At 42.7% G+C, this 251,266-nt stretch overlaps 2 protein-coding genes across 9 annotated transcripts; one reads left to right on the top strand and one right to left on the bottom strand.

The window, feature by feature from the left end:
• Positions 1-22,616: 22,616 nt before the first annotated feature.
• Positions 22,617-186,592, top strand: LOC130369116 (uncharacterized). 7 transcript variants are annotated; one of them, XM_056573892.1, is made up of 14 exons: positions 22,617-22,658; positions 72,489-72,592; positions 75,290-75,379; positions 80,854-80,961; positions 90,604-90,688; positions 109,049-109,110; positions 109,955-110,143; positions 118,408-118,490; positions 125,789-125,901; positions 127,833-127,985; positions 134,430-134,493; positions 135,824-135,890; positions 138,755-138,801; positions 186,153-186,592. In XM_056573892.1, exons 1-14 carry the CDS (start codon positions 22,619-22,621, stop codon positions 186,196-186,198), a joined length of 1,251 nt encoding a protein of 416 aa, XP_056429867.1. In that variant the 5' UTR covers positions 22,617-22,618; the 3' UTR covers positions 186,199-186,592. The 7 variants fall into 7 exon arrangements, with proteins under 7 accessions (XP_056429867.1, XP_056429868.1, XP_056429873.1 ...); XM_056573893.1 differs by lacking the exon at positions 22,617-22,658 and adding an exon at positions 22,676-22,919; XM_056573898.1 differs by lacking the exon at positions 22,617-22,658 and adding an exon at positions 22,677-22,887.
• Positions 186,593-198,260: 11,668 nt separating this feature from the next.
• TMEM168 (transmembrane protein 168) lies at positions 198,261-232,805 on the bottom strand. 2 transcript variants are annotated; one of them, XM_056573890.1, is made up of 5 exons: positions 232,479-232,805; positions 205,284-206,527; positions 201,424-201,566; positions 200,471-200,745; positions 198,261-199,447 (listed from the first exon to the last, which is right to left on the bottom strand). In XM_056573890.1, the coding sequence occupies exons 2-5, from the start codon at positions 206,415-206,417 to the stop codon at positions 198,900-198,902; spliced, it is 2,100 nt and encodes a 699-aa protein (XP_056429865.1). In that variant the 5' UTR covers positions 206,418-206,527; positions 232,479-232,805; the 3' UTR covers positions 198,261-198,899. The 2 variants fall into 2 exon arrangements, with proteins under 2 accessions (XP_056429865.1, XP_056429866.1); XM_056573891.1 differs by having other exon boundaries at positions 232,561-232,805.
• Between the last annotated feature and the right edge of the window lie 18,461 nt (positions 232,806-251,266).

Genomic DNA, 251,266 nt, shown 5'->3' with positions numbered 1-251,266 from the left:
GGGGGTGTGAGAAGCCTTAGCCAATCATAGCTCATCTCACACACTGAACTGCTCTGGGCTGTGTGTAGCAGAGTGAGGAAGGAAGTTCTCCCCTGTATGGCTTCAGATGATGTCAAACCTGCTGGGGAATGCCCCTTCCCAGTCTGAATCTGACTGAGCTGAAAATACAGAGCAATATAAAGGTTGAAAACTAACGAATAATAAAAATAAAGGCAAGGGGTGGTTTATCATGATGGGAACAACGAACTGGGAGGATTATAAAATGTAACAAGATCATGAGGTACATCAGTGACTGGTATTCAAAATAAGATGAGGTAGGACAGATTCGGGTTTGCCACAATCTGTCAGCCTTGGAACTGTACCACTAATAAAGTATTTCAGGGGGAGATTTATCAAATCCTGTCCAGAGGAAAAGTTGTTGAGTTGCCCATAGCGACCAATCAGATCACTTCTTTCCTTTTTCTTAACCTCTTCAGGACACAGGGCGTATGCATATGCCCTGCATCTTGAGTCCATAGGGCGTATGGGTACACCCGTGGGAATTCCGGTCCCTGCCGCTAGCCCGGCACATTGCAGACCAGTCTGGGATGCCTGGTGAAATCATTCAGCAGGCATCCCGGCTCATCGGCGAGCTGTGGCAATTTCGGGTCACGTGTGACCCCTTGACCCAGATAAGGATGATGATCGGTGGTGTAACATACACCACCAATCATCTGTAAAGTACTGGGAGATGGCAGTGTTGCCACCCCCCAGTACAGCTGTGATTGGGTAACATAGTTCATAAGGTTGAAAAAAAAAAAGTCCATAAAGTTCAACCTATAACCCTGAGTTGATCCAGTGGAAGGCAAAAACAAAACTCATACTAGAGGTAAAAATTCCTTCCAGACTCCTAAATCCTTTTCCATGTCAGTCATCCCAAGTGTCCTCCCATTTAATACATAATCCCAGCCCAGATTTTTCTTCCCCATGTGCATAACCTTACATTTATCAGTGTTGAACCTCATCTGACACTTCCCAGCCCAAACCTCCAACCTATCCAGATCCATTTGTAACAGTGCACTGTCCTCTATTGTGTTTACCGCTTTACATAGTTAAGTATCTGCAAAGATTGCTGCTTTACTATTCAACCCCTCTACAAGGTCATTAATAAATATATTAAATAGAACAGGACCCAAGACGGACCCCTGTGGTACCCCACTAGTAACAGTCATCCAATCAGAAGAAGTACCATTATTAACCACCCTCTGTTTCCTATCATTGAGCCAGTTACTTACCCACTTGCTCACATTCTCCCCCAGCCCCATCCTTCTCATTTTATGCACCAACCTTTTATGTGGCACCGTATCAAATGCTTTGGAAAAATCCAGATATACGACATCCAGCGATTGCCCCTGGTCCAGTCTGGAGCTCACCTCTTCATAAAAGCTGATCAGGTTAGTTTGACAGGACTGATCCCTCATAAAGCCATGCTGATATGGGGTCATACATTTATTTTTATTAAGATACTCCAGAATTGCATCCCTTAGTTTAACCTCCATTATATGTAAATTGTTTGAGTGTTTTCTAACAGGTCTATAATTCCCGGGGTCACCTTTTTGATCCCTTTTTAAATATTGGCACCACATTTGCCATGTGCCAGTCCTGGGGAACAGTCCCCGTTACTAGAGTCCCTGAATATTAAAAATAGGGGTCTGTCTATTACAATACTTAATTCCTTTAGAACACGGGGGTGAATGCTATCTGGACCTGGTGATTTCGGTCTAGATTTTTTGTAGGCGGCACTGTATGTCTTCCTGGGTTAGACAGGTGACCTGTACAGGGGTGTTTACCTTAGTGGCCATAGCGACCGCACCAATCACAGCAGTATGGGGAGGTGGGGTGAATGAGCATGTTGCTCTGTTCTGGCCACTATTTCTGAGAGATCTGGTGTGCAGGACAGAGCCTTGTGCTGCCATATCCCCCCCCCTCAGTGTTAAAGTTCCCCCTTTTTGTGGCCCCTGGCCTCAGAAAGCATTCAGGGACAGTTAGCGTACTATGCATAGGTGTCTGCGGGTCTGTAGCACCTTTAGCTGTGTGTCCTGGGTTGCTGTGGTCTGCCGCCAGTGGTTTTTTTTTTTTTTGTGTGCAGACTTGCCACACTTTTTTGTGGGGCAGGCGCTTTAGTGTTATAGTGGCTTTATTTTTTGCACTTTATAGGCGGTCCGTGCCACCAGTAGCAGGCCTGTGCTGTGTGGATGGACTGTACCTCTGTGTGCGGCCTGCCCCACCGCGGTCATAGATTAGATGATGATAGATAATTTTTTCTGTTAGGGTGTCTCTTCAGCCAAAGGAAGTTTGGTGCTGGACTCCAAAAAAACAAGCTACCTTGTTTTTGTAAAACCAGTTAAGGATAACATATCTGTTTTGGGCACTATTACTATTAGACTATTACAGAAAGGAAAACTCTGACTGGTCTCTCTTTCTGGGTAAAACACTCTGGCTAACCAGGGGAATGTGGAGTTCTCTGAGTTTGTGGACAAAAGAGAAGAATCTGAGCAAGGGTATCCTATGGCACCCAGAATCATAGATACTCAATATAGTAACAGGTAAGCTAACATGCCTATGATTCCTGAGGTCACTTTTTGACCCCTTCTTGGATCATGCTTCCTATATACACTGTATTCTGTTATCTAAAATTCTTATTTCCTGCACCAGGTTCCTGAAACTGGGCTATGACTCAGGATTTTACTGCCCATTAAAACCAGAATGCACATAAACTCAATTTCATCAATTTTTCTTCTTTTTATATTGCAACTGTGATAGCTGAAACCAAGCATAGCATAGATAAAAATCTATGAGTAGCTAAATTGTCTATAAATATAGCTATCCCATAGGATAACTTTTTTTTTTTGAGGATTATGACCGTAAATGCATCTCAACCATTTATTTGAAGGGAAAGTTAGCTGTGTATTTGACTGGTACATTAAAACCAGTGAAATCCACTTGTCCTGTTCAGTTGTAGTGAATAAAAGGGACTGCAACGGACTACAAATTTCTCTCTCACCAAATACAGGTCAGCTGAGCTCAAAGCACAGGGTTAGAAAACTATTCTTGCCTAGTTTTTATACTCACTAGATATGTTTAATAGACATTCTCTAAAGTATGAGATTATATGTATTATATATGAATTGCTGTCAGGGCTTATTCAAGGTACTGTTTAATAGGGTTGTCTGGAGCTTCCAAAATACTTTGATGGACTTGAGATAACAAGAAAAAATAACCAATACGTCCCTCTTCTATCCCTTGCCATGACTGGTTCCCACTGATCAGCACTAGAGATGAGCGAATTTACAGTAAATTCGATTCGTCACGATCTTCTCGGCTTGGTAGTTGATGGCTTATCCTGCAGAAATGAGTTCAGCTTTCAGGTGCTCCCGTGGGCTGGAAAAGGTGGATACAGTCCTAGGAGACTCCTTCCTAGGACTGTATCCACCTTTTCCAGCCCACCGGAGCACCTGAAAGCTGAACTAATTTATGCAGGAAAAGTCCAACTGCCGAGCCGAGAAGTTCTTGACGAATCGAATTTACTGTAAATTCGCTCATCTCTAATCAGCACTTCCTGGAGACTTCTCTGTTAATTTAGTTTTTTTTGTTTTTTAAAGTTTATAACACCGAATCCAAACAATATGTGGTAATCACAAAACAAAACCGGGTACATACAGTATACAGTAACCCCCCGACCTACGATGGCCCCGACATATGATAAAATCGACATACGATGGCCCCTCAGAGGCGATCGCATGTCGATGTCAGCATCGACATACGATGCTTTTATATGTCGGGGCCATCGCATTAACTGCTATCCGACAGCGCAAAATGCTTAAGCTGCTGTCGGATAGCAGTTTAAGCATCCCTGGCAGGTTCGCTTACCTATTCCCGCTGCTCCGGGTCCAGTTCGCGATCCTACGGTGTCCTGCGCATCTTCTCCAGGGTCCGGGCCTTGCTTTTCGGCATCGTTATTACGTCACTACGCACGCCGCGCCGGCGAGCAGCGTAATAACGTCACCAGAAAGCGAGGCCCGGACCCTGCAGAAGATGCGCAAGACACCGGAGGATCGCGAAGAATACACCGGAGCAGCGGGACAGCAGCGGGAGCGGTGAGGAGCGGCGGGGACAGGTAAGTACAGCTTCCTATACTTTACATTGCACGGATCCCTCAACATACGATGGATTCGACAAACGATGGGTCGTTTGGAACGAATTACCATCGTATGTTGAGGGACCACTGTATACGATAACAAGTAAATTATACCTAAAATGAACTTGGATTTACAAAAATCTAAAAAATGGACAAACCACGTTTAAGTTAAAGTACGTCTTATAAATATTACAGATTTCAAAATGTGTCCACATCTTCATGAGTCCAAACCAGTATGTACGTATAGTAGTATTTGTTTGTGATCAACATATAAAAATATTATGACCAAACACAGACAATTTGAGAATTTGCCTAACCATGCATTCCTTCCTTTTTATGTCTGTACCATTTTGCCTCGCTAAAATACATTAATTGAAGCAATTAATATTTCTCTATCGGCTCCATTGGTGGGACACAGACCTTGGGTATATGCTTCTGTCTCTAGGAGGCTTGACACTATGGTAACAATAAAGTCGGCTCCTCCCAGCAGGATATACCTGCCTCCAGGCCACTGAGCAATTCAAATTTAGCTTAGTGTCTTAAGGAGGTGGACACTGGTCTTTTGTTCTCCAGACCAGGTCTCATATTTTTATTTTTTTTTAGGTTTCGGGAATGTGTTAGTGCTTTATTCCTTTTTCTTTCTTTTTTCAGGTGGGGACTCAGGAACTATGGTTCACTGTTTCCCCATTGCGAGAGGTGCCAGGCATCTTGGATGTACTGTTAACCCCCTCTCGCCAACGGTCAGCGCTTGGGGTTGTACCTCATGGGTCCGGGTCCCCCTACCTCCCTGTTCGCCTCGCTATGAGCTTGGCTTGCTGCAGGTGACCATGCTGACTGAAGACTACATTCTGAAGACTTCTTTAGGTAAGTTCTTCAGCACAGGTGAGTATTTTTCTCTCCCTAGTTCTTGCAGCAGCTGGAGACCCCTGTTTTTTTTACCTATCCTTACTGAAGCTGGGGCTGGCTGTGGGATACTTTATTCTTCCCTGCAGGGGATTGTTTTTTATTATTGGGGGAGCAGTGGAGCTAAGGGGCAGAGTTTTACAGTAAGTGGCACTTTATTGGGCAATGTGTGTGACATGTACGTGCCGCAGGCTTCTCTCTGCGGGCTTGTGCGCCTTTTTACTTTAACTTTCGGCAGCCGCGGCTGCCAACGGCACTTCGCCCGCTCTGTTCCCTGGGCGCATAGGAGCTCACTACAGGCGGCGTGTGCGCTCGGGGTTCGGAGCGGGCGCCATTACTAAGTCCCGCTGTATTTCTTCAGTGGCCCGGCTGAAGTTAGCTCCGCCCACATGCCGCATAAGCGCTTCAGCAGCGCGAACTGAGCAACCAATCAGCGCCATGCGCGCGTTTGGGGCCGTGCAGGGGCCAATCACAGCACCCTTCGTCTCTTCTCTCTCCTCACAGCCACGGTGCGGAGTTCTCCTCACAGCAGCTGCCTAGGGACACAGACTTGGGTGAGACTGTTAATTTTTTTGCTATGTCTGCCCAGAACTGTCCCTCCCTCAAAGCAGATATCGGGAATATTAGTTACTCATTACGCTTGTAAAAACTGCTCTGCAAAAATGCCAGGTTCTGCTGAACCCACTTGTTCTGCCTGCTCCACTGCTCCCCCCAGACACCCCCTGCTATTTCTAACCCAGGTGCTCCTTCAGACCCGGTGGGTTCGGCCACCCCTCCAGCCTGGGTTTCCTCCCTCTTCCAGTCTATATCCTACTTGGCACAGGTCTCCCGTTCTGTGGTGACTGCCTTGGAGAGGTCTACCCTTCACCGGCCCTCTAGAAGGTCCCGTTCCCCTTCTCCCTATGCTTCACATAAGCGTAATAGGGGTGTCTCCTCTGGCTCATACCCTAAGTCTTCTGGTAGACACGGGCGTTCCTCTCGCAGGTCTCGCCCGACCGCTTCTTCAGGCCACACGCGTCATTCCAGAGGACGTTCCTGTGGTCACCGCTCTGGCTCCCCTGAGCCACGTACCAGGTCGGAGTCTCCCTCTTCTAGGGCCGCCTCCACTCGTTCGCACTCTCCTGGAGAACTGGCGGATGAGGTTTCCGATTCGGCATCCGATTCTGAGGACCGTTTGGACTCAGTGGACATGGTGAACTCATTGGTTATGGCCATAAGAGACACCTGTAACCTAGAGGACCCAGGAACTTCGGACGTAGCTCCAGAAGTATCCTTTCATCGTGCCTGACCGGCACCCAAAGTGTTCAGCTCTCACGCTGAATTTGATGCCATTCTAGAATCTGCCTGGAAGCACCCTGAGAAGAAGTTTCAGGGACTGAAGAAAGTTCAAGCGTGATATCCTTTTGCCAAGGACCTTGTCTCCAAGTTGACTTCCTCTCCGTCGGTGGATCCTCCGGTTTCCCACCTCTCTAAAGCTACTAATATGCCGCTGGCGGATGCAGCTGCCTTCAAGGATCCAGCAGACAAAAAGGTTGAGTCTTTAGCAAAGTATACCTTTGAAGCAGCGGGTTCCTCCCTGCCTTCGCCTCCACCTGGATATCTAAGGCCCTTTCGGTTTGGTATTCCCAGCTCTGTCAGGACATTCTTTCTGGATCTCCCCCAGAAGAACTGTCTGCTCTGGCCCTCCAATGTTCCAAAGCTGGAGACTTTCTGTGTTCTGCTTCCTTGCACTCTGCTCGCTGCACTGCCTTTGCCACCGGTAATCTAGTGGCCTTCCGTCGTTCCATTTGGCTTAAAGCATGGAACGCGGATGCTGCATCTAAGAAGTCTCTCACCGAGATTCCTTTTACCGGTTCCCGACTTTTCGGCAAGCGCCTGGATGAGATTATCTCTGAGGCGACAGGTGGCAAGAGCTCTTTATTACCTCAAAACAAGTCTAGCACTTCTTTCCGCAGAAAGTCTTCTTCCTTTCTGTCCTTTCGGACTTCTGGCCCCTCTAAAGGGTCCAGCCAGGCAACTCCACGTGACAAGAAGGTCCCCTTTTTCAAGGCGCGTCCCTCTTGGAAGTTGGACACCAACCGTTCCGCAAATCCACTTCTGCATGAAGGGACGCCCCCATCCGCAGTTTTTTCTGGGGTGGGAGGTAGCCTCTTGCTCTTTCGAGACGTTTGGACCACGCACATTCAGGACTCCTGGGTCAGGGACGTGGTGTCCAACGGATACCAAATAGAATTTGCCTCCCTTCCGAGGGATCGTTTTTTTTCAGTCTTGTGCTCCCTGATCTCCCTCACTTGCGAGGGAATTTTGGGAGGCTCTTCAGTCCCTTCTCATCCAGGGTGTCATTGTCCCGGTTCCTTCAAGGGAACGCTTTTGGGGTTTCTATTCCAATCTTTTCGTGGTTCCCAAGAAAAATGGTTCTGTGCGGCCAATCCTGGATCTCAAACGTCTCAACCAACATCTTCTTATCCACCATTTCCGAATGGAATCTCTCCATTCGGTGGTGGCGTCTATGGATCAAGGGGAGTTTCTTTCCTCGGTGGACATCACGGATGCCTACCTCCACGTTCCAATTTTTCCCGGACACCAGCAGTACCTCCACTTTGCGGTTCCGGAAGGTCATTATCAATTTGTGGCTCTCCCCTTCGGTCTGCCCACAGCCATAGCTCTGTTACGGTCAAGAGGGGTATCAGTGATACCCTACTTGGACGACCTCCTCATCAAGGCCTCCACCAGAGCCCAGGCTCTGGAGAATGTGAGCCTCACTCTTCAGACCTTATGTCTCGTCGGGTGGATGGTCAAGCGAGACAAGTCAGTTCTCTCCCCCACTTCAGTTCCCCCCGCTTCAGTTTGACTCGGCCTCGGCTTCGGCTTGGATTCGCCTTCCACCGGACAAACGTCTGGCCCTCTTGTCGGGAGTCCGCTCCCTCCGGATACCATCCCCGGTCACCATCCGTACTTGCATGGAAGTCCTGGGTCAGATGGTGGCAGCCATGGAGGCCGTACCCTTTGCCCAGTTTCATTACCGTCCTCTTCAGCTGGCGATTCTTGCCCGGTGGGACAGATCTCCTCTCTCTCTAGATCGCAAGATTGTTCTCCCTCTCCGGACCCGTCGGTCTCTGCGCTGGTGGCTCCGCTCCCCCCTTCTTCTTCAGGCAGATGGTCAGGACAGATGCCATTCTGTCGGGCTGGGGGGGGGGTGTTTTCAGGGATCAGACGGTTCAAGAAGCCCTTCCTTCCATAAACATCCTGGAACTGAGGGCGATCTATCTGCTTCAGGGCCACCCTGTCCGAGTCCAGTCTAACAGCGCCACAGCCGTGGAGTACATCAATCGGCAGGGCGGCACTCGCAGCTCAGCAGCCATGTCCGAGGTGACAAAGATCCTCCTCTGGGTGGAACAAGAATTCCCGGCCATTTCGGCGATTCACATTCCTGGAGTGCTCAACTGGGTAGCGGATTTCCTCAGTCGGTCCTCAGCCGACCCTGGAGAGTGGTCCTTTCTTCCGGAGGTTTTCGCACAGATCTACGACCTCTGGGGCACCTCAGACGTGGATCTCTTCGCGTCTCGACACAACCGGAAAATTCCGACGTTTGTGTCAAAGTCCAGGGACCCCCTGGCTCTAGCCGTGGATGCCCTAGTAATTACGTGGTCGGGCTTTGTCCTGCCCTACCTGTTCCCTCCTCTCCCCCTCCTCTCCCCCAGAGAGGAAGCTCAAGGCGGAAGGAGTCCCCACCATTCTGGTGGCTCCAGACTGGCCCTGAAGGGCATGGTACGCCGACGTGGTCTGGCTTCTGGACGACGTTCCATTCCGTCTTCCACTTCGTCCAGACCTACTGTCACAGGGTCCCCTTTGCCACCCCAATTTACAGTCGCTGCATTTGATGGTGTGGCGGTTGAGACTGCGGTTCTAAGGGCCCGCAGCTTCTCTTCCCAGGTAATTCGCACCATACTCAGGGCTCGCAAGCCCTCCTCTGCGAAAATTTATCACCGTACCTGGCGGGCTTACTTTTCTTGATGCGAAACTCAGACCTTTTCTCCAGTTACCTTTTCCGTTCCCTGTTTCCTCTCCTTTTTGCAGTCTGGGTTGGAACAAGGGCTGGCTCTCAGCTCCCTTAAAGGAAAACTGTCACATATTTTCTCCTGTACTATCCACATGTACTGGTGGATAGTACGGGAGACGCTGATTAAAACGAGCCCTACCTTGGTCTGATCCACGCCGCCGTTCGCCGCAATTGTAGTTTTAATCTCTGTGTATGTCCTGCTGTAACTGGCAAAGGAGGGGCTTCTGCGGGCTAACTGACGTCAGCGCCGCTCATGAATATTTATCCCCCCTCCCTCTGGTTAGGAGCGGCGAAGAGAGGGAGAACAGAAGGGATGAATATTCATGAGCGGCACGGCGCTGAAGTCAGTGTCAGTTAGCCCGCAGAAGCCCCGCCTTTGCCAGTTACAGCAGGATATACACAGAGATTAAAACTACAATTGCGGGCGAACGGCGGCGTGGATCAGACCAAGATAGGGCTCGTTTTAATCAGCGTCTCCCGCACTATCCACCAGTACCTGTGGATAGTGTGGGAGAAAATATGTGACAGTTTTCCTTTTCCTTTTCCCTTTCCATTCTCTTTTAGCGTCCTCTGGCTTCCAATTCTCATGTCCGGACCTTCCTTCAGGGCGTGGCACACGCTGTCCCCCCTTACCGGTCCCCTTCTCCCCCTTGGGACTTGAACTTAGTTCTAGGCGCTCTCCAGGATGCACCTTTTGAGCCGCTTGGGGAGGTTCCCCTTCGCGTCCTATCCTGGAAGATGGCTTTTCTTATAACTATTACTTCCATTAGGAGAGTATCTGAACTGGCAGCTCTCTCCTGCCATTCTCCTTTCCTGATAGTTCATTAGGACAAGGTTGTTTTCCGGCCAGATCCGTCCTTCTTACCTAAGGTCGTTTTGGCTTTTCATCTCAATGAGGACATCGTCCTTCCGTCCTTTTGTCCCGCTCCTTGCTCCAGAAATTGGATGTGGTACGGGCTGTTCGGACTTATCTTTCTGTCGCCTCTTCCTTTCGTCAGCGCGATTCTTTTTTCGTCCTTACGGAAGGTCGTCGAAAGGGACAGCCTGCTTCCAAGGCTACCATTTCTTGGTGGATCCGATGTGCTATTTTGGAAGCTTACCGCTGCAAGGGGAAGATCCCACCCTTCAGGGTTTTGGCTCATTCCACCCACTCTGTGGGAGCATCCTGGGCTCTTCGAAACAAGGCCTCAGCCTCGCAGATCTGTAAAGCGGTCACCTGGTCGTCTTTGCACACTTTTTCAAGATTCTACCAGGTTCACACTTTTGCATCGGCTGATGCTAGTCTGGGCCGTAAAGTGTTGCAGGTAGCGGTGGTACAGCCGACTGCCTGACCTTTTTTCTCTGCCCACCCAAGGGACAGCTTTGGTACGTCCCAAGGTCTGTGTCCCCCAATGGAGCCGATTGAGAAAAGGAGATTTTTTATACTTACCGTAAAAAGGATCCTTTGGGGGACACAGCTCCCGCCCTTTTTGGGGGTTCCTATTCAGTTATCTGTCCGAGGGAGTGTTCAGTTAATTTTTCTTCTGGTTCTCGGACAGTTCATGTTTTTTTTTTCCTTTGACCTGTCGGTCTCCTCCTATTGCTCTGGGACTAAAACTGAATTGCTCAGTGGCCTGGAGGCAGGTATATCCTGCTGGGGGAGCCGACTTTTTGGGTACCATAGTGTCAAGCCTCCTAGAGACAGCAGCATATACCCAAGGTCTGTGTCCCCCCCCAATGGATCCTTCGAGGAAAGAGATTTTACGGTAAGTATAAAAAATCTCCTTTTACAGTATCAAATATATAGTATCAATTCATATTTACAGTATCATATTTCTAGTATATTTGGAATTATGTCTTGCAATAAACAATTTTGCAACATGTATATGGCAAATTGCAATGCTGGCAGTTGGCAGCCACCAGCATGCAGCGCATCCTGCGGCTTACCTTGGCTGAATTGAACACACAGCTCCTCCTCTTCGCTGCATGCTCCGGACTTGTTCCCCTGCATGGTCACAGATGGCAACGGCTTTAGGAGCACCCTGTAGGAGGCGTATGTGTGCTGTCTCTTTAAGGGTCCATGTTTGTCCCTGATTCCTATCCCCCTCCAATTCCTGCCATTCACCACTTATATAAGGACGCTTTACTCTTCCTGTGTCGCCTAAGCAATAGTGTAGCTTGTCTACTATGGAAGGTACTGTTGCTGTTTTGAACTGCTGTGTGCCTGACCATTGTCTGTTTTATGACTGTGCCTCTAGCCTGACCCCTCGGTACCTTCCTGCTTCTCCATTATTTGATTTAGATTGTTGACCATGCCTCTGTCTTTTTGGAAGCTCATTACACCTAGCTGGCCTTTGCTATGCAGCTCTGCTGTTCCTACTGCATCAGCTCTGCTATAACACCGTCAGTCTTGCATCATCTGACCATGCTGCTGCGCATATTCCATCTAGTGACAGCTCGCCCCCACCTGCCTGTATCCCTGATGCTTGACACCAGGGTATTCTGGACTGCTTGGCCAGCTGCCACTTAACCAGGACCACTCTTGTGGTAGCGTCCTGGTGTCTCCCCTACAGCTAAGACCAGCTTCCACATCCTGGAGTAGAAACCAGGAGAACACTCAGACTTCGCTTCCAAATTTGGCCCAAAGCCAAGGAGTGTAATTCCATCTTGTATATTGTCTTTTATGTTGTTCCAAATAATTCAGATATGTTGTGGATTTTCTGGCTCATTTAAGTGTAGTTGTCCAAATCATATTGGGATCCTAAATCTTGTTTCTATATTCATAGACAGAAAGCAACACTGAATTATAGTAGCACACCAAAATATAATCAGTTTATATAATCTTTATTGCACTATAATCCTATATACAAACAACAAACGTGAATAGAGGACACACTAAAAACAATTAAAAGAGTGGCCCACAGGAGCCAAAGCACAACTCAGTAGAGGGGCCACTAACCCCCTCCCCTAGAGAATGGCACCCGCCCTTAGAACTATATATATATATATGTGTGTATCTTAAGACTCCAGCCGGTGGGGTAACTAAGTAAAGGGATGTATATAATAGCAGGTATCAGTATACAATTCAATCCACAATTGGGGTAAACTAACAAGCGCTGTCCATGTCACAATTGCACAAATCCCTGTATGGTAGTAAACATATAAAAAGATATATTTGACAATACAGTCCCCCCAATGTGTATTAAAATATCAGAAAAAACAATCCCTCAGCCCGCAGTAATACTTGCAAATGCTAGATCCTAAACAGAGGCAAGCGTCCCAGACTGAAGAGAAGTAAAATGATGGTTAAGAGATTAAGGATGTTGCCATAGAGGACCCCACGCATTCCGTCGCCGTCCTGGCAACTTCCTCAGGGGTGTTGTGTTTGTAAATGACCCTCCAAAACATATATACACTCAATAATCAAGCAGACATACCTTGCAGAAGGGAGCTTTGTAATTACATGTGCTAACGGTGGTAAGACACTGAGGTCTTTTCCAGCCTCCACTGATGCATCACTTCCCGTGATCGCTGTGCAGCATAGTCATGTGCTGTCCAGTGTGTTGACGTAATATGCACCGCATATTGGTATTATGCGTATGGATGAAGTGTACACATGATCCAGTGACACGCATCACCTGATCAGTGATGCACTCACGTGATTATCAAACCCAATTCTGTTGCTATCATGCGCACGCGCAACCGCCCTTGAGCAGAGTGCACAGACACGCATAAGGGATTCTGTCAGCCAATACAAGTAAGTATATACTGCACACGCGTGAGTACTTTGATTCTGGGAAACACAAATGGAGATTGCCCCATATAAACAGCAATGTTCCACAGGAATATGCGCACCCATAAGTAGGATTGGCAACTATAACAGGCTATACCAAATAGGCAAAAGGCTTAATCAATCAATAGTGATTCTGTTCTATGTTTCTATTTAGAGGGGCAAAGGTTTAAAAGTAATATCAGGAAGTATTACTTTACTGAGAGAGTAGTGGATGCATGGAATAGCCTTCCTGCAGAAGTGGTCGCTGCAAATACAGTGAAGGAGTTTAAACATGCATGGGATAAGCATAAGGCTATCCTTCATATAAGATAGGGCCAGGGACTACTCATAGTATTCAGATTATTGGGCAGACTAGATGGGCCAAATGGTTCTTATCTGCTGACACATTCTATGTTTCTATCCTCTAAAATATCCATAAATACATTCTTAAAATATTCCCCTCAAAAAAAGATATAGGTTAAAGATTAGACATGTTACTCAAGAATCACCAGTGGCCGGCATATATTGGGGCATATAGACTCAAAAAATAAAGAATATATAAAGGCATACAGATACCACTTAATACACATGCATAAATTCATGTCAGTGTCAGCACATTGGACAGTCTGAGCCAACAAACACAGCTCTATGTTATCATATAGAAGTAAACCCAAGGTTAAAGGCCCAAGTCAGTGATCCATCAAGAAGAAATCACATATATTGAAAAACATCATCATTAGTATGTGTGCCTATACAAGAGGGAGGATACAAAGATCATTATTATGATATATATATATATATATATATATATATATATATACCATAATGATCCCCAGGATGACCAGACCTGCATCATCACCACTCACATGTGAATCCACTACCGCATACATATAAAAAAAAAACACTATGTATGAAAATATAAGCTAATGTAGCGTTTACTTGATAATCCTCTATGTGACATATAGTGATGTATGTGAGATAAATTATGTGATAATCTATACGTGTACATACGTGTTGTAATATAATTTGTATAAGGTATGGTGAGAAGTATGGTGTGATATGTCTAAATGTAAGTGATAAATATAATTATACTAAATCCTATGTGTAACCATAACTACGTGTGACTATATGTGAGGGTGCGTGTAGTGCACATAATGATGTATTTACCAAGTGACTTTACTTACCAAAGTGCAATTCTCTCCAGTCCTCACTTCTTGGGAACCATAGATGGAATAGTTATCAAACCATATTCTCTTGCTAAAGAAAAGGGAAAATATGAAGAACAATATCCACACATCACATACCACATATCCCTTGCCCTATTACCACAACACTTACTCACCTAAAAATCCTGTGAACAGTAAGTCCTCATTAAGGCCATAAGGTGAAACAGTTCCTAATTCATAAATCCATCCATCCATTTGTAGAAGACGATTTGTGATAGGTCCTCCCTTAATGTTGTTATTGACCCATTCCAGACCTATGACCATTAACCCATTAGAGCATCCTTGATGATGATCCAAAAAATGTTCAGCAACCAAGGGGAGTGCTTTCCCACAGTTCTTGTCCTGTCTGACCAGTGCAATAGTAGAAACATGCTTTTGTAATAGTTTACGTAGTTGTTGTCCCATCTGGCCCACGTACACCTTTTTGCAGGGACAAATAATTACATTGATCACTTGCACAGTCCTACAGTTTATGTATCATCTTATCTTGAATTCCTTATGGTCTGTTTGCTTCACAAATTTCCGAGTAGGAGACGTAAATTGACATACCGTAGAGTTTCCACAAGGGAATGATTATACATGATTGATTGATTGTTCTTTTTTGCTGATGATTCCAAATTCCTGTGCTGCATCCAAGATGTGAAAATATTTCCTCTGGAATTAGTCTGTGGGATTAGGAGGTAACTTTTTCTGTAGGTTGTAAATAGCTCGAGTTTCATCTCGGGTAAGATTCTTCCCTGAAATATAATTCAGAAGGAAGTCTCTGAATTGCCTCTTTCATGGTATTAAAAAATACCTGGATAGCAGGAAATAATGAAAGTGGAGGTGCAGTTTTGGAGGGTACTCTATAAGGGAAATGATTATTCACAGGCATACCTGATTCGTTCTCTTCCAACAAGTTCATGAGGTCCCGAACAACATTTTGATCCCCTTGGTCCAGGCCTCCTCAGCAATGCAGGTTGAGTATGCAGGAGTTTGAAGACTAGTTTACTACAAATTAAATAGGTGTCTTTGGTTAGTTCAAATTTATTCAACCTATTCATTGGGAAGAATGATAAACCTCCATTTGAATGTAAGTAGAAAGATTTATGATTTGCAGTTGATTTGTCTGACAATTGGGGAGAGTGGGGGTTAGTACAGAATTAACATCCCCCTTGTCACTCCCTTCCATAATTATTTGGGCTTCTTGCACAGGAGTAGGACCCCGATGTCTGGGTCCTCTTTTTTGAGGATTTGCTCTTCCCCCATCTTGTTCTCCGTCTGTGTCGCTTGCCTCTGTAGATAGAAAAAAATCACTACTGCTAACATTTGAGCTTGCTTGCTCCATTTTAGAATTAGGTTTGGGATAATTGTTTCTCCAATATCTGCAGTTGCCATTGCGTCTCCAGCTATACACATCGTGTCTCTCATAGTTGCCCCGATCTCTATTGAACTTGCTCTTTTTTGCCCTCCATAACCTCTTTATCATATTTGTCCATCATCTCCTTCAGTTTCTCCTGAAACGGTAAAACCAACTTCTCCTGATCGAAAGTATGCAATTGTGTCTCCAACTCACGTAATTTTTCTTTTGTACTCACAGATTACAGAACATTTTGCCAATCCAGTCTCCCAAACCTCTTTAAATTCGGTTGTCACTTCCCATGAAGGGAAAATTTGAACCCTCAATCCTCTAGGGCAAGCCTGGCATACTCTTCTAAACTCTTAATGTTCCACCAAATGTGTGCAATTTGTTTTTGCGTGGCAATGAATCCTCTACAGAGTTGTGAAAAATCTTTATCCATTAGCATACTGCCATCAGAATCGGACACTGACCCAACCTGGTTATTCCACATAGCCTCCCTGGCCTCAATGGTTCAAAAGACTACAAATAATTACACCTCACAGTTGCTCCTATTCATGTAACCAAAATTACACAAACACAGAGAGCACCACCCCAAGATAGCCTAGGATGAACGTGTCCATTAAGTGGACACCCTCGGGCATTAAGCCAACAATAGAGAACAAAGAAGTGGGGGGCTCAATCCAAAATAATATAGTAAACTGGGTGCTACTCCGTGATCAAGGACAACCAACACTCATAAAGAGAATTGCACTTTGGCACACATACTAATGATGATGTTTTCTAATATACATGATTTCTTCTTGAATGTGTGAACATACCCCCAATAATGTATCTACAAGTTGATCAACTTTGATTTTGTCATAACTGAACTCATATGATGGTTCAGAAGGAAGAAGGGCTGGACATGTCACTGTACAGTTTGCTGTAACATAGCAGCTATATTAGGCAACCAGTTAAGTTAAAAAATAAAAAAAATAAAACATTTAAAAAATATATTTTTAGCTAAAAATTCTTGCATTTGCAATGCCTTTAAAGGTGTCCATAGCCTTTAAGCAGGGCCAGCGTTAGGGCGGGGCATCCTAGGCAATTGCCTAGTGCCCCCATCCAAAAGGGGACCCCTGAAAAGCTTTAAAAGATTACTAACAATACTCCATTTTGCGCAAAATCATGGTAAAATTGCGGCGTTTTTTTGCCGCCATTTTACCGCAAATTTGTGCAAAATGCAGTATTCAGGGCCTAAGGCACTAAATCCTCCCCCTGTCCTGACCATTCTGGAGGAGCGCTGCTTGCAGCTCCGCTTATCAGACGTCACCAAGTTCGGACCCCTCACATCCTGCTTGCGCTCCACTGCTCGGGGGTGCGGGCGATCACTGCCAGCACTTTTTTTTTTACTTCTACTATGTGCGGCCCTGCAGGGCTGAGGAGGCCAGGGGCTGCTGGAAGCTCCTATTGACGTGACCCTGGCGCAGAAGCAAGGCAGCCTCAGCCAACCCGATCTCCAGCAATCATCTCCTGGGGGTAAGGAGAGGCTATTGTATATATGTATGTGTGTATGATTTTGTATGATGTGTGTATATATATTATGTGTGCATGATAGATTTATGTGTATGTATGATCTGTGTATGTGTGTTAGATGTGTATCTATGATGTATGTATGATGTGTGTATGAGGTTTGTTAAAGTGTGTCACCCCAGTAGTAAGGAGATTACATGAGAAGAGGGTTTGTTACAGTGTGTCACCCTAGTAGTAAGGAGATTACATGAGGAGGAGGTTTGTTACAGTGTGTCACCCCAGTAGTAGGGCAATTACATGAGAAGGTTTGTTACAGTGTGTCACCCCAGTAGTAAGGAGATTACATGAGGAGGAGGTTTGTTACAGTGTGTCACCCCAGTAGTAGGGCAATTACATGAGAAGGTTTGTTACAGTGTGTCACCACAGTAGTAAGGAGATTACATGAGGAGGAGTTTTGTTACAGTGTGTCACCACGGTAGTAAGGAGATTACATGAGGAGGAGTTTTGTTACAGTGTATCACCACAGTAGTAAGGAGATTACATGAGGAGGAGGTTTGTTACAGTGTGTCACCACAGTAGTAAGAAGATTACATGAGGAGGGGGTTTGTTACAGTGTGTCACCCCAGCAGTAAGGTGATTACATGAGAAGGAGGTTTGTTACAGTGTGTCACCCCAGTAGTAAGGCGATTACATGAGGAGTAGGTTTGTTACAGTGTGTCACCCCAGTAGTAAGGAGATTACATGAGGATGAGGTTTGTTACAGTTTGTCACCCCAGTAGTAAGGAGATTACGTGAGGAGGAGGTTTGTTACAGTGTGTCACCCCATTAGTATGCTTATTACATGTGAAGGGGGCTTGTTACAGTGTGTCACCCCAGTAGTAAGGTGGGAGTGAAGGGGTGGCAAAATTAGCTTTTGCCTAGGGTTGCAAAAATGGGGGGGGGGGGGGGGGGGTGCAATAAAATTGCATGCCCAGGGTCCAATCAAATTTAAAGATAGCCCTGGCAGTATTGGTAGTGTGAGTATCAGTGGCAGATCCAGGAGGGGGGGGGGGGGGCGGCTGCTCCAATTTGCTGTCTGCAGTATTAGACATCACTGGCTCTATGCCCCGCATAAGTAAATTCAACAAGCCAGCAGCATCCCTGTCATTTATCATATATATCTATATATATATATATATATATATATATATATACACACAGATAGATAGCTGAATTATTTATACGTGCCACCTAATGTGTGTCCACCTCCTATTTCTGTATGTACATTCAGTCCTTCATCATTTCAATGAATACATTCATAAAAAGTCTTATATGTGGCAGTCATATAACTCTCTTTCTCTAACATTAAACCTGTTTACACCATTCTGGCCTATGGTGATATCCATTACCCAGGGTGCTTTAGGGTGGTTATGGTTTACTATCTAATATTCCCGCTTTACAGTGGTTTAAGGGTTAACAGTTCACCTAGTATTCCCTCTATTTTGACAGGCAGGGTTGAATAAATTTGGGAAGAAAAATGTGCCTGCATTTTAATTTATTTTTATCAAAATAGGTCCAAATATTTTCAGTGACGTGTTCAGTTGACACAGCCCGCCCGCAGGAGCTCCCGGCCAGGACTACACAAAATTATATTTGGGGACCTGAGGAAGGCGCGAGTGTGCGCCGAAACACGTTGTCCTGTTTTACTTATTGACTTCTTTTACCAATAAAAGTTAGTCCTGCGTAAGTGCTGGCTCAATCTCTGTTTTCACTCCAACTCCCGTCGAGATACAGTAGCGCTCTCCAAAAAACCCAGATCTTTTTGTACCCTCTATATCACTTTAGCTGTGCCAGAATAGATATCATGATTCAAAACAACCAAATATTGTTTTGGATGCGTTCCAAGTGACCGCTCTAGGTTGGTGTCCTGCTCCAAAGTAGATAATAAGTGCACCGAGAAAAAACACATAGACACAGGACTGAGTCAAAATGGTTCTCTGGTTTCTTGTATTGGGTACACACAAGATGTATCCTTTACTAGAGCGTAGCACATTGTGTAATCATTCTAATTGGTTAGAAGACTACTTTACGTAAGCATTGCCTCATAATTTCTCTGTGCCAAAAGGGGATTGCCACACAGGGCGTATTAAAGGATGCAGCCACCATCTTAAAAAAATGATCTTCACTTTGTATCTAGTATCCATAACAATAGGATATTGCTAATGTAATAGTGTAAAAGCATGGTGGACAAAGTATAAACTTATACCACAAACCTAATCATAAGATTTTCTCATACATACTGTATAAAGAATAGTAGCAATATATAGTCAAATCCTAATATTGACATATAACATGTTTGACATTAAGATCTTTTGGACATCTGGATTCTATAATAAATACAAGATGTGTCCCAATTTAATAATCTTCATTTTTTGTAAGGCAAAATATAAATACTGTATATACTCGAGTATAAGCCCCCCCCTCGGCTTATACTCGAGTGAACTCTCCGCTTGTCAATCCCTTCTCAGTGGTCTTCAACCTGCGGACCTCCAGATGTTGCAAAACTACAACTCCCAGCATGTCCGGACAGCCATCGGCTGTGAGTTGTAGTTTTGAAACATCTGGAGGTCCACAGGTTGAAGACCACTGCGGCCTTCGTCATAATCCAGACCCCCCTTTAGTTTTCTACTCACCTCCCCTCAGTGGGAAGGAAGGGTGAGCTGGTCCAGGCCATCTATAATGCAGGGACCGTCCGGTGGGGAGGGTTAGTCATTCTGGGCTGTCCATTTTCACCGGACATTGCCTTGACGACGACGCACAGGGACCTCCCTGCGCATGTACGTCCCTGTGCGTCGTCGTCAAGGCAACGTCACTAGTCTGGGGCCGGAGCGGAGAAGAGGGCCTTCCCGTGAAAATGGACAGCCCGGAACGACTAACCCTCCCCACCGGACGGTCCCTGCAGCATAGATGGCCCGGACCAGCTCACCCTTCCTTCCCACCGAGGGGAGGTGAGTAGAAAACTAAAGGGGGGTCTGGATGATGACGAAGGCCGCAGTGGTCTTCAACCTGTGGACCTCCAGATGTTTTGAAACTACAACTCACAGCATGCCCGGAAAGCCGATGGCTGTCTGGGCATGCTGGTAGTTGTAGTTTTGCAACATCTGGAGGTCCGCAGGTTGAAGATCACTGATGAGAGGCGGTGATGATGAAGGGGGGGATGATGACAGGGTGATGATGACGGTATGATGATGACGGGGGTGAAAATGACAGGGTGATGATGACGGGGGTCTGGATGATGACAGGGATGATGATGATGGGGGTCTGGATGATTACATGGGGGATGATGTATTTCCCACCCTAGGCTTATAGTCGAGTCAATAACTTTTCCTGGGTTTTTGGGGTGAAATTAGGGGCCTTGGCTTATATTCGGGTCGGCTTATACTCAAATATATACGGTAGTCGTCTACACAGCGAAAAATTATAACTGAAAGAGTAAAACCTTTTCCATGTTTTGGATACCATCCTGGTTTGCTATACCCATGTAATACCAGGTGGGCCCCTTCAGCCTCTGGGACCTGCAGTGGCTGTGCTGGTATTTCTATAGTTACATGCAGACCCATCTATCATTGATGGCATCTCCTGAACATGGTCTTTTCAGTTCAGTACCATAGTGCGTTGAAAATGCTCAGTCTTCTAAATGAAAACTTCAATTATATCAATGTTCTTAGTAAAATCATTTTCTTTTTTGTTGCACAATTTCATATCACATCACACAGTTATATAAAAGGCGAAATATTATCTAAAGCTTCTATAAAAAGAAAAACCGAGATATCCTTAACACTTCTCTCCGTTGTTGTTTTTTATATTAACCCTCAGACAGTGTCATCTATAAAAGATATGTTGAATTATGTTATTGATGAGAAATACTGTTTTCTTCTCACTAGGTGGCAGAACTCTGCCGAGATCCGTGGTTTATCTAACTATTGCACATTACACTAATTGTGGAGGAAAGTCTGTATTAACAAGACAAATAACAGTAATGATTCCCTATTCATTGGATAAAAAAGAGTCTTTCTACCGGCAACAGGGAAAACCTTGCATTAAGTACATTGGTTCAAAATATATTTGATGGAGATCTCCTGTAGCTTTCGATAGACTCAATGGGTGTAATTCTCCCCACATAGACCCTCCCTTGTTCTACGGAGGCCCTATAATCTTCAACATTATATCAATGCAGTTTGGATGTAAAACCCCTCATATTCATTTGTCACAGCTGGGTAGGCTTTTTGTTCAGCCTTAATAAATGATACAGATTAGAATGAAGAGCTGCTTTCCTCCAGTTTCATTTTCCAAATGAAAAAGCGTTAACTGCTAAAAAGATGATTAAATATTAAATACAACATATTCTTTTCCAAAGCAAAACTGCTGTGACAGTCAGTGTCTTGAATTGAATTACAGAGTAAAACATTTTCATATAGCCGTCAGGATTAACTATTTAAATATGATCGTTCTGATGCTTCCTTCTGTTTCCTCTGTGACCTTTTCTATATTGAAGACGGCCCGGCAAATCAGCTAATTGTCTAGAGGCCGGTTCCAGAAACTTCTGCCGCTCAGCTGGGGGACGCTGCAGCTGGCAAATGAATAGCCGACCATGTAATACATGGACGAGCAGAGTCTGTCTGAGCAAAAGATGCTACAAAAAGTCCTGCCTACACAAAATGTACAGAAATAATTGAGAACGACAGGAGGTAGAGAAAGGACAGGATGTACTGTATGTAAATCATCCCAGTGTTATAGGTTTCAGAAGAGTAGAAGAGATTAAAGGGGTACTCTGGCGCTTAGACATCCTATCCCCTATCCTTTGGATAGGAGATAAGATTTTTTTTTTTACTATTATACACATAATTCAATGGAGTACACATCTGTTCTCCATTGAATTATGTCTATGTCTGTCAGATTTACACTGACAGTCATAGGATAGCAAATCAACCTCTACCTTAAATTGAGGCTGATCTGCCTCTGTTGCCATGACAGCAGAGGCCATTGTCAGGCCTCCGATTTCCATGGCAACCATCGGCGCTCTGCTTTCAACTTGCAGAGCGCCAATTGGTGACAAAAGTGAGCTCCCTCCCTCTGTAACCCTAGTAGATGCTGCGGTCACAGTGACCGCAGCGTCTATAGGGTTAACTCAGGATCGGAGGTGCAACTGCATAGCTCTTCCGACGTGGCCCCCCCTCACCTCTGATAGTTTTACTGTGTGAAGGAGGGGAAGGAGGAGACCTCCGCACTATGGGGGAGATTTATCAAACCTGTCCAGAGGAAAAGTTGCTCAGTTGCCCATAGCAACCAATCAGCTTGCTTCTTTCATTTTTAACAAGGCCTCTGCAAAATTGAAAAAAGCAATCTGATTGGTTGCTATGTGCAACTGGGCAACTTTTCCTTTGCACAGGTTTTGATAAATCTCCGCCTATAACTTCTATTAGTCCGTCTGTACTGACAGACCAATACCAGTGATTGCCGGCTGAGGACTGCTGTGATTGGTCCCTGGCCGGCTTCAGGGAGGCACAGCTGTACAGCACAGGCTGAGGCACAGCCAAGCTCAATAAACTGTCACAGCGCCCGGCAGCGTACAGTTACATGTATGTGGTGGTGCGGGAAATCAACCCTCATGACCCCGTACATACATGTACCTGATTTTTCGGCAAGAGGTTAAGCCTCACTTTTTTCTTTTGTGGATGACATTTTGGGGCTACTGAGTTATGGTCTCATTATACAATGGTTTTAACATACAACGGTCATCCTAAAACCAATTTAAAGAAAATTAGCAAAATTGCTTTATATCCTTTTTTAGATGCATTTTATACAATTGTATTCATTTCCTTTTATTATTTAACACACATTATAACCTCATTGCTTGGCATTAGTGTGTCTGACAAGGTAAAGTCTATGGTAAATGCAGAAATTAAGTAGTAAGTATTAAGTATACTGTAGATGTCTATTTTCAAGAAGTGATTAAAGGGCTTAAAGGAAACCCCATTTCACATCATAGGCCCAGAAAGTAACTAGATATTCAGCTTTGGTGTCGGTCTCTATTCCCTGCTTGGGTAAGCAGCTGGCATCAGACGCTGCCAGGTAGTGCACACATGACTGAATGGCTTTGCATGCAGCAAGTTGTTTTATGGCAAAGTTCTACTATTATAACAAACTTCTCAATGAAGCGTTCAGAAAACTAAACTGGAAAATGAAAGAAAGATCTAGTGACAATAAAACTCTGCAGGGGGTTGAAGATCTGTTATTTTTAAATCCATATACTCAATTACCAATGTAAGGTACTCCGCAGTAAAATGTCGCAGTATGCTTTGTCATGTTATTGTGTACCTGCTGTGCCATGTATAAGCTAAGAATAGCACTTGTCCTACAAAATATAGGTCACAATGATATTTATAGCCTCCCGTGAGCATGTCTTCAATTAAAATGGTAAGTTAGAAAGACTAAGCCAGAGCAAATAATTTTGGCATAGGATTCATGTATTAATGAGATTATCAGTTACATGACTCAAGCTGTCGAGGCGGATTATATGTTTTAGCACAGAAATCATTTAATTTAAGAAGCACATAAGAAAAAGAATGCATTTATACACTACAGTGAACTCAATTAGTATTTTCTATTGTCACCCTAAAAGTGCTGTCATAACAATTTTACTGGATGTTTTATGGCATTTAGGTTGTTCGTGACACCAGTATAGTAGATTTCTTACAATATCGAGCAGAAATGAGTGATCCCAGGCAAAACTCTTTATATTTGTATGTTATAGTTTGCACGTTCTGACTGTATTCATTATGTGCCAACACTCTATCCATGATATTGTCTTTTTTTGGCTCCACCTCCAGGAGGCGTCTAATAGCAGTAGGGTAAAGATGCATGGAGGTTATTCAGTCCTTTATCTCTGAAGAGAGAAATGCTCTGTTTACTTAAAGGAGTAGTCCGGCGTGCACTTTTCTTATTTTATCCAGTCCGGGCTGAAAAAAAAAAAAAGAAAACAAACTTTCTTTTGTCTGCCTGCGCGCCCCCGGAGCTCCGGTACAGGTGTTCGGTCGCCAGGCTGTTTGCTTCACTTCCTGTTAGCTCGGCATGTCACACGGAGCTTCAGCCTATCACCGGCCGAGGCGGGACATCGCTGTGGCCGATGATAGGCTGAAGCTCCGTCTGGCATGCCGGGCTAACAGTGCCAGGCTCTGGGGGCGCGCAGGCAGGCAAGAGAAAATTTGTTTCCTTTTTTTTTCGCAGCCCGGTCCGGATAAAATAAGAAAAGTGTGTGCCGGACTACTTCTTTAACACCCTAGTTAAAAGGGAACATGTTTATTGTGGACATCTTAAGCTGGCTACGGATGTTGACCCTCATTTACCTAAATTCTAAATGACCATGCGACAGAATGTGCAACAGAAAAAAAAAATACAGAATCAGTATCCCTCAGAGTGAAAAGAAAAATTACAAAATGGGCGTGGTTTTCCAGGAAAAGGGGTGTGTTCCCTACATTTCATCCAAAATCACTCGTCTTTTTTGAAAACCACTTTGTGAATTTTCTGGGAAGAAAACACTACACTTTAAAGCATGTATAAAGTTTCCGAAAGCAGAGTAAATGAGTAAATACCATGGAAAAAAAATGTCGGTACAGCAAAAAAGACAACAAAATCTACACTCCAGGTCCATTATGTGTGTGTCAGCTAAGTAAGCTGATTTCTCTGTGATTGGACAATTGTCTAAAGAAATGTAATCTCATTTCTACTGGGGTGACACACTGTAACAAACCTCTTCCTCATGTAATCTCTTTACTACTGGGGTGACACACTGTAACAAACCTCCTACCTCCACATGTAATCTCCTTACTACTGGGTGACAAACTGTAACAAACCCCCTCCTCATGTAATCTCCTTACTACTGGGGTGACACACTGTAACAAACCCCCTCCTCATGTAATCACCTTACTACTGGGTGACACACTGTAACAAACCCCCTCCTCATGTAATCTCCTTACTACTGGGGTGACACACTGTAACAAACCCCCTCCTCATGTAATCTCTTTACTACTGGGGTGATACACTGTAACAAACCTCCTCCACATGTAATCTCCTTACTACTGGGTGACACACTGTAAGAAACCTCCTCATCATGTAATCTCATCACTACTGTGGTACCACACTGTAACAAATCCCCTCCTCATGTAATCTCCTTACTACTGGGGTGACACACTGTAACAAACCCCCTCCTCATGTAATCTCATTACTACTGGGGTGACACACTGTAACAAACCCCCTCCTCATGTAATCTCATTACTACTGGGGTGACACACTGTAACAAACCCCCTCCTCATGTAATCTCATTACTACTGGGGTGACACACTGTAACAAACCCCCTCCTCGTGTAATCTCATTACTACTGGGGTGACACACTGTAAGAAACCTCCTCGTCATGTAATCACCTTACTACTGGGGTGACACACTGTAAGAAACCTCCTCATCATGTAATCACCTTACTACTGGGGTGACACTCTGTAACAAACCCCCTCCTCATGTAATCTCATTACTACTGGGGTGACATACTGTAGGAAACCTCCTCAACATGTAATCTCATTACTACTGGGGTGACACACTGTAACAAACCCCCTCCTCATGTAATCTCATTACTACTGGGGTGACACACTGTAGGAAACCTCCTCAACATGTAATCTCATTACTACTGGGGTGACACACTGTAACAAACCCCCTCCTCATGTAATCTCATTACTACTGGGGCGACACACTGTAAGAACCCTCCTCATTGTGTAATCACCTTACTACTGGGGTGACACACTGTAACAAACCTCCTCCTCATGTAATCTTCTTACTACTGGGGTGACACACTGTAACAAACCTCCTCCTCATGTAATCTCCTTACTACTGGGGTGACACACTGTAACAAATCTCCTTCCATGTAATTACCTTACTGGGGTGACACACTGTAACAAACCTCCTCCTCATGTAATCTCCTTACTACTGGGGTGACACACTGTAAGAAACTCCCTCCTCATGTAATCTCATCACTGCTGGGGTGACACACTGTAACAAACCTCCTCATCATGTAATATCCTTACTACTGGGGTGACACACTGCAACAAACCTCCTCCTCATGTAATTTCTTTACTACTGGGGTGACACACTGCAACAAACCTCCTCCTCATGTAATCTCCTTACTACTGGGGTGACACACTGTAACAAATCTCCTTCCATGTAATTACCTTACTGGGGTGACATGTGACATGTCTCCGCCAGTTTAGCCCCGCCTCCTCCACAGCATCACACAGGTCCTTTTACCACGATCTTTCCTCTCCTCCACAGCTAAGCTCCACCCCCAACATGTGATGGTGACATCATCACAGGTCCTACATGTCCAGCATCTAGGAGTCCGGGCCGGGGGAGGAGACGGAGGGAGGGTAAGAATAATTCAGAGGTCGGTCCTGCAGGACTAGTGTAACAGGGACGGCGTTTCTCCTCTGGAAAAAGCAAAGGAACGCCGTTCCTGTGCGTTCCTATGCGTTCCTGCAGGACTCGAGCCCTGGACCTAAGTCATCTTCCTCTTCACCTATTTAAAATCTATACATACTCTGCTGAGTGAGCAGCAGTATGAGGGAGGCGTATTTCAAGAGAAATGGCTGCCGGATGAATGAGTGTTTGGAATTTGAGTTGTAAATTCAGTATTCTGTCTACAGATTTACATAATGAAAAACCTTCCACATTTTTTAAGGACCATTTCATATTCTTATTTTCCATAAATAAGCCTGCCAGGGACCTTGCCTTAGGCTAGACCATTAATTAATATATGATTGATGAGGTCTGACCCTTTGGTGGCCCACAACGTATTGATAATTCAGGCATAGTACCATACATGCAGTTGTGCCTAAACCTGGTATTCACATGATTGTGCAGAGCTATAGTACCAGACACAACCACACCTCTTTGTATTTGGCTATGTCTGGATAAACGCTGCATAATATTTTGTTAAGTATTCACGCATGCTTTTTCAGCCGTAATAATTTTTTTTTTACGTTCATCATTTCATGATTTCAAACCAAAAAACATACCTATGATCAAATACAGTGTTTCCCAATCGCGGTCCTCAAGCACCCCCAACAGGTCATGTTTTCTGGATTTCCTTGGTCTTTCACAGGTGATATAACTGTGGTGATGCCTGATTCACTGACCAAAATTATATCACGTGAAAGACCAAGGAAATCCTGAAAACACGACCTGTTGGGGGTACTTGAGGACCGCGTTTGGGAAACACTGATCTAATACATTGCAAATTGTTAAGCAGGGTGGGCCTGGCCTAAGGACTCACTCAGACACAAGCCAACCCTGTGTTTAATTTATCATGAAATGTACTAAAAAGGTGCCCCAATAGACACTAAACACGTGTAACACATTAAACAGTGGAGGCCTAGGTTGTTGGAGCCTAGCACATTGAGCGTCTGTTATAAGGCTCCCCTAACATGTGGGGGGAGATTTATGAAAACCTGTCCAGAGGGAAAAGTTACACAGTTGCCCATAGCAACCAATCAGATCGCTTCTTTCATTTTGCAGAGGCCTTGTTAAGAATGAAAGAAGCAAGTTGATTGGTTGCTATGGGCAACTGGGCAACTTTTCCTCTGGACAGGTTTTTATAAATCTCTCCCATAATCTCCACCAGACACTACAATAATGAAGTGTGAAAAGAGACTTACTATCCTCGCACTCTGCTGACCTCAACTTTTTTGTTTTATATATGTAAAGAGAGAAAGGTATACAAAAAATATCCATATATGTGTACGGTTTTTGTTGCATGATTAAATTTATACTCGGCAGCAGTTGCACAAAACAAACATATAAACACCAATAAACTCATATTCCCAGTTCCCTCCAGAAACAGTTTCCAGTACATGTGTGCTTAGTTACAAGTTTTATAGCTTTAACCTACAAAAGTTCTAGTAAATCACAAGGCCACTGTCTATAAGACACAATAAGAAAGCATAAAAGCTAGCTTATGTGGGGTATTCATCCAAAATGAGTAATATGGATAAAGCAAGTCAATGGTATAGCTATAGGTTGCCTGCTGCTGCAGTATCATAAACCTGCATAGTAACTATGGGGGGTATTTAGCAATTTTGCCTGTTGACCGTTTCTTTTCACCCTTTTTTTTTCACTTTGGTTTTCGTGGACATGCATCAGATTTATCATTTGGTGCAAGTTGTTAGTAATTTTGGCTCAAATGTTGAAATCAGCTGTTCACAGCGCCTTTTACACAGAACTTACCGCCACAGAGGACTCGTATTTTACCCTGTAGAGCAGCCATTTCGTAGAGTCCCTCCTGCAGTATATCAGCAAGCGACATGAGTTATTGTCTTTTGTGAGGTTTATAGTCACCATGTGAAATGGATTTTATTTTCAACTTGGGTAGTTTTTTGTTTTGTTACTTTAGTGCAGTGGTCTTCAACCTGCGGACCTCCAGATGTTGCAAAACTACAATTCTCAGCATGCCCGGACAGCCGTTGGCTGTCCGGGCATGCTGGGAGTTGTAGTAGGGATCGACCGATATCGTTTTTTTAGGGCCGATACGATAATCGGTGCAGGTTAGGGCCGATAGCCGATAACTTATACCGATATTCCGGTATAAGTTATCGGCTATTTAACCCCCTGTGACACCGCTGCAGATCATTGATTTAAAGCGGGCGCTTTAAATAAATGATCTGCAGTGGCTTTTGCGGGGCCATAGGCCGCCGCCGCCACCCGCTTCTCTCCCCCTACCTGTCAGGGTGGTCCGGGCCATTCATCCTTCCTTCCTGTAGTGTCCGGGGGCGTTCCGGGTGAAGAGTGAACCGGTCCGGGCTGTCCTTCTACTCCGGCGGTCATCTTCTCTGCTCCGGGCAGGCTCCGGCCTAGTACGCTGCATAGACGCCGCTGCGCAGTGACGCCCGTGCGCAGCGACGCACCTGACGTCACGGCGTAGCGGCGTCTATGCAGTGTACTAGGCCGGAGCCTGCCCGGAGTGGAGAAGATGACCGCCGGAGAAGAAGGACAGCCCAGACCGGTTCACTCTTCACCCGGAACGCCCCCGGACACTACAGGAAGGAAGGATGGATGGATGGCTCTGACCACCCCCATTACGGGTAAGTTTAATTTTTTTATTGACTCGGAGGGTGGGGGAGGGGCCCGACCGGTATAGCGGTATGGGCAAAAATCCATACCGGTACACCGCCCAGCATCACGGCGACGCGGGTCGGGGGTGCGGTGCGGCGGATCGGGGGGGGGGTGTCGGTCACGGTGCGGGGGGCGGGCATTATCGGCTTATCGGCAAGGTAATTGCCGATACCGATAATGCCCAAAATCGTGATTATCGGCCGATAATATCGGCCATACCGATAATCGGTCGATCCCTAAGTTGTAGTTTTGCAACAAGGAGGTCCGCAGGTTGGAGACCACTGCTTTGGTGCTTACCTTTCCTGAACCTGTGTGGCCATGTCCAATGCTGGCTTAACGGAGGGTGAAGGTCCCTCAGAGACAACTATGTCGCAGGATAGTATTGAGCAGCCCTGGAGGCGTCGCTGCTATCACAAAAAATGTTTTAAATGTATTTTGATGCCTTTACATTTTCTGACATTGCGAAGTGTGTTTTCCATGTGAAAAATTTCTTGGCGGTGATTTTCACCAAAAAAAAACCTAAAGGCGCAAAATTGTGCCAAAGATCGATTGGCGCAAATGATGAATTACTGACTAAAATTAAAATCACACACAGGACCGTGTGATTTTGATAAAGTTGTAAAAATGACAGTGGAGAAAATGTGCCAAACTTTGGCACAAAAAGACACTGCGCCAAAGTACTGCGCCAAAGTTACGTTAAAAAAAAACATAAATCCTTTGATAAATACCCCCCTATAAATCTAAGCACACACCATATACAGTTATGCATGTGATCTATTATTTATCTCCAGAAGATATATACAGTGTAAAGGAACATGCACACTGTACTACCCACCAGGGAACCAAGACATAAGTTGTTAGTACAAGTTAGTGATAAATTCTATAGTTGTCATCCTTTAGTTTTAAAGGGGTATTCCAGGCAAAAACTTTTTTATATATATCAACTGGCTCCAGAAAGTTAAACAGATTTGTAAATTACTTCTATAAAAAAATCTTAATCCTTTCAGTACTCATGAGCTTCTGAAGTTAAGGTTGTTCTTTTCTGTCTAAGTGCTCTCTGATGACACCTGTCTCGGGAAACGCCCAGTTTAGAAGAGGTTTGCTATGGGTTTTTGCTTCTAAACTGGGCGTTTCCCGAGACAGGTGTCATCAGAGAGCACTTAGAAAAGAACAACCTTAACTTCAGAAGCTCGAAAGTACTGAAAGGATTAAGATTTTTTAATAGAAGTATTTTACAAATCTGTTTAACTTTCTGGAGCCAGTTGATATATATAAAGAAGTTTTTGCCTGGAATACCCCTTTAAGTTCTGTTCCAGGCAGCACCAGGATCATATTTTACTGAAGGGAACCAAACGGTTGTGGTAAGGAAACATTATTGCGCTTTCTTTAATCATTGAGAAGCAATTAATCTGTAAAAAATGGAGACCCCAGTTCCAATATTTCTAAATGTCATTTCGTATGCAAATTTTTTGAAACTATATTATGAGTCTAATTTCATTCTCTCATGAATATTTCACAAAAACATCTGGTGAAAATGAATATTCATTTCATTTTACAAAGAGGGCTAGCTGGCAAATTGCATAAGCAAGCGGTTTGGTTCCTTCTAAATCTTCTTAGTTAATGAAACACTTACGAGGAGGAAATAATCTGAAAGCTGTGTATAAGCACGAATAGTAGAAGTAAATAGTTACCAGATGGTCAGCATGACTATTCACCTTTATAACATTATAATGTCTCTTTAAAACGGAAGAACTTTATAGTGTGAAAGCAGCCTAAGAGCGGGAATCCACCTTTCTAAGTATCATGTACTGTGGTATGAGTCAATTGTTTTATGTTGCCTTGTCATTGTCTTTGACCTAAACATTTTTTAAGAATTTGTTTTTTGCTGATATAATTCTGCATAGGCTATTATTAGAAAAATAATGTAGACATTCTTCTGTATGTCTTGTGCTTACCTATTTTAGCTGAAGTGGCAGGCATGGGATAGGCTCCATTTTGAAAGTAAATTTATTACTGAAGTTGTTCTGTAATGCTGTCTACGTTTCCCATGAATCCTCTGGCTGTGCAGGGAGATTGGATGTGGTGTTTGATCACTGCACCTGGTCATCTAATCAGGTTGCTGGGGTGAAGGCAATCACTCAGGTGGTCATTAGACTTATAAGTGGGTTGAGGTCAGTTCCCATTAAGTGCAGTTTTGACCTATAATCACAATTGAGGTGTTTTACAAAGATCTAAAGTCTTAAGGCTATGGTCCCACAATGAATGTTTACTTCATTTTTCTCCCATTTGTACTGCATTTCTGTTGTGATTTTCTAAAATCACTACAAAAATAATAACAGCACCCTTTTTCCAAGGATTTTGGGAAAATCACAGCAAAAACTGAAAAAATGCAAAAAAAAAATGCAAAAAAAAAAAAAAAAAAAAGGAAATGTGCGAACACAGCCTCAGGAGAGGTACATAACTACTATATATCCTGATCCTATAAATATAGCAGGGGATCTGGTAGATGAGGATGTCATTCCGTAGTTCACAGGAAGACAGAACCCAGGACTGACATCCTGTTCTAAAACATAATGCTCTGTAATTTTCTCTAAGGCTGGGTTCACACTACGTTTTCTCCCATACCACAGTTTTAGGTCCGGTTGTAAAAGCGCATACGGCGCAAAAATGAGCCGACCGGACCGAACGTTTCACTCCGGCCGGCTCATTGAAATGAATGACATACGGGAGCGCATACGAAGGCATACGGGAGCGCGAGGTTTTAGCTCCCCCCTGCCGTATGCGCTCCCGTATGGGAGAAAACATAGTATGAACCCAGCCTAAGTCAAACTGGGGATGACATGACCAAGTTAGCGTAATGAAACGCATGAATGCAGCTGTGCTGGGATAAGCCAAATGGCGCTGTATGACTAGTGATGGTAAGTGCCCATGATATAGGCAAAAAAATTAAAAATACAGAAATCCCGAACTGCTTATTTAAAGGGGTACTCCACCCCAGACATCTTATCCCCTATCCAAAGGGACCCCGCGATCTCGGCTGTGACACTCCAGACATCCGGTGCATGGAGTGAACTTCGCTCCAAGCCGGATGACTGGCGATGCGGGGCAGAGGTTTGTGATGTCAAGGCCACTCCGTGCTCGTGATGCCACGGCCATGCCCCCTCAATGCAGGTCTATGGGAGGGGGTGTGACGACCATCACGCCCCCTCCCATAGACTGGCATGTCACTAACGGCCCGCGGCCGTGGCGTCACGAGCCTCTGATGCTGCACCCAATGCTCTAAACAAACGGCGGGTGCAGCTGGGAGATCACAGGAGTCCCCAGCTATGGGACCCCCGCGATCAGACATCTTATCCCCTATCATTTGGATGGGGGATAAGATATCTAGGGGCAGAGTAGAAAAAAGGCAAAAAAGCAGGGGCCTCCAGCTGTTCCACGGAAGTGCCACGACTAAGAGCCAGTACCAGCTCGAAACGTTTTTATTTTATGGATATCCCCTGTTTTTAACTACATGGAATAAAAGTCAAGTTTTAGTCACTTTTCTCCTCACTTCTGTGGAACAGCTGGAGGCCGCTGCTTTTTTCCTTTTTTCTTCATTGGATCCCGGGACCCGGACCGTCGTTTGCCTACCCTGCTCTCCCAGCTTTACGGAGCTCCTGGTTTTCCTGTACTGCATAGTGGTGAGCTGAATATATATTTTTTCTTTCTTCCAGGGGCAGAGTACCCCTTTAATGCATGTCCCTGTGGCACTAGGGTAGCTGTGCTAACATAAATCTGATGATGTAAAGAGAATTGTCCTTACTGTTTATAAGAGCATAACCAGACAACCCTAAATGATACATCTCTTTAAGATTATAGCTCAAAAAGCTAATTCCCAATGTTAGTCTTTTGCACAAATCAAAAAATAAGCTAATGTATATCTTCATATTATGAAATACTCAGGAATTAACAGATCATTTCTCTTATGCATCAGTTGGTTTAAGAATATGGAAGGTACCCCCAGACTTTCTATTTCACAGCATTATAAAACTCAGAGGCTGTATGGAGATATGTAGTTTGATGGGCCCTTTGGTGTATATGAAGTACATTTTTTTTTCCTGCTTTTTTATTTTTGCATTCAATCATTTGTGAAGCATTGGTTAGGAGGAATGAATGGAGATGATGTTAGAACCATACCTAAGGACCACATTTTTACCAGACCTGACCTAATATACCAGACTATTTTACAAAACTGTATATAGCATTTTTCCTGAACTGTGCTGAAGAGCCAGCTTGTGGGTACCTCAGTGCAGTGTGATGGGCATTGCCTTGGTAACTGAAATTATATTGACTACAATCGTTTTCTGTTTCTGTGACTATTTCATACATTATATGCTATTTTACTTTTCCATACGAAGTAGTCTTTCTGTAAAAAGTTGTGGACCTTTCTATGATAGTGTCCTCTTAGTCCACGAATCAAACCATATTAATTTGCAGTAAATCTGTGTTACTCATCCCTTCTCCTATAATAGCGCTGTTGCCAGGCATGCGCAAGCCAATGAGACCCATTTTACCCAAAGTTCTAAGTGAGACTGGGTTTGCTGGCCTTGGCTACTCCACTGGCCAGCGTCAGGAACTAAATGTTTGTGTGCACACTGTGGGGGTCGGCCACGCCCCCTCTTGATGTCAGGCCACGCCCCCTCAATTTAAGTCTATGAGAGGGGACGTGGAATATATGGAATATTTAAGTTAGTCTTTATACAGTACCTTTTGAGCATGCATTTGGATGTTTCCTTTTCTGATAGGCCAAGATCATTACAAAAAAGATATATTACATGTAATGGGTATAAGTTAAAATTCAACTGCATTTTCTGCTCAGATCTTGTTATTTAGAATATGTCTGGAAACGAACACTGTGCTCTTTAATATTAATAATAATAATGTCTCTAAATTGACCTATGCTTGGATATTCATATAAAAAGTTTTACATCGCATTCAAAACTTAGTTTGCATTTTTTCTTTATCTGTCACTTCTTGAAAAGTTAGATAATGTATAATTAATAAGAAATTATTAAAGGTTACTAAATTATGTACATCTAATAACAACAAATTGTAGTGATGGGAAAAAAAACATTAACATGCTGATTAGAAATTACAGCAAAAGGAAAAATGAATAATACTGCATAGTTTAAATAGTGTGATGAATAGGGTAATTGCTATTTATGACACGGACATTTAGTATGTTCAGGACAAAAGTATAAAAAATTAATTAACAAGAGAAAAATGTTTGGAAGATAATTGATTTTTCTTAAACATATTGTAAAACACCTGAAAAAACTAATGGAAAGAAGACACACAGCTGTAGAAGACATAAAGGGGAGCAACCCCTGAAATCTTTACAGCCTGCTACGAATACTTACCCCATACTAAAAGCTCTTGCTTTTGCAGTTTTCTAGAAAATCCTTAACCAGGTTCTAGGTGTTGGAAATTTTAAACTATAAATAACTGTTTAAAATTTCTGTGAAATAAATGGCACAAAAAGCTGACAACATATCAAGTACATAATATATTCTATATAATACTGGTCTTTCTTTCTCTAGTCGTCTCCACGACAGCACCCTGAGATTGCCTCCACCTGATTGGACAGGGAAAAACACTGAGAGGTTAAAAGACTCTCCCCTTCCTCTCCCCTCCATTGTTTTGTCCTGTCCTGATCTGGGCAGGTAACCTGAGAGGTGCGGGAGACGGATCCCGCTTGACAGTTTATTTATTTTTCCCTACCTACTTCTGCGGCGTCCAGGTCGGGCTTATGCAGAGTGGGAGCAATAGGGAGCGGATCAAGGCGCCGGCTTCTCTTCTACTCCTGTGCTGCCTTTTTTTCCAGCGTCGCACAAGGCCTTCATTCCAGTCCCATGGAAGCGATCCGGGTGTCAGCATCTGACTTCACTTCCGGTATTGTGGGGTCAGTTCCGGACGGATCCCCAGTACCGTCGTTGGCGTCTTAAGTCACTTCCGGCAGGGGCAGTGTCACATGCTTCGGCCTGCCCTATAGGATTAAGAGGCGGCAAATTCAAACGGGATCGCTTCCGGAGCGCAGACAGGGTCCTCTTTTAAAGGAGCCTTAGTCTAGCGTCTCCTGCTTCATTCAGGCTGCTGCATGGAGCTTCCAGAGTCCAGGATGTCTACTCCAGCGAAAGTTCCTGAGGGTGAGACGCTGCAGAATCCCGATTCCGTGAGTACTGAGGGCTATGTGGTTTTTCCCAGCGCCTATCTACGGTTGTTTTTTTCTGATCCTTTCCTCCCTTATTTTATTTCAGGGAGAAAAGGATATTACTGTCCCCAATACTAATCATACTAAAAGGAAATGTTTATTCTGTAATAAGGACTTTGCTATTTCTTCAAAGAAGCCAGTATGTAAAAAATGTTTGGCTAATTTAGTTAGGGAGGAAACCCCAGACCATATGACAGAGATCAAGGAGCTTATCCACACAGAGATTCAGGCTTTTAAATCATTTCAGCCTGTTGCTTCTACCTCAGCTGTGGTTAAGGTGCCTAAAAAACCTAAGATAATTACTTTTTCTGACTCAGAGGGAAGTACCGCTATGGCAAAACGCACTTCCTTACACTTTGAGGACTCTACCCTGGAGTCTGGAGCAGCAGACAGACCCTAATTCTGGGAGAATGGTGTCTAGCGGACTGGGCTTTCTGATTGATAACAGAGAGATGGGGTATCCCCAGAGCAACTTGTTCGCCACCAGAAAAAACAGGAAAACAGAAGCATTTTTTTCCCTCAATCCAAGGGACCATCAAGCAGCGACAGATGCCTTAGCTCAGCCATGGGACTTCAGTCTAGCATATGCCTTCCCTCCTATTCCAGTAATTCCCAGAGTCCTTCAAAAACTAAATCGGGAGAAGTGCACCCTGATCTTAGTTGTTCCATTCTGGCCCAAGAGGGGATGGTTTGCTCTCCTACAGTCCATGAGCCTGCACAAGCCATTTATGTTCCCTGCTCACCAGGACCTGCTCTCTCAGGGACCAGTCCTACACAGACAGGTTCAGAACCTCAGTCTATCAGCATGGATTCTGAAAAGTTCCTGCTAGAGAAGAAGGGATTCTCAGATAAAGTGATCAGTACCCTCTTGGCAAGTTGTAAGCTTTCTAAGGCTGGGTCCACACTACGTTTTGTCCCATACGGGAGCGCATACGGCAGGAGGGAGCTAAAACCTCGCGCTCCCGTATGTGACCGTATGCGCTCCCGTATGCCATTCACTTCAATGAGCCGACCGGAGTGAAACGTTCGGTCCGGTCGGCTCATTTTTGCGCCGTATGCGCTTTTACAACCGGACCTAAAACCGTGGTTGACCACGATTGTTTTTCAACTAGACCCACATTTTATTCCAAAAGTTGCTTCTTCCTTCCACAGATCCCAGGATATTGTTATCCGTCTTTTTGTGCTCATCCTAACAATGAGCAGGAGCGATCTTTCAGTTTTTTGGATGTCAGGAGAGCTGTCCTTAAAGGGGTACTCTGGCCCTGAGACATCTTATCCCCTATCTAAAGGATAGGGGATAAGATGTCTCACCGCGGGGGTCCCGCCACACGGGACCCCAGCAATCTTGTATTCGCCACCCACCTGTTTGAGCTGTCAAACTGGAGCGCAACCGCAGAATACATGACAATGCGGATGCGCTGCTGGCAGTCACAGAGCCACGGCAGAGAGTTCCCTGCTGCTGCTCTAGCTCTGTGTGTCTGATCGTGATAGCCTGCGTGAAATACGCAGATACGAGAGGACACACAGAGCTATGGCAGCAGCATGGAGCTTGCTATGCGGTGGCTCTGTGACTGCCAGCAGCTCATCCACAGCATCAAATATGCTGTGGATGCGCTCCTTTGTGACCTTACCCTATGGGCTAGTTCACGCGGATTTGATAGCGAACGTGCAACGTGTTTCCCACTGCGAGTGTGAATGGGGGAGGATTTCCGGCAGCAAAATTTCCACTGCCAAAAATCCTCCACAGACCCCCAATGACATTGATGCTAAGAGTTCACTATCAAATCCACCCGTGTGAACGAGAGAAAGTGCTTCAAGAAGTCTGGAAATTTTTTTCTGACCCGCTATTTCTAGGTGGAATTTTTTGCCATTTATTCACAGAATTTTTTGTGAATTCAACAGTAAATAGGTTGGGTTGTAAAACCACGCCCCTTTAAAGCCGACCATGCAACCTCTGCAACAGACCACGCCCCCTTTTCAGCTTTTCCAAATGCAATGTCCGGTTTGTCGGATTTTCCTGGCGCATACATGCAGAGCCGCAGCTGCCATGAGGCGACTGAGGCAGTCGCTTCAGGCGCAGCTGCAGCCTCTGTAAAGGGGGCGCATATGTGCTCCCCCTTTTTATTTTTTAACTCCCAGGCAGCCTTTGCGGCGTGCAGCCCTTTCAGAGTCCTGCCGGCAGTGGCATTGCCAGGGAGGTGCGGGGGGGGGGGGGGTTGCGGACCGCCCCGTGTGACACCTGTCACCCCACGCTCCCCCAGACGCAGTACAGTGAATGGCAGAGCGGGCTGTGAATGGCTGGCAGAGCGGGCTGCTCCACCATTCACTGTCCGATAGGCTGCAGGCTCTTCAGTGCTGCAGCCTATGAGCCTCTGCGGCCGGCGCAATGATGTGACGGAATGTGAGGAATCCTGGAGGTGCGGCTCATTGGCTGCAGTGCTGGAAGAAAGAGCTCCGTCTATCATTGGAACCTGGGTTACGTATGTATTATTGTTTTTTTGTTTCTTTCTATTTGGGCATAATTTAGACATTTGTAAAGGGGGCAATATTTATACATAAGGGCACACAGAGGGCAATATTTATACAAAAGGGGGCAGAGAGGGCAATATTTATACATAAGGGGGAACAGAGGGGTATATTTAAATGTAAGGGTGACTGTGGGGAATTATATATATGAGGGGGACACAGAGGGCACAATTTTATATGAGGAGAACAGGAGTGTGCCCTCTGTGTCTCCCTCATATATATAGTTACATAGTTACATAGTTAGTACGGTCGAAAAAAGACATATGTCCATCAAGTTCAACCAGGGAATTAAGGGGTAGGGATGTGGCGTGATATTGGGGAAGGGATGAGATTTTATATTTCTTCATAAGCATTAATCTTATTTTGTTCCAGGAATGTATCTAATCCTGTTTTAAAGCTGTTAATTGTTCCTGCTGTGACCAGTTCCTGAGGTAGACCGTTCCATAAATTCACAGTCCTCACGGTAAAGAAGGCGTGTCGCCCCTTGAGACTAAACTTTTTCTTCTCCAGACGGAGGGAGTGCCCCCTCGTCCTTTGGGGGGGTTTAACCTGGAACAGTTTTTCTCCATATTTTTTGTATGGGCCATTAATATACTTATATACGTTTATCATATCCCCCCTTAAACGTCTCTTCTCAAGACTAAACAATTGTAACTCCTTTAATCGCTCCTCATAGCTAAGATGTTCCATGCCCCATATTAGTTTAGTCGCACGTCTCTGCACCCTTTCCAACTCCGCAGTGTCCCTTTTATGGACAGGTGACCAAAACTGAACAGCATATTCCAGGTGAGGCCGTACCAATGCTTTATAAAGGGGGAGTATTATGTCCCTGTCCCTTGAGTCCATGCCTCTTTTGATACATGACAATATCCTGCCGGCTTTGGAAGCAGCAGCCTGACATTGCATGCTATTCAGTAGTCTGTGATCTTCAAGTACACCCAGATCCTTCTCTACCAGTGACTCTGCCAGTTTAATCCCCCCTAAGACATACGATGCATGCAGGTTATTAGTACCCAGATGCATAACTTTACATTTATCCACATTGAACCTCATTTGCCAAGTGGATGCCCAGACACTTAGTCTATCCAAGTCATCTTGTAACTTATGCACATCCTCTATAGACTGTACCATGCTACAAAGCTTGGTGTCATCTGCAAAGATAGAAACAGAGCTGTTAATACCATCCTCTATATCATTGATAAATAAATTAAACAACAGCGGTCCCAGTACTGAACCTTGGGGTACACCACTAATAACCGGGGACCAATCAGAGTACGAATCATTGACCACCACTCTCTGGGTACGATCCATGAGCCAGTGTTCAATCCAGTTACAAACTAAAATTTCCAAACCCAAAGACCTTAACTTACCTGTCAGACGTCTATGAGGGACAGTATCAAATGCTTTAGCAAAATCCATAAACACTATATCCACAGCCATTCCTCTGTCAAGGCTTCTACTCACCTCTTCATAAAAGCAAATTAGATTGGTTTGACAACTTCTATCCTTAGTAAACCCATGCTGGCTATCACTTATAAAACTATTATCCCCTATGTATTCCTGTATGTAATCCCTTATAAGTCCTTCAAACAATTTACCCACAATGCACGTTAAACTTACCGGTCTATAGTTTCCTGGGGAAGACCTAGAGCCCTTTTTGAAGATTGGCACCACATTCGCCTTGCGCCAGTCCCTTGGCACAATACCAGACACCAGAGAATCTCTAAATATCATGAACAGGGGTACAGATATTACTGAACTTACCTCTCTAAGAACTCTTGGGTGTAGTCCATCCGGTCCTGGGGATTTGCTTACATTTATATCACTTAACTTACCTTGTACCATCTCTACATTAAGCCAGTTCAGTACATTACATGATGTGTTACCAGCACTGACCTGGCCAATGTCAGCTCCTTTTTCCATAGTGTATACAGAACTAAAGAACCCATTCAGTAGCTCCGCCTTCTCTTGATCGCCTGTGACAACCTCCCCATTATCATTATTAAGGGGTCCTACATGCTCTGTCCTTGGTTTTTTTGCATTTATATATCTAAAAAAATATTTAGGATTAGTTTTGCTTTCTTTGGCCACCTGTCTCTCATTTTGAATTTTTGCTGTTTTTATTACATTTTTACAGATTTTATTAAGCTCCTTGTACTGTTTAAATGTTATAGCTGACCCATCAGATTTGTATTTTTTGAACGCATTTTTTTTGTTGTTTATTGCTCTTTTAACATCATGTGTCAGCCATGTAGGATTTAGTTTTAATCGTTTATATTTGTTCCCCTTTGGTATATATTTAGCTGTATAGTTATTTAGAGTTGATTTAAAGATGTCCCATTTACCTTCTGTATCAGTATTTGAGAACCCCTCCCCCCAGTCTATGTCCTGTAGTGCAGCCCTCAGCCCAGGGAAATTTGCCTTTTTAAAGTTATATGTTTTTGCCTTCCCCGCCTGTCTTTGTTTTCTACATTTTAAGTCAAAAGTAACTATATTGTGGTCGCTATTACCAAGGTTTTCCCGCACAGTTACATTACCAACCAGCTCTGCGTTGTTGGAAATGATTAGATCCAACAAGGCATCACTTCTTGTTGGGTCCTCCACAAACTGGCCCATAAAATTATCCTGCAATAAATTTAGGAATTGTCGCCCCTTTGTAGTTTTAGCCAACCCCGGACCCCAATCTATATCTGGATAGTTAAAATCTCCCATTATTACCACTGTACCTGCCCGGGCGGCCCTCTCTATTTGTTTATGAAGCCGAACTTCTATCTCTTCAGTGATATTAGGGGGTCTGTAGATTACACCAAATACTATTTTTTCAGTATTTCCCTCCTTTTGTAATTCTACCCACAATGATTCCACATCCTCAGAATCATCACACACTATGGCATCGTTCACACTGACTTTCTACCACTTCTTACATACAGACAGACTCCACCACCTTTTCTGTTCATTCTATCCTTGCGAAACAATGTAAACCCCTGCAGATTGACAGCCCAGTCATGCGAGGAGTCCAGCCATGTCTCGGTGACCCCAACTATATCAATATGTTCCTCCAGTATCAAGGCCTCAAGCTCCCCCATTTTATTTGCCAGGCTTCTGGCATTTGTGAACATACACTTTACATTTCCATCCTTTATGCTATTGGGGTTAATGGGATTCAAGGGTGTAAGTTTTATTTTCCTATGAAGCCTAATCCTATTAACTATTCTAACCCCTCCCTCCGCTCCACCCCCAGGTACATTTATAATTCCCACCTCTCTATCTACACTATCTTCCCCCTCTTTGCTGTAGGTTCCCTCCCCCCAAGTCCCTAGTTTAAACACTCCTCCACCCTTCTAGCCATCTTCTCCCCAAGCAAAGCTGCACCCTCCCCATTGAGGTGCAGCCCGTCCCTACGGTAGAGCCGGTAACCGACAGCGAAGTCAGCCCAGTTCTCCATGAACCCAAACCCTTCCTTCCTACACCAGCTTCTGAGCCACTTGTTTACCTCCCTGATCTCCCGCTGCCTCTCTGGTGCGGCTCGTGGTACTGGTAGTATTTCAGAAAAGACTACCTTGGAGGTCCTTGCCTTAAGCTTGCGGCCTAAGTCCCTGAAATCATTTTTAAGGACACTCCACCTACCTCTTACTTTGTCATTGGTGCCAATATGTACCATGACTGCTGGGTCCTCTCCATCCCCGCCCAACAACCTGTCAACCCGATCCGCGATGTGCCGAACTCGTGCGCCAGGCAGACAACACACTGTTCGGCGATCCCGGTCTTTGTGACAGATTGCCCTGTCTGTCCCCCTAATAATTGAGTCCCCCACCACTAGTACCTGTCTGGCCTGCCCTGTACTCCTCCCTCCCTCCTTACTGGAGCAGACACCCCCCTGGCGGTCAGAGGCGGTATCCTGCTGCAGTTCTGCTAGCTCTGTAATGGCATCCCCCTCATCTGCCAAGCGGGCAAACTTGTTGGGGTGTGCCAGTTCAGGACTAGCCTCCCTGACACTTTTTCCCCTACCCCTCTTTCTAACTGTAACCCAGCTAACTGCCTGACTGTCCTGCAACTCCGTCCCACTGTCCTCCCCCACCTCTATTTCCGAGAGTGCCTGCTCAGTGAGCAGGAGACTCCTCTCCATGTTGTTAATGCTTCTCATTGTTGCCAGTCGCCCCTCTAGATGCAGGATCTGGGCTTCCAAACGGACAACTAGCACACATCTTGCACAACAATATGCACCCTCAAACTGTTGTTCAAGGATTGCATACATTGAACAGGATGTACATTGGACTGCATTTTCCAACATGGAGGCCATCTAATTATGGGGATTTCACAAATGTATAGGAAAAAACAGACAGTCAAAATTACACTTAAAATTTTTTGTAGACCTTGTGGGTTCAAAAAATAAAACTCACAGCGATCTCAACCTCCTGCTTTCAAACTCCAGTTTTTGAAACTCCTCTTTCACGCCCCCTCTTATACAGCAACACTCAGAAAGAGCAAGCTCTCAATAAGAGTCCCAAGCTAAGATTTATACACCTGTGCCCAATCTACTCCTCCTCCCCCTAGAGGTGGAACAGAGAAAAAAAAAAAAAATGAAAAAGGGTGTTTAAACTCTAACAGTTATCCCACTATGTGCAAAAGAGAAAAACTTACCCACAATATGAATGTGGGCTATAGGCAGTCGCACCCACTCCACAGATTCACTCCGCACAACAGATAATCAAAGTTTTTGAAACTCCTCTTTCACGCCCCCTCTTACACAGCAACACTCAGAAAGAGCAAGCCCCACAGTCACCCTTACATTTAAATATACCCCTCTGTGCCCACGTATGTATAAATACACAGATATAAGAGAAACTGGGGAGCATCACATTAGTCAAATCTGTTTCCTTAGGAGACTAGGTAAGTGACCTGCTGCTTCCACAGAAAGTAATGTAATGTGACCTTTCATTTACTGCAATGGAAAGATTTTTCACAATGGGTGCCACCCAACCGACAAAATCTCACTATTTCAATGAATGCAATGTCACATTACATATCTTATTCTGTACTGATCCTGAGTTATATCCTTTAAATCTTTTATAAAATACAACACACTCATTCCTCCACACAAACAAATATATACAATATTTACAAGACATTTTCCTATAATACCCATACCATACTAATAAACTGGTATTGCGGCCCAGTTGCACTACCAAAAAAAAAAAATATATATATACCAAAATGAATAATAATGACAACAATAATAATAATAATAATAATAATATATAGATACAAAAATATTACAAAACAACACAAACCAAATAACACCATTTTTTTTCCGCCCTGAGCTGGTCCCGCATCCCATGCCCCCAGTACATGTTACCAGATGTCCATGAACCAGTCCAGGATTTTCTGTATATATATATATATATATATATATATATATATATATGTCCTATAGAAACCCCCTCCCCCCTTTTAACCCACCACCCAACCTAAACCCAAACCCCAGGTGGCATCACACAATATATACAGTACATAAAATATACACAGACTAACCATATATACAGTACATAAGTATACATTACAGCAATAAATACCATGACAAATACATATAACACTAAAAACCAAACCACAAAGAGGCTTTTCAGCCACACAAACCCCTAAAGCTCAAGTTCAGTGCCTGCAAGCCCTATATTACCGTACATCTTCAGCACAAAACAAAAAGACTAATGTGCCAACATCAGCCCACCTCTGGAAGAGCGGCCAATCCAACCATTCACAAGTGGGAAACTCTCTGCCCCTGCATACAAGGTCTTAAGCCAATCAACAAACCCCCCCGGCAGGCCATATCTCAGAAGAACAGACCAGAGGTACTCATGGTTAACCCGATCAAACGCTTTTGCCTGATCCAAGGACAGCAAGTACCCCTTCCAGTGGCCAGCTCTACCCTGCTTTACAGCCTCCCGGACACTGAGCACTAAAGGTACTGCGGCTCGGAACAGAGCAATGCTGAGCCCCCGAAAGGAGTCGGGGTGCAAACTCCACCAGACGATTAAACAGCATTTTTGCCAGAATCTTTCTGTCCGCATTGAGAAGCGCTATGGGATGCCAATTCTCAATGCGGTACGGGTCTTTACCCTTTAACAGGATGATCAGTGTTGACCTCCTCATTGACTTCGGCAGAGTGCCCGAGGATAGACACTCATTAAATACCTCGGTCAAGAGGGGTACCAAAGTGTCCTTAAAGGTCTTATAGAACTCAGATGTTAAGCCATCTGGACCGAGTGACTTCTTGAGGGCAAGCCCACTAATCGCCATCCTGACTTCCTCTTCCCGGATCATCTCTGTCAAAACGTCAAGAGAGGGGTCTACTCCTGGTTTAGGGATGGTTTCAGCCAAGAAAACTGATACCTTATCTCAAACTAGATCCTTCCTTCTCAAGATGGGATCTGACGACCTCCAGGATCCCTGATCTGGACCTTTTCAATTATCTCGTACTATCAGTCAGTCCTGAGACTACTTTACTATTCATTGACATCTTGCAGTTCCTGTAAGGGTCGGGCGAGCGGTACTTCCCGTAATCCCTCTCAAAAACAAAAGATGCGTGTCTGTCGTACTGGCACTTCACCAGCAAGGAGTTCTCTCTGGAGATATCATCACGACTACCTCCAGTCGCGACAAGGTGCTCAAGTTTCTTCAGGCCCTGGTACAACCTGTTTAGGCTTCTGAGGCCCGAGAGTTGGCGGAAGAATCTTGCAACCCTTTTTTTTGAACATCTCCCACCATTCTGACTTACTGCTACAAAGGGCCAGCAATGGCACCTGGCTCTGAAGAAAATCCTCAAAAGACTGTCTTATATCTGCTTCTTCCAAGAGAGACGAATTGAGCTTCCAATAGCCTCTGCCCATCCGGGGGGGGTCTTTGTAACATTCAGAGAAAACAAAATTAAACAGTGACACTGCTGAAGAGATGGCTTCCTCCCTATAAATAAAACCTGTCTATTCTGGACCTACAACTACCCCTATAATAGGTGAATCCCACGTGGCCTGGGGTCTGCCAAATGTGGACATCCACCAGGCGAGCCTCCCTTGCTACGCTATTAAGGGTGACGCTATCATAAGTCAGCTTGTCTCTGGAACCTCCCCTGTCTTGGGGCCTCGTGACAGCATTAAAGTCCCCTCCAGAGACCACCTGCCGACTTGTAAAAAGATAGGGCTTGATCCTCATAAAGAGACACTTCCGGTCCCACTTAGACTGTGGGCCGTAGATGTTAATAAGGCGAAGTTCTTGTACCTTCATGAGGACATCTAAGATCAGGCACCTCCCCATTTCTAACTCGATAACCCGTCGGCATTCTACCGCTGCGGTAAAAAGGACTGCCACTCCACTATACGGCTCTGCCGCAAGAGACCAGTAGGAGGGCCCATTACTCCACTCTCTTTTAGCCTTATATATAGATGACATGTCTGTAAACCTGGTCTCCTGCAATAATAAAATATCAGTATTAATATGGGCAAAAAAATCCTAGGCCTCAAATCGAGCCGTATCTGACTTAATGCTTGCAACGTTAATGGATGCCAGAGTCCATCAAGGGTGATTGAGTTAGACAGCTTTCTTTTTCCCACCATCCTTCCCATCCACCCCACTACACTCCTCATCAGATGATGGTTTACCCCTTTTTAGTGAGATGATGTGTCCATTTTACCTTTATTTACATTTTCCTCGTCCCCTGACTCTGGGCCAGTCCCCCACCCTGAGGAGATAGGTTCCCCAGGGAGAGAGGACTCATCGTCTACTGTGGGCCCCACTGCATCATCCAGAACCTCACCCCCAGCTTCCTCTTCTGAACAGGAAATGTCGTGGAGGGCTTGGAATCTGTTGGAGAGACCAATCAGAGGGAGATCAGTTTTACCTTCCTTTGGCATCTGGCGGGTGCAAGATGATCTTAAATCTCCCTTTTTCTTATTCCTCCGAGTACCCCGCTTTGTTTCTGCCCATCTCCCACTGTCCTCATCCGTGCTCTCACCATGGGAGGACAGCGAGGAGACGACATCCTCCCTTTTGTGGATCCTCCCAATCTCCTCATCTAGTTCACTATCCCCCAGGGCCTCAGCAGTAAGACGCTTCTTGAGATGCCTCAGTTGGGCAGGCGTCTTCTGCTTACTTTTCTTCCCTGGCCCCTGCACCCCTTCATCGCCGCCAGACATCCCCTCGGCAGAATACACCTCATGGCTTACTCCCACCGGGGCAACAACCGCATTGACAAAGGAACGAGGGCAGTGACTGAATGGGTGACCTAAGTCACCACACAGGTGACACCTAATCTCCTCACAAGATGCAGCGAGATGGCCTATTTCCCCACACCGAGTGCACTTCTGCACAGTGCAACTGGCACTAAAATGTGTGGGGTCGCCACATTTGTGACAGAGCTTCAGCTGAACCTGGTAGAAGATCTGGATACGATCTCTTCCAAGATAGGTTGCGGATGGTATATGGGTAACAGTGTTTCCTGAACTCCTAAGCTTGACCATAAATTTTCAGGCCCCTGACCAGATGCCATGTTCATTCCTGTTCTTTTTTGGGACCTCCACCACCTCTCCATACCGACCTAGCCACATCATGATGTCAATACAAGAGAGTGATTCGTTACGGGTTAAAACGGTCACTTTCTTGACATTGTTTTGGCGAGACACCACCTGAATGGCAAAGTCTCGCCAGCCGGGCTCATTCTTTACCAGCTCATAATTCGACCAGAAGAGCTCAAGCCCCTCCGGCCGAACAAAGCTGATATCGAACTCAGGGGTACCATAAGGATGTATCAAGGCGTAGATGTCAGCTGCCTTAAAGCCCAACTTCAGCAGAAGCTCAACAACTTTAGATCTGGGAGGACATGTATCACTGCCTCTCCACTTCAGTAGGACGACATTCCTTCGGAGACCACCTGGCCCAGCTGTCGGGAGGGACAACACAGTATCCCCCCCCCTCTTTCCTCTTGGAAGGCCAAAAGACCATGTCTCTCTATCCAAAAGGATAGATCAACCTCCCTACCCTCTACATTGATTAACTCCCCTCTCCTTTAGGCCCCCAAGAGACGCTGCTGCAAATTGCTCTCCCAGAGCCAGAAAACGAGGAAGGTGCCCCCCAGCGGCGACATTTGCGTAGCTGCGTACCGGTGCTGCTGCCGTTGGGGGTGCCACTGGACCAGGCTCTACATCACCACCACTAATCTGTGCCCCTTCACCACTCTCCTCCACATAATCCATACTATAACCATTATTACCTGCTTTAGCTGATGTGCCCCCCATACCTCCACCCGTGCTACAGCCCAAACCACCATTCAAAGCCCCAGACAGATTTTTATTAACAGATGAATTTTCCAATACATCCACTCCTTCATTCACTTCAACATTAACCTTCTCATTCATACTGGCTGGACCTTTGCATTCTGGTGAAGATATTGTACCATCAGCATCACTGGGTACCAGGGCTGAAGCCACTGCCACAGGACAGGTCACCGGTCCCTTATACAAGGACCGGGAAGCCTGCCTAGCCTGTTTATTAGTGGCTTCATCCCTGTTTTTACTGGTACCCTCCTCATCAGTACTGGAGTTTTCTGCTCCTGGGCACCGCTGATCCGGATAAGCGGTGCCAATGCAAAATAAAGGTTTAAGTCCAGTCTTTCTGGGAGGCAAAGACATCTTAGCCCCTGCAGCTCTTTAACGACGACACCGCTGCTCCAAAGGAACAACAGTGTCAACACTTAGAGCCACTGGAGCTCTTTGGCTTCTTCTTTTTCCTTCCCCCAGGTGCCTACTCTGGTAACTCATTCCCAAATGTGAAGCCCTGGAGGCGAACCGGGGACTCCAGGAGCTGGATCTGGGCCATCAGCGACCCTCCCCGGTGACTGGTGCTGCTCTCATCCCCCGAACCGCCAGAGCCATGGCTAGATGTCATCGCCACTTGCCCTGCAGGGAGCCCACTGTATGGGGTCAGATGTTGCAGACCCTCGGGTGGATTCGACTCAACATTATCGGCTTCCACAACGTCTCCTTCCTCCTCCACCCATGGCTGAAGCCCCCTCGGCTGTCTCTGGTTCTCTCTTTCCATTGTTTCAAAGCGGTCTTCATTTAAAAGTTTTTCTTTAAATGGCCCACTGTTCTCTAACATAAAAGTTCTCTTCTTCTCCAGATTCCTAATATCATTTTTCAGCTGTTTAATCCTGGCTGACAGCTCAGCTTTTTGGCGTTTGAGCATAGTGTCCATCAAGGCTTTTGCCTCCCGTACCTCCTCCTGGAGCCTATACAAGCGGCTCCTTCCTCATACCCATGGATGTATTCTGCCACCCGGGAGGTGGTGACTCCAGGCTCCCGGGCCCTAGGCATTCCCCAATCCTCCTCCACACCTCCATGGGCATTTTGCTTTGCTCCAGGAGGAGTATCACAGTCCACATTATCCAGGCTTGTTCTCACAGTACCTGCACTTCCAGAACTTGTAGCACTTGTAACTTCGCTACTTTTCAGAGCAGCCTTGCGGCTACTCTTTATCTCCATGGGCTCAGGAGGTGCTGGAGATACATCGCTGCATCTCCTGGAAGAGTGCCTTAACCCGGATACCTCTGGTGCAGTTAATTGATGCTGGTCCCTCTGCAACTGGTCGCTGGCTCCCCCTGCCCCCCGCTGACCTACTTTGGGGGCAGGTGTTGGGGTTCTCCGCTCCTCGCTCATACCAGGAAGCAAACTCTCCTTCTGGGGAAAGGAAAGTCGCTCCTGGGAGACAGATGGATATCTCTCTGAGCCGAGCACACCAAACGCTCACAGCAAACCCAAACAAGAAGATGCTCCCTCTAGTGACCAGACTCCAGAGCTGTACTCATTATTCTGCTGCTGTGGTCACTGTGTACATACATTACATTACTTATCCTCTACTGCCTATATTATAGTTAAAGCCTATATTATACCACACAGTGCAATTTTCTGGGTTTGCCTTGGGTGCAAAAGGAGCTAGCTACAGCTCTGCACACATGTCGCAGACACTATGCGCCCGAATAACCCAACGAAAACCAGTCGGTTTTAGCTTAGTAATAGAGGGCAATTGTGTGGAAGCTGTTCTGAGTTACTGCAGCTTCTTTTTATTCCCTTCATTGGTAGCTGAGCTGCAGTTTCCCAACATGGTCCGTACCATGGCCCAGGCAACAGGTGAATAGCAAAAGTGCCAGGTGCCGACACTCCATCATTCTGATAGGACATAAATACATTTTGCCCAGAAAAACCTTTTTGTTTCCCCTGCAATGATGCACCACTGAAGATGACTATTTGCTGCTGGGTTTCCCTGAGATTGTATCTGATTACTGGGGTCTAAGCAGCAGGAATTCCTTTGACCAGCCAATAGTCAGGGACCAGTCTATCAGAAATGAATGGTCCAGTAGTGAGCTATATAATGGAATGGTTTTAACATTCTTTACTGCTTGGAAAAAGGGCAATAAAGTGAAAAGAAATGTGGATGTCATCATTAACATTTGTCTTTGTTATTTATCATATCCATCGTTCAATTGACGTCAGTGTCACAAAGATAGATGTTAAATAGACAGATATCTTCTGTGTCAGACATGAATCCTGTTCTTCGTAAATGGAGGACAACTATGTAATAAATTTTGTCAATACTGAATCTTATCATTTACGATCGTGAATTGATCTGGCATTTATAATTAGATTAATCTCTCATCATTATAAAACAACTTCTGGTTTCAGAAATTATTTATTTATTACCTATCTAGAAGAAATATCACAACACTCCAGTACCAGTGAAGAAATAGTAGTTCTTTTACGTATCTTATGTTCAAAAAGAAGCAACGTTTCAGTCCCTCCATGGGACTTCTTTCAAGTCTGGGGGGACTGGAACATTGCTTGCTTGAGATTAATAAAAGAACCTACTATTTATTCACTGGAACTTGAGTGCTGCAATATTTCTTTTGTTGGCAGCACAAAAAAGGTGCATTTAGCTAAGGCTAATGGCTAACTGTTTATTTATACTAAAAAGAAGCCTGGTGTGGCATTACATTTTGCGACCTAATGGCCTGTATTGTATACATAGTTTCAATAGTACAGTTCATTAACCCCTTAAGGACTCAGGGTTTTTCAGTTTTTGCACTTTCGTTTTTTCCTCCTTACTTTTTAAAAATCATAACCCTTTCAATTTTCCACCTAAAAATCCATATTATGGCTTATTGTTTGCGTCGCCAATTCTACTTTTCAGTGACATTAGTAATTTTACCCAAAAATGCACGGCGAAACGGGAAAAAACATCATTGTGCGACAAAATCGAAGAAAAAACGCCATTTTGTAACTTTTGGGGGCTTCCGTTTCTACGCAGTGCATATTTCGGTAAAAATTACACCTTATCATTATTCTGTAGGTCCATACGGTTAAAAGGATACCCTACTTATATAGGTTTGATTTTGTCGCACTTCTGGAAAAAATCATAACTACATGCAGGAAAATTTATATGTTTAAAAATGTCATCTTCTGACCCCTATAACTTTTTATTTTTCCACGTACACGGTGGTATGAGAACTCATTTTTTGCGCCGTGATCTGAAGTTTTTATCGGTATGATTTTTATCGGTATGTTTTGATCGGACTTTTTGATCACTTTTTATTCATTTTTTAATGGTATAAAAAGTGACCAAAAATGACTTTGGATTTTTTTTGCGCGTATGCAATTGACCGTGCGGTTTAATTAATGATATATTTTATAGTTCGGACATTTACGCACGCGGCGATACCACATATGTTTATTATTATTTTTTTTTACACTGTTTTATTTTTTTTATGGGAAAAGGGGGGTGATTCAAACTTTTATTAGGAAAGGGGTTAAATGACCTTTATTTTTTTTTTACTTTTTTTTTGCAGTGTTATAGGTCCCATAGGGACCTATAACACTGCACACACTGATCTCTCATCCTGATCACAGGCGTGTATTAACACGCTTCACTGCTCCTGCCTGGATCTCAGGCACGGAGCAGTCATTCGCCGATCGGACACCGAGGAGGCAGGTAAGGGGCCTCCCGGTGTCCTGCAAGCTGTTCGGGACGCCTCGATTTCACCGCGGTGGTCCCGAACAGCCCGACTGAGCAGCCAGGTCACTTTCACTTTAGAAGCGGCGGTCAACTTTGACCGCCGCTTCTAAAAGGTTAATACCGCACATCGCCGCGATCAGCGATGTGTGGTATTAGCCGCGGGTCCCCGGCCGTTGATGAGCGCCGGGACCGACGCGATATGATGCGGGATCGCGGCGCGATCCCGCTTCATATCACGGGAGCCGGCGCAGGACGAAAATATACGTCCTGCATCGTTAAGGGGTTAAAGGGGTACTCCGATGGAAAACTATTTTTTTATCAACTGGTGCCAGAAAGTTAAACAGATTTGTAAATTACTTCTAATTAAAAATCTTAATCCTTCCAGTACTTATCAGCTGCTGTATGCTCCGAAGGAAGTTCTTTGCTTTTTGAATGTCTTTTCTGTCTTACCACAGTGCTCTCTGTTGACACCTCTGTCTATGAGGATTTGCTTCTGCTCTGGACAGTTCGTGACATGGACTGCGGTGTCAGCAGAGAGCACTGTGGTCAGACAGAAAAGAAATTCAAAAAGAAAATAACTTCCTGACGAGCATACAACAGCTCATAAGTACTGGGTGGATTAAGATTTTTCTATAGAAGTAATTTAAAAATCTGTTTAATTTTCTTGCAACAGTTGATTTAAAAATTTTTTTTTCAACTGGAGTACCCCTTTTAGTGCTGGGCGGTATACCATACCGCTATACTGGTCGGGCCCCTCCCACACCCTCTGGATGAATTGTAGAGCCCAGCGCGGCACCCTCACTTGTCCCGGTGTGCTACAGAAGCTAATCCATTTACCGTGTCCCCCCGCTGCGCTTGTCAGCCAGTGTCCCCGCGAGCACGATCAATCCCCACCACTAGCAGGATCCATGTGCCCACTAGCGGTGTCACAAGAATGCCTCCCGCAAGCGCGATCGCTACCATCACCACTAGCGGGGTCCCTGTAGCCACTAGCGGAGTCACAAGAAGGCCGAGCGCGATCCCTACCATCACCGCTAGCGGGGTCCCTGTGCCCACTAGCGGTGTCACAAGAATTCTGAGCGTGGCTCTGTTCCCTGTCCCTGTCAGCTCTCAGGGTACGGGAACAGATTTAAAAGCCTCGCGCGCAGCTAACGTAGTACTGCGCAGGCGCAGCACTACTCAAATAGTGTAGGGCTAACGTAAGCAGTGCTAGGAGCCTAGCGTTAGCCCTACGCTATTTGCGTAGTACTGTGCATGTGCAGTACTACGTTAGCTGCGCGCGAGGCTTTAAAATCTTTTCCCGTACCCTGAGAGCTGACAGGGACAGGGAACAGAGCCGCACTTGGCATTCTTGTGACACCGCTAGTGGGCACAGGGACCCACCCCGCTAGTGGTGTTGGTAGCAATAGCGCTCACGCTCAGCATTCTTGTGACACCGCTAGTGGGCACAGGGACCCCACTAGCGGTGATGGTAGTGACCGCGCTCGCGGGGGGCACATTTGACTCCGCTAGTGGGGTGGGGGGGGACAGGCGGTAATACTGTGATACCGCGATAATAAAAAAAAATACCATGATATTCATTTTAGGCCATACCGCCCAGCACTAACCCCTTTAAAGGTTGCATTTTGTTTTAGGTTCAGATCTTTTTATTCAAGACTACCCTTTTTATATTCTTCAAATTGTAGCCATAATGCATGTGAGGCAGCTAAGTACTCTGGATTAATGTATCTTGTGGCATGGAACGAATTTTCTAGCACACTAAAGATAGCCACAGTCCCCTATTTACCCAACTGGTCGGGTTAGTTTGTGTTGGCATCCTCTTCTTTCCTCTGTTTATAAAGGTGCAGCAGACTGCAATTTTCTATTAGTGTTGCTCGCGAATATTCGCAATTCAAATTTTATTCGTGAATATAGCGCTATATATTCGTAATTACGAATATTCATTTTTTTTTTTCACAGTACACATCACAGTGATCATCCCTCTCTGCTTCCAGCTTATGTGGTATAAAGAAGGCTCTAATACTATTGTGTGAGACTGGTGTGCGAATTTTCGCATATGCGAAAATTTGCATATGTAAATCTACACTAATTTTTGTATATACAATTTTTCGCATATGTTAATTTTCGCACACGTGAATATTCGCACATGCGAAAATAAAACAAGAATATTAAGAATATGCGAATATTCGCGAATATGACGAATATTCGTCCATATATTCGCGAATATTCGCGAATTCGAATATGGTCTATGCCGCTCAACACTATTTTCTATACAGTAGGCCACCAAATGATTTTGTGTGCTATACATTTCTTTAGCATTACAGCCAATATCCCTCATGTACCGCTGTACAGATTTGTGTATTTTGTTATGCACTTTTAATATTGGGTTTCATTTAAGAGTGGAGTGTAGTTTTCTTTGTGGGTATTTGTTTCCAACAGGTATTTTTACATAGTATTTACTATCGTACCTTGTATTTGACAATTTTTCCTACATTTTGCTCTCTTTACACATGCTCTGAGCTGTCAAATAGCTCTAATCCACCATATTTTATGTGGAAACATTAGTATATATGTAGATTTATTTAGTTTTTTTTTTTTTTTGGGAGATGCACCCCTTATCCCTCAAGGCCACTCCCCTTTGTAGGATATTATGAGTAAAGTGGAGAGTTGGTAGGGTTTTTTGTATTTTTTGTCAGAAATTCTAGCACACGACATACGTTACACAAAAACCCTAAAAAATTTACTTGGAAAAGCCTTAATTGTATATATAGTTTTTTCCACATGTCATGTTCCATGTCTCTAGAAGGATATAGATATTTTGGAGAGGGTTCAGGTTTAGAGAAGAGCTACTAAACTAGTACATGGATTGCAGGATAAAACTGCGCTGTGCATCACCAGACCATTCCCCTTAGATGGAGAAACAACTACTTTATTTCATTTTAGGGTGCGTTCACACGGTCATCTGTCCCCGTTTTTTCCCTCCGTTTAGGTTCTGTTGTTGCTGCTTGTAAACGGATTACAAACGGTTGTGAAATAATCCCATTGATGTCAATTGGATTTTTTTTTACAATCCTTTCACATCCATTTGCACCCGTCTGCGCTCATTTCCGTTTTATTTTTATGGGAGAAAAGACGGTGCATGCAGTATTTTTTCTCCTGTCAAAAAAAAGGGATACAGTAAATTTAACATTGAAGTCTATGGAAAACGGATGAGCCTTTAATGTCATCCATTTGCATCTATTTTTTCAATCTGTATTTTGGTCCGTTTTTACTTGCTCAGAACAAAAAAATATATATTTTTTGTTTATTAACCATCCATTTGCATCCGTTATTGTTCATTTTTTTTAAAGTCAGTTTTTATTTTTGACGGGAGAAGAACGGGACAGGTCTAGACGGCCGTGTGAACGCAGCCTTCTATAGACTTCTCATTATTGTGGAGCTGCTATGAACAGGATATTTATTTCTAAAAATAGTAAGGTTGTATTTTGCTGACACGTATAACCCTTATGCATAACCCTCGATCTTTGGTGCTAAACAATTATAAAATATATCTCGTAAAGCAGGCCTCTGACCAGATCAAGTATATTTGTTATTTATTTCTTAGAATATTATACAGGGCTTAAAGGGGTATTACCATTTGGTACCTGTGGTGCAATTGTGGGGGTCCGATGAGTAAATATGCCCACCAAAGCTCTGCTTACCTGTTCCTCATCCTCTGCTAAACTCTTCTCCTTCTGGCAGACCAGAGAAGCAGCTCGCAGATAGCACTGATAAGTGCTATACGGTTCAATATATGGAGAAATAAGAAAGATATAGAGAGTCATAATACAATTTTAAGCATACTTCTTGTTAAAAAAGTTAGATTATTTTTTAAAAAGTAGTACAATAATAATGTGTTTAAAGATGGGTATTATTTTAATAATTTTGACCCACAGAATGAAGTTAACATAATAGATTTACTATAAAGTACACTGCGTAAAAAGAAAAAAAATTGCGGTTTTCTTTTCAATTTACCACCATAAATAATATTTTTTGGTTGTGCCATACATTGTACGGAGTCATTACAAAAGTAAAATAGGTCACGCAAAAAACAAGCCCTCATTTGAGTCTGTGGATGGAATAATAAAAGAGTTATGTTCTTTACAAGGCGAGGAAAAATGAAAAAGTTTCCTGTGTCCTCAAGGCCAAAATGGACTGTGTCCTCAACACCATAAGGACGCAGGTCGTTTATTTATGCTCTGCGCCCGCTCCCAAACTATGAAGCGTGCTCGGAAGCTGAGTGCACGTCATAACGACTTGGTCATGGTTGCTATCCACAAATGGGATGCGTGGCAAATGATGAACATTGTCGATCGGGCTTGATGTCCAGGAGTAATCATTTAGACACCACAATTTTATTGGGTTGTACAAAGGTGAGGAAAATCGGTTGCTGGTAGCTTAGGGATGCTGTTTGGGACACCCGTGGCGAAATTGTGGGGTCCCAATTTACTGAGAGGATGGCTGGAGGGCCCTTTACCTACCTCCTCACCATCCGATTGGGGTTCCTATGCTGCAGCCAGCCATGGCATGCTGTAGCAATGGAGTGTTGATAACACTGATCAATGCTGTTCTATGGAACAGCATTGTTTAGTGTTTGCAATCTAAAGACTGCATGCAACAGTGACAAAAGTGTAAAAAATGAAATATTAGTAAATGTGAACAAGGCCCTTCCCTTAAAGCCCTCCTTTCGCCATTTTTTTTTAAATAAAATGATGTAAATAAAAATAAATATAAATATATGTGCAATCTTTGCATGTATTAATGTCTGAACTATTAAAATACACTGTTAATTAAAACTGCAAGGTCATTGGCATTAATGTAAAAAAAATTGTCCAGAATTGTGTATTTTTGGTCACTTTATATAGCAGAAAAAAATTGATAAATAGCGATCAAAAAGTCCCATGAAAACAAAAATTATATCAATAAAATCTACTGACCATGGTGCAAAAAATATGAGCCCTCATATATACTTGTATGCGAAAAAAATGAAAAAGATATAGGGGTCAGAAGAGGACAATTTTAAGCATACAAATTTTCGTACAAAAAGTTATAATTTTTTAAAAGTAGTAAGATAAAACAAAACCTATATAAATTGGGTATCATTGTAATAGTATGGACCTACAGAATAAATTTAATGTCGGATTTAGCTTAACCCCTTAAGGACTTAGGACGTACTCATACGCCCCCATTTCCGAGTCCTTAAGGACTGAGGACATATGAGTACGTCCTGTCCATTCCCGGCCCCCCGCCGCTAGCCGGAGGTGAGCCGGTGCCCGATACCTGCTGATATCGATCAGCAGGCACCGCGGCATATCACCCAGGGGGGTCATGATGACCCCCCATGTCGGTGATCGCAGCGCATCGCTCGTCAATTCAGACGAGCGATGTGCTGCGATTCCGTTCCCCGCCGCTCGCCGGGCAGGGATCGGAGCCGGATGCCTGCTGATTTCATTCAGCAGACATCCCGGCAGTGTGCCGGAGGAGGTCCGGAGGACCTCCTAAACCGGCGATCGTTGCAGGGTGCCGGTAACTACTTACCGGCGTTCTGCAGCGGTTCCGGGTCATCAGGGTCACATCATCCGTGCTGTACTGGGGGCTGGCATTGTGGCCAACCCCCTCAGTATAGTTGTGATTGGGTGGCCAAAGTGGCCACACCAATCCCAGTGTAATGGGAGGGGATGGTGGGGGCTAGGAGCATGTTGCTCCATTCTGCCCGCCATTCCACAGAGATCTGGCGAGCAGGACGGAGCTCCATGCTGCCCACCATCCCCTCAGTTAAAAAAAGTGCCCCTTGCCCCCTTTCTGTAGCCCCTTGGCACAGAAATCCCCCAGGGTTAGCTTTAGATTAAGTTGGGACAGGTTAGGGTTAAAAAAAAAAAAAAATTTCGGCGTACATCAGTCCGGACCCATGGCGAGCGAGCCAGATATGAGAGCGAACGAGCCAGACATGAGAGCAAGCGAGCGAGCCACATTTGAGAGCAAGCGAGCGAGCCAGATGTGAGAGTGAGCGAGCAAGATATGCGAGCGAGCCAGATAAGAGAGCGAGCCAGACAATTAAGCAAGCGAGCGAGCCAGATATGAGAGCAAGAGAGCCAGATATGAGAGCAAGCGAGCGAGCCAGATATGAGCGCAAGCGAGCCAGCCAGATATGAGAGCGAGCGAGCCAGATAAGAGAGCGAGCAAGACAAGAGAGCAAACGAGCTAGCCAGATATGAGAGCAAGCGAGCTAGCCAGATATGAGAGCAAGCAAGCGAGCCAGATTTGAGAGTGAGGGCGCAAGATATGCGAGCGAGCCAGATAAGAGAGCGAGCCAGACAAGAGAGCAAGCGAGCGAGGCAGATATGAGAGCAAGCAAGCAAGCCAGATATGAGAGCGAGCGAGCCAGACATGAGACGGAGCGAGAAAGATATGAGAGCGAGCGAACCAGATAAGAGAGCGAGACAGACAAGAGAGCAAGCGAGCGAGCCAGATGTGAGAGCGAGCCATAAAAGAGAGCGAAACAGACAAGAGAGCAAGCGAGCGAGCCAGATATGAGAGCAAGCTAGCAAGCCAGACATGAGAGCGAGCCATATAAGAGAGCGAGCCAGACAAGAGAGCAAGCGAGCGAGCCAAATATGAGAGCAAGCGAGCCAGCTAGATGTGAGAGCGAGCGAGCCAGATATGTGAGCGAGCCAGATAAGAGAGCGAGCCAGACAAGAGAGGAAGCGAGCGAGCCAGATATGAGAGCAAGCGAACCAGCCAGATATGAGAGCGAGCGAGCCAGATAAGAGAGCGAGCAAGACAAGAGAGAAAGCGAGCTAGCCAAATATGAGAGCAAGCGAGCGAGCCAGATATGAGAGCGAGCGAGCCAGATATGAGAGCGAGCGAGCCAGATATGAGAGCGAGCCAGATAAGAGAGCGAGCCAGACAAGAGAGCAAGCGAGCGAGCCAGATATGAGAACAAGCGAGCGAGCCAGATATGAGAGCAAGCGAGCGAGCCAGATATGAGAGCAAGCGAGCGAGCCAGATATGAGAGCAAGTGAGCAAGCCAGATATGAGAGCAAGCGAGCAAGCCAGATATGAGAGCGAGCGAGCCAGACATGAGAGCGAGCGAGCCAGATATGCGAGCGAGCGAGCCAGATAAGAGAGCGAGCCAGACAAGAGAGCAAGCGAGCGAGCCAGATGTGAGAGCAAGGGAGCTATATATGCGAGCGAGCCATAAAAGAGAGCGAGACAGACAAGAGAGCAAGCGAGCGAGCCAGATATGAGAGCGAGCTAGCAAGGCAGATATAAGAGCGTGCCAGATAAGAAAGCGAGCCAGACAAGAGAGCAAGCGAGCCAGATATGAGAGCAAGGGAGCCAGCTAGATGTGAGAGCGAGCGAGCCAGGTATGAGAGCGAGCCAGATAAGAGAGCGAGCCAGACAAGAGAGCAAGCGAGAAAGCCAGATATGAGAGCAAGCGAGCCAGCCAGATATGAGAGAGAGCGAGCGAGCCAGGTATGCGAGCGAGCCAGATAAGAGAGCGAGCCAGACAAGAGAGCAAGCGAGAAAGCCAGATATGAGAGCGAGCCAGACATGAGAGCAAGCGAGCGAGCCAGATATGAGAGCGAGCGAGCCAGATAAGAGAGCAAGCGTGCGAGCCAGATATGCTAGCGAGCAAGCCAGATAAGAGAGCGAGCCAGACAAGAGAGCAAGCGAGAAAGCCAGATATGAGAGCGAGCGAGCCAGACATGAGAGCAAGCGAGCGAGCCAGACATGAGAGCAAGCGAGCGAGCCAGATATGAAAGCGAGCGAGCCAGATAAGAGAGCAAGCCAGACAAGAGAGCAAGCGTGCGAGCCAGATATGCTAGCGAGCAAACCAGATAAGAGAGCGAGCGAGACAAGAGAGCAAGCGAGCGAGCCAGATATGAGAGCAAGCGAGCCAGCCAGATATGAGAGCGAGCGAGCCAGATAAGAGAGCGAGCAAGACAAGAGAGCAAGCGAGCTAGCCAGATATGAGAGCAAGCGAGCGAGCCAGATTTGAGAGCGAGCGAGCCAGATATGCGAGCGAGCCAGATAAGAGAGCGAGCCAGACAAGAGAGAAAGCGAGCTAGCCAAATATGAGAGCAAGAGAGCGAGCCAGATTTGAGAGCGAGCGAGTCAGATATGCGAGCGAGCCAGATAAGAGAGCGAGCCAGACAAGAGAGCAAGCGAGCGAGCCAGATATGAGAGCAAGCGAGCGAGCCAGATATGAGAGCAAGCGAGCAAGCCAGATATGAGAGCAAGCGAGCGAGCCAGATTTGAGAGTGAGCGAGCCAGATATGCGAGCGAGCCAGATAAGAGAGTGAGCCAGACAAGAGAGCAAGCGAGCGAGCCAGATATGAGAGTATGCGAGCGAGCCAAATATGAGAGCAAGCGAGCAAGCCAGATATGAGAGCGAGCGAGCCAGACATGAGAGCGAGCGAGCCAGATATGCGAGCGAGCCAGATAAGAGAGCGAGCCAGACAAGAGAGCAAGCGAGTAAGCCAGATGTGAAAGCAAGCTAGCCAGATATGCGAGCGAGCCTTAAAAGAGAGCGAGACAGACAAGAGAGCAAGCGAGCGAGCCAGATATGAGAGCGAGCTAGCAAGGCAGATATAAGAGCGAGCCAGATAAGAGAGCGAGCCAGACAAGAGAGCAAGCGAGCCAGATATGAGAGCAAGCGAGCCAGCTAGATGTGAGAGCGAGCGAGCCAGATATGCGAGCGAGCCAGATAAGAGAGCGAGCCAGACAAGAGAGCAAGCGAGCGAGCCAGATATGAGAGCAAGCGAGCGAGCCGGATATGAGAGCAAGCGATTAAGCCAGATATGAGAGCAAGCGAGCGAGCCAGATTTGAGAGCGAGCGAGCCAGATATGCGAGCGAGCCATAAAAGAGAGCGAGACAGACAAGAGAGCAAGCGAACGAGCCAGATATGAGAGCAAGCGAGCCAGCCAGAAATGAGAGCAAGCGAGCCAGCCAGATGTGAGAGCGAGCGAGCCAGGTATGCGAGCGAGCCAGATATGAGAGCAAGCGAGCCAGCTAGTCCATGGGTCCGTATCACCTTTAGCTGCATGACCCCGGCCCTGCTGGGTCGCTGTGGTCTGCCGCAAGTGTTTTTTTTTTTTGGCACAGATCTTTTTCTTTTTTCTATGCGTGTGTGCGGACCCTCTTAGTTATAAAAGAGCGGTCCGCCACCGCTTGTTAAAGCCCACCTGCCGCTGATCAGTCCCGTAGTACTGATGTGCTTTTTTTTGTGGTGCCGGCGCTTTTTTTTCACATTTTCACGCGTTTTTTTTTTGCACCCATAGGCGGTCCGTGCCACCAGTAGCAGGCGTGTACTGTGTGGACGGACCGTACCTGTGTGTGCAGCCTGTCCCACCGCTGTCAGTGATTTATCACTGATCAGCGTTTTTTTGGGGGTTTATGATTACATAAACGCTTTTTTTTTTGGGCGCAGGACTTTTTTGCGCTAGAAGTCCCCTTTTTAAAAAAAAAGTCCCCTTTTTATTTTATATTTTTTTCTGTTAGGGCGGGTTAGTTTAGTTAGGTTAGGTTAGGGAGAGTTAGGGCGGGTTAGGGAGGTAGTCTCGCACCACACTACACACAGCACACACACCAATAAAGTTTCCCCCCCCCCCCCACACACACACCCGTATCCCCATTAGAGTAGGGAAATGGCCCGCAGAGCGTTTTCGGCGGAGGAGGCGTATGCCACAATTGCCTCCGACACCGAGAGCGGCTCAGAGGACAATGAAGACCCCACCTTCCTTATTTCATCGTCCTCCTCATCATCTAGTTCTGATGATGAGCCACCAAGGCGGCGAACTCGCCGCCATGTGGCGCCGCAAACCTCCTCTGTCCTTGACCCTGTGCCCCATGCTAGTATGAGTCCCCCTGGCGCTCATACTAGTGAAGCCCCCCAGCCAAGATCACTGGTACATCGCACCGGAGAACTTGTCTGGACTCAGCCAGCGGACCACGAGGCCATGATTCCTGAGTTTGTTGGCGACTCAGGAATCAAAATTAACATTGTCGGATTCACTGAAATGGAGTTTTTCGGTCATTTTTTCAGTGACGACTTTGTTAATTTGATGGTCACACAGACGAATCTGCATGCCCAACAGTTCGTCACCGCTAACCCGGGCTCATTTTTAGCTAGACCCGGCAGCTGGACTCCAGTCGATGCAGGCGAAATGAGGACCTTTTGGGGCCTCGTGCTGCATATGGGTCTAGTTAAAAAACCCAGTGTCAGGCAATATTGGAGTGGGGACGTCCTTTACCAGACAACCCTCTACAGTATGGCCATGGCACGTCCCCGGTTTGAGGCCATTCGGAGATGTTTACATTATGCTGATAATGCTGCATGTCCCCCCCGAACTTATCCCGTGTATGACCGCCTGTATAAAATCAGGCCGGTCATCAATCACTTCGGGGCCAGATTTTGGGAGGCCTATGTCCTGGGGCGGGAGGTCGATATTGATGAGTCTCTCATGAGCTTTCAGGGGAAACTCAGCTTCCGGCAATACATCCCTACCAAGGGAGCGCGGTATGGCGCGAAGATGTATAAACTTTGCGAGAGTACCTCCGGGTACACTTGCAAGTTTATAGTTTATGAGGGACGAGATTCCCGTTTTGAACCCCCAGAATGTCCCCCCATTCTGGGTGTTAGTGGGAAAATCGTTTGGGGCCTTTTGCACCCATTGCTAGATAAAGGTTACCACCTTTACATGGATAACTTTTATACTAGTATCCCTCTCTTCACATCCCTCGCCACCAGATCCACGGTCGCTTGTGGGACAGTCCGGAAGAATCAAAGAGGCCTTCTGCCCCATCCCCTACATGCTCCTATCCCCCTTGGTGAGTCCCGTGCCTTTTCCCATGAGAACCTGTTGTTGGTCCGGTATAAGGACAAGAGGGATGTCCTTATGCTCACCACTATTCATGGGAACGGCAGCACCCCTGTCCCTGTGCAAGGTACCGTGGGACCGGTCCTCAAGCCTGATTGTATTCTGGACTACAATCGGTATATGGGGGAGTTGATCTTTCTGATCAAGTCCTGAAACCATATAATGCCATGCGGAAAACACGTGTATGGTATAAAAAGGTTGCGGTCTACATGGTACAGGTTGCCATGTACAACTCTTTTATACTGTACAAGTACGCTGGCAACACAGGGACATACCTGGAGTTTCAAGAGGTAGTTCTAAGGGCCTTCATCTTTGGTGACCGCCAAGGAGCGGGTCAGAGCACCTCTGGAACTTCAGGTCCCCGGATCGTCCCCGGCCAACACTTTCCAGGTGTGATCCTCAACACTGGAAGGACGGGACGAACCCAGAAGAAATGCAGAGTTTGTCACAGGAAGGGGAGACGGAGGGACACCACGTACCAATGTGACACTTGCCCCGATCACTTGACCTGCTTCAGGGAGTATCACACTACCATGGAGTACTAAATTTTCCATCCTTTGCCCTAATTTTCATTCCCCAGAATTCAGCTCCAATGTATCAGTCCAGGCAGTGACATTGCTAGGGTTGGTGTCACCCGGTGCGGTAAAAAATGGTGTCACCCCCATACCTCCCCCCTCCTCCCAGTAAGTTTTTAGCCTGTTGTGACAGACACCACTGTTGTAGCGCATTGTGAGAAATTCCAGTATAATAATCAGATATACCAGTTGCCACAGAATGGGAAAGTGTTAAAGAAGTTTTCACCATTTAAATATACAGCTCCCAGAATTACTTAAAAGGGTACTCCACTGGAAAACATTTACTTTTATATCAACTGGTGCCAGAAAGTTAAACATATTTTTAAATTACTTCTATTTAAAATCTTAATACTTACAGTACTTATAAGCTGGTGTATGCTCCACAGGAAGTTGCGTAGTTCTTTCCAATCTGACACAGTGCTATTTGCTGACCCCTCTGTCCATGTCAGGAACTGTCCAGAGCAGGATAGGTTTGCTATGGGGATTTGCTCCTACTATGGACAGTTCTTCACATGGACAGAGGTGTTAGCACAGAGCACTGTGGTCAGACAGAAAAGAAATTAAAAAAGAAAATAACTTCCCGTGAATCGCTTATACAGCAGCTAATAAGTACTGGAAGGATTAAGATTTTTAAATAGAAGTAATTTACAAATCTGTTTAACTTTGTAGCACCAGTTGATTAAAAAAAATGTTTTCCAGTAGAGTACCCCTTTATGCAGTGGTGAGGTTATGCTGGGAGTTGTAGTTTCACTGACCATAACTGTAGAACTGACAAGCGACTACAGCTCTGATAGGACATAGAGAGGAGAATGTACAATGATATCAGTGACTACAGGTGACGTCTTCTCTATAGTGAGGAGAATACACAATGATATCTGACTACAGGGGACGTATTCTCTATAGTGAGGAGAATACACAATGATATCAGTGACTACAGGTGACGTCTTCTCTATAGTGAGGAGAATACACAATGATATCAGTGACTACAGGTGACGTTTTCTCTATAGTGAGGAGAATACAGAATGATATCAGTGACTACAGGTGACGTCTTCTCTATAGTCTTTCCTTATCTAATTCAGATGGTACATACCGCCTGGTCCAGCTAAAACTTCTCTCTGCAGAATGTGACGCCCAGACGTCTCCTCACTATGTCAGCGCATTCTCATCCTCTATATGAAAACAATTATTATTATAAACCTGCCAGACACTGTATCCTCTAAATATAATACTACTATACACTATACTCTTTGATTATAAACCTTCCATACACCATACCCACTGAATATAATAATACCACACACTGTACATTCTGAATATAATACCATCACATACTGTACCCTCTGAATATAAATCTGCCACATACTGTACCCCTGAATATAATACTATCACATACTGTACCCTCTGAATATACTACCATATACTGTACCCTCTGAATATAAATCTGCCACATACTGTACCCCTGAATATAATACTATCACATACTGCACCCTCTGAATATAATACTACCATATACTGTACCCTCTGAATATAAATCTGCCACATACTGTACCCCTGAATATAATACTATCACATACTGTACCCTCTGAATATAATACTACCATATACTGTACCCTCTGAATATAAATCTGCCACATACTGTACCCCTGAATATAATACTATCACATACTGTACCCTCTGAATATAATACTACCATATACTGTACCCTCTGAATATAAATCTGCCACATACTGTACCCCTGAATATAATACTATCACATACTGTACCCTCTGAATATAATACTACCATATACTGTACCCTCTGAATATAAATCTGCCACATACTGTACCCCTGAATATAATACTATCACATACTGTACCCTCTGAATATAATACTACCATATACTGTACCCTCTGAATATAAATCTGCCACATACTGTACCCCTGAATATAATACTATCACATACTGTACCCTCTGAATATAATACCAACACATACTGTACACTCTGAATATATTACTACCACCCACTGCGCCCTCTGAATATAATACTTAGAGATGAGCAAACTACAGTAAATTCAACTCGTCACAAACTTCTCGGCTCGGCAGTTGATGGCTTTTCCTGCATAAATTAGTTCAGCTTTCAGGTGCTCCCGTGGGCTGGAAAAGGTGGATATTGTCCTAGGAGAATCTTTCCTATGAATGTACCCACCTTTTCCAGCCCACCGGAGCACCGGAAGGCTGAACTAATTTACGCAGGATAAGTCATCAACTGCTGAGCCGACAAGTTCGTGACGAATCGAATTTACTGTAAGTTCGCTCATCTCTAATAATACTACCACAAACTGCGCCCTCTGAATATAATACTACCACCCATTGTGCCCTCTGAATATAATACTACCACAAACTGCGCCCTCTGAATATAACGTTGCCATACAGTGCACCCTCTGAATATAATACAACAACCGCAGTAACACCCCTCAACATCCGTTAGCTGATGCTATTACCACGGGAGGGGGGTATTGGTGGTGTTGCTAGTGGATGATCGGGGTGCTACTACTGGGGGGGGTGTTGCTGAAGAATGATGAGGGTGCTACTGGCCATCCCCCCTGGCAGTATCATCCCCATCATCCATCGGCAGGATCATCCTCCTGGCAGGAGCACCGCCATCATCCACCATCAGGATCTGCTGATGGAGGTGCTGCTGGGGGGGGGGGGGGGGGTAGTTGCTGGCGGATGATGAGGGTGCTACTGCCAGGGGGGGGAGCATTAGGTAGGCAGCAGTTCCCCCACATTAGGTAGGTAGCAGTTTCCCCACATTAGGTAGCATCTTTTCCCCACATTAGGCAGCATAGATTCCCCCCATTTGGTACCAGTTTCCCCACATTAGGTAGCAATTTCCCCATATTAGGTAGCACAGATTCCTCACATTAGGTAGCAGTTTCCCCACATTCGGTAGCACAGATTCCCCACATTAGCTAGCATAGACTCCCCACATTAGGTAGCATAGACTCCGCACATTAGGTATCATAGACTCCGCACATTAGGTAGCATATACTCCGCACATTAGGTAGCATAGACTCCCCACATTAGGTAGCAGTTTCCCCACATTCGGTAGCACAGATTCCCCACATTAGCTAGCATAGACTCCCCACATTAGGTAGCATAGACTCCGCACATTAGGTATCATAGACTCCGCACATTAGGTAGCATATACTCCGCACATTAGGTAGCATAGACTCCCCACATTAGGTAGCATAGACTCCCCACATTAGGTAGCATAGACTCCCCACAATAGGCCGCAGGTTCCCTTGCAGGTTCCCCACAATGCGTCAAAGTCTCCCCACACACACACACACACACACACACACACACACATGCACACACACAAAAAAAAACCACATACAACACAGAGAGACACACACACACACAAACACACACAGTCAGAGAGACACACACTCACAGATATACACACAGAGTCGCACACAGAGTCACACACACACACACAGTCACACAAACACACAGTCACACACAGTCACACAAATATACAGAGTCACACACACACTCAGAGAGTCACACAAACACACACAGTCACACACAAACACACACACACAGAGTCACACACACAAACATAGATAGAGACAGACACACACACACTCACCCATCCAGCGCAGCGATCCTTCTCACCGGGTGCAATGCGAGTGACGTAACTGACGTCCCCCTACGCGGCCATGCGGTGTGACGTCAGGCCGGCGCAGACGTGGGAGCGGAGGCCGGGCACAGTACTGGTGAAGGTGAGGGGGGGGGGGCGTAATGACGGAAGGGCGCACTGAAAGGGGGGGGGGGGTTGCTAACGGACGGGCGCACCGCACACACAGCACAGGGGGGGTGTGCTGACGGATAGGAGGCTGGTCACATAGGGGGGTGTCAGTGTAGCTGGGGAGGGGGTGTGGGTGCTGCGGAGCATCTTGGTGTCACCCCATTAGGTTGGTGTCACCCGGTGCGGGCCGCACCCCCCGCACCCGGGTCGCAACGCCACTGAGTCCAGGGTACATTGACTTCCAAATTTTAAACCAAAACACCCCCCAACCCCCCCCCCCCCCCCCGGAAAAAAAAACCAAAAGCTTTTTCCCAATATCTTTTTTTTTCTTCCCCCTAAAAAATGGGTCATGGGACACAGAGTCAACAGCATTGGAGGTTTGCAGTTGCCTCAAATGCGCCACGCTCTCTCTCCACCTGAGCGGGTTGCGCATTTGAGGTAACAGAATAGGGATGGCCCCACACATCCCCTTCCCAGAATGATGATTCAGAGTATAGGGTTTGGGGCGGGCATCATTTTTACTTTTGGCTGTACTCTGGGTCATCGTTCTGGGAAAATAATTGGCATATCAGTACTAAAATTGCAATTTTCTTTCCCCCCATATGCACTTCATCCATTCCTGGAAAATAAATGGAGGGAACACCCGTCTGTTCCAAATATCCACTTCACCCTATACACCTTCCCTAGGGGGTGTACTGTTTGTAATAGGTTCACATGTGGGTGCTCCTTTCTTGTATTTTCCTCTGAATGTATGTAACTTTTAGGTCCGTAGCAAACATCCGCCTCAAATGCGAAGAGTTCTCGCTGAGCTCTGTCGTATTTCCAGGCGACAATTCGGAGTCACATGTTAGTTGTTCCCAGAAAAAATGAAGCAGAGCATAGGTTGAAAATTGCATTTTTCAAAAGCTACCCTTCATCCATTCCTGGAAAATAAATTTAGGAAACACCTGTGCGTTCAAAATGTCCTCTTTACCCCTATACCCATTCCTCAGGGTGGTTACTTTCTGTAATGGTGGCACATGTGGGTGTTTCCTTTTTTGTATTTTCCTCAGAATGTATGTAACCGTCAGCTACTGATATGCCATAGGCCACAAATACAAAGTGACCTCTATGACTTCTGAGCCTTGTTGTGCGCCCACCCAGCACGTTACCCCATATGGGGATGTATTTTTATAGTCAGGGGAAAAAGCCCTCAGAAATTTGTAACCCAATTTTCTCATATTATCCCTTGTGAAAATGTTAAAAATTTTCAATTTATGGCCCACTTTTCAAAAAACCTGTGAGGTGTTATTTCCCACTGTACCCCTTGTTACGTTCATTGAGGGGTTTAGTTTCTAAAATGGTGTCACATGTGTTTTTTTTTTTTGCTGTTGGGGGCTTTATAAATGCACATGACCCCTAACTTCAATTTCAACAAAATTTTCACTCCTTCTATTCTGAGCATTGCAGTGCTTCCACAGAGCAATTTACATCCACATATGAGGTATTATTTTTCTCAGACAAAATTGTTCTATAAATTTTGGGGGCCTTTTGCCCTATTACCCAATGTGAAAATGAAGCATTTGGGGTAACACTATCAATATAGTGGAAAAAATATCAAATGTTTCACTTTTACGGCCCACTGTTCAAAAAACCTGTAAGTACTCACTGTAACACTGTTACGTTCCCGGAGGGGTCTAGATTCCAAAATGTAATGCCATATGGGGTTTTTTTTTTTTGCTGTCCTGGCACCAAAGGGGCTTCCTAAATGCGGCATGCCCCCAGAACAAAATTTGCTTCCAAACAGCCAAAATGTTACTCCTTCTCTTCTGAGACCTGTAGTGCGCCAGCAGAGCACTTTTTACCCCCATATGGGGTGTTTTCTGAATCAGGAGAAATTGGACTTTGGGGGGTATTTTCTGCTTTAACCCTTTGTAAAAATGTTAATTTTTTGGGAAACCAATCATTTTAGGTACATTTATTTTTATTTTTTTACATATGCAAAAGTCGTGAAACCCCTGTGGGGTATTAAGGTTCACTTTACCCCTTGTTACATTCTTCAAGGGGTCTAGTTTCCAAAATGGTATGCCATGTGTTTTTTTTTTTTTTTTGCTGTCCTGGCACCATAGGGGCTTCCTAAATGCGGCATGGCCCCAGAGCAAAATTTTCTTCCAAAAAGCCAAATGTGACTCCTTCTCTTCTGAGACCTGTAGTGCGCCAGCAGAGCACTTTTCACCCCCATATGGGGTGTTTTCTGAATCGGGAGTAATTGGGCTTCAAATTTTGGGGGGGTATTTTCTGCAATTACCCTTTTTAAAAATGTTACATTTTTGGGAAAACAAGCATTTTAGGTACATTTTTTTTTTTTACATTTGCAAAAGTCATGAAACACCTGTGGGGTATTAAGGCTCACTTAATTCCTTGTTACGTTCCTCAAGGGTTCTAGTTTCCAAAATGGTATGCCATGTGTTTTATTTTTATTTTTTTTTTGCTGTTTTGGCACCCTAGGGGCTTCCTAAAGGGGACATGCCCCCAAAAACCATTTTAGAAAAATGTTCTCTCCAAAATCACCTTGTCGCTTCTTCCCTTCTGAGCCCTCTACTGCGCCCGCCGAACACTTTACATAGACTTATGAGGTATGTGCTTACTCGAGAGAAATTGGGTCTACAAGAACATGCAAAAATTGGGTCTACAAGAACAGGCGGGTGTAAAAAATGAAGATTTTGAATTTTCTCCTTCACTTTGCTGCTATTTCTGTGAAACACCTAAAGGGTTAAAGCACTTACTGAATGTCGTTTTGAATACTTTGGGGGGTGTAGTTTTTTTTTATAATGGGGTCATTTGTGGGGTATTTCTAATATGAAGACCCTTCAAATCCACTTCAAAACTGAACTGGTCCCTGAAAAATATCGAGTTTGAAAATTTTGTGAAGAATTGGAAAATTACTGCTGAACTTTGAAGCCCCCTGGTGCATTCCAAAAGTAAAAACACGTCAATTTTATGATGCAAACATAAAGTGGACATATTATATATGTGAACCAAATTTTTTTTTATTTTGAATATCCATTTTCCTTACAAGCAGAGAGCTTCAAAGTTAGAAAAATGCAAAATTTTCAATTTTATCATCAAATTTGGGGATTTTTCACCAAGAAAGGATGCAAGTTACCACAAAAATTTACCACTATGTTAAAGTAGAATATGTCATGAAAAAACATTCTCGGAATCAGAATGATAAGTAAAAGCATCACAGAGTTATTAATGTTTAAATTGACAGTGGTCAGAATTGCAAAAAACTGCTGAGTTCTTAAGGTGAAAAAGTGCACTGTGCTATTTTAGAATTTTGCCCACAACATTTTTTGCGTAAATGTCCGAACTATAAAAATATATCGTTAATTAAACCGCACGGTCAATTGCGTATGCGCAAAAATTTCCAAAGTCCAACATAGCATATTTTTGGTCAAAAATAAAAAAATGAATAAAAAGCGATCAAAAAGTCTGATCAATACAAAAATGGTACCAATAAAAACTTCAGAACAAGGCGCACAAAATTTGCCCTCATACTGGCCCATACGCGGAAAAAGTTATAGCGGTCAGAAGATGACAATTTTAAACATATACATTTTCCTGCATGTAGTTATGATTTTTTTCAGAAGTACGACAAAATCAAACCTATATAAGTAGGATATCATTTTAACCATATGGACCTACAGAATAAAGATAAGGTGTCATTTTTACCAAAAAATGCACTGCGTAGAAACGGAAGCCCCCAAAAGTTGAAAAATGAAATTTTTTCTTCAATTTTGTTGCACAATGAATTTTTTTTCCGTTTCGCCGTGGATTTTTTGGTAAAATGACTAATGTCACTGCAAAGTAGAATTGCTGGCGCAAAAAAAAAAAGCCATTGTATGGAATTTTAGGTGCAAAATTTAAAGCGTTATGATATTTAGAAGGTGATGAGGAAAAAATGTAAATGCAAAAACGGAAAAACGCTGAGTCCTTAAGAGGTTGAGGGGTTAAGGAGTCATTTGTTGTCCATTAAGTTATTTACAAATATGTTTAAAATTGCAAAGGCTGTAACATGGAGTGAAGTTGTTTGAAACAACAGTGACTATTTAAATGCAGTACAAACAATATAACAATGGTTTATCTTGTTGGTTTTATTGTGTGTTTCGTGGTGTTCCTTTTAAAACATGGCATGCTCTATGTACAGTGTTGTTTCTGGCATTTTTTTCCCACAGGCTTCTCCATGTGACTTTAAAACTGTCAGAACATTATATATATATATATATATATATATATATATATATATATATATATACCAACTGTATAGGGAGAGGAGCACCGTGATGAGGATTCGAGATCCAGCTGGGTGCTCAGCTCCGGGAACAGACCAATTCCCAAATAATAGCAACTGAAGGTAGAAGCGACACTCCAATCTTGATTGAATCAAACTGTGTTTTTATTCACACATCTGTGCAAAACAGCATCTGTTTTGCACAGATGTGTGAATAAAAACACAGTTTGATTCAATCAAGATTGGAGTGCCGCTTCTACCTTCAGTTGCTATATATATATATATATATATATATATCATTTTTTTTTTTTTTTTTTACAAAGTATGCAAAGTGTTATGCCTTGTGCATATTGCATGCCAAGGTTAGTTCAGATTTACTAAGTGGCTGGTGGCAAAGAGCAACAAATGCCACTGTGTCAATTTGGGATTCCCGATGGCGTGGGTGAATATGGTATGTAGCATTTTCATAGCCAAAGGCTGCATGTGATTGCCCCATAATATGTCAGGCTTTCCAACACCACAGTCAGGGTAGACAAAGCCAACAGTTCCTTGACAAAGAGTTTAAGTGGATGTAAGCTATTATACATATTATACCAATATGTATTCTACGCTACAGATTTCCAGCAATAATAATTTTTTTAAGATTCGGAGAGGGTAGCTATGTGGGTCGCAGGTGAACAGAGTATGCTGCTGATAGCACATATTTAGTAGCTAGAATAGAGAACTTTAGCATTTTCTTGTAGCTTCTGCTTGCTGTGACTTCATAATTAAATCACTGCTATATGTTACAATGCTTGGCATTATTCTGGAGTAGCAAAAATTATGCCTAGTTTTAAATATCATTGACATTATATAACCACCCTAAAAAGAAGTACTATAACTAAAATAAACACAGTGGGCCTCATTTACTAAGCTGAAACCGACCAGTTTCTGTCTGGTTATTTTGGCACAGAGTGTCTGAGACATGTCTGCGCCAGTCTGCGTCAGTGTGCGCCTGGAAAATGCAACAAACCCGACATTGCACTGTGAAAAGCTGAAAAGGGGGTGTGGTCTGTCGCAAAGGGGCGTAACCGGCCAAAAATGGGTGTGTTTTCACAACCCGACCGATTTACTATCGAATTCACAGAAAATCCTGTGGGTAAATGGCTGGAAATATCGACCTAGAAAAAGCTGGTCAGAAAATGTTCCAGACTTTTCCCAATAGTAAATAGAGAGGAATCCTACAAGTCTGAAACAACTTTTCCCACTAGTAACAACCCGACATTCTTAGTAAATGAGGCCCAATATGTGGTTGTCATCATATTGCACATGGCTTTTCACAGTATTAGCATTAAATTCTACTTTACCAACAATGCCAGAAATAGTAAATTGGAAAGTTTATCAGAACACAACTCCAGTGGTCTGTGTAAATAAGAAACATTACATGAGATGCTATAAATGCACTCTCTGCACTCTTAGGAAGAATAATAATAATTTTCTCCTTTAAATTGCTTGTCTCCTAGTAGCTTTTATGCATACTTGACCCTCCTGTTTGACAAGAAACCTACTGGCTTTAATATTATATAACAAAACAAATATAAAGCCTCTGGCCAGTGTATTTTTCAAGCATTACAAAGCAATGATTTGCTTGTCTAGTCGTGCTCTACACCATAAGGCAAACATAACATATTTGCTTGCGTTTCTCATTACAATTAATTATTACCATAGGTCATAGTCATGAGAGAGCATGGTAAGTTAGCATAGAGTGCTGGGCAGTTAGACTTGCTATGGAGACGGTGGTATTTTATTTGCATCTGTTATTTACAGTTCAGTGCACAGCTTAACAGTGTCCCGGCGCGTGGCTGGATGATCTGTTCATATGAATGCTCCATGTTATATCTTTTTTCACATGAAGGCACATTTTTGTTATACTTTTGTAATCATCTAGTATTCTTCTAGGGCTACAGATGAGCTCCACAGGGCAATCCTGTGGTCTGACACAAGTGGCACAGAGAAGCCTGGGAAACGCCATATCCAGTGAGAGGGCAAAGCAATGGGACAAGGTAACCTTATTAATTTATTCATTTTATTTATTTATAGCTGTCATAAATATTACAATGTATATATCCTCAAATCTATGACAATACATTGATGACGTTAAGACATATCTCCAAGCTTATCCCAATAACTAACAGTTTAAGCATGTCTATAGGAAACCAGGGACTGCTCATCACCTGCTTAATGTCATTCTTACAGTGAATCATGGTGGTGGCAGCATCATGCTGTGGGGGTGTTTTTCAGTGGCTTGGACAGTATAACTACTCAGGATTGAGGAAGAGCTAAATCGAGTAAAGTCCAGAGATATTTGTAATGAAAACCTGATCCTAAATGTTCTTGAACTCAATCTAAATGGCCATTAAGTCAAACTTGTTTTGTTGGAAGTTCACCTTCCAACAAAACAATGACCCTAAGAGCATAGTCAAGACAACCCAGGAGCTGCTTATGGACAATTCTGTAAATGTGAGCCCTGACCCAATCCAACAACTGTGAATAAGCCCAAAAATGACTTCCACAGATGGTCCCTATCCAAGAATGCAGAGATTAGCAGAAACTCTTTAAATTCATGTGTACAAACCTTGTAGAAAGAAAGTACGGAGGGTCCAGCACTTCGTTGCAAGCAGCTTTATTGAAGATACATCACACCATAAAAACGACAGTCAGTCAGACATATTTTGAGCACAAGCGCTCTTCTTCGGTGACCAGGAAGAGCGCTTGCACTCGAAATATGTCTGACTGACTGTTGTTTTTATGGTGTGATATATCTTCAATAAAACTGCTTGCAGTGAAGTGCTGGATCCTCCGTACTTTCTTTCTTCAATTTTGGATGCCTTGCTGGGCACTGGTCCGAGCACCGTACATCAGGAAGGTGAGCTGGATCACTCACTTATTTGGTTCAAACCTTGTAGTATCATCCCCAAGAAGATTAGAGGCTGTAATTGCCAGCCGAAGGTATTTCAATTAAGTACTGAGTATAGGGTCTGAATACTTATCATTGTAACATTTTAGTTTTTCCTTTTTCATTAAATCATAAAAGATTTCTAACATTTGGCTTTCCATTATGGGATATTGAGTGTAGAATGATGGGGGAACACTTGATTTTTTTTGTTTATTTTAGAACAAGGCAGCAATATAACAAAATGTATAAAAAGTGAAAAGATCTAACAGGGGTACTCCGGTGGAAAACTTTTATTTTTTTTTCAAATCCACTGGTGCCAGAAAGTTAAACAGCTTGTAAATTACTTCTATAAAAAAAATCTTAATCCTTCTAGTACTTAGCTGCTGAATACTGCAGAGGAAATTCTTTTCTTTTTGGAACACAGAGCTCTCTGCTGACATCACGAGCGCAGTGCTCTCTGCTGACATCTCTGTCCATTTTAAGAACTGTCCAGAGTAGGAGAAAATCCCCATAGCACACATATGCTACTCTGGACACTTCCTAAAATGGACAGAGATGTCAGCAGAGAGCACTGTGCTTGTGATGTCAGCAGAGAGCTGTGTTCCAAAAAGAAAATAATTTCCTCTGTAGTATTCAGCAGCTAATTAGTACTGGAAGGATTAAGATTTTTTAATAGAAGTCATTTACAAATCTGTTTAACTTTCTGGCACCAGTTGATTTCAAGGTTTTCCACCGGAGTACCCCTTTAACTTACCCTGTGCTCCCAGGGTTCTCTGACCATTCGGTCAGCATTGATGCACTGTATATTCTGACAACTTTCTATCATAGTAAATGATTACTTTTTCAGCATTTCTTTTACAGTAGGTCTTCTGCGTAATTGGACCAGAAGCGCTAGCTTTGGCTCCTCACATGCATCAATAAGTCTTGGTTGCCAGTTACCCTGTATCTAGTTGTCCTTCCTTGGACCACTTTTAGTAAGTACAGTGGTCCCTCAACATACGATGGTAATTCATTCCAAACGAGCCATCGTTTGTCGAATCCATCGTATGTTGAGGGATTCGTGCAATGTAAAGTATAGGAAGCTGTACTCACCTGTCCCCGCCGCTCGAGATGGTGTCCCCGCCGCTCCCGATGGTGATCCCGGGCCTCCGCTGGGCTCTCCGCTGTCTTCTCCGGTCCTCCGCTGTCTTCTCCGGTCCTCTTCTGTCTTCTCCGGTCCTCTTCTGTCTTCCGCAAGGCCTTACTGGGCCTGCGTAGCGACGTCATTACGCCTCTGCGTACGCCATTCCTATTGGATGGCGTGCGCAGCAGCGTATTGACATCATCGGAGAGGGCCGAGAAGACACCGGAAGACCAGCGCTGGACCCGGAGGGCACCCCGGAGTATCGTGGAGGGGTAAGTAATACTTACCGCACCACACGGGGAACATTAAGCTGCTATCCGGCAGCAGCTTAAGCATTTGGCGCTGCCGGATAGCACTTAATGCGATGGCCCCGACATAAAAAAGCATCGTATGTCGATGCTGACATCGACATGCGATGGCCTCTGAGAGGCCATCGTATGTCGATTTCATCATATGTCAGGGCCATCGTAGGTCGAGGGGTCACTGTACTAACAATTGCACACAGGGAACATTCCACAAGACCTACTTTTATGGAGATACTGTCTAGACATCGCAATTTTATCCTTGTCAAAGTAATTCAGACACCATTCAGTACTGACTAAATTGTGTATATATAAGTGCAATTTGCATTGTAATCATTAACAAGGCTGTGTCATGTATATGTTTTATATATTCATTTAGGCAATAGAACACTATAAGAAGCTGCTCAGAATTCTAAACACAATTAAAATCTCTGAAAAGGGGGAAATGGATCCATCATTTAAGCAACTGGTAATTATAAGTAGAACTTTTTAATGATTTTTTTTTTCCAGTCAGATGGGGAAGGTCTAATTACTGCTCTTGCTTTTATTGTTTTACATCATGATACACTGCTCAAAAAAATAACACTTAAACAACACAATGTAACTCCAAGTCAATCACACTTCTGTGAAATCGCACTGTCCAATCAGGAAGCAACACTGATTGACAATCAATTTCACATGCTGTTGTGCAAATGGAACAAACAGGTGGAAATTGTAGGCAATTAGCAAGACACCCCCTAAAAAGGAGTGGTTCTGCACGTGGTGACCACAGACCACTTTTTAGTTCCTATGCTTCCTGGCTGATGTTTTTTTCTCTTTTGAATGCTGGCTGTGCTTTCACTCTAGTGGTAGCTTGAGATGAAATCTACAACCCACACAAGTGGCTCAGGTAGTGCAGCTCATCCAGGATGGCACATCAATGCGAGCTGTGGCAAGAAGGTTTGCTGTGTCTGTCAGCGTAGTGTCCAGAGCATGGAGGCTCTACCAGCAGACAGGCCAGTACATCAGGAGACGTGGAGGAGGCCATAGGAGGGCAACAACTGAGCAGCAGGACCACTACCTCCACCTATGTGCAAGGAGGAGCAGAAGGAGCACTGCCAGAGCCCTGCAAAATGACCTCCAGCAGGCCACAAATGTGCATGTGTCCACTCAAACGGTCAGAAACAGACTTCATGGGGGTTTTATGAGGGCCTGACATCCAATGGTGGGGGTTGCGCTTATAGCCCAACACCATGCAGGATGTTTGGCATTTTCCAGAGAACACCAAGATTGGCAAATTCGCCACTGGTGCACTATGCTCTTCACAGATTAAAGCAGGTTCACACTGAGCACATGTGACAGAGTCTGGAGACACCGTGGAGAACGTTCTGCTGCCTGCAACATCCTCCAGCATGACGGGTTTGGCGGTGGATCAGTAATGGTGTGGGGAGGCATTTCTTTGGGGGGGCCGCACAGCCCTCCATGTGCTTGCCAGAGGTAGCCTGACTGCCATTAGGTACCGAGATGAGATCCTCAGACCATATGAGACCATATGCTGGTGCGGTTTGCCTTGGGTTTCTCCTAATGCAAGACAATGCTAGACCTCATGTGGCTGGAGTGTGTCAGCAGTTCCTGCAAGAGGAAGGCATTGATGCTATGGACTGTCCCGTCTGTTCCCCAGACCTGAATCCGATTGAGCCCATTTGAGACATCATGTCTCACTCCATCCACCAACACCACGTTGCACTACAGACTGTCCAGAAGTTGGCGGATGCTTTAGTCCAGGTCTGGGAGGACATTCCTCTGGAGACCATCCGCCACCTCATCGGGAGCATGCCCAGACATTGTAGGGATGTCATACGGGCACGTGGAGGCCACACACACTACTGAGCCTCATTTTGACTTGTTTTAAGGACATTACATCAAAGTTGGATAAGCCTGTAGTGTGGTTTTAAAGTTTGATTTTGAGTGTGACTCCATATCCAGACCTCCATGGGTTGATAAATTTGATTTCCAATGATAATTTTTGTGTGATTTTAATGATCAAACCATGAAGCTTTTATTGATAGACATATGGCGGTACAAAAAGCCAAAAATTTGCAAATAACAAGAGTGTAACAAGGGTCACATTGGCCAACATATATACAAGTAAGGCACATAGTAAAAGTGATAATATACATCCAGCAATGGTGTTCATTTCCATAGAAAGAAAAAATAGTGCAGCACATATGCATAATAGCCAAAAGAACCCTCAGAGATGGCGGCGACCAGCTATCCATACATAGAGATTGAGCCCCAACCTGCACTACCTAGCCCCCCCATCCCCCCTAGTATAGACTCAAGCTATGACGTACATCAGACCCATAGGATGAGGACAACCAAGGTTCCCACACAGATGTAAACCGTTCCACCACATCCTCGCGTATAGCCGACAATTTTTCATGAAGCATGATAAGATTGATCCTATCGACCACCCTGGAACAATCTAGAGTAGGTTTTCTCCACTGTGAAGCAACATATATCCTGGCTGCCATGAAAACAAACTGTGCCAATTTAAAATGCTTAAACCTCATCCTGGATGGTCTGTGGCCTAACAAGCAAAATGACGATGTGCAAGGGACACGTGAGGACAGCACAGAATTCAGCATGTCTACTATCCTGGTCCAAAAGCCCACAATCGTCGGGCATGACCACTATATATGGTACATGGACCCATGCTGCTCACATCCACAAAAACACATTGGGGAAACCTCTGGATAGATGGAGCTGCAGTGGGACCATGTACATTCTATACAGTACTTTAAGTGCCATTTCCGCTAGGGAAACCTGCCAGCTACCTTTGCTCTGAGCCTCGTAACAATCCCTCCATTGGGGTATGGTTAAAGATGTATGTATATCACTCTCCCACGCTAGCATGAACCCTAGTTTCTGATCTGGTGGAGGTGCATTCATGAGGGCATACAATAGTGAGAGTAACCCCGTTGGCAATGGTCTATAAATGAGGAAAGCTTCACAAGTAGTCGGGCTAGGAACCCGCACTGTATTCATATGGGATTTTAAAAAGGAGAAGATTTGGTGTGCCCTGAATGTTTCAGATGGTGGCATGTCATATTTAGATGCAATAGAGGAGAGTGTATGGTATGTGCGATGGTCTACAAAGTCGTGCAGTCTAGTAAGCTTCATATCCGTCCACCATTGAAAGGAGAGTCTAGAAAGGCCTGGGGTAAAAAGCGGGTTAGACAATAGAGGGAGAAGCGGGGTGGGAGAGGACTGCAAAGAGAATTTAAAGCGGACTTGACGCCAGAGAGCCAGGGAGTATAGAACTATCTGCGCCGAACTGGGCACATAACTCGTCACTGGGTATGTAGACCACATAGGAATACGGAGATAATAAGGAGTTTTCTAATCTAGTCCAGCGGGGAGCTCCATCTCCAGAATTGATCAAGGCCAATTGGGCCAACCTAGCAGAATAATAGTATTTAAGAAAATTTGGCACAGACAGTCCCCCCACTTTCTTATTATAGTGCATCAGGGATCTAGAGATACGCGGTTTCTTGGAGGCCCATATATACGCAAATACTTCCTTCTGCAGTGCCCTCAGGTCAGACAACACCACACGAACAGGGAGCATGCGAAATAGATATAATAGTTTAGGCAACACCACCATCTTGATGACATTCACCCTGCCTATCCAAGAAATATATGGGAGGGCCCACTTGCGGAGTTCTGATCTGATTCCCCCGAACAACTTAGGGTAATTAGCTTTATAGAGGGTCTTGAGGGAGGAAGTTAATTTAATCCCTAAATAAGGCAACCCTTCAGTGGAGTCTTTAAAGTTAAAAGACTGTGATATAGAGCGCTGGACCTGAATGGGAACATTACAGTACAAGACTTCGGACTTAGTAACATTGACCGTCAAACCCGACTGCACAGCAAAAGAATCCAGTAGTTGAAAAAGATTGGGGAGCGAGACTAAGGGGTTCGTCAATGTAAGTAAAAGGTCGTCAACAAATAAATTCACTTTGTACGTAGAGGAAATGATAGTCATACCCGAAATATCAGGGTGTTCTCTAATCAACTGAGCCAGTGGCTCCATCGCTAATGCAAATAAAGCAGGCAACAAGGGGCAGCCCTGCCGCGTGCCTCGCCCTATACTAATAGCTTGTGGGAAGAAGAAGGAAGCTTCAGGTGTGCAGCCGGGTTAGAGTACAGTCGGGTCAAAATATGCATAAAGAAGGCCGGGACCCCAAATGTAGAGAGCACCGCTAATAGATAAGACCAGGAAGGCCTTCTCTATATCGAGCGCTAGGACAACTAACGGAGTATTTGTAGTATCTGCTAGGTGAATCTGATCTAGGACCTTCAGAATATTATCCGGAGCCTGACGGCCGGGAACAAACCCAACCTGGTCTTGATGGACCAGGCTAGGTAGGCATCTGTTCAGTCTCGCCACCAAAATAGAGGCCAACAGTTTGGCATACACGTTGATTAGCGATATGGGTCTATAATTCATAACCGACAACAGATCCCTATTGGGCTTGGGAAGCACTGTGATCAACGCGTCCAAAAACTCTGACGGCAAGCTAAGATAATTGAAAAACCGGAGCAAATGGGGGGTCAGCTGCGCAGCAAACCTCTTGTAGTATGCAGCAGACAGCCCATCAGGCCCCAGTGACTTCCCCTGTTTCAGCCTAGATACTGCCTCCTGAAATTTTTGTGTGATTTTGTTGTCAGCACAATCAACTATGTAAAGATGAAAGTATTTCATATGATTAGTTAATTCATTCAGATCTAGCATGTGTTATCTTAGTGTTCCCTTTATTATTTTGAGCAGTGTTATAACATTGGTCTCTGCCGACTACATTATACAATGCATAAAACAAGTCATTCTGAAATAATCTAGTATCTAAAGTTAATTTTCAATTGAATCTATAAAATGCAATAGAATTGGATCCATTTCTTAATAACTGTCAGCAAAGGAAAAAGAGAAAAAAGACACGCGCCCCTAGTTAAGTATGTTTGACAACTGGCAAGTGCAGAGTAAGAATTTCACTTACCAAACAGTGTTGCGCTGAGGGCACAACACCATATAGCATATACGGAAAATCATGACACTTCAGTATGCAGCCTTGATCTTCCCAGTCAGAGGCTCACTCACCTGGCTCACAAGGGTAGACAAGAAGGCAGAAAAATAAGATCATCCATAGGCGCAATCACAGTGTTTTAATAATTGATACATAATTCTGACGGTGACATAAAGTACATCACAATCATAAACAGGTGTGGAACTAGGAAGCATGTCTATAATAAAACATGACTTACTGTCTGTAAAATACTCCTCTCTAAATAATGAAAGGACCGCATAGTCATGGCTAGTATGAGCAGAATGTTAGCAGCAGGACTGAAAAATACTATGGGTTAGATGGTCTTACAAAAGTAGGCTGCATAAACCCATGACAACTGTTTTTTTTTCCAGATTTTGTTACATTTCTACACCTTGTCATTTAAAATATTTCATACATTCCTATTTATATGGAATTTGAGATAACTGTGTGGTGCAATGCTCTATGCAATATGTCCTTAAATGGGGTTCTATTTAAATACATGAAAAAAAATTATAGCCTGCTAGATCGGTAAAATAATAATAATTATAAAATAATAAAATAGAGCATACTCACCTTGCTAAGTCCAGCACCTCTGCTCTGGTCCATCTGGTACTTCTGTGCATCACTCCTGATGAAGTGCTCTTCCTGCCCTGCTGATGAGGGAAAGTATACACAGGCAATGGGACAGACCAGAGCACTGGTGCTAGACGGGGTAAGGTGGCTATAGTTTATTTTATTGTTTTAACCTCTAGCAGGCTGTAATTTTTTAAAGTCCTTTAAAACAATATTAGCATTTGGTAGAACATTTTGCGTACATTCCTATTTTTTTTTTTTATAATACAGTCACTTTATTTTTCAGCTTTATGAAACATATTATCACTTGGGTATTGCGTTTCAAAATGTGAATCGTCACGAGGAAGCTGTGCTGCAGTACACTAAAGCATTACAAGCATCATCTATCCATAAGGTATTAGGGACTAGTGAAAACTAACTCAATGTGGGAGAGTTATCATTGTGTTGCTGTGTGCACTCTTCCCTCCTGCCTTTGTTTTTTTTTTTTTTGCTATGTTTTTAGCCTACTTGTGGCAATTTTATCAATAAGGCTCACAGACTTTTAAAAATTTTGCCCAAATAATAAATCACTTTAGAACTTGTAGGATGTCACTTTTAAGATAAGGTAGACTTGGTATGAAGTAGCGCTTTTTTTTTTTTTATGTTTGCACAATTATTTTGCACATTTTTCAAAAAGTGAATAACGATTCACTGCATTTAAGTCAGTTTTGCAGAAAGTGTCTATTTCAAATTTGCGCAAAAACAAACTAGGCCAAATTGCAGCCAAAAAAGTGTCAGGAAGGCATTGATCAATCTCCCCCAATGTTCGTATAAACGTTCGCCATGAGTTTTTTTTTTTTTTTTTAAACTGGTTCCACCATCCCCCTCAGTTTTCTGGACAACTACATTAACTGCATTTTAGGAGTAAAAGTTTCCAATAATTAGCACAACTGATTATAATATGTACACAACAGAAGCAACCAGTATTCAGGTGTCATTTGAGTTGAAGACCAACACCGAAAACTGACAAAGAAAATAGTGACACATAACAAACAAAGTTGACTAAGATTAGTTAGTGGGAATTTAAGGGACTGTGCCACCAAATGTGATTATTATTTTTTTTAGAGGTTAAATACCGTAATTTTTTCACATTTTTTTTTATATTTTTGTAAATATTTAAAAAAATATATTTACTTGTCACAAAATATTAAAAATTAAATAATAGCTTGTCATATCTCCCACTGTTGACCAGCAGAGGGAGCTTACATGAGGAATCTGGTGAAAGCAAGCAACTTGTCTGGCTGCTGCAAAATTGACCTTGCCCATCTACCTTCCTCCTCTGTCTAAAGGAGAGGGGGAGGGGGTTTTGTAGTTTTTTTCAATTCCACTGTCATTTTTGTTGGTGTCAGAAGAGTGGTAAAGAACAGACTAGATCAGTGTTTCTCAAGCACCCCCAACAGGTCATGTTTTCTGGATTTCCTTAGTCTTTCACAGGTGATATAAATATGGTGATGCCTGATTGTTACGCCGAGCGCTCCGGGTCCCCGTTCCTCCCCGGAGCGCCCGCCTCATCTTCGTTGTTGCAGCGCCCCGGTCAGATCCACTGACCGGGTGCGCTGCGGTCCCGCCTTCAGCCGGGATGCGATTCGCGATGCGGATAGCGCCCGCTCGCGATGCGCACCCCGGCCCCCGTACCTGACTCGCTCTCCCTCGGTCCTGTCCCGGCGCGCGCGGCCCCGCTCCCTAGGGCGCGCGCGCGCCGGGTCTCTGCGATTTAAAGGACCAGTGCACCAATGATGGTGCCTGGCCCAATCTTCCCAATTAGCTTAATTGGCTCCCACCTGTGCACTTCCCTATATCACCTCACTTCCCCTGCACTCCCTTGCCGGATCTTGTTGCACTTGTGCCTAGTGAAAGCGTTCCCTTGTCTGTTCCTAGTCCGTGTTCCTGACCTCCTGCCGTTGCCCCTGACTACGATCCTTGCCGCCTGCCCCCGACCTTCTGCTACGTCCGACCTTGCTTCTGCCTACTCCCTTGTACCGCGCCTATCTTCAGCAGCCAGAGGTGAGCCGTTGCTAGTGGATACGACCTGGTCACTACCGCCGCAGCAAGACCATCCCGCTTTGCGGCGGGCTCTGGTGAAAACCTGTAGTGTCTTAGAACCGGTCCACTAGCACGGTCCTCTCCATCCCTCTCTGGCACAGAGGATCCACTACCTGCCAGCCGGCATCGTGACAGTAGATCTGGCCATGGATCCCGCTGAAGTTCCTCTGCCAGTTGTCGCTGACCTCACCACGGTGGCCGCCCAGCAAGCCCGACAGATCGCCCTTCTAACCCGTCAGCTGTCGGAAATGTCCACCATTTCGCACCAACTTCAGTCGCAACTTCTCCAGCAATCTTCTCCTCCGCCAGCTCCTGCACCTCCTCCGCAGCGAGTGGCCACTCCTAGCCTCCGCCTGTCCTTGCCGGACAAATTTAATGGGGACTCTAAGTATTGCCGTGGCTTTCTTTCGCAATGTTCCCAGCACTTGGAGATGATGTCGGACCAGTTTCCTACTGAAAGGTCTAAGGTGGCTTTCGTGTTCTGCCTTCTGTCTGGAAAAGCCCTGTCATGGGCCGCACCGCTCTGGGACCGCAATGACCCCGTCACTGCCTCTGTACACTCCTTCTTCTCGGAAATTCGAAGTGTCTTTGAGGAACCTGCCCGAGCTTCTTCAGCCGAGATTGCCCTGCTGAACCTGGCCCAGGGTGTTTCTTCCGTTGGCGAGTACGCCATTCAGTTCCGTGCTCTTGCTTACGAGTTGTCCTGGAATAGTGAGATTCTCTGCGCGACCTTTAAAAAAGGCCTATCCAGCAACATTAAAGATGTTCTGGCCGCACGAGAGACTCCTGCTGACCTACATGAACTCATTCATCTAGCCACTCGCATTGACATGCGTTCTTCCGGATGGCGTCTGGAGCTCCGCCTGGATATGGACTTTGTTCGCACGAAGCGTTTTTTCTCTCCGGCTCCTCTCTCCTCTGGTCCTCTGCAATCTGTTCCTGTGCTTCCCGCCGCGGAGGCTATGCAAGTTGACCGGTCTTGCTTGACACCTCAAGAGAGGACACGACGCCGCATGGAGAATCTTTGCCTGTACTATGCCGGTACCGAACACTTCCTGAAGGATTGTCCTATCCGTCCTCCCCGCCTGGAAAGACGTACGCTGACTCCGCACAAAGGTGACACAGTTCTTGATGTCAACTCTGCTTCTCCACGCCTTACTGTGCCTGTGCGGATATCTGCCTCTACCTTCTCCTTCTCTACTATGCTCTTCTTGGATTCCGGATCTGCAGGAAAAAATTTTTTGGCCTCTCTCATCAACAGGTTCTACGTTCCTGTGACCAGTCTCGCCAGACCCCTCTACATCTATTGTTTTTACAATAAAAGATTGGACTGTCTCGTACGTTTCCACACAGAACCCCTCCTAATTTGCATCGGACCTCATCACGGAAAAATTGAGTTTTTTTTCCTCAGGTTCTTTGGCCCCAAGAAGAGGGGGAGACCCAAGGGGGGGGGTACTGTTACGCCGAGCGCTCCGGGTCCCCGTTCCTCCACGGAGCGCCCGCCTCATCTTCGTTGTTGCAGCGCCCCGGTCAGATCCACTGACCGGGTGCGCTGCGGTCCCGCCTTCAGCCGGGATGCGATTCGCGATGCGGATAGCGCCCGCTCGCGATGCGCACCCCGGCCCCCGTACCTGACTCGCTCTCCCTCGGTCCTGTCCCGGCGCGCGCGGCCCCGCTCCCTAGGGCGCGCGCGCGCCGGGTCTCTGCGATTTAAAGGGCCAGTGCACCAATGATGGTGCCTGGCCCAATCTTCCCAATTAGCTTAATTGGCTCCCACCTGTGCACTTCCCTATATCACCTCACTTCCCCTGCACTCCCTTGCCGGATCTTGTTGCACTTGTGCCTAGTGAAAGCGTTCCCTTGTCTGTTCCTAGTCCGTGTTCCTGACCTCCTGCCGTTGCCCCTGACTACGATCCTTGCCGCCTGCCCCCGACCTTCTGCTACGTCCGACCTTGCTTCTGCCTACTCCCTTGTACCGCGCCTATCTTCAGCAGCCAGAGAGGTGAGCCGTTGCTAGTGGATACGACCTGGTCACTACCGCCGCAGCAAGACCATCCCGCTTTGCGGCGGGCTCTGGTGAAAACCTGTAGTGTCTTAGAACCGGTCCACTAGCACGGTCCTCTCCATCCCTCTCTGGCACAGAGGATCCACTACCTGCCAGCCGGCATCGTGACACTGATGCACTGACCATAATTGTATCCCCTGTGAAAGACTAAGGAAATCCAGAAAACATAACCTGTTGGGGGGACTTGAGGACAGCGCTTGAGAAACACTGGACTAGATGTCTCTCGATAGGTCACTGCTTCTCAGGGACTTCAAGAAAATGGTGCTGGCTCCCCCTTTCATTTCACCTAGCCTGTGCTATGCACATGTGCAGTAAGCAGTCCATGCTTTTCTATGAGACACTCTCAGTCTTAACTTTTTTATGCCCTGTGCCTGCCATAAAGCAACTGTGTAGGTGTTGTAAAGTGACACACCCCAAAGCGGCTACTGTAATGGCAGCCCCTAGTACACAATTTATTAATAACTAAAATTAAAACTACATTGTCCTAAAACTAAATACATAAATTAAATGCTTTATCTTGATAAAATGGTGACATATTGCCTTTTTCCTGTCCATACCAGCTGCTACGTAAATGGACAGTGTATACACAACATACAACAAAACATAGAGGGTCCACCTTCTACAAAGCAGAATAAAGAGTGAGCTGGCAGAACATGAGAGCAGAGAAACAAAATAGCCACTTCATTCCAACAATAGAGGACACACAAGCGCTGACTGTATAATTATTTTGGCTGAACTAGTTATGGTTTTCTCCTCCTGCATAAAACAATCTTTTCAATATACATTGGTCTTTTCTGGACCATAGTAACTTGGAACCAGACTCAACATACAATGCTACAGACAGTCCAGATCTGCGAAACGAGTCAATGGGTCGAAGAACTGACCAATCAGAATGGGCATTTTACTGGTAAAACACCTGTATTATTCAAGCATATACACTATCTGGTAGCGCCTCCCTACAGTACAGTGAGGTACTATATATTCTGTACTACTGTTTACCTGTTCCAGGGTTAGCTACTCCTTTGGACACTTGGGACAGCTCCATTTTACTTTTTTGACATACTGTGTGACCCTATAGCTCCTGTCCTCTACATCAACAGTAATATATACAGCTTTTAGCAGCTTTCTTACTTTTATATTCCTATTTGTTTCTAACTTTTCCTATTGCTAGATAACATTGTAGGGGCTCCAGTTGCCAGGTTACCATAGACTTACACACATACAATAGTTTCAACATACAATGTATACAACATACAACATACCTGGAACCAGTTAAAGGGGTTCTCTGGTGCTTACACATCTTATCCCCTATCCAAAGGACAGGGGATAAGATGCCTGATCGCGGGAGTCCCACCGCTGGAGACCCCCGGGATCTTGCACGCGGCACCCCGTTTGTAATCAGTCCCCGGAGCGCGTTCGCTCCGGGTCTGATTACGGGTGACCACCGGGCCGGCGGCGTGTGACGTCACGCTCCGCCCCTCAATGCAAGCCTACGGGAGGGGGCGTGATAGCTGTCACGCCCCCTCCCGTAGGCTTGCATTGAGGGGCGGAGCGCAACATCACACGGGTGCGGAGGCATGAAGTCACACGCCGCCAGCCCGGTGGTCGCCCGTAATCAGACCCGGAGCGAATATGCTCCGGGGACTGATTACAAATGGGGTGCCGCGTGCAAGATCCCGGGTGTCCCGAGTGACGGGACTCCCACGATCAGGCATCTTATCCCCTATCCTTTGGATAGGGGATAAGATGTGTAAGCATCGGAGAACCCCTTTAATATTGTAACTTGAGAGACCACTGCAAAGTAATTAATTCTTCTGGTTTTCTTTATCATAGTTATTTGTTTGAGTAAAATGGACTGTTTTGTTTTATTCTATAAAATACTGTCAACAATACTCTCAATTTTCAAATAAAAATATCGTCTTCTAGAGTATTTATTTGTAGAAAATAACAGCTGGTCAAAATAACCAAAAAGATGCATTGTTTTCAGGCGTCAAATAATGCAAAGGAAACAAATTTATATATTTACATTTTTCAACTATAAAAACTAATGTAGAATAACCCCTATTTTTAACCCCTTGACGACGAAGGACATAAATGTACGTCCTGGTGATGTGGTACTTAACGCACCAGGATGTACATTTACGTCCTAAGCATAACCATGCGCGGCAGGTCCCGGCTGTTGATCGCAGCCAGGGACCCGCCGGTAATGGCGGACATCCGCGATCCCACGGATGTCTGCCATTAACCCCTCAGATGCCGTGATCAATACCGATCACGGCATCTGCAGCATCGCGGTCACTTAATTGGATGATCGGATCGCCCGCAGCGCTGCCATGGTGATCCGATCATCCAGCACGGCAAGTTATAGGTCTTCAAAATAGGGGGATCTTAAACGTACTAATTTGGTTAAAAAGTTTGTGATTTTTTTTAAGCGCAACAGTAATAGAAAAGTATGTTATCATTTTAATCGTATTGACCCAAAGAATAAAGAACACGTCACTTTTACCATAAACGAAACCTTGAAAACGAAACCTTCTTTTTAATTTCCCCACACAAATAGTATTTTTTTGGTTGCGCCATACATTTTATGGTAAAGTGAGTGATGGCATTACAACGGACAACTGGTCGTGCAAAAAACAAGCCCTCATACTAGTCTGTGGATGAAAATATAAAAGAGTTATGATTTTTTGAAGGCGAAGAGGAAAAAATGAAAACGTAAAAATAAAATTTTCTGCGTCCTTAAGGCCAAAATGGGCTGCGTCCTTAAGGGGTTAATCACAGTTTTCATGCATCTTGGTATGCTCTCCGCCAGTCTGTCACATTGCCATTTTGTGAATTTATGCCACATCTGGCACAAAGATTCAAGTAGCTTGGTTTTGTTTGATAACTTGTGGGCATCAATCTTTCTTTTTATCAAATGCCAGAGTTATCTGGACTGGAAAAACTATTCGCAGGATTGGGGGACTTAGCCAAAGCAGAAGGAAACAGGTTTTCTTCCAAAATATCCTTGAACTTAGTTTGATTCATGTGTCCTTTACAGAGACAAATCAGCCTGCTTCCAGCATTGCTGGACTATCAACACTGACTCTCCACCAAATGACACAGTGGGTGCGAGACACTGTGGCTTGTATGCCTTCACACCCACTGTGAATTTTGGTGGAGGATTGGTTAAGATTGGTGAAGTCTGGGGAGACTTTGGTACTTTTCGCGGCACCGGCTCCACCGTGAGCAGTACCATGCACAGGGCTACTTCCCCGGCTCCCTGCCACTGCAGGACAGTGATTTTTCTACAATCGGGCGCTGTAGGCTGGGTCCCCCATATGTACACAGGTCTTCTGATGCTATTTGAGGAACACCTGCAGGGTTGATGGCCACTTGTATATTATCTTATGTTCTATATTTTTTATACACATGATGGATGACTAGTTGTATCATTTTATTAATAATCATTTGGAGCTTCATTGTTAAGATTCCCCTGAGGACATCCCTTGTGCATTATCAACAGCATGTTATTATCAACATATATGTGGTTACTTTATACCACAAGTGAACTATCGCTGCTCGCATTAAAGCAGGGAGTAGCTCTATTTGTGAAACCACCTGGCTGATTATCATTGGCCAATAGGTTTCATGGTTTCTTTGCACTATTTGGGTATGCACTATCTTCTATCTGGTGGCTTTTAGAGAAGAAGTTTAATAAATGTTATATTTTAGCGACACCCCACATATCGATTTTTCGCCTTGATATATATTTTGGAGACTACAGCAAGACTGAAATTGGGCAAATTTATCTTTGTGAAGGATGCATAAAAAAGTCAGGCACAAGGTTATCCTTGTTATCCTCAATGTTCCACAACTCAGAATTAGTTTTCCAGCAGGACAATGCTCCATGCCACACAGCCAAGTCATTCATGGTGTGGAATGTTGGACCACCAGGTCTAGACCCTGTCATGGCCAGCCCAATCTCTAGACCTGAATCCCATTGTAAATCTCTGGAATTAGATCAAGAGGAAGGTTGATGTTCTTAAGCCATCAAACAAAGCAAAGCCACATGAATTTTTTTGTGCCAGGAGTGGCATAAAGTCACCCAACAGCAATGTGGCAGACTGATGTAGAGCATGTCAAGAAGCATAAAAGTTGTGATTAAAATCAAGGTTATTCCACCCAATATTGATTTATGAACTCTTTCTAACTTAAAACAATAGTATTTTGCTGTTAAAATGAATATTAATTTGTTTTCTTTTCATTATTTGAGGTCTCAAACTATATGAAATGGAGTTAATTAGTAATGATGTCAAAAGTTGAAAGAATAAATCAGAACTGCTCATTTTACTCAAGAACACATCTATTAATAATAAAACCAATCATTTAACTTTTTTCCCCAGAACTGGAAATATATATATATATATATATATATATATATATATATATATATATACTGTGTATATATATATATACATATATATATATATATATATATATATATATTTATATATATATAGCCAGAGGTGTAACTATAGTTGTCACTTAAGTGATGTTTTCTTGGAGTTGTTCTCTTTTCTTTTTCTTCTCCAAACCACCATAACAACTTTTTTTGTCACTCTTTCTGCAGAATGTGGCAGGAAAAAAAACTTAGGCTCCTTTCTTTTCCAACATGATCTCCCCATCTATTTCCCCCAAATGGTAATAATGCCCCCTTGGTGCACCAAACAGTAGAAGTGAGTATGTATGTGGATCCCCCATAAAATTTTACTTTTACTACTACAGCAGTTAGGTAGCCCCCTCAGTAGGCAATATTCCCACCCCAAGTAGGCAGTTATCCCCCACAAATAGGCAGTAATTCCCTCAAGTAGACTGTAACCCGCTAGTAGGCAATAACCCCCAAAAAGTAGGCAGAATACTCCCAACAAGTAGGCAGTAATTACCCCACACCACTAGGCTTTATTCCCAACTCACATAGGTAGCACCCCCCAGTAATCCCCTCAGCAAGTAGGCAGTAATCCCACCTCGAGTACACAGTAATCCCCCCCCCCCCATAATAGGCAATTATCCCACCAAAAGTAGGCAGTAATTCCCCCAACAAGTAGGCAGTAACCCCCCCCCCCCCATATAGGTAGTACCTCAAGTAGGCGGTAATCCAACCACAAATAGGGAGTAATCCCACCCTCCCACCCCAAGTTGGCAGTAATTCCCCACTAGTAGGCAGTAACCCCCCCCCCCCCCCCCAGTAGGCAAAAATCACCCCTCCCCATATAGGCAATAATATCCCTAAAAGTAGGCAGTATTTCCCCCCTAAAAGTAGGCAGTAACTCCCCCAGGTAGGCAGTTACCCCGCCCTCTTGCCACTAGTTGGCAGGTCAGTAGCACTCAGGGTGGCCCAACACCCCAGCCCATACCACCCCCACCCCCGTTCGGCTTGGTGACTTGCTAAGAAATGTAACAGTGCTTTATTTTTTATAAATTACTGCATTTTCATTATATTCATAGGCTTTGTTTTACATAAACATGCATTAAACCTTGCAATCTAAACAAATGAATATATAAGAACCTGCTGCTAGCTCCATACCTTGTTATTTGCCTCCCTCAGGTTATAATGTCTCAATTTTTTTTTCACACACAATGCAATTATAAAATGAATTACTCTGTCATTTGGACATTACCAGTGCCCTGTAGGAGAAGCACTGGTCTTTAGCCAGCTTCAATACACCCCTGCTGGGCAAAATTAGTATTTTAATTTGGAACAAATAAAAGACTACAAAAGCTAATGTCTGTAGATAGATGCCATCATTACTACAGAAAACTTATGGTTTTTCCTCATGAGTGATGTTGGTTGTGGTGGAATAGTACATTGCTTCAGCTCAACATAGTGTTAAATTCCTCCATCTGCAGAAGAACTGTGCTGTTGGCTGTACAATAGGAACCTGTCTGCACACTCCGGTACTGACCCGACGTGCGTTTGCCTTGGCAAAATGTGGTAAGATATAATATTTGTATGTTCATAATTTAACAATTATGCATTATGTTTTTCAGTAGCATTTGGGTCTAGATAACTTCTTTGTTCTATTTCTAGGTAAACCTGACCTGTTGCCTATTAATTATTATTAATGGTAAAACATTAATTATCGGATAATCTTAACATTTCACTGAACAATACCTTTAAAGAATACAAGCTCATTTATATGCTAAATACTGTACTTCAGCCCCACAAGACAAAAGGAATCCCATATGTAAATTCTGTATGTCATTCAAATCCATTATAATGAATGAAACAATTGTATCAGATATAATAATATTAATAATTCCTTACACAAATAGGGACAGACTTGTTAATTGAGCCCAAAGGGGCAGGAATTAGCTGGTTTAAGGGCGGCTCCCGGACTAGTTTTCCCTTTTCCCAGCTCATCTTTAACCACCTAGGGACCCAGGACGTACCTGTACGCCCGTGGGAATTTCTTAGGATTATCTATCAGCAAGCACCCCGTGCAAACCCCTGGGGGGTCCTGAGACCCCCCCATGTCGGTGATCACCGCAAATCGCTGGTCAATTCAGACCGTAGATTTGCATCGATTCTGGGTCATTCGGGTCTCTGGTGACCCGGAAAAAAAGGGTGAATGGGGCTGTCCAAGACAGCCCCATTCACCCTTACTCAGCAGGAGTGAGATGGCATGGGTGCCACCTCACGATCACGTGATTGATCGGTCAGAACGACTGACCAATCACTGCCCTGCTGGCCGGTGATTGGGGCCGGAGGGGGACGGCGGGGGTCTCCTACCTCTCCTTGGCCTGGCAAGGGTCCCCTTAGGAGCGGCGGCGACGGTACTAGTCAGCAGGAGTGGTGGCAGCAGTGGCGGTAGTCCCAGCGGCAGGATGCAGTAGGAGGTGAGGCCTGTTCACCTCCTGCTGTTGCTTAGCAACAACTCTCAGCATGCACAGCCAAAGGGCATGCTGGGAGTTGTAGTTTTGCAACAGCTGGAATTCCAACTACAACTCCCAGCATGCCCTTTGGTAGTCTGTGCATGCAGGGGGTTGTAGTTATGCAACAGCTGGAGGCACATTTTTTCTATGAAAAAGTGTGCATCCAGCTGTTGCAAAACTACAACTCCCAGCATGCACAGACTACCAAAGGGGATGCTGGGAGTTGTAGTAGGGTGCCTCCAGCTGTTGCAAAACTACAACTCTCAGCATGCCCTTCGACTGTCTATGCATGCTGAGTGTTGCAGTTTTGCAACATCTGGAGACACATTGGTTGTGAAACAGAGTTTGTGTCCTAACTCAGTGTTTCACAACCAGTGTGCCTCCAGCTGTTGCAAAAATACTACTCCCAGCATGCACAGAGACTGTACATGCTGGGAGTTCTAGTTTAGCAACAGCTGGAGGCACACTGGTTGCGAAACACTGAGTTAAGTTACAAACTCTGTGTTGTGCAACCAATGTGCCTCCAGCTGTTGCATAACTACAACTCCCAGCATGTCTATTAGTGCATGCTGGGAGTTGCAGTTTTGAAATAGCTGGAGGTTTAACAAGTGAATGTACAGGGTACATTCACATGGGCGGGGGTTTACAGTGAGTTTTCTGCTGCAAGTTTGAGATGCAGCAAATTTTCCACCACAGCTCAAACTCCCAGCGAGAAACTCACTGTAAACCCCCACTCATGTGAATATACCCTAAAAACACTACACTACACTACACAAAATAAAAAGTTAAACACTACATATACATATACCCCTACACACTCCCCCCCAATAAAAAAAAAATGTCTTGTACGTTTACAAAACGGAGCCTCCAGCTGTTGAAAAACAACAACTCCCGGTATTGCCGGACAGCCACTGACTGTAAAGGTATGCTGGGAGTTTTGAAACAGCTGGAGACACCCTGTTTGGGAAACAGTGCCGTAGGGTATTTTGGTGGCGGATGCAAATCCCCAAAATGGGCCTCAAATGCGCATGGCGCTCTCTCGCTTCGGAGCCCTGTGGCATTTCAAGGCAACAGTTTAGGGCCACATATCGGGTATTTCTGTACTCGGGAGAAATTGCGTTACAAATTTTGGGGGACTTTTTCTCCTTTTACCCCTTATGCAGTGGCGTTGCTAGGGTTGGTGTCACCCGGTGCGGTAGAAAATGGTGTCACCCCCATACCTACCCCCCCCCCCCCCCTCAGTAAGTCTTTAGCCTGTTGTGACAGACACCACTGTTGTAGCGCATTGTGAGAAATTCCAGTATAATAATCAGATATACCAGTTGCCACGGAATGGGAAAGTGTTAAAGAAGTTTTCACCATTGAAATATACAGCTCCCAGAATTACTTAAAGGGGTACTCCACTGGAAAACATTTACTTTTATATCAACTGGTGCCAGAAAGTTAAACAGATTTTTAAATTACTTCTATTTAAAATCTTAATACTTACAGTACTTATAAGCTGGTGTATGCTCCACAGGAAGTTGTGTAGTTCTTTCCAGTCTGACCACAGTGCTATTTGCTGACACCTCTGTCCATGTCAGGAACTGTCCAGAGCAGGATAGGTTTGCTATGGGGATTTGCTCCTACTATGGACAGTTCTTGACATGGACAGAGGTGTCAGCACAGAGCACTGTGGTCAGACAGAAAATAAATTAAAAAGGAAAATAATTTACTGTGAATCGCTTATACAGCAGCTAATAAGTACTGGAAGGATTAAGATTTTTAAATAGAAGTAATTTACAAATCTGTTTAACTTTGTAGCACCAGCTGATTAAAAAAAATGTTTTCCAGTAGAGTACCCCTTTGAGCAGTGGTGAGGTTATGCTGGGAGTTGTAGTTTCACTGACCTAACTGTAGAACTGACAAGTGACTACAGCTCTGATGTAGAGAGGAGAATGTACAATGATATCAGTGACTACAGGTGACATCTTCTCTATAGTGAGGAGAATACACAATGTTATCAGTGACTACAGGTGACGTCTTCTCTATAGTGAGGAGAATATACAATGATATCAGTGACTACAGGTGACGTCTTCTCTATAGTGAGGAGAATACACAATGATATCTGACTACAGGTGACGTCTTCTCTATAGTGAGGAGAATACACAATGACATCAGTGACTACAGGTGACGTCTTCTCTATAGTGAGGAGAATACACAATGATATCAGTCACTACAGGTGACGTCTTCTCTATAGTGAGGAGAATACACAATGATATCAGTGACTACAGGTGACGTCTTCTCTATAGTGAGGAGAATACACAATGATATCAGTGACTACAGGTGACGTCTTTTCTATAGTGAGGAGAATACACAATGATATCAGTGATTACAGGTGACGTCTTCTCTATAGTCTTCCCTTATCTAATTCAGATGGTACATACCGCCAGGACTTGTTCCAGCTAAAACTTCTTTCTGCAGAATGTGACGCCCAGACGTCTCCTCACTATGTCAGCGCATTCTCATCCTCTATATGAAAACAATTATTATTATAAACCTGACAGACACTGTATCCTCTAAATATAATACTACTATACACTACACTCTTTGATTATAAACCTTCCATACACTGTACCCTCTGAATATAATACTACCACACACTGTACATTATGAATATAATACCAACACATACTGTACCCTCTGAATATAAATCTGCCACATACTGTACCCCTGAATATAATACCGCCACACACTGTACCCACTGAATATAATACTACCACAAACTGCGCCCTCTGAATATAAATCTGCCACATACTGTACCCTCTGAATATAAATCTGCCACATACTGTACCCTCTGAATATAAATCTGCCACATACTGTACCTCTGAATATAAATCTGTCACATACTGTACCCCTGAATATAAATCTGTCACATACTGTACCCCTGAATATAAATTTGCCACATACTGTACCCCTGAATATAATACCGCCACATACTGTACCCTCTGAATATAATACTACCACCCACTGCACCTTCTGAATATAATAATTAGAGATGAGCAAACTACAGTAAATTCAACTCGTCACAAACTTCTCTGCTCGGCAGTTGATAACTTTTCCTGCATAAATTAGTTCAGCTTTCAGGTGCTCCCGTGGGCTGGAAAAGGTGGATACAGTCCTAGGAGACTCTTTCCTAGGAATGTATCCACCTTTTCCAGCCCACCGGAGCACCTGAAGGCTGAACTAATTTACGCAGGAAAAGTCATCAACTGCCGAGCCGAATTTACTGTAAGTTCGCTCATCTCTAATAATACTACCACAAACTGCGCCCTCTGAATATAATACTACCACAAACTGCGCCCTCTGAATATAATACTACCACAAACTGCGCCCTCTGAATATAATACTACCACTAACTGCGCCCTCTGAATATAACGTTGCCATACAGTGCACCCTCTGAATATAATACCACAACCGCAGTAACACCCCTCAACATCCGTTAGCTGATGCTATTACGACGGGAGGGGGGTATTGGTGGTGTTGCTAGTGGATGATGGGGGTGCTACTACTCGGGGGGTGTTGCTGGAGGATGATGAGGGTGCTACTGGCCATCCCCCCTGGCAGTATCATCCCCATCATCCATCGGCAGGATCATCCTCCTGGCAGGAGCACCTCCATCATCCACCATCAGGATCTGCTGATGGAGGTGCTGCTGGGGGGGGGGGGGGGGGTGTTGCTGGTGGATGATGAGGGTGCTACTGCCAGGGGGGGAGCATTAGGTAGGCAGCAGTTCCCCCACATTAGGTAGGTCGCAGTTTCCCCACATTAGGTAGCATCTATTCCCCACATTAGGCAGCATAGATTCCCCACATTAGGTAGGTCGCAGTTTCCCCACATTAGGTAGCATCTATTCCCCACATTAGGCAGCATAGATTCCCCACATTTGGTACCAGTTCCCCCACATTAGGTAGGTACCAGTTACCCCACATTAGGTAGCAATTTCCCCACATTAGGTAGCACAGATTCCCCACATAAGGTAGCATAGACTCCCCACATAAGGTAGCATAGACTCCCCACATAAGGTAGCATAGACTCCCCACACTTGGTAGTAGTTTCCCCACATTAGGCCGCAGGTTCCCTTGCAGGTTCCCCACAATGGGTCAAAGTCTCCCCACAATAGATTGCTGGTTATACCACCCCCCTCCCCCCACACACACACACAAAAAACACATACAACACAGAGAGACACACACACAAACACACACACACAGTCAGAGAGACACACTCACAGTCACACACATACACATGCACATGCACACAGTCACACAAACACACACAGAGTCTCATACACACACAGAGTCATACACACACACAGAGTCATACACACACAGAGTCTCACACACACAAACATAGATAGAGACAGACACACACACTCACCCATCCAGCGCAGCGCTCCTTCTCACCGGCCGCCGTGCGAGTGACGTAACTGACGTCCTCCTGCGCGGCCATACGGTGTGACGTCAGGCCGGCGCAGACGTGGGAGCGGAGGCCGGGCACAATGCTGGTGAAGGTGAGGGGGGTGTGATGATGGACGGGCGCACAGTGCAGGAGAAAGAGGGGGGTTGCTGATGGACGGGCACACACAGCGCGGGGGGGGGGGGGTTGTGCTGACGGATGGGAGGCCGGTCGGGCACCGATGGGGGAGGTAGTGTCTGTGTAGCTGGGGGGGTGCGGCTACGGAGCGTCTTGGTGTCACCCCATTAGGTTGGTGTCACCCGGTGCGGGCCGCACCCCCCGCACCCGGGTCGCAACGCCACTGCCCTTATGAAAAGGTAAAGTTGGGGTCTACTCCAGCATGTTAGTGTAAAAAAAAAAATTTTTTTTTACACTAACATGCTGGTGTTGCCCCATACTTTTAATTTTCACAAGCGGTAAAAGGAAAATAAGACCCCTAAAATGTGTGAGTACGGAACTACCCCATATGTGGGTGTAAAGTGATCTCCTGGTGCACAACATGGTTTAGAATTGAGAGCACACCATGTATATTTGAGGTCTAAATTGGCGATTTTCACAGGGGAGGCTGATTTTACAGTGGTTCTGACATAAACGCAGAACAATAAATACCCACATTTGACCCCATTTTGGAAACGACACCCCTCACGGAATGTAACAAGAGGTATAGCGAGCCTTAACACCCCATAGGTGTTTGACGTATTTTCGTTAAAGTTGGATGTGAAAATGAAAAAAACATATTTTTTTTTCACTAAAATGCTGGTGTTACCCTACATTTTTCATTTTCACAAGGGAGAATAGGGAAAAAGCCCACCAAAATTTGTAACCCCATTTCATCTGAGTAAGAACATACTCCATATGTGGATGTTTAAGGGCTCTGCAAACAAACTACAATGTTCAGAAGGGAAGGAGCGCCATTGGGCTTTTGGAGAGAGAATGTGTCCGAAATTGAAGGCCATGTGTGTTTACAAAGCCCCCATAGTGCCAGAACAATGGACCCCCCCACATGTGACCCCATTTTGGAAACTACACCCGTCACAGAATTTAATAAGGGGTGCAGTGAGCATTTACACCCCACAGGTGTTTGACAGATTTTTGGAACAGTGGTCTGTGAAAATGAAAAATGTAATGTTTCATTTGCATAGCCCACTGTTCCAAAGATCTGTCAAACGCCAGTGGGGTGTAAATGCTCACTGCACCCCTTATTACATTCTGGGAGGGGTGTCGTTTCCAAAATGGGATCTCATGTGGGGTTGGGGGTCCACTGTTCTGGTACCACGGGGGCTTTGGAAATGCACATGGCCCCCAACTTCCATTCCAACCAAATTCTCTCTCCAAAAGCTCAATGGCACTTCTTCTCTTCTGAGCATTGTAGTAAACCCACAGAGCACTTTACATCCACATATGGGCTATTCCCATACTCAGAAGGAATTACAAATATTGGGAGTCTTTTTCTCCTTTTACCCCTTGTGAAAATTAAAAATTTGGGGTAACACCAGCATTTTAGTGAAAAAAATCAAAATTTTTATTTTCACCTCCAAATTTAGCGGAAATTTGTCAAACTCCTGTGGGGTGCCAGGCTCACTGTACCCCTTGTTATGTTCCTTGAGCAGTGTAGTTTGCAAAATAGTATTCCATGGTGGTGTGTTTTTTTCTGTTCTGGTACCAAATGTGACTTCTCTTCTGAGCATTGAAGTGCACCCGCAGTGCACTTGATGTCCACACATGGGGTATTTCCATACTCAGAAGAGATGGGGTTACAAATTTTGGGGGGCATTTTCTCCTATTACCCCTTGTAAAAATGTAAAATTTGGGGGAAAACCAGCATTTTAGTTGTAAAAAAATTAATTTACATATCCGACTTTAACGAAAAGTCGTCAAACACCTGTGGGGTGTTAAGGCTCACTGTACCCCTTGTTACGTTCCTTGAGGGGTATAGTTTGCCATGGTGTTTTTCTTTTTTTGCTGTTCTGGCACCATAGGGGCTTCCTAAATGTGACATGCCACCCAAAAACCATTACAGAGAAACTCACTCTCCAAAATCCCATTGTCACTCCTTCCATTCTGAGCACTCTACTGCGCTCTCCGAACACTATACATACACATGTGAGGTAATTTCTTACTCGAGAAAAATTGAGTTACAAATTTTGGGGGGCTTTTTCTCCTTTTACCCCTTATAAATTAAAAAAAAACTGGGTCTACAAGAACATGAGTGTAAAAAATTTACTCCTTCTCCTTCTCTTTGTTGCTATTCTTGTGAAACACCTAAAGGGTTAACACACTTTCTGAATGTCATTTTGAATACTTTAAGGGGTGCAGTTTTTATAATGGGGTCATTTATGGGATATTTCTAATATGAAGGCCCTTCAAATCCACTTCAAAACTGAACTGATCCATGAAAAATTCCGATTTTGGAAATGTTGTGAAATATTGGAAAATTGCTGCTGAACTTTGAAGCCCTCTGATGTCTTCCAAAAGTAAAAACAATGCTGAAAACATAAAGTCGACATATTGTATATGTGAATCAATATATAATTTATTTGTTATTTCTATTTTCGCTATCAGCAGAGAGTTTCAAAGTTAGAAAAATGCAACATTTTAAAATTTTTCATCAAATTTTGGAATTTTTCAGAAATTATGCAAGAAATTATGCAAGTATCAACAAAAATTTACCATTGACATAAAGTAGAATATGTCATGAAAAAAAAAATTTCTGAATCAGAATGAAAAGTAAAAGCATCCCAGAGTTATTAATGCTTAAAGTGACAGTGGTAAGATGTGCAAAAAAATGCCCTGGTCCTTAAGGTGAAAATGGGCTGGGTCCTTAAGGGGTTAAAGGGAATCTCTCTGCTGCCACTCACATTCCATTGACATTGTTAGATAGCTGTTACGGCAAAGAGACACATGATACCATATATCTGTCTGTGTTCTCTTAACATAGAATATGCTTTTATTTTCTGGTGCCAAATGTCAAAGAGGTGTTATCTAAGCCCCTGAAGTGCTGGGAGCTAGAAGTCCTCCTTGCTCTCCCTCTTATCTATGTCCCTGCTTGATTGACAGTCAACTAGAAGCCAAGCCCTCTTTCAAAATCTTGCATCTGCATACTATTTGTATGTACAGTGTAGGTGCAAGATTTAGAAACAGACACAAACAAATGCCCAAGATGTGGTGCAGGGGTTGAAACCTTGAACACAATACCAAACCCCTCACCTAGAAGTAAATCCAGGTGGGTGTGCAAAACCCCCTGTAGAGCACCCACCCTTAAAACTTAACCTTTATTGTATTTTTAGTAAAACTTATAGGAACCTAATAGTTAAAAACCCAGCAATTTCACCACACTATTTCTATCTGCACTCTCAGCCGAGAACGTGTTTATGTCCTGTGCCTGCAGTGCTACAGGGCCCTAATGAGTGGATTAGTGAGGAGCGGCATAGGCCATATTCAAATTTGCGATATTTCACGAATATATGGACGAATATTCGTCATATATTCGCAAAATTCGCATATTCGTTATATATATTTTTATGCGCATATGCACAAATTTATGCGCATATGTGAAAATGTATATTCGCGAATATTGAGCTCTCCCTTCTTTAATGGTATAGGAAACTACTGGGCTAGTGCATTAACTCTGTGATTTTTTGCCCATTGAAACCAATAGGCCCATTGTGGTCTATGGGGATCTCATGGTATGTAAAACTGTAAGATAAGCAGGAGGGTCTTGGCAGTACAGTGAATGGGAGAGTATTGGTGTTAATTGAAACTGGATGTAATGTGTAAGGCTGGGTATGAATGAATGGGAGATTTTTCAAAACCTGTGCAAAAAATTAAAAATCAAAGATGTGATCTGATTGGTTGCTATGGGCAACTAAGCAGCTTTTCCTGGAAAAGCTGCTGAGTTGCCCATAGCAACCAATCAGATCGCTTCTTTCATTTTGCAGAGGCCTTGTGAAAAATGAAAGAAGCGATCTACATTTGTCAATCACAAGTAAAGTTTAACCACAACACTGTAACACTCCACCCCAGTGGGACTGGAACCACCACCAGGGTCTCCCATCCACTATACTGCCGAGACCCTCCTGCTTATCTTACAGTTTTACATACCATGACATCCCCATAGACCACAATGGGCCTATTGGTTTCAATGGGCCAAAAAATCACAGAGTTAATGCACTAGCCCATCGGTTCCCTATACCATACACTTATCCTGGAGGCTGATGTCACACTCAGCCTCCAATAGCGTTCAGACACGCCAAAATTCAAAAGTTTAATGTAATAATGTATTCATGGTTCTTTGTATATATCAAACACTGTATCCGCACACTGTAACTTGAACCTGAGGAAGGAGGGATAATATCCTAGGAAATGCGTAGTCCTTATGTAGTATCACTTTTTATGATATTAATAAAAAGTTTGATACAAGCTACTCCTGACTCCCATGTCATCACGCTGCCAGTGTAGCGCTCACAGTGCCGAAGTCAGTTTTCGCCGGAAGAACAAGGGAACCCCTACCAGGATTCCCGTCCTCCACATCTGTATCCCTACAATACGATTAAAATGATACCCATGTCTAGATGCTTTTATATTTTTGTACCACTTAAAAAAATCTAAAAGTTTTGTACAAAATCAGTAATCTAAAATCGCCCTATTTTGACCACCTATAACTTTTTCATTTTTCCATATATAGGGTGGTATGAGGGCTCATTTTTATCTTTTTATCGTTACCACATTTGCATATTTAAAACTTTAAACTTTTAGATAATTTTTTATGAATTTTTTTGGGAATAAAATGTGACTAAAAAGCAGCATTTGTGGATTTTTACATTTTTTTACATTTACGCCGTTCACTGTACGGGATCATGCTGGGAATTATAGTTTTGCAACATCTGGAGGTCAGCAGGTTGAAGACCACTGTCCTATCACATTATCCACCACAAGAAACTGCAGGGAGCTGCTGCTGGGAGGAATCTTATATAGTGAAGGGGTGGGATACTTTCCTATAATGGTTGCTATGGACAGCTGTATCTGCATAATTCTCATTGGCCCACAAGCTTCGCGAATATTCGCATATTCGCGCACCAGACTCACACAGTAGTATTAGAGCCTTCTTTGGACCAAACACAAGCTGGAAACAGAGAGGGATTATCAGTGATCACTGTGATGTGCACTGTTAAAAAAAAAGCGAATATTCGTAATTGCGAATATATAGTGCTATATTCGCAATATTAGCGAATTCGCGGATATGTGATATTCGCAATTAAAATTCGCATTGCGAATATTCGCAAGCAACACTAGAATGGATATGTTGCTGATATTAAAACTATAATAGCACAGCCTCCTCTACATGTTTCGTGACCACAGTCATGTCATCAGGGGTGTCTGAGGTGTCTTTTAACTATTAGATTCTTGTAAGTTTTACTAAAAATACAATAAAGGTTAAGTTTTAAGGGTGGGTGCTCTACACTGGGTTTTGCACCCCCACCTGGATTTACTTCTAGGTGAGGGGTTTAGTATCGTGTTCAAGATTTAGAAACAGGGCTCAGCTTTGACACAACCCAAAGTCCTAATAAAGTTCCTACAGCATTGCTTTTTTCATTCAAAATGCAAGTATTAATTAAAACAGACATGTCAGCATAGCTAAAAGCTCCTCTTTACGTTACATTCACACACAGCAGATTTGTTTAGTTCATCTGTATGGAACTTGCCTAAATCCATGTGGTATGAAACTGAATTTTAGTCACAGAAATGTCTGCAAAAACCTAACGAGCATGAATATTCTTTACGACGCAGTTTCAAATATAATAAAAAGGATATTTCACAATGCATTGCTATTATATTAAACCTCAGTTTTGGTCACAACTAGTAAGCATATTATCTGGGCCTAGAACTGGGTGACTAAATGCTGGTTCCCCAAAGACTCAATCATAACACATTCAGGGCCATAGAGTCATATCAAGAGTATGTCTTGGACATTAGTAATGCAGAGTACTACTTTTATTCAACTTTTTAATATCTATGCATATACAGCCGTGAATTGGCTTTGTCGGAAATTGTTATTTTCAGTTGCAGTAGTCACAAATAATACTTTAGCTGCTAAATAATACCCCATGGAGAACATTTCTTGGAGCTTCATTCCCATTAACAGGCTTCCGGTAAAATGAAATGTATTCCCACTCTAGCAAGCTGATTTTCCACACATCTGTTATATTGATATGCTGCACAATATTTTGAGTACACATAGGTATTGTATACAAACCATATATTAGTTAATGGATGTTTGTTAAATTTGCATTTCTTTGTATAAAGCTATGGGGGTTACAGGGGTAGAGTTCACTCATCCTGGAAACCTCATAGACCTGACTCAAGCAAACAGTATGATCCAAAAATGGACTGTGCGCTGCACTTATTAATGGATGCTTGTTGGATGGTTAAACCTAATATTCATAATATGAAAAATTCAACATTACTTCCTCTAAGTATGTTTAGACAGTTAGGTACGTTTAGACAGGGGTACTCCAGTGAAAAACATTTTGTTTTTTAAATCAACTTGTGCCAGAACGTTAAACAGATTTGTAAATTACTTCTATTTATAAATCTTAACCCATCCAGTAATTATCAGATGCTGTATGCACCATATGAAGTTCTTTTCTTCACCTCCGTCAGTCTCAGGAACTGTCAAGAGCAGGATAGGTTTGCTTTGAGGTTTGGCTCCTGCTCTGTACAGTTCCTGAGACAGACAGAGGTGTCAGCATAGAGCATTGTGGTCAGAAAGAAAATAAATTTAAAGTGAAAAGAACTTCCTGTGGAGAATACAGCAGCTGATAAGTACTGGAAGTACTGGAGTATTTTTAAATAGAAGTAATTTACAAATATCCAAAGGAAAGACAGATACCTGGCACTGGTTATAGAGCAAACTATCAATCACATGCAGGTGGGTAGTTAAGCAGAGCAGTATGATCCAATCAATGGTGCATCACATTTATGAAAATAACTTCTAGTATGATGTGTTGGAACAAAGAAATTAAATCTGGAGCACCAATTATCTTGACAGTCGGTACTTCATTGATAGAAATCCACAGAGATAAAATCTGTAAAAAAAAAGTACATGCTGGGGAGCGGAGGCAGTATCGTCCTCCGGGCTACTGCCTCTGCTCCCCAGCATGTACTTTTTTACAGATTTAACTTTCCTGGCACCAGTTGATTTAAAAAAATGATGTTTTTCACCGGAGTACCCCTTTAAGCAAAATTATATATCCATGCATCTCTCTGTTTCCTTTTGTTAAATCATAATAGAAGACATAGGGATTCAATTCATCCTGATTGAGATAATGAAGCTTAAATTCATATCCATATCAAGGATGTTTCAGTCTTGCAACCTTTTTCAACCCTTTTCTAAAAACATAATAATGGGACCAATATTAGTGGTATAAGGTATAAGCATATAAATATATCAAAACTGTAGTTGCAGGGTCAGGGCCAGACTGGGACGATTTCGGCCATGGGTGTGGCTATATGGTGACAGAGCCCCAGTATATGATGTTGAAGGAAAAATTATCACCATTCTTAATAAGGTCATTCAAATCCTGAATACTGGGACCAATATTGCCAATAATACCAGTATACAAGGAGAAAATATTATGACCATACATATCACCATACATATCACCATCATACTGTAACTAGACAAATCCTGTATACTGAGACCAATATTACTAATAATACCAGTATATAACAATGAATATTATCACCATACGTATTACCATCATAATGTTACTGACCAAACCCTGTATACTGAGACCAAAACTACCAATATACCAGTATACTCTTACTGATCAAATCCTGAATACTGGGACCAATGTTGCCAATAATACCAGTATACAAGGAGAAAACATTATTACCATACATATTACCATCATACTGTAACTAGACAGATCCTGTCTACTGAGACCAATATTACTAATAATACCAGTATATAACAATGAATATTATCACCATACATTTTACCATCATAGTGTTACTGACCGAATGCTGTATACTAAGAGTAATATTATTAACAACAATAAATATAGGAAAACAGTCCTACTAGGCTGGGGATGAAGGTAAAAATATAAGAATGTAAAAGAGGATAAGAGGAATAAAAGAGAGTAAGAATGAAGTTAAGAGATGGTGTCCAATGATAAAATAATAATTAATAGGTACATGCACAGTCTTCAGCAGGGCCCTTGCCTCAGACTGTCAATAAAAAATGCTATAAAATAAGCTAAAAGATTAATGCAAAAATATTAATACAGTATTTCTCATATAAGAATGTTCATGCAATACTAGGTGTTACCCCTTGGGACAGGTCAGGGAAAATAGGACATTCGGCAATTTAGGCAATTAAAGTGCCAGGGAGCCTTGTCCCCTTTTTCAATAGCAGTGAGAACTGAATGTCTTAGTCTAAGACATTCAGTTCTCACTGCTATTGAAAAAGGGGACAAGGCTCCCTGAAACACGTCTAGCCCGAGAACACTCTTACCCTCACTCCTACTTGTGGACACAAAGGAGAACTTTGAACCTAGAATCTTCTGCACGGATTCCAAAATTCATCAGGAACCATCCCCCCTCCGCTGTCTAGCTACAGCGAAGAAGCCGGTAAGAGGCAAATAGTGCTACATCACAGCTCATTCGGAACCCCACACACTTGTCCCCGCGCCGCCGGGCACTAGCGAGGTTCGGAAGGATTACAAATTGTGAACTCTCTGTGTTATTGTGTCTAACATCATTGCGCTCAGAACCCCGCACATTGGTCCCCGCGCCGGCAGTGGTAGCGAGGTTCTGAGGCTATTAAACAGAGCAACCGATTATACAACAGTAAACCCCCAGCTTTGAGACCGCTTACACCTAGCCCTGTGCCGACAGGGTAAAGTGGGCTCAAAAAGGGGGCCTCCAGCTTTGCAAAAATTCTGCCACCGAATACTTTCAACTGATATTATTACAATCCAGACACGTAGCTGTCTTTGCAGATAAAACAATTACTATATCAAGTGACTTTTAATTATGGAAAGACTATACTAACTCCAGCACCTGCAGCACTTTAATTGCCTAAATTGCCAAATGTCCTATTTTCCCTGACCTGTCCCTAGGGGTAGCACCTAGTATTGCATGAACATTCTTATATGAGAAATACTGTATAAATATTTTTGCATTGATCTTTTAGCTTATTTTATAGCATTTTTTATTGACAGTCTGAGGCAAGGGCCCTGCTGAAGACTGTACATGTACCTATTAAATATTAAAAATTATTTTATCATTGAACACCATCTCTTTACTTCATTCTTACTCTCTTTTATTCCTCCTATTCTCTTTTACATTCTTATATTTTTACCTTCATCCCCAGCCTAGTAGGACTGTTTTCCTATATTTATTGTTGGTTATCCTTTTGACACATTGGGTTTATGTGCAACACAGTATCCTCGGCTTGGTAATTCATGTTTTATGTTGACCTCCCATTTATTTTTTAGAATATTAACAGTACAAGTATACACAGAAGAAATTGTATTACCATACATATCATCATCATACGATTACTGACCAAATCCTGTATACTGGGAAAAATATTACAAATAATACCTGTTTACAAGAAGGAATATTATCACCATACACATTACCATCATACTGTTACTGGGCAAATCCTATATACTGAGAGTAATATTATCAACAATACCAGTATACGAGTAGGAAATATTCCCCCCATATAGTGACCATATAATGGTTGATACCAGCTGTACACAGGTCTTTGCCGACCATATGAGCAATTATATACAGCTACATCCAGTGACTTGCAGGTCTTCCCTGATTAGAGTCACTAAGCCGTTGGCTGTCAAGGCATGCTGGGAGTTGTAGTTTTGCAACATCTGAAGGTCCGCAGGTTGAAGATCACTGTCCTATACTTTACATTGTATTTGGTTCAGAATCTTTATTTTCTAGATTTTATTATATAAAATTAGGTGCGTCTTATATGCCAGAGCGTATTATATGACAAAAAATACGGTAATTAAAAAATACATAGCTAATTAAATATATTTTTATTTACCCATTTCACGAAAATAAAAATTTATTATTTTTCTCCCACCAAAGTTAACACAAAGTAAAAGCAGAATGTCAGAAATCTTTGTAATTTATTGAAAAGGAAAAACTAAAATATTGCAGTGACATAAGTATTCAGACCCTTTACTCAGTATTTTGTTGAAGCACCTTTGGCAGTGATTACCGCCTCCAGTGTTCTTGGGTATAATGCCACAAGTTTTACACACTTGGATTTAAATGTTCTACCATTTCTCTCTGCAGATCCTCTCAAGATCTGTCCGATTGGATGGGGACCTTCGGTAGACAACCTTTATTTTATTTTTGGTCTCTTCAGAGATGTTTGACTGGGTCCAAGCCAGGGCTCAGGCTAAGCCACTCCAGGATATTCACAGAATTGTCCCTTATCTACTCCCGTGTTGTCTTGGCAGCGTGCTTAGGCCTATTGTCATCTTGGAAGGCCCAGCTTGGGTATTCTGAGCACTCTGGATCAGGGTTTCATTAAAAAGTTTTCTGTACATTGCTCCATTCAGCTTTTTCTCAAAACTGACCACTCTCCCTCGCCCAGCCGCTGAAAATCACCCCCAGAGCATGATGCTGCAACCACCATTCTTTACTGTGGGGTGGTATTGGGCAGATAATGAGCAGTGCTTGGATTTCTTCAGACATGACACCTAGAATGGAGGCCCGCTCAATTATGGTGTCATCAAACCAGAGAACCATTAGGTGATTTTTTTTTTTTGCAAACTCCAGGTTTGCCGGTTAAAAGGGTACGCCACTGGAAAATAAATTTTTTAAATCAACTGATGCCAGAAAGTTAAACAGATTTGTAAATTACTTCTATTTAAATATCTTAATCCTTTCAGTACTTATCAGCTGCTGTATTCTCCAGAGTAAGTTATATTCTTTTTGCATTTCCTTTCTGTCTGACCAAAGCGTTCTCTGCTGATACCTCTGTCCATGTCAGGAACAGTCCAGAGCAAGATATATATGCTATGGGGATTTGCTCCGGACAGTTCCTAAAATGGACAGAGGTGTCAGCAGAGAGCACTGTGGCCTGACAGAAAGGAAATACAAAAAGAAAAGAACTTCCTGTTGAGTATTGTTACGCCGAGCGCTCCGGGTCCCCGCTCCTCCCCGGAGCGCTCGCAACATTCTCGCTACGGCAGTGCCCCGGTCAGATCCACTGACCGGGTGCGCTGCGATACCGCCTCCAGCCGGGATGCGATTCGCGATGCGGGTGGCGCCCGCTCGCGATGCGCACCCCGGCTTCCGTACCTGACTCGCTCTCCGTCGGTCCTGTCCCGGCGCGCGCGGCCCCGCTCCCTAGGGCGCGCGCGCGCCGGGTCTCTGCGATTTAAAGGGCCACTGCGCCACTGATTGGCGCAGTGGTTCCAATTAGTGTGTTCACCTGTGCACTCCCTATGTATACCTCACTTCCCCTGCACTCCCTCGCCGGATCTTGTTGCCCTTGTGCCTAGTGAAAGCGTTCCCTTGTGTGTTCCTAGCCTGTGTTCCAGACCTCCTGCCGTTGCCCCTGACTACGATCCTTGCTGCCTGCCCCGACCTTCTGCTACGTCCGACCTTGCTTTTGTCTACTCCCTTGTACCGCGCCTATCTTCAGCAGTCAGAGAGGTTGAGCCGTTGCTAGTGGATACGACCTGGTTACTACCGCCGCAGCAAGACCATCCCGCTTTGCGGCGGGCTCTGGTGAACACCAGTAGTAACTTAGAACCGGTCCACTAGCACGGTCCACACCAATCCCTCTCTGGCACAGAGGATCCACCTCCTGCCAGCCGGCATCGTGACAAGTATATAGAAGCTGATAAGTACTGGAAGGATTAAGATTTTTAAATAGAAGTAATTTACAAAACTGTTTAACTTTCTGACACCAGTTGATTTAAAATAATAATAAAATTCCAGCGGAGTACCCCTTTAAGTGTCTTTTACTGAGAGGCTTCTTTCTGGTCACTCTGTCCCAGATGGTGGAGTGCTGCAATGATGATTGACCTTCTGGAAATTTCTGTGGAGCTCTGCCAGAGTGACCAGTGGCTTCTTGATCACCTTTCTTACCAAGAATTTTCTCCCCAGATTACTTTGTGTGGTTGAGTGGCAAGCTCTAGGAAGACTCCTAGTTGCACCAATTTTTTTTCCATTTAAGAATTATGGAGGCCATTATGTTCTTGGTAATTTTCAGTGCATCATAAATGTTTTTGTATCCTTCTTAAGCGATTATAGATCCACACAATCCTGTCTCTACAGGCAATTTTTGCTGTGAAATCATGTCCAATCATCTGAATTTACCACAGGTGACTCCAATCAAGGTGTAGAAACATCTCAGAGATGATCAAGAGATCATCTAAATCATAAGTGTTAGCAAAGTTTTATTTTTAATATATTCCTATTTTTACATTCTCATTATATAACATTGAGTACAGAATGATGGTGAGAAATGTTAAAAAGGTTGTAACATTAAGAAAAAAAAAGGGAAGGGTCTAAATACTTTCTGAATGCATTTTATATAATGGAAACAATATAATAATTAAGTATATGATAATATTAATGCAACAAATCATGCAAGCTATCTTACAAAAATGTGAAAACATAGAATTTGTTACAGTGTATTACGGTACTAATTACGGTATTACTTATTTGTAATTGTTGAATCTCATCCTATAATATGTTGACTAATACTTTCAATATAGACTACTCCAGAGAACAAAAGGATAAGCGGCACCAGCGACTTATATCTAAATCCACCAATGGACCAAGGACAGCTATGGGAGTCTAAGTTCAACAATACTTTCAATATGCTTTGTCTTTTACTTGAACCATGTTTTTTTTTATTTTTTTACTGTAGGTGAAACAAGGAAAGTCTTGAAAGACGCTGATGCTGCTGTTTTCTTAGATAGGTTGAATCCAGTAAGTCTGAAAACATGGTATTATAACAAATCTGCTTATTTATTAACACAACTGATATCACATAAGTAAATAAGGAATTTATCTTGGAAATTCAAGATTCTAATCTGAGAATAAAAGTGAATTAAAGAGCATTTGGATTCAACAATGAATTGGTAGAACTGGTAATACTGTAATAATAAATTACACAGCCATTATTACTACTACGGAACACCAAGTATAATGATTAATACAATTATTCAAATTGTAATGGATAAGAGACATCTGGGGCACACAAGGACATGGTTTCAGTATGGGGTTGCTCTTAACAGGGCGGTTGGTCTATTTTTTTGTGAAGGGCGCAGAGTATGAGTAATCATGGGTCCAAAATAGTGATACTTATTCTCCTAATGGACCTAAAAAAGGCACAGCTTGACCTAGATACTGGTAAGACTGATGAGTTATAGAGGCCATTGCCTGTTTTTTTAGGACATGTTTATTTTGGAGAGTGTAAGCTCTTTAGTTTCTTGTCTCTTATGTTTGAAATAATTTAGATAAATGTTATATTTTAATTTGTATGTAAAATACATTTCACCATGTTTGCAATGAGCATCCTTGAGTAAATACGATTTATTCATGAGCTGAAGCTTTGAAGGCACTGTAAACATTTGAAATTGTTAGCTCTTACTAAAAACAGACTGAGAAATTGATGTCCATAGAAAGGCATTGTCCATATTAACAGGATATGCTCTTTGGTATATGGCTGTCATTTTATTTTAGCACACTTCAATGGATATCAAATTGGATTCTATTATATCGAGCCTCTAGTTTACCCTATTATTGTCATTTTAGCATTTTCTCTTTTCAGGATGTTTATTGCATCCGAGCTCTTGTGTGGTGCACAATGCAGAAAGAAAAGGAAGCTATTAAAGATTTAGATTACGGGCTGCGCATCAACCCTTCTCATGCCTGTTCACTGATACTAAGAGGCAACATTAAAAAATACATGAGCCCAGAAAATAACTCATCTCCTCTACTGAATGATGATCATGAAAAGGTAATTCATATAGCTCATGATATTAATATAATAGAGATAGCCACCATTGTTTTCTGTGTTTACTGGGTTAGTATACATATAAATTTAAAAAGGAGATCACTGAATACCTAATATTTGTATTGAAAAATCCTGACTAACTTCTTTACCCTTTAACACGATTTTGTTTGCTGATTAATTTCATATTATATTTCCATATATTATGCTGGGTTCTCATATGGGGGGAAATCTATAATTTTCAACTTTTTTAACTCAATTTTGTTAGCGTGCGTTTTTTCCCTTGAACTGCTTGACAGTCCTGGTTAGTAACAAACGAGCAAAGACAGTACAAAGATGGCAAACAAGGGGTCAACCAGGAAACAAGCAAAGAGATCAGAACCAGGAGATGTGCAAAAGTACATAAACAAAATGACAAGGCATAGTCAAAATTGAGATGGTTCAAACCTATAGGGCAGCATAGTCCAATCTAAGTAGAAAAGAACAGAGTCAAAATCAAGCCAAAGGTCAGGTTACAGGAGGACAGAGTATCAATAGATATATAAGGGACAAAACATAAGCGTAGGGTGCAAAACTACTATTATGGGTGACTTAGCTTAGAACCACCCATTTAAATTCTCCGCCTCCAGAACAGAGCAGCAATAATATAAGACATAGTGGGGTTAAATCAAAAACATCTCAGGTTCCCCAGATGAATTTGTTGTCACGCTGGGCAGGGATAAGTGAGTCATACCCTCTGTCCCTATCTTTTGGGTGCTTACCTCCTTAATAGGGTGGCCCCAACCACAGTGTCAGCCACTATGCTACTAAGGTGTAGGGAGTAGAGAAGTCAAACATACAGACAGGAAAAGCACAAACAAATTTATAATCAAGCCAAATTGGTAACGGAATGCTGCAGTACAGATCCAGTAAACAATAGAGGGGTCAGAGAATGAGCCAAGAGAATAGATAGATACATAGGATAGAGCAAAACCAAAGCCAGGAACAATGAAGATTCCTTTACCTCAGGCAAGTGTCTAAAAGCAGAGTGCAACTCAAATAGACCAGCCCAAGAAGATGGGGGCGTTACAATTGGCTTGTCATCCAGTCCTCCTGATTGGCCCAGGCATTGCTATGGGTTATGGGCGACACCACAGCTGAGCAGGTGGGGCTGGAGCTGCTGTCAGCGCTAGAAAGAGACACACCTGTTCTATTTGTTTCAGTGTATAAAATACATGGTTTCTGCTTCTAGAGGGGAGGGGATGTCAGCTGGGAGAGGGGGTTTGGTGAGAGAAAAATTTCACTGAATGTGAATTGTGATATATTAAACAATGATTAAAAAATACATTTCCTTGGCTGTAATTATTGTAGACTAGTAAGCAATCTCAAGGGTATGTTCACATAGAAAAAACTATTCACAAAAATAGCTAGACATATCACTTTATTATAAAGAGCAATAAAACCCTGTTACACAATTAACCAAAAAATTTTATAAAATCTACAAGTGAAAATATCCTACTGAGTAAACACCGTTCTCCTGATGTAAACACCCACAAATCCCAACGCATTTCCCCGTGTATCTGGTATCATACATCGGTTCATCAGGGGATCACAGAATAATATACAGGAAGGGGAAATACACATTAACATACAATAAGGAATACATGCAATAAATAAAAAAAATAGCAGTAGGGGGTATATCTAGATTAGTCACAAGACAGATGTGCACTTAGCACTTCACATAAATCACATAGAAATGCTGGGCAGATTGCTTGTAGTACCTTGATCCTCATATAAGTGATAGATAGGTCTAAGATATTTAGGAATGATGATAAAGGAAACACCTACAGATCCACTATATGCACGAGGGAGTCAGATAATCTGTATTATGTAGTTATTCTCTAAAACGGGTGTCCCGGTATAGTGACCGCCCCTCACTGTCGATAGTCTCTTTCCACATCAGAGAGAAAACACATCCTGCACTCACTAATCAGTAAATGGCTCCAAATTCACGGATGCCACCTACAAAACAGTAACTTCACACGTAATTAATCCATAATCTGCTCATAGCAGGTCTTATAGCAACCCCCTTGGCTGCATTAGTTCTATAGGGTAGATCCTCACTCCTGGATATGGATATCGCACACTGCAGCTGCCGAACCAGACTGCAGGTCGCCTGTGTTTTCTATCTGATGTGGAAAGAGACTATCATAGAAACATAGAATATGTCGGCAGATAAGAACAATTTGACCCATCTAGTCTGCCCAATAATCTGTATCCTATCAATAGTTCCTGGCCCTATCTTATATGAAGGATAGCCTTATGCTTATCCCATGCATTTTTAAACTCCTTCACTGTATTTGCAGCGACCACTTCTGCAGGAAGACTATTCCATGCATCCACTACTCTCTCAGTAAAGTAATACTTCCTGATATTACTGCATAAACCTTTGCCCCTCTAATTTAAAACTATGTCCTCTTGTGGTAGTTTTTCTTCTTTTAAATATCTTCTCCTCCTTTACAGTGTTGATTCCCTTTATGTATTTAAAAGTCTCTATCATATCCCCTCTGTCTCTTCTTTCTTCTATACATGTTAAGGTCCTTTAACCTTTCCTGGTAAGTTTTATCCAGCAATCCATGTACTAGTTTAGTAGCTCTTCTCTGAACTCTCTCTAGAGTATCTATATCCTTCTGGAGATACGGCCTCCAGTACTACGCACAATACTCCAAGTGAGGCCTCACCAGTGTTCTGTATGGCGGCATGAGCACTTCTGTCTTTCTACTGCTTATACCCCTCCATTTCCAACACGGCACAGGTAGGTTTAGTGTTAGGTCCCGTGCCGCTTGAGAAACCTTGGCATTAGTGTGCGGTCTCAGGTATATCCTTCATATAAGGATATACTGGCTAATGTCTCAATTTTAACATCAGCTTGAGGGTTAGCCATATGTCATTGTTTACATCTACCACAGTAGTGAACCTAAATTTATGTATTATTCTATATGTTACACATCCACACCTTTCATCTGGTGTAGGATGCCATTGTGGCACTTGTAGTCTGCTGTAGGCATCCCCCATATCCATTGTATGCATTTTATGCTGGGGTTCACCCTTTTTTTTTTTCTTTTTTTAGTTTTTAAATTTTATTTCAAATTACAAAATTACAATAATGCATTTCAAAATTCGCTTTACACAATGTAAATAATCCCACCCACACCCCTATCCCCCCACCCACTACCAGCTAGGATGCCTCATCCCATTTCTTCCACTAGTTTTCAACTTTTTGACCTATCTTTTTTCCCTGATAGTAAATAGCTTCAAATCTTCTCATTTGTTGGACTTCCCTCTGCCACTCAACCCAACATGGGCCCTGGGTAGCAAACCATCTCCTAAGAATAATTATTCTAGCTAATCTGAAAGCCTTTATCAGAACACTGTTCTTGCACTGCATCCTAAGTCCTATCCCTAGAATGGCCGTTTTAATATCAAAGCTTATCTTAATACCCAATTTCGTTTCTACCATCTTGTATACCCCTGTCCAAAAGGAAAGCAATTTTGGGCAACTCCACACCATATGTGACAAATTCGCGCCTTCCATATTACATTTCGGGCATTTAGAGTCAAGTCTTTTTGCTATCTTATACAAGAACCCCGGCGTATATGGGATTCTATGTATCAGCTTTATCATAGAGGTTTTATGGTTCATATTGAGAGATGATTGGGAAATATTTATGAATACTTCCCTCTATTCTTCCCCATCAATCTGACCTACTACTTGCTTCAATTTATCCCTACTCTTTGGAGGAAATTTTTCAACGGAAAATCTAACTAGGCCCTTATATAAGTTACCTAATACCTTTGTCGAGGAGGACCGAAGCCCAAACATATAGTCAATTAACTCATGTCTATTTATTGCCCATCTAGGGTTGTTCTTCTCCTTCTCAAAAGCGCTTTTGATTTGTAGGTATGAAAAGTATTCGCTCTGCCTAATACTAAATTCCCTATTAAATGTTTTCCACTCTTTTAACGTGCTTTCTATCACAAAATCTTTAACTCTAATAACCCCATTTCTTTCCCAGTTAACATATTCCTTTAATTTCATCATTTCTGGAAACTTTCCATTACCCCACATTAGTGTGTAGTGCATACTAGCCTTAACCCCTATAAACGTCTCGTGAATCTCCATACTTTATTAAACATATTACAAGTGGGGATTTTTCCCCTGTGCATACATCTTCCCCCTTCAATTAATTCCAAAGTGCTATCCCCCCTAATACCTAATTTAGAAAAAAAAACTTTTAAAACATCATCTTCCTTTATCATGTATTCAATTTGTGCCGCTATATAATACAGTTGCATATTTGGTATACCCAAACCACCACAACTCAAAGGAGGACTCAGAAATGTGTGTTTCATCCGTGTTTGTTTCCCATCCCATAAAAAATCATTAATCTCACTCTGTATTTTATTAAAATGGTGTTCCCCTAACCAAACTGGTGCTGCTCTAATCACATGCAAAACCATAGGGAAAATAATTGTCTTTATCAGCCTAATTCTTTCAGCCATATTCATACGCAACTTTTTCCATATTTGGATTTTATTTCTTACTTTCTGTCTCAATGGGGTAATATTCAACTGGGCAAACTCTTCTATATTTCTCGAAATCTTAATTCCTAGGTATTCCAGGGCCTCATTTTCCTGCAAAACATGTATCACTCTCTGGCAGGCCTGGCTATCACCTGACAACATTAGTAATCCTGATTTATTCCAGTTTATCTGAAAGCCAGAAAATTTACCAAAATCCTTTATCAAGTCAATAATGCTAACAAGCTTTCTTCCTGGATCTGTGACAAACAATACAACATCGTCTGCATAAAGCAGTATTTTCTCCTCCTCTCCCTCGACACCAAACCCATCAAACAAGCTGGAAGATCTAATCAACTGCGTGGTTCAATGAAGAGGGAGAAGAGGAGCGGTGATAGGGGGCATCCCTGCCTAGTTCCTCTCTGCAGCGTCACTACCTCCCGGGAAATAATATTATTAATATTAACTTTGGCTTTGGGGGATCTATATAGGGCCCTGAGCCCCTGTAAGAAGCCTTCTCCAAGATTCATATGTTCTATTATTTTAAAGAGGAAGCCCCACTCCACCCTGTCAAACGCTTTTTGAGCATCAAGAGACAGGATGGAGTGGGAGCCACCCTCACCCCTTGCCTGCATATTAAGAAAAACTCTTCTATTATTATTATAGATATTTCACCCTTAGCGATGGACCTCAAGCGCAGGATCTGCTTCCCAGCATAAGTGCACAACTACATTTGGGGTTGAGCATTTCCTGCTATTTGAAACCCCTTTTTTTTTATTGTTGTTCATCTCCCTATACATCCAAGCTTTCTGCCAGCATTTCCTGCTGCTCTATTACGTTGTCTCCCTACCTTTAAGTCTTCTGAAATAATTACTCCTTAATCCCTATCCTCAGATACTGAGGTCAGGACTGTGTCAAGTATCCTATATTCTGCCCGAGGGTTTTTATGCCCTAGGTGCATTATTGTGCACTTATCAACATTGGTGGAGATTTATCAAAACCTGTGCAGATGAAAACTTGCCCAGTTGCCCATAGCAACCAATCATATCACTTCTTTCATTTTGCAGAGGCCTTGGTAAAAATGAATGAAGTGATCTGATTGGTTGCTATGGGCAACTGGGTAGCTTTTCCTCTGCACAAATTTTGATAAATCTCCCTCATTATATTTCAGTTGCCAGAGTTCTGACCATTCTTCTAGTTTGCCTAAATTCTTTTCCATTTGGCGGATCCCTCCAGGAACATCAACCCTGTTACATATCTTTGTGTCATCAGCAAAAAGACACACCTTACCATTGAGACCTTCTGTAATATCACTAATGAAGATATTAAACAATATTGGTCCCAGTACAGATCCCACTGGTAACAAGACCTTGCTCTGAATATTCTCCATTGACTACAACCCTCTGTCATTCAGCCACTGTCTAATCCACTCAACAATATGGGAGTCCAAGCTCAATTACTGTAGTTTATTGATAAGTCTTCTATGTGGGAAAGTGTCAAAAGCCTTACTAAAATCTAGATATGCGATGTCTACTGCCCCTCCGCCATCTATTATTTTAGTCACCCAGTCAAAAAAAATCTATAAGATTTGTTTGACATGATCTCCCTGAAGTAAACCCATTTTGTTTTGCATCTTGCAATCCATGGGATTTTAGATGTTCCACAATCCTATCCTTAAGTAGGGTTTCCTTGAGGGGCGGTCACTATACCGGGACACCCGTTTTAGAGAATAACTACATAATACCTCTTATCTGACTCCTTCGTGCATATAGTGGATCTGTAGGTGTTACCTTTATCATCATTCCTAAATATCTTAGACCTATCACTTATATGAGGATCAAGGAACTACAAGCAATCTGCCCAGGATTTCTATGTGATTTATATGAAGTGCTAAGTGTACAGCTGTCTTGTGACCAATCTAGATATACCCCCTGCTGCTATTTTTTATTTATAACATGTATGCCTTATTGTTTATTAATGTGTATTTCCCCTTCCTGTATATTATTCTGTGATCCCCTGATGAACCAATGTATGATACCAGATACACGGGGAAACACGTTGGGATTTCTGGGTGTTTACATCAGGAGAATGCTGTTTACTCAGTAGGATATTTTCACCTGTAGATTTATAACATTTTTTGGTTAATTGTGTAATAGGGTTTTATTGCTGTTTATAATAAAGTGATATTTCAAGCTATTTTTGTGAATAGTTTTTCGGTTAAGGATAACTAATTGACACTGAAGTGTAATTTTTGTCAGTGACAAAAGTGCGGTATGTTCACATAGAGAAAGATTTGTATAAAGAAATGTGCAGCAAATCCATGGCCAAAATCAATTAAAGGTATGTGTTGTGTGTTATATTTTTCCTCCCTTTCTGCAGCAAATTCGAGCATTCTACGTGTTTGTGGAGATTTTTTTTCTGCAGTGTGTGATTACAATTCACTTAACGCTCACAGAATAAGCATAGAGCGTCTGCTGTAACTCCACTAGGTCTGAACATGACCTAAAGGTTAATGTGTATTAAACATTGTTTCTCATTGTAATTATTCATACTATAGTCATTCAGCCATCCTAATAATTTAGCTTAGTTCAGCAGTGGCTAGAATATGTTGCTTAGCAGTTGGCATTGCTGCCAGCAGATAATATGCTGCTATGGAGATCCAAATGTGCCACCTGGTTATAGTAGGGAAGAAATTATGACATTAATGGATTTGTATTAAAGGAGTACTCTGGTCGAAAACAGTTGTTTTTTTTTTTTTTAAATCAACTGGTGCCAGAAAGTTAAACAGATTTGTGAATTACTTCTATTTAAAAACTTATAATCCTTCCAGTACTTATCAGCTGCTATGCACTACAGAGGAAGTTCTTTTGTTTTCTTATAGAAAACCTATCCTGCTCTGGACAGTTCCTGACACAGACTGAGGTGTCAGCAGAGAGCACTGTGGTCAGGCAGAAATGAACTACACAACTTCCTCTAGAGCATATAGCAGCTGATAAATAGAAGTAATTTACAAATCTTTTTAACTTTCTGGCACCAGTTGATTTGAAACCTTTAAAGGGGTACTCCGCCCCTGGCATCTTATCCACTATCCAAAGGATAGGGGATAAGATGTTAGATCGCCGCGGTCCGGCTGCTGGGGACCCTGGGGATCGCCGCTGCAGCACCCTGCCATCATTACAGCACAGAGCGAGTTTGCTCTGCGTGTAATGATGGCGATACAGGGGCGGAGCAGCGTGACGTCATGGCTCCGCCCCTCATGACATCACGGCCCGTCCCCTTAATGCAAGTCTACGGCAGGGGGCTTGACGACCGCCACGCCCCCCTCCCATAGACTTGGATTGACGGGGCGGGCCGTGACATCACGAGGGGCGGAGCCGTGATGTAACGATGCTCCGGCCTCTGTATTGCCAGTCATTACGTGCAGAGCGATCTCGCTCTGCGCAGTAATGATAGACCGGTGCTGCAGCAGCGATCCCCGGGGTCCCCAGCAGCGGGACCCCGGCGATCTGACATCTTATCCCCTATCCTTTGGATAGGGGATAAAATGTCTATGGGCGGAGTACCCCTTTAAAGGTAGACAGCCACCTGTCTCCAGTAGTGGAGATTTTATATTGATTAATATTTTGTAATTATTGTAATAATTCTGATGAGGCATATGAAGGTAAGTACTGTATATGCACACTGAAGTAGAGTATTATTTTTTATTATAGGCCCTTCAAATCAATTACTCCTCAATCCGATTTTTAGGCATTAAGGACTTCAATCACCCTGAAATATCTGCATTCTATGATTCGTAAGTAGTATGAATTTTTCTGCTAAGAAACTTTGCATTCTATTAAGTTCAACATACACAATAAAATTTCATGCACAGTCCAGATAATTATTGAAAGGGCTTTTCCCACAAATATAAGTTATGCCTAAGGACAGGGGAGAACTATAATTGTGGGGTCGCAAGGCATTCCACCATTCCATTCCACCATTTTCTATGGGAGCTGTCGAAGATAGACTTGTACAGGGGAGGCGTCCTTTCCAATCTTCAGGGGAAACTCTCTTCTCCTGTTCTTGAGATCATGAAGGGTCCCAGCAGTCAGACCTCTGTAATCAAATAGTTATCCCCTGCCCTAAGAGTAAGGCACAACTTATATTTGTGGGGAATACTTTTGCTTACATACATACCAGACCAGCACAGACAAACACTCATATACATATCATATTACACATGTTATAATTAAATAATTATTTATTTAGCAATGTATACAACCATTTAACATTTTAAAATTAGTGACAGAGGTTTTGGGGTGCAGGAGAGTTGGAGACAGAGTGACACAGGGTTGGGGGCAAGGGAGTTGAAGGTCGGAGTGACACAGAGTTTTGGGGCATGGGATTGGGGACAGAATAACAGGGAGGACAGGACTAAAGGTTCCAACCCCACTCTGTCTCGACATAACCCTGTTCACTCTCACCTTGCCCCTTATGCAGTCTGTGAGAGGAGTTACTAGGGGTAGGGTTAATATAAACATGTAATTTTAGAGGAAGGAAAGCAGCATTGTGTGATGGGTGCATGCTCTCCATCTTTCTCTGCTGCTCTGTCCTCAGCAAAGAGGAGGACTTACAAGTTCATTTATAGCACTAGGGACAGTCTAAACTAAATACAACTATATATGGGTTACAGGAAACTGGGCAAAGAACATACCACTCTAAGAATTAAACAACATACAACATTTTGATTTATTTCATTACATTATAAGGATAATAGATACCACTGTTAACCAGGAAACCACAAACATGCTTTGTTTAAAAAAATAAAATAAAAAATGTAAATGTTTAAACAAATAGGTGTTTTAAGAAATGTACCAAATGCATATGTGGTAAGCTTGTGGGGGTGTAGGGTATATGGGGTGTAGCTGTGCAGTGACTAAAGGGTGTTTGGTTAACCCTTAACACTCGTGACACCAGGGTGTGGGCTCCTCTGTATATACTTGTCCTATCGCTACCCGTCCCAAGAGCGATAGGGAGGGATAATAAATCATTGTCCACAACCGGAGGTTTCAGAAAACTGTCGGAACTTTTACTTCAGGTTATATGCAGAGTTAAACAGGAACAGTCTTTGTACAAGAAGAGTCTATTAGGATCCTGACAGTTGGTTTGGACCTTGTGAGTTTTAAGCTCAGGAGATTTGTATGCGCTGTTCCGCTGGATTTAGGGGATTGAGTTTAGGTCCAGCAGTCACGCAGATTTTAGCAGGGAGTTGTATTGTAACTCACGATTTGGTAAGTTGCGGTATTGTCAGGCTTCGGCCTGGTCTTGTCTTTGAAAGTTGCACGGATCTCTCCTCTCTGCTAGTCCGAAACCCAAGAGAGCGAGGATTGGCTGGCAGTTCCCTTATATGGGCAGGGGTTGGCCTTGAGCTCATTGGTCCATACCATCTGTCAGTCAATTTACACAAGGGATTGTGGTCTAAACATGTGACCACACACGTGACCTAGGAAGGTCCTTTAGCATACGCTAAGAGAATTAACATTAGTCACATGACCGAAGGTCCTGCGATACTATATACACAATTAAATATACACACAAACATCACAAAATTAAAGAAGGAAGATGTGACTAGGGGCTATCCCACCAGGAGAACCCTAGCAGAACGGAGTAACTCTGGATTTGGGGACCGCCATATAAGGTACGGTATACTATACGGTACCGGGACACCACAAATATTACATTCAATATCTCCCAATATCTCCAGCCAGGTAGCTGAGGTCACAATTATTTAGTCTTTTGTTCCACTTCAGAGTTCAGTGAATTTTGTGCCATCATCATGCATCAAAACACATAAAAACAGCAAATGAATTTCACATCTTTTCTCTCTTCGTTTTGCTGTGTGGCTGCTTCTGTACAGCTGCATTCACATCAACTGTGAAGGTTGCTTGCTAGGTCATACTTATTAAAGTTTCCTGCTTATTTTTTGTCATTGGTCTCACAACTTTTATGTGCTACAAAAGTGCAAGGAACGAAAGTGTGCATTTACCAGGCATGCTGATTTCAGAAGATCCAGAAATCTTTTAGTTAAGCTGCTTCCTATCAAATGCAGTAGCATGTTTCACTGTTATCATTATACTTAACAGAGCCTCACAGTTATTCATCTAGTCAATAGTTCTTACAACATCCATCTTCACATCATTTCCAACATCACTGATCATTATTATTAGTCTTTTAATAGCAGCGTGTCCTGTATTTTACCTCAATGTTGGGCACTCAAGTGATTTCAACTGCATATGGTGCTTAGCAACAGGGCTTCTAATCTCATGTAGCATAACTACACAATTTTTATCATCATCTGTGGTACCGGGCTGTAGACACCTCTGACCGGTGATGTTTTAAACATCTAAAAATTGAATATTTCCTAAATGTCTTAAACACATATGCATATTAAAAAATAGATTTCAGCCTCTGGAATGCGACAGAACAGTATGCTTATATATATATATATATATATATATATATATATATATATATATATTAAAAACAGGCTCATGAGCCAACCACAACTTGACACTGTAGCTGGCAGTAAACTAAGTATTTAGTGTGGCAGATAGAAAACTTCATAAATAAGTAAATAATTCATACTCAATTGGTTAGTGATAGAGAAATGGCATTTATTTAAAATATACAAATGTTAAGAATGTTCTGATAATGTGCTTCAGAGGATAAAGAATTCCATTTTACCTTGCGGTGAGACTAATAAATAACAAAAGTGAGAATGTTGCTGCTTTTTGTAGCTCCTCTTATGACTCACAAAGCTTTACTCAGACAGAATAAGGAGTAATAAGGCAAATGTCATGCAAGGATTTCTAATTATTTCAGCCTAGCTCTAGCACCAGAATGAAGGTCTGTATGTGTCTGCTAGTCATGGAAAAATTATTTGGAGTATTTGAGCTACAAAGAATCTGGAGGTGCAGTCTACCCCCTGTATGTTTAAATTTGTTTAAGTTTTGAATATGAAAGTGTTACACAACAGGTCAGGATTCTGTGTCTAGAGATAAATAAGTCTAGAACCGTTCCATTGGCCCATTCTACCTTTTAGGTTGAGTCAAATACTCTGTGTTGACCAATTATACCTAATTACTTTGTGCAACACGGATTCAGTCATATTTTGTTTTGTGAAAAGAGCAGTGTCTGGTCGCAGGGAATCCAACTACAAGGATCCTCTGCGATCTCAAGAACTGTGATCTGAGTCTTCAACTGCTGTTGTCAGCAATTTTCTTTTGCTCCCACAGAGTATGAATAGAGCAGCGGTGCACACACGTAACCACAACTCCATTCTGTCCCTGTTCTCGAGATTACGTAGGGCACCAGCAGTCGGACCCCCCACAATCAGACACCTATCCCCTATGCTGTGAAAAGGGAATAAGTTGTTATGGTTGGATAATCTTTTTAAAATGGTCAAATCACAGTTGAATTTTGTTCACACAATTATATCTTACTTTTCTCAGTTTCATAGTCAATGCTGTTAAATAAATATAAGCAATAGGGAATAAACAAATAATGGTTATGCTATTATTGAGAGTATTGAGAATTATTGACCATGAATTGCTGTGGAAGAGATAGTGGGTGGTTTGCTGGATATGTGGAAAAGCTAAAGCTATGGAAGAAAGTGGGTATAGTGTGTGGTTTTACTTGTAATAGGAAAACTAGAAGAAAAAAAAAAGTTATCATGCTACCAGACTAACTAAAAGCTTTCATGGAAGTGCAAATATCAATCATCATACAATAAACAGAGTGTCATGACTCGGCCTGATTCTGGCAGAAGGGTTAAGTTTTCTGGTGTTTGGCCGAAGCATCATGCATTGCTGTGACAATGCTGGGCCTCATCTGGTCTCTGCCTCCACACCCTTCTCAGGTGGATATAAATTTCCAGCCAGCCTGTCATTCCTTGCTTGTGTTTGAATCTGTCTGCACTAGATCCTATACTGCTCCTAGCTTGTTCTATTTTGTGTATCATGACCATGGCTTGTTACACGATTATTCGCTGCTAAGTGATTTGGTACCTTTGCTGCCATCTTGGATTGTTAGACTATTCTCTATGGGGGAGATTTATCAAAACCATTGACCATTTGCCCATAGCAACCAATCAGATTGCTTCTTTTATTTTTCAAAGGCCCTTTGAAAAATTAAAGAAGCGATCTGATTGGTTGCTATGGGCAACTGGACAACTTTTCCTCTACACAGGTTTTGACTATTCTCTATGGGGGAGATTTATCAAAATTTATCATCTTGCTTCTTTTATTTTTCAAAGACCCTTTTAAAAATGAGTCAAAGTCAAAATGAGTCTCAGTAGTGTGTGTGTGGCCTCCACACACCCGTATAACCTCCCTACAACACCTGGGCATGCTCCTGATAAGGTGGCGGATGGTCTCCTGAAGGATGTCCTTCCAGACCTCGACTAAAGCATCTGCCAACTCCTGGACAGTCTGTGGTGCAATGTGGCGTTGGTGGATGGAGCGAGACATGATATCCCAAATGTGCTTAATTGGACTCAGGTCTGGGGATGAGGCGGGCCAGTCCATAGCATCAATGCCCTCCTCTGGCAGGAACTGCTGACACACTACAGCCACATGAGGTCTTACATTGTCTTGCATTAGGAGGAAACCAAGGCCAACTTCACCAGCATATGGTCTCACAAGGGGTCTGAGGATCTCATCTCAGTACCTAATGGCAGTCAGGCTACCTCTGACAAGCACATGGAGGGCTGTGCGGCCCCCCAAAGAAATGCCACCCCACACCATTACTGATCCACTGCCAAATCGGTCATGCTGGAGGATGTTGCAGGCAGCAGAATGTTCTCCACGGCGTCTCATGTTCTCACGGCGTCTGTCACGTGCTCAGTGTGAACCTGCTTTCATCTGTGAAGAGCACAGGGTGTCAGTGGTGACTTTGCCAATATTGGTGTTCTCTGGCAAATGCCAAACGTCCTGCATGGTGTTGGGCTGTAAGCACAACCCCACCTGTGGACGTTAGGCCCTCATACCACCCTCATGGAGTCTATTTCTGACCGTTTGAGTGGACACATGCACATTTGTGGCCTGCTGGAGGTCATTTTGCAGGGCTCTGGCAGTGCTCCTCCTGCTCCACCTTGCACAAAAGTGGTGGTAGCAGTCCTGCTGCTGGGTTGCTTCCCTCCTACCGCATCCTTCACATATCCTGATGTACTTGCCTGTCTCTTTGTAGTGCCTCCATGCTCTCGACACTACTCTGACAGACACAGCAAACCTTCTTGCCACAGCTCACATTGATGTGCCATCCTGGATGAGCTGCACTACCTGAGCCAGTTGTGTGGGTTGTAGACTCCGTCTCATGTTACTACTAGAGTGAAAGCACCGCCAGCATTCAAAAGTGATCAAAACATCAGCCAGTAAGCATAGGAATTGAGCAGTGGTCTGTGGTCACCACCTGAAGAACCACTTCTTTATTGGGGGTGTTTTGCTAATTTCCTATAATTTCCACCTGTTGTCTGTTCCATTTGCACAACAGCATGTGAAATTGATTGTCAATCAGTGTTGCTTCTTGAGTGGACAGTGTGTGTCACGATGCCGGCTGGCAGGAGGTGGATCCTCTGTGCCAGAGAGGGATAGCGAGGACCGTGCTAGTGGACCGGTTCTAAGACACTACTGGTTTTCACCAGAGCCCGCCGCAAAGCGGGATGGTCTTGCTGCGGCAGTAGTGACCAGGTCGTATCCACTAGCAACGGCTCACCTCTCTGGCGCTGAAGATAGGCGAGGTACAAGGGAGTAGGCAGAAGCAAAGTCGGACGTAGCAGAAGGTCGGGGGCAGGCGGCAAGGTTCGTAGTCAGGGGAGATAGCAGAAGTTCTGGTACACAGGGTTTTAAACACACAAAACGCTTTCACTAGGCACAAGGGCAACAAGATCCGGCAAGGAAGTGCATGGAAGGAGGTTAGATATAGTCAGGGACCAGGTGGGAGCCAATTAAGCTAATTGGGCCAGGCACCAATCATTGGTGCACTGGCCCTTTAAGTCTCAGGGAGCTGGCGCGCGCGCGCCCTAGAGAGCGGAGCCGCGCGCGCCAGCACATGACAGCAGGGGACGGGAACGGGTAAGTGACCTGGGATGCGATTCGCGAGCGGGCGCGTCCCGCTGTGCGAATCGCATCCCCAACGGCCATGACAGAGCAGCGCTCCCGGTCAGCGGGACTGACCGGGGAGCTGCAGGGAGAAAGACGCCGTGAGCGCTCCGGGGAGGAGCGGGGACCCGGAGCGCTAGGCGTAACAGTGTGATTTCACAGAAGTGTGATTGACTTGGAGTTACATTGTGTTGTTTAAGTGTTCCCTTTATTTTTTTGAGCAGTGTATAAATGAATACCATGCACCTCTTTGATAAATGTGGGAATAGTACACACGATGTAGGCCAAGGCAAACGGGGTAAAAAGAACTTGATTTTCACAGACAATGATAAATTTCCCCTTTAGGCTATGCTCACCACCCAGAGTTTGTGCACGGAAAATCTCTGTGAGGACATATTGCAGACTGCAGACGCCAGCATCACATGCTGCAAGGACTGCTCAGGAATGCGCTGTCTAATAGATGGCAATGCATTCCTTGATGACTCCGCAGAAAGAATGGGCATGTTCATTATTTCTGAGGACACCGTAATTTTGATTTCTGCTCCAGGTATTGCTATGTGCACCCCGCTGCAGAATCCCATTGAAATCAATGGGACTCTGCTGCTGCAGCATTTCTGTGTGGAAGTACTGTCTACATAGAGTTCATATTTGCAATGAGGCATAATGTTCACACACACACACACAGAAAGCTATAAAATGGGTAATTTTATAACTTTTTGACAACTGCAGAAAATTCACACCATATTCTTTACTTAGCTAATTTTGGCACCTTAACCTCTCCCCAATGACAGCAATACAAATTGTTTCCTCTGTTGTGCTTTTCTCAGCTAGTCTTATCAACCAGAATTTGCAGTGCCAAGGATATGCATTTTCTTAATTACAATCTAAAAGTAAGATGTTACCTTTTGCATCTTTTGCTAGAGGTTGGCGAACTTACATTTTTTTTTGTGTCTAGTTTGCTTTGGTCGCTAAATGTTCCTCATACAGTTATCTCTGTACGTCTGCCTTCTGCTTGCTGGACGGCACAAAGTGTTTCATTCCATTTACAAAGAACATATTCAGCACCTGGTAAGTGTGAAAAACTATTTTCTAACATTGCAATGCACAATAGAGAGAGGAGTCGGCACTTCTACCTATATTTTCCCAGACACACGCTGGCAGGCTTAGCAGCAATTCAAAGCCACCTGATGCTAGTTTCATACACTGGCGGAGGTGGGTATCTCCAAGAGGCAAGCAATCCATCAACAGATGAAGAAAGGAATAAAGGCACTCACTGCTCCAGTGCAGGCTGTGTAGAGGATTTATTCAGTGCAAGATAAGGTACAAAATCACAGACAGGTTGTTGGAGTAAGGTGACAGCTGTTGCGCGTGAGCACTGCACGCCTCTTCAGACCTCTGCCGCGTACCTGTCCGTGATTTTGCACCTAACCTTGCACTGAATATATCCTCTATACAGCCTACATCGGAGCAGTGAGTGCGTTTTATTCCTTTCTTCATTTATTTTCTAAGATACTACTCAAAATATCAGGGCTGAAACCTATATGTTCATAAAAACATTATTGTAGGCACAATTATTGTTTCAATTCCACAATATGTTATTACAAAAAGTTTGGTGGCATTCATATAAGGACATTGAAAGGTACATTTTTATCTTCCTGTATTTTATAATGGTAGTTTAAAGGGGTACTCCAGCGCTTAGACATCTTATACCCTATCAAAAGGATAGGGGAGAAGATGCCTGATCATGGGGGTCCTGCCGCTGGGGACCCCCGTGATCTTGCACGCTGCACCCCGTTAAAATCAGTCCCCAGAGCATTTTCACTCCGGGTCTGATTACTGTCGATCACGGGGCCGGAGCTTTGTGACTTCAAGGTTCCACCCCATGTGACGTCACGCTCCGCCTCCCTCAATGCAAGCCTATGGGAGGGGTGCGGCATGCAAGATCACGGGGGTCCCCAGCAGCGGGACCCCCGCGATCAGGCATCTTATCCCCTATCCTTTGGATAGGGGATACGATGTCTAAGCACCGAGTACCCCTTTTATCTCCCCCTCTAATAGTGGTTCCCAATCAGTGTGCCTCCAGCTGTTACAAAACTTCAACTTCCAGACATGCTGGAGGCACTCCTGGTATGGAAGCACTGATCTTTATTGTAAAATAATCCTGTCATCTTGCACATTTCATTCTGGCTATGAGGTCCTGTAATAAGTTGAAGCTCTCTGTTCTGTACAGATCATTTCCCAGTAGTTTTCTCTTTATCATCACAGACAGGAGTACAGTAAAAGGGGACACTATTAGATACATAACACACCACCATTCACAATAGCTGATTTCCAGAGGTCATAGAACATGCCTAGAAACCTATCCCATACAAGCAAATGGGATCTGCTCCAGACAAATGTGTTATTATCTATAGGGCTTGCTGTAAAGCATATATCTAAATGCAGCTAAAAACAGCTTAGACAAGATGGCAACCCCCATAATAATGTACTAAAATTAAATAAAAATGTTTACAATTAGAAAATAGAAAAAAATGTGAAAAAAGACATTTCTATATCTGCCTCTAATAAGTAAAAACAAACAAAAATCTTGAAGAGACATTCACTTATTGGTTTTGTCTGCAGTATGTTTGGTGATACTGGGGTAATTTATTCAACCACATGTAATGTGACATCTTAGCTCCCTCACTAAGACTTTTTCAAGCCTCTGAGAGGGAGCTAAAATGTCACATTAAATTTGATCAAATAAATCTGTTTTTTGGATCTCCTTTGTGGGAGTGCTGCAGTCCCAGTTACAATTTGATGTTGGACCTTAGATCACAGACCTTTCAAACTGCTTGCACCCTTCTGTATTACTAACACATTGATTTATAAAGTGCTGCCTTCCTGTATTGAGATATTTTATCTAAGTACATATGTTTGTCAATGCTGTTGGCTGACATTGAGATACAATTACAAGATGACAAAATAAGAAATACATTTTTTTTTTTTTAATTATACAGTACCGAGAGATCAAAGTGCATTCTCTTTTGATGATGACCAGCATAAAGCTTCATTTTGTAGTGGTGCTACGACTGAAAATTCGAGAAAGTTTGGACTGGAAAGACGGCTGAATTATGGCAGAGCTGTCACTGCATACATAGCAGGACTTAAAGGTATCCTATATTATCATACTGAGTCAAAAATATAATCATAGCTGAGCTGAATATATTAGGCTACTTTCACAAATTAGATAAAGCTCTGTTACAAGGCTCTTTTCTTTTTCCGACCATTAACGTCCGTTATTGTAATGGAGCCTAATGGGAGGCATAATGGGCACAGAGGATCCAATTCACTTGAATGGGATCCTCTAATGTCCGTTATTGCGCACAATTTTTTCTCTTCTATCTTCCAACAGGTCCGCTACTGACGGGCATTAGCGGTAGTGTGAAAGGAGCCTGTGTTTTTTATACAAATGTTCCAGTTATTGAGGAACATGCTATTAATTCCAAAGATGTGTTGTTGATCCAGAAAGAAGGAAAAACGATTTACTTATATTTTCATGGAATAATAACTCAATTAAAAAATAATATCACATGATCATTGTTACGGGAACTGGGAATTTTTGGGAGGGACAACCCTGCACACATTGATTTAAATGTAACCTATGGACAGAATAAATCCTGAAGATGTAACCAATTTCACGGCTTATTTTTTTTTAGTTCTGTTGCATTCATTAATCTTTGTTTTGAGCTATAATACTCAGTTTTTACTCAAGTCATTATGCTATATAAGATCAAAATGCCATAACTCATAAAAGAATGTTCCTGTGGTGTGATCACAGCAGAGCAGTACCATGAGCCAGCAGGGGATACACTACGCTCTATTTATTTAAATTATGTATGACAATCGTACTGTTGAATAACATTAGCAAGGCCTTACTATTCTAATATTATTTTACTATACTATGCTGGGCGGCGGACACAGACAGCAGAGGGCCCCTGTGCAATGAATGTGCCTTCATATATCACATACTCAGTTGGACCCACATATGTAACTTGCTCAGGGGGGCCCCCACCCATATCAGTTGTTAATTATTTTTTTTAAGGCCCCCCATATGCTGCAGCTCATTCAGGCCCCCCATATTGATACTCTGAGACAGTGATAGACAATCCCATCAGACCTCAGATCAGACTAAAAATAAATAGAAAAAACCTACCTCTCCTGCTCTGCTGCTCTCCATGTCCGCCAGGGTGTCCCGAAGTGAGCGCCTTCCCTGCTGGTCTCCAATAGCCCGCTCTGCACATTCACATGACCTCACTGCGTACAGCGTCAGGTCATAGTGCATGCTGTACGCAGTCAGTCTAGAGGAGACCAGGGAGGAGGGGGAGGCCAGAGGGGTAAGTAGCACTTCTCAGAACTGTAGTTAGTTCCTTTTGCACTCGAGGCAAGCCCAGAAAATTGTGGGGAAAAGTGGGGGAAGGTAGGTAGTTAGCTGTTATGTGGAGATCCTAAGATTTCCACTTTTTGCTGTTTAAATACCTATATGGTGGCACTGGCAGGCGGTAGCAAAAAAAAGAGGCCTAGCACCTCATGCGACATTCAGCAGCAGCACAAGCAGTCAGACGGTTATACCACTATACAAGGGACAGATAATACCGCAACACTATGACCACTACCATTTCCACCATATAATGACGGGATAATATTACCATATTGATACTGAATAAAATTACTATACAGAGACATTATCACCACTATACAATGGACACATAATTTCACCACACCATGACCACTATCATTACCACCAGGGGGGCTGATGCAGGGCTGGATTTATGTCTACACAGCAGTTGGCATTATTTTAGTACGCCACACCTAAGCACCAAGTGAGTACCATCGGAGCACAAAATAAGTTTTCAGGACAATTTTTTTTTTATCCAAATCAGAGGTGATGAATGTAAGATAATGATGATGCATTCTGTGTATGCATCGCCACTCTCCAGGTATGATGCGGGGGGATTTTCACAGGGATTGGGGTTTATTAACATAAATGAATGCCTCTATAACAGGACAATATATTATTACTGCAGTGCATAAATAATAACAACCACTTTACAAAGACCTAGATAACAATTTCACCACTATCCAAAAGTACAAATAATTGCATCACACTATTACCACTACAATCACCACCATATAGTGATAGGATAATACTAACATATGGATACTGAATGAAGTAGCTGTACACAGACCAATATCCCACATGAAGATTTCAAAAGTGTTTCTTAAGCAGGGTGCCTCCAGCTGTTGCAAAACTACAACTCCCAGCATGCCCGGACAGAGAGTTGTAGTTTGCAACAGCTTGAGGCACCCTGATTGGTAAACACTGTTTACCAACCAGGGTGATAAAATAGCACATTTTATCTTGTATCTTTGATGGAACCAGTGATGGAAGCACTTGATGCAAGTGTGAACCCAGCCTTGCAATTATAGTACCATGGATGTTCAAAAAACAATTACATGCTTTCTCAAAGACACACACATCCATGTGTGTGTATGTATGTATATATACATATATAGATATATACACACCTATACAAAAAATACGCGTACACACACCTATACACAAGAGACACACACACCTATACACAAGATACACACACACCTATACACAAGGTACACACACACCTATACACAAGATATACACACCTATATACACGATACACACACACACCTATACACAAGATACACACACCTATACATAAGATACATACACCTATACACAAGATATACGCACCTTTACACAATATACACACACAACTATACACAAGATAAACACACACACACCTATACACAAGATACACACCTATACACAAGATACACACACCTATCCACACGAAACACACCTATACACAAGACACACACACCTATACACAAGATACACACACACCTATACACAAGATACAAACACACACCTATACACAAGATCCACACACACACCTATACACAAGATACACACACACTTCTATACACAAGATACTCAGACACACTTCTATACACAAGATACTCACACACACTTCTATACACAAGATACACACACACCTATCCACAAGATACACACACACCTATACACAAGACACACCCACCCCTTTACACAAATATACATACACACACCTATAAACAAGCTACACACACCTATACACAAGATACACACACCTATACACAAGAAACACACAAACACACCTATACACACACACACACACACCTATACACAAGATACAAACACACACACCTATACACAAGATACACACACACCTATACACAAGATACACACACACCTATACACAATATACACACAACTATACACAAGATACACACACACGTTATACACAAGATAAACACACACACCTATACACAAGATACACACACACCTATACACAAGATACACACACCTATCCACACGAAACACAACTATACACAAGATACACACACACACCTATACACAAGATACAAACACACACACCTATACACAAGATACACACACACCTATACACAAGATACACACACACGTTATACACAAGATAAACACACACACCTATACACAAGATACACACACACCTATACACAAGATACACACACCTATCCACACGAAACACAACTATACACAAGATACACACACACACCTATACACAAGATACAAACACACACACCTATACACAAGATACACACACACCTATACACAAGATACACACACTTATATACACAAGATACTCAGACACACTTCTATACACAAGATACTCACACACACTTCTATACACAAGATACTCACACACACTTCTATACACAAGACACACACACACACCTATCCACAAGATACACACACACGCCTATACACAAGATATACACACACGCCTATACACAAGACACACCCACCTTTTTACACAAATATACATACACACACACCTATAAACAAGCTACACACACCTATACACAAGATACACACACGCCTATACACAAGAAACAAACACACACACACCTATACACAAGATACACACACACCTATACACAAGATACACACACACACTTATATACACAAGATACTCAGACACACTTCTATACACAAGATACTCACACACACACTTCTATACACAAGATACTCACACACACTTCTATACACAAGATACACACACGCCTATACACAAGAAACACGCAAACACACCTATACACAAGATACAAACACACACACCTATACACAATATATACACACACACCTATAAACAAGATACACACACACTTCTATACACAAGATACTCACACACACTTCTATACACAAGATACTCACACACACTTCTATACACAAGATACACACACACACACTTCTACCCACAGGATGCACACACACCTATCCACAAGATACACACACACCTATACACAAGACACACCCACCCCTTTACACAAATATACATACACACTCACCTATAAACAAGCTACACGCACACACCTATACACAAGAAACACACAAACACACACACGCCTATTTACAAGCGACACACACCCCTTTACACAAATATACATACACCAGCTATACTAACTTTCTGTGACACAGACAGGATCCTCCAATGACTTCTCCCATCCCTGGACAGCAGTGCTTGGGGTCAGGACCTCTGTTGCCATGTGGAGGAGGGGGCACAGACAGTTCTGCATTCAGTCTCCTACACTTAGTCTGCTGTGTGATGTGTGCTCGGAGAATCCCTCCCCTCCTTTAGGACCCAACAGCAGGACGGAGCTCTGTGGAGGATATACAGCATAATGAAAGTAATGCTGCACATCCTATAATGCCAGGCTGGGCAGCCCCCCCCCCCTCCACTACTCCACTATCCTAGTTGTTTTTCTTTATGCTATGACTAATATAGTCTTACTTTCAGGACGTCTACTGCACCTGTTGTTCCACCTCCTTGCTGCTGCTGCCGCTCAGCAACAGGTTCTTCAGGGCTCCATCAGTGCAACCTCTGCGCTCACTAGTATGAAAGGGCGGCAGGCCCCCTCACACGCTGGGCCCCTGTGTAGCTGAACTGGCTGCACAGGCGATGTGTCAACCCCTGATGCTTGTCATAAACTGCTGAACCCTAAACTTGTTCTTATTTTTTTGCATAATTTTTAGCTATCCAATTTGATAAGAGTGAGGTGCTATTGTTGTGTGACCAATGCCTATATCCTTCCATCATATCTTCATCCTTCTTTGCATGTGTGAAAAACGCCTTTGCTTCTTTACAGTATATTACTTTTTATTTTACATTGTGACCCATATTATCACACATGTATTTGGAGTTTATTTTGTAGCTTTCTGTGATGCATTTCCAGTCCATTTTTGAAACAATGAGATACTTTGTTGCCAAATTCAGTCATTTGTATGTATGTGTGAATGTAGTAGTTGCAGCCATGTTCTTATCTTTGGTATTTGATAAAGGGAAGCTGTGTCCCTGATTCATGTTTATAATAAGACAAAAAAAGACGATTGTACTTCACTATTAGAATTGTGATGAACTCCTTTATTTGAGAGCATAGCCTCTTGTCATTTACATTAAAGGTAAATGGTCATTCTGTTTACCCACACTAAACCCAATACACTGGGTTATAGTGTGGGTGAACAGGATACCGATGAGGGTTCACTGACTACTATAGGTATCTTTGGTCCCGAGATATGTCCCACTGAAAAACCGCTTCTATCTTCTCTGAATTGTAAGCTAGAGGCAGGCCCCTCCGGCTTAATTTGAATATTCATTGGGGCTGGTCACGTGAGTGCTTACACCTACTGAGCACTTACATGTCCAGGAAGAGAAAGGGCGAACAGGATGATTGTTTTCTGTTAATAACATTTAGGTAAACCCTAAATACAGTAAAACATAGGAACAATATATTATTTTCTACAGTCTATAGACACAGGAGGCGGCAGTAAAACTATGAGCCTACTAACGCAAGGTTACTTGGGTACATATGCAGCATGTCATGCAGTAAATTCGGCCGGTCAGCTGTGGTAGATTTCAGTAGATTCACAACAAATTTGAGAGAAAGGAAGGCACTCACAATTCGCAGGCCGGTCTCTGCTAAATTCTTTTTTTTGGAAAGGTGCAAACATCATTCAAGCATGGGACGCCAAGCGGACATGGTATGATTGACAGCCGTTTCACTCCAAATACTGGCACTTCATTAGAAGAAGAAGCACCAGTGATTGGCGCCAAACAGCTGTCAATCATACTATCTATGTCAGCTTGGCGTCTCATGCTTGAATAAAGTTTGCCCTTTCCAATAAAAGAATTGAGCAGCACCGGAGTGCCTTTCTTTCTCTCAAATTTGCTATACTATTTTCTTATTATCCTATGATAGCTTACCCTCGTATAGTGACATTCCCTTACTGCTAATTTTCCAGCCACAAAAAAAAATTGCATATAGGCTGCTTGTTTAGTATTTTCATAAATGCAAGCTAGTTACGTATATACATGAGATTTATTAAGATTATAACATAGCCATTGTATATTACAAATTATTTTATATTTTTTTTATAATACCATATGTGAATGACAACACAGCCACCTTTGATATCCCATACATTATATTTCCAGGAAACAGGATACCAGCTATGAAAAACATAGATCAATTCTGTGAAGGGTCTACTGTATGTTTAAGGTAAAGCAATACAGAAAGCACAGCTTATTAATTATTAATTCTGTTAATAACCATTTACAAAAAGTGTGCATAATGTTCTTACAGGAATCCTACAAAAAGTATTTAAAGGGGTATTCCAGATTTTTTTTTTATTTGACTGTGCTACAAGGGCTGTAAAGTTAGTGCAGTTCATAATATAGTGTCTGTACCTGTGTGTGACGGTTTTCTCACAATTCTTATGTGATTTTCACCCCAATATTTATTTTTAACAGCATACAAAATTACTGTTGTCTCAGATTTTTCCCAGGTTGCAATGCGGCCGAGACCTGACTCACAGGTCAGTTGATGGGAGCCTGTCAATCTGCAACTAGTTGTATTTTTGCAATAGCTGTAGGCACCCTGATTGAAAAACACAGATCTTTTGAATGGATCCAGTTCATTTATGTTTCAGTGGGTGGGGTGACCGATGTGTTGGAGGGAGGAATATGGAATTATGGGATTTGTAGGCAAAGAAGGAAACTCAAACAGGAAATACTAGTTCACAAAAAGCTAGCCACAGTATTATGGTAATCTAAAAACATAGCCATTTAGCCCCAAGACAAGCGCCGATCCTTCCTAAGCATGCCCATTACTGTCTGGCATGTATGTACTAAAATCACCTTATGGTGGATAACCCCTTTAATGCCTTATGTACCGTATAACGTGAAGTACAATTCATCTATGTATTAGTAGAATTTTTCTGTATTTTGTCACAGATTCCATTAGGTTTTTCTCTGATGGGCTTGGCATCTCTTTTCCAAGTGAAACGCATAGGAAATAATAAGCTCTATCTACATGTTGTGCAATATAATTATCTGTGAACACTAGTGATCAACTTACTGTACCCAAAATATTATATTGCTTGTTCCCAAGGTAATATATTGACTGTTGTGGCCACTGCTATAGCCAGTCCCAGAGTAAACAGATATCCATGCTCATCACTGTATGTTTTAATAGAAACTTCCTCCCTTTTCCCCCATATATTGTTTTCTCACTCACTGCACATCAGGATGGGACCATCACCATAGTTGGTGCAACCCTGTTAATGAGGCGGGCACCCCATGAGGTAGAAATATATCTTTATTGAGGGAATTTCCAAGTTGAGATTAGTGTGGGCACAGTTTCCCTGTCTAATCCTTGCCCCCCTCTCCTGGTTCAAACACTAGTGTTAGGCATCCAACTTTGACCACATTGTATCTTTATGTTTTGTGGCAATTTTTTATATTTTAGTGACTAAGATTATAGTATTTATTATTTATTTTTATTTTTTTTGCTCACCTGCTTGACCATATCATGCTATGTTTCCTTTCAGCACACAAAGATCCTCTATTCAGAAGAGGTATGGTTATCAGAAAATGTTGGAAACAACAGGTTTTTCTGTGAGTATATATCTATATCTTTGTTTATTATTATATTTAGATTAATTGTTGTAAATGTAATATTTGTGACTGTACATTGATCAGGCATAACATTAAAAACAATGACAAAGGAAACAACATTAATTATCTCATGACAATGTCACCTGTTAGGAGATATATAAGGCAGCATGCTAACAGTTAGTTCTCTATCACATTGTTGTGATAGAGGTATGAAAAAAGAGGAAAAGAGTGAAGGATCTGTGCTATTTTGACAAGGGATGAATTTTCATGGCTAATCGCTATAAATTGCTTTAAGAAAAATTATATGAAATTCAAAAGTTTTCATAGCATTTTTACATGTGGTTTGATAGTGTTTTTTTTTCTTTGCCATTTTTCAAGTTCTATAGAGAATCACATGGAAAAAGCACCACAAAAAATGTCAGCCAGCATTTTTGAGCAAAACAAATAAAATATTTTTTCATTATTTTATTTTATTTATCAGGTCAGATATTAGCTGAAAACCAATAATGAAATGTAAAATGCACTATAAACAATAATATCTTTGTTTTAAGAGGTATTTAAGGGAGACTATACCAAAATCAATCTGTTGGTAATAGAATGCAATGTACAGTTGAGCACAGTGTTTATCAATAGGTAAACTTACAAAATGTCCAGAAAATATTGTGCCGGAGATCCTTACTTTAATTTACACTTTACAGATTCACAAATAACCTCTCAACACATTTTACTCACATATTTATGAATTTGGATCCTACTTCCAAGAAGATATTGATGATAATATTAAGAGAACAGTGAATCAGGGAAAAGTTGCCTTTCTTCTGTTTTGATAACAGTTATATTTCTTGTTATCTAGCTTTACTTGCTTTATATAAGTCAATGGAGGCAGAATAGTTTTTATATATTTTTATTTCTACCTTCATAGTTTATATGCAGCAAACACAGCTCTATATTTATTTATTGGTTGTTAGGCTATGAAATGGATTATGTATAGTCAGCTAAAAAAAAAAAGCTATACTACTAGGGGTAAACTGCCTTCTTGACCCTAGTGATCTTCTTGACCTGCAAATAACCTCAAGTTTTAGATGATGAAGGTTCATGGTTGTAAAGTTCACAGTTACAATAAAATAGCAGGTTAATTTTGATTCTGTTTAATAACACTACTGAATATTTAGCATTTCCCAACAAGCTCGGCATTAAGTACATTAAGGTTTCTTGATTCTAATTACAAGTACAAGTACTTAACTGCTGGCTAGATGTCCTTTCATCACAGATGCCTTCTTTTAGAGTATCCCAGCTGATTTACTAGATGATATATTCAATGTACCATGAATGGTTCATTACACATTAGTAGATCTCATATGGGGAAGAACATCATTAACCTTGATATTGCTAAAGGGGCATAGTATTAGCTATAGCTACGGTATGTACTTTGAAAGTAAGTGTATACACTTGCACTAACAAAGATGCATCAATTTTATTCAAAGCTAAAGTTACATATTCAAGTTTGTCAGTGTATGCTATCTCTTGAAAGAAGTGCGATTTTATGCTTTTAAGAAATTATTTTTATTTTTAATGGTTCACGGATACATTCAAAATATTATAGAGCTCATGGGTTACAACTGTGCCGGAATACATCACCTACATTTCTAAAGACCATTGAGTATTTCGGTAAACTACTAAGAAAGCAGAGCTATATGAGTCACCAACAGACTAGAGACCAAGTACATGCTATTTCTAAAAGAGAAATTGATGCATGGGGCAAAATGTTGTTCATCATAAGGGAATGCTCACACTTAGCAAATATACAGTATAACACCTGTGCTGAAAATCTGCAGCTTTCATAGCTTTTTCTCTGGTTAAAAATAGTCAGATTAACCACTATTCGTGAGACCGACTGATATTAGCAGCCAGGACTCACCCCTTATGATGGACATCAGCGATCAAGCTAACGCCCGCCATTATCTCCATGATCAATGTCCATCACGGCATATAAAAGCAAATGGGAAAGGGGTGCAATTGCTGGTGTCCGATGAGTTAAAATGACTACTTCTATGCCACTGATCTCCCCCCCCCCCCCATTATGTACAGTTTGCCTCAGGCAGACTGTATTAGCAGAACTTTGATATGGCATAGCATCGATATTGCATAGCACTGAATAGTATAAGCAATCCAATGATGCTTAAAATTGTACCCTATGAAGGCTTAAAAAATGTAAAATAAATAATAATAAAAGATTTTAAAAATATATAAAAACCCATTGCCTAATGATAATTTAAATTAGCCTCCTTTTTTCCATTTTACAAAAAAAAATATATATATATATAAACATTTTGTATCGCTGTGTGCGAATTGTCTGAACTATTAAAACATAGTGTTTATGATCCCGAATATATATCAGGGTTATTGTAATAAAATACCTGCCAGAATTGCTGATTTGTGGTCATATCATATATCAGAATTTTTAAGCATACAAATTTTTGGTAAAAATAAAAAGCTATGAAAATATAGGTATCGTTCTCATGGAATTGACCCTCATAAAAAAGATAATGAGTCAGTATTACTGTAAAGGGCTCTGCTTTTTTTTTTTTTTTTAACCTCCACATACACACACACACACACACACACAAATAATGAAAGGTATCATTACAAAGTACTGGTCACACAAAAAACGAGCCCTCATGTGGGCATGTGAATAGAAAAGTAAAATACTTATAGCTCTTGAAAATTGTCCTCAATGCGCATTGGTATTTGCTAAATATTTTTATATAATGTAGATAATAACACTATATATATTTGTAATACACATTGGTGTGTTACATAATGGCAAGAAACAAACAATGAAAATATTTTCTTTACTCTTCTAGGTGTATGAAATAAGCCATCCAGGAACAATGGCAAGAATGTACAACAAGTAAGCTACAATTGTTATTCCTTATTTTTCTAGTTTTAGAAAATATCAATAAATTTAAAGGGGTTCTCCACTGCCTTAACCTACTTTTGGCAGTTAGTTAGTTCTGTGGCTATATGTTATTATGGCTTTTTTTCATGTTGCTAACGGTTCTGTATGTGGTGTTTTACTTACCTTTTTTCCAGACCCGGAAGCTGGTTTCTTCATTTGCTTCCTGCCTTGCCTCGACCACTTTTTTCCTTTTCTTCCGCCGCCATCTTGCCACCGGGACGTCACTGTGGAGGGTGGTATGTTGGAGGCCGGCCTGCCCCTCACTCCGTACGTGCCCGCCTCCCGCGCGATGGAATGCTCTGTCATCATCAGCGCGCACCCTCCTTACTTTCAGCTTCTTCTAAGCAGAATGCGGATTGGGCTGCTTTCGGTGAATCGAATGCTGTGATGGGCGCATGCGCAGTTGGTCCTCGCTCCGGATAGTGCTGACATCACTATGGCACATGCGCAGATGATCCTCCGGAGCAAGGACCAACTGCGCATGCGCCCATCACGGCATCCGATTCGCCGAAAGCAGCCCAATCCGCATTCAGCTTAGAAGAAGCTGAAAGTAAGGAGGGTGCGCGCTGATGACGACAGAGGATTCCGTCGCGCGGGAGGCGGGCACGTACGGAGCGAGGGGCAGGCCGGCCTCCAACACACCACCCTCCACGGTGACGTCCCGGTGGCAAGATGGCGGCGGAAGAAAAGGAAAAAAGTGGTCGAGGCTAGGCAGGAAGCAAATGAAGAAACCAGCTTCCGGGTCTGGTAAAAAGGTAAGTAAAACACCACATACAGAACCGTTAGCAACATGAAAAAAAGCCATAATAACATATAGCCACAGAACTAACTAACTGCCAAAAGTAGGTTAAGGCAGTGGAGAACCCCTTTAAGGAATTAGAGTATAATTAATCTGTTGGCATAAGAGCATTGTAACTGCCGGGGCTAGAGCTAGAAGTAGAGATGAGCGAACTTACAGTAAATTTGATTCGTCACGAACTTCTCGGCTCGGCAGTTTATAACTTTTCCTGCATAAATTAGTTCAGCTTTCAGGTGCTCCGGTGGGCTGGAAATGGTGGATACAGTCCTAGGAGACTCTTTTCTAGGACTGTATCCACCTTTTCCAGCCCACCGGAGCACCTGAAAGCTGAACTAATTTATGCAGGAAAAGTCATCAACTGCCGAGCCGAGAAGTTCGTGACGAATTGAATTTACTGTAAATTCGCTCCTCTCTAGCTAGAAGATATGCAAGTTCTTCTTTTTATGAAACTAGTAGAAGATCTAGAAAGATATCCTCAACAACTCTATCACCAAATGTAATAATATGTACTTAGCATAGCATTATGAAATACACAGTCCAGTTTGGGCAACTCCAACTAAGATTGTGGTGCCTATTAGTCTATTAAACAACCATACCTTAAAGAGGTACTCCTGAGAAAAACGAATTTCTTCAAACCAGCTGGTGCCAGAAAGTTTTACAGATTTGTAAATTACTTCTATTTAAAAATCTTAAAGGGGTACTCCACTGGAAAACATTTTCTTTTAAATCAGCTGGTGCCAGAAAGTTAAACAGATTTGTAAATTAACTATTTAGTTGATAAATCAACTAGGTACCAGTCCTCAAGGTATATGTAAAAGAAAGTTAGTGGAATATAAAGAATAAGAATAGATGGAGATCCAGATATTAATTGAAAAAATATAATATATTTATTAAAGGTGATGTTATTCGCTGGTATCTAGTGTCCCTGCAGGGCCCTTGCATGGGACAAAAGGCGCAGCGTAGAATAATAAAAATGTATAAAATCAATGAATTGATAATTCAATAGAGAGAATAAAATAAAATAAAACTTGCATCTATAGTTCATCCAATGTTGGCATCAATAATAATCAGTTAACAGTGTGCTTAACTGCTCAGTCTCTTATAAGCACGATGTGATGCCGATAGCCAAATACACTGTCAAATAACGGCTTGTTGTAACAGTTGCAGTGTCCAATCTCAATGAATCAGCCGATGGTAGTGCAGTGTAACAAACTGTCTCACAGATGTGAAGGATAACAAAGTCCGGTGCACAGCACCACTCACCACTCTTGCGACCGCTGGTATTGCTGGTATCGGCAGAGGAGCTGTTTCGGTGATGTGGCACGGAGGTGTCAGGCCTCCGGCAGTGAAGGTCTGTATCTCCTGTGTCCGGCAGCGTTATAGGTAGCGCTGGAGTTGTCCTCTCCGCAAGGTCCGCGGCTGGCACGGATGGCACCGGCCTCGTAGGTAAGCCGAAGGTCCTTGGCTGGTGGAATAAAGCGGTGCGTTCAAGGTAGCAGTGGGAGTGCGTGCAGCACGCCCCGTGTAGTTGAGCGCTTGCACGCGCGCAGAGTGGCAGTGAAGCCGCAGTGGTCCCAATACTGGGGGCTGCCAGCTGTTTCAAATAGAGTTCGGTATAGAGCTGGGATATGGAGATGATTATAGATAGATGCAAGTAGAATACACAATTCTAGACGTGTTTCAAGGCCTCGGGCCTTTTCTTCAGTAGAGGTATAGGTGTATGGTTTGTGTGGGAAGAGTTTTTTATAGTGTGAACTGTGATTAGTGGAAAACCAGAAAGTCTGGAAATTCCAGGTTGTAGGTAAATTCAGGAACTGGATCATATAGGAAAAGGAGAAAAATAGAGAAAATTAGATAGTAGAGGTAAAAGAGTATGTAGATATGATATATGGATAATGAATGTGTAATTGAACGTGGAAGGCTGGAAAAACAATGGTTCAATGTGGGTATTAAATAACTTCAGTTAGTTAGCAGACTCCTATATATATGTATATATAGGGTATATTTAAAGGACTAGGTCTAGTGATAGCTTATGGAATAAATAGACAGCATAATATCAAGAAAAAATATATAGAAAAAATATATATATACAAAAGTGAAAAAATGGTTTGTAACATGAGAACATAAAAATGAAAAAATGGATGACTATGGAGATAAAAATATGAATAATATAAATGTGAATAATATAAATGATAAAAATAAAAATAATCATAATGATAATAAAAAGGTAGAGATAAAAAAAAAATGTTAAATAAAAAAAAAATAAAAAAAAAAATAAAAAAAATAAAAAAAAAATAAATTAAATAAAATTACAAAAAAATTATAATAAAAGATAGAAATAATTAAAATGAAAGTAAATACAAGTGTAGTAATGGTTAGCGGGACTGGAACAAAAATGGTTGGTGGAACTGGAACAAAAACAAAAAACAAAAATACATGCAGATGTGGAACACCGGAGATGTAATGTTTCTTGGGTGGGGCTCAACCACAGGACCGTCGCCGAGTCGATATGCGACCAGTCGGCGACGGGTCATGGGGGAGAGCCCAACCACAAGTACTAAAGGAATCCGAAGATCTCCAGCTCAGCATTAAGACCTTTAGGGATCAATGTGTCGAACTCGAAGATCTTGCGGGATTCAGCCTTCGACATACGAGTAATAAAATCGCCACCTCTCCAGCAATTGTTTACTTTTAAAAGAGCTGTAAAGAAAAATTGAGAAGGATCTTGAGCATGGCATTCCGTAAAATGAAGTGACAGCGGATGAGTCTTGTTTCCTTTTTTAATATTATAGATATGCTCTGATATACGGATTTTTAGTTTCCTTTTGGTTCTTCCGATATACTGTTTGCCACAGGTACATTGTATTAAATAAATAATTCCTTTGCTGTGGCAAGTGAGACAGTCTGTGATTTTATAGGTGAATTGGTTAGTTTTTGATGAAATTTCTGTAATAGTTTTGGGTGAATTTGTGATTTTGCAACCTGAACAGGATCCACATTTGTGGAATCCTTTTGTCTGAAGCCAGGTGGAAGATGAGATGGAAGGTGGTTGACGGATGGTGGGGGCTACTTGTATGCCCAAATTAGGAGCCTTGGTGTAAACTATAGGAAGATGTGTGGGGATTGTATGACCATTGGCTTTGTCGTTTTTTAAGAAATGCCAGTTCATTTTGATGATCCTTTCAATTTCTTTGTAATTTCTGTTAAAGGGTAGGATCAGTCTGGAAAAGCCCACTAAATCTTTTAACTGATTTTATCCAGGAAATAAACACCAATTTTTTAAACTTAAAATTTACACCGCATGTAAACACAGGCACTTTGGAATTTTTAGATCTTTTAATTACCATTGATACAAACAAATTGGTGTGTAGCACATACCACAAGCCTGTGGCAAAAAATTGTTTTATACTTTTTAATAGTTGCCACTTACCTAGATGGCTTTTAAATGTCCCAAAAGGTCAATTCCAGAGATTGAAGAGAAATTGTACATTTGATAACAAATTTGAGGAAGAGGCACAAGTTTTAACTAATAAGTTCCTGGATAAAAACTACCCCCAAACCATTTTAGATAAAGCATTAAACGATACCCGGACCCTAGATAGATTATCTTTTTTCAATCCCAAACCAGTTGACCCTCCATCTGAAGGCGATATCCCCAAACTGATCCTACCCTTTAACAGAAATTACAAAGAAATTGAAAGGATCATCAAAATGAACTGGCATTTCTTAAAAAACGACAAAGCCATTGGTCATACAATCCCCACACATCCTCCTATAGTTTACACCAAGGCTCCTAATTTGGGCATACAAGTAGCCCCCACCATCCGTCAACCACCTTCCATCTCATCTTCCACCTGGCTTCAGACAAAAGGATTCCACAAATGTGGATCCTGTTCAGGTTGCAAAATCACAAATTCACCCAAAACTATTACAGATATTTCATCAAAAACTAACCAATTCACCTATAAAATCACAGACTGTCTCACTTGCCACAGCAAAGGAATTATTTATTTAATACAATGTACCTGTGGCAAACAGTATATCGGACGAACCAAAAGGAAACTAAAAATCCGTATATCAGAGCATATCTATAATATTAAAAAAGGAAACAAGACTCATCCGCTGTCACTTCATTTTACGGAATGCCATGCTCAAGATCCTTCTCAATTTTTCTTTACAGCTCTTTTAAAAGTAAACAATTGCTGGAGAGGTGGCGATTTTATTACTCGTATGTCGAAGGCTGAATCCCGCAAGATCTTCGAGTTCGACACATTGATCCCTAAAGGTCTTAATGCTGAGCTGGAGATCTTCGGATTCCTTTAGTACTTGTGGTTGGGCTCTCCCCCATGACCCGTCGCCGACTGGTCGCATATCGACTCGGCGACGGTCCTGTGGTTGAGCCCCACCCAAGAAACATTACATCTCCGGTGTTCCACATCTGCATGTATTTTTGTTTTTTGTTTTTGTTCCAGTTCCACCAACCATTTTTGTTCCAGTCCCGCTAACCATTACTACACTTGTATTTACTTTCATTTTAATTATTTCTATCTTTTATTATAATTTTTTTGTAATTTTATTTAATTTTTTTTTTTTATTTATTTATTTATTTATTTATTTTTTTTATTTATTTTTTTATTTAACATTTTATTTTTTATTTTTTTTTTATCTCTACCTTTTTATTATCATTATGATTATTTTTATTTTTATCATTTATATTATTCACATTTATATTATTCATATTTTTATCTCCATAGTCATCCATTTTTTCATTTTTATGTTCTCATGTTACAAACCATTTTTTCACTTTTGTATATATATTTTTTTTCTATATATTTTTTCTTGATATTATGCTGTCTATTTATTCCATAAGCTATCACTAGACCTAGTCCTTTAAATATACCCTACATATATATAGGAGTCTGCTAACTAACTGAAGTTATTTAATACCCACATTGAACCATTGTTTTTCCAGCCTTCCACGTTCAATTACACATTCATTATCCATATATCATATCTACATACTCTTTTACCTCTACTATCTAATTTTCTCTATTTTTCTCCTTTTCCTATATGATCCAGTTCCTGAATTTACCTACAACCTGGAATTTCCAGACTTTCTGGTTTTCCACTAATCACAGTTCACACTATAAAAAACTCTTCCCACACAAACCATACACCTATACCTCTATTGAAGAAAAGGCCCGAGGCCTTGAAACACGTCTAGAATTGTGTATTCTACTTGCATCTATCTATAATCATCTCCATATCCCAGCTCTATACCGAACTCTATTTGAAACAGCTGGAAGCCCCCAGTATTGGGACCACTGCGGCTTCACTGCCACTCTGCGCGCGTGCAAGCGCTCAACTACACGGGGCGTGCTGCACGCACTCCCACTGCTACCTTGAACGCACCGCTTTATTCCACCAGCCAAGGACCTTCGGCTTACCTACGAGGCCGGTGCCATCCGTGCCAGCCGCGGACCTTGCGGAGAGGACAACTCCAGCGCTACCTATAACGCTGCCGGACACAGGAGATACAGACCTTCACTGCCGGAGGCCTGACACCTCCGTGCCACATCACCGAAACAGCTCCTCTGCCGATACCAGCAATACCAGCGGTCGCAAGGGTGGTGAGTGGTGCTGTGCACCGGACTTTGTTATCCTTCACATCTGTGAGACAGTTTGTTACACTGCACTACCATCGGCTGATTCATTGAGATTGGACACTGCAACTGTTACAACAAGCCGTTATTTGACAGTGTATTTGGCTATCGGCATCACATCGTGCTTATAAGAGACTGAGCAGTTAAGCACACTGTTAACTGATTATTATTGATGCCAACATTGGATGAACTATAGATGCAAGTTTTATTTTATTTTATTCTCTCTATTGAATTATCAATTCATTGATTTTATACATTTTTATTATTCTACGCTGTGCCTTTTGTCCCATGCAAGGGCCCTGCAGGGACACTAGATACCAGCGAATAACATCACCTTTAATAAATATATTATATTTTTTCAATTAATATCTGGATCTCCATCTATTCTTATTCTTTATATTCCACTAACTTTCTTTTACATATACCTTGAGGACTGGTACCTAGTTGATTTATCAACTAAATAGTTTTTCTGTACTATTTAGACCTTCGGGTGAAGGTAACACCATTTAACCTCAGGTATATTCACCCACTGAGTGAGCTACACCTTCTTTTATCAGATTTGTAAATTACTTGTATTAAAAAATCCCAATCCTTCCAGTACTTATAATACGCAGGAAGTACTCCAGTGTATAATACATAGAAAGTTCTTTTCTTTTTGAATTTCCTTTCTGGCTGACCACAAGTGCTCTCTGCTGACATCTCTGTCTATGTCAGGAACTGTCCAGAACAAGAGAGGTTTGCTATGGGGATTTGCTCCTACTCTGGACAGTTCCTAAAATTGTTAGATGTGTAAGCAGAGAGCACTTGTGGTCAGCCAGAAAGTAAATGAAAAAGAAAAGAACTTCCTGTGTATTATACACTGGAGTACTTGAGTACTTCCTGCGTATTATAAGTACTAGAAGGATTGGGATTCTTTAATAGAAGTAATTTACAAATCTGTTTAATTTTCTGACACCAGTTGATTTTAAAGAAAATGTTTTCCACTGGAGTACCCCTTTAATCCTTCCAGTACTTATCATCCTCTTTATACTACAGAGGAAGTTGTTTTGTTCTTTCCAGTCTGACCACAGTTCTCTTTGTTACCACTTCTGTCCGTGTCTAGAAAAGTCCAGAGTAGATGCAAATCCCCATAGCAAACCTCTCCTGCTTTGGACAGTTCCTAACACGCACAGAGGTGGCAACAGAGAGTACTTTGGTCAGACTGGAAAGAACTACACAATTTCCTCTGGAGCATACAGCAGCAGATAAGTACTAGAAGGATTAAGACTTTTGAATGGAAGTAATTTACAAATCTGTTAAACCTTCTTGCACCAGCATTTTTTTTCACCGGAGTACCCCTTTAACAAGACATATGAGAAGGGAATTGTATGGATCCGCTTACCATTATGTACCGCAGCAGGCACTGGTGTAAGGTCCAGAAGCACGGATGCAGGGAACCGCTATTCCCCGTAGACATAGGACATGTAGAAAGTGAAGGGTCCAGCTCCAAGTGGAAAAGGTCCAATAAAACTTAGTGTTTAATTCTACATATTAAAAATAGAACCTTTCAGTAAAAAACAAAAAGTGACATGTCACTCTAAAACATACGAACCTAAGCTCTTAATCATGGCAAACATACCAACTAACAAGGGAGCTTATATACCAACGTGCATGTGGAAAACGAAAAACTCACCATGTTGCAAGTCCACTTCCCGGCTTCCCAAATCCAGAAGTGACGTAACACCAACAAGACGTCAACTCCAGATCCCATGTGATGGTAATTCTGAATGTTAAAGTGTTGCACCCAAAGCCTATTCCTGGAGAAAAGGAATAAGGGCTGTGCGTGCAGTATTCATGTGTCACTCCCTTATCGTATAGTGGGAATTCTGGTCTGTGGTTTTTTAATATATATAGATCTGGTACAATTCATGATACATATACATATCACAAACAGTAATGCAATGCTTGCGTTGAATGGCAGATCTCCATTAAATATGAAAAAGTGCATCTCAAGCAACTTTAGTGTCAAAGGCATACATTAACCCCTTAAGGACGCAGACCTTTTTTCACCTTAAGGACTGAGCCCTTTTTCGCAATTCTGACCACCGACGCTTTACGAATTAATAATGCGAAAACGCTTTTACCGAATATTCTGATTCTGAGAGTTTTTTCGTGACATATTCTACTTTATTTTGGTGGTAAATTTTCGGCGTTACTTGCATCCTTTTTTGGTTAAAAAAAATCCCAAAATTTCATGATAATTTAGAAAATGTTGCATTTTTCTAACTTTGAAGCTCTCTACTTGTAAGGAAAATGGATATTCCAAATACATTTTATTTTTATTCACAAATACAATATGTCCACTTTATGTTGGCATCATAAAATGGACATATTTTTGCTTTTTGAAAAAATTTGAGGGCTTCAAAGTAGAGCAGCAATTTTCACAAATGTCATGAAAATTGCTAAATCTGAAGGGACAGATGTTACAGAACTTCAACTCCCAGCATGCCTGGGCAGTCCAGGCATGCTGAGAGTTGTAGTTTGGCAACATCTGGAGGGCTACTGTTTGGGCACCACTGTAACAGTGGTCTCCAAACTGTGACCCTCCAGATGTTGCAAAACTACAACTCCCAGCATGTCCAGACAGCCTTTGGCTGTCTGGGCATGCTGAGAGTTGCAGTTTGGCCTTCCTAGCGGCTGCCACAGTAAAGGTCACTTTCACTTTCAATTCCCTCCACCCCCCCCCCCCCCCCACTGTAGTTCCCCTACCTGAGCCAGGATCCAACAGTCTCCAGCGAAGATCGGGGGGTCCCCAGGCATCTTCTCCTCCAGGTACCAGCCTCCATCTTCTGTCCATGTTCCCCTCGACATCCAGGGGTGGGTAGAACGGGGGGTTGCCATGGCAACCCACTGTCCTGCTCTGCCATTGGTCAGAATCAGTTCTGACCAATGGTAGGGGATAGGAGGAGATCGTAGCACTGTGACCTTACTCCTAGCCCTCAGGATGATCGGGGCTGTCCCTGACAGCTCCGATCATCTCTATTTTCCGGGTGATGGGGTCACCAGAGACCCGATCAGCCCGGAATAGCAGAAAATCGCATGTCTGAATTGACATGCGATTTTCTGCGATCGTTGACATGGGCGGGGGGGGTTCAGGATGCAGCATGGATACAAGGAATAAAGTGTAGCTAATGCTGCATGTCAGACAAAAAACAGACACATTTTATAAAATAAATAAATAGCCTGAATGTTGGTATAAATATATATAAATTATTCAGAACAAGATGACATATGTTAAAATGATATGCATTGCTATTTGAAAGACCAAAAGGAAATATACACATACAGAAAACGCATAGCCACACCGCTCAGTATGACATGCCGCATGATGTGAATACTACATAGATGCATAGAAATCAATTGTAACTAGTGTCGCATGTCAGACAAAAAAGCAATGACATTGTGTAGACTAGACAAAAAGCCTAAATGTTGGTATATACTTTATATATGAAGTATTCAAAATCAGCAAAAGGAAGGGGAACAACCATTTTATCATCATATACATTTTGTACGAATCGCATCCATGAAGGCATCCATTAGCAGATGTGTGTGAAAAATGATTTTCACTCGCATCTGGTATAGGCTAAATCAGTATACCTGGAGAGTGAAACAGCATTTAGAGTGTCACAACAGATAATGAAAAAAATGGCAATGTAACAATGCAGAAGTAAATTTTCAGATCGTGTGTGTATCTCCCCTCTAGACACCATCTGCATAGTTGTATGAATGATATATCATTCATCCCTTATGGCATTTTTGCCCTCAGGGACATCTCAAGTTTACACATGTAATGCTCCAAATAACATCCTGCAGGAAACTCGCTCTGCAAGGTAAGTATGCGCTAGCATCATATAGAGACAAGATACACCAAAAGAAAAGATACCAGCAAAGAAAAAAGTACTGAAAAAAGTATATCTTTATCAAACAAATATAATATTAAAAGACATAAAAGGGCACTTGTTTATTTTATAAGTGTATCAGCTTGCTGCTTTTATTTTTATGAAGGCCTGTGAAAAATGAAAGAAGCGATCTGATTGGTTGCTATGGGCAATTGGGCAAGTTTTCCTCTGCACAGGTTTTGATAAATCTCCCCCTTAGTCTTCTTTGCCACACATCTCACACCCTTAGATAGGAGCTTCACCAGGACATCATCCTGTAGCGGAAGGTGTTTTGTAATGATGGTCTTTACTTGATCGAAGCTCTGACTAAAATGTGTAGAACAGGTATGCATATATTTTCTCTTGGTTTTCCAATTAGCAGTACATGGCATTTTACATATGTGATCTGGTTTAATGCACGTTTTAGGCATTGCTGTTTACCAAGATGCACATTTTTCTCATATATAATGGAGATCTGCGATCCGGCGTAAGCATCACATTGCTGTTTTGTGAAATGGAGATTTACTAATAATCATATTATATTTATGTTTGCAATATATCGCAGATCACAATTCATACTATGCAGCATTTAAAGGATTACTCCGATGGAAAACTTTTTTTTTTAAATCAACTGGTGCCAGAAAGTTAAACAGATTTGTAAATTATACAAAAAAAAAAAAAAGGTTGCAGCAGCACACTTGGTCAAAAAATGGAGGCTCTTAGCGCACTTTTTGATCAAAAACCTCTGACTGGGTGACATGCTGAATCCATTATCAATTTAAATTAAAATACCTCCTGTGAAAAAGGGGAGGGGTGCACGGCTACAGAGGGTGCCATTCCCCCTAAGTAATATACCAAACCCCAAGGCCGAAGCCCGGGGTGAAAAACCCCTTATTATTCAACCCTTAAAAAATAACCTTTATTGGTGTATCACTAAAACTTCCCACTTAGTGCATTAATATAGCAACTGACAGGTAAGTTATCAGTTAGCAGGGAATAGCTCCCTTTTCTAGTGCTGTGCTGCAGACACCCGCACTTATAACTGTCAGGGTGCGATTAAAATAATATAGATTGCCCACACGGCCTGCGCTACTTAAATCTGCCTGCGAGGACTTCCTGGCAGAGGTGCGTGCTATAAGTGACATCATCGCATGTGCCGTACAGGACGTTGGCGTCGCGGCACTTGCGATGATGTCACTCACTTGCTCACCCAACATTTTTGTAATCAGTTTTACAATTGAACCAAAATGCAGCTTTTAGCAAAAATAACTCTCTCTTTTTTCTGTACTGGTCAATAACAAGTTCCATAAAATTCCATCTTTTTACAGTAGGACAATGGCAAGATGATATGTGTCCTGTTACATGCTATTAATGGTATCATTGTCATTTTTAATTTAGAAAAAAGACTGTAACCTTTCAACAGTACACAATAATGGGGTGTGAACTGGGCCTTCCTTCTACTCTTGCTCTATGTTTACCCTCACTCAGAAGCACAGACAGCCATCAATCTATATATATAAAACTCAATGGCCCTGAGTGGAGTGTTTATTCTTGAGTGATTTCAATATCACTCATCTTTTTTTTTTTTAGGCTTATTTACTATTCTGTCGCACTTTTTTTGTGTTGCACTAGTCAATTGTGTCGCACAAACTCCGAGTGATTCCGAAAAGCTAAATAGCTGCTAAAAAAAAAAATGTTTTTCAAACATTACAATTATCCATGTTTATCAGCTTGGGTGTTAAATTGATTTAAACCTAATATTGCAAATGTGTTAAAAAAAAGTTAAACATTAACTATCACAAAAGCATTCAATATGTTATTCATAAAAGTGTTGAGCTGTAAAAAAATTTTTCAAGTTATAAAACAAGTTACTTTAACACAAACCACAATGGTAAACAGTCCCTTGTTAGAAATCACACCATTTTTTTTTATTTTCACTCGTCCTCTTGGCTGGCGGTTATTCTGTGAGCCAAGCTCATGCTTTTTCTGGAGTGATTTTGGAAGTACTCTGAGTAATTTCAGCTTTTTGTTGGGAATACACCCATTTTTTGGTTAACCACACCCATTTTCAAGGGAAAAAAAAATCTGAGTGTTTTCAAAAGTGTAGGTTTTGTGGTGTAAAATTTGGGCGCAGGAATAGTCGCACGGATGGTGCGACAAAAATTTAGGCGCATTAATCGAGAAAAAAAGTCGGTTGGACTTTAGTACATCAGGGCCAATGTGTGTATTTATGTGTTTGCGTGTGTTTGTGTGAGTGTGTGTGTGTGTGTGTGTGTGTACAGGGCCGCGATCAGGGGGGTACAACCCATACACCTGTAAGGGGCCCAGAGCTTCAGGGGGGCCCGACCGACCCTGTCCTTTTTTTTAAGCTCGTCAGTGAGTGACTGTGTCTGTCACTCACTGACCTCTGGAGGCCCGCCACTGTACACTGCACTGACTGATTGACTGACTACATACAGTAATTTAATCCTTTGAAAAGATGGCGGGCCCCCTCAAACGCTGGGCCGGCCCTACCGGGGGACCCGGTGCACATATGACGGGGCAACTAGTCTTGCCCCATCACTAAACTGGTACTTACATTTGCCTGTGGGGACTTTCTGGCTTCGGTGCACGCAGTGAGTGACGTCATCGCAAGTGCCGCGACGCCAACGTTCTGTACGGCACATGCGATGATGTCACTTATAGCGCGCACCTCTGCCAGGAAGTCCTCGCAGGCAGATGTAAGTAGCGCAGGCCATATGAGAGTGTGAAAGTGAGTGTGTGTGTGCGTGCATGTGTGTGTTGTGGGGGGGGGGGGGTTCTTCCTAATGTGGGGAATTTATGTTACACTACCTAATATGGGGAATTTATGCTACACTAGCTAATGTGGGGAATATATGCTACACTACCTAATGTGGGGAATTTATGCTATGCTACCTAATGTGGGGAATTTATGCTACACTACCTAATGTGGGGAATTTATCCTACACTACCTAATGTGGGGAATCTATGCTACGCTTCCTTATGTGGGGAATCTATGCTATGCTACCTAATGTGGGGAATTTATGCTACACTGCCTAATGTGGGGAATTTATGCTACACTAGCTAATGTGGGGAATATATGCTACACTACTTTATGTGGGGAATCTATGCTACGCTACCTAATGTAGGGAATTTATGCTACGCTACCTAATGTGGGGAATTTATGCTACGCTACATAATGGGGGGAATTTATGCTACGCTACCTAATGTGGGGAATTTATGCTACACTGCCTAATGTGGGGAATTTATGCTACACTGCCTAATGTGGGGAATTTATGCTACACTAGCTAATTTGGGGAATATATGCTACACTACCTTATGTGGGAAATCTATGCTACGCTACCTAATGTAGGGAATTTATGCTACACTACCTAATGTGGGGAATTTATGCTACGCTACCTAATGTGGGGAATATATGCTACTCTACATAATGTGGGGAATCTATGCTATGCTACCTAATGTGGAGAATTTATGCTACACTCCCTAATGTGGTGAATCTATGCTATGCTACCTAATGTGGAGAATTTATGCTACACTCCCTAATGTGGGGAATCTATGCTATGCTACCTAATGTGGGGAATTTATGCTATGCTACCTAATGTGGGGAATTTATGCTACACTACCTAATGTGGGGAATCTATGCTACGCTACCTAATGTGGGGAATCTATGCTACGCTACCTAATGTGGGGAATTTATGCTACACTACCTAATGTGGGGAATCTATGCTACGCTACCTAATGTGGGGAATTTATTCTACACTACCTAATGTGGGGAATCTATGCTTTGCTACCTGATGTGGGGAAGCTATGCTACGCTACCTAATGTGGGGAATCTATGCAATGCTACCTAATGTGGGGAATTTATGCTACGCTACATAATGTGGGGAATCTATGCTATGCTACCTAATGTGGAGAATTTATGCTACACTCCCTAATGTGGGGAATTTATGCTATGCTACCTAATGTGGGGAATTTATGCTACGCTACCTAATGTGGGGAATTTATGCTAATTTATGCTACACTACCTAATGTGGGGAATCTATGCTATGCTTCCTAATGTGGGGAATTTATGCTACAATACCTATTGTGGGGAATCTATGCTATGCTACCTAATGTGGGTAATTTATGCTACACTACCTAATGTGGGGAATATATGCTACACTACCTAATGTGGGGAATCTATGCTCTGCTACCTAATGTGGATAATTTATGCTACACTACCTAATGTGGGTAATCTATGCTATGCTACCTAATGTGGGGAATTTATGCTACACTACCTATTGTGGGGAATCCATGCTATGCTACCTAATGTGGGGAATTTATGCTACACTACCTAATGTGGGGAATTTATGCTACACTACCTAATGTGGGGAATTCATGCTACGCTACCTAATGTGGGAAAACTATGCTACCTAATGTGGGGAAACTATGCTATGCTACCTAATGTGGGGAATCTATGCTACCTAATGTGGGGAAACTGTGCTACGCTACCAAATGTGGGGAAACTATGCTATGCTATCTAATGTGGGGAAACTATGCTATGCTATCTAATGTGGGGAAACTACGCTTTGCTATCTAATGTAGGGAAACTATGCTACGCTACCTAATGTGGGGAAACTATGTTACCTAATGTGGGGGAACTGCTGCCTACCTAATGCTGATTAATGTGAGTTGCAATGCAATTTTATGGCATAGTAGTTTTTTTGGGGGGAGGGGGAGTGAGGGCACAGGCACATTGTTTGCACAGGGGCCCTTTGCTGTCTGTGTCCACCCCTGGCACCAGGCATAGGCTGCATCCCTCTATATGGGGGTGCATCTCCATCCCCTGGAAGAAATCTCTCCCCCTGCCAGGCTGGTCCATCAACCCCAACCCCCATCCCCCCTCCCGCCCTATTGCCTGATCGCCGCTTTAAAAAGAAAAAGCACATTTCACACGGCGCTTCTTTCAACACTGCTCCTGCCCGGCAGCACTGTGCACGCCTTTTAAGACGCACACAACATTCAATATGCGCTGGCGACTGGAGTGACAGGAAGGAGCCAGCAGTTTCATCCTGTCACTCCAGCCCAGGCTTCCTGTGTGGCAGCAGCTTAGCAAGAGGCTGTCCGCATAGGGAGCAGAGAGAAGAGGAGCAACAGCAGCTGCAGGGGAACGGAGGAGAGGTGAGTGATTTTTTTTTCTTTTTCATGCTATGAGGGGATAATATACAATGGGGGGCAATATGAGGAGGATAATATAGAAAGGGGAGCAATATGAGGGGGTTATATAGAAAGGGAGCAATATGAGGGGGATAATATACAATGGGGACAAAATGAGAGGGATAATATACAATTGGGGGCAATATGAGGGGATAATTTACAATGAGGGTAAAATGAGGGGCATAATATACAATGGAGGGAAATGTGAGGGGCATAATATAGTATGGGGTAATGTGAGGGGCATAATATAGTATGTGGTAATGTGAGGGGCATAATATAGTATGTGGTAATGTGAGGGGCATAATATACTATGGTGTAATGTGAGGAGCATAAAAACCTATTGCGGCAATGTTTGGGCCTTCTAATATATAGGGACAATGTTGGGGCCTAATACTATACAGCTGCACAGAGGGATCTAATACTATATGTAGCAGTGTAATACATATAGGGGGTTTGTATAGAGTTGAGGATTTTACTGTAGCGAGAAGCCTAAAATGTTTGTCTGGCAGATTCTTCATGATGACCCTGGACAGATGTAGAAGAAAGAGAAAAGTGAATGACAGATCAGAAAAGACGACCCTGTGAGTATGCAAACTATAATGAATTTTATGGTCTGCAGGACCTGTGTAGAGCTGAAATCCCTCTATATAGAGGTTATTGATCTTTTGTATAGTGGTTTTTATTCAATAACAATATAGCAGTGTTAGTCAGTGGTAATAGTAGTAGTCATGGTGTGGCAGAATTATATGTCCCTTGTATTGTGGTGTTGTTGGTGATACTGGTCTGCGTGTAGTGGCTTTTATTTCTTTACAGTATGATGGTATTATTTAATGACTAAATAAAATGGAATAGAAATAATATTACTTTGTTTCTAAGCCCGATACTAAGATAAAATCCAGCGTGTGCCGGGATGGGGCCCAGACTACAAGCTGTGTAAGAGGCCCCAAAATTTCTGATGGCAGCCCTGCAACTATTAGTTGGCTTAAACTGCAAGGGGTTGTCAGGGGGATGTGCAGCTTGGTCCTGACAACACTAGCAAGTGATTTTATAAGCATCTGCAAAAAAGAACTACTTATAACCACCTGCAAATAAGAACTACTAACTAACCATCTCTTCCCAAGATCCTAGCCAAGTCATATAGAGACGTCTCCAAGAGAACTCACAACACCAGCAAGTGATTTTATAAGCAATACTGACCACTGATAACTAATTAACGTATATCCCGGCGTATAAGATGACTTTTTAACCCTGAATTTTCTTCTGAAGAGTCGGGGGTCGTCTTATACGCTGGGTACTGGGGTCCGGCATAGGAATACCTATGATTATCTGCCCGGGCTGGCTCTCGTGTGCGGTCGCAGGTGGGGGCCGGCCAGAGCATGTAAAAACTAATTACTGATACTAAAAACCAGGGGGCCTCCAGCTGTTGTAAAACTACAACTCCCAGCATGCCCGGACCGGCAAAGGCTGTCCGGGCATGCTAGGAGTTGTAGTTTCACAACAGCTGGAGGCCCCCTGGTTTTTAGTAGACAGTATTAGTTTTTACCTGCTATGGCCGGCCCCCGCCTGCAGCAGCACACGGGAGCCGGGCCGGACACATAAAAAGAAGTATTCCTATCCCGGACATCCCTGTGTGCCGAAAAATCTTTAAGGGACATAAGGATGTCCGCCGGTCACTTATAATTCCCCGGTCAGCGCGTGTCCTCCTGCGATGATCCTCCATTCCTCCTGGTCCTCCGCCTCTATGGTTGTACGCACGGGACGTCAGTGACGTCCCGTGCGTACAACCAGAGACACGCAGGAGGACCAGGAGGACCGCAGGATCATCGCAGGAGGACGCGCGATGGCCAGGGAATGGTAAGTGACCGGTGGCGCGTTATCTTCTTCAGTGTTCCGGTCACCACTCCCCCGGTACTGGCACCTCCTGCTATGGTCCATAGGCCATAGCAGTAGATTGTGACCCCAGGCCGGAGGAGCGGTGACCGGATCACAGTGGGGGCAGTACAGACATACAGCCTCCAGCTATACACTTTATATGGCTGGAGGCTGACGCTGTATGTCTGTGGGGAAGGGGGGGGGGGGTGGAGCTGACAACCTAATGTGGGGGGAGCTGCCTACTATTATAGGGGGGAGCTGCCTACTATTATGGGGGGGAGCTGCCTACTATTATGGGCGGAGCTGCCTACTATTATGGGGGGAGCTGCCTACTATTATAGGGGGAGCTGCCTACTATTATAGGGGGAGCTGCCTACTATTATGGGGGGAGCTGCCTACTATTATGGGGGGAGCTGCCTACTATTATGGGGGGAGCTACCTACTATTATGGGGGGAGCTGCATACTATTATGGGGGGAGCTGCCTACAAATGTGGGGGGAGCTGCCTACTATTGTGGGGAAACTGCCTACTATTGTGGGGAAACTGCCTACTATTGTGGGGGGAGCTGCCTACTATTGTGGGGGGAGCTGCCTACAAATGTGGGGGGAGCTGCCTACTATTGTGGAGAAACTGCCTACTATTGTGGGGGAGCTGCCTACTATTGTGGGGGAGCTGCCTACTATTGTGGGGGGAACTGCTACTAATGTGGGGGAGCTGCCTACTAATGTGGGGGAACTCCCGACCTAATGTTGGGGAGCTGGCAATCTAATGTGGGGGAACTGGCAACCTAATGTGGGGGAACTACAACCTAATGTGGGGGAACATGCTGCCTACCTAATGTGGGGGGGGGGACTATACTGCCTACCTATTGTGGGGGGGAACTATACTGCCTACCTAATGTGGGGGAACATGCTGCCTACCTAATGTGGGGGGAACTATACTGCCTACCTAATGTGGGGGGAACTATACTACCTACCTAATGTGGGGGGAACTATACTGCCAACCTAATGTGGGGGAACATGCTGCCTACTAATGTGGGGGAACATGCTGCCTACCTAATGTGGGGGGAACTACAAGGTACTGTACATTGGGGTAGAGGGGTAGTCTTATATGGCGAGTATGTCTCAAACTCTACATTTTAACTGTAAAAGTTGGGGGTCGTCTTATACACCCAGTCGTCTTATACGCCGGCATATACAGTACGTAAATGCCATGTCATGTGCTAGTTGGTCATAAAAAATGATAACATAAATATGAATAAGGGTCTGCTCACAAACATTTCCCCAGCCCTCCTGGTCCATAGATGGCCGACCTGCAATAGGAGAAATTTAAAAATAGTACCTCTATCACTATCATCGTAGGTAGATAGTGATAACTCCAGCTGTTCACCTAGGAGATGTCAAACAATATGTTAATGTAAGTATAAATAATTGCATCTCAAGGCCCAAACTGCTACAGCCCGTGTACCAGAGCCCAAATAAAAGCAAAATATATACTCACTAATGTGTTAACTGCAGTCCCAGTCTGGCATCTCTCCTCCAGTGGCAGGATGCCAGAATGCTTCACTGGCTAGGCGCGCTCTTGTGTGCACGCTGGCGCCACTAAAGAGTTCTGGAGAGGGCGGAGCTGTGCATCATGTCTGTAACTACAGATGCCCAGTGACTATGGAAAAACAGGCTAGTGGATGGACTAAGTAACAAAACAAAATGCTAGATAGGCTGGCTCTATGGCTTAGATATTGGGTACGTATTCAGAACTCACGTATATACGCATGATAGGGAATTTTTAAAAGTTAAGAGAAAAACATACCAAACACCAAAAACCAAATCATGTGTAATGAAAACCACAGATAAGGGGATAAGGGAATGTAAATCATTATTCAGTCATACCGGGCCAAAATAGATGACATATCCATAATATCAGTTGCAGCAAGCGGATGAAATTGGCAAGTTTATCCCTGCTGTTAGAAATGGGAGGTGTTTTTTGGATGTCTGCCTAAAGGGAATAGCGGACCAATCAGGATGCTGGGTTGCCAAGCCATTCAGAGCTGGTGTCCCATGCTTCCTGATTGTGTGTAGATAAATGGGTGACTGCTGGTCAAAAACAACCATGATATGCTAGTTTTACTAAGCATTCATTAGCTTTTGATTGTAACCATCTGTCCCTGGATCCTGACCAGTACTTTGTTTCATGAGGCTGATTTTGCCTGCTGATTTGGACATGATGTTACTCTCCTGGTTTTGTCTTTAATGTGCCTGTTTGGTATTGACCTGGCTTGTCTGACCTTCCCTTTATGCCTTCCACATTTAGTCCAGTGTAGCAACCTAGTTGGGGGCTGCAATTTAGAGTGGATCATCCCAGCAGGTAAGGACAGAGGCGGGGGTAAGTTCAGGGATTTGTTGCTCCCTACCTGACATGACAGTTCGGTGGCTTTATGTATGCATTGGATGTTAATTTCAAGCATCGTATGGTACTATGAATGTTGATGAGTCAGCCGGTATCAACGGGACCCAGGGGATAGTGTCAAAGGTGCAGACAGTCTTCAAACCCACCTCTAGTGCATATTACAAGATTGTGCTATTTCTGCAATATGGCTGAATAGACTGGGTTAGGGAATCTTTATCTGTATATAGGGTTAACCATTTGTTGTATGAAATTCTTAAGTTAATACACGTAAACCTTTATTACTGAATTGAGTTCCAGCACCAGCTGGTAGCTATTGTGCCCAGGACTTCCAATGGCTTACACACAGCATGCTGACAACTATATAATGAAATAGGAAATTTACATCAGCATGAACACAGCTGTTTATACTCATAAAATAAGACATTTAATAGAAAAAGTTTCATTAGTATAATCAGTGGTATGAAGTATTATGTCAACTGCATTAATGAAGGAAAAAGTATGATGCATACTTGACAGAAGAACATTTCTGAGGCAATGCATATGCAAACGTTCATGTTTAGATTCCATAAAGAATTTTTCATCAATAAACTACAAATGATTAAATAATACTTGCATATGTCAGTGCAGATGCTTTTCATGGGAGGCATGAAAGCTTCAATAGAGTGAAAGTAAATTCTCCAAAACCTGAAAAAAAGAACTACTAACTAACCATCTTTTCACAAGATCCTAGCCAAGTCATAAAGACTGTAGATCAGACTGTAGTGTGGTTTCCACTTTGATTTTGAGTGTGACTCCATATTCAGACCTCCATGGGTTGATAAATTTAATTTCCATTGATCATTTTTGTGTGATTTTGTTGTCAGCACATTCAGCTATGTAAAGACGAAAGTATTTCATACGATTAGTTCATTCATTCAGATCTAGGATGTGTTATCTTAGTGTTCCCTTTATTTATTTTGAGCAGTGTAGTTAGTCATAAAAAATGCCAACATAAATATGAATAAGGGTCCGCTCACAAACATTTCCCCAGCCCTCCTGCTCCATAGATGGCCGACCTGCAATAGGAGAAATGTATAAATAGTACCTCTATCATCGTAGGTAGATAGTAATAACTCCAGCTATTCACTTAGGAGATGTCATACTCACATAGGAGGGAAAAGTATCTAAGAGATGAGATGACCCCTGCAAACAATATGCTGACATAAGTATAAAGCATTGCATCTCTAGAACTGAACTGCTTCAGCCCGTGTACCAGAGCCTACATGAGAGAAAAACATAAACTCACTAATGTGTTAACTGCAGTCTCAGTCTGGCATCTATCTCGCAGTGACGGGATGCCAGTATGGTTCACTTGCTAGTTGCGCACTTGTGTGCACGCCGGCATCACTAAAGAATCGCCTGGCCATACCTCGGTCAGTCCCACTTCTAGGATGTTTAGGAGGGGGCGGAGCTATGCATCATGTCTGTAACTACAGATGCCCAGTGACTAAGAATCAAAACAAAATGCGAGATAGGCTGGCTTAAGGGCTGAGATATTGGGCACCTATTTAAAACTCAATACATATATATTCTCATGAAGAGGGATAAAAAAAATAAAAAAAAAGAGGGAAAAACATACCAACCACCAAATCATGTGTAATGAAAACCACAGATAGAGAAATGTAAAAAAAATGATTCATTATTCACAGTCATATTGTGCCCAAATAGACAACATATCCATAATATCAGTTGCAGGAAGGGGATGAAATTGGAAAGTTTATCCCTACGGTTAGAAGTGGGAGGTGCTAATTGGATGTCTACCTAAAGGGGCAATTTGGGTAGCCCTAGCAAAAAGGTGAGAAGTAATGGACTGGGCCTATGGGACTAACTGACTCTACTCCACCCTCCATACCGGTCCTATATACTGCACAGCATGGACACCCTAAAAAGGTTGGTACCGTAAGGCAGGAACCTCCTATTGTACCCCACTGTACCCTAGCTAGGAAGGTGATATAACTCACAAAAAGTCCACTAGGGCTTCACTGTCACTACCTGTATTTCACCTTCATAAGATTACCCCTTATATAGTTAGACATATAAACTGTTTACAGAAAAGTTAAGTGCATAAAGGGGACAAGTATGGAAAACCACATAGCTTCTACAAAAGTGAGTGTCTCATTAAGTCCCTGAGGGGTCAACTCCTAAATCCAACGACACTCACGTTGTTAAAGAAACCTGTAAAAATCTCCTCCCCCATGGTGCCACCTTTTCTGTCCCCATAAATTTTATTTTGTTAGTCTTGCACCAATGGTGAATATTCATGTGAGTAGCCACTGGGGTATCTCTTTTTTTCTAATATCCCCCACATGCTTCATGATCCTTTTTCTGAATTACTGGAATGAATCACAGGAATGTGTTGGGATATACGGCAACATAAATGATAAAACTCTTAGTTTTTTTTTCCAGTTCTGAGGTCTGGATGGTTTTAGCCTTTCTGATTTTGAGACAGGCTCAACAATGCCCACAAGGATATGATCCTAGGGTTGGTGTATTATGTAGCCAGGTGGGCCTGGGAGATCTTGGTGCCAGATGACTATGCACCAAAGAATCCCTCAGGCTACGACCCCTCCGATAAGTGATAAGAAATTCCCCAACTACATTGGCTAATTCTGGATCATGTTTTAAAACATTCCAATGCTTTGTGAGTATACGTCTTACTTCTGCAGATGCTGCATAGGTACCAGTGATCCTCAAGGGTTGTGGGGCAAGATCCTTCACCTGGGGTACCAATAATTGTTTGCTTTTTTCTCTTTTAGCAAATTGAAATGCCAGCCTAAAATATAGTCCAGATAACCCCTCTCGAAAAAGCGATTACTGAGGTGATTGGACTGCAGACAGGGTCTGCTGGCATGGGGGGCACTCTTATGGATTACTATGGATTACATTGAGAGTCTAAAGGCATACATTCTATATAGACAAACCATGAAAGGGGGCCCATTCCTAGTTGGTTTTATTCCTTGTGATACTAGTAGAAAACTGTGCAGAACTCCTCTCCCCAGGAAACTGTATTGTCAGCAAACAAAATTATGTGAACAAAGGGTGATGAAGTAAGAGGAAATAAACACCAACCCTTTTTTGTCCTGGGGAAGAAGCTATAATAGGGGGCACATTTCGATTCTCACTATGGGGCTCATTTTCCTAAACCCCTTAACCTCTTGAGGACCCTTGACGTACGCGCACGTCATGGAGAATTCCGGTCCCCGCCATGCGCCGGGTGGGGATCGGACCGAGATGCCTGCTGAAATCATTCAGCAGGCATCCAGTGCAAATGCCCAGGGGGGACATCAGACCCCCCCCCCCCTCCATGTCGGCAATCACAGAAAACCGCAAGTGAATTCACACTTGTGAATCGCTGCGATTCTGGTGATGCGGGTCACGGGCCCGCTTACCCGGAGATACAAGGTGATCGGGGGTGTAGGATACACCCCCAATCACCTCCTGTCTCGTTTGGGACCTTATGCACCCATTGCTGGATAAGGGTTACCATGTGTACGTGGACAACTTTTATACCAGCATCCCTCTGTTCACATCCCTTGCCGCCATATCCACGTCCGCTTGTGGGACCGTGCGGAAAAGCCAGAGAGGCCTCCCTCTAAATTTTCTGCAGACACCTATTCCCAAGGGTGAGTCCCGTGCCCTTACCCATGAAAACCTGTTGTTGATCAAGTATAAGGATAAGAGGGATGTCCTTATGCTGACCACTATTCATGGTAACGGCAGCTCACCTGTCCCTGTGCAAGGTAACACAACACCGGTCCTCAAGCCCGATTGTATTCTGGACTACAATCGGTATATGGGGGGAGTTGATCTTTCTGAACAAGTCCTCAAGCCATACATGGCCATGCGGAAAACATGGGTATGGTACAAAAATGTTGCGGTCTACATGGTACAGGTTGCCATGTACAACTCTTTTGTACTGTCCCAGTGACACTTGCACAGATCATCCGGGCCTCTGCATTAAGGATTGCTTCAGGGAGTATCACACTTCCATGGAGTTCTAAATTTTCCCTTCTCATTTTAATTTTCCATAATTTGACCCCAATGTACCAAGTCCAGAGTACATTCCACATTTTAACCCCATAAACCACTAAATTGACCGAAATAATGTTTCATCTATAAAAAAAAAAAAAAAAAAAAATGATAAGACCTCTGGGGGTATTTTTTCAAAAAAGTGGGTCATGGGTCACTGAGTCACTGTCATCGGGGACTTTTTATGTTGCCTCAAATGCGCAGCGCTCTCTCTCCACCTGAGCGGGGTGCGCATTTGAGGCAGCAGGTTAGGGACGACCACACACATCACATTCCCAGAATGATGATTCAGAGCATAGGGTTTGGGGTGGGCATATTTTTTTAGTTTTGGCTATGCCCTGGGTCATCATTCTGGGAACATAATCTGTTTTATAAATTTATGTCCCACTGTACCCCATTTTAGTTATTTACCCCAGTAATTTACCCCATGTAATTCCCCTTGAGGGGGGTTCCCACTGTTCCGGCTCCATAGGAGAAAGCTCAAGGACCCTGACTGATCTCCAGCACCTCTGAGACCAGTGTGCAAGCTGTTTACGCCCAGACATGAGGTATGTCCTTACTCCAAAGAAATGTATTTACAAACTTACGGTGACATTTTCTCCTTTTACCACTTGTGAAAATGAAAAATTTGGGGTAACCCCAACATTTTAGTGTAAAAAAAAATAAAAATTTTCATTTTCATATCCCACTTCATGAATATTTATCAAACACCTGTGGGGGGGGGGGGGGGGGGGTTAAGGCTCATTGTAACCCTTGTTACGTTCCTTGAGGGGTGTATTTTCCAAAATAGTATGTCATGTGCTTTTTTTTTTGCTGTCCTGGCACCATAGGGGCTTCCTAAATGCAATATGCCCCCCCCCCCCCAATTCAGCAAAATTTGCAAATGAGACTCCTTCTCTTCTGAGCATTGTAGTGCACCCACAGTGCACTTGATGTCGACACATGGGGTATTTCCATACTCAGAAAAGATGGGGTTACACATTTTGGGGGGCATTTCTCTTATTACCCCTTGTAAAAATGTAAAATTTTGGGGAAAAACTGCATTTTAGTGGAAAAGAAGAATAAAAAATAATTTACACATCCAAAGTCGTCAAACACCTGTGGGGTGTTAAGGCTCACAGTACCACTTGTTACGTTCCTTGAGGGGGGTAGTTTTCAAAATAGTATGCCATATGGTTTTTTTTTTTTTTTGCTGTCTTGGCACCATAGGGGCTTCCTAAATGCGATATGCTCCCCCCATTTCAGCAAAATTTGCTAATGTGACTCCTTTCTTCTGAGCATTGTAATGCGCCAGCAGAGCACTTGATGTCCACACATGGGGTATTTCCATACTCAGAAGAGATGGGGTTACAAATTTTGGGGGGCATTTTCTCCCATTACCCTTTATAAAAATTGTAAATTTGGGGGAAATCAGCATTTTAGTTGGAAAAAAAATCATTTACACATCCAACTTTAACGAAAAGTCGTCAAACACCTCTGGGGTGTTAAGGCTCACTGTATGCCTTGTTACGTTCCTTGAGGGGTGTAGTTTCCAAAATAGTATGCCATGTAGGTAGTTTTTTTTTTTTTGCTGTCCTTGCACCATAGGGGCTTCCCAAATGGGACATGCCCCCCAAAAACCATTTCAGCAAAATTTGCTTTGCAAAAGCCAATTGTGACTCCTTCTCTTCTGAGCATTGTAATACACCAACAGAGCACTTGACGTCCACAAATGAGGTATTTCCATACTCAGAAGAGATGGGGTTACAAATGTTGGGGGTCATTTTCTCCTATTATCCCTTATAAAAATGTAACATTTTGGGGAAAACCAGCATTTTAGTGAAAAAAAAAAATCATTTACACATCCAACTTTAACGAAAAGTTGTCAAACACCTGTGGGGTGTTGAGGCTCACTGTACCCCTGTTACGTTCCTTGAGGGGTGTAGTTTCCAAAATAGTATGCCATCTTTTTTTTTTTTTTGCTGTCCTGGCACCATAGGGGCTTCCTAAATGGGACATGCCCCCCAAAAACCATTTCAGCAAAATTTACTTTGCAAAAGCCAAATGTGACTCCTTCTCTTCTGAGCATTGTAGTGCGCTAGCAGAGCACTTGACGTCCACACATGAGGTATTTCCATACTCAGAAGAGATGGGGTTACAAATTTTGGGGGACATTTTCTCCCATTACCCCTTGTAAAAATGTAAAATTTGGGGGGAAACTAGCATTTTAGTGAAAAAATAATAATTTACACATCCAACTTTAACGAAAAGTCATGAAACACCTGTGGGGTGTTAAGGCTCACTGTACCCCTTGTTACGTTCCTTAAGGGGTGTAGTTTCCAAAATAGTATGCCATGTGGTTATTTTTTTTGCTCTCATGGCACCATAGGGGCTTCCTAAATGGGACATGCCCCCCAAAAACCATTTCTTAAAAATTTGATTTGCAAAAGCCAAATGTGACTCCTTCTCTTCTGAGCATTGTAGGTCACCAACAGAGCACTTGACGTCCAAACATGGGATGTTTCCATACTCAGAAGAGATGGGGTTACACATTTTGGGGGGCATTTCTCCTATTACCCTCTGTAAAAATGTAAAATTTGGGGAAAAAACTGCATTTTAGTGAAAAAATAATAATTTACACATTCAAAGTGATCAAACACATGTGGGGTGTTAAGGCTCACAGTACCCCTTGTTACGTTCCTTGAGGGGTGTAGTTTCCAAAATAGTATGCCATGTGGTTTTTTTTCCGCTGTCCTGGCACCATAGGGGCTTCCTAAATGGGACATGCCCCCCAAAAACCATTTCAGCAAAATTTGCTTTGCAAAAGCCAATTGTGACTCCTTCTCTTCTGAGCATTGTAATACACCAACAGAGCACTTGACGTCCACAAATGAGGTATTTCCATACTCAGAAGAGATGGGGTTACAAATGTTGGGGGTCATTTTCTCCTATTATCCCTTATAAAAATGTAACATTTTGGGGAAAACCAACATTTTAGTGAAAAAAAAAATCATTTACACATCCAACTTTAACGAAAAGTTGTCAAACACCTGTGGGGTGTTGAGGCTCACTGTACCCCTGTTACGTTCCTTGAGGGGTGTAGTTTCCAAAATAGTATGCCATCTTTTTTTTTTTTTGCTGTCCTGGCACCATAGGGGCTTCCTAAATGGGACATGCCCCCCAAAAACCATTTCAGCAAAATTTACTTTGCAAAAGCCAAATGTGACTCCTTCTCTTCTGAGCATTGTAGTGCGCTAGCAGAGCACTTGACGTCCACACATGAGGTATTTCCATACTCAGAAGAGATGGGGTTACAAATTTTGGGGGACATTTTCTCCCATTACCCCTTGTAAAAATGTAAAATTTGGGGGGAAACTAGCATTTTAGTGAAAAAATAATAATTTACACATCCAACTTTAACGAAAAGTCATGAAACACCTGTGGGGTGTTAAGGCTCACTGTACCCCTTGTTACGTTCCTTAAGGGGTGTAGTTTCCAAAATAGTATGCCATGTGGTTATTTTTTTTTGCTCTCATGGCACCATAGGGGCTTCCTAAATGGGACATGCCCCCCAAAAACCAATTCTTAAAAATTTGATTTGCAAAAGCCAAATGTGACTCCTTCTCTTCTGAGCATTGTAGGTCACCAACAGAGCACTTGACGTCCAAACATGGGATGTTTCCATACTCAGAAGAGATGGGGTTACACATTTTGGGGGGCATTTCTCCTATTACCCTCTGTAAAAATGTAAAATTTGGTGAAAAAACTGCATTTTAGTGAAAAAATAATAATTTACACATTCAAAGTGATCAAACACATGTGGGGTGTTAAGGCTCACAGTACCCCTTGTTACGTTCCTTGAGGGGTGTAGTTTCCAAAATAGTATGCCATGTGGTTTTTTTTTCGCTGTCCTGGCACCATAGGGGCTTCCTAAATGGGACATGCCCCCCAAAAACCATTTCAGCAAAATTTGCTTTGCAAAACCCAAATGTGACTCCTTCTCTTCTGAGCATTGTAGTTCGCCAGCAGTGCACTTGACCTCCACATATGTGGTGTTTCCATACTCAGAAGAGATGGGGTTACACATTTTGGGGGGCATTTTCCCCCAATGCCCCCAAAACCATTTCAGAAAAACTCACTCTCCAAAATCCCACTGTCGCTCCTTCCCTTCTGAGCTCTCTACTGCGCACGCCGAACACTTGACATACGCATATGTGGTATTTCCTTACTCAAGAGAAATTGGGTTACATATTTTAGGAAGAATTTTCTCCTTTTACAACTGGGTCTACAAGAACATGCTGCTATTCCTGTGAAACACCTAAAGGGTTAACAAACCTTTTGAATGTCATTTTGAATACTTTGAGGGGTGCAGTTTTTATAATGGGGTCATTTGTGGGGCATTTCTAATATGAAGGCCCTTCAAATCCACTTCAAAACAGAACTGGTCCCTGAAAAATTTTGATTTTGAAAATTTTGTGAAAAATTGCTGCTATACTTTGAAGCCCTCTGATGTCTTCCAAAAGTAAAAACATGTTAACTTTATAATGCAATCATAAAGTAGACATGTTGTATATGTGAATCAATATATAATTTATTTAGAATATTCATTTTCCTTATAAGCAGAGAGCTTCAAAGTTAAAAAAATATGCAACATTTTCAATTTTTTCATCAAATTTTGGAATTTTTCACGAAGAAATGATGCAAGTATCGACAAAATTTTACCACTAACATAAAGTAGAATTTGTCACGAAAAAACAATCTCGGAATCAGAATGAAAGGTAAAAGCATCCCAGTTATTAATGCTTAAAGTGAAAGATGTGCAAAAAATGGCCAGGTCCTACAGTGAAAATTGGCTGGGTCCTTAAGGGGTTAAGGACGCAGACCATTTTCACCTTAAGGACACAGCCAATTTTATTTTTGCAGGAAAAAAATTAAATTTTATGTAAGGAAATTTAAACAAATAACATAATTTAGCAAATTTGGGGGGTTTCGTTTTCACGCTGTATACTTTACGGTAAAAATTACATGTTTTATTTATTCTCTGGGTCAATACAATTAAAATGATACCCATGGTTACAGACATTTCTATTATTGTGCTGCTTTTAAAAAATCTCAAACTTTTTTTTACAAAATCAGTATGTTTAAAATTGCCCTATTTTGACCACCTCTAACTTTCTTATTTTTCCGTATTTTGGGATGTGTGAGGGCTAATTTTTTGCGCCATGATCTGTAGTTTAACACACCCAGCTTACCCCGCCCGAGACAGATGGAGCACGGATCCAGGTGCTGGATAACACTGGAGAAAGTGAAAATGAAGAAGTATGGAATCCAGCATTTCTTGCGCTTGAAACGCATAACTTCCTGTGTTTGTCTTCATGGAATAAATTTGGATTTTATTTCCATCAAGAGCTGGATTCCATACCGCTTCATTTTCATGATCTGTAGTTTGTTTTAGTACCAAGTTTGCGTACATGTGACTTTTAGAAATTTTTGACTTTTTTTTTTTAAATTACGTTTACGCCATTCGCTGTAGGGGATCATTCTTATAGTTCGGACATTTACGCACGCAATGATACCAAATATTTTTTATTATTTATCCTTTTTTAAACTTTTTTATATTAATATGGGAAAAGGGGTGATTTAAAACTTTATTGGGGAGGGGCTTTTTCAAATTTTTTTACACTTTTTTTTTTACATTTTATTTTACACTTTTTTAGTCCCCATAACATTAGAATGCTAATACTGTTCAGTGCTATGCATAGAGCATAGCACTGATCAGTATTATCGGAGATCTTGTGCCCTGGTCTGCTGGAAGGCAGATCAGTGCAGAAGATCTCGGGAGACAGACGGAGACAGGTGAGGGGACCTTCGTCCGCCATCTTGGCTGATCTGATCACTGCGGCAGTGCCGCAGGTGATCAGATCAGCCATTATAAGTGCCGCAGATACCGTGATCTGTATTGATCACGGCACCTGAGGGGTTAATGGCAGACATCAGCAAGATCGCTGATGTTCGCCATTACCGGTGGTTCCACGGCTGCTGACAGCCGCCGGGACCCATCGGGAATGAAGCGAGCGCAGCTCCTGCGCTTGTGTCACAACCGTGCCGTAAATGTACGGCGATGTGCAATAAGTCATGCTATGCAGCGCCATACATTTACGGTGCATGTCCTTAAGGGGTTAATGTACTTCACTGTGAGGGTCCTCAGTAGATAGAGGATGTATGCCATAGATCTAGGATCTCTCAGGTATCCCCAGTATTGGACATTGAAATCACAGAAAACATAATGCCTTGTGCAGAAGATATATATCTTCTTTAGCTTAAGCTAAAACTGCTTCACCTCCAGTCCACTTCCATTTGGGATTTCTTCTACATTGCATATGTTTACCAAAGTGTTTTCTGCATTGTCACTGGCCTAGAGTATTTTAATGTTTCCTTCCTGGAAGAAGGGCTGGTAAAGCCAGTTCAATGAAGAATCTAACAGCAAATATTATAGGGGTTATCCAGGCAAAAACTCTTTTTTATATATCAACTGGCTCCAGAAAGTTGAAGAGATTTGTAAATTACTTTTATTAAAAAATCTTAATCCTTTCAGTACTTATGATCTTCTGAAGTTAAGGTTGTTCTTTTCTGTCTAAGTGCTCTCTGATGACACCTGTCTCGGGAAACGCCCAGTTTAGAAGCAAAGCCCCCTAGCAAACCTCTTCTAAACTGGGTGTTTCCTGAGACAGGTGTCATCAGAGAGCACTTAGACAGAAAAAAACAACCTTAACTTCAGAAGCTCATAAGTACTGAAAAGATTAAGATTTTTTAATAGAAGTAATTTACAAATCTGTTTAACTTTCTGGAGCCAGTTGATATATATAAAAAGTTTTTGCCTGGAATACCCCTATAACACCATACTGGCCCTCATTTACTAACATGACTCCTACTCTTTTTGTCGCGTTTTGCGCCAAAATTCTGTTGCACGGAACGTGCAACAGAAAAAACCCACCAGAATCTGAATCACTCAGAGTGAAAAAAAAAAAACTACAGAATGGGCATTGTTTTCGGGAAAAGCGGCGTGTTCCCTACATTTCAGCCAAAATCACTCATCTTTTCCTAAAACCACTCTGAAATTCATGTGAATTATCTGGGAAGAAAACCCAACACTTTAAAGCACGTATAAAGTTTCAGATAGCGGAGTAAATTATCTGGCTGTTTGCTCCTTTGCCTGCCTTGTCTTTTTCTATCAATTCTTACTTTTAATTTAAAAAGTTTTTTGCACAATTTAATTTTTAAGCAAGGTTTTAGCTTTATTAACACATTTTTTATGAGTCTTTTCAACAATTTTTCCCCCCCTATCGTTTCAGTAATGATGATGATTCCAAAAAAAATAAAAATAATACACATATATATTTTCATTTAACTCCTTGGGGACGGAGGGCGTATGCATTCGCCCTCGCATCCTGTCACTTAAGGATGGAGGGCGTATCCAGACGCCCTCCGTATTTCCAATCACCGCAGCTCGCTGGGGTCAATTCAGACCGGCGATTTGCCACAATCCGGGCCAGCTCCGACCATTCTAAAGTATAGGAGCGAGGTGGCAGTGTTGCCACCTCCTCCTATCCCCTGCCAATGGTCGATCAGGATGACGACCAATGGCAGTTGGGGCGGGGGGCTTAGAGTTCATACCGGACCAGCGGAGGTGGCATCCTGGAGGAGTGCGGCCGGAAAGTACGGCTGTGAAGGAGGCTGCAGTGAAGATCGCAGTAAGTGATCTTCATTGTGGCCTTCTAAAAGCTGCAAAACTACAAATCTCAGCCTGCCCAAAGAGCCAAAGGCTGTCTGGGAATGCTGGGGGTTGTAGTTTTGCAACATCTGGAGGGCCACAGTTTGGAGACCACTGTGTAGTGGTCTCTAAACTGTGGTCCTCCAGATGTTGCAAAACTACAACTTTCAGTATGCACTGACTGTCTGGGCATGCTGGGAGTTGTAGTTTTGCAACATCTGAAGTGCCACAGTTTGGAGACCACTATATGGTGGTCTCCAAACTGTAGCCCTTCAGATGTTGCAAAAGTACAATTCCCAGCATGCCCAGACCGTCAGGGATGCTGGGTGTGTAGTTCTGCAATATCTGGCCCTTCAGATGTTGCAGAAATACAAATCCCAGCATGCCTGAGTTGTAGTTTTGCAACATCTGGAGGGTTACAGTTTGGAGACCACTACTTAGCGGTCTCCAAACTGTTCTTCCCCATTTGTTGCATAACTACAACTCCTAGCATGCCCTGACTGTCTGGGCATGCTGGGAATTGTAGTTTTGCAACAGCTGTAGGCACACTGGTTGGGAAACACTGAGCTAGAGTCTGTTTCCTAACTCAATGATTCCAACCCGTGTGCCTCAAGCTGTTACATAACTACAACTCCCAGAATGCACTGACAGACTGTACATGCTGGGTGTTGTAGTTTTGCAACAGCTGGAGGCACACAGGTTGGAATCACTGAGCTAGAGTCTGTTTTCTAACTCAGTGGTTCCCCACCAGTGTGCCTACAACTGTTGCAAAACTACAACTCCCAGCATGTACGGTCTGCCAGTCCATTCTGGGAGTTGTCATTTTGCCACAGCTGAAGGTTTGGGCCCCCATCCCCACCCCCTCCGTGTGAATGTACCCTAAAAACACTACACTACACTAACACATAATAAAAAGTGAAACACTACATATACACCCCCTTGCACGTCCCCCCCCTCCCCCAATAAAAAAACGTCTCATATGGCAGTGTATCCTAAATGGAGCCTCCTGATGTTGCAAAACCACAACTCCCAGTATTGCCAGACAGCCATAGACTGTCCTGGCAGGCTGGTAGTCTTGCAACAGCTGGAGACACCCCGTCTGGGAAACACTGCTGTAGGGTTTTGGTGGAGACAAGCCCCATCCTTGTAACCGGGTTCGCCCCTATTGCAAATCCCTTATTTAGGCTTCAAATGTGCATGGCGCTCTCTCACTTCAGAGCCCTGTCGTATTTCAAGGAAACAGTTTAGGGCCACATATGGGGTATTTCCGTACTCAGGAGAAATTGCGTTAAAAATTATGGGGGGGATTTCTCTCCTTTCACCCCTTATGAAAAGGTAAAGTTGGGGGATGACGTCAGCCTCCAGTGGCATTCAGACCCGACAAACTTCAAATGTTTAATGGGCTAATGTATTCATGGAAATATTTATATGAATAGTACTGTATCCACACACTGTAACTCTGACCTGAGGAAGGAGGGAGCCCCTGAGAAACTTGTAGTCCTACCATATATTGCCACTTTTTATGATTTTCAATAAAAAGCAATTATGAATCTATACCCGACTCCTGTGTCACCACTCCGGTGTAGCGCTACAGTGCCGAAGTCGGATATTCACTGGAAGGTCAAGGAAACCCCTGCTGGGATTCCCACCTCCCAAATCTGTACTTCTGTAGAAGAAACCCTGCAACAGAAATAAACCTGCCTGCGATAGAAATTATCGTGTGACAGAATTTTTCCCTGCGACTAAAAATATCTCTGAGGGGCTATTAGTCTCTGGGGTGGATAGTCAACTAGAAAAAATTAAATATCCCACCAGTACTATGTCAGAGTCTCTTTTACCACACAAACTACAAATGTCACATGATGAAGATGGTCAGCAATGCTACTGAATAGGCAAGATTGCATATGTATCCATTACAACAGGAGAACAGATGTTTAGTTGGGGCAGAGACCTTCCTTCAGCCTGTGTGCATTGAAGGAAGTTACAACTCCTTGGCAGACAGACTGTCATGATCTGCCCTTCCAGGGGAATAGCATCTGGATCAGATTATCTTCCAACAGATCACAGATCTCTGAGGTCTCCCACAAGTGGACCTAATGGCCATTTGCAAGAATGCCAAGGTAGCACATCCCCCCCCCCCCCCTGCTTAGGAGTAATAGGTCATGAGCTCTTGATGTAATCTCCATCCTGTGGAACTTTAATCATGCATATGCCATAGCACAACATTGATCGATTTTATTGACACTCAACTTATATAGGCTGCCTGTACAGTTGGAGGGCTGATTGGACAGACTAAAGACTGGTAAGTGACCTCCATTGGTCCTCTCAACAGGCCCTCGCAATTTGCTGAGCAATGATTTTTACCGCTTTTAGACACCGTGATAAACATAATGCCGGACATAGGCCCGATTGGAGATATATGGCATGAGCAGTGGGCCACATGTCAGCTCTTGAGCTTTATACTGTGGAAGCCAGGTGTACATGTATATCCTGTAGCCTTAATGGGTTAAAGTGTAAACTTTATGAAAACAGCTGCGCTCCTTGTGCTGAGGATTACAAAAAAACAGGATTATGCCAGTGGCACTTCCACTGTCCGGTAATAAAGTCCAAAAACACTTGTTGGATGTGCAAAGAAGAGATTTCCAAGTTTATTGATTGTGTGCAACAACAAGTTTCGTGTTGGGGCAGGACTCTTCATCAGGCATAGTGAATTAAAACAACCGCACTGTTTAAAAAGGCCCGGGAAGGAACACAACTGGGTCGTAAGGTCACAGACTTACGTAACAAATCACGTTTAAAACATTAATTCATATAAAAAACATAGAAAAAATATAAAAATATATGCAGATAATGATTCCATAGGAACAATGTGTGAATATATCTAAATTGAATAAGCATATTGTACTTGATCTCCGATTCCCGATCCATTTAATGCAGGATTTAAATGGCAGCTCTGCTCTGCAGTTAGTAGTCACGCTGTGCTGTGTGAGCACAGCGCGATCTTATGCAGAAGCTTGAAAGGGTTCCAAAACGAGACAGATAAACAGATAGATAATGGTGAATTCATCAAGACTGACACAAGCGGTAATGCAGAGGGAATCCGGGATTGTACAATGGATCCAAACCAAGGCGAATAGCCAGATAGTGGTGATGACATCAGGACTGACAGTTGGAACGGGCTGTGATATGCAGGGAACCCAAAGGTGTACATGGTCCTGGGAGAACGGATTGTGGAATTTGTGAGTATTAATGACTAGTTGCACATCCACCAAGTGTCTTTGGACTTTATTACCGGAGAGGATAAGCGCCACTGGCATAATCCTGTTTTTATGGATTTATTCCGCCTGCTGTTGGCAAAGTGTAAACTTTGACATTGACAACAGCTCTGGGGAAAAGGCTTTCACATGAGATTTGTTAAATCAGAGCCTATACTTCACCCACTGATTACTGAACTGGTTCCCAAATGGGATCTTTGTCTTGTTCTAGGCCAAGTCTGTAAAGCTCCATTTGAGCTTCTTTCTGATTTTAAACATTTATCCTTTAATGTCTGTTTTTATGTCTATAACCTCTGATAAGTGCATTAGTGAGATCCAGGCTTTTGCAGATGTTGACCATTACCTAACATTTCTTCAAGACAGAGTTCTCTTGTAAACTTTAACCTCATTCACTCCTAAGGTGCCCTCCTTCAACAACATTAATCACCAGATTGAATTACTCCTTTTTTCATGAGCTCTCTACTAAGCAGCAAAAGAGACTTCGCTCTCTGGATGTGGTCAGAACCCTTAGAACCTATGTGGAGCATTTCTTTCATTTTTTTCCCAGGTAGGAACAAAGGTATTAAAGTATTTAAGGGTGCTTTCACACCACATTTTCAGCCTACGGCTGCTGGATCCAGCTGGGGGAGGGGAAAACCATGCACTCCCCTACCCTAGCCAGACCGGCACTGAAATCCATTGACTTTAATGAGCCGACCGGAGTCACCGTTTGACTCCGGTCAGCTCATTTTCGACCAGTATCCATAGTATACTATGGTTTTAGGTCCCGTCGCAAAACCAGATATGGGGCAGAAATGAGCTGACTGGAGTCAAACAGTGACCCGGTCGGCTCATTAAAGTCAATGGATTTCAGTGCCGATCCGGCTGGGGTAGGGGAGTGCATGGTTTTTCCCTCCCCCAGCTGGATCCAGCAGCCGTAGGCTGAAAATGTGGTGTGAAAGCACCCTAAGCTGCATTATCCAAATGGATAAGGGATACAATTTCCATTTGCTATATGCAAGCTGGGTTACAAGCACCACAACTGATAAGAGCTCTCTCATCCATAGAAGTGCCTACCTCGTGGGCAGAAAAGAAATGTATTTCTACATCAGTCTTACAGAACCACCTCTTGTTCTTTGTTTCACTGTTTGTGATGTACCCCCTCCCCCCTTAGTTTATTGAATTGCCAAATTTTTATTGGTGCTACTGCTGCAGGATGTGAAGAAAAGTTTTATTTTTACTTACTGTAAATTTTCTTTCCTTTAGTCCAAGGCAGCACATATTTTTCCCATCTACCCAATAATATTGTTATACAGAAGACCTTGAAGATTGTTTTTTTTTTTTGTAGTCGGCAGAAGTACACAGGGAGGCCATAGAGGTGTTGTATAGCTTATTCAATTAATTTCTTAATTGATACTATCCATCCTAGAATCAATTCCCTATCGGTGCCGCTGTTTTGGACTAAAGGAAAGAGAATTTACAGTGAGTAAAAATTGCACATTTGGAGGTAAGAGCAGATGGCTGAAAACAGTTTCAAAGTTGATCGTGTAAGATATCAATTTTCTAAAAATAAAAATAAAATTGAATTAGTTATTTTGAGTGACATCACCTAATTTCTGTGGGACACTATCAATCTATCTGCACATAATTATTCATGTATACATATAAGTAAAGCAGGTGTGTGAAAACTGCATGCACGTTTTTTTTATATTGACTAGAAGTCACAGGTGGTTCATAAAGATCAACATCAAACAATCTAGCTGGCTGTGAATCGCCCTTAGCTTTTGAAGCATACCTGTTGTTTTAGTTTTCTTTTCAGGATAAGCTGTCATGTGTGTGCATAAGGAGTAGCACTTTCTATGACATCTTTCACCAGATTTTCACTCTGCAATATCTCATTTTCAGTTGTCTCTGATCTAGTGGGTGTAGACTAGCCTCTGTGATGGCTCCCATACAGAGCACACACACACAGGAGAGAAGATCCTGCTCCTCTATCTCTACATAGTGTATCTTAAGATGCAGCAGCAGCATGGAGGACTTATCGAGCAGCAGTGAACAGTCTAAGCTGTAAAGCAAACCCTGGAATAAGACCTAACGCCCAGATATAGCACTTTTGCATTCTATTTGCAGTCTGTGTCTGCTCCCTAGATCCTGCTCCTCCATCTCTATATAGTGTATCTTAACATGCAGCAGCAGCAGCATGGAGGACTTATCGAGCAGCAGTGAACAGTCTAAGCTGTAAAGCAAACCCTGGAATAAGACCTAATTCCCAGAGATAGCACTTTTGCATTCTATTTGCAGTCTGTGTCTGCTCTCTGATCTCACTCCTCTTCCCATCTCACTCCTCACCCTTCTTCTCTCTATAGAATTTTATGTGCAGCATGTAAACTAAATGCCTTATATTGTGCACCAAGCTGATTCACAAACAGGACAGTATACATCAGCATCCCTTGTTACTAGGATACCGACTTATACCAAAATGTAAATTTTTTTACAAGGGGCATATTTTTTTTTTTAAATACAGCCAATATTTCTAACGGCTTCTCTATATGAAAAAAGTCTGCATAAAAAAACCACATCCAATAAAAGGCTTGTGAAAAATGGATGAAAACCATGATGTTTGTTACAGGCCACAGGAAAACCCAAATAAAGTATGTGTAAAGGAGGTCAGTATCTCATAATCAAGAATTTAGAAAAACATTTGACTCATGATCTCATTGTTTTATGCTAAATGCAGTGAATTGTGTTGGTGTTGAAATCGGTAGACCTTTGTATCCATTGTGTAGATTGGAGCTATTTGTTGATGGTTGCTGTCTAATCTTTGACACGTACTCTTATCTAATCTGCTGTCAGTGACTACATCACTTCACTATCTAGCGTCTGCATTAGGAGATGAAGTGCTATGTTAGTATGTTAGTAGCCTTATCTGACATGGGGCCATCTTGATTTACCTCTTTGCAGATTGTGTTTAATGTTATTGCTTTCCATTATTTAGTTCAGGACATTTCAGAGCATATATTTTTTTAAACAGATTTTTTTTTAAATTAATTTGAGAAATGAGCTTCCCAGCTCTTTTAGATTTTCATCTAAAGACACATGAGGCTTTTTTTATTTTTATTTTATTTGCTCAACCAGTTGTATTTATGGTGGGATATTGAAAAATAAAATCACAATTTTGCAAATTTTGGAAGGATATGTTTTTACGCTGTCAGATAAAAATGACATGTTCTCTTTATTCTGTGGGTTAATACGATTGAAATGATACCCATGTTTACATATTTTTTTATTAATGTACTTTTTTTTTTTTCTTTTAGCTTTTTTAAACCAAATAAGTTTAAAAATGCCTTAGATATTTCTAATTTTTTTACTTATATTGGGTTGTATAAGGGCTAATTTTTTGCACCGTAATCTGTAGTTTTTAATTACTTTTTTATTAATTTATTTGGAAATGTGATGTGACCAAAAAGTAGCAATTTTGGATTTTTTTTTTTACGTTTATGCTGTTCACCGTACTGAATAATAAACATATTTTCATAGTTCGGACATTTACGCAAGCGGTGATACCAATATGTTTATTAATTTTTTAACAATTTTTGGATATTGGTAAGAGGGGCTTATTCACTTAAGTTTTTTTAATAAACCATTTATACTACAATTTTTATGTCCTCATAGGAGACAATAATTAGATTGATAATACTGTCCGGTGCTATACGTAGAACTGATAAGTATTATCCGTGATCTACTTCTCTGGTCTGCTGGAAGGCAGATCAGAGAAGAAGAACCTGTGAGAGCGGCCGGAGGCAGGTGAGGAGACCTCAGTCTGCCATCTTTGCTGACCTGATTCCCGTGGTTGTGCTGCAGGTGATCAGATAGGTCATCAGTACCAGCGCATCAGGATGTATATTTATGTCCAGTTTTTGCAATCTAATTCTCTCCCCTACAACTGTGTTCATCAATGCATTAATAGTTAAGAGGTGTCAGCATCTCTTAAATTACTTCAATGGTTTAATAACGTATAGTACACTGATCAGTACATACTTTTGTGGAGGAATCTGACTTTGAATTTTGATTTTACCAAGGCATCAAATACCTCACTCAACTATATCAAGATGGCATGTTTAAAACTTTTGCAGACTTTAACCCCTTACGGACCAGGTTTTTTTTCAGTTTTTGCACTTTCATTTTTTCCTCATTACCTTTAAAAAATCATAACTTTCAATTTTACACCTACAAATCCATATCATGGCTTATTTTTTGCCCCACCAATTCTACTTTGTAATGACATCAGTCATTTTACCCAAAAATCTAGGAAAAAAGATTGTCATCTTCTGACCCCTATAACTTTTTTATTTTTCCGTGTAAGGGGCAGTATGTGAGCTAATTTTTTGCGTCATGATCTGAAGTTTTAAGCGGTATAGTTTTTGTATTGATCAGACTTTTTGATCGCTTTTTATAAAAAAAAATTCATGATATAAGTGACCAAAAATACGCTATTTTTGACTTTGGAATTTTTTGGCGTGTACGCCATTGACCGTGTGGTTTAATTAACTATATATTTTTATAATTAGGAGATTTTTGCACATGGCGATACCACATGTTTATTTTTACAAAGTTTTTTTTAAATGGGAAAAGGGGGCTATAACACTGCACACACTGATCTTTTACATTGACCAATGGTTTCTCATAGGAAACCATTGATCAATGATTCTGCCTCTTGACTGCTCATGCCTGGATCTCAGGCACTGAGCAGTCATTCGGCAAATCGGACACCAGGAGGCAGGTAAGGGAGCCATCTTCCTGTCCTACAGCTGTTCATGATGCTGCGATTTCATTGCAGCATCCTGGGGGTAGTTTAGTTTCACTTTAGACGTGGTGATCAACTTTGAACACCGCGTCTAAAGGGTTAATAGCGCGCGCAACTGATCGCGGTTAGCCACGGGTCCCAGAAATGGTTAGAGGCCAGGCCCGACCAGCTATGATACCGTGGCCTCGTGTTATAAAAAAGGGAGCGGACTCAGGGCATAAAGGTACGCCCTTGGTCCTTAACAGGTTAAGAATTTAATCTCCCCCATACCGGCCTATTCTGAGGCATACTTGTAATGAACTATGTAGTTGGGGACTTGTTACATTAGGTTGTGGTAATTTGGAATAGGTTTCTAGGTTTAAGCATCTGCAAAAGAAGATCAACGATCCTGTGGCACGGGGGTGGGTAAGAGACCACCAGCAGCCATTTTGACCTGTCAGACTCTTGCTGCTATGCTGTGGGGGTCAGAGGACCCCACAAACCCCCCCCCCCCCCCCAGCAACCGTCGTTTTCCCTATAGATGCCGTGATCAGCTTTTATCACTGCATCTAAAGGGTTAGCTCATGTGCACTCTTCATTTACAGTAAACATGCCAGGAACTACATTCTGGTGCATTTAGGACCTGTTGTCCAAGGCGAAGACACTGTTTTATCTAGAGATTATAAAATAACCTTAACCCAGCCAATTTTCACTGTAGGACCATTTTTTGCACATCTGATCACTGTCACTTTAAACATTAATAACTCTGGGATGCTTTTACCTTTCATTCTGATTCCGAGATTGCTTTTTCGTGACATATTCTACTTTATATTAGTGGTAAAATTTTGTCGATAATTGAATAATTTCTTGGTGAAAAATTACAAAATTTTATGAAAAAATTGAAAATGTAGCATTTTTTTTTTTTTACTTTGAAGCTCTCTGCTTATAAGGAAAATGATATTCCAAAAAAGTATATATTGATTCACATAAACAATTTGTCTACTTTATATTTGCATCATAAAGTTGACATGTTTTTACTTTTGGAAGACATCAGAGGGCTTCAAAATATAGCAGCAATTTTCCAATTTTTCACAAAATTTTCTAATCGAAATTTTTCAGGGAACAGTTCAGTTTTGAAGTGGATTTGAAGGGCCTTCTTATTAGAAATACCCAACAAATGATCCCATTATAAAAACTGCACCCCTCAAAGTATTCAAAATTACATTCAAAAGGTTTGTTAACCCTTTAGATGTTTCACAGGAATAGCAGCAAATTGAAGGGAAAAATTCAAAATCTTCATTTTTTACACTGGCATGTTCTTGTAGACCCAGTTTTTGAATTTTTGCAAGGGGTAATAGGAGAAAAAGCCCCACAAAATGTGTAACCCAATTTCTCTTGAGTAAGGAAATACCTCATATGTGTATGTCAAGTGTTCGGCGGGCGCAGTAGAGGGCTCAGAAGGGAAGGAGCGACAATGGGATATTGGAGAGTGAATTTTGCTGAAATGGTTTTTGGGGGGCATGTCACATTTAGGAAGCCTATATGGTGCAAGAACAGCAGAAAACCCCCCACATGGCATACCATTTTGGAAACTACACCCCTCAAGGCACATATGGGGTCCAGTGAGCATTAACACCCCACTTTACCAGGTGGTTGACGACTTTCCATTAAAGTCGGATGTGTAAATGAAAAAAAAAATTTCACTAAAGTACAGGTTTTTTTTCCCCAAATTTACAATTTTTACAAAAGGTAATGGGAGAAAATGCCCCCCAAAATTTGTAACCCCATCTCTTCTGAGCATGGAAATACCCCATGTTAGGAATGAATATGCTCTGCAGGCTAACTACAATGCTCAGAAGAGAAGGAGTCACATTTGGCTTCTGGAAATCAAATTTTGCTGAAATGGTTTTTGGTGGGCATGTCGCATTTAGGAAGCCCCTATGGTGCCAGCACAGCAAAAAAAAAAAAAAATTTATTTTTATATTTTTCATTTTCACTGACCACTGTTCCAAAAATCTGTCAGACACCTGTGGGGCGTAAATGCTCACTGTATCCCTTATTACATTACATGAGGGGTATAGTTTCCAAAATGGGGTCTCATGTGTCCATTGTTCTGGAACTATGGGGGCTTTGTAAACACACGTGGCCTTCAATTCCAGACAAATTTTCTCTTCAAAAGCCCAATGGTGCTCCTTCTCTTCTGAGCATTGGAGTGCGCCAGCAGAGCACTTTACATCCACATATGGGGTATGTTCTTACTCAGAAGAAATGGGGTTACAAATTTTGGGGGGCTTTTTTCCTATTTTCCCATGTGAAAATGAAAAATTTAGGGTAACACCAGCATTTTAGTGAAATTTTTTTTTCATTTTCCCATCCAATTTTAACGAGAATTCATCAAACACCTGTGGGGTGTTAAGGCTCACTATACCCCTTGTTTGTTCTGTGAGGGGTGCAGTTTCCAAAATGGGGTCACATGTGGGTATTTATTTTTTTGTGTTTATGTCAGAACTGCTGTAAAATCAGCCACCCCTGTGCAAATCACCAATTTAGGCCTCAAATCTACATAGTGCACTCTCACTCCTGAGCCTTGTTGTGTGCCCGCAGAGCATTTTACCCCCACATATGGGGTATTTCAGTACTCAGGAGAAATTTTCCTTTTACCGCTTGTGAAAATAAAAAAATATGGGGCAACACCAGCATGTTAGTGTAAATTTTACAACAGGCTGGGGTAGCCCCCAATTTTTCCTTTTAATAAGGGGAAAAAGGAGAAAAAGCCCCCAAAATTTGTAAAGCAATTCCTCCCGAACAGAAATACCCCATATGTGACCCTAAACTGTTTCCTTGAAATACGACAGTGCTTCAAAGAGAGAGCGCCATGCGCATTTGAGGACTACATTAGGGATTGCATAGGGGTAGACGTAGGGGTATTCTACACCAGTGATTCCCAAACAGGGTGCCTCCAGCTGTTGCTAAACTCCCCGCATGCCTGGACAGTCAGTGGCGGTCTGGAAATGCTGGGAGTTGTTGTTTTGCACAGGTGGAGGCTCCGTTTTGGAAACACTGCTGTACAATACATTTTTCATTTTTATTGTGGGGGGGGGGGGGGGGGGGGGACAGTGTAAGGGGGTGTATATGTGGTGTTTTACCCTTTATGTGGTAGTGTAATGTTTTTAGGGTACATTCGCACTGGCGGGGTTACGGCGAGTTTCCCGCTAGGAGTTTGCACTGCGGTGAAAAATTTGCCGCAGCTCAAACTTCAAGAAACTTACTGTAAACCCGCCAGTGTGAATGTATCCTCTACATTCACATTGGGGGGGGGGGGGGGGGGGGGGCGGCAAACCTCCAGCTGTTTCAAAACTACAACTCCCAGCATGTACTGACAGACCGTGCATGCTGGGAGTTGTAATTTTGCAACAGCTGGAGGCACACTGGTTGGAAAACCTTCAGTTAGGTTCTGTTACCTTACTCAGTATTTTCCAACCAGTGTGCCTCAAGCTGCTGCAAAACTGCAAATCCCAGCATATACTGATCGCCGAAGGGCATGCTGGGAGATGTAGTTATACAACAGCTGAAGGTAATCAACTACAACTCCCAGCATGCCGTGACAGCTGTTTGCTGTCTGGGCATGCTGGGATTTGCAGTTTTCCAACATCTGGAGAGCTACAGTTGCACAGTGATCTCCAAACTGTGGCCCTCCAGATGTTGCAAAACTACAAATCCCAGCATGCCCAGACAGCAAACAGCTGTCTGGGCACGCTGGGAGTTGTAGTTTTGTAACATCTGGAGGGCTATAGTTTATAAACCACTGTATAGTAGTCTCAAACTGTAGCCCTCCGGATGTTGCTAGGCAACTCACCGGCTTCCATAGAATCCAGGGAGTTGCATCAACGTCCCCTTCTGCCGCTGATCTCCGTCACCGATCGTCGCTCCGCTGCCACGGATGGGCAAGTGGACTTCGGCGCCGGTCCCCGTCAGTTTCGCCATTCTGCCCCGCCTACAGTGGGTGAGCAGAACGGGGAAACCGAAAGTTAACCCCCCCGCCCCCGATCTGCTATTGGTTGTCGCGTCTATACGACCAATAGCAGGGATAGGAGGGGTGGCACCCCTGCCACCTCACTCCTATCCCTACAGGGGGACCAGGGGTGTCTTGGACAACCCCGATCACCCTTATTTTCCATGTCACCATAGACTCTTATGACCCGGAATTGCGCAAATCGCAGGTGTGAATTCACCTGCGATTTGCCACGATCGCAGACATGGGTGGTCTGATGACCCCCTTGGCATTTTCACAGGATGCCTGCTGAATGATTTCCGGAATTGCCCATGACATACATGTACGTCATGGGTCCTTAAGACCCAGGGTGTCATGAAGTAATGTTACGTCATGGGTCCTGTAGGGGTTAAATTCTTTCACTCAGCCAACCAAGACTCACAATAGGAATACCACTTCTTATCCTGTAAAGATCACTTTGCAGCAGTGATCTTTTTATTATCATAGCAGGATTACAATAAAAGTTGACATGTATATAATACAGCTGGAGGAAATTAACATAGGATCCATCAGTGACAATGATTGACAGACACAATTCATCTCCTTTTCCCAGCACAACAAAGCGCATTTCATGAGCTAGTTGAATTTGGTTAAAAAAATATAAAGAAAAACATAAATTACTCTTACTGGTAATTGTTTTTTGTAGAGCCCACGACAGCACTTATGGAGAGACAGCCTCCTCATCTTCCCGACAAGAAGCAGGAAGTAGAATTTGCATATAAGGATGGATCCAGCCCCTAATACCCAGTTCTTTAGCAAGTATGACGAAGCTAACTAATGTAATCACAAAAAATCCTGTGTATCTAACTCACATAATATTTCTTACATGACTAAATCAAGACAAATAAAACAAACCAAGGACCTATAACCTTATAAGATCACAGTCCCCCTGTTCTCACTTATCTTCCTTAATATTTTGGCAATACGTGTGATGGGCGGAAAAGGATACAGAAGACCCTTCAGATTCAGATCAACCTTCTCCTGAACCCTGGAGAGGTCTCTGAACTGGCTGCGATCCTCTCCCTTTTCAAGTTTCCCACGCTTGAAACTCCACCCTTCCTGCCCAGGGATACATCTGACTCCCCTCTTGGCTAGATCTGCAGAAAGAACGCCACCCTTTCCCCCTGGCAGACTCCATGCATACTCCTTTTTTCTTTTCTCTTAAACTTTGCACGTGCATTAAGCTCCACCCCCTCCACCGGCATGCAGAGTCCAGCAGAGAGGGAGAGGACCTTTGGCATATTCTACCGCTCGGCACGGAACCCATCTGGAGAAAGGGAGAAGGGCTTACCAGGCTCCCGCAGTGGCCTCATGCTGCTGAAGTACCCACTAAGTCTAAATAATGACAGATGTCCCCAAAGTTCACCATCCTTATAGCACATCCTCACTGGAACTGACCCATCCTGTTCCTTGCAGGACAGGAAGCAGAACTGGAGATTAGGGGCTGAATCCATCCTTATTTGCAAATTCTACTTTCTGTTCCCGCTTCCTGTGCTGAGGATGAGGAGCTGGTCTCTCCATGGGTACTGTTGTGAGCAAAAGTGAAAATATAGATAGATTATATTTCCAGTAAGCTGGGCTGGCCATGCATATAAATGACAGTCAAAGAGACAAAGTAACATAACCTCAATCATTTAAAGCTAGAAATATGAAGCATTTATGTTACATATATATCGTTTATATAGCCGTAGTGTTAAGGTTTGCTGCTGGTTAGGCCTTGAAATGTGAGTGACTACCGCTGTTCAAATTAGTATACTCCTGAGTGTCGACACAAGAAATAAACACCAGACAAAAAGTTGGTATAAATCTCCTTCTCAGAAGTTTAGCTCACACTGGCTAAGGAACTGTCCCAAGGAGTTCTGTTTATACGGAAATCATTTTATTTTTTTTTTACAGTTGACAAAAAGGGGAGGTTAGTTATCACAACAAAATCCTCGTGTTACGTTTTGATTGGTTGTTTAACCCCTTAAGGACGTAGGACGTAAATGTACGTCCTGGTGAGGTGGTACTTAACGCACCAGGACGTACATTTACGTCCTAAGCATAACCGCGGGCATCGGAGCGATGCCCGTGTCATGCGCGGCTGATCCCGGCTGCTGATCGCAGCCAGGGACCCGCCGGCAATGGCCGACGCCCGCGATCTCGCGGGCGTCCGCCATTAACCCCTCAGGTGCCGGGATCAATACAGATCCCGGCATCTGCGGCAGTTCGCGATTAAAATGAACGATCGGATCGCCCGCAGCGCTGCTGCGGGGATCCGATCATTCATAACGCCGCACGGAGGTCCCCTCACCTTCCTCCGTGCGGCTCCCGGCGTCTCCTGCTCTGGTCTGTGATCGAGCAGACCAGAGCAGGAGATGACCGATAATACTGATCTGTTCTATGTCCTATACATAGAACAGATCAGTATTAGCAATCATGGTATTGCTATGAATAGACATATTTGGTATCGCCGCGTGCGTAAATGTCCGAACTATTAAAATAAAATGTTAATGATCCCGTACGGTGAACGGCGTGAACGAAAAAAAATTTAAAAAGTCCAAAATTCCTACTTTTTTAATACATTTTATTAAAAAAAAAATTATAAAAAATTTATTAAAAGTTTTTTATATGCAAATGTGGTATCAAAAAAAAGTACAGATCATGGCGCAAAAAATGAGCCCCCATACCGCCGCTTATACGGAAAAATAAAAAAGTTATAGGTCATCAAAATAAAGGGATTATAAACGTACTAATTTGGTTAAAAAGTTTGTGTTTTTTTTAAGCGCAACAATAATATAAAAGTATATAATAATGGGTATCATTTTAATCGTATTGACCCTCAGAATAAAGAACACACGTCATTTTTACCATAAATTGTACGGCGTGAAAACAAAAAATTCCAAAATTAGCAAAATTGCGTTTTTCGTTTTAATTTCCCCACAAAAATAGTGTTTTTTGGTTGCGCCATACATTTTATGATATAATGAGTGATGTCATTACAAAGGACAACTGGTCGCGCAAAAAACAAGCCCTCATACTAGTCTGTGGATGAAAATATAAAAGTGTTATGATTTTTAGAAGGCGAGGAGGAAAAAATGAAAACGTAAAAATTAAATTGTCTGAGTCCTTAAGGCCAAAATGGGCTGAGTCCTTAAGGGGTTAAGTAGGTGCGTCTGTATAATGCGTAAACTTTCATTCTAAGCACCCGGTCGGTTCTCAATCATAGGTCACCATGCTGCAACCTCCCTATTCCAACAGAATACTCCAGATGTATCCATCACTCTGCACAGTCTGCACATATATCTCAGATGTTTTGTCTCCAACTTCTTTATCTTGAGTCTTTGGGCGTTGTCCCAAGGTCTTCATCTTACTTGCAAGCAAATAGCAAGCTGATATGTCTCATAAGTATAATATTGTTTTCTGCAGCACTTGATTAACATTAGCATATATATCTATTTTTAATATATTGATCCGTAATCAAAATCATAATGGTCATCCTTAGCAGTAGGTTGTGTGTTAATTCAGCTTATTTCTTTTGAAGGCCGTGGAATGGAGACAAACTTCCAAATAATTTACAAAGAAAATAAATGTAAGTGAAGATATTCAGAATTGATCATTAAATGAATGCAAGAAACTGCACCCACACGTCAACATGTGAACAAGGTCTTTCAAAACAGAAGCTTCTGACTTATCTAGAAAATGAACTAAGGGGAACCATTGAAGCCACAGAATCATCTAAACTATTAGCTGGACAATTTAAGAAAGAAAACAGAATCCCCTGCCTAAAGAATTCTTCAATAAATAAGAACCTGAAAGGGAAACTTGTTTTAATGCTATTTTTTTTTTCTTTTAAAACTGAAAATAGATTAAAAAGTGAATTTATGTAATGAAACAAACTATATTTTGAAAGTAAAAGAACAGCTATAATGTTTTCTTAAATATAACGGTTTACCTACAGAAAAGTCCTTTACCTAGCCGATGGTACAGTTGAATGGGACAGAGAAGCTTTAGAGCACTCTTCCTGGCTCAGACAGGTCTCTTCCCCCCCACCCCTGTATTCTCTTAGTTTAAAGGAGTACTCTGGAGCAGACTACTCCTGCTCCATCCTGCCCGGACTGCAAAAAAAATGAAAATAAACCATCACTCACCTTCCTGGGTTCCCGTGGAGCGCCACTACAGCTGATCGGTCTTCCGGTCCATCATCTTCATACTTCCGTGTAAACGAAGCGTCACATGGCACTCAGCCTATTGCCGGCCGCCATGTTCTGCCACGGCCCATAATAGGCTGAGTGCCATGTGACGCTTTGTTCACACGGAAGTATGAAGAAGATGGACCGGAGGACCGATCAGCTGTAGTGGCGCTCCGCGGGAACCCAGGAAGGTGAGTGATGGTTTATTTTCATTTTTTTGCAGCCTGGGCAGGATGGAGCAGGAGTAGTCTGCTCCAGAGTACTCCTTAGAGAGAGTGTACCATGGAGGGGAAGGAGGGTGTATATAGAAGATCAGAGAGTGATGCCCAAAGATTATAGATAGGAAAGCGGACAGAAGGCAGCTTGCAGGAGGAGAATCAAATAAACTGTATACAAGTTTAAGGGTAAGTGTAAAAGCAGAGGATCTACAACAATCCCTAGACTCCTGGCCACACACACACCTCACATCCAGCATGCATTACTGGAAGGAACATGCACACATAGGAGTCTAAAACTAGGCGCAGGTTGCAAACTGCATTGTCTGAAAGTCTACAAATTAAAATTTCATGCAACCTTTTCTTTACTCACAGTAAGCACTAACATTATTAAAATGTATGCCCTATCATACAAACTTTTTAGGCAGTGTTCCTAAATTAGTTGGGAAACACCACAACGTTGAAAATCATGACCGTTTCTATAAAAGTGTGTTGATAACCTAAACGCATTTCAAGAAAGTTCATCTCATGTATCACCTGCAGATTTGCAATGCAACTTTACCTATTTGCATAGAAGATTATTCCTTAACTAAATGCTTTCTTCAACAAAGACTATAAGAAACAATAAGACCTCATTTTCATTTTCAAAAGTATTTCCTATAAGAAACAATAAGACTTCATTTACATTTTCAAAAGTATTTCCTTTTTTGCCAGACCAGTGCAGCAATACAAAAATAGGAAGAATATACTGAAGTCTTTTTCGGTATACTTGTTCTTTTAGGATGTACTAATGGTTTTTACTGAAGTAAACAGATTGCTACTGATAAGACTCAAAGGGTGTCCAAATATTTGCATAAGCCACTTCTGCCATTGTTTACAAGCTCTTGTAATGAGGAAGTTGGCTAAGTTTCACATAAATAAAGAACAAATCAAAAGTGAGTTATAAATGAACATTTTCAGACATTAAAAAACAAGCAAAACTCAAAGTAAATTTTTATCAGGTATTGTACATCCAACTGTATGGTAGATTTGTCTAAAAATAAGAATTTCAAACAAAACATTTTAACCCTTTTACTCCTTAGTCTGTTTTGACCTTAATGACCAAGCCAAATTTTCCAAATCTGACATGTGTCCACTTATTTGGTAATAACTTTGGAACGCTTTTACTTCTGAAAGCGATTCGGAGATAGTTTTTTTGGGACATATTGTAATTTTTGATTAATATATTTAGCGTTTTTTGTAAAAAAAAAAATTGGGGCATTTTTCTAGATTTAACATTTTTTTGCTCGTACGATAAATAGTTATGCCGCACCAAATTAATAATTCATATCTACAATATGTCTACTTCATGTTCCTATCATTTGATAAACATTCAGTTTAAAAGTTTAACAGCAATTTTCCAGATTTTCAAGAAAATTTCAAAATCAAATTTTTCAGGGACCAGTTCAGTTCTAAAGTGGAATGGAGGGGCATGTATGTTAGATACCCCCTTAAATCACCCCGATTTAAAAACTGCACCCCTTAAAGTAGTCAGAAAGACATTAAGGAAGTTTATTAACCCTTAAGGCGTTTCACAGAAATAAAAGCAAAAAAAAATGAAAAATAAAATGTCATTTTTTTTGCAGATTTTTCATTTTAATCCATTTTTTTTTCCTGTAACACAGTAGGTGTTTACAAAGAAATAAAACTCAAGATTTTTTCCCAAATGCTGATCTACGTAGAAATATCCCATAGTGGCCTTTGTGCGCTACTTGTCTCTCACACAGGCCTCAGACATGAAGGAGTGCTGTGTGGATTTTGGGGCCTCCTTTTAGTTGAGGATATTTTGTGGGCATTATATAAAGTTGCAGAGGCCTTGGGGGGGCAAAAACAAATGTATTCTGTGTTTTTTTATAAATTTTTTTAGGTTGTTCGTCATGCAGTATAAAAGTACATGTTAACTTTACTCTGCAGGTTTATCAGATTATGGCGATACCAAATTTATATACTTTTGTTATATTTTAGGTCATTTAGAGCATAAAAATTATTTTTGTTAAAAAGTATTCTGTGAGTGCAAGTTTTTTAATTTTTTCACTGACGTGGGACTCTTTTTCCGGGACATGCTGACCTTTTTGGGGGGACTATTTTTGGGTGTGTTTTGGGGTGATATATATATTAGAAAAACAAAGCAGCACTCCCAAACAAAAAGGGGACAGAAAAGTCCTTGTGTGTGGGTGCAAGCACTATAAGGGACCCCAGTCATGGGTCCAACAATTCAGAGAAAAATAGGAGCAACTGCAGCACACCAGAGTAGCAAAAAGTGAAGCTACCTTTTTATAATTTTTTTTTTCACATTTTTTATTTATTTTTTCACCTTTTACTTTTTTTTTTTCTATTATACACATAATTCAATGGAGTACACATCTGTACTCCATTTAATTATATCTATGACTGTCAGTTCTACACTGACAGACATAGGATAGATTAGTCTCTACTTTAGGTAGTGACTGATCCTCCTGTTGCCATGACAATGAAGGCCACTGTCATGCCTCCGGTTGCCATGGCACCCATCGGCGCTCTGCTTCCACTTTGCAGAGCTCCGATCGTTGACCGAGGGAGCTACCTCCCTCTGTTTAGCCTAATAGACGCTACAGTCACAGTGACCACAGCATCTACAGGGTTAACTCTGGATCGGAGCACAACAAGCAACGGAGGAGCAGCGGAAGGAGGAGATTGGTCCATCTGTACTGACAGACCAATAGCGGCGATCGCCGACCGGGGACCGCTACGATTGGTCCCTAGCTGACTTCAGGGAGGCCCGGCTGTGCATCACAGCCAGCCTCAATAAACTGACACAGCGCTCGGCGGCGCTGTGACAGTTAATTTCCATCAGGTACATGTACGTGGTGATGCGAAACTGCATTTTTAACTGTTTTGGCTTTCCTTTTGTCAAAATTACTAATAGCCAACAGGACAACAGGTGTTCTGTTTTTCAGCTGGGAGATGAATACAACCTATTTTTTCCTTTTATTTTTATAACTAGCAATATTTTTCTGCACATAATTATAATGTTTGTAGTGCTGTTGGTCATAGTACATTGGTTTTCCCATTTAGAAACTGCGCCACTTTTGTGTTCAGTGTGTTTGTAAAATTGCAACTCCTTTCCATTGAAGTGAATAGAGCAGAGTTGTAACACCACACACAACCTGAGGATAGGTGTGGCCCTGTTTTTGGACAAACAGACACGTGTTTTTTTTTTTTTAAACCCCGGATTACCCCCCCCCCCCCATTACCACCTTAGTGAACAGCTTAATACACTCAACAAAATTTTAAAAACACAAGTGGATAATTTTTTTTAAAGAAAATTTTATTTACAGAAATAAATTTGCAATCAAATAAATGAACAGCCTGAACCAAATTTTATGTATCTGAATATAAGGTTGTGTGTATAAAAAAAGCTGGCGAACAAAAAAGCAGCCACCAATGTGTAAGGCAGGGTTCACACCACGTTTTCTAAAATACGGTTCCCGTATACGGTTTGGAGGAGGGAGGCGTGGCTTAATCGCGGCGCCCGCACTCAGCCGTATTCGGGAACCGTATTTAATGCAAGTTTATGAGCCGACCGGAGTGAACCGCAGCCTCCGGTCAGCTTCGTTTTCGTCCGTATGCGGTTTCCCGACCGCAGGCAAAAACGTGGTCGACCACGTTTTTGCCTGCGGTCGGGAAACCGCATACGGCCGAAAACGAAGCCGACCGGAGGCTGCGGTTCACTCCGGTCGGCTCATAGACTTGCATTAAATACGGTTCCCGAATATGGCTGAGTGCAGGCGCCGCGATTAAGCCCCGCCCCTCTCCTCCAAACCGTATACGGGAACCGTATTTAAGAAAACGTGGTGTGAACCCAGCCTTACTTACACTGGAGTATTAGGCCTTGTACATGAGAAGCAAAGAAAAGGATGTTGCATTTACAATTCAAAATATTTTAATACATTGCATAGATTTGATACAAATATGATTTAAATACGGTATACAAAAAAAAAAGCTAATAAAAATTCAATACTGACTTCCCTGAGATCTTTCTGGTGCATTTTTTGCTCCTAGTTGGCAACTGCACAGGGGTTTATCAGAGTGATACTGAATATAAAGTACAGTCACAAAATAACTTTGTATCAGACACTTCTGTTCAATCTTAGGTTATAAACAAAATGTCTTCTTCACAGTACTTTATTATTATTCTTTTATCTGAAAAACGGTCTAAGCCAGCCAACACAAGCATTAAAAGGAGCACAATGGTGGATGTAACACTTCCTGCACATTTATGGACTTGAAATGTACAAAAATGCTACATTTTTAGCTATTTATTACATCTATGACCGGCATGAACTCTTTTTTTTTTTTTTTTTTTTTTTTTTTTTTTTTTATGCAACAAAGCCAAAGCTTCAGAGACAATACATTTGTTAATATATATATATTTATCAGTAGGAATTTCATTTTTCAAAAATATTAGGGATCGACCGATATCGTTTTTTTAGGGCCGATACAGATAATCGGTGGAGGTTAGGCCCGATAGCCGATAACTTATACCGATATTCCGGTATAAGTTATCGGCTATTTATCCCCCCGCGACACCGCTGCAGATCATTGATTTAAAGCGGGCGCTTTAAAGGGGAGGGGCCCGACCGGTATAGCGGTATGGGCAAAAATCCATACCGTGAGAGAAAAAAAAAAACGGAATCCGGTTCATACCGGTATACCACCCAGCACTACGGTGGGGGGTGCAACGCGGTGCGGGTGGGGCACTATCGGCTTATCGGCAAGGTAAATGCCGATACCGATAATGCCCAAAATCGTGATTATCGACCGATAATATCGGCCATACCGATAATCGGTCGGTCCCTAAAAAATATCCCAAAATTCCATGGGAACAGAGTAAAAAAAAATTTTTTTGCCATCTGCAGCCATTAGAGGGAGCTTACTGCATACTGTGATATTTTTCAAAAGTTCAATGTATAAACTGCATTTAGTCATGAACTTAGCCCACCCTAGTGGTGGATGCAGGTACTCAAAATTTTTCTAGTAAGTTATTCAGTGGCTTTTCAATTTTATGTTGGAGGTGTAAGCATATTTAAAAAAAAAAAAAAAAAAAAAAAAAAAAGTCTCAAACTATTTTAGGCATATTGCACAAATAGATCTTTTTCACCATACCATCTTTTAAACCATTTTCAAGACTCAAATATAACACCTACCAATAACAAAGCTTCAAATATACAATTATACTGCCTCAATATATTTGGCAGTAAATAGTATTTGTAAAAGTACTACAGTCAACAGACATAAAATAAACACTCACTGCACCAAACTACTATGTAATTAAAGTGTAAAATAAATGTAGTTTTATACTGCACAAGTAACACAAACCAAGCTCAGTCTGTAACTTCACAGGCCAAGGGGCATGTATTTCTTTAGAATGGACCCGATGCAAAAGACAATGCGGCCGAGACCTGACTCACTAGTCAGCTGATGACAGGGAGCCTGTCTGCTTCAATGGGTGGAGCGATCAATCTGCAACTAATGCAGCAGCTGGAGGTATCCTGATTGAAAACCACAGGTCTTTTGAATGGATGCAGCTCATTTATGTTTCAATGGGTGGGGTGGCTGATGTGTGGGAGGGAGGAAAATGGAGTTATGGGATTTGTAGTAAAAAAAAGAAAAAAGTCAAACTGGAGATACCAGTTCACAAAAAGCTAGCCACAATGTTATGGTAATCTCACAACATAGCCATTTAGCCCCAAGACAAGCGCAGATCCTTCCTAAGCATGTCCATTAGTGCCTGCCAGGTACGTACTAAAATCACCTTACGGTGGATAACTCCTTTAATTTAGCAGCTTCTCTAACATGACTTTAGACATGAGTGACAGGTTAAGACTTAAAATACTGTACAGACATTGAATAAACCTATAGAATTCTTAAAAAGGGGTACTCTGGTGGAAAACTATTTTTTTTTTTTTAAATCAATTGGTGCCACAAAGTTAAACAGTTTTGTAAATTAATTCCATTTAAAAATCGTAATCCTTCCAGTACTCATCAGCTGTTGTATGCTCCACAGGATGTTGTATTTCTCTCTGGAGTTCTTCTCTGTCTGACACCTCTGTCCATATCAGGAACTGACGAGAGCAGGAGAGGTTTGCTATGGGGATTTGCTTGTACTTTGGACAGTTCCTGACATAGACAGAGGTGTCAGCAGAGAGCACTGTGGTCAGGCTAAAAAGAATTCCAGAAATAAAATTTCCTCTGTAGTATACAGAAGTTGATAAGTACTGGAAGGATTAAGATTTTTAAATAGAAGTAATCTTCAAATCTGTTTAATTTCTGGCACAGGTTGATTTGATTTAAAAAAAAAAATATTTCCACCGGAGTATCCCTTTAATAACACATCACAGCTCAGGTTAGAGCATTACTGTCATTTAAAATATCTTTTGAGATGTTGTCCAGACATGTTAGAGACCACTCAAGACCCGATGCAATCGCGAGTAACAGTCACGTGAAGTGTGCAGCATCACACTCTTCACTCCCCGGCTTTCAAATCAAAATAAGACCTTTTGTGGGTTGGATCTGAGAGCTGTCTTCAGAGACCCCTCCCCCTAAACATGCATTTAACAGTACCCTAAAAATACCCTTTCCAGCCCCTGATGAGTTTCTAAAGCAGATTTATAGGTAATAGGCAGGGACATTTAAGTGAAATAAAATAGAAAGAGCAATGCTAACATCTAAAGTGCTGTAGTGTAAGTTTTTTATTTTACTGTTTTTGAAATTTCCCAGCATTCAATACAGCCAGAGATAGTATGTGATAAGTCACATGGTTTTCATGGGGCATGGCTATGCTGCAGTGGGTGGATGGATAGCAGAGTGGAAAGGATTTACTGAAGTAATTCTATTCACCTACCAACCCACAGCAACAAAGCCACGCCCCTGCAGACCATTTGACAGTGTCTCAAAGACAACAGTAAGTCAAAGACATCGGTAAGTTAAAAAACGTGGACTACAGCACATATGGGTGTGGTCCTGTGCAGGAAAACAATAAAAAGCAGTGCACAGCGGTAATAGAAGCATATTAGGCAATCATAATTTGGTAACATGGGCTCAAAGAAAAAAAATTAATCCTGGAATACCTATTTAATTCTATATCTTTGTAATTAATAACTGTGTTCATTATCAACAAACCCTTAGGAGTCTCATTTTCACAAAAAATCATTTGGAGCCAGGTAGCTTATTGTATAGGACAGTTTTAAGGGCAAATTTTGTGGAGGGACCTAGGGGTAATTTCAAAGTGGTAGCCCTGCAATTTACTGCGTGAGGAGGGCATAACAGGGATAGTCTCAAAGATTTCTGATGCATGGCCACCAAAAGGATCGAGTTCAAAATACCCTGGACATCAGCATGTTACCTTTCTCTTAGATGATGGCTGTTTGCAAAGTTATAAAATCATGTTTTCCTTCTAAGCACAAATGTCAGAGTAGAGGTGCTGAGCTGCAGCATGTACGCTTCCTTCCTCCCCCACAAGATTTAAATACAAGGCTTAGTGCTGGAAGCCAAGCGGAAAGGGGTGGGGGAGAAAGTGTGCATGCTGCAGTTTAGCACCATCACTGTGACACTTGCACTTTACAGGAAAACATGATTTTATAACTTTGCAAACAGCCATCAGCTAGGAGAAAAGTATCAGCCATTTATTTGCCCATGTTTGCATGTCGGAGTATATATGTAGAGATAAAGGGGGAGATTTATCAAAACCTGTGTAGAGGAAGAGTGGTGAAGTTGCCCATAGGAACCAATAAGATTGCTTCCATAATTTTTCACTGGCCTCTTTAAAAATGAAAGAAGCGAGCTGATTTGTTGCTATGGGCAACTGCACCACTCTTCCTCTACACAGGTTTTGATAAATCTCCCCATAGAGCTGACAGATTCCCTTTAAGTTTCTTGAGGACACCTGTTCTGTGACATGTTATGGATCTCTAAAAGGTACTATTAGCTTGAAACTTGATTCTTTTTCTATGCGGTGATTTATTCTAAATAAATAATGATTGTGTTCTTGTGTTCTGGCAACAAAAAGTGCAAGTATGTATTCAAACGTCAAAAATACTTAATAGAAAACTTTTCTCATATAAAATGTAAAGTTAACAGTACCATATATCGATTGAATAAAACAACATTGGTAAGGTATTCAAATAACACTTCACCTACAAAAAACTCAAATAACGATAATCTATTTTGTAATTTTGAGTTGTAACCATTTCTTATTTCTGTGAAGCACAGTTAAAAGCAGCCATTGCAGTCTATATAGGGGTTGTCTATATCCCTGTGAGGAGAAACCTATAACATAAGACTTTCATACTGTGCATGCCATTTTATCATTGCATTCCTTGGCAAATTTGCCATTCAATGGTCTAGAAAAAATAGAAGAAACTCTCACAAAAGCTGTTATGCCTGCATTTACTGTTATTTTTGAAAAACATAGAACAAACTGTTTTAGGAAATGACTGACCCTAATTTTAGGTAAAATTGTGCTTACCAGTGATGAGTTAAGCACAATTTTACCTAAAATTAGGATCAGTCACGTCTGTTGTACAGCACCTCTGAACCAGAGTTTTGTACCAGATACTTTAACTACCCATCAGCATCTTGTAGATGCCTGGTAAAGAATCCCTGTCTCATGACAGGGGTACTGTAAAAACATATTTACCTAAAATACAGTGGTATAAAAATTTTATGTAAAACCTTTAAAGGGGTACTCCGGTCGAAAACATTTTTTTAATGAACTGGTGCCAGAAAGTTAAACAGATTTGTAAATTACTTCTATTTAAAAATCTTAATCCTTATAGTACTTTTAGCAGATGTGTGCAGAGGAAATTCTTTTCTTTAATTTCTTTTTTGTCTTGTCCACAATGCTCTCTGCTGACACCTCTGTAGGTTTGCAGCATAGGTTTGCCATGGGGATTTTCTCCTGCTCTGGATAGTTCCTGATAAGGGCATCAGGTGTCAGCAGAGAGCACTGTGGACAAGACAAAAACAAATTAAAAAGAAAAGAATTTCTTCTGTAGCATACAGCTGCTAATAAGTACTGGAAGGGTAAAGAATTTGTAATAGAAGTAATTTAAAAATCTGTTTATCTTTTTGGCACCAGTTGATTAAAAAAAAAATGCTTTCCACCGGAGTACCCCTTTAAGGGTCTATTTACACGTACAGTGTCCTGCGTTTATTTAATGCAAAAGATTTTAAGCTGCTTTCAGCCATTTAGTTTATATTGAAATGTGAAGCTTAAAATCCTACACATCAAATATGCTCAATATGCTGAACGCAGGAATACACCCTTATGTGTATACGCAGCGGGAAATACGCAGCTTATTCTTTGAGTAAACACACAAGCCTTCCCTCGGCAGTCCTATGTGCACAGTGAGGTTTGGAGGCATGCCCGCGTGTCACATTAGCATGCTGGTCCTGTCTCCAAACCTCACTGCAAACACAGGGCTGCTGCGGGGAAGGATTTGAAGCTGCAGATTTTATGCTGCAAATTTTAATGTAAACTAAATGTAAATGTACCTTTAATGGGGTTTCAGGATATTGATAGACTATTTTTAGGTCAATTCTGGCACGCACACTGTGCTAAGGGAATAGACCATCCTCTTTATTGTTTATCAGACAAAATGCTGTATATAATTTAGCAGCTGTGCCTGGTACTGCAACTCAGTCCCATTCAAAAGGAATAGAACTAGGCTGCAATATGAAGCACATAAATATGGACTATACTAAAAGTGAATACACATGATGTGGTGGCTTTGCAGTTGGCCATATGTACTAAATACTTCTGAAATGCTGCTGTTAAACTGCATTTTTGTAGCACTTGCCAGTTTTTGCTTTTTAGTGTGTAATTGCTAAAACTGACAAGTATTAAAAATGCAGATTAACAGCAGCTTTTTATAGATATTTATTACATACGGCCAACTACAACATCAGTGCATCGTGTCTTTAACCTTTAAATGTCATGTTCATTTTTACAACCATTTTAACTGCATTTATTGAAATATATAACTTTCTACTTTGAAAATAGCATGCAGACTACGGACAAGTTGTGTATATAGAGCCTGGGGTACTGCAGTGACATCTTACATCAAACTCTGCCCCCTAGATGTCCCATGCTACAAAAGTACAGGAAGCAAAAAGAAAACTGCAGCCTCAGCCTATACACTGGGATTGTAGATAGTCTGTAATGCTGGCTACAGAAATTAGATTAATGTAAACTGTAGGGTACGTTGGATTTTAACATGCTCAATATTTTTGTTCTCAGGCAGGTAAGGTGCTACTAGAGGTAGCCTATTAAGAATAATGGCACGCTTGGCTTAGCGCTGGGACTGCGAGAGAGAGAGAGATGTTAGCCAACAGCTATCCTAAATGTATGGCCAGCATAAGGTTGCGTATGAGCTTTAGACATACGGGGGGGGGGGGGGGGGTTTACTAAGACTGGTGTCTCAAACGCCGTTCTAAAGTAGTCCCCTGCCACCACACTGGTATGCTGGATTTATTTAGGAGGTGCACATCTCTACATAAATCCATAGACATATCTGATGCTGTACATGTGCCCTCACTGAAATCCACGCCAGCTCTGAGCTGGCATTAACTTCAGATGCAAGTTACGCTTGTTTGAAGGCATAAATTGAAGTCAATTTGGAGTGGTCTGTGAGGACATGCCCCTTTATGTAATGTAACACCCACTTTCAGCAAGTTTCGGTGAGCTTGGCAAAAAGGGTCAAAAAGTCCCAAAAATTTTTGTATACAGCTGGTAGATTTCCGAGGCTCAGGGATAATAAATCCATATATATATATATTTTTTTTTTAAACAAATATAACTTAAACGCACATACGTACATTAAATGATTAAAACATGTAGATAACCTTTAAAGGGGTACTCCGCCCCTAGACATCTTACCCCCTCTCCTGCAGCCCCCGAGACATCAGCTCTCCGGAGCTAGGTTTGCTCCGTGGCTGATGACTCACTATACAGGACCAGCGGTTTGTGATGTCATGGCTCCACCCCTTCATGACGTCACGTCCCACCCCCTTAATGCAAGTCTATGGGAGGGGGCGTGGCTATTGCCATGCCCCATCCCACAGACTTGCATTAAGGGGTGGGACGTGATGTCACGAGGGGGAGGAGCCATGACGTCACAAACCGTCGGTCCCTGTCATCAGCCACGGAGCAAACTTAGGTCCGGATAGCTGATGACTGGGGGGGGAGGGGGGGGGGGGGCTGCAGGAGATATCATAGGGGACATCTTATCCTATATGCTTGGATAGGGGATAAGATGTCTAGGGGTAGAGTACCCCTTTAAGGGCAGAGTAAAACACACAGCAATAACTGTAAAGAACCTGACTGAACAGAGACTAAATAGTTTATCCTTTGGAATAAATATTTTTTTTCTATATACAACAAGTGTATTTTCTGATCTCTGTCAAATGTACAATCTAAGCGGATCACATTCAATAGAAATCGCCTTTAATCTGTGCTTAACGTTACAAGACAGTGATCATAGAACAGTCTCCACAGAATAATTTGGAGCATTTGATGCAAGAGATACCCATAACCATTCATCCAAAACATATGCTGAATACATGTCTGAACACACAGATACAGAATACACACATTTCAGTAACAAAGTTTACCTTGTAAAAAAAAATCTGCATTGAGAAGATGCATGTATCTTTTTAGACAGATGTAACAAAGCAGTGCATTGCTGAAACAGCAAGGTGAAAAAATATCTCTACATGTGTACTTACATATCTAAATATATTTATTTACATATAGATATACTGTATATGTAAATACATTTATAACAATAATACAATAGATGATTCTTAGGATCTGACCAGTTTAAAGCCTTGGCCTGTGTCAAGCACTGCTGGAAGAAACCAATTCATTTTTAATCTCTTTAGACACTTAAAACAAGCTTTACACAGCCAGAAAATATTAAGGGCTCCGCACCAGTTAGCTAGGTGGACAAGTGGGTAAGTAACACCAGGGAAATAAATGACCCAGTGCTTAGTCACATCAGTCCCTGTCGGTAAATGCAGGATGTAGTCACTCCAGTGCTTGGACACGCCATATAGTGCTTTAATAGTGCGTCCCTTCTCAGACCAGCCTATGTTGTGCTCAGGGTTACAGTTGTACTCCACCCAATCTTTAGTAAAATCACCCAGTTGTGGGGGATCAGCCTCTTCAATGTCTACTATTCTTGCCATTTCGGCTCCTTGAATAGCAATATATTGATCACTCACTTTTCGAACCTCCCTCACCCAGGGCTGGGAGAATTCTGTATCCAGCACAATGATAAGACGGGAGAAATAGGTACTGTTCTTTTCCCTCCACCACTCCAAGAGAGTTTCAAAGCGTAATGTCTCACCGCCTGCAAATGTATTACAAAATATGATGCATATTTCAGGTGAGGAAATGCAAGTGAATATAAATAAAAAAGGCAGATTCCTTAGCAGCATTGTTTAGGTGTTTGCTAAATATTGGCTCAGCTACATAGACAGAGATTAGCACTTTACTTTGGACAGTTTCACGCAGTCACATTTTAGGCTACATAATACCGTATGATGAATTTGTTTTGGTTTACTAAAATTAGAGAGGATGAGGGGGGGGGGGGGGGGGGAGTCCAGGTATTATCGGAGCAATAAAAATACTAAAATGAGGAAATATTACCGCCAGTGTGTATTGGTTCTAAGCAAAATGCCTTAAAAAAGCCAACAGAAGAGCACAAGGAGCAAATACAGTTGCAATATCTGGAATACAATTGGGGAAACTCTACAAAGGACATGCAATATAGTATGACATTAAACAGTTGCTGGGTTTTAAATGTACGGAGTACAGCTTAGAATTTGGAATTACAATAAGGGCTAGAGTTTTAGATTATAAATTATTCCTGTGTCAATATTCTAGGTACAATATCGAAGCAACATGAAAAGTTTTACTTTCTGGTTGTGTATTTTTGTGTAAAGGTAGGGTGACAACAAGAAGAAAGATCGGAGCCTTTTACTAGAAGTGAGGGGGTACTGATACAGGAACTTTTCTTAATGTTATCACCACTCTTAACAATGAGAAAACATATGTGCTCCTTTCCAAGAAAGAGTGGTGGGGAAGGCTTTATTTCTATTAAAGTAATGAGAACCCGCGTAGCTAGACGTCTAATCACCCGTCATCTGATCAGGACACATCTGCTGCACAGGGGTTTACTGATTTTTGGGTAGTGGAGATTTTTAGATTATTTACTTCGGGTAATTTGCTAAAGATATGTGAAAGAAGACATGGGCAAAGATGCAAACAGACAAGAAAAATGCTTAGTTTCTTACCATGAGAAAATATGGATATTGGGGTATAGTATGATTCTCAATTGGGTGTAGTACATACCTAGATTCTCCAAACCTACCTGCTAAAGCCCACTCTCCAGTGTTGTGGGAGTGTCCACTATAATATATTATGTAAGTATCATGTCTAGGCCCATCCGCTGTTCTTAACTCCAGAAAAGACTTCAATTTTGTGGCCAAGGTATCAAATGTAAGTCCACTTGTAGAATAGTCACATCCATAGGTCTCTATCATGTGGGAAGCAAAGAACCTCTGAATGGCATTTAGCATTCCAGTTGACCTCAGGTTTAACTCCTGCACATGCTCAGGTGGAAGTAACATGGGCTGCCCATTTGGGCTGATTGAAAGAAAAAACAAAGAAGAACTTTAATAAAAATAAAAAAAACTAAAGATAGAGTTCATTTAAAGAAATACATAAATGATTGAATGACAATGAATTAATCTGAAGTTCATAAAAATAAAAATTCATACTAAAATGTGCTTTGTCTCTTATGAGTATTTCAGCACTGTGACATTTATTACATTGGTGCTTGTACTGCTGTGGTTCTGTATTCAAGTCTGAACCGGGACAACATGTGCATAAATGCTGGATTTTCTCTTGTGTTTTCTTAAGGTATTATAAGGTTCTCCCACACTCCAAAAAACAAACAAACATACTAATAGCTTTACTTGTCTCCTATAAAATGGATGCTAGCATCTGAGCCTAGAATAGAGAAATCAGATTGTGAGCCCCACTGAAGACAAGGACTGATATAAATTGCTACAATATCTGCAGGATATGTCAGTACAGAAAACATTTCAATAAAAATTCTACTCAATCACACAAAAATAATTGGGGATTCACCAACATTGTTGTATAATGAACAAACTTAAATAACAGCTACATTTGTGCAGGACATATTTTGTGCAGCTTGTGACAGAAGGCTGATGCGTTTTGCTTAGTAAATCCCTCCAATGTACACAAAACTACAGTAGGGTTCATTTTCACGCACACAAATCATTGTAGTGAACATACCTGCAAAAATTTGTGGGAATTACAACTGCATAACCAACACAGGTTCCTCCTAAACAGCTGCCAAGTTCATGGAATAATCCATGTGCCATAGATTCAAGGGGTAGTACAATGAGAAACATGCTCATAAAGATCCCATTGGAAGGCTATAAACAGAAGGATAAGTTGTCATAAAATCGGAGAAAAAAAAATATTTTATATTATATATATACATATATATATATATATATACACACATACACATACACACACACACACACACACACACATATATAAAATCACCAATTCTCCACACAGAACAGGCTGCACTCTGGCAGAGATTCTATAGTGGGAACATACTCTAAGGGTAGGGTCCCATGCAAAATCCGCTGCACAGTGGGAAATAGGCTGCGTATTTTCCCATGAGTAGGCACACTGGGCTACCAGTGGCAGCCCTGTGTGTGCAGAGGGGAGGTTCGGGGACGGGGCCAGAGCACCGACGTGACTGTGAGGTGAGGGCCCACCACCAAAGTTACTGCACACAAAGGCTGCCGCCGGATAGCCTTGGGTGTCTGCTCATAGGAGAATACGCAGTGGATTTCCCACAGCACATCGTCAAATATGCTGCGTTTACACTACTTGTGACCCTACCCCTAAGGGGTATTCCAGAGAAATATTTTTACATAATATACATATTTTTTTCCCCTGAACAATTTTAACAGTGAAAATATTTCTCTAGAATACCCTGTTAGAATTAAGGCAATTGTAATGTATTTACATTTTGGAAAGCACCTGTGTTTCCTGTCGCAGGTCATATAACGAGTGAATGTCAATAATCTGCTTAACAGATAGGACATGCTGTAGAAAAATCTTCCACATGGCTGATAGAATTTGTGGCAGAATTTTAGTACTGACTAGGAATGAAGTTTGTTATGCCCAACTTACTTGTACTGTATGAAACTGTACTTGGCTGCATTATTTTGGTGTAAATTCTGGAACTTGTATACTATGGGGGAGATTTATCATTGTGTGGCTGTGTGCAGTAATTCCTCCTGCCTTTTTGCTATGTCTTTGGCTTATTTGCACCACATTTATCAATAAGAAGCACAGAACTTGCTCTAGGATGTCACTTGCCAAGGTAAGGCTGAACTTTTATTGCACCTTTTTCAAAAAGGCGCACATGATAATACTTTTCACTGCAATGTCATTAATGATTCACTGCATTTCACAGTTTTGCAGAAAGTATCTATTTTGAAATTGTGAAAAAAACTACAGTACAGGCCAAAAGTTTGGACACACCTTCTCATTCAGAGTTTTCTTTATTTTCATGACTATGAAAATTGTAGATTCACACTGAAGGCATCAAAACTATGAATTAACACATAACAAAAAAGTGTGAAAATATGTCATATTCTAGGTTCTAGCCACCTTTTGCTTTGATTACTGCTTTGCACACTCTTGGCATTCTCTTGATGAGCTTCAAGAGGTAGTCACCTGAAATGGTCTTCCAACAATCTTGAAGGAGTTCCCAGAGATGCTTAGCACTTGTTGGCCCTTTTGCCTTCACTATGCGGTCCAGCTCACCCCAAACCATCTCGATTGGGTTCAGGTGACTGTGGAGGCCAGGTCATCTGGCACAGCACCCCATCACTCTCCTTCTTGGTCAAATAGCCCTTACACAGCCTGGAGGTGTGTTTGGGGTCATTGTCCTGTTGAAAAATAAAATGATGGTCCAACTAAATACAAACCGGATGGAATAGCATGCCGCTGCAAGATGCTGTGGTAGCCATGCTGGTTCAGTATGCCTTCAATTTTGAATAAATCCCCAACAGTGTCACCAGCAAAGCACCCCCACACCATCACACCTCCTCCTCCACACCAGTACACCTGTGAAGTGAAAACCATTTCAGGTGACTACCTCAAGAGAATGCAAAGAGTGTGCAAAGCAGTAATCAAAGCAAAAGGTGGCTACTTTGAAGAACCTAGAATATGCCATATTTTCAGTTGTTTCACACTTTTTTGTTATGTATATAATTCCACATGTGTCAATTCATAGTTTTAATGCCTTCAATGTGAATCTAGAATTTTCATAGTCATAAAAAGAAAGAAAACTCTGAATGAGAAGGTGTGTCCAAACTTTTGGTCTGTACTGTATCTGTTCAAAAATTTTGCGCCAAATTACTGCCCAAAAAAAAGTTAAGGAAGGCTATGATGAATCTCCCCTTATGTGTGTGTCACCTTATTAGAGGATAAAGTAGAGGTTCACGTGCTTGCCTTTGGGTTTTTTAGCCACACTGATTTCTTATTCCCAACTGAAATAATTGACGCTGCAGATGCACTGCTGGCAGCCACAGAGTGACGGCAGAGCAAGCTCCCTGCTCCCTGTAGCTTTGCGTGTCCGCTTGAAGTGGTGGATTTCCTGACGGCAGTCACAAGCAGACACAAAGCTCTACCTGGCCGAAGCAGGGAGTTCGTTTTGCAGTTGTTCTGTGTCTGCTGAGGAGCAAATCCGTAGCGTTAAATACACTACGGATGTGCTGTGGATGACCCTAATCTATAATAGTGCATTCATTTCCCATGAATCCTCTAGCTTTGCAGAGAGGGGGTGGCGTTTCATCACAGCAGTTCCCCTAATTACATCATCTGGTGATCCATCACCTGGCTAGAGTCCAACTGCTTTAACTGTTGAGGCTCATATGTGCAGTTTTTAGGAGTGCGATTTTTAGAAAATATTGGCATAAGGCAAAATTAGAATTGACTTATCACAATAGAGGCGTATTTTTTATGATTTAAAGTCTTTAAAGGGGTACTCCCGTGCTTAGACATCTTATCCCCTATCCAAAGGATAAGGGATAAGATGCCTGATCGTGGGAGTCCCGCCGCTGGGGACCCCCGTGATCTTGCACGCGGCACCCCGTTTGTGATCAGTCCCCGGAGCGTGTTCGCTCCGGGTCTGATTACCGGCGACCACAGGGCCGACGGCGTGAGACGTCACACCTCCGCCCCCTTGTGACCTCATGCTCCGCCCCTCAATGCAAGCCTACGGGAGGGGGCGTGACAGCTATCACGCCCCCTCCCGTAGGCTTGCATTGAGGGGCGGAGCGTGACGTCACACGGGGGTGGAGGCGCTGTGGTTGCCGGTAATCAGACCCGGAACGAACACGCTCCGGGGACTGATCACAAACGGGGTGCCGCGTGCAAGATCACGGGGGTCCCCAGCGGCGGGACTCTCGCGATCAGGCATCTTATACCCTATCATTTGGAAAAGGGATAAGATGTCTAAGCACCGGACTACCCCTTTAAGCTATGTTCACATGTGGCATTTTATCCTATTTTTGTTTTTTCACAATTTGGTCTTGATTTTCCAAATTCATGGTAAAAATAACACACATTCTTACAGCAAATTGTGTAATTGCATTTTTTGCTGTAATCACAGAAAAATGCAACATGTGAACACAGCCTAAGGAGAGGTGTATAGCTACTATATATGCTAATACTATAACGATAGCAGCAGAAGCAGTATACAGATATGGTAGAGGAGCGGTCTGTGAGCAGCTCTGATGCCATCCTGTAGTTCAAAGGAAGTCAGCTGATTTTCTGTGGATTAGGCTAGTGATCACTTGACCCAGTTACATACGGCACTATTGGACTAGTGATACTGAGTGTGCATGATATGGGGGGGAAAAAACTAAAACCTGGAGTGCTTCCTTAAGACTGGAACAACTAGGTTGTACTCCTATTGATTGGTTACATTTGGTATATCTAAATGAAAACTCTGCAACCACCTTGATAGTTAATACCACATGAATATAACAATTTAAAATAAAATAATAATAATAATAACAAAAAGAATATAAGAGTTTATATATGAATAATGAACCCACCTGCCAAGAAACTGCGCCCAAAATCACTGTTGCAAGTAGGCTGAAGAACACCAAACGCTCTGAGATTAGGCAAAAATGGCGCATTCCCTTGGATGCCATAACTCTGTCTAGACTATTATCTGATCTGTGTGTGTAATATACTTTATGGCAATCATTTAGCTTTGTATGAAAACCCCAAAGAGTTATTAAAAATATAATATGACAAATTAGCCAGAAAATACCAAAGATGACGAAACCTGGAATAACAAAATACCAGACATGTAAGTGACTCAGCTTGAAGGCAGCAAGCACAAAAAATACCACTTCAATCAATCCAACAGAAATGACGGAAAACCTTCGGCAAATTCTGCCCCGGTAAAGATATGGCTTCCATCGTTCAGTGACAGAAAGACCACTGAAGTAGACATCAAGAAGTGGCTCACTTATGATGCAGCAGAAAAAGCATGACAATGCATAAGGATTAACCGGAATTTGCAGTGATGGAAAGAACAATAAGGGGGTAAGGACTGCAAACGCCCCAAGATTTGGAAGGGCCAGAAAGGATTTCATTCGTAAGTCAATAATTATCAAAGCAAATGCAGTGACGAGTAAGATGATGCTGACTGACTTCTGGACCAGCATAATGGTACTGGCTATTGAAAAGCCCACTAATTCCAAAAATTCAGCCGAGGTCATCAGCGTCGGACGATGGCGAACATATCCACAGATTCTCTCCACTAAGGCACACATTGTTCTTATGCTGATGGAAGAAACTAGTAGGTACTTTGTGGCTTCTTCTTTTACGTCATACTTGAACTTTGAGTTGTCAATAAAACAAAGTAGTCCAAGTAGAAATCCAAACCAAAGATTTGAAAGGCTGAGACTGGCAGCTTCCATTGAAAAATAGTAGTAGAGTATACTTGCAATCCCAAGAATGAACAGCCCAAGTATAAAGATTACCAATATCAAGGAATCTGCAGTCTGCTCCCACCTCACATAAAGGCCCATACATATAGCCACCAGCAGGCTTATCTTGGCTAAGTAACCCAGATACCTGACTGAAGAATGCATGTTGACCTCTTTGTTTGCCTCTTCCAGCCGAGTCATTGCTGCATACAAACAGTGACTAACACAGTAACGGAGTGACCTACACATGTATTCAGGTGGTTAGAGTTTTTATCAGGAAGCATGAAGTGTCGAGTTTTCATAGAGAATGTCCAATTTGCGGATTTCCGTAATTAATTTGTATTATTTCATCATGCAGCCTACAAAGAAAAAGAACAGGATATTAGAACTAACCTGGAAACTGCAACCCCCACAGCAATGACCACTTCTCACAATTTCATTCAATTTAGTTACTGTATTCCATATTCCTTAGTTTATTTCAGGCACTACACATCTATATCAACTTGCACATATGTGATACATAAAACATAATAAAAAAGGTAAATTGTCATATATAGGTATAATTTATACCAGGACTAAGGGTAGGTAAGGAATGTGTAATAAAAATTTTACATTTTTTTAATTAAAATGATAAATTCATAAAGCACATAACTTCATAAAATACATATACCATGAGCTCAACAATATGTAACCTAGTACAGCTACCTGGCTGTTTTTAAGGCAGGGCTGTAATCTGTAAATACAGGTTAGCTACAGAGGATACCGCTGTACCATCATTGCTTTAGCAGGATGCCTGTTTAAAACTCTCCAACTTACCCGAGACTAACGTGATCATGATACGGATTCGCCATTCACTTGCAGAGGACTTACGATAAATTTGTATTATAATAGCTTTAGCAATGGGCAAGTCTTAGGCTACGCAGTTGTCAGGACATTTGAACAGATATCCTGCTGCAAGACCAACACCTGAATTACACTTTAATTATTAGGTGCTATAAGGAGATGATCCCCACTAGTGCTGCTTCTAAGAGCCATAAACAGCTTCTCTTGTTCTGAGAATACATTTGCATTAACACATTTACTACACTGGTAGGTCTGGTTCCTCTTTGCATACCAGCTCACACCCTGCATATGATCCCTACCAGCCATAATTCTGGACACTGGGGGCAATGTATCAAAGCCTGTGCAACCAATCAGATCACAGATTTTTGTGATCTGGTAGGTAGCTCAATATCTTGCACTTGTACTGTAATGCAGCACAATAATGCTGGTTAGCACAAGATTGTACTGCTTGTAACAAGGATTCAGCAATGCATTCTGGTGAAACCTGCGGTGCCACAAGGTAAAATGGGAACATCCATCAGAACGGTCTCATACAGAATAGTACAGCTCGAGACCATATTATGTATTAGGGCTGGGCGGTATACCGGTTCATACCGAATACCAACATTTTTGTCCGGAACGATATGAATTTTTCCCCAAACCGCAATACCATTTTGGCTCCTCCCCCTCAGGAATGAATGAATTAATTATCAGCCCAGAGGTGCGCTGTCCCCATATCGGGGAACTAATCATATGTGACCCATGAGCGCTGTTCTGCCGCCCCCCCCCCCCCAATTAATTATCAGCCCAGCGCTGTGCTGTCCCCATCGGGGTAAATACTCACATATCACCCACAAGCGCTGCCGTCCTCGTCCTCCTGTTTGTTGCGGGCCGCCGGCGCTGACACTCTATATTGTACGCTGTATCCCTATGCCCGGGCTGCAAAAGATAAACAAAATAAACTTTAACTCACGTTCCCCGTCGGTCCGGACCTGCTTCTTGGAGACTGGAATGTCGGACAGCCGTCAGCCTATCACCGGCCGCAGCGATGTTTCACCTCGGCAGGTGATAGGCTGAGCCCACTGTCATGTAAGAAGCCGGCTTCTTACATGACAATGGGCTCAGCCTATCACCGGCCGAGGTGGAACATCGCTGCGGCCAGTGATAGGCTGACTGCTCTCCAATGTTCCCCAGGAAGAGCGCAAGGCCGACATAGGAACGTACGTTAAAGTTTATTTTGTTTACCTTTTGCAGCCCGGGCATAGGGATACAGCGTACAATATAGAGTGTCAGTGCCGGCGGCCCGCAACAAACAGGAGGACGAGGAGGGCAGCGCTTGTGGGTGATATGTGAGTATTTACCCCGATGGGGACAGCGCAGCGCTGGGCTAATAATTTGGGGGGAAATACCGTTATATACCGTGGAACCGCCAGAAGTTACAAAAATACTGTGATACACCTATTTGGTCATACCGCCCAGCCCTATTATGTATGGTCCGCAAATAATCTTATAAATATTAAAATGTTTATTGGCAGAAAAGAGGATCCCCAACCTTGCTCTAGTTCCATGACCACACCATCTTCAGTACTATGACCTAGTTTGGAGAAGTGATGACTAATAATACACTTTCTTTCTGATAATGTGTAATGATGATTCAGTACAGAACAACCTCATTAATACCACTTCACTGCTTGTCTCTTCAACGAGGAAAACACATTAAAAGAAAACATCTTTTCATAAATACTGCCTAAAGCTTTTGTGGCATCTCAGCCACCCATCTTCTATACGCCAACGCCTGCCAACAATCTACAAACGCAATCACTGCATATTAGCAGGTCATTAGACGGCTGGGAATATATCTTTCATTCCTTTCCTTTAGGAAATACCTTCCAATTTCTCTCCCTTTAACCCCTTAAGGACCAGGCCATTTTACACCTTAACCCCTTAAGGACGCAGCCCTTTTTCCCCTTAAGGACTGAGCCCTTTTTCGCAATTATGACCACCGTCACTTTACGAATTAATAACGCGAAAACGCTTTTACCGAATATTCTGATTCTGAGATTTTTTCCGTGACATATTCTACTTTATTTTGGTGGTAAATTTTCAGCGTTAATTGCATCTTTTTTGGTGAAAAATCCCAAAATTTCATGAAAATGTTGCATTTTTCTAACTTTGAAGCTCTCTAATTGTAAGGAAAATGGATATTCCAAATAAATTTAATTTTTCTTCACAAATACAATATGTCCACTTTATGTTGGCATCATAAAATGGACATACTTTTGCTTTTTGAAAAAATTAGAGGGCTCAAAATAAAGCAGCAATTTTCAAAAATGTCATGAAAAGTGCTAAATCTGAAGGGACAGATGTTACAGAACTACAACTCCCAGCATGCCTGGGCAGTCGAGGCATGCTGAGAGTTGTAGTTTGGCAACATCTGGAGGGCTACTGTTTGGGCACCACTGTAACAGTGGTCTCCAAACTGTGACCCTCCAGATGTTGCAAAACTACAACTCCCAGCATGCAGTTTGGCCCCCCTAGTGGTTGCCACAGTAAAGATCGATTTACTTTCACTTTCAATTCCCCCCCCCCCCCCCCCACTGTCGATTCCCTACCTGAGCAAAGATCCAGCAGGCTCCAGCGAAGATCCCAGGTCCCCAGGCATCTTCTTCCCAGAGCCCCTCGATATCCAGGGGCGGGCAGAACGGGGGGTTACCATGGCAACCCCCTGTCCTGCGCTGCCATTGGTCAGAACTCTGTTCTGAGTAATGCCAGGGGATAGGAGGAGATCGCAGCTTTGCGACCTCATTCCTATCCTTTAGGCTGATCGGGGCTGTTGCTGACAACTCCGATCAGCCCTATTTTCCGGGTGATCGGGTCACCAGAGACCCGATCAGTCCGGAATTAGAGAAAATCGCATGTCTGAATTGACACGCGATTTTCTCCGATCGCCAACATGGGGGGTCTCAGGACCCCCAGGGAGATGTGCCAGGGTGCCTTCTGAATGATTTCAGCAGGCATCCGGCTCCGGTCCCCAACCGGCTAGCGGTGGGGACCGGATTTCCCACGGGCGTATGGATACACCCTCGGTCCTTAAGGACTTGGAATGCAGGGCGTATCCATACGCCCTGTGTCCTGAAGAGGTTAAGGACCAGAGCGTTTTTTGCACATCTGACCACTGTCACTTTAAAAATTAATAACTCTGGAATGCTTTTAGTTATCATTCTGATTCCAAAATAGTTTTTTTCGTGACATATTCTACTTTAACATACTGGTAAATTGTGTGGTAACTTGCATCCTTTCTTGGTGAAAAATTTGCATTTTTCTATCTTTGAAGCTCTCTGCTTGTAAGGAAAATGGATATTCAAAATAATTTTTTTTGGATTCACATTTCCAATATGTCTACTTTATGTTTGAATCATAAAATTGATGTGTTTTTACTTTTGGAAGACATCAGAGTGCTTCAAAGTTCAGCAGCAATTTTCCAATTTTTCACAAAATTTTCAAACTCACTATTTTTCATGGACCAGTTCAGGTTTGAAGTGGATTTGAAGGGTCTTCATATTCGAAATACCCCACAAATGACCGCATTATAAAAACTGCACCCCCCCAAAAGTATTAAAAATGACATTTAGTAAGTGTTTTAACCCTTTAGGTGTTTCACAGGAATAGCAGCAAAGTGAAGGAGAAAATTCACAATCTTCATTTTTTACACTCGCATGTTCTTATAAACCCAATTTTTGAATTTTTATAAGGGGTACAAGGAGAAAATGTATACTTATATTTGTAGCCCAATTTCTCTCGAGTAAAGACATACCTCATATGTCTATGTAAATTGTTCAGCGGGCGCAGTAGAGGGCTCAGAAGTGAAGGAGCCTTAATACCCCACAGGGGTTTCACGACTTTTGCATATGTAAAAAAAAATATATTTTTTTTTCACTAAAATGTGTGTTTCCCCCCAAATTTCACATTTTTGCAAGGGTTAATAGCAGAAAATACCCCCCAAAATTTGTAATCCCATCTCTTCTGAGTATGGAGGTACCCCATAAGTTAACCTGAAGTGCACTACGGGTGAACTACAAAGCTCAGAAGAGGAGGAGCACCATTGAGCTTTCGGAAAGAGAATTCGTTTGGAATGGTAGTCAGGGGCCATGTGCATTTACAAAGCCCCCCGTGGTGCCAGAACAGTGGACCCCCCCCCACATGTGACCCTATTTTGGAAACTACACCCCTCACAGAATTTAATAAGTGGTGCAGTGAGCATTTACACCCAACTGGCGTTTGACAGATCTTTGGAACAGTGGGCTGTGCAAATGGAAAATTAAATTTTTCATTTTCAAGGATCACTGTTCCAAAAATCTGTCAGACACCTGTGAGGCGTAAATGCTCACTGTACCCCTTATTACATGAGGGGTGTAGTTTCCAAAATGGGGTCACATGTGGGGGGTCCATTGTTCTGGTACCATGGGGGCTTTTGTAAATACAAGTGGCCTTCAATTCCGGACAAATTTTCTCTTCAAAATCCCAATGGCGCTCCTTCTCTTTTGAGCATTGTAGTGCAACCATAAAGCACTTTACATCCACATATAGGGTATGTTTTTACTCAGCAGAAATGGGGTTACAAATTTTGGGGGGCTTTTTTTATTTGCCCTTGTGAAAATGAAATATTTAGGGTGACAATTTTTTTTCTTCATTTTCCCATCCAACTTTAATGAAAATTTGTCAAACACCTGTGGGGTGTTCAGGCTCACTATACCCCTTGTTACGTTCCGTGAGGGGTGTAGTTTCCAAAATGGGGTACAAAGTGGTTATTTATTTTTTGGGGGTTTATGTCAGAACCGCTGTAAAATCAGCCACCCCTGTGCAAATCACCAATTTAGGCCTCAAATGTACATGGTGCGCTCTCAGTCCTGAGCCTTATTGTGCGTCCGCAGAACATTTTACGCCCACATATCAGGTATCTCCGTACTCAGGAGAAATTGCGTTACAAATTTTGGGGGTCTTTTTTTCCTTTTACCTCTTGTGAAAATAAAAAGTAAAGGACAACACCAGCATGTTATGTAGAAAAAAAAATTTTTTTTTACACTAACAGGCTGGTGTAGACCCCAACTTTTCTTTTTCATAAGGGGTAAAAGGAAAAAAAGCCCCCAAAATTAGTAGTGCAATTTCTCCCGAGTATGGAGATACCCCATATGTGGCACTAAACTGTTTCCTTGAAATACGACAGGGCTCTGAAGTGAGAGCGCGCCATGCGCATTTGAGGACTAAATTAGGGATTGCAGAGGGGTGGACAAAGGGGTATTCTACGCCAGTGATTCCCAAACAGGGTGCCTCCAGCTGTTGCTAAACTCCCAGCATGCCTGGACAGTCAGTGGCTGTCCGGAAATGCTGTGAGTTGTTGTTTTGCAACAGTTGGAGGCTCTGTTTTGGAAACACTGCCGTACAATACGTATTTTTATTTTTATTGGGGGGACAGTGTAAGGGGGTGTATATGAAGTGTTTTACCCTTTATTATGTGTTAGTGTAGTGTAGTTTTTTAAGGGTACGTTCACAATGGCAGAGGTTTACAGTGAATTTACCGCTAGGAGTTTGCGCTGCGGCGAAAAATTTGCCGCAGCTCATACTTGAAGTAGTAAACTTACTGTAAACCCGCCAGTATGAATGTACCCTGTACGTTCACATGGGGGGCAAACCTCCAGCTGTTTCAAAACTACAACTCCCAGCATGTACTGACAGACCGTACATGCTGGGAGTTGTACTTTTGCAACAGCTGGAGGCACACTGGTTGGAAAACCTTCAGTTAGGTTCTGTTACCTAACTCAGTATTTTCCAACCAGCGTGCCTCCAGCTGTTGCAAAACTTCAACTCCCAGCATGTACTGATCGCCGAAAGGCATGCTGGGAGATGTAGTTATGCAACAGCTGGAGGTACACAACTACAACTCCCAGCGTGCAGAGACAGCTGTTTGCTGTTTAGGCATGCTGGGAGTTGCAGTTTTGCAACATCTGGAGAGCTATAGTTTAGAGACCACTGCACAGTGGTCTCCAAACTGTGGACCTCCAGATGTTGCAAAATTACAACTCCCAGCATGCCCAGACAGCAAACTGCTGTGTGGGCATGCTATCAGTTGTAGTTTTGCAAGATCTGGAGGTGCACAGTATAGCGATCACTGTGCAGTGGTCTCAAACTGTAGACCTACAGCTGTTGCAAAACTGCAACTCCCAGCATGCCTAAATCGCTCTCTGGGCATGCTGGGAGTAGTAGTTTTGCAACATCTGGAGGGTTACAGTTTAGAGACCACTATAGTGGATATATCCTGGATATGGCTAAAAACAGTGATGTCATTTCTCAGGAAGAATATGACTTTATGCTACCTAGGACCCCCACTACCCCCACGTTCTATGCCCTCCCCAAAATACACAAAGGGGTGACTCCCCTAAAAGGCCGACCCATAGTGGCAGGAATTGGGGGCCTGGGACAGAACGTGGGGATCTATCTTGATAAAGTACTAAGACAATTTGTGACTTCTCTACCCTCCTATACCAGGGATACACTAGACCTACTAAGCAAACTTGAAGATCTTACTGTGGACGAGGGTGTCTTATTAGTCTCGATTGATGTCGAGGCGTTATATTCTTCGATAACCCACGTAGTGGGGCTGCAAGCGGTCTGCCATTTTCTCTCCTCCCGTGGCCTCCAACATCAGGCACATAATCGATTTGTCCTGGATCTCCTTTTATATACACTCACCCACAATTATTTTCTGTTTAAGGGACGCTACTTCCACCAGCTTAGGGGCACCGCGATGGGGAGCCCCTGTGCCCCATCGTATGCAAATTTGACCCTAGGCTGGTGGGAGGAAACTATAGCGTTTGTGGGAGAGCAAGAGGACCTGTCTAACCGGGCCATTTGTTAATTGTCTGAACCGTAATCAAATCGGTTTGACCTTTACGTTTGAGATCCAGGATAAACAACTTGCCTTTTTGGACGTCATGGTTAAAAAGAATACACAGGGCAGTCTGGACACCACGGTCTATAGAAAGTCCACAGCCACGAACAGCCTCATGAGATGGGAAAGCTGCCACCCGGTGCCCCTTAAAAGGGGCATACCGCGGGGGCAGTATCTCCGTCTCAGGAGGAACTGTTCAGATAGGGAGGAGTTTGTACAACAGTCTAAAGATCTAAGAAATCGCTTCATCCAACGTGGCTACCCCGACCATATACTACGTAAGGCCTACAAATTTGCCCTGACTCAGGACAGAACATCACTCCTGACACCAAAACCCAAAAGGGAGGAGAGTAAATATACACGAATAATAGGGACATTCGACAATATGTCCCAGGAGGTGAAGAATATCATCCATCGGCACTGGGACATATTGAGAATGGACCCAGATTTGAGAGAAGTGATAGGCCCGAGACCTTTAATCACATATCGTAAAGGACCAAGTGTGGGAGACAAACTCGTCCAGAGTCATCTTCAAATTGATACTCCCAAAACGTGGTTGGGGGTAGGGAGCACAAAGGGCTGTTTTCAGTGCGGGCACTGTCGTGCCTGTTCTCATATATCCAAAACAAAAGTTTTTGAGGATACAGAATCAGGTAATAGAATCTACATCAAGCACTTCATCAATTGTAGCTCTAGAGGGGTCATTTACTTAGCTGTGTGCCAATGTGGCAAGAGATACGTTGGCAAAACGATACGTGAGTTTCGTCGAAGAATACTGGAGCACGTAGGGGATGTCCGGAATGTCAGAAATACCCCAGTCGCAGTGCATATAAACACCATGCACAATAGTGATATATCTTATATAAAATTCATTGGTATTGATTTGGTTAAGCCACTTCAAAGGGGCGGAGATTGGGACAGATCTATTTTGCAACGAGAATGTAGATGGATCTACAAATTACAAACCATGGCCCCAAAGGGACTTAATGAACAATTATCGTTTTCTTGTTTCATCTAGAGGTATTGGGAAGAGATCCACGGACAGGACCTACCTGAGGGTGGCCTACTTGAGGTAGCCAGGGGAAATCCCAGTGGATCTTAAGGATTTAGGTGCCACCCATATAGCTAGGGAAACTTAGGGTGCAACAGGAGGTTCCTGATCTTCGGTACCGCCCTTTTTAGGGCGTCCATGCCGCTTAGGTTGAGGTGATCTAGACCAGGACCCAACAGGGCCAGAACAGGTCTCCCTAGGCCCACTCTAATCCCCCCTCCTCTCTCTCTAAAATAGGGTTGTCCAGTCCACTAATCATTCCGTGGATCTCTGATTTCCTTCCCTTCCCCCCCCCCCCCCCCCCCAATTAACAATACCAAACCATAAACTATTCTCCTTTACTATATTCCCCTTTACACATTTACATATCTATATAAATTGAGTTTCTTTTCTATAGTCGATTTGCTAATATGCATTACTACTATCTATACTACTTTTGTTTTTTTTGCTTGTACCCATCTCTACCAATGATTTAGAAACCTAGTATTGACATTCTAACTTAAGACATCACTATGTCCTCCAGTACAGACTCCTATGAAATATTTCAATGTACCATTTAAAATATGGGTGGGAGTGGGATAAAAACTTGGATCAGGGTCAGGATTGTATCTATTACCTATGTAACCAACACAGGACTAAAACTCTGGTTTATGGCGGTTCATTATGTGATCATTAATTGTATGTAGATATACTGATAACCTATGTGTTATGCAGAGAGAAGGTCATAATTGTGTAGTAGGCATACTGACATCCAGGACTGGATCATTAAAGATGCCTATCACAGTGCACAGATGGAGACACAACGGACTCTATACTGGGCATAATTATTTTATTTATAAGTTAGTACCTGTTCCATGCCTTTAGCCTAAGTCAGTGTTTGTTTATTTATATGCTCACAACTTAGCCGATAACGCATCCGACGTGTGAATACTGCTGAACCCGATCTATCCCGATATCGGGACTGGAGCGGGGACCACGCCCCCTTGAGCGGCGTCATGGGGACGGGCCTCCAATGACGTAAATAGGGTGCGCCTCGGCTTGATGGAGACGCCGGCGTGTTCACCTGACACGCAGACAGCCCGGACACCGCTCCGGTACTCGCTGCCACAGCAGCGACTCAGACGCACTTTATCTTGAACAAATGAATGTGAGTAGTTCAGATAACACTTTATTACCTACTTCTTGCTAGTTATTATGCGGCTACTTTCTATATATGCTCCACACACTCTGCCTGATTGTGATTTTAAATAAGGGCATATTATTATTATTTTCAGTGCCCGGCTCTCTCACTTTATTTGATCCAGTAGACAGTAAGTACCCACTTGCTAATGCACGAAAAACAGCAAAGAGGGGTAAGTCATCTACTGGTTACTAAGGGAGATGTCCATGATTTCTTATCGTTATAGGCACTAACCGGGATTGTGAGAAACGCCCTATCTGGTCTCTGGACGCGATAGCTAATCACAGAGTCGGAGCTCTTTTTGACGCAGTTTACTCTATGGTGGTTACTCTCTGGGTGTCATTAGTTGACAAATCTGCCTTTTTAAAGAGATATATACAGTGACATATTAACGAGATACCTGACTCCAGAGTCTGCTATAACCATATACCTAATCCCCTGAAGAAGTGTGGGGGATAACTATATATTCTAACCCCTACATGGAAACGCGTTGGGAGAGGGAGAAAGGAAAATATATTGATTAATATTGTTCGAATACTCTATGTGATAGTGTCAACATCCTATCCAGGATGGGATTTGAATACTATATGTGATATTGTAAACATATTATCTAGGATTACAATACTATAGCATGGTGTGTACCTAACCACTGGTGCTATACCTACCGCGTCATTTGTCTTAATAGTCGCTACAGTGTGTTAATATCACTTCCTGAAGATACCATAATTATTTATTATTTTTTGTTTGTGGATCGGTATTTTTTAAAATACACCATTAAAAGTTACATTTTAGAAGGCACCTCAGTCCCTGGTAGGGACAACATATATACATTTTTTCTTGATTTGCTGCCGAGAGGAACTATGTACTAACCTGGGTATATGTATGGCCAAACATTTCATACATTAATATTACCACTATAGTGGTCTCAGACTGTAGCCCTCCAGATGTTGCTAAGTAACTCACCGACTTCCGACGGATCCAGGGAGCTGCGTCGCCGTCCTCTTCTTCCGCCGATCGTCGCCCGCTGCTGCCGCTGATCGTCGCCCGCTGCCGTCGCCGATGGGTAAGTGGATCTTGGGCGCCGGTCCCTGTCGGTTTCCCCGTCCTGCCCCGCCTATTGTGGGTGGGCAGAATGGGGAAACCGAAAGTAAACCCCTCCGCCCCAGATCTGCTATTGGTGGTCGCGTCTAGACCACCAATAGCAGAGATAGGAGGGGTGGCACCTCTGCCACCTCACTCTTATTGCTTCAAGGGGATCGTGGGTGTCTAGGACATCCGCAATCCCCTTTATTTTCCGGGTCACTATAGACCGGTATGACCCGGAATAGCCGCAAATCGCAAGTGTGAATTCATCATGATGACCCCCCCCTGGGCATTTGCGCGGGGTGCCCGGCGGGGACCGAAATTCCCATGGGCGTACAGGTACGCCCTTGGTCCTTAAGTACCAGGGAGCAAAGGCGTACCTGTACGCCCTTGGTCCTTAAGGGGTTAAAAGGGTACTCCGGTGAAAAACTTTTTTTTTTTTTTTTTTTTTTAAATCAACTGGTGCCAGAAAGTTAAACAGATTTGTAAATTACTTCTATTAAAAAATCTTAATCCTTCCTGTACTTATTAGCTGCTGAATACTACAGCGGAAATTATTTTCTTTTTGAAACACAGAGCTGTCTGCTGACATCACGAGCACAGTGCTCTCTGCTGACATCTCTGTCCATTTTATGAACTGTCCAGAACAGCACATGTTTGGGGATTTCCTTTTACCCTGGACAGTTCCTAAAATGGACAGAGATGTCAGCAGAGAGCACTGTGCTCATGATGTCAGCAGACAGCTCTGTGTTTCAAACGGAAAAGAATTTCCACTGTAGTATTCAGCAGCTAATAAGTACAGGAAGGATTAAGATTTTTTTAATAGAAGTAATTTACAAATCTGTTTAACTTTCTGGCACCAGTTGATTTAAAAAAATAAAAAATAGTTTTTCACCGGAGTACCCCTTTAACCTCTTAAGGACCCATGACGTATGCGTACGTCATGAGTCTCGGTCCTGCGATATAACGCGGGGTCACACGGTGACCCCGCATCATATCGCGGCGGGCCCGGCGTCCTAGTAAAGCCGGGACCCGCCTCTAATAGCGCGCGGCATTGATCGCTGTGCCGCGCGCTATTAACCCTTTAGCCGCGCGCTCAAAGCTGAGCCGCGCGGCTAAAAACTAAAGTAAAAGTGCCCGGCTAGCTCAGGGAGCTGTTCGGGATCGCCGCGGTATAATCGCGGCATCCCGAACAGCTGTAGCACAGGAGGAGGTCTTCTTACCTTCTCCTGTGCTGTCTGATCGCCGAATGAATGCTTCAAGCCTGAGATCCAGGCTTGAGCATTCAATCGCCGAAAACACTGATTGATCCATTACTATGGAGATGGATCAATCAGTGTAAAAGATCAGTTAATGCAATGTTATAGCCCCCTATAGGAGCTATAATATTGCATAAGAAAAGTGTAAAAAAATCATTAACCCTTTCAATTATCCCTTCCCCTAATAAAAGTTTGAATCACCCGGCATTTCCAAAAATAAAAAAACATTATGTAAATAATAATAAAAATGAACATATGTGGTATCGCCGCGTGCGGAAATGTCCGAATTATAAAAATATACCGATTTTTAAACCGCTCGTTCAATGGCGTACGCGCAAAAAAATTCCAAAGTCCAAAATAGTGCATTTTGATCACTTTTTATACCACAAAAAAGTGAATAAAAAGTGATCAAAAAGTCTGATCAGAACAAAAATGGTACCGCTAAAAACGTCAGATGACGGCGCAAAAAATGAGCCCTCATAGCGCCCTGAACACAGAAAAATAAAAAAGTTATAGGGGTCAGAAGATGACCATTTTAAACGTATAAATTTTCCTGCATGTATTCATGATTTTTTTCGGAAGTAATACAAATTCAAACCTATACAAGTAGGGTATCATTTTAACCGTATGGACCTACAGAATAAAGACAAGGTGTCATTTTTGACAAAAAATGTACTGCATAAAAACAGAAGCCCCCAAAACTTACAAAATAGTGTTTTTTCATCAATTTTGTCGCACATTGATTTTTTTTTCCCGTTTCACCGTAGATTTTTGGGTAAAATGACTAATGTCATTACAAAGTAGAATTAGTGATGCAAAAATTAAGCCATTATATATAATTTTAGGTGAAAATTTTTAAGAGTTATGATTTTTTTAAAAGTTAAGGAGGAAAAATTGAAAATGAAAAAACGGAAAAAGCCCGGGTCCTTAAGGGGTTAAGTATGCACCATTTTCATGTGTAATATATAACATTCTCAACAGACTTAATACAGATGTGTACATAAAGCCTTAACCCCTTGGGGACTTTCGTTTTTTCCTCGCAACCCTTTCAATTTTGCACCTACAGACTCATATGATGGCTTTTTTTTTTTTTTTGCACCACCAATTTTATTTTAATGACATCAGTCATTTTACCCAAAAATCTATGGCTAAACCAAAAAATAAAAAATCATTGTGCGACGAAATTTACAAAAAAAAAACACCATTTTGTAACTTTTGGGGGCTTCCGTTTCTACGCAGTAAATTTTCGGTAAAAATGACACCTTATCTTTATTCTGTAGGTCCATTCGATTAAAATGATACCCTATTTACAGTCATGGCCGTAAATGTTGGCACCCCTGAAATTTTTCAAGAAAATGAAGTATTTCTCACAGAAAAGGATTGCAGTAACACATGTTTTGCTATACACATGTTTATTCCCTTTGTGTGTATTGGAAATAAACCAAAAAAAAAAGAGGGAAAAAAAAGCTAATTGGACATAATGTCACACCAAACTCCAAAAATGGTCTGGACAAAATTATTGGCACCCTTAACTTAATATTTGGTTGCACACCCTTTGGAAAAAAATAACGAAATAATTAAATCAGTCGATTCCTATAACCATCAATAAGCTTCTTACACCTCTCAGACGGAATGTTGCGTCCAGATGTTAGCTGCAAGTCAATAGTAAACTGCAAAATGCCAGATTCACTTGGCGTTTTTCAGTTTGGCTCTTTTTTTAATCCTTTTGACGTTTTTCAGCAATTTCGGGCTCAGAGGCTGGATTTTCAAAACGCCCGACAAAACCTAGTTTAGCGTTTTTTGCCTGGAAATCGTGGCATTTTCCTCACATAGAAGTCTACGGGAGCGCAAGAACACCAAGAAAAACGCTATGTTGGTTTTAACTTTTGCATTTTTGCAGGTGGTTTTTATTCTTTTTTGGATTTTAGTGATCCAAAAAAAGTGATGGAGATACCTTTTTTATTAAAATTTTGTAGGGTACCATTAAAAAAAAAAAAAATTATAAAAAAGATTATTTCGACATTTTTATTCATTTTTAAACAGGGATCAATTTATGTGGGCGGGTAAAGCACTAAACATGTAGCCAACAATAATAAAAATGTAGTGTGTGTGTTTTTCAAATTTTTTAGGTAGTACTACTACTCCCAGCTTTGAACACAATGTTGCATGATGGGAGTAGTAGTACCTGTACTAATAGACAGATCGCCCGTTGCGATCCTCCTGTATAATGTATAAATGCGGCCGGCCGCTCTTCTATGGTCCCCGGCACTGCCGTATATTTACACCTGTTCATATTTCCTGCAGAGAGCTGTGACTGGCCAGATGGTTCCAGCCAATCACAGCAGTGCAGGGGAACATAGGAGAGCAACCGCATCTAAACATTATACCGGAGGATCACAGCGGGTGTCAGTAGTGATACCCGCTGTTCTTAACTACAAGTACTACTACTCCCAACATGGAGCAAACTCTGCTCCTTGCTGGGAGCTGTAGTACCTGCATTAATAGACCGATCGCAACAGGTGTCAGAAGTTAGGTGCAATCTGTCTATTAATGCAGGTACTACAGCTCCCAGCATGGAGCAGAGTGTGCTCCATGTTGGGAGTAGTAGTACTTGCAGTTAAGGACACATCACAGCGGATGTCACTCCTGACACCCGCTGCGATGATCCTATCTATTGCAGAGATGGAGCGGCTGTATACAGCACTCCCCATCTCTGCTCTGTACTCCAGCCAGTGATGTGAATAGAACATCGCTGATTCATATTTCCCTCAGAGCGGCGATTGGTTGCAACTAGAGATGAGCGAACTTACAGTAAACTCGATTCGTCACGAACTTCTCGGCTCGGCAGTTGATGACTTATCCTGCATAAATTAGTTCAGCTTTCAGGTGCTCCTGTGGGCTGGAAAAGGTGGATACAGTCCTAGAAGACTCTTTCCTAGGACTGTACCCACCTTTTCCAGCCCATGGGAGCACCTGAAAGCTGAACTAATTTATGCAGGAAAAAGTCAACTGCCGAGCCGAGAAGTTCGTGACAAATCGAATTTACTGTAAGTTCGCTCATCTCTAGTTGCAACCATCCGGCCAATCACCACTCTGGGTGGGAAATATGAATCAGCGATGTTATATTCACATCACTGGCCGGAGTACAGAGCAGAGATGGGGAGTGCTGTATACAGCCGCCCCGCATCTCTGCTATATTATGGGCGATCGCATCGGGTGTCAGTAGTGACACCCCAGACGATATGTCTATTAGTACAGGTACTACTACTCCCATCATGGAACAGTGTGTTCCATGCTGGGAGTAGTACTACCTAAAAAATTAAAAAAAAAATTTTAATAAAAAAAAAAGAAAAAAAAAGTTAAAAACACACACACTTTTTATTATTTATTAAAATTTTGCTAGAAAAAAAAATTAAAAATAAATTTTTTTACATCCCTACTGCATTCTTTTTTTTACCCAACATTTTTTTTTTTTTTTTTTTTTTTTTACAAAAAACGCCAAAGGGGCAAAAATAGGCAAATGTGGAATTCGCCTTTTTTGGGCATTTTTTCTGGCGTTTTTTCCTTTGTGTGGAACAAAGAAAAAACGCCTGAAAAAATTCCAAAACGCCAGGAAAAACAGTGGCAGTTTTTCTGGCGTTTTTAAGCCAAAATAAATAAATAAAAAACCCAGTGGAATTCCAGCCTTATTGGAAGGGCGCCTTTTCCCAACAGCTATTTTAAGATCTCTCCACTGGTGTTCAATGGGATTTAGATCTGGACTCATTGCTGGCCACTTCAGAACTCTCCTGTGCTTTGTTGCCATCCATTTCTGGGTGCTTTTTGACATATTTTTGGGGTCATTGTCCTGCTGGAAGACCCAAGATCTCGGATACAAACCCAGCTTTCTGACACTGGGCTGTACAGTGTGACCCAAAATCTGTTGGTAATCCTCAGATTTCATGATCCTTGCACACATTGAAGGCACCAAGTGCCAGAGGCAGCAAAACAACCCCAAAACATCATTGACCCTCCACCATATTTCACTGTAGGTACTGTGTTCTTTTCTTTGTAGGCCTCATTCTGTTTTCGGTAAACAGTAGAATGATGTGCTTTACCAAAAAGCTCTATATTGGTCTCATCTGTCCACAAGAGGTTTTCCCAGAAGGATTTTGACTTACTCAAGTTCATTTTGGCAAAATGTAGTCTTGCTTTTTTATGCCTCTGTCAGCAGTGGGGTACTCCTGGGTCTCCTGCCATAGTGTTTCATTTCATTTAAATGTTGACGTATAGTTTGCATTGACACCGATGCTCCCTGAGCCTGCAGGACAGCTTCAGCCTCAGACAGTTCTCTTCTCCTCTTTCTGTTATCCATGCTTAGTGAGGCACACACAAAGACACAATGCAAAGACTAAGTGAACTTCTCTCCTTTTTATCTGCTTTCTGGTGTGATTTTTATATTGCCCACACCTGTTACTTGCCCCATGTGAGTTTAAAGGAGCATCACATGCTTGAAACAATCTCAGTTGTCCAAAATTTTGAAAGGGTGCAAATAGTTTAGGAGGTTTTGCCATTTATGGAGTTTGGTGTGACATTATGTCCAATTAGCTTTTTTTCCTCTTTTTTTGGTTTAGTGCCAATACACACAAAGGGAATAAACATGTGTATAGCAAAACATGTGTTACTGCAATTCTTTTCTGTGAGAAATACTTCATTTTCTTGAAAAATTTCAGGGGTGCTAACATTTACTGCCATGACTGTATATAGGTTTGATTTTGTCGTACTTCTGAAAAAAAATCATAACTACATGCAGGAAAATATATACTTCTAAAATTGTCATCTTCTGACCGCTATAACTTTTCCCGTGTACGGGACGGTATGATGGCTAATTTTTTGCGCTGTGATCTGAAGTTTTTATCGGTATTGCTTTGATAAGACTTTTTGATCGCTTTTTATAAATTTTTTTATGGTATAAAAAGTGACCAAAAATACGCAATTTTGGACTTATGAAATTTTTTTACGTGTACGCCATTGATCCTGCGGTTTAATTAAGGATACATTTTTATAGTTCGGACATTACACACGCAGCGATACCACATATGTTTATATTTATTAAATTTTTTTTTTTTTAAGGGAAAAGGGGGGTGATTTGAACTTTTATTAGGGAAGGGGTTAACCCCTTAAGGACACAGGGTGTACCTGTACGTCCTGAGTCCTCTCCCGTTCTATAATAGTGGGTGGGGCCCAGCCTCTAACAACGGCTGTGGCTAATAGCGTGCGGCACTGATCGCGGTGCCATGCACTATTAACCCTTTCAACTTTGAACACCGCGTCTAAAGTGAAAGTTAACTACCCCCGTCTAGCTCAGTGGGCTGTTCGGGACCGCCACGGCGAAATCACGGCGTCCCGAACAGCTGGATGACACGTGGAGGGTCCCCTACCTTCCTCCTGCATGTCTGATCGCCAAATGAACTGCTCAGTGCCTGAGATCCAGGTATGAGCAGTCAAGCGACAGAATCATTGATCAGTGTTATCCTATGGGATAATAATGATCAATGTAAAAGATCAGTGTGTGCAGTGTTAGAGCCCCCTATGGGAGCTATAACACTACAAAAAAAAAAAAAAAAAAAAAGTTAAAAAATAAAATAAAAAAGTGTAAATAAAAATAAACATGTGGTATCGTCGCGTGAGGAAATGTCCGAAATATATAATAAAATATAATAAAAAGATATTGTTAATTAAACTGCACGGTCAATGGTGTAGGCACAAAAAAATTACAAAGTCCAAAATTGCATATTTTTGTCACTTTTTATATAATGAAAAAATGTATAAAAAGTGATTCAAAAATCCAATCAATATTACAAATATGGTACCGCTATAAACTTTAGATCACGGCCCAAAAAATAAGCCATCATAACGCCCCGTACGCCGAAAAATAAAAAAGTTATAGGGGTCAGAAGATGTCATTTTTAAACGTATAAATTTATCTGCATGTAGTTATAATTTTTTCTGCATAGGGTCATATTGCAATGTGTATGGCCAGGTTATAAAGTTATAGGAGGAAATGTGTACCCTATACAGGCAGCACAGGGTCATATTGTAATGTTTATAGTCAGGTCATAAGAAGCTATGTTCCCCATCCAGGCTGCACAAAGTCATATTGTAATGTGTATGGCCAGGTTATAAGATAATAGGAGGATATGTTCCCTATACATGTTGTTTAGGGTCATAGTGTAATGTGTATGGCCAGGTTATAAGATATTAGGAGGCTATGTTCCCTATACATGTTACTTAGGGTCATAGTGTAATGTGTATGGCCAGGTATAAGATAATAAGAGGCTATGTTCCCTATACATGTTGAGTACCTCTTGACAAAGGGAAACCGAAACGATCGTAGGGGTCTGGGCTCTGCAGTCTAATATGGGTAAGCTTACTATATGCACTTTATCTTACTAGTCTTTGTGTCTCTTTGCAGTCTGCATGGATCCATAGATAAGCGCCTGTGCTATCATTATATTATCACACTATTATTGCGCAATATTATATTTTTGTATATATATGCACATGCAAGTTGAAATCTATTTTTATTCGTTTGTACTAATTCATACCCTGTTATACCCACAATTGTGGTCAGTGTATACTTTGAATACCGTATATATATAGCACTTTAGTAGCAATAACCAGAGATGCAGCGCAGTTCTCTTAGAGACTGAGACACTATATTAATTGATTGTTACATCATAATATATGGTAGCCCATTGCAGCTGGCAGTAGCCCTACTTTTTTTGTACTGGAACTCAACCTAATCCCAATTTCAATTTTTGGCGTCTGTTCACACTGTGTTTTTAAAATTTGTACTAATAAAATCATGATTTTAATTAAGGAATTGTTTGAACTCGATTTTCTTTTTGTGTACATCATATTGCAATGTGTATGGCCAGGTTATAAAGTTATAGGAGGAAATGTGTACCCTATACAGGCAGCACAGGGTCATATTGTAATGTTTATAGTCAGGTCATAAGAAGCTATGTTCCCCATCCAGGCTGCACAAAGTCATATTGTAATGTGTATGGCCAGGTTATAAGATAATAGGAGGATATGTTCCCTATACATGTTGTTTAGGGTCATAGTGTAATGTGTATGGCCAGGTTATAAGATATTAGGAGGCTATGTTCCCTATACATGTTACTTAGGGTCATAGTGTAATGTGTATGGCCAGGTATAAGATAATAAGAGGCTATGTTCCCTATACATGTTGTTTAGGGTCATAGTGTAATGTGTATGGCCAGGTTATAAGATATTAGGAGGCTATGTTCCCTATACATGTTGTTTAGGGTCATAGTGTAATGTGTATGGCCAGGTATAAGATAATAAGAGGCTATGTTCCCTATACATGTTGTTTAGGGTCATAGTGTAATGTGTATGGCCAGGTTATAAGATATTAGGAGGCTATGTTCCCTATACATGTTGTTTAGGGTCATAGTGTAATGTGTATGGCCAGGTTATAAGATATTAGGAGGCTATGTTCCCTATACATGTTACTTAGGGTCATAGTGTAATGTGTATGGCCAGGTATAAGATAATATGAGGCTATGTTCCCTATACATGTTGTTTAGGGTCACATTGTAATGTGTATGGCCAGGTTATAAGATAATAGGAGGATATGTTCCCTATACATGTTACTTAGGGTCATAGTGTAATGTGTATGGCCAGGTATAAGATAATAAGAGGCTATGTTCCCTATACATGTTGTTTAGGGTCATAGTGTAATGTGTATGGCCAGGTATAAGATAATATGAGGATATGTTCCCTATACATGTTGTTTAGGGTCATAGTGTAATGTGTATGGCCAGGTATAAGATAATAGGAGGATATGTTCCCTATACATGTTACTTAGGGTCATAGTGTAATGTGTATGGCCAGGTATAAGATAATAGGAGGATATATTCCCTATACATGTTACTTAGGGTCATAGTGTAATGTGTATGGCCAGGTATAAGATAATATGAGGATATGTTCCATATACATGTTACTTAGGGTCACATTGTAATGTGTATGGCCAGGTTATAAGATAATAGGAGGATATGTTCCCTATACATGTTACTTAGGGTCATAGTGTAATGTGTATGGCCAGGTATAAGATAATAGGAGGCTATGTTCCCTATACATGTTGTTTAGGGTCATAGTGTAATGTGTATGGCCAGGTATAAGATAATAGGAGGATATGTTTCCTATACATGTTGTTTAGGGTCATAGTGTAATGTGTATGGCCAGGTATAAGATAATATGAGGATATGTTCCCTATACATGTTACTTAGGGTCATAGTGTAATGTGTATGGCCAGGTTATAAGATAATAGGAGGATATGTTTCCTATACATGTTGTTTAGGGTCATAGTGTAATGTGTATGGCCAGGTATAAGATAATATGAGGATATGTTCCCTATACATGTTACTTAGGGTCATAGTGTAATGTGTATGGCCAGGTTATAAGATAATAGGAGGATATGTTCCCTATACATGTTGTTTAGGGTCATAGTGTAATGTGTATGGCCAGGTATAAGATAATAGGAGGATATGTTCCCTATACATGTTACTTAGGGTCATAGTGTAATGTGTATGGCCAGGTATAAGATATTAGGAGGCTATGTTCCCTATACATGTTACTTAGGGTCATAGTGTAATGTGTATGGCCAGGTATAAGATAATAGGAGGATATGTTCCCTATACATGTTACTTAGGGTCATAGTGTAATGTGTATGGCCAGGTATAAGATAATAGGAGGATATGTTCCCTATACATGTTGTTTAGGGTCATAGTGTAATGTGTATGGCCAGGTTATAAGATAATAGGAGGATATGTTCCCTATACATGTTGTTTAGGGTCATAGTGTAATGTGTATGGCCAGGTATAAGATAATAGGAGGATATGTTCCCTATACATGTTGTTTAGGGTCATAGTGTAATGTGTATGGCCAGGTTATAAGATAATAAGAGGCTATGTTCCCTATACATGTTGTTTAGGGTCATAGTGTAATGTGTATGGCCAGGTATAAGATAATATGAGGCTATGTTCTCTATACATGTTACTTAGGGTCATAGTGTAATGTGTATGGCCAGGTATAAGATAATAGGAGGATATGTTCCCTATACATGTTACTTAGGGTCATAGTGTAATGTGTATGGCCAGGTTATAAGATAATAAGAGGCTATGTTCCCTATACATGTTGTTTAGGGTCATAGTGTAATGTGTATGGCCAGGTATAAGATAATATGAGGCTATGTTCTCTATACATGTTACTTAGGGTCATAGTGTAATGTGTATGGCCAGGTATAAGATAATATGAGGCTATGTTCCCTATACATGTTACTTAGCGTCATAGTGTAATGTGTATGGCCAGGTATAAGATAATATGAGGCTATGTTCCCTATACATGTTACATAGGGTCATAGTGTAATGTGTATGGCCAGGTATAAGATAATATGAGGCTATGTTCCCTATACATGTTACATAGGGTCATAGTGTAATGTGTATGGCCAGGTATAAGATAATATGAGGCTATGTTCCCTATACATGTTACATAGGGTCATAGTGTAATGTGTATGGCCAGGTATAAGATAATATGAGGCTATGTTCCCTATACATGTTACATAGGGTCATAGTGTAATGAGTATGGCCGGGTTATAAGATAATAAGAGGCTATGTTCCCTATACATGTTACTTAGGGTCATAGTGTAATGTGTATGGCCAGGTTATAAGATAATAGGAGGATATGTTCCCTATACATGTTACTTAGGGTCATAGTGTAATGTGTATGGCCAGGTATAAGATAATATGAGGCTATGTTCCCTATACATGTTACATAGGGTCATAGTGTAATGTGTATGGCCAGGTATAAGATAATATGAGGCTATGTTCCCTATACATGTTACTTAGGGTCATAGTGTAATGTGTATGGCCAGGTTATAAGATAATAAGAGGCTATGTTCCCTATACATGTTGTTTAGGGTCATAGTGTAATGTGTATGGCCAGGTATAAGATAATAGGAGGATATGTTTCCTATACATGTTGTTTAGGGTCATAGTGTAATGTGTATGGCCAGGTATAAGATAATATGAGGATATGTTCCCTATACATGTTACTTAGGGTCATAGTGTAATGTGTATGGCCAGGTATAAGATAATAGGAGGATATGTTCCCTATACATGTTGTTTAGGGTCATAGTGTAATGTGTATGGCCAGGTTATAAGATAATAGGAGGATATGTTCCCTATACATGTTGTTTAGGGTTATAGTGTAATGTGTATGGCCAGGTATAAGATAATATGAGGATATGTTCCCTATACATGTTACTTAGGGTCATAGTGTAATGTGTATGGCCAGGTATAAGATAATAGGAGGATATGTTCCCTATACATGTTGTTTAGGGTCATAGTGTAATGTGTATGGCCAGGTTATAAGATAATAAGAGGCTATGTTCCCTATACATGTTGTTTAGGGTCATAGTGTAATGTGTATGGCCAGGTATAAGATAATATGAGGCTATGTTCTCTATACATGTTACTTAGGGTCATAGTGTAATGTGTATGGCCAGGTATAAGATAATATGAGGCTATGTTCCCTATACATGTTACTTAGCGTCATAGTGTAATGTGTATGGCCAGGTATAAGATAATATGAGGCTATGTTCCCTATACATGTTACATAGGGTCATAGTGTAATGTGTATGGCCAGGTATAAGATAATATGAGGCTATGTTCCCTATACATGTTACATAGGGTCATAGTGTAATGTGTATGGCCAGGTATAAGATAATAGGAGGCTATGTTCCCTATACATGTTACTTAGGGTCATAGTGTAATGTGTATGGCCAGGTATAAGATAATAGGAGGATATGTTCCCTATACATGTTACTTAGGGTCATAGTGTAATGTGTATGGCCAGGTATAAGATAATATGAGGCTATGTTCCCTATACATGTTACATAGGGTCATAGTGTAATGTGTATGGCCAGGTTATAAGATAATAGGAGGCTATGTTCCCTATACATGTTACTTAGGGTCATAGTGTAATGTGTATGGCCAGGTATAAGATAATAGGAGGATATGTTCCCTATACATGTTGTTTAGGGTCATAGTGTAATGTGTATGGCCAGGTTATAAGATAATAAGAGGCTATGTTCCCTATACATGTTGTTTAGGGTCATAGTGTAATGTGTATGGCCAGGTATAAGATAATATGAGGCTATGTTCTCTATACATGTTACTTAGGGTCATAGTGTAATGTGTATGGCCAGGTATAAGATAATATGAGGCTATGTTCCCTATACATGTTACTTAGCGTCATAGTGTAATGTGTATGGCCAGGTATAAGATAATATGAGGCTATGTTCCCTATACATGTTACATAGGGTCATAGTGTAATGTGTATGGCCAGGTATAAGATAATATGAGGCTATGTTCCCTATACATGTTACATAGGGTCATAGTGTAATGTGTATGGCCAGGTATAAGATAATAGGAGGCTATGTTCCCTATACATGTTACTTAGGGTCATAGTGTAATGTGTATGGCCAGGTATAAGATAATAGGAGGATATGTTCCCTATACATGTTACTTAGGGTCATAGTGTAATGTGTATGGCCAGGTATAAGATAATATGAGGCTATGTTCCCTATACATGTTACATAGGGTCATAGTGTAATGTGTATGGCCAGGTTATAAGATAATAGGAGGCTATGTTCCCTATACATGTTACTTAGGGTCATAGTGTAATGTGTATGGCCAGGTATAAGATAATAGGAGGATATGTTCCCTATACATGTTGTTTAGGGTCATAGTGTAATGTGTATGGCCAGGTATAAGATAATATGAGGCTATGTTCCCTATACATGTTACATAGGGTCATAGTGTAATGTGTATGGCCAGGTATAAGATAATATGAGGCTATGTTCCCTATACATGTTACATAGGGTCATAGTGTAATGTGTATGGCCGGGTTATAAGATAATAAGAGGCTATGTTCCCTATACATGTTGTTTAGGGTCATAGTGTAATGTGTATGGCCAGGTATAAGATAATATGAGGCTATGTTCTCTATACATGTTACTTAGGGTCATAGTGTAATGTGTATGGCCAGGTTATAAGATAATAGGAGGATATGTTCCCTATACATGTTACTTAGGGTCATAGTGTAATGTGTATGGCCAGGTATAAGATAATATGAGGCTATGTTCCCTATACATGTTACATAGGGTCATAGTGTAATGTGTATGGCCAGGTATAAGATAATATGAGGCTATGTTCCCTATACATGTTACTTAGGGTCATAGTGTAATGTGTATGGCCAGGTTATAAGATAATAAGAGGCTATGTTCCCTATACATGTTGTTTAGGGTCATAGTGTAATGTGTATGGCCAGGTATAAGATAATATGAGGCTATGTTCCCTATACATGTTACTTAGGGTCACAGTGTAATGTGTATGGCCAGGTTATAAGATAATAGGAGGATATGTTCCCTATACATGTTACTTAGGGTCATAGTGTAATGTGTATGGCCAGGTTATAAGATAATAGGAGGCTATGTTCCCTATACATGTTGTTTAGGGTCATAGTGTAATGTGTATGGCCAGGTATAAGATAATATGAGGCTATGTTCCCTATACATGTTACATAGGGTCATAGTGTAATGTGTATGGCCAGGTATAAGATAATATGAGGCTATGTTCCCTATACATGTTACATAGGGTCATAGTGTAATGTGTATGGCCAGGTATAAGATAATATGAGGCTATGTTCCCTATACATGTTACTTAGGGTCATAGTGTAATGTGTATGGCCAGGTATAAGATAATATGAGGCTATGTTGCCTATACATGTTACTTAGGGTCATAGTGTAATGTGTATGGCCAGGTATAAGATAATATGAGGCTATGTTCCCTATACATGTTACTTAGGGTCATAGTGTAATGTGTATGGCCAGGTATAAGATAATATGAGGATATGTTCCCTATACATGTTACTTAGGGTCATAGTGTAATGTGTATGGCCAGGTATAAGATAATATGAGGCTATGTTCCCTATACATGTTACTTAGGGTCATAGTGTAATGTGTATGGCCAGGTATAAGATAATATGAGGCTATGTTCCCTATACATGTTACTTAGGGTCATAGTGTAATGTGTATGGCCAGGTTATAAGATAATAGGAGGATATATTCCCTATACATGTTACTTAGGGTCATAGTGTAATGTGTATGGCCAGGTATAAGATAATATGAGGCTATGTTCCCTATACATGTTACTTAGGGTCATAGTGTAATGTGTATGGCCAGGTATAAGATAATATGAGGCTATGTTCCCTATACATGTTACATAGGGTCATAGTGTAATGTGTATGGCCAGGTATAAGATAATATGAGGCTATGTTCCCTATACATGTTACTTAGGGTCATAGTGTAATGTGTATGGCCAGGTTATAAGATAATAGGAGGATATATTCCCTATACATGTTACTTAGGGTCATAGTGTAATGTGTATGGCCAGGTATAAGATAATATGAGGCTATGTTCCCTATACATGTTACTTAGGGTCATAGTGTAATGTGTATGGCCAGGTATAAGATAATATGAGGCTATGTTCCCTATACATGTTACTTAGGGTCATAGTGTAATGTGTATGGCCAGGTATAAGATAATAGGAGGCTATGTTCCCTATACATGTTGTTTAGGGTCATAGTGTAATGTGTATGGCCAGGTATAAGATAATAGGAGGCTATGTTCCCTATACAGGTTACTTAGGGTCAGATATGTCAATAAAGGAGGACAAGCAGGAAGTTACAAAGAAGCTTCTTCCCCCAGGCTGACTGCTCCTGCAGGGGAATACAGCACCGTACAAGGCTGCTGCAGGCAGGGAAGACGCTCTGTGTGTACAGGGTTTACCAGCCCCAGCACACCCCTTCAGCGCCGGACACAAGTCCCCTGACAGCTTACCTGACCCTCTTGCACGGTCCAGAGTGACCCACAGCAGGACGGCTGCCGCTTGTCATGGGCACCGTTCACCCGCTTAACTCACCGGCACCTTGCCGCTGCCACACGGAGCTCAGTCAGCGTCAGTTACTGTTCTCTCGGTATATCCATTAAAGTTTCCCTGTTTCCGCAAGTGCCGCCATGTTGAAGCCGTGTCACAAGCTAGGGGAAGCAGGAAGGGACAAACAACCTACGGCAGCGTTCCCCTAGCGACCTTTACTGTAGTGAGTGATATGGTTGAACGGCAGCGTTTGTTTCTTGGGAGACTATAATGTTAACGTATACAGGTGAAAAAAAAACTAAAAAAAAAAACTGACAATGAGTCAGAGAACTGAAGACTCAACTGACGACCGAGTCCCGTTTAGAGACCACAATCTGCGACCATTTATATAGCTATCATAAATCGTTGCCCCACATACAGTTCCAGAGAGAGTGCCCCCACATACAATGTCTGAGAAAGTGCCCCCATATACAGTACTGGAGAGCGCCCTTCACATACAGTGCTAGAGAGAGTGCCCCCCACATACAGTGTCTGAGAAAGTGCCCCCACATACAGTACTGGAGAGTGCAGCCACATACAGTGCTAGATAGAGTGCCCCCCACATACAGTGCTAGAGAGAGTGCCCCCCACATACAGTGTCTGAGAAAGTGCCCCCACATACAGTACTGGAGAGTGCAGCCACATACAGTGCTAGATAGAGTGCCCCCCACATACAGTGTCTGAGAAAGTGCCCCCACATACAGTACTGGAGAGCGCCCTTCACATACAGTGCTAGAGAGAGTGCCCCCCACATACAATGTCTGAGAAAGTGCCCCCACATACAGAACGCCCTTCACATACAGTGCTAGAGAGAGTGTCCCCCACATACAGTGCTAGAGAGAGTGCCCCCACATACAATGTCTGAGAAAGTGCCCCCACATACAGTACTAGAGAACGCCCTTCACATACAGTGCTAGAGTGCCCCCACATACAGTGCTAGAGAGAGTGCCCCCCACATACAATGTCTGAGAAAGTGCCCCCACATACAGTACTAGAGAACGCCCTTCACATACAGTGCTAGAGAGAGTGTCCCCCACATACAGTGCTAGAGAGAGTGCCCCCATATACAGTGCCTGAGAAAGTGCCCTTTACATACAGTGGCAGAGAATGTGCCCCCACATACAGTACTAGAGAGCGCCCTTCACATACAGTGCTAGAGAGAGTGCCCCCACATACAGTGCTAGAGAGAGTGCCCCCACATACAGTGCTAGAGAGAGTGCCCCCACATACAGTGCTAGAGAGAGTGCCCCCACATACAGTGCCTGAGAAAGTGCCCTTTACATACAGTGGCAGAGAATGTGCCACCACATACAGATCCATGAGAGTGCCCTCTCATAGTGCCAAAGAAAATGCCCCCCGGCAAAATGCCAGAGACAGTGCCCCCTCATATGCTGCCTGAGAGAGTTCCTTTCACATACAGTGGCAGATAGAGTGCCACCTCAAACAGTGCCAGAGACAGTGCCCCCACATATGCTGCCTGAGAGAGTTCCTTTCACATACAGTGGCAGATAGAGTGCCACCTCAAACAGTGCCAGAGACAGTGCCCCCACATATGCTGCCTGAGAGAGTTCCTTTCACATACAGTGGCAGAGAGAGTGCCACCTCAAACAGTGCCAGAGAAAGTGCCCCCACATAGAGTTTCATGGCAGTGCCCTCACATACAATACCAGAGAGACTGTAACTTCTAGCTTCTTGGCCCCAATGCAAAATCTGCAACATTTATGAACATCTGTTCATTTATTCCTACTCTACTCATTTATTCCTACTCTACTCATTTATTCCTACTCTACTCTCTACTCAACAGGGCCATATGAGGGCTTGTGGCCTTAAGACTAAGTTTCCACTTTTTTTTTTTTTTTCTGGGAGTTTTTGGAAAACTGCCGCTGCAGTCGGAAGTGGATCCATAAGGGAGGAGAAGTGTCAGTTCTTCCTTTATATGGCCTATTGCTTTTGAGTACACTTCTGGCTTTGGCTCAAAAACTGCAGTGACAGTTTTCCAAAGACTGCCAGAAAAAAAAAACAAGTGGAAACTTAGCCTAAACGGGCACTGTCAGATACAAAAAATTCTTATATGTTGTACACCTTGGCATTAACCTTTCTAATATACTTCAGAAGAAAATTGAATTGTGTGAATGATTATAGCAATCATGGATTATAAAATACAGTGGTCCCTCAACATCCGATGGTAATTCGTTCCAAATGAACCATCGTTAGTTGAAACCATCGTATGTTGAGGGATCCATGCAATGAAAAGTATAGGAAGTTATACTCACCTGTCCCCGCCGCTCCGTACCATCACCGCTGCCTTTAATGTCGCCCTCCATCGCTGTTGCCGCATCCCCAGGATGTCCCCACCGCTCTGGACCATCTCTGCTGCCTGGGATCGTTGCTCTTCATCACCTTCATCACGTCGCTGCGCACGCCACTCCTATTGGATGACTGGACAGCGTGCGCTGCAACATGATGACGACAAAGGAGAGCGACGGCAATGCAGGGGATCCTGAAGAGAATGGTCCGGAGCGCCGGGGACAGGTGAGTGATCATCACCAGACCACACGGGCACCTTAAACGGCTATCTGGCGGCAGCGGAAGCAGTCATCGCTGCCGGATAGTCGTTTATGCGATGGCCCCGACATACAAAAGCATCGTATTTTGATGCTGCCTTCAACATGCGAAGGCCTCTGAGAGGCCATCGTATGTTGAAATTATTGTATGTTGGGGCCATCGTAGGTCGGGGGGTCACTGTAATGGTTTTGTCCAAGCTAAAGCACAGGCATAGACAAAGTCCAGTAAGTGAGGGTGGGCTAACACTCCTCTGTGCACAAAGGAGTGCTATCAGACAGGAGAGAGCACAGAGGAGTCCTATCAGACAGGAGAGAGCACAGAGGAGTCCTATCAGACAGGTGAGAGCACAGAGGAGTGCTATCAGACAGGACAGAGCACAGAGGAGTCTTTTACGACAGGAGAGTACAGAGGAGTACTATAAGAAAGGAGAGAGCCCACCCTTTTTATCTCCATATGTTTCTACCCATAATGACTCCACAAAATCGTTTCCCTCCCATATATCCTCCCGCAGTGCAGCCTTCAGACTGGACTTTACATAAAGACAGACTCCTCCCCCTTTCTGACTCCTCCAGACAGGGCGATCTGTCACAAAGACCGGGATCGCCGAACAGTGTGTTGTCTGCCTGGCGCCCGAGTTCGGCACAGCGCGGATCGGGTTGACAGGTTGCTGGGTGGGGCTGGAGAGGACTCAGCAGTCATGGTACATATTGGCACCAATGACAAAGTAAGAGGTAGGTGGAGTGTCCTTAAAAACGATTTCAGGGACTTAGGCCGCAAGGACCTCCAAGGTAATATTTTCTGAAATATTACCTGTACCACAAGCCACACCAGAGAGGCAGTGGGAGATTAGGGAGGTAAACAAGTGGCTCAGAAGCTGGTGTAGGAAGGAGGGGTTTGGGTTCATGGAGAACTGGGCCGACTTCGCTGTCGGTTATCGGCTCTACCGTAGGGATGGGCTGCACCTCAATCGGGAGGGTGCAGCTGTGCTTGGGGAGAAGATGGCTAGAAGGGTAGAGGGGTGTTTAAACTAGGGACTGGGGGGGAGGGAACCTACAACATAGAGGTGGAAGATAGTGTAGATAGAGAGGGGGGACTTATTAATGTACCTGGGGGTGGAGCGGAGAAGTTAGAATAGTTAATAGGGATAGGCTTCAAAGGAAGAAAAACCATACACCATTGAATTGCATGTTGACTAATGCCAGAAGTCTGACCAATAAAACTGATGAACTGGAGTGGTTGATGTCTGAGGACGATTATGACATAGAGGGTATAACAGAGACTTGGTTGAACGATAGCTATGACTGGGCGGTCAACATACAGGGTTATAGTCTATTCAGGAAGGATCGGACAAAACAGAAAGGGGGAGGAGTCTGTCTTTATGTAAAGTCCAGTCTGAAGGCTGCACTGCGGGAGGATATATGGGAGGGAAACGATTTTGTGGAGTCATTATGGGTAGAAATATATGGAGATAAAAATAATAAAATTCTGATAGGGGTTTACTACAAGCCACCAAACATAATGGAAGAAGCAAAGATCAATTAATGAGGCAAATAAACAAGGCAGCAAATCAGAATGAGGTGATAATAATGGGGGACTTTAACTATCCTGATATAAATTGGGAGACCGAGTCCTGTGAATCTCATAAAGGAAACAGGTTTCTGACTATAGCTAAAGACAATTATCTGTCCCAAATGGTTCAGGGCCCGACCAGAGGGGGCGCCGTACTAAACTTAATATTAACCAACAGACCTGACAGAGTAACTAATGTGCAAGTAGAAGGACACCTAGGAAATAGTGATCATAATATAATACATTATAACTTGTTCTTCAATAAGGGAATCTCTCGAGGGGCCACAAAAACAATGAACTTTAGGAAGGTAAAGTTTGACCAACTCAAAGAAGCCCTTAACAATATAAAATGGGATAATGTCCTCAAAAACAAGAATACTGACACTAAATGGGAGACTTTTAAAAATATCTTAAACTCTCACTGTTAGATGTATATACCTTATGGGAATAAAAGGGTCAGAAATAAAAGAAAACCAATAGGGATGAATAAAAATGTTAAGGGGGCAATAAATGACAAAAATAAAGCATTTAAACTACTAAAAGAGGACGGCAGTGAAGAAGCATTAAAAAGCTATAGAGAAAAATGTAAAATATGTAAAAAAAAAGATAAAAGCTGCAAAAATAGAGACAGAAAGACTCATTGCCAAAGAGAGTAAAACTAACCCCAAATTTTTTTTAACTATATAAATAGCAAAAAGGTCAAAAATTTAAGTGTAGGCCCTTTAAAAAATGATAAAGAAGAAATTATAAACGGGGATCAGGAAAAGACAAATATATTAAACATATTCTTCTCCACTGTATTCACCAAGGAAAATGAAATGGCAGGTGAAATACAGCAAGATAAGGCAAACTCCCCTTTACAGGTCCCCTGTCTAACCCGGGAAGAAGTACAGTGCTGCCTACAAAAAATCAAAATAGACAAATCATCAGGTCCAGATGGCATTCACCCCCGTGTTATAAAGGAATTACCGTATATACTCGAGTATAGGCCGAGTTTTTCAGCACGATTTTTCGTGCTGAAAACACCCCCCTCGGCTTATACTCGAGTGAACTCCCCCACCCGCAGTGGTCTTCAACCTGCGGACCTCCAGAGGTTTCAAAACTACAACTCCCAGCAAGCTTGCTGGGAGTTGTAGTTTTGAAACCTCCGGAGGTCCGCAGGTTGAAGACCACTGCGGCCTTCAACATCATCCAGCCCCCTCTCACCCCCTTTAGTTCTGAGTACTCACCTCCGCTCGGCGCTGGTCCGGTCCTGCAGGGCTGTCCGGTAAGGAGGTGGTCCGGTGAGGAGGTGGTCCGGGCTGCTATCTTCACCGGGGAGGCCTCTTCTAAGCGCTTCGGGCCCGGCCTCAGAATAGTCACGTTGCCTTGACAACGACGCAGATACGTCGTTGTCAAGGCAACGGCTCTATTCCGGGCCGGAAGCGCGGAGAAGAGGCGCCCCCGGTGAAGATAGCAGCCCGGACCACCTCCTCACCGGACCACCTCCTTACCGGACAGCCCTGCAGGACCGGACCAGCGCCGAGCGGAGGTGAGTACTCAGAACTAAAGGGGGTGAGAGGGGGCTGGATGATGTTGAAGGCCGCAGTGGTCTTCAACCTGCGGACCTCCGGAGGTTTCAAAACTACAACTCCCAGCAAGCCCGGACAGCCGATGGCTGCCCGGGCTTGCTGGGAGTTGTAGTTTTGAAACCTCTGGAGGTCCGCATGTTGAAGGCCGCAGTGGTCTTCAACCTGCGGACCTCCGGAGGTTTCAAAACTACAACTCCCAGCAAGCCCGGACAGCCGATGGCTGCCCGGGCTTGCTGGGAGTTGTAGTTTTGAAACCTCTGGAGGTCCGCATGTTGAAGGCCGCAGTGGTCTTCAACCTGCGGACCTCCGGAGGTTTCAAAACTACAACTCCCAGCAAGCCCGGACAGCCGATGGCTGCCCGGGCTTGCTGGGAGTTGTAGTTTTGAAACCTCTGGAGGTCCGCAGGTTGAAGACCACTGAGGGCGAATGATGAGAAGAGGATGATGAAGGGGGGGGGGGGTGTGGGGATGATGAAGGGGGGTGGGGATGATGAAGGGGGGGGGTGTGGGATGATTACAAGGGGATGATGAAGGGGGGATGTGTGGGATGATAAGGGGATGTGTGGGATGATGACAAGGGGATGATGAAGGGGGGATGTGTGGGATGATGACAAGGGGATGATGAAGGGGGGATGTGTGGGATAAGGGGATGTGTGGGATGATGACAAGGGGATGATGAAGGGGGGATGTGTGGGATAAGGGGATGTGTGGGATGATGACAAGGGGATGATGAAGGGGGGATGTGTGGGATGATGACAAGGGGATGATGAAGGGGGGATGTGTGGGATGATAAGGGGATGTGTGGGATGATGACAAGGGGATGATGAAGGGGGGATGTGTGGGATGATAAGGGGATGTGTGGGATGATGACAAGGGGATGATGAAGGGGGGATGTGTGGGATGATGACAAGGGGATGATGAGGATGTTAATGACGGGTCTGGATGATGACAGGGGGGGATGAGGTATTTCCCACCCTAGGCTTATACTCGAGTCAATAACTTTTCCTGGGATTTTGGGTTGAAATTAGGGGTCTCGGCTTATACTCGGGTCGGCTTATACTCGAGTATATACGGTAAGTAGTGTAATAGACAGACCTCTATTTTTAATATTCATGGACTCTATAGTAACAGGGACTGTTCCCAAGGACTGGCGCATGGCAAATGTGGTGCCAATATTTAAGAAGGGGACAAAAGGTGACCCCAGAAATTATAGGCCTGTTAGTTTAACCTCTGTTGTATGTAAATTGTTTGAGGGGTTTCTAAGAGATGTTATTTTGAAATATCTTGATACAAATAAATGTATGACCCCGTATCAGCATGGATTTATGAGGGATCGGTCCTGTCCAACTAACCTGATCAGCTTTTATGAGGAGGTGAGCTCCAGACTGCACCATGGGCAATCGCTTGATATCGTATATATGGATTTTTCCAAAGCATTTGATACGGTTCCACATAAACGGTTGGTGCGTAAAATGAGAAGGATCGGGCTGGGGGAGAATGTGTGTAAGTGGGTAAGTAACTGGCTCAGTGATAGGAAACAGAGGGTGGTTATTAATGGTACTTATTCTGATTGGGTGACTATAACTAGTGGGGTACCACAGGGGTCCGTCTTGGGTCCTATTCTATTTAATATATTTATAAATGACCTTGTAGAGGGGTTGACTAGTAAAGTAGCAATCTTTGCAGATGATACTAAACTCTGTAAAGCAGTAAACACAATAGAGGACAGGGCACTCTTACAAATGGATCTGGATAGGTTGGAGGCTTGGGCTGGGAAGTGGCAGATGAGGTTCAACACTGATCAATGTAAGGTACATGGGGAGGAAAAATCCGGCCTGGGATTATGTATTAAATGGGAGCACACTAGGGACGACTGACGTAGAAAAGGACTTGAGAGTTTCAGTTAACAGTAAATTTAGCTCTGACTGCCATATTTGGAGTCGGGAAGGAATTTTTTACCTCTAGTATGAGGGTTTTTTGCCTTCCTTCGGATCAACTCAGTAGGGACTCAATAGGGAAATAGGTTAAACGTGATGGACTCTGGTCTTTTTTCAACCTTATGAACTATGTTACTATCAGACAGGAGAAAGCACAGAGGAGTGCTATCAGACAGGAGAGAGCACAGAGGAGTACTAGCCCACCCTCACTCACTGGACTTTGTCTGATAGGACAGAAGAGAGCACAGAGGAGTACTATACGACAGGAGAGAGCACAGAGGAGTACTATCAGACAGGAGAGCACAGAGGAGTCCTATCAGACAGGAGAGAATACAGAGGAGTACTATCAGACAGGATAGAGCCGAGAGGAGTACTATCATACAGGAGAGAGAGCACAGAGGAGTACTATCAGACAGGAGAGAGATCAGAGGAATGCTATCAAACAGGAGAGAGAACAGAGGAGTCCTATCAGACAGAAGAGAGCACAGAGGAGTACTATAAGACAGGAGAGAGCACAGAGGAGTACTAGCCCACCCTCACTTACTTGACTTTGTCTGATAGGACAGAAGAGAGCACAGAGGAGTACTATCAGACAGGAGAGGGCACAGAGGAGTGCTATCAGACAGGAGAGAAAACAGAGGAGTGCTATCAGACAGGAGAGAGAGCACAGTGGAGTACTATCAGACAGAAAGGGGCACTGAGGAGTTCTATCAGACAGGAGAGAGCACAGAGGAGTACTATCAGACAGGAGAGAGAAGGAGGAGTACTATCAGACAGGAGAGAGCACAGAGGAGTACTAGCCCACCCTCACTTACTTTACTTTGTCTGATAGGACAGGAGAGAGCAGAGAGGAGTACTATAAGAAAGTAGAGAGCACAGAGGAGTCCTATCAGACAGGAGAGAGCACAGAGGAGTACTACCAGACAGGAGAGAGAACAGAGGAGTGCTATCAGACAGGAGAGAGAACAGAGGAGTCCTATCAGAAAGGAGAGAGCACAGAGGAGTACTATCAGTCAGGAGAGAGCACAGAGGAGTACCATCAGACAGGAGAGAGCACAGAGGAGTACTATCAAACAGGAGAAAGCACAGAGGAGTGCTATCAGACAGGAGAGAGCACAGAGGAGTACTAGCCCACCCTCACTTACTGGACTTTGTCTGATAGGACAGGAGAGAGCACAGAGGAGTACTATAAGACAGGAAAGAGCACAGAGGAGACCTATCAGACAGGAGAGCACAGAGGAGTCCTATCAGACAGGAAAGAATACACAGGGGTACTATAAGACAGGAGAAAGCACAGAGGAGTGCTATCAGACAGGAGAGAGCACAGAGGAGTACTAGCCCACCCTCATTTACTGGACTTTGTCTGATAGGACAGAAGAGAGCACAGAGGAGTACTATCAGACAGGAGAGAGCACAGAGGAGTACTATCAGACAGGAGGGGGCACAGAGGAGTACTATCAGACAGGAGAGAGCACAGAGGGTCCTATCAGACAGGTGAGAGCACAGAGGAGTACTATCAGACAGGAGAGAGCACAGAGGAGTACCATCAGACAGGAGAGAGCACAGAGGAGTACTATCAAACAGGAGAAAGCACAGAGGAGTGCTATCAGACAGGAGAGAGCACAGAGGAGTACTTGCCCACCCTCACTTACTGGACTTTGTCTGATAGGACAGGAGAGAGCACAGAGGAGTACTATAAGACAGGAAAGAGCACAGAGGAGTCCTATCAGACAGGAAAGAATACACAGGAGTACTATAAGACAGGAGAAAGCACAGAGGAGTGCTATCAGACAGGAGAGAGCACAGAGGAGTACTAGCCCACCCTCATTTACTGGACTTTGTCTGATAGGACAGAAGAGAGCACAGAGGAGTACTATCAGACAGGAGAGAGCACAGAGGAGTACTATCAGACAGGAGGGGGCACAGAGGAGTACTATCAGACAGGAGAGAGCACAGAGGGTCCTATCAGACAGGTGAGAGCACAGAGGAGTACTATCAGACAGGAGAGAGCACAGAGGAGTACCATCAGACAGGAGAGAGCACAGAGGAGTACTATCAAACAGGAGAAAGCACAGAGGAGTGCTATCAGACAGGAGAGAGCACAGAGGAGTACTTGCCCACCCTCACTTACTGGACTTTGTCTGATAGGACAGGAGAGAGCACAGAGGAGTACTATAAGACAGGAAAGAGCACAGAGGAGACCTATCAGACAGGAGAGCACAGGGCAGTCCTATCAGACAGGAAAGAATACACAGGAGTACTATAAGACAGGAGAAAGCACAGAGGAGTGCTATCAGACAGGAGAGAGCACAGAGGAGTACTAGCCCACCCTCACTCACTGGACTTTGTCTGATAGGACAGAAGAGAGCACAGAGGAGTACTATACGACAGGAGAGAGCACAGAGGAGTACTATCAGACAGGAGGGGGCACAGAGTAGTACTATCAGACAGGAGAGAGCACAGAGGGTTCTATCAGACAGGTGAGAGCACAGAGGAGTACTATCAGACAGGAGAGAGCACAGAGGAGTACTATCAGAAAGGAAAGAGAACACAGAGGAGTACTATCAGACAGGAGAGAGATCAGAGAAATGCTATCAAACGGGTGAGAGCAGAGAGGAGTACTATCAGACAGGCCCGGACTGGCCTACCGGGAATTATCTCGGTGGGCCGCTGGGCCTGGGGCCGGATTAACGTAGGGGCTCCAGGCCCCTACATGAAAATAGGTCCAGTGGGCTGCACAGGCGGCCCGCATAGGCCGCCTGGCGCCGAAAATAAAGAGGGCCGGCCCTGCTTCTTACTTACGGCCCCGGGTGGTCGGCTGCCTCCGACGTGGCGCGTTGCTGCGCTTAGACGCAGGCCCAGAGCTGCCCCACAGAACTCTTCCATCCGCCCTGGCAAATCCAGTAACCCCCCTCCCGCCACCACCGCCGCCGCCAGCAAATTATTGTCCGGTCCGCGCTCACCTGAATTGCCGCCTGTGGCCCCTTTAAGAGCGCAGGGGCTGATGGTTCAGGCACACGGCCGCAAGTAACGTCTGGATGACGTCCACCCGCACGGGAGAGGCGCAGGCCGCACTTACAGCCACGCTCCCAGGACTGGAGCCCCTCTGCCAGGACAGGAGCCCCTCTGCCAGGACAGGAGCCCCTCTGGCCACTGCCAGGACATTAGCAGCCACGGCCCCCGGCTCTGGGCTACTGGAGAGGCTAAGGAGAGAGAGGCCTGCAGCAGCAAGTGCCGGTAAGTGGCTGCTGGCCTGCTGTCAAGGTCAGGGTTGCACTGGAGCACTTAAAGTGTTAAAAATTATAAATAGTCACAATCCTACATGATGGGGGATGTAGTTCTGCTCACAGTTCAGGACTACATCCCCATCATGTATTATTATGACTCCATTATACGTAGGCTCACAGTCCAGAACTACATCCCTATCATGTATGATTGTGACTGTCTATCATATGTAGGCTACATATAAGAGTCAAAATCATACATGATGGGGATGTAGTCCTGAGCCATGAGCCTACGTATAATGGAGTCATAATAAAACATGATGGGGATGTAGTCCTGAGCCATGAGCCTACGTATAATGGAGTCATAATAATACATGATGGGGATGTAGTCCTGAGCCGTGAGCCTACGTATAATGGAGTCATAATAATACATGATGGGGATGTAGTCCTGAGCCGTGAGCCTACGTATAATGGAGTCATAATACATGATGGGGATGTAGTCCTGAGCCGTGAGCCTACGTATAATGGAGTCATAATAATACATGATGGGGATGTAGTCCTGAGCCGAGTGAGTACTATCAGACAGGAGAGAGCACAGAGGAGTACTATCAGACAGGAGGGGGCACAGAGGAGTACTATTGCTTTAAGGCCAGTCCGGGATGGCTCTTACTGGGAATGACCAAGTGCAAGGTGAGGGTCATTCCCCATAATCCAGGCCAGCTTTTGTTGGCCATAAAGCTAGGCTGTTTGACCAGCTGAGGGGGATTTTTGCTATTTTCAGCTCACAGTGCAAGAGAAAGCAGTGTATGGAGTTCTGCCCTCTGTTTGCTCCAAGTGTGGAAGCTGCTGAACAGCCTAGCTAGAGGCTAGAGAAAGTCTTTGCTTAGTGCAAACACCAAGGAAATACAGGTGGACTTTGTTATGTTTTCCTTTTGTTTCACGTTAAAGACTGTTTTGCGGTATGCTTAAGTGTGAATAAAACACTGGACTTTGATTTAAAAACGCGGTCTCTTTACCTCAATACTGCAACTGCCACATAGTGTACAAAAATAGGAAGTGCCCGGGTAAATTTTATTCTGTGTGGGGTGGTTGGTGTTCCTCTCCCTTGACTCAATGCTCGTACTCTGTGACCTCCTCTGGGACAATGTAAGATACATTGATGCTATGCTTGCTGTCTGTTTTCGCTTTCTGTGTACGTTTGTGGATTATTTTTCTCTTCCTTGGATGCGTGGGTTGCCTTTCGGGGTTATTTGATGGTACCACTAACTAGTGATAGTATTGGTGTTCCTCGCGGGATGGTATACGATTGCTAATTTTGGCGAATGTTCGCCTTCTTGTTTTATTTTGTTTTCAGTTTACCTACCTCAGTTGGATAGTGTTTTATGACTTCGATGTATACCATGTGATGTAACCTGGAGTATCCTGTCGCTTGCATTCTGTATTTTGATGTATGGTCTCATGACCCTTTTCTATGTACTGTAGATATGCTTCGTGTTCACTTTAATGGGCCTGTGGTCTAAAGTTATTTACTTTTCAATAAAACGAATTTTAAAAAAAAATACTGCAACTGCACCTGTTTGCAAGAGCGAGTCATCACAGTCCATACAGTTACAAAGATACCCAAATTATGTAGCTTTTATTTAGTTTTACTTCTGTTAAAAAATTATAGACATGTTTTGGGGGTATACAAAGTGATCAAAAATACACAATTCTGGACTTTGGTATTATATCTTTATAGTGCGGACATTTGCACACTCAACGTTACCACATATGTTTGTTTATTTTTTGTTTGGTTATTCAAAGGGGGATGATTTCCCTGCGATGGTCCCTATCAGCTCCGCTGAGCTGCCGGGAGTGTATTTTTGGCATTTTAGACTTTGATCGCGGCATCTAAAGGGTTCATGCTGGGCATCGGCCCGATCGCTGGTGTCTGAAATTAGCCACGCGTCCTGGCTGCTGATAGCAGCGGGGACCGAATGATATGAGCTCCTGAGCTCGCTTCATAGACCTGCCGCATGGTCGTTAAGGGGTTAAAAAAAACTCAAATTTTTGAACAAAATTAGTATGTTTAAAATTGCCCTATAACTTTCTCTTTTTTCAGTATACAGGGCTGTATGAGGGCTAATTTTTTATGCAGTGATCTGTAGTTTTTATATGTACAACTTCTGTGTATATGTGAATTTGTGATCACTTTTTTTTTTTTTCTGGGATGTGATGTGACTAAAAGCAGCAATATTTACCTGACGCACATAATGTGGTGGTGCACCATCTTGCTGGAAAAACTCAGGGAACGTGCCAGGTCCGAGCATTCCTAGATGAACAGTTTCCTGGAAAGTTGATTGGTCGTTGTGGGCCAGTTGAATGGCCCCCAAGGTCTCCCGATCTGACCCCCTTAGACTTTTATCTTTGGGGTCATCTTAAGGCAATTGTCTATGCTGTGAAGATACAAGATGTGCAGCACCTGAAACTACGGATACTGGAAGCCTGTGCTAGCATTTTGTGGTAGCCCTTGGGGGGTGTTGGTGGTGGGGGTATTGTTTCGGTAGATGAGGGGTTAATGTTAACCCTTTAGTTTGTGACGCCAGGCTGAGGGCTAGTATGCTGAGATAATTCTCCGGCCTATCGCCGCCCTTCCCAGTAACGATAGGTGCATGTAATAAAAATGACTGAAGATCCACAAGGCAGTTGAACTTTAACTTGAAGAACTTTACTTAGATGATTGCGGTACATCCAATGAACAATAACAGTCTCAGGCAAACAGTCTTTATATATCTCAATGACTGACAATTGTTGCGGACCTTGAAATAAATTAAAGTCTCTGAATTTAGGGTAATTATTGCAGATCCGTCTGGATTTAGGGGATAGATAAGGTCCGGTGATCCTGCAGAGTGCTTAGGGATTGATACACTCGCGACTCTAGATATATCAGCCATTGCCGCAAGGCTCAGGCCTCACTCACTGCGATATACAGCTTCGCAGATCCTGCTCGTTTGACAGCCCGGGAACAAGAGAGAGAACAATGGCCGCCGCTCCCTTATATTGGCAGGGGCGGGGCGAATCTGATTGGTCCGAACATCCGTCGCTCACTGTTAAACAGTGTGATGGGATTGACTACGTCACAAGGACCTCCAAGGGTCCTATATCAGGAGTTCACCTAACCACGTGACCCGCAGGTCCTGCTACGCTACAGACAGGTAATTAACTATTTATAAGCATTTATATTATATTTACATGCTTCTTAAGTAAGCTATTAGTGCAATAACTATCTGGATGAGAGTTGACTAGGGGTGAACTAGACAATGGGGACCCCGACGTCCTAGGGACTCTGGATAAGGGGACCCACACACGCAGGTACCGGATAGGATACGGTACCAGGACACCACAAACCCCCTTACTTAAGATAAGTTGACCTCGACGCCTGTCCCCTAAGACAGAGGGACTAGAACAGGATGATCTATAAATTTGCTATACATCCTGAGTAAACATTGAACACATTTACATTCTCTGATACTCTTACTAGTATCTGGACTAGACAATAGAAATCTATCTAGACATTGGTGCTATCTAGACATTAACGAAGCTATCTATCCTTTAGTTTCTAGCTTCATAGACATTTTCATTAAGCTTCTATACATTCTAAGCATACTAGACAATTAGGCAGCTATCTGACATATAGTTTCTAGCTCCTAAGACATTTTTATTAGCTCTCTACACATTCTTGTGAGGCTAACTGAAGATTAATATAACGCTCTATACACGAGACTATATAGACATTAGTTCAGCTCTATATACCTTTAGCGTCAAGCTGACTAGACAATTTTATTATCTCACACATTTTATTTCTTTGCCAACAATAAGTTACCTGTAAGTACACATAAGGTTATACTGGCTAGCTGATAGCTAGGTCACAGTAAGGGTGGCTGCTAGGGTCTATCGGCTACACGCTACTTACCCCTAGAACACTTTCAAAACAACCTAACTAGGTTATTCCTAGAATTACGTGTTTAATTCTGTATTAGCAAGAGCACCTACTGGCCAGGCAGAGCATCTCACACACGCAATGAAAGAGAAGAAGTGTACCTAACAGTGGCAGGAATTGGGTATCAATATGCTACAATTCCTAAGTGTTTTCTTAAGTGGGATTTTTATTTTGATGTATGTACTAGAGAAACTTGAGGTAGTACATTTAAGTTAGTAATCTAGGGTACTGAAAAATGATTGGCAGAGCATTGAAGTGGGTTATCAAAGGTACTAAATGTGAGTCCTTGTACCTTATGGGTAGTTTGCCCTGTGTAGTCCTTTGAGACCGCCGCAACACCACCTCTGAGTCATCAGGAGTTCCTTCACTTGAGGACTCCTCAAGAACTTCAGTCCCCGAGGGACCAGCTGGAGCGCTGGAAACGGAAGCAATATCTCCGGTTGAACTGAGGGGTTCTCTTAAGACAGGTGGAGTAGTGGTATCAATATCTGGAGCAGTCACCGGAGCAGGACTAATGTTGGGTGTAGCAACCAATGGTGGTTGACAGGGAGCAACAGCTACTGGCAACTGACTGGGTGGTGCAACCAGTGGCGGCTGGCTGGATGGAGCTGGGAATGGTATACCCCAATACATGGTAGGCTGCTGAGATGGGAACAAAGCAACGTCCATAGTGGGATGAATTCCTTCTCCCGGCACATATTCTCTCATTGGCCTTGGCGGAGGTGGAGTAGAAGTAGCAGGAGAAGTAGGAGGAGATGGGCCAAGCATATCTTCTTTCAGGCATACTTTTATCCTATTCCGGTGGACCACCTGTGGCTCGAACCCGTCTTTTTGTATCTCGTACACGTCCGTTTCAGGATAAGGAACCGCAGTAATGGTGTATGGCTCCGTCTCCCACAAGGAGTCCAATTTATGGGTTCTAGGAAATTTTCTGAGCCACACTTTATCTCCAAGCTGCAAGGGCTGAGCCGAAGCATGTCGATCAGGGCCGGACTGGCAATCGGGCGCGGCGGGCGTTTGCCCGGTGGGTCGGGCCCCAGGCCGGATAGACTGTTCAGGCAGTTAAGCACTGCCTAAGCAGAGAGTCGGCCGGCTGCTGTAACGTAATTTTTTTTATTACTGGGACTGCTCTGGCCCAGAAATACCATAGAGTTCACCTAACCACGTGACCCGCAGGTCCTGCTACGCTACAGACAGGTAATTAACTATTTAAAAGCATTTATATTATATATTTACATGCTTCCTAAGTAAGCTATTATTGCAATAACTATCTGGATGAGAGGTGACTAGGGGTGAACTAGACAATGGGGACCCCAACATCCTAGGGACTCTGGCTAAGGGGACCCACACACGCAGGTACCGGATAGGATATGGTACCGGGACCCCACAATTTCTCCTGCTGTGTTGCTATCAGTGTGTGAAGAGTGGGAGAAGAGGGTTGCATTGACAATCCAACACAATGGGCAGCACATTGAACACATTTTATAAGTGGTCATAAACTTGTAAATAACTCATGAAAGAATAAAGTTATGTTAAAACCAAGCAGATCATTGTTTTTCTTGTGAAATTCCCAATAAGTTTGATGTGTCACATGACCCTCTTCCTACTAATAAAAACTAAAGTTGGATTCAAAATGTCCGACTTCGAAATGGCCGCCATGGTCTTCACCCATCTTGAAAAGTTTCCCCCCTCACATATACTAATGTGCCACAAACAGGAAGTTAATATCACCAACCATTCCCATTTTATTAAGGTGTATCCATATAAATGGCCCACCCTGTATATGTGTGTGTGTATATATATGTATGTATATATATATATATATATATATATATATATATATACATTAGAAAGGAACTGCAGCACTCCAAAATAACGGTGAAATAACAGTTGGTTTATTCCATCCAAACAGATGCAACGTTTCGGTCGCCCAATGCTTGAAAATGGCCGCATTGGGCAACCGAAATGTTGCATCTGTTTGGATGGAATAAACCCACTGTTATTTCACCGTTATTTTGGAGTGCTGCAGTTCCTTTCTATTGTCTAGCTGCTTAGTACTGGGGACCTGGCCATGCGACTGTGTGCAACCACTGCATCAATATACTGAAGGAGTGCTGCCCTCTGCTTGTGGTGTGTGTGTGTGTGTAATATATATATATATATAATATATATTATTTTTTGGGGGACAGGGGGATGGAAATAAAATTTTATATTGGGGGAGGGGCTTATTTACTTTTATTAAAAACATTTTTCCTTTTTTTTCTACCCTTTTTTAGTCCCCAAAGGGGTCGATATATTGCAAACTTTTGATTGCAGGTGTGCACCTCTTTTTAAATCCAGTGAACCAAAAATAGGCAGGGATTTACTAACGAGCAGCATACCCTTAACCCGTCCCAGACACAAGGCGTACAGGTACGCCCTGGTGTCCTGGGACTTTACGACCCAGTGCATACCTGTATGCCCTGAACATTTCCATTCACCACTTTTAACCCTCCAGATCAGTGATCGCCACAAATCGCCGGTCAATTCAGACCAGCAATCTGTTGCGATTCCGGGTCAATCGGGTCTCCGGTGACCCAAAAAACCAGTGATTAGGGCTGTCTGAGACAGCCCTAATCACCATCACCCGGCAGGAGTGAGGTGCCACCTCACGATCGCGTGATTGATCGGTCCGGACAACCCATCAATCACTGAGCCTGCTGGGCGGTGATCGGGTGGCGATTGGGGCAGTCGGGGGACCCTTACCTGTCCATCGGTGCAGGCCGGGGTGCCTGGCATCGACACCGAGGGTCCCTGGAATCTGCAGCGTCGGCAGAGGCCCTTGGCGGCGGCGGCGGCAGCAGCGTTTTCAGTGGCAGGATACTGCAGGAGGTGAGATGTTCGCCTCCTGCTGTTGCTAAGCAACAATTCCCAGCATGCACAGCCAGTGCATGTGCATGCTGGGAGTTGTAGTTTTGCAACAGCTGGTGGCAAAATTACAACTCCCAGCATGCTCTTTGGCTGTTTGTGCATGTGGGGACTTGAAGTTATGCAACAGCTGGAGGCACATTTTTTCTATGAAAAAGTGTGCCTCCAGTTGTTGCATAACTGCAACTCCCAGCATGCACAGACAGCCAAATGGTATGCTGAGAGTTGTAGTATTGTGCCTCTACCTGTTGCATAACTACAGCTCCCAGCATGCAGACTACAACTCCCAGCATCCACTGACAGACCATACATGATGGGAGTTATAGTTTTGCAACAGCTGGAGGCACACTGGTTGCGAAACACAGTTAAGTAACAAACTCTCTGTGTTTCGCAACCAGTGTACCTCCAGCTGTTGTACAACTAAAAGTTTTGTTTTGTAGTTTAGCAACAGCTGGAGGATTGTCCCCCCCCCCCCCCCCCCATGTGAACATACAGGGTACATTCACATGGGCGGGAGTTTACAGTGAGTTTCCCGCTACAAGTTTGAGCTGTGGCCAATTTTCCGCTTAACTCAGGAGTGGGAGCGCACCTGATTTGTACAGGGATGGCTGATTGTTACAGCGGTTCAGATATAAACACAAAAAAATTGTGAGTATAGTGAGCCTTAACACCCCACAGGTGTTTGACGAAATTTCGTTAAAGTTGGGCGTGAAAATGAAATAATTCTTTTTTTCACTAAAATGCTGGTTTTACCCCAAATTTTATATTTTTACAAGGGGTAATAGGAAAAAATCCCCCCAAAAGGTGTAACACCATTTCTTTTAAGTATGGGAATACCCCATATGTGGATGTAAAGTGCTCTGCAGGCGAACTACAATGCTCAGAAGAGAAGGAGCGCCATTGGGCTTTTAGAGAGAGAATTTGGCTGGAATTGAAGGCTATGTGCGTTTACAAAGCCCCC

Source organism: Hyla sarda, chromosome 4 (genome assembly GCF_029499605.1).
Source record: "Hyla sarda isolate aHylSar1 chromosome 4, aHylSar1.hap1, whole genome shotgun sequence".
NCBI lineage: Eukaryota > Metazoa > Chordata > Amphibia > Anura > Hylidae > Hyla > Hyla sarda.
This window is presented reverse-complemented; position numbering and strand designations above follow the sequence as displayed.

Excerpts from the sequence above, each read along its gene's own strand:
- LOC130369116 (XM_056573892.1), top strand. The coding sequence starts at position 22,619 with ATGACCCCGTACATACATGTACCTGATTTTTCGGCAAGAG. Across the intron at positions 22,659-72,488 it reads ACCTGATTTTTCGGCAAGAG|GGCTACAGATGAGCTCCACA; the intron begins GTTAAGCCTCAC and ends GTATTCTTCTAG. Across the intron at positions 127,986-134,429 it reads ATACATAGCAGGACTTAAAG|GAAACAGGATACCAGCTATG; the intron begins GTATCCTATATT and ends TTATATTTCCAG.
- TMEM168 (XM_056573890.1), bottom strand. The coding sequence starts at position 206,417 with ATGTGTAGGTCACTCCGTTACTGTGTTAGTCACTGTTTGTATGCAGCA. Across the intron at positions 201,567-205,283 it reads TGGGCGCAGTTTCTTGGCAG|CCTTCCAATGGGATCTTTAT; the intron begins GTGGGTTCATTA and ends TTCTGTTTATAG. Across the intron at positions 200,746-201,423 it reads ATTCCCACAAATTTTTGCAG|CCCAAATGGGCAGCCCATGT; the intron begins GTATGTTCACTA and ends TCTTTCAATCAG.